We start from the raw sequence: 258617 nt of genomic DNA, 5'->3' as shown, positions 1-258617 counted from the left end.
GAAACAGAAAGAGGGAAACAACTTCATGTTGAAATGACGTGAGGTTTTGTCTGTGTGCATGTTTTGAAATGAAGTGGCTTGTTTTCAGCTCTAAGGAACAGCAGCTCTGCAGAGGAGCTTGGTAATGGCAGAGGAGTGGCTGGCTACCTGCTTCTTTGCCCCTTTCTCTAAAAGTTTGGTCGTTGGGGTCAGATCTGAAACAGGGTAGAGGTTCTGTGCCCTGTTTTCCCCCTCATGAACCATAATGATCAATCCATTTCACTCAATGCAGTTGAGTGAAAAAAAAAACTTTAAGGATTTGGTCAGCAATCCCAGAAGTAGGTTATTTTTAAACAGCAATGCAGCTGAGTTGCTTTTAAGTACAGAACACTTCAACACAACTTTGATAAAGTTTGTCCTGGGGGTGGGGAACATGACTCAATTAGTAATACATAACCCTATGTTTGCATGATAGTGTATCTTACACAAAGATGAGGTATATTATTTCCTGAGGCCTAAACGACTGCAAGGAGATCCAACTAGTCCATTCTAAAGGAGATCAGTCCTGGGTGTTCATTGGAAGGACTGACGCTAAAGCTGAAACTCCAGTACTTTGGCCACCTCATGCGACAAGTTGACTCACTGGAAAAGACTGATGCTGGGAGGGATTGGGGGCGGGAGGAGAGGGGGACAACAGAGAATGAAGTGGCTGAATGGCATCACCGACTCGATGGACATGAGTTTGAGTGAACTCCGGGAGTTGGTGTTGGACAGGGAGGCCTGGCGTGCTGTGATTCATGGGGTGGCAAAGAGTCGGACACGCCTGAGCGACTGAACTGAACTGAAACACTGAATATATTTGAAAGAATCAATTCCTCAAAACTTTTAATTTGAAAAATGAAATTTAGGCAGGATTTGCCTGAAATGCAGCAAAATCATGAAAGACATTTGAAAACAACAGTTTACCCCATCCAAGTTTGGATCACTGCGGCCCAGTGCCTATTTTGATAAAGTGTGCTCTGTGGGAATGAAATTGAATAACAGATCAAAGGAATTAAAATTTAAAGTGAAAATACTAGGTCTCAGGGCTTAATTTTCTCCCCTGTAAACTATATTTGTCTTTCCTATCTTCTTGCAAAGATCTAAAGAGAGATTAGAAGGCTTCCCTGGTGGTCCCGAGGTTGAGAATCCACCTGCCACTGCGGGAGACGTGAGTTTGATCCCTGATCTGGGAAGATCCTACATGCTGCGGAGCAGCTAAGCCCAAGCACCCCGGCTACTGAGCCTCTGCTCTAGAGCTTGGGGGCTGCAGCAAGAGAAGCCCCTGCAGTGAGAAGCCTGTGCAGCAGTGGAGACCGAACATAGCCGTAAATAGATAATTTCCAAAGAATACATAGAAGTGCTTTAAAGCACTAAACAGACGTAAGGGATTTGGGAAACTGTCCCATAAGGACTGACCATGTCCAAGTCATTGACTTCCCAGGGAGAAACCACTCAGAAGCTGGTATCAATAAATAGGAGATCAAATTAAAAGCATCTGCAGCTGTATTTTGAAGCAGAGGGGACACAAACAGGATTTTCTGTGCTTGGGCGTTGTGGGAGTTCAACCAGATGGCAGAAATCCCAGGGGTAAGTTAGCTCCCTACCAAATCTTCCCTATTGCCTCTTTCTGTAGAGCTCAAAAGCTAAGAATGGGGGACTTCCCTGGTTGGTGGTGGTTGTTCCCTGGTAGTCCAGTGGTTAAGAATCCACCTTGCAGTGCTGGGAATACCAGTTCCATCCCTGGTCTGGCAAGATCCCACATGCCTCAGGGCATATAAGCCTGTGAGCCACAACTACTGAGCCCAGACCCTGGAGCCCTTGAGCTGCAACTGCTGAGCCTGTGCTCTCCATCAAGAGAAGCCCTCGCAATGAAAAGCCTCTGCACTGCAACTGGAGAGGAGCCCCCGCTCGCTGCAACTAGAGAAAGCCTAAGAGCAGCAACAAAAATCCAGCGCAGCCAAAAATAATTTTTTAAAGAGCTGAGAACAGTTTTTGCCTTTTTAACTGGTTGGGAAAAATTCGTGACTTTAAAATTACATGCGATTAAAATTTCAGTGTCAAAGTTTGGGACAGCCCTCTTGGTAAAGATCCTGCCTGCCACTGCAGCAGACGTAAGAGACGTGGGTTCAATCCCTGGATTGGATCAGATCCCCTGGAGGAAGAAATGCCAACCCATTCCAGTATTCTTGCCTGGGGAACCCTATGGACAAAGGGGCCTGGTGGGCCACAGTGCATGGGGCTGCGAAGGGTTGGGCACAACTGAAGTGACTTAGAAGTGTTTCGGCGAGTGAAGAATCTGCCTGCAATGCTGGAGACACAGAAGATGCAGATTTGATCCCTGGGTCGAAACAGTACCCTGGAGGAGGAAATGGCAACTCACTCTAGTATTCTTGCCTGAAAATCCCATGGAAGAGGACTCTGGTAGGCTACAGCCCAAAGGATCACAGAAGATCGAACACGACTGAGCGACTAAACACACCACATATGACTTTAGTATTGAGTAAAATCACATTTGGGGGGCTTCCCTGGTGGCTCCCGACAGTAAAGACTGCCTGCAATGCAGGAGATACAGGAGATGCTGATTCAATCCCTGGGTCGGGAAGATCCCCTGGAGAAGGGAATGGCTATCTACTTCAGTGTTCTTGCCTGGATAATTCCATGGACAGAGGAGCCTGGTGGGCTACAGTCTATGGGGTCACAAAGAGTCACAACTGAGCAATAACAAAGTTTGAAGGGAACAAAATCATGACCATTTGTTTACAAATTGTGTAGGGCTGCTTGTATGCTACAATAGCAGAGTCAAGGGTTGCAGCAGAGATTTATGGCCTGCAAAATTGAAAATATTTACACTCTCTGGTTTTATTTATTTTTTAAATACACCTTGCAGCATGTGGAATCTTTGTTCCTCAACCAGGGATCAAACCCACACCCCCTACACTGGAAGTGTGGTGTCTTAACCACTGGACCACCAGGGAAGTCACATCTTTGGTACTTTAGAAAGAGGTTGCCCTCCCCTCTACTTGAGCTAAAAAGGAGTCTTACAGTGTCATGAAAGAGCCAGGCAACCAAGAATCAAGGCAAGGGGAGGGAGGAAGAGATGAAAGGGGTCTGGTCCCAGGGCAGATTAACTCTGCCCCCTCCCATCAAGGGCAAGGTCTTTGCCACGTTGCCTTTTATTCTAGGGATACCAGGGACACACACATCCTCCTTTTTAGGAGTAACCTCAGCCTCTCACCCCATTTCTTTTCCTCCTCAGAGTTCTGTAGAGCTGTCTCTTAAGATTCAGGCAAGGCTCAGAGGAGTACAACACATAGACATACATCCTAACTCCAACCTAGAGCCTTCCTGAAATTGAACCCATTTCTCCAATACTGAGATTTTTTTGCCAGGACATTCAAACACAGCTCTCTGGTGCTCACTGAAAAAGTGATCTGGTCTCTCCAGTCCCTAGCCATCTCTGCACCTCCCCTTCAGCTGATGTAGCTGATTGGTTCCCTAGGTTCTGACTGCCATGGCTTATGTATACCTTGTTTTGGACTAACTTGGCACATTACTCCCTCCAATCCTTTCTAGGGTCTGACCTCAGCCGTGAAACACCCTCCTCTAGAGTTTTCCCCAGTTTCCAGGGTCATCCTGCCCGAAGTCAGATTGAAGATCTGTACTGTCTAGTTTGGTTAACCCAAACTGTTTATCTCTCTTGTTGACAGACTTAGTCTTAGGTACTTTCCTGAGGCTTTCTACTTCCTGTAGAAGGTGCCTCCCACCCTTTCTAGCTGACATCTCTTCATCACCTGCCTGTGACAAATAAGCCCCCTTCTGCTCTAACTTCCCCACCCAGCTGACTCCCAGAACCAGAGATGATGGATTTCAGGGATGCTAGTAGGAGAGAGGGTGGGAATGTGGGAACCCCCACCCCCACTCCACCTCCAAATTATAATCTCTAGCCTGATTCTCCATGCTTTAAGGAGAGGTCTCCTGATTCAGTTTACTCTGGTGGGGGAGGGTGTTAAGTTCAAATGAAGTCTCTATTTGTAAAACTGGGGAGAAGGGGAAAGCAGAAAATGAAAGAGGATCTGGTTGGAGAGACTCTGGAAAGGAATTAACAGTTCCTTGCATTTTGTTCTCACTCTCATCCCTCTGCTCTCCAGGTCTATCTAGATCCTGCCTCAAGAGCACTTGAGAGCGGGTTTCTTAAGACACCCTGAGACACTCATGCCATCACATGGGTCAGCACCTGGGCCCTTGCGCTTGGCTTCACTCCTAGTTACCACAGAGATTGAATCTGGACCAGTGAAAAGTACGGGTCTCCTCAGACCCACCCCTGCAGCTGTGAGCACCTGCTTGCAGGGAGGCCCCCAGTTGGGGAAGTCTAGAAGCTAAATTTAGTCTGAAGGCTGAAGCATAATTGGGTGGGTGATTACCCTGGGGAAGCTGGGAGGGGGGAGGGGGGAATTCTGACCCCGCTGAACAGAGACCTCAGAAGTTCACTTCTAGGTCCATGGATTAGAACCACAGTCACCTTCCGCCAGCAAACACTCAGAAATGAGAAGCCCCAGCAATCCGCTGGCCTTCTGCACGCTTGATCTCTCTTGTGCTCATCAAGATTGTTCCTATCGCCACCCCACCCCCACCTCAACTCTCAGGGGTCCAGTTCCTCTGAGTCCTTCCCTAAATTCCCCCCAGAGCAGCAAGGCTAAGGGCCCCTGCACCACATCTCCCTGAACTTGGGTTACAGCTTCCTCTCTCCCAAGTCCCTCCACAGGGTTTCAGAGGTCAGCAAAGAGGTGTCTGGCCACAGCAATCCCCTGAAAGAGGCCAGGAAAAGGGGTGCTTGAGGTCAGCTTCCACTTCCTGAAAACGTTCACAGTGACTCCCCTTCCCATTCTGACCTCAGTGACCAGAGGAAAGAATCCTTGGGGGCCGCACTGAATCCTAGCTTTAAAATGAAAGGGGAAAGGGGGCAACCCCCCAGATGAAAGCCTACATCCTGAGAAGTCAGAGGCTGAAGGCTGTGAGGGAGCTGGGGGCTATCAGGGAAGGGAGGTGTTGAAGCTGGGGGAGCCCTAAGAAGGGCTGTGGCTGCATTCCCCACCTGTGATTGGTTCTCAGGCTCAGGCCAAACTCCAAACCTGCCCAGCAACAGTCCTGAGAGGCCCTAAGAGGGAGGAGGAACTTCGGGGAAGTCAGCTGAACTCGGGCCACCGCCCAGCCTTCAGCTTCCAGGAATCACTGGGAGGGCCCCAGCTCTTCACCACACCCCGCCCTCGGTCTCAGGACTCCGCCTTCAGCCTTCAGGGTCTGCAGGGCTGGCTCAGGTCCCACTCCCCACATCTTTGAACCCCTTAGAGGTTCGCCGGAGAGGAGCCCGTCTGATGCCTGCAGAGACGCCGAGACTGGGCCCCCGTACCCCGTTCTTCATTTCCCACCCTGGAGGAGTCAGTTTCATTTTCCTTTCCCCCATTTTCTTCCGCCTCCTTCCTGATGCACTGTCCTCCCGAGTCGGCACCTGTAGTCTTCCTTCTCAGCCACTTCTAGCCCAAAGAAAGCCTGCTTCCCAAGGCAACAGAATGACGTGAGGGAGCTGCCAGAATGGACAAGCCCTGTCCCCTCGGGTAGCTCTGCGGTCCTTCCCAGGGTCTGGGTGTGTCTAGGTACATGCTCAGGACGGTAGTCACTGAGTTCAGCTGTTTCTGCAAGCCTTTATTTACGATCTTACTTGGCCAGACTTGCGGAGGTGAAGGGATGGGGGAGGGATCCTCCTAACGGGGAAAGGAGCTCAATTCTATTGCACTTCCCCCTTTCCTAGGGGGGGACCCCTCCCCCAGAAGTGTTGCTTCCACAAGTGATCAGGACTAAGAATTGTAGGGGTGGGGTCGGGGAGAGGATTTGTGTTATGGAAAAGGCTGTCCGTGCTCACACCACCTCCAGCAAACTATTTACCTTGAGAGCAGACATGGGCGTCGGGTTGGGTTGGGAGGAGACCGGGGTGAGACATCTCTGAAGAATGTGTCTTTGGCTGGACATCCAGTACTGCCTTGGCTCCACCCTCGACTCCACCCCCAAGTCCCCTAGAGCCAGGCAAGGCTCCTCCTCCTCCTCCTCCAGCCCTTTCTGTTGAGGGAAGGCGGGCAGGGGGCGGTGGGGGGGGCGGTGCGGGGTTCGGGCGGGGTGGGAATCATTTCCTTTCCTCCCGCTCTATAAAAAGCAACAAACCAAGAGCTTAATGGGGAAACGGGTAATAGCAGAAAAGGTGAGAGGGGCAGGAAGGCAGGGCCAAAGAAAGGGAACAGGGAAAAGGACCCCTGAAAAGGCAGCTGTCATTCAGCTCAGCCCCAGATGGAAGAAAAGTGCTACTAGATTCCAAGAGACTTTACAGAAGGACCCAGCCTACCAAGAAACCCACCATAGACCGAGCAGTTTCTGTTTCGGACCCAAGTGCCCAACTCTGTACCTAAACTGGGGGGAGTGGTGACCTCTAGTGGTCGATGACCAACCTGCAGGGCCTGCGATCAGCCAGGACCCTCTGCCTCTGACCAAGGCTTCATTCAGGTCTCAGGTGACTGGGGCTCCCCCATTAGGCTTTCTGCGCCCAGATTGTCCATCTGGGCTGCAAGCGCTGTTCCCCTTCCCATCCTTCATTCTCATCTCACACAGCTTGCTTAGGTGGACTGTACAGCTGGGTTCCCACGAGGACAATGAAGAGCCTGTTTCTCATTTGTCATAATCATCTTTAATAAAAATAAATTAGTTCTGGAGTAGGAACCATTTTAGGAGGTGGGGAGCAGAAGCAGGGGCTAGGATGTCTTATTCTAAACTTGCTCTTTTCCATCCTCTGCCCAGCTGGCCCCTGCTCTGGGGGACAGCCTCTCTTCCTGGAGGGCAATCGCTCACCCCCACCCCTCATTAGCTATGAGAGGGAGGGATAGAGACTAGGTAAAGGGAGAAGGGGTCAGAGGACGAAAGGATGGTTTAGATGATACGTGGCCTGAACAGGAGAAATGAGGGTTAGGACACAAAACTGGGATTAAGTGGAGGCCAGACTCTAAGTAGCTCGGATTCCCAAAGAGCTGCAAACTTGCTTTCCTCTCAGCCCAGAAAACTCTCTGGGAAACAGGCATCATCCCCCTCCCCGGGGGACTGTGTAACTTCTTTTTGAGAAGTGATACAGATGTACGGGTGCACACACATCCACACGGGCCCATACACATTCGGATACGTATGCGCGCACACACCATCACACCGCCACACAGGCGGGGACCCAGCCACACATCCTGATGGTCACTGTCCGTCATCTTGCCAACTTCCATCACCCTGGGGGACGTCTCTAGTGAGACCAGGACAGGCTGGAGAGCCAGAGGGTACAGAGTGGGATGATTGAGGGGTGACTGATGGTGGCATGAGAAAACCACAAGGAGAGGGTCTCCTGGACCCATTTCAGGCGGGCTCTGGGGGAGACCGCTCCAGGACATGGGCACAAGAGCGGCAACAGGTGGCTGTGTAGTAGGGATAGACGCAGAGCCGGGCCTGCACCACCAGGGGGCAGTGTGGAGAGCTGTCCTTGCATTGATCATCTGGGGACAGAGGAGGCCATTGGGCACAAGAAGTCACCAAGATCCATCCCGCTGGAGGTGTGCTGCCCACTCCCACTCGTCCTTCCTAATCTCCACCCACACGTAAGCTAACTCCGTTCTACTGGGGATGGGGGAGAGGGAGCTCTTTACCAGGGCGCTGGCTGCAGGGCTGGCTGTTACAGGATCGTTTCCTGGCGGGCCGCAGGTGAAGGGGGCATCGGATGCTGAGGGTCTGATTGGCGGTCAGGCACTGGACCTCCCTTGTCTGCACGCCACCCTGGCAGGAGCGAGAACACTGGGGAGACCCCAGCTATCAAATCAGACATCTGCCGTGCTCCAGGCTGCTCCTGCACCCCAGGCCTCCTCCTCCTCAGAGGAGCTGGGGGGGGCCTCTCCTGGAGCATTATGAACCCCCACGCAGAGGGGCCCGCCTCTTCTCCCAGTCTAGGCAGAGGGACAAGTTAAACTGCCCCTGGCCTTAGCTAGGGGGCACAGAGGGATGTACAAGGAGAGAAGCCTCTCCTCTGCTGGTAGTCCTCACTGGGTAGGGCAGGGGAGCCAGGCACTCACCGGACTCCAGGGTGTAGAAAACCACCGGTCCTGGCAGTCCTGCCCTTGACAGGGCTGCAGGGCAGGGGGCCTGGGAAGGTGGGAACAGTTGCTGGGAGAAGTCACGTTGAACTCAGTCCCCAGTTTGGACACACAGATGACGTCTCTACGCTGCGTGCCAGAGCCGCACTCGGAGGAGCACTGAGGGAGGAGACAGGAAGGGAGATCAGGATTCCTCCTACCTCCTGGCCCCGGGAATCCCACCCACGGGCCCTCCCCGGCGCTCAGCTCACCTCCGCCCAGGGCCCGGTGTACCAGCACCACGTCACCTCACAGGGCCCCAAGCTGCAGGCACGCATGTCCGGGGGCCGGCTTCCGGGTGCACAGGTCTGCTCGCCGGCTCCTGGCCCTGCTTCCTCCTGGCTTAGCCCGTGGGCCTCCCCACTCCCAAGGCAGACCACAGAACGCCTCTGGATTCCTGTCCCACACTCCGCCGAGCACTGTTGGGAAGCAGAGTGTGAAGGGAGACCGGGGTGACGTCGGGGAGGGGAGGGGGTCAAGGACAGACACCTCCTGGATCCGGGAGTAAGGGAGTGCCTGGGGGACTTTTGCCAGGCAGGGCTCAGGACGTTGCCGTGAGTTTTTCTGCAAGTTCCCAACACTGGCAGTGTCTAGCACGCAGCAGGTGCTTGCCCAGTCAGCGTTTATGCAGCTGTGCTGGGAAGACACCTGAGAGGGTGTCGTGGGTGGTGGGGGCACTAGGGGTGCTGGGGCTCAGCAGAGAGGGGGCCCACCTTGGAGCTCCAGTCGCTGTGGAACCAGGCCGTGGTGCAGGGCCCCATGTCGCAGGCCTCTCTGCTGGGGGGCCGCGGGGGCCCTGAGGCGCACTCCTGCTCGCTCACTTCGGCCCCGTTGTTGCTGACACAGCGGACCTGCCGGCTCCTCTGGCCGCGCCCGCATCGCACGGAGCACTGAGGGATGAGGGCACTGAGGGCCGGGCTTCCCTGGCTTCCTCACCGTCTTCCCCCTCTGGGGCTTCTGAACCAGGACGGGCCTCTGATGCCTGGCTCAGAGGGTACAGGGCTTCGTGGGCTGAGGAGCGGGCTGAGTACAGGGCATGTCTTAGCTGCCTTACAGTTGGAGGCTCATATGAGACCAAATTTGTAAAAGTTTCTGACGATTAATACAGAGTTGGGAAAACTGCAGCTCCAGCTCATTGGTGCCCACACCTCCAAGATCCTCCCTGTCTGAGAGCCTCCTTGCCCGGGGCCACTCACCTGGCTCCAGGGCGAGCGAACCTCCCAGTGGCCGCAGAGGCGCAGCTGGCAGGGCTGGGTGATGTTGGGCCGGGGCAGGTGCCCACAGCGCTCCAGGGGCACTGAGGAGCCGCCGCCCCCAAACTCCTGCCGGCAGCGTAGCTGACGGTGCTGGGTGCCAGGGCCACACGAACGGCTGCAGGATGTCCACTCGCCGGCCTCCCAGCTGTGGGCAGAGGCGGGGAAGGGACAGACACAGATGGCCAAAACAGAGATATGTGCAGCTGCCATGTTCGGGAAAGGGGAAAACAGACTGGGAGTGGGGACCCGTGATTGGGCTTATTTAGCATTTGGAGTCTGGGATCCCTTGTGGGACTTAGGGTTGTCTTGCAGTGGCTCAGATGGTAAAGAATCTGCCTGCAATGCAGGGTTGGATCCCAGGATCAGGAAGATCCCCAGCTCAAGAAGATCCTCTGGGAGAAGGGAATGGCAACCCACTCCAGTATTCTTGCCTGGGAAATCCCATGGACTGACTGGCTACAGCCCATGGGGTCAAAAAGAGTTGGACAGGACTAAGCGACTAACACACATCCTCAGTTGTATAAGAAACTAAGAGAATGTAGCCAGGAGACCCTGTATTGAGTGCAGAGTCCAAGTGAGATCCTACGGGTGCGAGGATGGGTCTACCAGGGGCAACTGTTGTGTCCCAAGGACCCTAGCCCTCCCATGGGGCACACTCACTATGGTGGGCACGGGGGGCCGTGGCAGGGCTCCTGGGAGGCTGGGGGCCTGGCACCCATGGCACAGCTGCGTTCATCCAGCTCCTCTCCTGACTCTCGAGAAATGCAGAGGAAGATGGGGTGCCAAACACCTGAAGGGAGATAAAGGGAAGCCCAGGGAGGTGGGATGGCTCGGCATCCAGTGTCAGTGGGTCCCAGGCACTGAAGTCTGAGTTGGCATAGTCAAGGTGTGATGCACGCCCAGGGCAAGGGATCAGGAGTGCCACGCCGGGAATATGGGCCAAGGGGGCTGGTGTGTGAAGTCTCACCTTTCCCACAGGATGCTGAGCACTCCGAGTGTCCCACTCGTTTCCAGTATCCGGCTGGAAACCCCAGGGATGTCCTAGGAGGGGGTGGGGCGGGCATCTGGGGGATCCTCACCTGCCGCTGGAGGGTGCCTGGGGTGCGGGCAGGGCGGGGTGCTGAAGCAGGAGGGGGCTCTACCCTCAAAATCTCTGTGCAGAGAGAGTTGAGTAGACAGATCAGATGGGCCTCCTCACCCTCAGCTTCACCCCACCTCCTTCTAAGTCTGGGGGTCAAAGTCTTACCAGGCTGGAGTTGAGGAACACGGGGCTCTGGAGTGGGGTTCTCAAGGTTTGGGGGAGGTGAAGAGATGACATACTGATAGAAAACTCCTGGGTTTTCCTCCTGAAAGATCATCTGGGAAGAGAAAGAGAGGTAATGAATGTTTGGGGGTGGCCGGGGGCATCCGCCAGCCTTCTGCCCATCCTGAGACCCACAGCTTCCCCTCAGAGGAAAGGCCTCCCACAGCGGGGCAGCCTCCCCAAGCCCAGACCCCTTGCTCACGTAGACATCCACGGGCTGGGTGGTGGGGCCTTCTGCAGACAGAGTCTCCCCAGCGCCCTCCTCCCGGGGAGGACGGTTGTACCGGAAGACAGTCCCGCCGGCGGTATAGGACCCAGGGGGATCCACAGCCCAGTTTCCATTGATGATGGACCGGCCCCCTGGACCTCGAAGTGCTGGAGGTGGCAGATCAGGACACATGAGGTCATCCTCTCCTCCTCTCCCCTCACTTCCCTACTGGCAGGGAACCCACATACTACCCCCCAACCTTCACACCCCACCATGCTCCTGTGGCTTCCTCATTGCCCCCACCTGGGAAGGAGGGGGAGAGGAGCCCTGACATCACTGGTGGCTTGCTTTCTGTGCTGAATGGGGGTGTGCCGGGCAGAACCAACTGACCAGGGATGGAGTGGGGACCTAAGACTCGGGGAGCTCAGGGACTCACCAAGGTAGTTGGAGCTGGGCCGGAGCTGGGCGATGTGGAGTCGGGAGGCCCCGGCCGGAATGGACAAGATCTTCTGATATCCCAGAGGGCCACCCCGCTCAGTGAGGTTCCCCGAAACGAGGCGACAGGTAGAATCATCACCCCCACAGACGCCACAGCCATCTGGATGCCGGCCAGAGCCGAGGATGCCATCACAGCCAGGGCTCTGGGGGAAAGCAGAGTGAGGCAGAGGCTGCTGGAAGCCAGATATCACTTTGCACCCTGTCCTGGGCTTCCTGGAGCCTTCAGCTCACCACGGGTCTCGCCGACATTTGCTGTACAAGTGAGACTGTTTCTTTGTCAGCACCCCCATCCCCAGCTGGCCTCCAGGAAGCTTGGACGGGCCCAGGGCGGTCTTTCCCGCTCTTCACTTCTTTTGCTCAGCCTCACTTGGCAGGTAAGAACCATCTTTGCCATCTCAGCCTGGTGTTTCGTCATTGTGATAATGAACAAGGAGGCTCTCTCGGTGTGTGTGTAGCAGTTATGAACACTGCCCCTCTCCCCATGCATGTTCCCCCTCTTCCCTCACCAGACAGCGTCCGGCCACACAGATGTCCAGGGCTCCAGGCTGACACAGGGTCCCGTCCTGGACCTTTTGGGTGTGACGGACATAGAAGCGGAAGCCACGGGGACGGCAGTTCAGCTCACAGCGCTGAGAACCCTGAACTAAGAGACAGGGTAGAAGGGTGGTTAGCTAGGTTCCCTGGCGGGAGGTCAGTTGGGAAAGACTCCAGGGCCCTGAGAACAGCCCTTATGTTGGCAATAAGTCATCCTGAGGTTGCCGGGGGCCCTGTGGTTGAAGGCAACGCAACAATTCTGAAAGGTCAGTTTGAGGGTCACACAAAACTCAAGTCAGATCAGCTGGGATCACTGAGACCAGGAAAAGGGCTGGCAACTCTGAGAGAGATGCCTGAAACTATGATTATGTGAGTTCAGAACTCAGGAGGGCTTGTCTTGGTATCAAGGTGACAGAGGCCTAAAATCCAAAGGATGGTAACTTGGGACAAAGTGATAAAACATGGTCCAGGATCAGTGGCACACCCCCAGCCGGCAGTCATCACTGGACAGGATCTCTCTGCCCATGCCCGGCCCCTGTCATGTCCACTCCACCTCCTGGGTGGGTTTCTTCCCAGAGGAGGTCCGCTGAAGAGCACCTCTGAATGCAGCCCTCTCCCAGCCCGACTCCTCGGCTGACCATCCACCACGTCTGACAGCTGGGGCCCTGTCTGAAACCGCACCCCCCTTTCTGGGCCTGTTCTGTCTCTTTATCCCCGTCGTGGGAAATAAGGAAAACAATGATGCAGGAGAAACACAAGCGCCTACAGAGGAGACAGAGCGGGCTGAGTCTCCTTCCCCGTCATCCCCCAATCTTCACCCGCCCTGTCCCAGGGACGGCTAGAAACCTCACCTTCCGTGAAGGGCTCCCACTGGTACAGTTGGCCCATGAACTCCTGGGAGTCAAAGGCTGCACACTGCAGGGCCCGGGGGTCTGGCTGCTCAGGGGGGCAGGGCTGAGGTGGGGGATACAGAGGAGTCAAAGCTGGGGAGGAAAATGGGGGTGTGGGTCAGGGCTGGATTTGGGGGGTAGAGAGGAAGGTCAGGTCTAGGGAAGAGCTCCAAGCCCCCTGTCCTGAAGAGGTCGGATGCCAAGGCCCTTCTCCCTCAGGTCCAGATCTGATGGGCTAAGGACCCAGACTCAGGGTCAGGGAAGCAGAATTCAAAGTCTGGCAGGGGGTCAAAGAAGGAACTCACCGCTTGGATGCAGGCTCTCAGCTGTTCACTCTCCCCAGAACATCTTGGGACAGGGCTACTGGGAGCAAAGAGGCTCCAGAGAGGGCTGGAGTGGGCGCCAGAGCTCAGCAGAGGCAGCCAGCCGTCTGGGTGGGGAGGGGCAGACTCCATGAGGGACCCGTGGTGATTCCCCCCAGGTCTCCACTGCTCCCGGCTCTGCTGGCCTTGGCTCCAAGGCACAGAAAGGAAAAGATTAGGGTGTCTGTCTGCCAGCCGGGTACTGGCCCAACCCTGGGAACTTGGCCTTCTTGGCTGAAGGGACAGGTGAAAGGAACTACCTTCTCCCGGGGATGGGGAATGAAAGGAGGGCTCTGTGCCAGAGGCCTGAGCTCTGGGGTGTGGCCCTGTGGGGGCAGGCCTGGCTCTAGAGGGCACTGCTGTCTGAGCAGCTTCAGGGCTTGGGGGTTCTGCTTGGAGTGGGAGGGTGTGGGCAGAAGGTTCTGTAGGAGACAGTTCTGTTTTCTGGGTGTGGTTTGCAGAAGATGGCTCTGTGTTCGAAGTCAGGGATGGAAGATCTGAGGTTTGAGAGAGTTCAGATCTGGGTGGTCTTCGGGGATGCCTGCGGTTCCGATGGAGCGGCAAAGCAAAGGGCACCCTCCCGTAGCCAAACATTCCTGGCTTGATGGGGTCTCGAACCCGGGACCTGAGAAGGTGTTGCAGACGTGGAGTCACAGCACTGGCCTTCTCTGACCCGGCCTCCCCATCCTACTTCCTAGCACCAGAGAAGCCTTTCTAAGCCCTGGATCCTTTGCTACAGTTTCCTACATCCCAAGCCCCGCCCCTACCTCAAGGCACCGCCCCTACCTCAAAGCCCCACCCCTCACCTCCTGGCTCCTTGAGTCTCCGGAGCCTCTTCTCTCCCTAATTGAGAAGCAGGACCGCGAAGGGGGCCACCTCTTCCTCGAGGTGGTGGCCTGTATAGGGGAAGGGTTTCTCGGGAAGTCTGCGGTCTGGTGCCTTGACCCCAGGGAAGCAGGGCTTCTGGATGTCTTGGGGGCCGGGGTGGAAGGGGCAGGCCCTGGTGGAGTTGAGTTGTAGGGAGTTGACATGTCCGGCTCCGGCGCTGTACCCCAACCCCGCAGGGCTGGGAGCAAGAGGCCCACTGGTCCCAAGGACCCCAGACCCCTTCAGGGCCCTGGCTCTCCTCGGGGGGTGTCTGAAGAGAGTGTCCAGACAACACCTAGGTAGATAAAAAGTTCAGATAAAATTAGAATGATTTTCGAGGGAACTATACAGAATATCTAGTACACGCTGAGGCTTGGGGCAGTTGTTACTGACCCAAGGTCATATTCAGTCGCAGAGGTGGGACTTAAAGTGATTTGGCAAGGAGTTAGGGAGTTGGAGAGGCTGGAGGGCCAAGTGTGAGAGAAAGGGGCCAGGGCTTATCAGAGGCTGCAGAAAATGCAAATGTGGTCTGGAGATGGAGGGTAGTGGGGAGACAGAGAGATGAAAGGATCGTAGCCTCTAGTCCCTGGCTCACCTCCTGATCCAGGCAGAGCTGAGGGAGGGACAGAAGCAGCATCAGACACAACCAGGGCCTGAAACCAAAAGCAGGAGTGAAGGTATCAGACAGGAGCCTGAGGAGGTGTTACAGCACATCTCACCCCCAGCAGGCTCCCCACATCCTGATACCAACTTCTCAGAAAGCAGAAGTTACTCATCATCCCCTGGCCCCTCCCAGAGAGGTCCTTTCCCTCACTTCTACAGACTGAGAGTCAGTCAGTCATTCCCTCCACCGTGGCCCCCTACCACTTACCTGCCCGCCCACTTCTCCATCGCTCCTCCCTTGATGGCCCTGGGCCCAGGGAGGAGGGGACCGGAAGTAAACACTCTACTGTGGCATCTGGGCTTCGGGTGGGGGCTGCACTCTGAAAGGACCCAAGCCTGGTCCAGACTCTGGAAAGCTGGGGATTGGGAAGGATGACTTCTCAGAAGGACATCTCAGAGTGAGAATGGAGGGGTGAATGGCCCATCCCTTAATGATCCTAAGGGTGAGAAGGAAAAGGAACACTGCCTTTGTCCATCCACCCAAGTTGAAGGGGTGGAGGTCTGCCCTCAGCCTCCCAGCTCAGGTGCAATCCCCTCCCTCAGCTGCAGGAACTTCTCAGCTCCTGTGTCCTAACCAGTGACTCTCTCTAGGCCAGCTCAGACACATGCATCTTTCTTAAGAGGGCTGAGGAGGGAGGCTCAGTGAGGACTTTTCAGACATCCTCTCTGAGCTGCTGACTGGAAGCCCCCTGGGCTTTCCATTCCCACCTGCCTCTCAGGCTTTTCTTACCTTCTTAGCTAATAAGCTCCTTCTGGAACACTCAGACACAACTGTGCCTATCTCAAACTTTTCAGCCAAGGGATAAATTAAATGGGCTGATGGTTTAATCTCAGAGAAGTAGGTGATTTTTCCCAGTGATATTTAACTTCCCTCTAGGGGCCAGCCTCCAGCATTGGATCAATGAGGCCTTCCTTCAGGCAAGATTCTGATGGCTGGGGGAAGCTGGGAAGGGGAGATGCAGCTAGAGATGCTGTTGCTCCCCAGTCACTCATGGGTCTATCTTCTGAAGAGCCAGGAAGTCCATCCTGAAGTCTCAGCTTGATCACTGGAGAAGTGGCATTTGGAACCCTCCCCTGGTCTAAGCCTGGCTCTCCCATGGCTCCCCTTGGTCCTCCAGTCCCTTCACAATGAGCCCTTCCCACCCCCACTCTTCATGCTGCTCTGAGCTCTGCTTTCCAGGAAAAAAAAAAAAATGTTTCTGTTGGATCTGAAAGGCACCCGGGAGAGGAATCCAAGGAGCTAATGCCGAGGTGGGCCAGCTTAGGGGCAGGAAAATGACAGAGGGAAGGGCAGGAATGTGCTTGGAGGTAGCAAATCCATTCCCCCTCACCTCCCTGAAACCCCAGGGCTTGGGAAGTTAAGGGAAGGATCACAGTGGTGGAGCTTGTGCCCAAACGGTCTCCTCAGCTACTTGGGGTTGGGAAGGGGGTTGCTGATGGCTGCTCCTTCCCTTGGCTGGGCTGACCACTGAGGTCAGCAACTCCGCCCTGATGAGGAGGCGGGTAGGGGCTCCAGAGAAGGGCCAACATTCCACCCAAACCTTCAGCTTTCTGCCTGACTCCCTTCCTGGTGGTTGAAGGGAAGGAGACGGGAGGATGGTCACTGCCACTTCTTGCTGCTGGGTCCCCTCTCCACTCCCTCTACCTCTGCTTCTCTCTGCTACCCCAGGCCTGTGTCTAGCTGTCTCTCTCTATGGGTCTACCCAGTACACATAATCCTGTCCTGAGCTGGGTTTGGCTTTGGCAGCTCCCTGGAGAAGTGAGGGGTGGGGGGTGGGGTGACGTGAGCTCCTGGGGCCAGGGCCAGGCCTGGCTCCCTCTCTGGAAAAGTCCGACCCCATCTCCTGCATAGCTGGGCCGGGGGCCGACACACACACACACACACACACACACACACACACTGCAGAAACAGATACACATTTGTGGCTTTCAGTCTTTTCATGTTTTTCATTTCTCATCTGGTGAGTCTCACTGCCCAGAGTGAAGAAAGGAGAGGTCAGACAGAACTGGTCATTCTTGGGCCAGGCTGACAGTGGTCTAGACAAACCTGGGCTCCTCCCTGCCGCAACTCCGCACTGGCCAGTGGAGATCAAGGAGGAGTGACCTGCGCAGAACTATCCCCTTCACCCCCAAGAGACCTACCTCTGGGGAACAGTGGCACCGAGGGGCAGGGGGTGGGTCAGCAGGCTCTGGGGCTGGCTGCAGAGTCCCTGTCTTTGGCGAGAACTCCTTGCCACTCCGGGGTCCTGGAGGCCCATCCCAACAGGTGTCCTGCCTTTCTAGCCGTCAGGCTGAGCTGGATTCAGGGCACCCACTTGTATCCCTCCCAGCGTCTGTGTCCCCGAACCCAGGACGGAAGCGGATGACAGGGTTGGGGGGATGGGGGGAGGAACGCATCATCCAGAAATACCTTTCCAGAGGGGAAGGGCAGGAGGTGCCGGGCGCGTGCTGGGCTGGATATGTTTTCCAATTTTATTGTGTAGGAATTTTGGCTGATTCTTCGTCCGAGTGATGGGGCCAGCGTTCCAAGGGATCAGAACCCCCTCCCCAGGGACTGGAAGATCTTCCGAGGCTATAAGAACTGGGGCCGGGGTCGTGGCTGGGGCGCGACCGCGGGGCTCAGGGAACCGGGACGGCGCGGGGGCGCGGGGCGGGTGGTCTAACCGGACGAAGGAGAGAGGGCGACCGGGGCCAGGGGTCCCAGGGAAGATCTGTACCTGCTCTGCGCGGCCCCGGCGGCCAGCTAACCCCGCTGCGCCCGGGCGCTCCCTCCAGGCAGCCTCGCTCGGCGGCGGCCACTGCGGCCCCTGAGCCGGGCTCGGGACACGGCCGCCTCCGGCCGCGGCTCCGCCCCCGCCCCGCCCCGCCCGCCACGCGCCCAGCGGCAGCCCCCGGCGGCCCCCGGGTCCCCGGCCCGCCCGGCCACCCACCCCGGGCTGCGGGCCTTGGCCGCTCCCGCCGGCACCTGCCGACCGCTCCAGCGGGGCGAAGCCGAGGGGGTCCCAGCCGGGCCCCGAGGGCGCCGCCGCGCCAGGGCTGTCCCCCGACCCGGCTGGGGCTCGGGTCTCCGGGGCCCGGGTCTCCCGAGCGGCTCCGAGTGCGCGCTGCGAGCGCTGCGCCAGCCCGGGCGGGGCGGCCGCCAGGGGCGCCAAGGGCTTGGGTGGCGCCGGTACCCGAGCGGCGTGGGCGAGCCCCGCGCCCCACTTCGGGGCGTTGCTGGGCCGAGACGGTCAAGCCCGACCTCCGTTCCGCGTTGCTCAGGGCCCTCTCCAACACGCAGGGTCCCCTGTGATCCCTGCCTCTCCTAAGTTGGACTGTGAACCATGTGGTTCTGACTGCTCAGGGACCCCCTAAGCCTCGGTTTCCTCGTCCATAAATGTTACCTACAGGGTGTAGCGGAAGGAATGAGCCGACTTAGGAATCAGAGGATCTCGATTTGAATCTCCGCTGTGTGATCCTGGGTGAATGCTTCAACCTTTCTGTGCTGCAGTTTCCTTATCTGTAAAATGGGGTGAATCTGACATAGACGAATAGGCTTGGAGATATGTCTGCCTAGTTACTTATATCTGGAAGAATACATCCCAAACTCGGAATTGGGGGTAGCAGCTGAGGAGGGGTTGGGAGAGGAAAATAAAAATATAAGCTTTCAATTTTTTACTCTATATGCTTATATGTTTCTGAATGTTTAACCAAGGCATTATCTGTTTTTAGTTATGTTAAAGAAATAATACACGTGAAATGACAGAGTAGATAAAGTCATTTTTCTCATCACCACTATTTTTAAAGTTTTATTTGCCATTTGTTCATGAACTACAGTCATGTATTGTTGGGTCTACTCTCGAGTATTTGAAAAGTTTTTTTTTTTCAGTGACTTGTCAATATTTTAAAACCAGGATATTTCATAACTTCTCTTCAAAAACAAAACCCTAAAAATAGAAGCTCTAGCAACATTGTCCTGCATCGGCACAAAGTAGAAGGGTCCCAGGTGTTCCCACATAATACTATTGAGCACTTTCTGCACTTGGTGCGGAGGGCACAGTTAGAATAGCCTCTGGCCTCAAGGAGTTGGGTCTAGTTGGAGACAGACTTGGGAGGTAAGTACTGGACTCAACAGAGGCAAATGTTACCTCAAGAGATGAGGGAAGTGAAAACATAAAATGCTTTTATGTATAAGAATTATATCCTTATTTGAAGTTTAACATCTATATTTTATTATAATTTATAAATTATATAATTTATATTATAAAATTATAATTTTATTATGATTTATTGTTTTTCAATAAATCCCTAAGTTCTCTCAAGACAAGGACCATTTAGGCCCCTTTGTGTCATATCTGTTTTTTCATCTTTTGTATTTCTGTTTTGGTTTTTGTGTTTGTAGAGTTAATAGAAATATTTGGAATGAAACAGAACAAACAGATGAGTCCCAGGTGCCCAGGCCTGCTTTCTGACTTTTTTTTATGCTTTCTGATTTTAAACTCAGGCCCACTGGGGGTGGGTAAACTGGCAGGGAACCCCTGAGACTCCTGTTATTTTGTGGGGTGCAGGACAATATTGCTAGAGCATCGATTTTTAAGTTTTTATAAAGTATCCTGGTTTAAAAATATTGGCAAGTCACTAAAAAACAACTTTAGGACACCACAAGTATAACCTAAACACGTGGATCATCACTCAGATTGGTCTGCAGGCCTCAGGTTTGTACCTTTCCTGAAGACATCCTTAGTCTTGGTCTCCTGCTCCTAGAGCTTGGGAAGGTAATGGGTTAATGGCCCCTCCCCATATGGGTGGTTTATTTTGGACTGCTGTTAACAAGTCCTAATTCAGAGGCACATTTATAGGCCTGGATTTGGAGGGGAAGCCCCTTTGCTCAGACTTTAGAGAACAATACTGATGATGAGATGCCCAGCCCACAGGGCAGAAGATATTTTAGGTCCAAGGACCTTTCTGTGCCCCTAAGTCACATCCCAGCAGCACTCACTTATCTACCAGGGGGCAAGCTGCAGGACCAGAAGGTGTGACCAAAGACAGCAGAGTGGGAAGGGAGCCTGGGAGGAGGGAAAGGTCTGCCTTTGACATTTGTAACTGAGGGTCAGAAATAGACCTTTCCATTAAGAAGTGGCTGCTGACCAAAGAGCTCACAAGATTTATTACAGCTGTCACCTCCCAGGACTTGGTGGTCTGAAAATATTGTATTAGGGAAGGAATTTCCTATGCCTCAGCAGTGTGCAAAGTGCCAGATAAAATTTGTGGACACTGTCTCAAGGATAAAAAGAAATTTCTTAAAAGAGTATGCAACAAGTAGACGTTCACCCCAAAGTACCTCTAGGACTATGGACAAAAGAGGGGCTAGGCTAAGTGTTTGTCTGACTTTGAGAATAACAAAGTGACTTAATAATAATAATATAGTTAATATGTATCTGAGGGCTTCTCTTGTGACTCAGTGGTAAAGAACCCACCTGCCAATGCAGGAGATGTGGGTTTGATCCCTGAGTTGGGAAGATCCCCTGGAGAAGGAAATGGTAATCCACTCCAATATCTTGCCTAGGAAATCCCATTGACAAAGCGGCCTGGTGGGCTATATAGTCCATGGGGTCCCAAAGAGTCAGACACAACTGAGTGACTAAACAGCAAAACATATAGCATTTACTACATGTGCAGGCCGTGTTGTAACACATTTGGAAACAAACATACAGAGAAATTCCAGGGACCCAGTTTCCAGCCCTGGCCCTGGTCGAGGAACTGAGATCCCATAAGCCTAGATCCTTCAAGCATTGGGGCACAGCCAGAAAGAAAAAGAAACAAAGACACAAAGAGAAATTTGGTAATTTCTCAGTGAGAACCTATTATCTCTTTATGTTGTGTACAAGTGAAATTTTTGAGAACTGCAGCTGAATTTGCTTAATAATTTTTTCTGGTAGTAGATTAAAGAAGTTTTATTTTTGTTGAACCGAATAACATTTTAAACTCATATTTCCTGTGAGATGTTGTCCCTACTCCAATACAATGCTGATGCCAATACCAATATGTGTAGGTGGCGTCCGGAAATTAGTGTGAAACTCTTGGTTTGTGGTAATAGCACCCATTTTCAGAAAGCCTAGTCTGTTTGCCTTTCTGCCTCTGGGAATCATGGTTTGCTCAACTCCTTTGTTCCAGAAGAGCCTCCCTATTCCCAGTCACTACACACCAGGCTGGTTCCCAGCACTCTGTCACACTGTTCTGCACTGTTTTCTTTCACTAATGCCGTTCTTCTGACATCGGCCTGGTTGGCTCACTCCCCACAACAGTCATGAGAACGGACTATTGTGACCTGCTCACTACAAGGAACCTGCAGGTGGGGACCGCCTGGTCATGTTTACCTCTGGATCCACCACCTTGCCTTGCACATAGTAGGCATTTAATAAATGCTTGGGGGATGAGCTGTGAATGAGAAACTGTGATCTCTGCCTCAGCTCTGGCCAGATTCCAGCACTTCCTGGATGCTATGTCAACTCATTTCGGCTGAGCTGGCGCTAGGATGATGGAATCATGAAGAAACAGGATATGACCCGCTTGGTGAAATGAGGTCCAAGATGAGGATAAGACATTCTGGTCACCAGTCACTGCTCTGGAAACATTCAATTTGGTCAGAAACTCCCAAAGCTAGGATTCTTTTTAATTTTATTTCCATAGTTGAATCCTTCAGGGCCTGTTAGGCAGGTTCTGGGGTCCTGTTGACAGAAGTTGCCTTGGTACCGCCCTGAGCCATGTGTCTGTCCATCGGCATTCCAAACACAGGAAGTGTTCAGTAAATGTTTATGGAATTGAATGAATTGATCAAACATAACCTTGGCAGCCGTTAAGTTTACAAAATCATCAGTACTTTGACAACTATGTTAAGCGGTTTGAACTCATGTGTACATCTTCTTACATATGTGTTTGGGAAACGTGGCCGTAAGCTAGAGTTTCCGGGTTAGGCCTCCAGCAGGTTTGAGAATATTCATTCTTTGCTAAATTGGGAAGATCGTCAGATATTATTCTTCCTCTGTTATAGTCTTAACCTAACCAATTTATAGATTTAATAAAATGACACCCATCACCAGGGATGGGGAACAATTAGCCAGGACACTTCCTCTGACACAAGCCTCCACTTAGTCCTGTCCTTAGGATCTCGGAGAACATTCTCCAGAGCCACACACTCCTCAACTCCCAGGGTCTGTGGGGGCTCAGGGCAGCGGACAGTCTCGAAGTCCCCTTGTGCTGCCACGGAGGCTGCTGCTGCAGCAAGATTCAGCCCTGGGTTGTAAAGAGATGAGGTGCGGAAGAACCAGCTCTGATGCAGATTCCATTCCAGTTTTGCCATTCAGTAGCTGTGTGACCTCGGGCATGCTAAGTTTCTGGCTTCTCAATTGGAGTAACAGCAATACTCAGTTTATGTTCTTCATAGATTATTATAAAAGCTAAAATAAAAATAACAGCATGTGGGGACTCCCCTGGTGGTCCAGTAGTGAAGAATCTCCCTCCCCCAAAAATAATCTGCCTGCCAATGCAGGGGACACGGGTGTGATCCCTGGCCCTGGAAGATTCTGCATGCTTCAGAACAACTAAGCCTGTGCAGCAACTACTGAAGCCCACTCGCCCCAGAGCCTGTGCCCCACGACTAGAGAAGCCACCGCAATGAGAAGCCCAAGCACGGCAATGAAGAGTAGACCCCCGCTCACCGCAACTAGAGAAAGCCCGCGTGCAGCCAAGAAGACCCAGTGCAGCCATAAATAAACAAACAGTAAGAACCTGCAGAGTCATATAGAAAAGTCAGCCAGCATTATGATTAATGATACGTTTTAAATTGTATTTTAGTTGATGTGAATCAAAATTGCACTGTGTGAAGAATTAGACCTGCCCCTTTGCGATGCTGGCGTTCTGTGCTCTCTCAGAGCCCAGCGGGATTCAGCAAGGATTCACCAGTGACACAGCATATATTAAATGTGTTCTCACAGCAGGTTGACAACGGTGGCCCAGCCTCTGTGCCAGAGACTTTGGGAAAGATTATGTTGCTGTCTGGGCAGAAACTATCTTCTTTACTAAGAAATCTGGCAGCAGATGGGCGACCAGGATGGAGTTCTGTGATGTCTTCCCAGCTTGGCAGGCTCCTTGTGCCTTGCGGTTCCTGGACCAGAAGGTGAGATGGGCTGGCACAGATCCAGCAGCTGCTGAAGGCAAAAATGCACTGGGAAGACATCATCCCAGTATCACAGAAAGAAGGGCAGTGCTTGGGGGAGGCGGGGTGAGGGTTGAGGCCTCTAAGCATTTTGAGAAAACAGAGAAACTGATTGTTTTGTTCTGGAGTCTGGAATTGCACTTAATGTACTGGCCACACATAGAACTATGACCAATTCCAAGATCAACTGCAGATGTGAATTAAGAGCAGGAAACAGTGTATTTTGTCCCAAGAAAGGAAGGTGGCAGAAACCCATCTTCCCGCCCCAAAAAGGCTCCTACAGAGGGAATAAAGGTCCATGTAATAATTGGACCCAATGTCTAACCCCTCACCTGATTCCAGAAGTAAATGAAGAACTTCTCCAAGCAGAGCAAAGGTGTACAGAGAGGCAGGCTCTGGAGGTGATGAGAGTCTGTTTGTCGTTTGAAGAGGGCGTCCCTTCAAAGTAACAACAGAGCCAGGAAATCAGGTGATGTGCTGGACTATGCCATCCAGAATTTGAGAAGTTATTTCTACCACCTGAGCCTTGATAAATTACTTCTTTCTTTAGTGGCTTGTCACTGGAGATAGAGGATTCTAATCTCAGGACTGCCCTAAGGAAAGGGCCATGGTAATTCTTCCCACATGAATCTTGCTCTCGTGCTTAGAAGTTTCCCAGACTCTCTAGAGAAAGCCAGCTTGGTGTCAAATTAATTTTGACAGAGTGTGCTGAAGGCCTAAGAAAGGCAGACATAAAAGGGTAGGAATCAGGGTACAAAACTCAAAACTGCGGCCAGAGAGACGGGCAGGGCAGCCAAAGGAGAGTCAAGAATTTCGTACATACCAAGGACTTGAAGTCAGAAATGGAAGAGTCAGGGCTTGCCGTGAAGGAAACACAGTCGAGGTAGGAGGGAGGGCAGACTTGCCTCTGACCACAGGCCCAGGCCCATCTCAGAGACCTTGAGGGTCCTGTATGGACAAGCAGGGGCCACATTGGCTCCTGCTGCTGGAAAGGGTCTCCCTTCTCTGCTCAAAGCTTCCCTGTCCTGCAGCTTCAGGATCTAGTCCAGCTCTTGGCATGGCATTCAAAGCCCCTCTGGCTTCACCACCCCAAACAGGCCAAGCCTCCAACCAGGGCTTCTGTGCCTCCTTGTCTGAAATGCCCACTCCCATCCATCTCCTCTGAACTTGGAACCTTCCACGCCACAGCTCAATCTATGAGTGAGCCTCTCACCTCCCAGGACCACCTCTGTCCCTCTCGTTTCTTGGCCCAAAGCCCTGGCCCTGGAAGCTCTCTAGGCCCGGGGGTCTCACCCTTAGGTGTGTCTGACAATTGCCTGTGGGGATATTAAAATACAGATGTCTGGTCCCCACAGAGGTTTTACGAATACCCACAGGCGAGGCTAGCCGGTCTAAACCACTCTTTGGGAAGTTTGCCTGTGAACCAGGTACTCTCTTGAGTCCTCCAACCCGGGTATGCAAGAACCATCCTTCATTTCTTAGTAACAGCCTCATTTCTGTTTTAAGGCCCCCCTTCCCCTGGGGTGATGGTAACTTAATCTGTCAGTTTAGGGACTTCACACCCTCACCTGCAGGCATTGGTCAGTCACGTGCTTCCTAGTAAGATTGTGCTGATAATGGACAAAATGTTTATTCACTGAGGTGAAGCTGACAAATCTCCAGGAGCAATGGCCAGTTCCTCTTCCTTGCTCTCGCTGTGATGTAGCAGGGTCATGCTCTCCCAGTGGAGGGAAGCGGTGGATGCCTGGCAAGACTAAGAACAGGTGAGCCTATGGCAGTTGTGACTAGAATTCACTGGGAAGGGAGAGTCAGGAATGGTTCCACCCTGTTTATTTAAAACTGACAACTTTGGAACTTAAGGTTCAGGTCTTCCACTGCAGTGGCGGGGAGTGGGTTAGATCCTTGTGTGGGGAACCAAGATCCTACATAGGAAAAAAAAAAGGATTAGGACTAATCTTCAAAATCCTAGAGACATCTTTACTCCTTTCCTTTATTCCAGAATAGTGTGGGACTTTAGAGGTCATTTTGCCCAGTCCCTTTGTTTTCCAGGTGAAGAGATTGTGGCAATTTTTGGCAAGTCCAGAATTAGATTCCCGGATCATGTCATGAACGTGAAGTCTGTCCTCCTAGCCCAGACTTCCTGTCCTTCACAGAGTTACGTGTCCTCATCCATTCTGGGGCCACCACCTGTCTAAGCTCCCCTCACCTCCTGCACGGAGCACATTGACGGTGACCCTTACAGATGTGTGATACTTTGCTTCTGGCGTCCATGGAATGCCTTCTCTGCTTATTCCCATCCCTCATATCCAACTCATCCTCCAAGGTCACTCAGATGCCACCTCTTCCAAAAGCAGGTGCTGGTCTGACATGGCCTTTCCTCCTACGGCTGCATCCAGCACCACACCCCAGCAGTTCATGCAGGTGAGACAGTAGGCGGGCTGCACATTACACTATCAGTTTATATCATCTAGGGAATTTACAGTCTAACTGATGTATCATTTAGATTTATAATTTTATAATGATGATTTAGATGTATTTATAAATTTGTTATAAATACAATTTGTTAAATTCCCAGACTAGGGCCTTGCCTGACTCTTCTTGGTCTCCCCTTCAGGGCTTGGCACTGAAGACCACGTGATAAAAGTTCAGTTGCTGCTTGTGTGCTGTGTGTTAAGAAGAGAAACTTAGCAAAATACTTAGAAGTGTCCACTGAGCCACCGGCCCAAGCGAACTGGGAACACCAACTGAGAAGGGAAAATTTCCGGGGTAACTCCTTGGTGGTTCAGTGGTTAGGACTCCACACTTTCACTGCCAAGGGCCCAGGTTTGATCCCTGGTCAGGAAACTAAGATCCACAAGTCGCATAGCACAGCCAAAAAAAAAAAAAAAATCTGAGTAAGCTAACTCAAGAGTGACCAAGGGTGATGGAAAGAAATCAGTGCATTGGGCGTCTTCTTCCAGAACAAGAGGAAAGAATGTACAAACCAAGGACCTGACCTCAGAAGTGAGAGGGCAGAGGCTTGCTACAGGGAGGCACAGGTTGAAGGAGGAAGTAATGAGCTCGCTGCGTGCGCCAGGGCCAGGGCCGCCCTCCTGCAGACACACAGGTGCGCCTGGACTCCGGCTGTCCCACCACCCCAGTGGGGCTTCCGGGGCTCTAAGGTCTTCCCGGGTTGAGAAGCATATTGGTTCCTGTTCTGTGGCCTCACGTTCAGTCCAGCACTGCAGCCTGGCTCCCCAGCTTCTCTAGTCTGGCTTCTGCCACTGCTCCCACTTCATCCCCATTCAGTCCCTGTTCCAGGACAGGCCACACAGTCCCCCGGCTCTGCTGGCCCCCTTCGTGCCCAGGGGACTGAGACTCACCTGCAGAGCATCCACCTTTTGCAGTTGGGGCCTCATTGTTCTCCAGGGTAGGTGTTCAGTCACGTTGTTTAATGTGAGAGTGATCATTTGAGGGTTTGGCTCCCTGAGCTTCCCTCTGAAGCCCTGATAGTCAATCCAGGGTCAGTATCAGAAAGAAAATCCCTGTTTCTGAGTCCCTGTGTCTTCTCGTCCCCTTAGTCCTCGGAAGATGGTTCAGTCCTCTGTCTAGCTGTCCCCTGACCCTCCCGCCACAGGGCGGGGCAGGTGCCACAGGAGGGGCGGCCTGGCAGAGAGGGTGACTATGGTGAAGGGTGAGGAGAGGCGGTTATACCCGACTCCACCTGCCATTCTCTCACTTCAGGCCCTGTCCTCATCTAGGAACACCAGGACGCAGCAGGTAAGAGAACCACCTTGGTCCCAATTCTTCACTCTGCATAGAACCTCTGGTCTCCGAGGGGGATAATAAAAAAATTCATTTAAAAATTTTTTCTTTATTCATTCTTTTTTGGCAGCATCATGTGGCTTGCAGGATCTTATTTCCCCCACCAGGGATCGAAATCATGCTCCCTGCAGTGGAAGCACAGAGTCCTAACACCTGGACCATCAGGGAATTCCCTCCAAGAGCTTTTTAGATTCATCATCTCATTTGATCTTCTCCCCAAACATTATAAAGTGGAGGTGGACTGATGGACAGCCCTCCCATTTATCAGATTAAAACACTGAGGCAGGAGGTGATGCCAAGTGCTTGACTTGGGAGACAGAACTGGAGCTAGAACCCAGGTCTCCCCATTCCTGGCCCACACCTTCCTGGCACCTTTCCGAGCTGCTGGCGCAAGGAAAAGTGTTGGCGGCCAGGTTGTGGTTTTCAGAGCCAGTATCCCTGCAGGAGGAGCTCACACTTTTCTGGGAAGAAACGTGCAGCCTTTCCGAGCAGGGAGCTTCAGAGAAGTGCCGGCCGGCCCCTTATTTCACAGAAGAAACAGCAGCTCAGGACCGCTGACTCCAGGCTGGCGGCAGGCACCACACTGCGTGCTCTGGGCCCTTGAGCAACAGTCAGGATATGGGTGTTTGTTCTCTAGGTCCCGAATGCATCCCATTTGAGGCAAGACTGTGGGGCCCTTCTGTGACTCACTGTATTTTTATTGATGCAACTATACAGGCACAGTGTCCTCAGGCTGCCTGGGTTCACATCTCGGCTCCTTGACCAACTGGCAGTGTGACAGGGGGACATGACTATGTCACCACCTCAGGGCTCTGCTTTGTGCAGGTTTAAATGGACACATGCACACATGATGAACACATGATGCACACATGATGAACACATGATGCACACAGAACACAAACTTTAACTGAACAGAGTAAGTAAGTAAACATTGTATGGTATTTTTATTTATTTTGGGACTCTGAATTAAAAATCCCGAAGATTTACCACTCAGAGGATTGAGGGGTAAAATTCTCTTCGGCTATACAAGTATAAGTGTCTGGGAAGACACCACAGAGGTGGCCACAGGAGGAAGGTACTGAAAGTTCTGAATTTTTCCCCAGCAGGAGAGCAGCTTGGTGGTTTAATTGGCCTGCACAAAGCCACCCTGATATCTTCCCTGAGTGGGGATGGGGAGGCTGTGGCCTGCTCTGCACCCTTCCAGGGACCTGTCATCAGTAGCTAATTCCGCTCCCCGACTCATGGGCCAGGATTACTGGGGATCTGAACACCCTAGGGAGGCCAGTCCCAGCCCACTCACTGATCTCTGACAAAAGGTGGGTCTGAAGGTCGGACCAGACCTATCTGTGGGGAGACAAATCACAAGATTCTGGAGATAATTAGAGAAAACATTCCCATCTCAGCCTTCATTTGCCTGGCTAGGGCTGGGCCTGGATGCCAGGCAGAGCAAGAGAACTTTTACTCCAAGCAAAATTATCAATCAAGATGTTGGGAATGTACCTCTCATAAAAACCGTTGACAGATGCATTCGGATCTGAGTCCAGAGCGCCAGTTGGGGTCTGCGGTGTACCTGGCTCCAGAGGCCCCAGCTTCTGGAACTATCAGAAGTGAAGTTGCAGGATTTAAGGAGCCTGGGGCTCAGGCGTAGGACAGTGGCAGTTCCTGAGTGGCTTCAGGTCCTCAGCAGGTCCTGAGTTGCAGGGGATCTATTGTGGCCACTCTCACAGAGCAGTGCAGTGGGTGCTCGCTGGGCAGCCAAGCCCTTCTGCCCAGACCCACCTGTTTGGGACAAGGTCTTCAGAGTTGAGGGCTGTGAGCACAGGTTAGGGGTGGGGTGGCAAGTTAGATCCAGTGGGCACCTCACTGTCCTGCCCTGACCCACAAAAAAAACTTCTGTACTTTCCTCCATACCTTGTCCATTCTTCTCCAGCTTCAGTCCTTTACCCTGAAGTGGATTTTTAAAAATAGGTAAAGCAGTGGTGACCATTTGTAATGTACAAAAATACTGAATCACTATATTGTCCACCTGAAACTGATACAAAGTTTTAAGTCGATTATACTTCAATCAAAAAAATTTAAAAATAGGTAAAGTGCATGGTGCACAGTAAAAAGCATCTTCCTCCGTATTCCCCTCCCTCAACCTTGGCCAAGTCTGTGGGTCCTTACTAAGATGAAGCTCGCAAGTGCAAGATACAAGTCAATAGCTCCCTTTCCTATCTTTTTCTGGTTACAGAGACACCTCTGAGAATCTGACAAAGTCTGAGTTCGTCCCTAAAGCAGAGTACACACGTGTACAAAATTAGTATACAGCTTCAGGGGATTACACAGTCTCTGTGGTCTATTTTGTCCTCTTGAACAAGGGAGTCTGGCTGTGACTTAAAGCAACTGGGTCAGAGCCACATCCTATCTCCTCAATGCCATCCCCCCACCTACATCCCCCGACTGCCAGAATCTGGACAATATCTCAACAAGGAAGCTCTCCTAAGGCTTTGACAAAATGGCAAGGCGGGCAAATCATTTAATGCTTCCTATTATATTTAAATTTTAAATATATATTAAATTTAAATATGTGCTGTGCCGTGCTTAGTCTCTCAGTCATGTCTGACTCTTTGTGACCCCATGGACTGTAGCTTGCCAGGCTCCTTTGTTCATGGAGATTCTCCAGGCAAGAATACTGGAGTGGGTTGCCATACCCTCCTGCAGGGGATCTTCCCAACCCAGGGATCGAATCCAGGTCTCCCACATTGCAGGCAGATTCTTTATCACCTGAGCCACCTGGGAAGCAGATTTAAATATATATTATATTTAAAATAAAATAAAACCTAAACTCTTTGCGTGACGTCGAAAGCCCTCCCTTCATTTCTGGTCTCATCTGCATTACCTTCCCCTCAAGCTGCTCTGGGCACACCCGCCTTCTTTCTGTTCCATGTTGAGTGTGTCAAAGCCAGTCCTACCTCAGGGTCTTTGCTTGAGTTGTTTCCCCTGTTGTTTCCAGGGAGAAACAACTTCCCTGCCATTTCTGGTTCCTTCTGGCGTCAGCTCAAATGTCATTCCTCAGAGAGACCTTCCCCAACCACACTTCCACATACTCTGCTCTCGCCCTCAGCATCCTATTGGATACTTCCAACATCCTGTCTTCCTCAAGGCTCTAACTGTTAGGGGAACCGCTGACTGGAACCGCCTGCCCCGGCCAGACACTGCCCCAGTAACCACTTGTATGAGTTAACCTTGCAGCCGGAGGACCTGGTGAGGAATGAGGGACAAGCAAGCTGCCACCAACCAGAAGAACTGAGGAAAGTCAATCAAGAGGAGAGAGAGGAGTCCATACATCCTGCCAGCCTCCCAGAATCCTTCAGGCCGGACTCCATCTTGACTGAGTTTGCGCACCACCACGGAGGACCCTGAGTCAGAGTGACTCACCAGAGACACCCCAGAAACTGCCCCTCTCACCATGAAGCCCAAGACTGCGCTGCGCGATGGGGCAGCCCTCCTGGGACTTACCTGCTGCTCTCCATTCTGGTTCTTAACTGTTGTTTAGTCACTAAGTCGTCTCCAGCTCTTTTGTGACCCATGGACTGTAGTCGACCAGGCTCCTCTGTCCGTGGGATTTCCCAGGCAAGAATACTGGAGTGGGTTGCCATTTCTTCTCCAGGGGATCTTCCCGACCAGGGGATAAAACCCACATCTCTTGCACTGGCAGGCAGATTCTTTACCACTGAGCCACCAGGGAAGGCCCCCGACCAAGGTGCCCCTTCCCAATAAAGTCTCTTGTTTTGTCAGCACATGTGTCCTCAGACAATTGTTTTCCAAATGTTAGACAAGAGCCCGGGGTCCTGGAAGAGGTCCCCTGTTCTGCAACATTACCACTTCTGAGATTATGTATGTATAATTTGGTCACTTACGTCTGTCTTTCCCCACTAGGGTGTGAGCTCCATGAGGTCAGTGGCTTTGCCGGTCACAACAGTGCCCTGAACGTACTACACACTCAGTAATATCTGTGTGTTAGATAAAGAATTTTGGTGGAGGTTAGATAAGAATCTTGACTCAAATCTCCATCCCACCCAGGCAGCTGCAGGCAATCCCTGCTCCAGTTCTAGGCAAGACGCCTGCCTTTCCCTCATTGCTTTACTCCCAGCTGTCCTTCCCTTTCACCAGATCTTTGGAGCGTCTCCCTCCCAATAAGCATCTAACAAAAACTCTTTTGTGATTTTATGCCTGGGGGATTTAATCTGAGTCAATTTGGCCTCCCCAGCTCTCTCTCAGTGGAGTCCAAAGGTCTGCTCAGCATTTCCAGTGGATCAGCCAGCAACTCTGCTGTTTGAGGGTTCAGAGCTCCACCCCAGGGGAAACCGGGGAACTGACAGAGGTCTGGGCCTCTGCTCTGTGCACTTTCATTCTTGGGTCTTGTGGAAATAACCAACCAAACGAGAAAAGCACAGGCAGGCTATTTAATCTGTCCTTGCTAGAGCAAGAGGGTCACTCAAGGTCACTTGCATTTAGGAGAGACTCAAAGGCAGTCAGAGGGATGGGAAAATTTAATGGTGAAAAAAAAGGGCAAGTTTCAGGTGTGCCTGACTGAGACTGTTGGCATGAAGCTTGTAGCTAGGCTCACTAGATATAGAGCATCTTATATAATTGGTTGGGCTTCCCAGGTGGTGCTACTGGTAAAGAACCTACCTGCCAATGCAGGAGGTGGAAAAGACATAGGTTCGATCCCTGGGTTGGGAAGATGCCCTGGAGGAGGGGATGGCAACCCATTCCAGTATTCTTGCCTCGAGAATCCCATGGACAGAGAAGCTTGGCGGGCTACAGTCCATAGTGTCACACAGAGTCCAGACACAGCTAAAGCTACTTAGCACGCACACATATGTCTGGTCAGGGGTACATATTTGACTTTCCATGATTGATCCCATGTTGGAACTGGGGACCAAAATAAGAGAAGCTGACAGTGATTAATCAAGTCCTGGGTTTTCTGAGCCAATTGTTATAGAAGCTATTGTTTAGCTTCCTGGATATTAGAGACAGTCTGACTTCCTGCAAATCTGATTTATAGATTTCCTGGGTGGTTTACTGTCGATAAGGGGGTGGTTTCCTGGGCAGGTTGCAGAAGGTTGTGGGTGAGTTCTGTTTTTCCACAGGATCTGACCACTGTCTGTTTTCGTGCACAGTCTCTTAGTCTACAGGGCGGATCAACCTCTTAGTGTCTCTTCCTCCCTTCCCTTAAACACCTAGGAATAATAGAATCATCAAGTATTCCGTCTCCTTGATGGAATACTCAGCAGCTCTCCAGAGCAGGCACTCTCTGTCCAGAGAATGGTGATGGATACAGTAGAAGGAGTAGGTGGACCAGACTGTTCCCTGGGAGTCTGGGGCCTGGTGGGGAGGTGAGCTGTGCAGCCCTTGCAGAATTGTGCACGTGTCACGCGACTGGTTCTGACCAGGGGTTCTGATTAGGGGAACTAGAAAGGCTTTGTGGCCAGTGTGGGATTTCCCAAGTGGGATTGTTGTAGATGGAAACCAGGGAGGGAAGGGATGCCATGAGGAAAGGAGTGGGTAGAGAGGCCTTAGGGTTAGTCCTTTCTCTTTGGGTCTCAAGTCTTCACCTCGATGAGCCACTGTGAGTCCGACAGGTATGTGTGAGGTGCTTTGTGTGTTGTGAAGATTTCAGTGGGAGGGAAGGCTGTGGGAGCCAATTGCATAGAGCCTCTCTCAGCAAAATGAGGAGCATGAAGATACCTTTTTGTTGTAGTTGCTTAGTTACTTAGTTGTGTCTGACTCTTTTGTGACCCCATGGACAGTAGCCCTCCAAACTCCTCTGTCCATGGCATTTTCCAGGCAAGAATATTGGAGTGGGTTGCCATTTGCTTCCCCAGAATATACTTGCTGCTGCTGCTGCTAAGTCACTTTAGTCGTGTCCGACTCTGTGTGACCCCTTAGATGGAAGCCCACCGGCTCCCCCGTCCCTGGGATTCTCCAGGCAAGAACACTGGAGTGGGTTGCCATTTCCTTCTGCAATGTGTGAAAGTGCAAAGTGAAAGTGAAGTTGCTCAGTCGTGTCCGACCCTTAGCGACCCCACGGACTGCAGCCTACCAGGCTCCTCCATCCATGGGATTTTGTCAGCATTTAGTGAGTTGGAACCACGCTTTGAGCTCACATAGAACGCCTACAACAATCTTATGAGGTAGTAAGTTACTATTATTATCACCACCACAGATAAGACAGTTGAGGCACAGAGTGGTTAAGGAACTTGCCCCGGATTACACAGTAAGTATCGGAGAGAAGAGAATGCTTAGATTAGCACAAGATTGGTAGCAAATATGCTCCCACAAACGATGCCTCCTGCTTGAACCTCTTTGTCTTGAATGTGGGTTCGGCTAAACTGTGCTGTGTTGTGTGGTGTGCTCAGTCGTGTCCAACTCTTGGTGACCCCATGGTCTGTAGCCCACCAGGTTCCTCTGTTCTTGGAATTTTCCAAGCAAGAATACAGGAGTAGGTTGCCATTTTCTACTCCAGGGGATCTTCCCAACCCAGGGATCGAACCCACATCTCTTGTGTCTCCTGTATTGGCAGACAGATTCTTTAACATTGTGCCACTGGAGAAGCCCTTCTAGGTATAATAGAAATGAGCTCCTACTAAGTGCCAGGCATGGTCCTAAGCACTTACATATACTAACTCATTTAATCTTTGCAACAGCCTTCTGAGATAAGGAACTGCGATCATCATTCCCATTTGATTGAAAACTGAGATACTAAGTAACATAGCCCAGGCTTCTGTCCTGCAAGTCTACCGTTGTCCCAGGCCACCTCTTGTGAATAAGCAGGGGTGTGATTAGCCATCAGTCAAGCCCTGATTGACAGAGTATATCCACACGGTGGTCCTTGGTTAGGAGCTATAACCCCAAGTCAGCGGTTCTTGCCTTTCTGGATCACAGACACTTCTGAGAATCTGGTGGAAGTGATAGACACTTACTCCAGAAAAGTGCACAAGCAGCCACACATGCCCGCAGCATGCATACACACACCCACACACACGCTTTAGGAAATTCACAGATCCCCTTCACAAGCCTTCCGAGGCAAGTGGGTGACAGGGGCAGACCTCTGTTGTGCCTGCTTCAGTCAGGGGATGTCTCCAAGCCCGGAGTGAAAAGGCAAGCCTTTGAGTTCTACAAGGTTTAATCTACTGAGAGAGTCTAAATAAAAATTCACATCTACCTTTACTTCCTTTACCAGAGAACACAGCAGAAAGCAGCCTGTCCTGAGAGCCCCATCTTTGGATTAGTCCGGTTACCCAACTTCTTTCCCACACCCAGACAGCTGAACACTGCTGCAGAAATCTCAAAATTCTGCCGACTTATGCCAATGCACATTTACGGTCTCTAATCCCAGCTGGGTCTTTAACACTACTTGGCAACTCTCACTTGTACCACATAAACACTCACACCCAGTTCTCACGATGATCATCCAACCCTTCTGTAACGATTCTCTGAGCTTTAAGAGTTTCCATCTGTTTGTAGATACACAAATTTAAATTCACATCCTCCAGGGTTTTCATCCAGTTTGTTCTTCCATTTATGCTCTTGACGCCTGTATTTGTCTATTCGAAAGTTAATCATTTATAAGAAGCTACCATGTTTGGCACTGGGCTGGATTCTAGGATACCTGTTAAGGCCTCTGTTCTCAAGTGCTTACAGCCCAGAGAGAGACTGTCATTCAACAGAGAATTAGAAATATGATGAGGGGCACTGAAGGGAAAGTGGACTATTATTGAATGTGTTGGAGGTTTCAGAAAGGCCTCCTGAGGAAGTGACATTTAAGGCTGAGGGTTTTTTAAAATATTTATTTATTTGGCTGGGTCGGGTCATAGTTGAGACACATGAGATCTTTCATCAAGGCGAACAGACTCTCTAGTTGTGGGGTGGGCTCAGTAGTTAGAGCACTCGTGCTCAGCAGCATATGGGATTTTAGTTCTGTGACCAGGAATCGAACCTGTGTCCCCTGCATTGCAAGGCAGATTCTTAACCACTGGACTACCAGTGTGTGCTCATTCGCTCAGTCATGTCCAACTCTTTGTGACTCCATGGACTGTAGCCTGCCAGGCTCTTCTGTCCATGGGATTTTCCAGTCAAAAATACTGGAGTGGGTTGCTATTTCCTCTCTAGGGGATCTTCCCACTGGACCACCAAGGAAGTCCCTAAAGCTGAATCTTAAAGGATAATATGTCAGTTAGGAACACATCGAACTGCACATAACAGAAAACCTGACTAACAGTGAAACCACAGGAATATTTAAGAAGGTTGAAAGCAAAGGGTTCCAGGATTTTTTAAGTGGCTCAACAATACAAAAAACCATGAGTTGATACTTCTGCAATTTTCTTGGCTTTTCCCTCAGTCATAAGAGGAGTGCCAGAGACTCAAGTGTGACTTCCTTCCATGGCATCATCCCAAAGCACAAAGAAGAGAAGGGGCTCTGGGTCCCAATCAGTGCTCTTTCAAAAGGGCGCAAAAATTCATCCACAAGTTCTTAGGCGTTTTCCTCTTATGTCTTTATTTTTTTCCTCAAAAGTGAGTCATAATGCCACCTCAGGCCTAGGGGGTTACCATAATTGACCAAGCCCAGTTATGACTCATCTTCTAGCAGTGAGGCCCCTACCTTCTCTGGAGATATTGCTACTTATCGGATCCCTCAAATGAGGATCAACGGGACCACCAATTCTGGATATAGAAGCCTAGATAATTCAAACAAATCCTCATGCTCAAAACTTTAAAAGTCAATGAGCACAACATTGTTACCCAAATACACTTCAATGTAAAATAAAAGGTTTTAAAAAATTCACCTTAAAAGCATCAGAGAAATAACACGATTTGAAGAATTACTGAATTGAGATGATGAAAGGATGGTGAGTGAAGTGAAACCTTTCCTAGGCTGAAAAACCTTGGGGTTTTCATCTTAGAAAAGGCAGCTCTGCAGTGCTGGCAGCCTCAGGGCTGGGCAAAGATTGCAGGGTTGAACAGCTCCAGATTTGCTAGCGCCCCCAAGAGCCAGCAAGATAAGTCCTCTTTGTAGAGATAACATAATCTTGAGCCTCAAGAAGTTTCTATAAATAATTTCTCAAAAACAATGTCCAGCACACAGATACAACCCAAGGGTATAAAACAGCATAAATAAGAACAATAGGTACCCTAGGTAATAGGTGCGTGCTTAGAAAAGAAAAGAAAAGGATACAAAATAAGGCTCCAGTCACAAAGTAAGACATGGGGATGTAACAGGGGAAAAAATGTAACTATGTATGGTGACAAATGTTAACTAGACACAGTGATCATTTAAAATACTTTTTTGAGAGGAGGATTAAACAAGGGTGTGAACACCAGCAGGCAAGTGTAGCTGGGGCCATCTTGGAGGCTATGGCCACAATCAGGAACTACACAAGGTTAGGATGCCCCCTTCCTCCACTTACCATCAATGTTCCTTTAATGTCTATCCAGGGGAGTAAAAAAGAAATAAAGGGCAAAAGGATTAGAAGGAAGAAATAAAACTACTGACACTCATTGTGGATGTGATTGTGTGCATGTGCCTGCATGCTAAATCACTTCAATCTTGTCCAACTCTTTGCGACTCTATGGACTGTAGCCTACCAGGCTCCTCTGTCCATGGAATTCTCCAGGCAAGAATACTGGAGTACATTGTCAAGCCCACCTCCAGGGGGTCTTCCCCACCCAGGGATCGAAACTGTGTCTTCTGCGACTCCTGTGTTGCAGGTGGATTCTTTACCGCTGAGCCACCAGGAAGCCCATGTGCATAGAAAATCCCAAAGACTCTATGGCTTAGGGGCACCTTCTTTCCCTCCAGTATCTAAGACAGAATCCTGCAGTTCACAAGCCAGTTCCACTGAAGGAGAGTTAGAATCAACGGCAAATGGGCAAGATTGCCCTAAAAAGGTTGAGACCAATCAAAAGAGACAGGCAAGGATACATCTTTAGAATTTTTTTTTTTTTTTTGGCCACATCATGTAGCGTGTGGAATCTTAGTTCCTTGACCAGTTCCCGCCTCCCACTCCCCTGCAGTGGAAGCTTGGAGTCTCTACCATTTTACCACTGTCCAAGTCCCTCTGTCTTTAATTACAGCCATTTAAGTGGCTGTGAAATCGTACCTTATTGTGGCTTTGATTTGCATGTCCCTAATCACTAGGGACAACTCATGCGACGAGTTGACTCACTGGAAAAGACTCTGATGCTGGGAAAGGTTGGGGGCAGGAGGAGAAGGGGACGACAGAGAATGAGATGGCTGGATGGCATCACCGACTCTGTGGACATGAGTTTGAGTGAACTCCGGGAGTTGGTGATGGACAGGGAGGCCTGGCATGCTGTGATTCATGGGGTCGCAAAGAGTCAGACACGACTGAGCGACTGAACTGAACTGAACTGAACTGAATCACTAGTGATGTTGAGCATCTTCTCATATGCTTATTAACAATTTTTGTATCTTCCTACCTGAAATGTCTGTTCAGATCTCTTGCCCATTTTCTGATTGAGTTCTGAATATTTTCTTCTGCATATACTGTTCTTCAGTAGAATTGTCTCTTACACATAACTATACACTGGTCTTGGAGCTCCCTCTCAGAATGATGTTCTATCCTTACATCTTTGGTACTGTAGTCTGCGTGCATGCTAAGTGCCTTCAGTCGTGTCTGACTCTTTGTGATGGCTACTCTATGGACTGTAGCCTGCCAGGCTCCTCTGTCCATGGGATTCTGCATGCATGAATACTAGTTTTTCCTAATAACTGATGTGTGCTATGAAAACTTGAAAATTTTTATTGAATATATGGTGGGTATAATATTAAAATTAAAAATAATTTTAGAAGCATGCTGTCTGTATTAGTTTCTTATGACTGCTGTTACAAATTACCACAAATTTAGCAACTTGAAATAATAGAAACTCTATTCTCTTACAGTTCCAGAGGCCAGAAGTCTGGAAGCTAGAGTCTTACAGAGCTAAATTCAAGGTATGAGCAAGGCTTCTAAAGGGCCCAGGAGAGAATCTTTGTTTCTTCCAGTTCTGGGAGCTGCCCACATGAATGACTCTGGTCTCTGTTTCCATAGCTGAATTCCTTCTCTTTTGTTGTCATATTCACTCTGCCTCCTTTGAGGACCTTTGTAATTGCATATAATCCAAGATAATCTAGGTAATCAAAGATAATTGTCCATATCCGTAGTCACATCTGCAAAGTCCCTTTTGCCATGTGAGGTAACAGTCACAGGTTCCAGAGAAGAACCTGGATATCTTTGGGGGTCACTGGTCAGTTCCCCCCATGTTGTCCAATAGAAATACAGTGTGAGCTGATAAGACAAGCCACATATACAATTTCACAGTTTTTAGTAGTCACATTAAGAAAAAGTAAAATGAGATAGGTGAAATTAATGTTGGTAATATATTCATTTAACCCAATATATCTGAAAGATCATATCAACATGTAATCAAAACAAAAATTATTAGTGAGAGATATTGAATTCTTTTTTTCATGCTAAGTCTTTGAGATCGGGTGTTTTTTTCCACTTACAGCACATTGCACTTCCAGCCAGCCCCACACAAGTGCTTGATGCTCATGAGTGATGTGGACAGCATGGCCAACTTCAAAACTGGAAAGTCGCTGTAATAAGTATTCAGAAAATGACTGCAACTACATGGGTGTTGTATTTTCAATGCTTAAAAGAATCTGTACAAACTTGTGTCTGATCATGAAGCAAATAGTCAAGACACTCTTGAAAAAGAACACAGTGGGAGGGACTTGCCCTATAGATATCAATCAAAGTTTGTTATAAAGCTACAGACTGTGTAGTATTGCACAAAGATGAACCAATAATAGAACGGAGGGGCCAAAAATGAACCCTGCAAATATGGACACTTGGTTTATGACAAGGGTTGCTCTGCAGAGCAGTGGGGAAACAGCGAGCTTTTCACAAACGGTGCTGGGATAACTGGATCCCCAAATGGGATAACATAAGAATCATAATCCCAGTATAAACAAGCATCATCTCCTGGTGAATACTAGTCTTAAATGAGATAGGCAAAACAATAATACTTTTCAGAAGATAGAACTGGAAAGGATCTTTGTGACCCGAGGGTAGGAGATTTTTTTAAACAGATGGAAAAAGCACTAAACACAGTAACAATTACATTAGATTTAAAAACTTTTCATCAAAGACACTTTTTAAAATTTTTATTTATTTATTTTTGGCTGTGCTGGGTACTTCATTGCTGCGCTGGCTTTTCTCTAGTTGTGTTGAGCAGGGGCTACTCTCCAGTTGCCATGCTCAGGCTTCTCATTGCATGAGAAGCAGGCAACAGAAGACGAGATGATTGGATGGCATCATCAACTCAATGGACGAGTCTGAGCAAACTCCGGGAGACAGTGAAGGACAGGGAAACCTGGCTGCAGTGCTGCGGTCTATGGGTTTGCAAAGAGTTGGACACGACTGAGCTACTGAACAACAATCTCATTTTTTTTAGATCAACAGCTTTATAGAAAGATGAGAGCAGAGCCTTTCTCCCCCTATCCACCCTGCCCTTCTCCAAGGTCCTGGCGGTGTCAGGCCTCATCCTCTGAGCATCCAGGTGTCCTGTAGCTGGAGAGAGCACCATCTTATTTTTGTATGTAGTTTAAAATATTCTGTTGTACTGCATACCCTATTATATACTATACCTTACTATACACATGCTTATACATACATGCTTGTACATATTTTGTGTACAGAGTTGTGCACACAAAACTGTGGCTGCTGTATTTAAATTTTTTTTTTTTTTAATTTTTTAAACTTTTGCCCACACTGCGGAATCTTAGTTCCCCAACCAGGGATTGAACCTGTGCTTCCTGCAGTGGAAGCTCTGAGTCTTAACCACCGGGCCACCGGGCAAGTCCCATGGGTGCTCCATTTAATGAGTGATTTAAGGAATTTCCAAAGGTTATGCTGACTATGTAACTTTTGCCTTATGTACTGACTTTAGAACCTAACCTTGGTAAAAGGTGCAACTCCACTGTTGATGGAGTTAAGAGATATTTAGGAGATTGGTGACTGACTGGAGTAGAAGGGAGAAGGAGTGAAAGTCACTCAGTCGTGTCCGACTCTTTGCGACCCCATGGGCTATACAGTCCATGGAATTCTCCAGGCCAGAATACTGGAGTGGGTAGCCTTTCCCTTCTCCAGGGGATCTTCCCAACCCAGGGATTGAACCCAGGTCTCCCGCATTGCAGGCAGATTCTTTACCTGCTGAGCCATACATATTCCCAGGGAGAAGGAGAGGGACTAATTAAAGAATGACAGTCCCAGGTCTGTTGCCTAAACAACTGAGTGGATGGTGGTTCTGTTTACTGAACTGGGGCCCACAGGAGTAGCTAGTTGGAGGGTAGAGATGATGACCTCAGGGGAAAAATGCAGAAAAAAATTGACAGATTGCATAAGAAAGAAAGTGAAAGTCACTCAGTCATGTCTGACTCTTTGCGACACCATGGACTCTCTAGGCCAGAATACTGGAGTGGGTAGCCTTTTCCTCCTCTAGGGGATCTTCCCAACCCAGGTCTCCCCCTCATTGCAGGCGGATTCTTTACCAGCTGAGTCACAAGGGTGAACACTCAAATGCCCACCACTCAGATTATTGCTACATTTTCTTTTTCACATCTCCCGTATACCCAGAGGAGTTCACTTACGAACAAGCTGAATTTGTGCTAAGGGACTTGCAAGTAGCTAGAAGGATAGTGAAAGAGCAAGTTACACATATTGCCTCCTCTTTTCCACCTCCATTCATATTCAATTCCTTAGAACTTGGCTTTGGATATCCTCTTCCTGAAGGTGCTTTTCACTAGGGACACTGACTACTGAGGACTTCAAAACTGAACTCATTATCATCCTCCAGTAGAACCTGCTCTTCCTCCTCCTGCAGAAACTACCTTACAGTTACCCAAACCTTAAACTTGGAAGTCATCCTAGACAGCTCCTGCAGCAGTTTCTGTCATTCCTATCTCATAAATGTCTTTAAAAGATGTCCCCTCCCTTCTCATCCTCTATACCATTGACAGAATGCTGGATCTCAGAATTTCTCAGTTTTATTGATGTTGAAGATGGTTCTAGTCTTTACCCTCTCTCCAGCTCATCTATTCCTAACTACTTGTCTGTTCACCTAATTTATCTTTTTTGAAAATAAATTCATTCCCATCAGTTTTCTTTTACAGTCCTTTACAAGTGCTTATCCCCAGGTTGGCATAACTTTTTTTTCTTTTTTTAAAAAAATGTTTATTTATTAAAACATTAAAAAATGTTTTATTTGGATGCATAACTTCTTTTCTTAAAAATGCTTTATTTATTTACTTAGTTGACTGAACCAGGCCTTAGTTGCAGCGTTTGGGATATTTAGCTGTGGCATGCAGGATCTAGTTCTCTGACTAGGGATGGAACTTGGGCCCCCTCCATTGGGAATGTGGAGTCTTAGCCACTGGACCACTGGGAAGTCCCTGGCGTGACTTCTATAGTGCTTCAAGATCTTCCAGAAAATGTGACTAAGCCTAAATTTCCAACCTCATGGCTAGCTACTCCCCCACACTATTTTTCACTACCTAATGGCTCTTCAAGTACATCATCCAAACTTCCTGCTTTATTGCCTCCTGCAGAAGACCTACGTCCTGAGAATATCTATCATAGACATTCAAGTTTCCAGAGCTAAAAATCTTTGAGGACAATTTTTAAAATATTCTTTATAGCCAGAAGATTTAGCACTTTGTTTAACACAAAGTACTGTTTACTTTAGCTGAACTCTGCATACACCCAGTGGTTTGTTCATCCTCCCTTTCCTTTCCAGCAAAATCCTACTTAAGCTTGCATTCCTCCAGGAAACTTTCCCCAGCCCCTTCAAGTAGTTAGGGTCTCTAACTCCTTTATCTGAAGTTAGCACATTTAATTTTACTTATTCTTTTCTTCCAGTTTTATTGCGATATAACTGACACACAGCACTGTATTGAATTTAATATATTTTAAGTTTATCCATACAACAAGTTGCCATAAATGTTAACACTTTCACCTTTTGGTAACTAACAGTAATCCTATCCACTCTTGGCGGGGCTCTGTCGAAAGCCATCTCCTCCATTTGATAGTACCCCGTTCCTCGAGATAATTACTTCTTTTAACTCTCAGCTCATGACGTTTATATTTATTTAGCACCTGACGCTCAGAGGTTAAAGCGTCTGCCTGCAATGCGGGAGACCTGGGTTCGATCCCTGGGTTGGGAAGATCCCCTGGAGAAGGAAATGGCAACCCACTCCAGTACTCTTGCCTGGAGAATCCCATGGACGGAGAAGCTTGGTGGGCTACAGTCCACGGGGTCGCAAAGAGTCGGACACGACTGAGTCACTTCACTTCACTTCACTCTTTCATCATAGCTGCTTTCCTGGTTTCCTTCCTCTCCTCCCCGATAGACTGTAAACTCCTTGAGGCTGCGACTGCGGTCCTTCTCTTCTCTGACTCCCTCTCCAGACTTGGCGCTGCCCTTTGCAAATGCAGTTCTAAAGCATCTCCGGGAAGCTCCCGAAGGGACAGAGCCCGATAGAGGTGCCTCTGCCAGCTCAGTTGCCCGCCCGTCCCTCCACCGGCCGGGGTCCACCCCGCGAGCTGGTTTGGACTACCCGGTACTTCGAGGGCGGTAGAGCGGACGGTGTACAGGAAAGAACCCCTGCCTGTCCCTGGCCCCCAGAGGCGATCGGAAAGGTGCCAGAGTTCCGCGCAGGGATGACGGCCTCTTGGATCTCCACAAGAGCGCCCTGCCGGGGTGGGGCAGGCTCGGGCGGGCGGGGGTGCCGGCTCAGGGGCGGGTCACAGCGCATACCTCATTCGCTCATTGGTCTCTGTGGTGACGGACAGGCCAAGGAGCCGCTAAGACCCTGATGAGTTAGAAACAACTATGCGCGCAAAACGTAAACAATAAATAAAAGGCGGTGGAAAAGCGGAGGAGGGAACGGCTAGTGTCAGTTTTAGAGCAGCTGGGGCTAGTCCCCAGCTGAGGGAGGACAGCGGTCTTTGTTCCGCCCTCTTTCTCAGTAACCTGGGCAGAGGAGGGCCTGCTTTCTGGAAAGTTGTCCAGGCAACAGAATCACAGTTGACTCTTCCCCATGGGACCGAGCCTTCATTGTAGTTCTTTCAGCTTCGGTTTAGGGGCTACGGCAACCCCTCTTCAGGCACTGGCGCGACACTGAACTGGCCACTCAGGTTCCTGCCTGCCTGTTTGTAAAAGGCAAATCTGAACGCGCACTCTGCTTGAAGCCGCCAGTATCCTTGTGGGCCAAAGGGCCAAGATCCACTTTAAGGCTTGTGGATGAGTCATCCTGAACTCGGGTGGCCTCGGCCTGCAGCAGCTTGAAGCAGGGTTTCGGTTCCGGCTTAGAGATTGAGGTTGGGTCTTGGCTGAGAGAGCGCGGAATCCTAGCGGTTAGACGAGTGGTTAGTGACAAGGCTCTGGCCCTTCAGCTTTGTAGAAGAGAGTTCCCATGGAGATGGAAAATAGTCACACAAGAGTTTATTAGGAGGAAAAAGAGTACAGTACGTGCAATAGTCATATGGGTGGACTCAGAAAGTCGCATTGTCTTGGTAATTTGAATCACTTATGTGGGGCATTTCTTCTGGGTTTTCCTTTGGCCAATCATTTTAATTTGCCTGGTTCTGAGTCCATTTTTGGTATATCTCAGGATCCTCCCATGTGTGCAGGTATCTCTCAACTAAGATGGATTTCAGCAAAGAGGTCTATGGGTAGCTTAGCATCACTTCCCTTTTAACCTCCAAAGAGTTTTCTAGTTGGGATGGTCTCCTTGACTTGGAGAATGAGAAATATGTGGTCTCTAATCTCTTATCTGGTCAGGGCCCAGCCCTCTCTCGATTGTCCTGCTATTGATATTTTGGAATTTCTGTCCACAGGAAATGAACTCTGATTGTGATGGGCATCTACCTCCTACCTTAATTTGTGATGAGCTCCTGTTTATCTTTCCAGTCACATGTGGGAGGAACCACCACCAGAGTCAAGTCGTTTCAGCCTTCTGTATAAGCTACCTCTTCTCCTGGGGTGTACCTGCCCCCTGCCTCCACTCTCCTGGAGAAGTTCTGCTCTCACCAGCGCAGAGGCCTTCCCTGGTGCACTCCTACTGCCCCCAGCCCTACTCCCAGCTCTGGCCCGGTTATCAAGTGCTCTGAGCACACTGGACTTTGCAGCTCTGTATCACAACACTGATCATACCTGCTAGGTCCCTTCCCAGAATGTGAGCATCCTGAAGGAAGGGAACTGTGTTTTCCAAATGGGTATCCCACAGCGTAGCACAGTACAGATTGATAAGAATTCAATAAATGTATACTGAAGGAATAAACACATGGACTCCATGGATTAAAAGTCAAGATTAAAAAATGTCAGGCAGGGCTTTGGCATTCTGGGGGCTCACCAAAGACATGAATCATAACTTTTTCACTTCTGAATCCTGATAGCCAGCTAACAAGTGACATTCCTTTTAAATGTGTAAATAAATTCAAGATGGTTTCCCTGGTGGCTCAGTGGTTAAGAGTCTGCCTGCCAATGCAGGGGACACAGGTTTGATCTCTGGTCCGGGAAGATTCCACGTGCCTCGGAGCGGCTAAGTCTATGCACCACAACTACTAAGCCTGTGCTCGAGTGCCCGGGGTGCAACTACTGAGCCTGTGCTCGACTGCCCGGGGTGCAACTACTGAGCCTGTGCTCGAGTGCCCGGGATGCAACTACTGAGCCTGTGCTAGAGCCCGGGGACTGCAGCTACTGAGCCTGTGCACACCTTAGAACCGGTGTTCCGCAGCAAAAGGAATCACTGCCATGAGAAACGCACGTACCACAACTAGGGAAGAACTCACACAGCAAAGACAAAATAAAGAAAAAAATATAATAAATTCAAGATGATAAATACTGATGTTAAGCCATTTAGTTGTGGTCCCAACACAGCCAGTGGAAAGACTTATGCTGAGCTAGTGGGGGTGGGGCAGTGGGTCTCAGGGGCCAGTCACTGAGGGAAATCTGGGCAGGCTTGCAAGGGTGTGTTTGTGTGAGACAACAGATGCAACGAGGCCAAATACAAGAGGTGTTTACTGTAATGAGTATTCCAGAAGGGTGGGGTGGGGTGGGGTGGGGTGGGGTTCCCCCAATCTGATCCTCCAAGGCTCTGGGGTGACTCACTCTTCCTTGGGCTCAGAGGTGGGGCTGCTATTTGTTCCCTGAGTTGGGCCCTGCTCCCCAGGGCCCCTGGCATCCCTAGTGTCCCCAGTCACTAAAGCCACATTCCTTAGATAATTCGTGTTGAAGCAGTTGATCTGTTCATCCCCAGGACTCAGTTTACAGCAGAGGGCAGAGTCTCGCCAGAAGTTACGTCGGGAACCACACAGGTCATCAATAAAGGCTGATTTCTGATGACAGAATAAAGAAGAGGTGATGGGGAGGAGGGTTGTCAGAAGTCAGGACCGGTTACTTGGATGTCCAAGTTCCCCTTCCCTCCGCTTCTACTGCTCTCTCCCTGGATCCCCCCACCCCTGGGACCCAGAGGGAATACAAGGCTGCCTTCCACAGCCAGACAGACTCCTTGTGACAGAGAGACATGACCATCTGGAAATGTCAGAGGCCCAGAGGAGGCATCTTAGGTGCTTAGAGGTGGGGAGCAGGTCAGGTCAGGGATGAAGACTTCTGGAACCAAGAAAGAAGGCCTCCCCATCCTCATCATTTCTGAGGGCTGGTTTGAGGTACTCAGTGATGGCCCGCTGTGCCAGGCCTTTTCCTCTGCATCCTTGGGAGACCCCTGCCCTCACACTCACCTCCTCCTCAGCACAGCAGGCCTGCTCTGGGAATGGCAGGTCACAGCAACGGGCAGTCACTTTCTGAATCAGCCCAGGAATCTGCTTGCTATGTTGGTGGAAAGGGGCAGGGGTCAGGGTCTCTGAGTGACCCCAGGCACCAAGATGGTGTTTGCAGAACAGGACTTTGCTGTTCCCAATAGTGTCCCAGAGGGTGCCCCAGAAGGGAGCTTTGGGGGAAGGGAAGAGCACTGGGGAAGAAGTAGGTAAGACTCACTGCTTGCTGAGAACTCTTTGGTTTCCACAGAGGTGATTCATGAGGTTGGGGGTGATTCGGCTGAGGTCAAGGGTCAAGATATCCCGGTCATAGTTGGGATAGGGAGCCCGACGGGCGAAGCACTCGTCGCGGAGGGGGCTAGGGGGGTGGTGGCAACACGAGTGGTGGTGGGTCTTTATAGCCTGCTCCCGGGCACAGTACCCGTCGAGGGCGTCCTCCCACTGTGGGCCAGAGAAAGGCAAGTCAGATGGCTGGACCCTGGCTCTCCCGGCCCTCTGCTTCCCTCCCCGCCTCGCACGATGAGACGCGCACTCCCTGCCTCAGGTGCTGAAAGGGAAGGGCAAAGAGGCAGCTGTGGACGTGTGGGGCTGGGAAGGTGGAGGGGGTAGAAGCACAGCTGAGGTTTGGAGCTGGCCATGGGAGATGTGCTGGAACAGCAGACGGAGAGGATCAGGTGAGGCCAGACGGGTGGACGGAAGACAGGTGCATGTGGGGGATACTGGGTGGACACGGCCAGGATGGAGGCGCACAGTGAAGAGGCTTGGACGAGGAGCACAGTGGACGCACGGACATTCACACAATGTGGATGGACATTCACAAGCAGGCAGATGGGCAGACGTGCTCACGGCGGGTAACTAGGTGCGTGGATGAACGGGCCAGCAGGATCAGAGGTCTGTGACGGGTGCGCAGGCAGACAGGCTCTGGGGATGCTGAGACGCCCACTTACGGCCTTCCAGGTACAGGTGTAGTTCTTCCCCTGCCGGCAGCAGCGCTGGAACTCCGCCTCCAGCTGGGTTAGGGCCTGCAGCTGCCTTTGGATGGAGTCCCTGGCTGGGAGGTTGCGTGGCACCGAGCGGAAGCGTTTTAGGTGGCAGATGTTCTTGATATTGTCCACTGTGGGTAGCCCAGGGGGAAAGGGCAGCTCGGGGCCCAAGGAAATACCAGGCTGGTGGCTGGGGCAGGCCCGGAGCTGGTAGTGTGGCCGGGGAGCTTCCTCCTGGAAGCAGGATAATCGAGCCTCCCCCTGCTTTTTGCAGCACCCATGGGGTTGGGTCTTGACCGAAAACTCGGCCTCACAGAACCGGGTCACTGCGTCTTCCCACTAGAGTAAGAGGAGTGGGTCAGTCCAGCAGCCCACTGTCCACATTCCTGTCTTTCTCCCAGTCTCCAGAAAAGGCCCCTGGGCAGGCAGATAAGAAAGAAGTGGAGGCTGTCCTCCACGCTTCTGCACATGAGAAGGCCCAAGGGAGGGCCAATGAGAGGGACCTGAGGTTCCTGCACACCCAGGCCTAGGCCTCTAGTCCTTGAAGCACACACACACACAGTCCGGGGGTTAAAGGACACCCCCAGGATCAAGAGCCCAACCCTTACCACGAGTTCTGCACAGTCCAAGCGGTTCGTGGGGTTGCGACAGCGGCAGCAGCGGGAATATCCAGTCTCCAGCAAATTGAGGGTCTCACCCTGACGGCTGAGGTGGGAAAAGCCAGTCTGTGGTAGGTTCCAAGGGCCGTACACCACATGCTGACGACTAGGAAGGCAGATCTGGTCCAGATTGTCCAGGGAAGGCCTCCCGGGGGGGAAGCCATCCAGCCGGTGGCCCCAGCCACCTCGGGGTCGGCCCTGTTGGCAGTGCTGGGCTGGATTCCAGGACTCGGGCTCTGGGGGGCTGTGGTCAATGGAAGGAGCTGGATTTTCTAGAATGGGGAAAATAGAGTAGGAAGGGGGATTATGTGGAGGGACAGTGAAAGGCTGGATTAAGTTGGGAGGATTGAGAGAACTTGTAGTTGAGGAGAAAGGGTTGGGAGGATACAGAAGAAAAAGAGAAGAAATGAATTTGTGGCTCTTACCTTCAGAATGACTGACTAAAAGGAAAAGAGACTTGAGTCACAAAAGGTGTCACCCTTATAGCTCCCAACCCCAAATCATGCCTGCCCACTGTGTTGCTTCCCTGGGCTCAGAATCCCTGCTCCTCACCCCACCCCCACCAGGGTCTGAGCCCTAAAGAGGGGGAAGGACAGACAAAAGCTGTCAACCACTCTCTCTCTGCTTAGATTGGAAGGTCAACTCCCCTTGATATTGGAAAGGTGGGTCTACTGGGGTAGAAGGAGACAGGCAACCAGAAATCATGCTGGGATGGGCACCTCTAGAAGACAGGGGCCTGGCCAGTTCTCATTCACAAAAAGGAACTCAGTGGAGAAGCAAGGGAAAATAAATACTACTTTGGTGTCATTTAATCTTATAATTTTATAAAATAGGTATTATTTCCCCAACTTCATAAATAACATAATAACTAGGGCTTGGAGAGGTAACTTACCCAAGGTTATTACACAGCTAGTAAGTGGCAGAGACCCCAGAGCCCATGCTGTCAGTCACGGGAGGCAGGAGGGCAGAGGGGAGAGACTCGCTTACCTTGCTTCTGTTCAATAGGAACCTGGGGAGGGGGCAGCTCCTGCTGGAGGGGGATGGCTTCTTGAGGGACAGGGGGACCCCCTGAAAGTCACCAAGGACACAAAGGGGCAAGGATCAGGCTGATGTCAGCAAGATGTGGTGGGGGGGGCGGGGACAGGGAAGCACTCACCTTTCTTCTCCACAGGAAGCTGGGGAGGGAGCAGCTCCTCTTGGAGGGGGATGGCCTCCTGTGAGGGAGAGGACTGCACTACAGAAAGGGGTGTGTGTGAGCAGCCTGCCCCTTCTTCCCCTCCCCTTCTGGAGATCAGGGTGTAGGCCAGACTAGAAACCTAGGGGTGCAACTGAGACTTACCTTCACTCTGTCCCTCAAAGTGAAGGCTATGCTGGGAGGTGTCAGGGTGACCCTGGGGGAGGGCTCTGGTCAGAGGTGGGGAAGGGGGTGCAGCATAGCCCACTGGAAGCAAGAAGGCAGATGGTCAGAGCCTGCATTTCCTCTTGGAGCCCCGGTACCATGCCACGCCCCCAAACGCTTACCTTCTTGAAGCGGGTGGGTCAGGGGCTCTGGCCCCAGCTCTCTCTGCCCTGAAGCCTTGAAACCTGGAAGAGGAAGGGTGAATCAGGGCGGGTTTTGAGGGGCTCTTTCCTGGCCCTGAGTATGGGAAGGGGAGACACTGGAGGTCAGGAGCTTAGAACAGATGACCAAGACACCAGAAATCTATTGCTCCTGCCCCAAACCCACCTGGTCAAGACCGATTCAGTGTGATAATCTGACAGCCTTACTTCCACCAGGCTCAAAGTCTTGGGTCTCCCAAGTCCTGGCCTAAAGGAACTGTGACATACAGGGCTGGGGAGGAGGCCTTAATCTTGTGTCAGTGTCTTTCCCTTAAGAGCTTCTGGGCTCTTCCCACAGTTCAGACCTTGAATAGGCTGGAGCCTCACCTGCCTGTCTGCTCCACCCTCCCGCCTACTCCAAGTCCTTGAAACATCTTTGGGCCTCTGGTAAGGGAGCCCACACAGAAGCTGAAGTGCCTCCCCTGCAGCTAGTCTCAGATCCTCATTAGTTTAGGTCTGTTTAGGACCTGGGGAACTGGATGGTTCAGGACTCTTGAAGCAAATCACCCCCACAGCCACAGCGAAAGGACTTGCTTGTAGCTGATTTGTAGTCACGAAAGGCCAGGACTGGGAGGGACAAGACTGAGCCTCCCAGAGATAGATCTGTGATGCTCTCTCAACAGTTTCCCACAGTAACCTTCTGTTGGGCATCCAAGCAGATAACGTGTGTGAGCTACAGGGGCTGTGCCTGGTCCCCTGTGGACAGGTAACACCCTCTCACCTCCCCTCCTAATCAGGTAAGGAGTCATTCAAGGTTCCCTGGGTCAGTGCACTGGTTTTGAGCAGCCAGGGGGCTCCCGGTCTTCTCTTCTGGGTAAGAGGTCCCACATACACAGCAGGTCCCTCACTCTGTCAATTTACCCGCCCTCTCAGTTGTCCGTTTGACTCCAATTGTGTTTCTTGGCAGCAATCTTGACAAACCCCTTCCCTTCTGTACCCCTGCTCCCCCTCCTGTTAAAGGCTCCAGCACCCAGGCCCACCATAGGTCTCCTCAGAACAGGCAGCCAAACGGGGTACCTTTCTGCTGGTGACGAGCAGACCCCCTATCCAAGTGCTGGCTCCAAGCCCAACTCACCTCCATCAGAGGCCACAGAAGCAACAGTTAAACAGGCCAAGACCAAGGCTGCTCCGGACATGGTCCCCATCCTGGGGCTGGTACAGGTGGGCGGCCACCCAGTAGGTCCTCTCGGGCAGATCTGATCGAAGGGCCGGGCAGATGGAAGCCTGCCTGTCCAGTTGCTGTTACTGCTATTGTGAACTTCAGGGCCGGTTCCTTCTCCTCTTTATAGGCTATGAGAGACAGCTCCCGCCCTCCTCAGCTTCCTGCCATGACTCAGTCCCAGCCGCTCCTCCTCTGGCAGTCACTCCTCTCGAACTCACCCTGAAGCCTCCTGAGAGGACTGAGAACAGAGGTGCACCCAACTCCAGAGAAACTGATTTTGAGAATCCCAGGGCAGGAGAGGTCCAAGGCCTTATTCTGTGCCCCAACTTCTCCGTTTGCGTGCTGCCTTCTGTGGAGAAAGCATTTGACAACCTGCTGGAGGTGTGGAAACAGGGCACTGAGGAGAGGGGAACAGCCTCCAAACTGGAGCTCCCCCACCAGTGATAACTCTGGAATGCCCCTTCTCAAACTCCCCAAGCCCCTAGGACAAAAGGGAGGGAGACAGAGTCAAATTCCCTTTTATGTCCCTGTCAGGAATGAAAGATGATACACCACTAGCTTCGAGTTTACTGTTTTTATTTATTTTTTGGCTGTACCATACAGCATGTGAGATCTTAGTGCCCTGACCAGGGATTGAACCCAAGCCCCCTGCATTGGAAGTACAAAGTCTTAACAACTGGACCACCAGGGAAGTTCCCCAAGTTTATTATTTTTAGTTTCACTCTCCTCACATCCAAATGGCTACAGCTTCTTCCAGACCAAATCTCTTCATGAAAGTAGATTCATGCCTTGACACGAGTTCTGAGGAGTCTGAGGGACTCCAGACCTGTTGGTTAGGTTAGGCTCCCCCATGTTAAGGCGGGCTGGTGGCTCCTGTGGGTCTCGGCCACATCTATCTACAAATGCTCAGAAAATTTCTTCAGCATTTGGGACCCTGGTGTCCTGTAGCTCCAGTAGCCGCTGTACAGCCTCGGCCAAGTCCCGTTCTCCAAGCCGACGATTATCTCGAGTCCGAATGTTCACTGTTCTCTTGCTCTGCTCTCTCTGGCCAACCACTGCAGGAAGAGGGAGGTTTGGGAACCTTAGGGAAAGTGCATCCAAAAGGAGAGGATATCCTCCGTTTGCTGTGAGGAAATCTTTAGGAAGAGCAGAGCTCAGACATGGTTCTGGGAAAGGATATATTTAGCTATCTCTCGCTCTCCAGTTCCCTGGTCATCCTGAAAGATTCCAGACATTTTCTTACATGCCTTATCACTTCCACTCAGGAGCCCAGGGGTGAGAGGCAGTACGGTCAGCCAAAGAAAAACAAACACATCAAGAAGCAGATCCAGAGAGAAAAGTGTCTCTGTGTGTGCATGTACATTAGAGAAAGGGGAGGGTGACAGGGTGGGGGACATGTATGGAAGTCCATGGGGTCATGGCACAGCCTGTGCCAAGACTGGCAGGATGAGTGGGTGTGTAAAACTGGAGAATCAGGTAATCTGGCTGAGAAATCTCTACTTCTTGCCTTCAAGACAGAGCTCTGAATCTTGGAAAAATGAAAAAAGGCACAAGGTTGGCTTAGACTTTTTCCCTTACGGCTCTTTTTCTCAACCCTGAGGGCTAACTCCATCTAGGTCTAGAATAAACAAAACTAACTAATTAACGTCTTATTAACCCTTCCTGTCCCTTTCTGTCTGACGCGTCCTTGACTAATTAACCTAACAGACACCAAGAGTTAGGGTGGGGGCCAGCAGAAAACTGTTGAGATACAGGACAGGAGGTGAAAGAGCCTAGGGCCCAAACGGCTCAGCTGTGCTGAAGCCTGGCTCCTGCGCAGCTCGGGTCACAAGCCACAAATTACCCAAATGTGCAGATGACCAGCCTTGACAGATAGGAAAGAACATACAGGCTGGGTGGAAGAGTGTAGGGCCCTGGGGCTGTACGGACCAGGTCTTACCAAACTGAAAATTGTAGTGTGCGAGCTGAGCCCGGCGGATTCTCCGGCTGAGGGTCAGTCCTGAGTCAGCGTCCAGGTCACCGACCAGACCCGCAGCTCGCAGGCTCTGCTGTGCCTGGGGCAGAGGGTCATCGACAGGAACTTGATTCAGTGGAAGGCTAAGGAGGTGGAATACCCCGACGCCAGTTTTCCTCAAGCTCCCCCACCTGCTCCTCCTTCCTCCGCCTCCAGGCTCTCCGGGTCTCAGGGACGAACCCTCTTCACTCTCTACACTGAGGCCCCTCTGCAGCCCCCACAGCTTCCTTGTCTGCCTCATTCTGGAGCCAAGCCTCCATGGACTCTGCCTGTTTCTAGACACCACTCTACACCACCAACCAGCTGCTTGGCTCTGCTGCTGCTGCTGCTGCTAAGTCACTTCAGTCGTGTCCGACTCTGTGTGACCCCATAGACGGCAGCCCACCAGGCTACCCCATCCTTGGGATTCTCCAGGCAAGAACACTGGAGTGGGTTGCCATTTCCTTCTCCAATGTGTGAAAGTGAAGAGTGAAAGTGAAGTTGCTCAGTCGTATCCGACCCTTGGCGACCCCACGGACTGCAGCCTACCAGGCTCCTCCATCCATGGGATTTTCTAGGCAAGAGTACTGGAGTGGCTTGCCATTGCCTTCTCCCTGCTTGGCTTTAGTACTGCCCATTATCCTACTTCTCTCTAGAAACGAAAAATAAGACCAATATTCATCCAAAGCCCCTTTGGTGCCACGCACCTTATTGCCTATTTAACATTTACTGACTTGTTTAATTTTCACAAATCTCCAGGCAAGGAGGGATTAGCACAGTTTCCAGATGTAGAATTCCCAGTATGCAGCAATTCCCACTGCTCGTCCCCGGCCTATTAGGCCTGCGGCAGCCCCCATCCTCACCTCTCTGGCATATTCCTCCTGCTCCGTCCCCACAGGGATGACGACCACCTGGAATGGGGACAGCCACAGTGGCCTGATTGAGAGAACACAGGAAGGCAAATTATATATCCTGGCTTGGACCACAAGTGTGGCTGCAGAGGGTAGATTCTAGAAGAAAACAGAAGCTGGAGTCTGAAGGGGGCCAGGATCTAGAGCACGCACTGCCTGGTTTGAGGGCCAGAACAGACAGGAATCAGGGTCAAAGGTCTCACCATTTTCCCCCACAGCTCTCCGCCAGCACTCCCAACATCCTTTCCACGGAACCAAGCACGGCTCGATGAATGAGGACTGGACGCTCCAGGGCCCCCGATTGCCTTGGAGGGAGATGGGGGTGGATGGAATGGAGAAGCATCACAAAATGAGCACCCAAGATTACCTTCCAGTTTCCAAGAAATCTTCAACCCCGGCAAGGGAGGGTGTGGAGGATGTGGTTAAGTTTTAAGGGTAGAAAGGGAAGTGGTCCTCCACCTAGTCCATGAGCTGAGGGGAAAGGGGAGAGGACAAGGTGCCATACCCCTTGTACTGGAGGTCAAATCTCAGGGGCAGCTGGAAATCAAGCTGGATTGTCCCACACTGATGGGGTCGACCCAGGGCATCGCGGACATGCACATCAATCTGGAGAAGACAGAAGGGAGGACTCACAAGAAACCAGAACCAGTGCCCTCCATCACACGCCCACCCCCTCCATCTACCCACATCCCAGGCTGTGTGGAGAGACACGTCACCCACGGCATCCTGCTCCATGTCACTCACTGGAGACTCTGGCAGTGGCTCTTTCCATTTAACAGTGATGTAACATTAGGGGACGTCAACGTTCACATAAATGGCCCAGCCTCACCCTGGCCTCTCAATTCCATGAGTTTGTTATCTCAGAGACCTTCACCTAAGCCCACACTGTGGCCATGACCTTCATCCCATCATCTCCCAGGATGGCTGCGCCTCTGAAACAATCCATCAGAAAACCTGCTCTGATTCCTGTATCCTGTCCTTCCAGCTCTGACAATTATTCCTATTAATGACTCTTCAATTTCTCAGCTTCTTAACTCACTTTTCTTCACACTCATAGGCCTTTCGGCTTTTCCCTCCTCCGTTTCTCTCTCCATGAAACTATAACCACTCTTCGGGTTCCCTGGTATCATTGTTCTTCTGTCACGTCCACGTGAAAAAACCCCACCTTGGCAGCATCCTCGCTGCCCACCTGCCTGGCCCTACAAGAGTTGCCCTGCGCTGCCCAGCATAGCACACACTACAGATGCAAACACCAATGATGCAAGGGGCTGCTGTGAACCTCAACAGAAGCTGTGCTGTCGCCAGCAATCCCTGGGCTGTGCTAACCAACTCTGTGTCCTGTTCTCCTCAAGGATGCTCAAGCTTTGTCAATTCCCTTCTTCAGCTCCCGCATGACAACTCCTCTTCCCCACTCCCATCTCAGCAAATGTTCCTGCCTCCTACCTTATGGAGAATTCCAATAACTGACAGCATGTGAAAGGAGAAATGTCTCAGCTCCGTCAGCACGCCTATACATTTCCTTGCACCCACCCTGGCCTTTCCTCCTATCTTCTAAACAAAGGCACAGGGGTCCTGTCTATGGAGGGCTCTGGATCCCATTCCTTACAATGTCCCAGAAATGCCCCTCTACTGAAACCCCTTCTACAACTTCAGACTCTCCCGACCCAAACAAGCTCCCTCTCACCACAGCATTTAAACCTCCTCAAGCAACATCTCTTTGGGTCTGTCAGCTATTCTCCTTTGCCTTTATAAAAGCTAGTGTTCTTTAAGGTTTGTTTGCTTTGGCCACACCACATGTGGCTTGTGGGATCTTAGTTCCCCAACCAGGGATTGAACTTGGGCCCTCAGCAGTGAAGACGCCGAGACCTAACCACTGAACCATCAGGAAACTCCTTAGAGCCAATGTTTTTGAAAGAGTTATATTCATTTATTCACTTCTGATTCCAACCCCTGTCCCCATTTTACTGGAAAATGGCCCTTCAAAACCTAACAGCCTTGGGGATTCCCTGGTAGTCCAGTGGGTTGAGATTCCACCTGTCAGAGTGGGGATACAGGTTCGATCCCTGATTCTGGAGGACCCCACATGCCTTGGTGCAACTAAACCTGTACACCATAGTTACTGAACCTGCAAACCTCAACTACTAAAGCCCCATGTGCCTAGAGCTTGTGCTCTGCAATAAGAGAAGCCATTGCAGTGAGAAGCATGCACGCGGCAACACTGCAACAGGGAAGAGCCTCTGACTACCACAGCTAGAGAAAATGCTCACGCAGCAACCGAGACCCAGGGCGGCCAAAGTTAATTAATTAAACAAACAAACAAAGACCTAACAGCTTTTCCACTATATCCAGCAGGCACTTTTCAGGCCTTTTTTTCACCGATTTCTTTCACCTCTTTCAACCTGCCATGTCACTCCTCGACCCAGCCTCTGCCTACAATGTTCCCTCCTGAGACATCTTTTTACTTAACCAACAATTACTTTTCAGATTAGAAAGAGATTCCTACAGGAAACCTTTTCTGACCCTCCAGACTAACATGCTTCCTTAGTACCTACACAATACTGATCCCACAGTGCTGAAAACACCCTCTTTACCTCTCAGAAGCTTCACCAGACCTAAATTCCATGAGGGCAGGAAATACATTGCTCTTCTTTACATCCTCCACAAGTTTAAACACATTCCTTCATACCTATTAAACATTTCATAAAACAAAACCAGAAAATGAATAAGTAAGACTCTAAGCTGGGTCCCCAGCTTACCTTAGGCCCATAGAACGCACCATCTCCAGGATTGAGATCCCATGGTGCTCCAAATTCTTCTAGGGCCTGCTGCAGAACCTTTAGAGAGAAGGAGACAAGAGAAGAAATATGTCACCTTAGACTTTACAAGCAACATATCCCACTAGCCCCCGCAATGACCCTCTTGGCACCTGCCTCTACCAGGGACCCTGATTCCCACCTCCCCTCCCCTTCCATTAGATTGCTTTATCTGCCTCTGCTTCCCTACCACTCGCTCACCTGCTCAGCCTGGTCCCAAAGGCAAGGCTCCCCCAGGAAGCCAGACGGCCGGGTAGACAGTGCCATGTGGAAGGAAAAGCCAAGGATGGTGTAGACAGAGCGGAGGAAATCAAGACAGCCTCGGATCTCTGCTTCCAGCTGGAGGAATAAGGGGAGGTGAGCTGCGTGCCAGCTAGAGCTCTGGGGTGAGGGTGATAGATTGGGGGAAAGAAAGCAAACACATAAAGGAAAGATGGAGATAGAATGCTGCTGACTTATAGTATATAAAGGGGCAGCTGAGGGTCAGGAGTACTGGCAGCTCACAGGGAGGATGGAAGGTGGTTTGGGTGCTCCAGTGGAGCTGGGGAAGCGCCACCTGAGCCGGTGCACAGAAGATGTGGCCGTCATCCTGCTGGAAGCGCCGGAGCCGGGTCAGGCCCCCCAGGCTGCCAGAGGCTTCAGCCCGGTGCAGGGCCCCGAAGTCAGCCAGCCGCAGGGGCAGCTCTCGCCAGGATCGGGGCCGGTGGGCGAACATCAGGCTGAGGTTGGGGTGGGAAAGAGTCAGAGCCACAGGGAAAACTAGCCCGAGACCTGCTCCCCCGCCAGTCCACTTCCCTTCTTTGCACTATCAGCTTGTGCCCTCTTGGCCTCACCCTGCCTCCTGCTGAGTCCTGTTAATCCCACTCATCACATTCAGGTCCTGCCTGGTTCTCAAGTGAATTTCTCAGTAACAACAACAGACACCACTTCCTGTGCCCCTGTTCTGTGACAGGCATTGAACTGAAAGAGGAACCTGAGACAGCAGCTCCAAACCCTTGCTATTACCCATGATGAGACTAAAGCTTAGGGAGGTACAAAGATTTCCCCAAATTCACATGGGGAGATAAGAGGGCAAATTCAAGACTCAAATCCAGGGTTCCAACACTATTCCAAGGTGCCCTCTATTAATATTTAGCAAACCGGCTGCCTAGCCCTAGCCCCAGAAGAAACCAGGTCTCCTGGCTCCCAGCTCACCAATGTGCAGGGCAGTTCATGGGCTTGAGGGCAAGTATGTCCGTGGGGTGGCTGCCAGAGTGGTCGTTCTGAGAGCTGGATGGCCTGTCCAAGTCTGGTGGCTGCAGGGCAAACATGTCTTCCCGATAATGCTCCCAGTGCCCTGACACTTCCCAGAGCTTCGTAGAAAACAAAGTGGGGGTTTTCACTTCTGAGAAACCACGGCGGGTGTACTCAGCCTGCAGAGGAGATGTAGACATGGAAGACCAGAGTGACGGGTGGGGAGAGGAAGCAGGATGGCAGCTGTGTGGTTCTCCTGGGCCCTCAAGTCATGCTGATCACAGCTATACCTAGTAACGACCACACCCCCTCTCTACACTCCCCATAGTAGACTACACTGTTCTTGATAAAGGTCACTTGCACTCTATCATTCCAGGTGGCGCTAGTGGTAAAGAACCCGCTGCTGATGCAGGAGACATAAGAGATGTGGGTTCAATCCCTGGGTTGGGAAGATCTCCTGGAGAAGGAAATAGCAACCCACTCCAGTATTCTTGTCTGGGAAATTTCACAGACAAAGCTGGTGGGCTACAGTACCTGGGGCTGCAGAATCAGACACAACTGAAGTGACTTAGCACACATGCACTCTATGGTATTAATGTTCAAACTTCTAATCCCTCTCTTTTAACAGCTGGATTCTTCTAGGCCCTCAGTCCCCCTCCAGTCATCCTCCCCCTGAACACGGGTCCTCCTTACCCTGATAAAAGCCACCAGTGCATTATACACCCTTGTCCCTCGAGGCAGGAAGAAGCAGCTCCCGGGGCTCAGTTCATGGAAGAAGAACAGCTCCTGTTCCTGGAGTTGGAATCAGCAATGTCACTTCAAGGTTGAAGCAGGGCTTGAAAGCCCAGAAGAGATTACTTGATAGAGTCTCTCAGTTTGTGGGATTCTGAATTTGCTTCCAGCTTCACAGATCAGGATCCCTCCTTGCTCTGCAACCCTTATCATCACCACTTCCTCCGCCCCCATTTCCCCCAGGCTCTGTACCTTCCCAATGCGCCGGTGGTCCCGTAACTCTGCTTCCTCCCTCCATTCTTCCCAGGCCCTCAGCTCCTCTGCAGTGGGGAAGGAAATGCCGGATACTCTCTGCAGTGTCTCTGGGGCGCCTGGAAATCTCCACACTGATGATGAGTTCTGTGGAAGGACAGAGGGAGTCAAAGGGAAGATGAGGACTGAAGGCACCCACCCAGCCTCCTTCAATCCTCAGATGATACTCTGGGCACAAGCATCGCAGGTACCCACTTGACAACAATCCCATCTCTCTCACCGCTTTTCCCGCCATCACCAGCAGCAGGATGCCCACCCCATCCTCCAGACAACCCCTGCCATGGTTACCACCCTGGAGGTACCTGAGCCTTGGTTTCTACAGTGTACCGCTCAACTCTAACTGTATATTGTCACGTCTGCATTCTCACCAGCACTATCTTACCAGCACCCCTGTATTTCCTTCCTTCCCCTTCTAATCAACAATGGCACAGGGAAGTAACCCTAAGCACTGGTCAAATATTAAGTCCATCCATCCCCTTATCAAGCTCCCATACAGTCATGAGAAAACCCAATCTCCCACACTGTCCTTGCATCCATGAAATTCAATGCCTCTCCTTCTCGTTCCTTGAACAATAGTACTAATAAGAAATGGCCTGAGTTTTATAGTACTTTTAACTTTTCCTCAAACACTTTCTCTTGTGTTAGTTGGTTCTGTGTCATTGATATGGCCCTACTGGCAGGACAGGAATTAACAGCCTCATTTTACAGCTGGGGATCATGGGTAAGGAGATTTATCCAAGGCCATATACTTATCAGTGGCAGAGACAGAAGTCAGAGCAGATGCCTAGGTTTTCAGTCCAGGGCTTTTGCTCTACCTATCTGCCTCTCCCCTCACTCCCTGCTCCTACTCCAACTAACAGTTCACCTTGCCCAGGAGCAGTACTTTTATAAAGGGCAGGCCTCTGACTTAAAAGAATATTCTCTCTGTGCCTGTCAAATGCTGTTCTATACCTGCTCTCTCCTTGGGAGTCTTCCCTAATTATCCTGTCCAGTCTGTTTATGCCCTCCTTTGCCATCTCCCTTGGTGGTACTGGCCGACTATGGAATTTGAATTGGCTTCTGGGCCCTGGCAGGGTGTCAAGTATCTGTCACTAGATGGGAAGTTTCTAGAAGGCAGGGACAAAGTTTCTTTCTCCTTCCAGATTCCTCCCTTAGCTATCAGAGCAGAGAAGGGGCTGAGAATCACCTTCCCCTTCCTCAACTCACTCCAGTGAAAACACAGGCATCTCAACCTAACCCAGTCCTCATGACTGACCGAGAGCAGCTTCAGGCCTCCGATCTGTCCCGTATGCCGAAGGTGGGGGCCTCTGCACAGATCGACCAGCATACCACACCTGGCAGAAAGACGGGGCCAGTGAGTGGCTTCCAAGTTCCTGAGCTGCTAAGTTTCTCCCTCTCAGCGTATTTAGCTGACAGAAAGAGACGCAAAGAACTATTCCACAGAGAGAGCAGAGAGAGATAAAAATCAACGCCCATTTCTCTTTGGGAGCACCAGATTACCTATCTTCTTTCCCTCGCCCCATCCCTGGCCTTCCTTAGTGCAGCCCCACCTCTGCCTGTTTCCCTCAGTGTCAACAGCTCTCACCCATACACGGTTGCCGTTGGACCTGTCACTTTCTCCTCAATCAAGCGAAGCTTAAAGGGGTTATCCTGGAAGAAGGGGAGAGTGAGGACAAGCCTTCATTCTCACAAAGACATCCTGGAGAGAGCCACTTCTCCCCTCACACCTCTTGATGATTCTCCTGAACTTGTGTGTCTCCACCCCACCTTGAAGAGCTGGCGAAGCTGAGCCTGGGAAGCCTCCAGTCTCCGGAAGGGCTGAGCAGCAGCTGCAAGTTCCTGGCAAATCCGTTCCAAAGCAGGCAGCTCTGAGCCCTTGACTGTTCTGGAGAGATGAAGGATGGTTGGCTGGCCTCTGCCTCCTAGGGAGCAACACCCGGGTGACATACCTGGGTACTGGCTAGGGGGTGAAATCCTGCCCTCCAGAAACATCTGAAGTTACTGGCAAAGACAAAGAGACTAGGGGAAAACAAATAGGAAATCAGGTACAAAGTTTACAGCTGGAGGAAAACAGCTCTAGGTATGAAATTAGATATCGCATGCAGGCAATCTGGATAAACAAAACTAGAGCAACAGTAATGAGGAATGAAGTAAAAGTTGAATACATAAAGGCTAGAGAAGATAAACTTCAGATAAGCTTCAAGATGATTTAGATAAGGAAGGACATGGACTAATAGAGACGGTGATACCAATGTCACAGCTGAGACATGGAGGGACCCTGCCCCTAGCTTTCCTTCTCCTCCAAATTAAACATGCACGAGGCCCTAGAAAAGGCCTCAGAAACCATCCCAGTAAAGGGGTACAAACTTTCAGTTATAAGAGGCATAAGGCCTGCGGAACTAACATATAGCACTGTGACTATAGTTGATAAATTCTGCATTGTATAATTGAAATTTTCTAAAAGTAGGTGTTAAGCATTCTCATACAAACAAAAAAGCATGTGATAATTTATGAGAATCCTTCTACAATGCAGACATATATTAAATCACCATAACTATACTTTAAATAAATTACAACTGTATTTGTCAATTAAACCTCAAAAAAAGAAAAAATGGTGAAATCTCTGAAAAAGAAAGCACCCCAGAATTATTCTCCTCCTTCCTTGCATTACTCACCGTTCCTTTCCTAAGAAGAAATCATGGTAAAAGCCACATTCTGTGCTTGGGCCTTGGCAGAGGACAGCACCTAGAAGCTGTTCAGCTGCTGCCCCTAGGACATGGGTACTGGAATGCCAGAATACCTGGGTTCACAAGAAAGGAGTTCATGAGTTCACAGCCTTCTCCTTTAGCCCCTACTTCTCTGACCTCCTCAGAAAAGCTGATGTGAACCAGTTATGAATAACTATCACAAAATGTGGCCCCTGAGCTTGGGGGTGACTGCTGAATAGTAAAAGACAAATAAAAATAAAACTGAATATAAAAGAAAGAAGGACCCTAGAAGCAATGCACAGAAAAGAGTAAGCCCCACTCCTCACTGCTTTCCAGTTCCAGAGCATAGTAGGAGGTCAGTCAGTTTTCATACCATCCAAGCTGACATGAAAAAGTGGAGGGGAAGCCAGGTCATGTGCCCAGTTGTGCAAGCTACACTAGAATTAAAAACGTGCTACTGATGACTTACAATATAGTTCTCAAGAGTTGGGGGGCTAACCGGGCATATTATCTTTCTATTTTCAACTTAATTATCTCCCTTTCACTAGCACAACTGGTCACTGCTTAATAGACCCAGGCTAAGTAAAACTTTCATCCTAAGTTTCTAGCTTAGCCAGGACCAGTCAAGACAAGCAATATGCCGTAAGCCTCCCAACTGCACTTGGAGAAACTGAGGCAAGAGAAATAAACGCTAGAAATGCCCACTTAAACATCTCTTAGTTTAGTAGCCACTGTATCCCCGTTAAGGAAGAAGCTTACCGCTTTCCCCTGTGCAGAATCAAATGTCAGAAACCTAAGGTCAGAATCTGTCTCCAAGGGCCGCTCCAGATCATAAGGTTCTCCATTCACTTGAGCAGCCACTGCAGTATGTGCCAGGTCTGAACTTCAGCAGTGAGGAATACAGGTAAAGAAAAAGACAAGGTTACAATCCAAAGGTGAAGACAGGAACTAATCTCTTAGCACTTCCAAATCAGCAAAGGGGAAACGGGTTACAGGAGCAACAGAATTTATCATTCCCCTCCACCCCCCATGCTTAATGGAGGAAGGTCAGACTATGACACTAATGCAGACTGAAAAGGAATTGGCAGGAAATGCTATCTTGAGGAGGATGGGATAAACATACAGTCTTTTCCCTACTCAAATTGAGAAAGAGAAAGCAAAGATACAACCATTATCCTGGTAGGTACAGAATGAGCCTAGTACCTGATCTGCTGGGCTAGTTGGTAAGGGGTTGTCTTCCATGCTACAGCATCGACTTTCTGACCTCCAGGAAGCGATATCTTAATAGTCCGCTGTTCCTCCTGTGCCATGCTTGCTAACCTTTTTACCTGAGCATTCCATAGCTCCTCAAAATGGCCAAGCCGCTCTACCAACCAGTGTGGAGGGGTCGTCACAGCTGCCTGGAGGGAAAGATGTTAAGAAGTAACACAGGTTCCATCATTCCTTTCTGGGATTGGGACCGCGCCAAATTAGAACATTTAAGTGGCCTTGGTCCGAATCCTGGGCCTTAAAAAACACTGGGTGATACAGGGCCCCAGGCTAGGAGCTCTAGGCTCCCCAGGCTGCTAACACGAGGGGGAAAATGGCGCATCTAAGGGCCAGGGTAGTCGGGTTCAGGGCCGCTGGGCGGCAGCAGACGGTGTCAAGCAGGGTTAAGAGCCTACACTTTGGGGTTCCGCTGGGCTGGGTCCAATGTGGCTCGGAACTTTTGGGTACCTCACGCACCGTGTGCAGCCCGCAGGCGTGTAACCCTGGGAACCGAAGCCGCCAACACCTCCGATACAGCCCCATTTTCCTTCAGTCTGTTCCTACATACTTAATAAATGATCGCAGCTTCTCCTTCGCCAGATTCCTCATTGACGTCTGGCCCAACAATATCCATGCCTATTGGTTACTACAGCTGCCACTCCAATCTGGGACCACCTCCAGGAACTCCGAGGAGGAACATCCCACGCAGCACTAGCAGCGGTGTGGGTGGTTCCGCCTGACCGGAAGACCTAAACTGTTACACACGTGGGCAATTCCAGAGACCTGCAGTTTCAGATCCAAAGAACAGTAGATATCCTGCGGCTTTGAGGACAGGGGCAGGGAAATTTCCCAGAATGAGAGCAGAAGAGAAACAGATCGGAAAGGGTAGTAACTTCCTTTTAACCATACGTTTTCTTTTACATAGTCTTCACTGGCAGGTAGGAAACAGATAAAAGCATATACTTTGAGATAAGACAGATCTAGTGTAAATCCTGGGAATTGTGTCATTTTGGGTAAATTAAGTTCTAGAATTCCCAGTCCAGGGGTTAAGACTCTGCTCTTCCACGGCAGAAGCCACAGGGAAACTGGTCAGGGAACTAAAAGCCCACAAGCCAGGCAATGCGACAAAAACAGACACTCCCAAACAAAATAACTTTTGAACTTCAATTTTCTTATCTATAAAATGGGAATAATAATAGTTCTCATTCTGAATTGTTAAGGTTAATTTTATATTGTCTAATATATTGCATAGTACATAGTAATGGGCAACACTAGTGACAAGCTATGAGAATAAATGAATATAACCACTTTGGGGCTAGAGCAAAGAGTCTGCAGAGGGCATTCTTTGGCGTCCCTTCATACTCATGGTGCTTAAAGAGGGCCCTTAGAGACTCCTTAATCTTACAGATGAGGAATTTAAGGTCAGAGAAGGTAAGTGGTTTAATGCCAATTCATGCTGGATTCTGAATCCAAGTTTTGTATTCTTCTACCACAACAGACTTTCTCTGGTAATAAGAGTTTACTCCCAATACAATTCCCCCAACAGCTCAGAAAGAAGCGCTTGACCCTAGAACCTTAGCTCTCTGCTTCCAACCAAGACTGCCTCTAAATTCCCATGCTAGCTCTCCTTTAGCCCTCTCCCTGCTATATCCAGAGCACAGGACTAGGTGTATTTGATTTGTTTTCTACAGTAAAAATTGAAACACAACCAGATTTGTAAAGTATGCGGGGAAATGGATTTAGGGACAGATGTGAGGTTCTTAGTAATTCCTATTAGTCCCCTCACCTGGGGGTGGGGATGGTAGGTGTTGGTTCTCAAGTTTCCAATGGTGATGTTATCAAGCATTGTGGAGGAAGAGCTGTCATAGAAAGGTGTTTAATCTAAGTTTCCAGAGGTTCTGTCTGGGGAGGCAGCAGTTGATCTGAGTCACAGGCACCACTCCGGATCTTGGCTCCATCTTCTGGTATGTTAGACACCCTGAAATACAAAAATAAATAGACAAGAGTGTGGAAGAGGAAGATTACTTGTATGTGTGTGAGTTTGGGAGGTTGGGAGAATTTTTAAATGGCAATCAGGAAGTGTGGATGCAGGCAGAACTCTTCCCATGGCTCTGCATCAAAAGGGACAGGGAAGTGTTACACTGCATGCCAACAAAATGGTAGCTGCTCTGTAAATATTTAAGAATATACAGATCACTGTACTGACTTGAAACCCCATAGGACTTGTATACTGACACACACCTTTAATCATTCTGCTTTGGGAGGATAGTAGAGGGATGGTGGGATAAGTAGATTAATTACAGTTACAGTAGCTGCCTGCACTCATCCCTCAAACATGTACTACTTCCTATGAGCGATGCACTGACCTGGGTGCTAGGGGATGCCAATCAATCAACTGCTACATCATCACTTATGTGACCTGGTTTGCAGTGGAGGAAGGAATTTCATGTTATTCCATTCCTCCCTGTGTCACAAGCGAGCCAGCAAGCCAGCAGGCAAGAGTAAGCTAGTGAACGTCCACATTGGGTCTGCACAATTTCTGATCTGTGACTAGCACGTCTCAGCCTCAGAATTTTAGCCAGTTAGCCTGCTGGGGAAATGTCTGTTGCTAAAATTGCTCCTCCCTTCCACCAGAATATTACTGAGCAACCACTGTGTGCCAAGTGCCATGCTTCACTAACTCACTGAATTCCGAAACCCCCAACAAGTAGTTCTTCTTACAGTCCCTTTAAAACGTTGAAAATGACTCTCAAAGAAGTCAAGCCCCACTCCATCTGAATGCAGGACCAGTGTTATAACATGTTATGCTGTCTCAGAGGGACCAGGATAATCACCATGCATCATGTTTGGTAGCTCATCTCTTTTTTTTCTCTCCAGGGTACAGCACTACGAGCCTTTGGGCCCTAAGAGGCCTTTAACAGGGTGGAGAGAAAGTAATAAAAAGCCAAGAAAAGAGGCAAAGAGGCATCTTAGCAAATAACCTCTACCAGTCTAAGGTTAAGGAAAGAGTTTAGGAAGTAATGCCAGGTTTCATAGAACTCTAGGGGAAAGAATTCCTCAGAAAAGGGTACACTAGACCCTGAATCAATTTTGAGAAACTCTCAGCTTTACTCCTAGAATAGACATCCTGTTAGTTACAGCTTTGGTTGAGGAGGTATTGTTTTTATCATCTTTAACTGTTTATAAGAATTCTCTCCATGGAAAGTACAGTACATTTCCCTCTTGTTATCAGGAGCAACACATACTTCCAAATCTTCATTCTTAGAAGCAAAATTTCCCTACACCAAAGCGGTGGAAGAGATATTGGAGGGAAAAAGGAGAAATATAAGAAGGTAAAATATAAGAAAGGTTTATGTCATTGCCACCAAATGGTTTTGAGGCCCAAAGAACTAGCTGAGTGGCTAAAGCTACAGTAGGTACTGTGGGGAGGTTAGGTTAAAAAAATTTCTTTCCCCCCTTAGTAATAAAGATCTAGGATGGGGCCAAACTTTAACTTTGCTTTAAATATACTAAAAAGAGATAGTCCAGCCAACTTCGCTGAGTAAATTGAGGGGGAAACATCCTAGCCAGAGCATGGGGATAAATTGAAAACAAAACCTTTGGCTCCCCTAAAAATTCTCTACTAAGTTTGTCCTTTCCCAAGACATTTCTTGAGTTTGTACAAGAGAAATACGGCCACCACCATGCCTTTTAAATGACCCTGGTTGGTCAGTTCAAGAAAATATGAAGTCTCCCAAACACAGGAGCCAGCGTCAACTTAAGTTTGATGCTGAAATAAAGTAACAAAAACAAAGACCTAAGTACCCTGAAGGAAGGTCCTAGGTTATTATCTGTACAAGTATACAACTATGGCCCACTACCCAAAATCCAAGATTCCAACTTAATACTTTACTAATCTCCAGTGTCCTTGGCAACGATTGGCCACCTAGAAAACATGAGACCTTGAGTATTGCCTTATGTAGGTGCGAAGGATTTCTAGCCAGGGAAGGAAGAAACCAAACTAGATATTGCCCATCTCCTTTCTACCCATTCCAACTGAAACACCCCAAGAAAAATGTAGGAAGTTTCAAGTCTTATCTCCTCCTTCCCACAAATTAAGTGACAAAGGACTTAACTCTCAAGAAAGGGATCCAATGGGGAAGGGAAAGGAAGGAATGTTGGAATATCTAATTTGCTAAGAACCCCAGCAGGTCCAGGGTGTGCTGGGTTAGTCACCACCCTTTTGAGTCAAACACAAAAAAACCGCAGCCTGTGTTTGTTTCCTCTGTTGGCACTGCTCACTAGCCCCTCCACCCACATGTGTTCTCAACTTTTGACTCCTGCCACAGTGATAAAGGAAAAGGATAGGGGGGTAAAAAATGGAACCATAAGGTAACTGCAATTATCAGTTTCCAAGTAGATCTCTGCCTTATCTGGTTCCCCTCAAATTTGTAACTAAGTATTGTTTCCTCTGTCCTCCCCCTGCCCAGTTTGTCAGAAATAATTTATTTTACATGGCACTTGCTCCTTCCCTTTAAAGCACTATGTGCTTCTACTTCTACATGGGGGGATAACAGGATGTTTACTTAAGAGCCATCTCAGGGGTGTCCCTCTTGCAACCTCAATGAGTTATTACTCAGCAACTGTGAACAGCAGCTGACTGGACTTGCCTATACAGTTTACTCATCATCAAGTATGAGTAACGCCGCCATACCCTTAAACATACTGTCTACATACACGAGGGGCGACTCATTCCTTCTATACTATATTGGCCCAAATAAAACAATTTTGTGGAAGTTGTGCATTTTCAACATGCCCAGAAAGGCCAATGAGTTCTAAAAGCTGTTGCTTCCTTGGGATGGGGACAGGAATCAGGTGGCAAGTCAAGGCCCCAAGTGGGGACCAGGAAGTTAGGGTGAGCCGGATTCCAGAAGCGGCCAGTACAGTGTACACCCCTACCTGTTGGGTGTGTTCCTAGACTGCGCTATTTCTGAAGCGTCTGGTGACACGTGTGCAGTTTCACATATTCAAGGCTGCTATTTAGGGCCTTCTACCCTGCCAGGGATCCAGGCCTGGTCTAGATGCAATGACTCTCTCTACCCCTTTAGCCAACATTCCGTTTATTAAGCCTTACTGGGTCATGAAAAGGGATGGGGTGAGAGAGGAGTTCAGTGTGGCTTCTGTGACTGGCAGTATGCGAGAAGGGTAGATGTGGGCAAAGAACTGGCCAGAAGGATCCCAACTGCCACTACCCCAATTTTATATTTGCTTTAAAACTGTTTTGCTCACAACCGTACAATTTTTTTGGAGACGTACAAAATTATCATCTATACGGTATACCCACTTCATTACCAACCACTCCCTGAACATCTTGATCTTGCCCCACCCGTTGTCCCTTTCCAAAACTGAACTGCAATAAAGGACCAAACAAAACCCACAAGGCCATAAAGATCTTAAGAAGCTCAGAATGCCTTCAGTGACACTGAGTGCAGAAGTCAAAGGGGACAGCTGGACAAGATCAGAGAGGGGAAAAGTCAACCACACAACAAAGGAAACCATACTTTATTAAACAGGAAAACAAAAACATAATATTGGGGGCAAAGAGATTAAAAAAAAAAAAAAGGAATGGCTGAAAGAGAGGAAAGCGCAAGCGGTCGCAAGGCAGGCTTGAGATGGGGGGTCTCTGGCGTGTTTGCCTCAGACCTGTGCAGGTGTGCACACACCAGCCCCTCTACCCTCCTTGCACGTTTAGACCAAAAGCAAATACAACTGTATCTTCAGAGATATATTCAGGCTTTTCTTCCTGCATTCCTGTAGCTGGTTTCACCTTCAGCCCTGGACAGTCATGTAGGGTCTTTGCTGGAGAAAGTTTAGGTCTTTCCAACAATAGGCCTGTTCCACAAAGCAGCAGTTTCAGCTTCTGGAGAAGTTCCCTCCTATTTGCACTCACCAGAGAAGCCAGGGGCCCTTGGTCAAAGCCCCAAATCTCAAAGAAAAATGTCAAACCTTTAGAACTAGTTATTTTATTAAATGATATTAATACACATTTCAAAAGGATTTCATTGCTGTTGCCTCTGAAGCATGTACTTGTTTCGTTTTCCACACTGAACACGTGAGAATATCAATCCAACATATCTAATTTAAATCTTAACAGGCACCCCAGCCCATTCAAAAAAAGGGGGGGGAAGGAGGGGAGGCAGAAAGGAGAAAAAGCAGTAATTTACAGCGGCTTCAAAACAGTAACAGCTGAAGCTTACTTCTGCATGAACCAGTAACTTCAGGACTGATAGTGAATATTCTGCAATTAGGAGTTTTAGCATATTCACATTATCTAGATAGGTTTGCTGTACCATATACATCACAAACATTGTATTCCTGGGACTGGAAAGGATGAAAGGCCTATTCTCTTATAATTTTACCCTCCCTGGAAACAAACCAAATTCTATTTATTCTCAACAAAATTTGGGAGGGCAAATGGGAGCAGGGATAGAGGTTGAATCTAAGCTGACTGAAGAGTAAACTTTTACAGAATATTTAAGGACTCAATTTCTGATATTGTATCATTGAATTTTAAGTGGTACCAGTGTACTCATGCCCCACCCACTGATTCTGTGATTTTACAGTGAGCACCAAGAACCTTAGTAACAACTTCGCATTATGTTTGCATACTGAATTATGTCCTTGTCAAGACACACTACGCTATGCTTCGAAAAAAAAAAAAATCTTGTTCTGAGGTTGAAATACAAAAGTCAGAGCATGGGCACGGAGTTTTAAATCACAGACACAGAAAGAATAAAACCCCTTTGTTTCATGTTATGAATACCAGAACTGTCTGGTTTCACTATATCACATATATACACACACCGTCGTCTTCACTGACTGCTGTAGGCAGACGTCCTTAATGTTAGCAGACAGGCGACAGTTACATACAAATCCTTTCCATCCTGAAACAAATGGATTCTGTGGCTTAAAAAAACAAAACACATGCCACAGAAACCCAACCCTTAAAGTCCATCTTTTAAAACTGTACAAGGTCTTCCCTTTCATGGGCTAGCTATCATGCTGCTGAGGACAATTAACCTGCCCCAACATTCAGGAAACCACTTTGCTGACCAACCCCCCATTTTCTGATAAAATCAGAGAGCCTTTTCAAGTAAACACTACTTTCAGATTAATCGAGAGCAGCAGAAAGAATTCACATTCTTTTATTCTAGAATGAAAAACATCCCACTTAATTTTCTGCAAAAGAAAAAAATCTATTTCAGTTTTGAGTTAAAACTTTCTCCCTTTACCTCCCCCCACCCCACCCTCACACTCTCTTATACTTTTCTCTAAACAAATGTCTTAGGACTCAGTATAAAGTATTGTTTCTTTGCTTTGCTACACTATATACCCCATCCCACTTACAAGGTCATGGTATCATGCATTTTTTTGCAGGGAGAGCTACAGGGCAGAGAGGCTTGAGAAGGTCAAAGAAAGAACAGCTGGCTTAAGACCAGAAATGCATTAAGAAGGTGGAGGACTTGCAAGATCCTAACCACAGAAAACATGGAAAGCCCAAAAAATAACATGGACTAAATTACACAAAAACTCCCCAACTATGATGCACACCTGGTTTGAGCTGCTCTTTTACCTGCAAAGCAAGCTTATTTGGAGACAAAGCATCATCTTCTGTCACTACCTTGCCCACACTCTCCCATCTGTAAAACTTCACTGGGAGAATCCAAAGCAACCCCCATACTTCCTACAGTTACTTCTACACTAACTTGGCAGAAAATATGAAACTTGCTAGGATTTCCTTTTATAGTCTTTTACTCATCTGGCTGGAGATTACCAGTGTGTACTTTAGGGTAACACACTAAATTAAAAAATGGAGTAAAGCAACATTTGCTTTTCAGTGTCCCTAAACACTCAAAGCGCAGCGATTGTCTTTTCCCTGTACTAGCTGTAGAAATACAAATAAGGAGCCTTTCAGTTCAGGGAGAAAAAAAGCACTTTTTTTTTTTTCATGTAAAATGACTAAGGGCATAAACATTTTCTGAGAGTGGGAGGTGAGGATAAGGTTTGAGCCTTGAAATGTGACAGGTCGCTATCCATAGAGTGGGGTAAACTTAATCAGGTCCTCCTGTTTGTCTGCAAGGATAGGTATAACATCCATTTGTCACTAAGACAGAGCTAAAGAGGTATAAAGAAAGATGCGACTGAACTTCCTCCTTCAGAATACCAAGAAGAGGGGTAGAATACAGGACTAGGTCAAGGGTAAAAGAAAGATAAAGACAAATATTTCCCTTTCCCCACAGTTAACTTTTGGTGACAACTACCAACAAATGTCACAACATTAGGGAGGCACCATGGTAAAAATGTCTACTTAAAAAAATACTGGGATAGTATCTGAGAATGTTTCAGTTGCACCTCTGTATCTACTGTCAACTACAGTGACTTTCTGGCTAGACTAGAAACGTAGATGAAAAAACTGAGGGAGAAAAAGTCAAGAAAGAAAAAAAAAAGCAAGAAGCAAGAGCTTGATGCCTGATGTGTTAAACCACCTCAGAAATATGTTTATGACAGATGGCCAGGTCAGCTCACACCATCAATGGCGCCTTTCTCTCACCCTCTGTACTGCAGAGAGTGAGAATAATTACAATTATTCTTTTAATTATAATATACCTGGCCCCCTTTCTTCTACTCAAAGGAAGACAGTTCTTTACTAGGATAAAATGAGGTCTGTATTTCCTCAAAGTTGCTGCCTAATAGTACTTCAGAAGAGGCTGAATTAAAAAACAAAGGCTTAGACTTTGGGAGAAAGGTCAAGAACTCAACTTCAATACTCCTTTTAAAACAAAACAAAAGAAACCCCCCAAATAACTTGACAGGCCCAAGGTCTCCCACATTTCCTCCCCTGCAACATCTCGTGGCTGTCAGCAGGCCACAGAGCACACAGGGAAGACAGCCACACTGGTTACAGCAGTAAACTGAGCTGGAGAGAGAAGGGGACAAGAATCCTTTCATTGACTACTTGAGAAGCCAAGCCCCAAATAACATCCCAACATTGCACATGGTATTATCTGTACTGATGGAAGTTTTATTTCAAATGTAGTTAATACTCTTCAAAAGATGGGGTAAAATAAGATTTGTTTTCCTCCCCACCCTTCAAACCCCCAGCCAAATGAAGTGGCTTTAGTTGTGTTTCTTTGCCCCCCACCCCCTTAAAATACAAATATCTTGGAAAAGGTAGGTATAAGTGCAGTGGGAGGGAGGACTGGATGGAATAGTGAAATGTAAGCATATATAACTTTTCAATTTGGAAGGGAGGTCCTTTGTCATAATAAAAAAAGAAAAAATAGATCAAAGGAGGGAAAACAAATAAAAACAATGATAATAAACCAAACTCCTACTTCCAATGCTCTCTACTGTTCAAATGCCTTTCCCTTAGTTTCCATCAGTACCTGGGAGGGAAGAATGGGCGTTTTGGTGCAAAGAACGGAGGGCCCCTAGCGAAAGGTGGCCTGGGTCTCTTTAAACTGTGGAAAGGGTCTCTGCTGAGAAAAGGCTCCCTAGGCCGGAAGTCTGGCCGGGGACTCCGCAAGATCATACCACTCCGGTTGATGGCGTCTCTGTGTGAGGGACCCAAGGGGGGGCCACTGCTGCTGCTGCCGCCTCCCCCACCTCCTCCATGGGCTGGGCCCAAGTGCTCCAAAGAATGGGAAGGCAGGCTCAGGCTCTCGCGTACACGGCTAAGGCCGGGGCCGTTGAGGTCCCGCTGGGTGGGGCCCCCATGGTCCCTGGGTCCTGGGAGCACCCCGAAATGATCAGCCAGGGTCCCCTGAAGGAGGGAACTATGGTCCTTGGGAAATACTGCCACGGCCCCCGCCACTCCGTGCTCTGCCAGTGGTGGGGCTGGGAAGGGTACAACCCCAGAGTGGTCACCAGGAGGTGGAGGAGGAGGAGCAGAAAAAGGGACGCCACTCCCGCCACTGCTGCTATGTTCCCCGGGGGGTGGAGGAGGGGGTGGGGTGGGGAAAGGAACTCCGCCGTGCTCCCCAGGAGGTGGGGCAGCGTGGGCCAGGGCTGCCTCCTTTGCGAAGGGGTTCGAAAGATCCACAGAGGGTAGATGAGTAGGTGCATCTCGAGAGAAGATACCACCATGATCCTTAGGAGGGGCGGGCGGGGCAGATGATGGCCCCACTGGCTCTCTCTGGAAGGGTGTCCCATGATCCAAGGGGGATGGGGGGAGATGATGCTCAAATGTTGAGTTGAAACTGTTGGAACGGAAGCTGCCGACACTTTCCTGAAATTGGGGTGCTCGTTCTTTGTATGGTGCTGTTTTAAAGCCAGTGAGGCCTCCGCTGCCCCCACCCCCAAGGGATGCCAACTCAGAGGCACTTGAGGGGCCATTGTCAAAGGAGCCACCTGACGTGCTCAGATCAAACCAACCCACCCTTGAAGCCTCACGCCCATGTCCTCTATTTCCCTTCCCAGGGACTCGGATGGACTCTACAGTCTGTATGGGCTCCCCTGACAGCCTCCTATTGGATGCGTTATGATAGCCCAAGGTTTCTATGGGGGCCCCCTTCTCTTCGGTGCTGTCAGGCAAGTCCAGGCAGGAGGAGGAGACACGAGTCTCTATCCTATAGTGCTCTTCCTGCTGCTGCTGATCAGCGGCTGTCAAGCTGAGCTGGGCGAGGTTTGACAGGCTGACACCATCGCTTGAAGTGCCCTTGTTGGGGGCCTGGCCAAAATGTTTATCATCTGAGGGCTTTCGTGAGGCATTCTTAAGCATATTCTTAAACTCAATTGTCGACGTGGTGGAAATGGTAGAGGCCAGGGCTTTCTCCACGCCTGACGTGGGTGGGTGGCCCGTGGGAGCAGCAAGGGTATTCTGCGGAGAGAAAAGGGACCGATGTGGGACTGGGTGAGGAGAGTCTGGGTACTGCTTCTGCGGCACAGTGAGATGCCCCGTGGTCGACTGAGACAAGCTACTGTGGTTGGAGTCAGGGGTGAAAAATGAATCATTCTTACTCGGTGATGGCGACCGGTCAGACCCTGCTTCACTCCCTCTGATGCCGAAGGCACTGAACAGCCCAGGGGAAGACGAAAGCCGGTCACAGTTCTCACTAGAGTCCAGGAGGGCCCTCACAGACGGAGGGAAGGCAGACTTCACCCCAAATTCTTGACCCCTGTGGCTGTAACTGGACAGGATTGGCTGGTACTCAGTGGTATCAGAAAGCTTGCTTGATTTCAGGATAGACTTGGCTGGTTTCTTCTCTAGGTTCATCATGGCAGATGGTGGAGGCCCTGAATACTCGAAATCTCGGTAATCTTCATCTTCCTGGAAAGAAGTATCTGGATAGAACTTCTCCTGTGAAGAGTCCATCAGAGAAGACGGTCTCTCCATTCCATCGGAAGGCTGCTTATAGGGGGAGTCACTGCCCAAGCCAAAGGGCCGAAACGTAGACACAGAACTGGAGAGCTCTCGGGGAAAGCTTTCCTCTCTCCCAGGGGGTGGTGATCTTGTACTGCTGGGTGTTGAGGAACCAGGGCTAATGATCTTAGAAAGCAGGGACATGGTATCCACACTGCTGGATGTTGGCTTGTCCATCATCTCATCCTGAGTGGGCGTCCCACTCCGTTCATCTCGTACCGGGGTTCCATCAATGTTGTCGACTGATGTGCTAGTAGGGCCACGCTGGAAATCTGACGGATGGCTTTCTGCTGGAGCACTGGATCCCAAACTGCTCAGGATTGGGATGTTTAAGTTTAAGCCACTGAAACCAGGATTACCTTTTAAGAAGTTGTGGATCTTCATTTCCAGGCTTGGGGAGGTGGACTCTGACTCCAGCTTTGGCTTGGAGGCCTCTGAGGATTGGCACATGGCAACTTCAGTAGGTGGCGCAGCAGGGCTAGCATTGTGGTTACCTGTGAACCCCAGAGTGTTGGAGGGGAGCTTGAAAGTAGTGCTTGGGAGCCCTGGGCTTTGCCCAATTGAGGCCTTGCTGGCTGAGGTTGACGAGACTTCAGAAGTTGAGGAATTAGGAGAATAGTTGAAGCTTTTGGGAATAAAGGACTGGGTATTGGAGGGCAGGTTTCTTCCTTTTATGCTAGAGACTGTGGTGTTAGCAGGGGAAGCTGAAGTGCTCTGGGGTGTAGCTTCGCTGGATGGAACTGGGTTCCCAGTAACACTCTGAAGTAAAGATGACAGGCCTGTAGAAACAAAGATTAGAGAAGTTAAGAACAACAACTCCCTACTTTCCAATGAAAACAATGTAGGCTAATCAGATATTCTCATTCATTCCAGTGGGAACTAGACAGACATTAAAATATGAGATCAAAGGGAATTCAGACCGAACAAGTAATGGCTAAATGTCACAGAAAACACTGGTCTGATTTATCAATATAAGGAGAGCAAACTACTGAAATGTTTCTAGTAGTCATGAAACAAGGCCAACATGGCAAAACTAAAAGGCAACAGGAAGAGGGAGATTTTAGTGTCAGAATCACTCAGAGTTTAAAACAAGACAAAGCAGGAAAAGAAAGGGGGCATAATTATCTGTAAAATAACACTTTAAGCCAGTATTTCTTAATGTTTGGTCTGCAGAATTGTTTCTCTAAACGCAAATAGATATTCTGCCCTATCCTTCCTTTCCAAATTCCGCAACTGTCTCTAATAAGTTAAGGTACAGTTATCCTTAGGACAGAGAGAACGACATGCAAATTGCAGGGACTTATGTGACCTGTGATGCTTTTTTTAAGAAGCATATCTTGCTGGATTGGGGTTATATTTGGGGAAACAAGGCTTCGATTGTAAAATTTTTAGTTGTAAAATATAGCAATAATAAATATACAAATATATACCACAAAGCTTATAGAACTAGACCTTTGGGGACACTGATCCTTTGACAAGAAGACACACCAATCCCCTTCTTATAGCTTGGAAAATTCAAGGATTATTGGTCTATACATGTTGACACTGATGAGATCCAACTCTACTTGCTGACAGACAAAACATTCTCAGAGCACCAAGAAAGAATTCTTTGGGGGTAAAGTCAGGCTGAAGTCCACCAACACAAACTGCTCCTGTAGAAAATTTTCTTGAAAAAATATTTGATAATGGAATAATTAAGAAATAATGGAAGGTTTGTTCTTTAAAATCCAATCATATTTTGAAAAATTTACTCAATTTCTGATCACAAATGAAAATTTTACGTACACTTCACCTGAATTAATAGCTTTCAGTTATATACTAAAGCTGTTCCTTCATAATGATATATGGAAGAAAATAATATTTCATTTGATATTTCAATTATTGTTTCTTTAAAATTTCAATTTTTATCCTTATTTGCTAAGAGATTTAAGGTCTTAAAAATTTTAAGGTTGTTCCATCTTTGCAGCATTTTGAAAGGCTACTGACTTCTAAACAATGATGCATGGCTTTTATTATTACCCAATATTTGAAAATATCCAAATAATTAAACCATTGTTTGTTTCCATTGCTATCCTCCTGAAAAAATATCTGTGTTTAATTTTAAAAAATCTCCCTAGCTATACAACTTTCCTCTTAATAGTTTGATTTTATTCTTAACAGCAACTGCTTTTACCAAAATCAGAAGTCTTGAAGCACTTGAAAGTGATAAATAATATCATATGATTTTAAAATGATATTTCAGCGTATCTTTCAGATGTTGTGAAATGAATTCTTCAAGAGACCATCTTCTTAACATAGATACTACTCAGATTTCTGGTAATAGGGGAAATATTACTCTCTTACCACTAAATATTACTTTACCTCAATCTTAAACCATACACTATGTTGTCTGCCCACTGAAGTCATTCTTTTGTGCTGAAAATATCACTGTAGGTGATACAGGGCTGTAGGTGAGACATTGAGAGCAAAATTCTAAGAGATTTCCTTTATGGTCGCTGAAGAAAGCTGTCAGACACAGTCCTTTTAAAAGGTAAGGTGAATTCCACTTTCCATGAGGAACTCAAAGGTGGTGAACTGCCCTGCCCTGTTACTCCACAAAGTTTTTTTTCTGAGAGTCCCACTTTTTATTCTGTCACAACACACCTAGTTCTGTTCAAATTGTGCCTGATTAGAAGGACTACATGATATTGTTTTAACAATCTGCTCAAAGAAAAAGCTTCTTAAGATCTATGTATTGTATCTATATAAGAAGTTAAAATACAAGTGAGTTCAAGGTTTTTACTGTAACTACAAAATGATAATACAAGAGAAACCTGAAAGGAGAAATCATCAACATGCCAATCTCTCAAACTACTTATCCCTGAAATCAGTAGAGTGAGTTGTACTGCAGCACTATCACTAATTCTTTCGCTGGTGCCAATATGTAGAGGTGTGGATTATTATTTAGTAGTATTTAGTCACGTGTAACAAAATTCTCTTATATTGTAAGGCAAAGCTCACTATAATACAGTGCTTGGTGGATCCACTTATAGAAGTATAGGAAATAAGAAAATGAACAGATACCTGTACTGCTGCTCTCTATTCATATAAAGCGGGATCTCAGCACCACTGACATTCTGGGTTGTATACTTTGCTGTTGGGGTTCTCCTATGCACTGCAGGATTAAGCAGCATCCCTGGCTTCTACCCATCAAATGGAGTAGCTCCCCACCTCAACCCCAGCTGTGACAAACAAAAATGTCTTCAGACACAGCCAAAGTCCCCTGGAGACTTCTGGTTAAGAACTACTGCTGCAGAGTAAATCACTACATGGAGGCTGCGACTCACTGCATAATTACACTCAGGCTGGCATTTGAAGCATCTGAGAACAAAGAGCAAGGTAAGCTTTATGAAAAACGTTAGAAGCAAAAAAAAAAGAGAAAGCAGCAGACAGGTTTAGGCACAAAACATAATTAGCAAAGCTGAATAGAGAGATTCAAACAAGGTAAGAGATAATGGGTAGGTTTCCCTGGTGGGAATCTGCCTGCAATGCAGGAGACTTGAGTTTGATCCTTGGTTTGGGAAGATCCCCGGGAGAAGGGAATGACAACCCACTCCAGTATTCTTGCCTGGGAAATCCCATGGAAGGAGGAACCTAGTGGGCTACAGTCCATGGGGTTGCAAAGAGTTGGACATGACTGAGCAACTAACACTTTCACTTTTAATAGGCAGTCAGAAAACAGAAAAAGGTATAATAGCTATAGAGGCCATTTGGACATAAAAAAGGAGATAATCATGTCTTATAAGATTTCTGATAGGAGACTGATCTTTTTTTATTGTTTTTAGTTTCAGTTAACATTAAAATATGTAAAATTCCACACATACTCACCTATACTAAAAGTATGGGATAAATAAGTGAAAGAATACTGTACTCCAGTCAAGAAATCTGGCTTTTAAAGTCTCAGCTCCTCTAAAAAAGATCGATGTGTGACCTTAACCTGGTCACATCACCTCACTGAGTCTAAATTTCCTCACCCAAGGAGGGGATTAGACTACAGCATTTCAAAATTCTATAAATGACAGGTCATATATGATAAAGAGAATAATGAATTAACTGTATTATATATTTCATGGCTTTAGATTTCTCAGAAATGGTATCCAGGATTAAGCCAGAGACAAACATTCACAGTTCAAATCCCTCTGGCACATGTCAGTTTACCTTGCAGTGCAGGGGCTGACTGTGTCTGGGTTTTGGAAAGAGCAGACAAAATGCTCTCTGGGGTGATCTCCACCTTCGAGAGGATATTTGCCAGAGGGTTGTGAGATGTTGTTGTGGCAGGTGCAGGTGTTTTCAGGCCACTGGTGAGGTTGCTCGGGCTTGTAGGAGTTCCTGGAGAAGGTCTTGATGCAGGACTGACCCCTGGTGGCAGAAAGATCAACTCAAGAATATGCAATTCAAAATGACCTTTAAACGCACGACACTTTCCAGTCACCGAATTGAGTCCGATAATGTCTCATAGGAATTCTTCTGTGCATGATCCACTAGTTGTCCATTGCATATACAAAGAAAAAACCTGAAAATTAAGACTTGCTCCTGTCTACTTGGAACACCATTAAATTAGACAAATATCAAGTTTCTTTTCATATGTATTTACTAGCTTTCAGAGTCCCAGGAGAAAGAGACTGGAGAATCTATTTCTTTTTTCTCTACCAAATGAAACCTACACATCAGACTTCTGTAAATGCTCAATAAATATTGTTGGTTAATTATGATCACACTTGGTCACTGCATAATTCTATGAGATAAATAAGTTATTTCCTTTTACATGGACTTTTCATACAAGCAATCTTTACATTTTTACATTTTGAAACACTGGGTTAATTTTTAACAGGAAAAAAGGTATATAAAGAGAAAGTAGTTTTTATTTTTTAATATAAACAGGTATTTAATAAAAAAAAATTACCGATAAACAAATGAAATAAATTTTTACATCTTTAATGAAAGAAATGCAGATTCCAACAAACAATTTTTTCTAAGACTGAATTTGACAAAGTTATAAAACTAAATTGTGTTAGAAAGATTGAGAAACAATGGGAACTTTCATATAGCTGGTTCACAAAATAGTACATCTTTTGGAGATTTAGTTATAAAAAACTTAAAAACATTTATATGTTGATTTTTTGAGTATCTTTTAGAAATAAATATTTAACTATTTATTAAGAAATGAAATAATTGGGCTTTTCATCAAAATAATCAAGATTGGAGAGGACACAGCAGAAACGAGATTGGCCATGTGTTTATACTCTTGAAGATGAGTATATACAGGGGCTCTACTTTGTATATTTTCATTAAGATTTCCATTAAAAAAAGGTCCTATTTAAAATTCCTTTTAAGAAGGGTTGTGCATACATTTTTAGCATCAAGGTTGTTCATTTAAATATTCTTTACAACAGTGAAAAGCTGCAAACACATTAGATGGTCTAATAATAAAGGCTTACATAAATTACTGAATGCTGTATAGCTATCAGATGATGTAGATGAACATTTAATGACTTACAAATATGTTCATGATACAGAGTTAAATTTTTAGTAACTGATTTCAAAACAGTATAGTTGTCCCTCAGTATCAATGGGCGGCTGGTTTCAGGACCCCTGAATATACCAGAATCTGCGGATGCTCTAGTACCTTATATAATACATAGTATTTGCATATAACCTATGCGCATCCTTCTATATACAGTACCTATGTGTGTATATACTTATTTACCATGCCACATGGCTTGCTGGATCTTAGTTCCCTGATCAGGGACTGAACCTGGGTCATGAAAGTGAAAGTGCCTAGTCCTAAGCACTGGACTGCCAGAGAACTCCTAATTCTTCCATATACTTTAAATCATCTCTAGATTTAGTTATAATACACATTACAATGTAAATGCTATGTAAGTAATTGCTAGGGCAGGGCAAGTTCATGTTTTGTTTTTTTGCAACTTCCTGAAAAAAATTTTCCCCCAAATATTTTCAATCCATGGTTGGTTGAATCCATGGATGTGAAACCTGCAGCTGCAGAACTCATGAATATGGAGAACCAACTGTATATGCAATACATTTCAACTATTTCCCCTCCCAATGCTTCAATTATTGACAGAAAAATTAATGCAAATATTTTACTTCCCAAAACACGCATATATATGCACACACACATACATAAACAAAAGTGAGCTCCTTTGGGGTGGCAGAACTATGAATATTTATTCTTTTAACTTATTTTCTAATTTTTCTATAGTGACCATGTATTGTACTTTTATTTTTTAATTAAAAAATTACTTTTAATTAGAAAACAAAAAAAAACCCCTCAGATTGATGGTTCGATTAGAAAGATAGAAACAAGCTTTTTCTTTTCTTTACTAGGCCTACTTACCAGTATTTTTCATGACTGATGTCAGGCTGCTAAGGATGGAACTGATCTTTGCCAGATCCACATTAGCTAGGTTTGGCAAAGCCAATGTTGGAGTAGGGGAGAGAAGAGACGTATTCACAGGCTTTGGAAGAGGTGGGGTTGCTGTCATGGTCACAGGTGCTGGAGTACATGAAGAGGCCTTTGAGATACTTTCTGTTGGCTTTGTAGGTACGGCAGTGGATACAGTTGACTTCTCCACAGGTTTTTCCTTCCTGTCCTCTACTGTTTAAAAAAGAAAGAAAAGAGACGATATTGCATCCTACTGCTTTCTAGACTCTGCTTCCAATACAGAATCACATGTCCTAATATTTCCTAAAATGTACTATAATTAGAGAAAAATCATTCATGTGTTTTTTTTTTTAAAAGTCATGAACCTTCCCACCTTTAGTATCTGCTTAAACTGAATTTCCCAAATGCATGTTTGTTTGTTTTTTTAATTTATTTATTTGGCTGTTTTGGGTCTTAGCTGTGATATGTAGGCTTATGTCCTGAGACATGTGGGATTTTACTTCCCTGACCAGGAATCGAACATACATCCCTTGAATGGCAAGGCAAATTCTTAACTACTGGACCACCAGGGAAGTTCCCCTAAAGCATCTTTTATTTTACTTTTTAATGATTTCTTCCATATTCTTAGTATCTGTGTATTGAATTTGTACACTTCTGGAAGCATGTTATTATTTGGTACACATTTATGTTTTTTCAGTAATGTTTATGTCATCAACGGTCCTGTCTTTTCTCTGCCGTTAACCTGAGACCTTCCTAAGAGACAGAAACTCTGTACATACGTTATTGTACTTTACTTTGGCTTCCTGAAATTGGTCTACTTGGGGTAAAATCAGACACTAATGCAATGTTATAACTCCTGCAATAAAATTCTCTTAATACTTTAAAGGCAACGTACTACACGGAGAGTGCATCAAATTCAACCTAAGTCAACTGCCTAATAAAAATAATTATAAAAGCTGGAGATGCCAGAGAAACAATTCACCCATCCAGGTTAACTGTGTTAATTGTGAAAGTGTGGTTAACAAAATGAGGCTTTGGAATCTTGAAGGTCAAGAGTGACAGAGAATAAGGAATTTCAGTGTAAGTGGCCCTCCCTCTAGAGCAGTACTTGTTCAATAAAAATACAATTCAAGATACATATATAAGTATAAATTTCCTGGTAATTATATTAAAAAAAAAAGAAACAGGTAAAATTAATTTTAATAATATATCTGATTTACCTCAATACACCCCAAATATTTTCAGTTTAATAAGTTATAAATATAAATTATTAATTAGATATTTTTACTCTTTTTTAAGGCACTAAGTTTCTAGAATCCAGTGTGTATTTTATTTCTGCCACACTACGTGGCTTTTTGGACCCTGGGTCCCCGGCAGCAGAAGTGCAGATTCCTAACCACTGAACCACCGGAGAATTCTCTGAACAGCACAGATTCTTAATCTACATGGCATACCAAATCCTGGACCACTGCTCTAGAGACAATACTACTACCTTGGTGTTCTAATTTTGTAAGGATTGAACTACCTTTCCGATACCTGCCGGTGACAGATTTATTGGTAGGGAAAGCAAAACAGATAAGGAGCAAGTGGTCTACTCATCACACAGGACATACCAATGATTTTTGACCCATCGTCTTCCACATCTGAGAGGTCCATGTCTTCCACGTCGCGATTATCTGTTGCAGGCTCAGGTGTGGCAGATTTCTCACTCTCTGCGTTTGGTGACCGGGATTCCTCACCTCCCATTCCTTGGAAAGGGGACTCAGAGCCAGTCGGGGAGGGAGCATCCACACTTGGGGAAGGGACTGGTGATTCCTCAGGATCAGGAAGGGTTGACTTCAATTGATCCAGCTTTTTCTTTAAATTATTCACTCGATTAGCGAAGGTTTTATATGCCTAAAAGAGAAAAAAAGTTTACTCCTCTGAGAAGTAACCAAGAAGCTACCATTCTGACTTGCTCATATTTCTTCATTATTATTAACTGTATCACTGGTATAAAACAAGAACATATCATCTGTCAAGTACGGAACAGTTTCCAATCTCTGTTTCTTCTATTTCCTAAGTCATTATTACCATCCACAGTAATCCAAGGCAGAAACTTGCAAGTTATCTGTAATTCACCCTCCCTTGCTCTCTTCCATCCCTCCAGGCAACCAATATTTATCAAGAGCCTAAATGTGCTGGCCAACCTTCCAGGCACTGGAGATACAACAATGACTAAGAAGACAAAAATTATATCCATAGATAAGCAGTTTGAGAGGTCAAACACTACTGACTTAAAAAAAATAATAAACTGTTTATTTTTTAAAAGTTTTAGGTGTACAAAATTACTGTGAAGATAAAATAGAGAGTTCCCATATATCCTACACCCAATGCCCCCCCCTTTTTTTGGCCATTCGCACAGCATGTGATATCCTAGTTCTCTGAACCAAGGATCAAACCCATGCTCTCTGAGTGGAAGCACAGACTCCAAACCATTGGACCACCAGGGAAGTTCCCAATTTTCCCGATTATTGACACCTTAGTATGATACATTTGTTACAATTAATAAACCAATTTTGATCATTATTATTAACTAAAGTCCATACTTTATGACTGTTTCCTCAGTTTTTATCTGATGTTCTTTTTCTAGTCCAGGATCCTGTAATTTAGCAGTCATATCTCCTAGGTTTCTCTTGTTTGTGATAGTTTGCTAGACGTTCCTTTCCATGTTTCTGATGGACCTGACAAGTTTTGAAGAATACTGGTCAGGTATTTTGTAGACGGTCTCTTAACTGAGCTTTGTCTAATGTTCTTCTCATGATTTGACTGGGGTTATGGGTTATGGGGAGGAAGACCACAGAGGTAAAGTGTAATTGTCATCACATCACCTCAAAGGTGCATACAATCAATATGATGTACCACTGTTGTTGTTAAACTTGATCACCTGGCTTAAATCCTACTAGTCATCTGATTCTCTGAACTGCCAATGTCTTGAAGCTCTGTGTCTTTTTCTTTTGGTTAAGGGTCTTGGACTATTAGATCATAAACTCATCTCAGTTGGTTGAGCAAGAAGCATTATTTTTAAAATGGGATGGGGGACCTCCCTGGCAGTACAGTAGTTAAGAATTTGTGCTTCCAATGCAGGGGGCACAAGTTCAATCCCTGGTTGGGGAAGTAAGATTCCACATGCCATGTGGTAGAGAAAAACAAACAAGCAAACGGATGTTCGGGGGTAGAAAATAAAATAATATACTATAATTGAGCTTTTGCTTCTGGATATAATTGAGTAGTTTGTAGCAAAGCAATGCTCCCATCAAGAATAACTAGAAAAGCCAGATATATACATACACCTATCTATACACTTTCACAAGCACACACATACACACACGCATTTGAATGTACTGTAGAGAGCTGAGGCAACCAAAACCCAGGTGGCAAATTCTCCAGCAGGGGAAACCATGAGTAAAGTCAAGCTGACATTCTGCAGCTGTCTTAGAGTCCTGCTGATATGGGGGAGCTAAGCAAGAATCTGAGAATTTAGGCAAAAGCAAAAGGCAGAGGATTACTATTAAATAATATAAAGAAAAATGCAGAACTTATAACAGTCTTGCTGGCCTATAGAAACATTAAAAAAAATTAGAAAGGCCAAAATTCTGATGAAAGAGAAAGGACAGAACTGGCTTAACAATATGCTACTGTTTTTCCTTCAAGATATTTGCTGATAGATAACCAGCAAGGACCTACTGTATAGTACACGGGAACTCTACTCAATATTCTTTTTTTTTTTTTCTTGAACTCTTCTCTTCAAAGTTCTTTTCAACTTTCCCTTACGGTACTTGTTGACTATCGGTCTCGTGCCGGTATTTAGCCTTAGATGGAGTTTACCACCGGCTTTGGGCTGCATTCCCAAGCAATCCGACTCTGGGAAGACCCGGGCCCGGCACGCCGGGGGCTGCTACCGGCCTCTACTCAATATTCTGTAACAACCTATATGGGAAAAGAATCGAAAAAGAACAAATACATGTATATATGTAATTGAATCACTATGCTATACACCTGAAACTAACACTGTACATCAACTATACTTGAATTAAAAAAAAAACAACACATTATTTGCTGAATTAAGCAGAAAATTTCTGAAAAGTAAAATGGAGTTAAACACAGTCTCGTGGTACAGAAGAGACAAGGATTAGAGTTCAAATCACACAATGAAGGAAGGGGCCTAGTGATTGGCCCAGGCTCTCGGTGGGAAAAATCTGTGATCCAGAAGCTGGAAGAACCAGAGAAAATCAAAGGCTTCCCCAAACTACAATTCAGTCTGAAGCCTGATTATTCAGCCAAGTAATTATTCATACTTGATTAATATGATTACCTCTCAAAATATTGCCTAGCAAAAGAAAGGGTGAATCCTTTCTGAAGGAAAACAAATCACCAAGACTCTGTAGAAATATATTTATATACAATGCTCAGTATTCAATAAAAAATCAGCAAGCATGCCAAGAGATAGGACCAAACGACCTAAAAGAAAAACAGACACTATGAACATACTCAAAACAAGTATATTCAATATTGGAATCATCTGACAAAATCCAACTAGCTATCATTTATATGTTCAAGAAGATACAGAAAAATATCATCTTGAACAATTCAGTCCAAAATTCATCAGAGCAAGAGCTTTAGGGTGCCTATATTAGGTAATGGAGCCAAAATGGAGTAAGGAAAATGACTGCACGGGAGGAAGGCACTGCATGGGAAGTTGAAGCCTAAGCAAGATAAGAAGAAAGCCTATGGGGCTTCCCTGGTGGTTCAGTCCACCTGCTAACGCAGGATACACAGGTTCAGGATATATGCCACAGAGCAACTGAGCCCTGAGTGCGTGAGCTGCAACGATTCAGCCCACGTATCACAACTACTGAAGCCCACATGCCCCAGTGCCCATGCTCTGGAGAAGAAGCCACACCATGAGAAGCTGTGCACGGCAACTGAAGAGCAGCCCTGCTTGTTGCAACTGGAGAAAAGCCCGCACAGCAACAAATGCCCAGCACAGCCTAAAATAAACTTATTATTATTTTTTTTTAAAAAAGAAAGCCTACAGAGGTGATGGGAGGGATGGAAGTGCTGGAAAATTGGTTATACACATGGGCAATGATCAAATAAACAATTATGTTGAAGATAAGAGGAGCAAGATTTTACATTTTTAGAAAAAGCAATTACAAATGTGGAAAGGAAGAAAACTAGAATGAACCTTGTAGCATTGGACTGGGACTGGAGATAACAGTGTGAATACATGGTTTCTAACATGCACAGACAGATACAGAAACATATACAGAAGTGAATGGGAGTATATAGGTTAAGTATGTATGCATATATTTCCTAGCTCTGTACACTGATATGGTCTGGCAGCAGTGATATCCCAATAGGAATAAATACACCTAGTATTCAGATCTCGGTTTCAAAATATGGTTTTTTACTAAAAGGAACCAAGACTCGGAGAAATGACTGATTCCAAGGCTGGACAGAAGAGTACAATATGAACTTGGAATACCTTGCTCCAAAAGTAAGGAAACACAAAAAACAATGGGGACGTGTCAAAAGAACACAGAAAGCGGCTTGAAAGGAGCTCCCGCTGGCCACATGGGATAATTTGAGCATCAAAATAATTATTTTGTAATGAATTAGTAGTTAGCAATGAATGTAGTTAGTAGCTTCCCTCGTGGCTCAGATCATAAAGAATCTGCCAGCAACGCAGAAAACCTGGATTTGATCACTCGGTCAGAAAGATCCCCCAGAGAAGGGAACGGCAATTCACTTCTGTATTCTTGCCTGGAGAATTTCACGGACAGAGGGGCCTGGCAGGCTACATATAGTCCATGGGGTAGAAAAGAGTTGAACACGACTGAGTGACTAACACTTTCACTTTTACATTTTGGAGGCTAGAAGTCCAAAATCAAGGTACAAGTAGGACTATGATCCCTCTGAGACTGGGCAGAATTCTTCCTTGCCTTTTCCTAGCTTCTGGTGGTGGCCATCAACCCTTGGCATTCCTTGGTTTGTCAGATGCATCACTACAATATCTGTCTTGGTTGTCACACGACATTCTTCCTGTGCGTCCAAATTTCCCTCTTCTTATAAGGACTCCAGTGACACTGAATTGAGGCTTATCCTAATGACCTCCCCTTAACTTGATCACATCCATAAAGTCCCTATTTCCAAGCGAGGTCATTTTCATGTGTACCAAGGGTTAGGGCGTCATCATTATCTTTGTGGGGGTACACAATTCAATCCACAGCAATTACCAAGTGAAATCTTTTCAGTAGACAGCTGGGAAGATGCCACTTTAATAAGATATCAAAGGGAATGTTACAGGTAGTAAAACAAATCAAACTTGTGTGCTAACTGAAAGGATGAAATGAGAAGAACACAATCACCTCTATGATATTCTTCCTAAAGACAGATAACCTCTATGTGATCACAAAGAAACATCATATAAATCCAAATTAGGAGACACTGGACAAACCATTTGATTTGTAATCTTCATAACAGTATATCAATGTATTAAATTTCTTATGGTTATGAAAGAGAAAATTACCTTGGAGGAAAACAAACATGAAAATATTTGGGGGTAATGGGATGTATATAACTTATTTTCAAATGATTCCCCCCCAAAAGATCTTCATAATGTACTTAAGATATTTAAGTTTTACAAAATAAAGACTGAAAAAAAATGAGAGGAAAAATTAAAATAGATTAACAGAATTTCACCATAAAAATAGAATCCTTTCTGGAAAAAAAAAAAAGGTAATTCTAAAACTGAAAAATAAGCCAACTAAATTAATCAATGGGTTAAATAATATGTAAAATTCCGCAGAAGAAAGAATTAATGCATTAGAAGACTGGTTAGTAGAAAATATCTAGAAGAGAAGCACTGAAGGGAAAGAATGGAAAATACAGAAAGGAACATAGACATCTGGAACATTGATGAGATCTAATATACAAATAAACAGAGTTCCAGGAAGAGAGATGATATAATGTAATAGAAAACTGTTATTTGACAAGAAAACATACCCAAATTTATGGAAAACATTAAGGCACTTGTTAAGGGTTGAATTATATCCCCTCATAATCGTATACTGAAGTCCTAACCCTATACCTCAGACTGTGACCTTATTTGGAATTTTTAAAGGTAATCAAGTTAAAAGGAAGTCATCAGGGTGGGCCTTAGAGCAGTATGACGGGTAGTCTTAATTAAAAATGAAAATTTAGAAACAGAAGGCCACGTGGAGAGACATAAGGAAACAGCCAACTACAAGTTAAACAGAGAAGCCAGGAACAGAACCTTCCCTTACAGCCCTCAGAAAGATACAGCACTGCTAGTAACACCTTGATTTTGGGCTTACACTCTCCAGAAGTATAAGACAATAAATTAATGTAGGTTTGAGCTATCCACTCTCAGATACTTTGTTACAGCTGCTGCTGCTACTGCTAAGTCACTTCAGTCATGTCCGACTCTGTGTGACCCCATAGACGGAAGCCCAACAGGCTCCCCCGTCCCTGGGATTCTCCAGGCAAGAACACTGGAGTGGGTTGCCATTTCCTTCTCCAGCAGTCCTAGTAAATTAACACACAACTGATTCAAGGTTCTGCAAACCCTAAACCAGATGAATGAAGACCACACCTAGGCAGGTCACTGTTTAACTGCCGGAAACCAAAGACAGAGAGAAGATATTAACAGCAACTGAACGCAGTACGATAAGAAGTCTGAGAAACACTAATAAACGCTGATGATATCAAACAACCGCAGAATCTGTGTGTGTGACTGAAATACATAACAACGAAAACATATAAAGCTGGACGTGGATACAGCTCCTTTGATGATATCTCCAAGGAAACTATCAAGTTAAAGATCTGAGCAGAGATTTCAGCAGTGCCCAGGGCCAGGCAGAGTTGAGTTTATGCAGTAAGTTAGAGAGGCTTAGTAAACACCTTTACTTCTTATTAAAATGCCACAAAGGCCATGGATTAGGAGTAAGGACCATGTTCTAAGACTAATATGTCCAAACAAACCCACCCTAATAAAGCCTAAAACCAAAGTCTTTACATCATAGTAATCCACAGATAATTTAACTAATTGCCAGGAAAAATAAACAAACAACATTTGTTAAAGGAAAATGACACAATTCAGTTTCCACAAGTATCACTCAAAATGTCTCCTATAAATTCTTAGACATGCAAAGAGACAATATATAGATATGATTAAAGTATACACGCACACACAAATCATAAAACAAGTCAATAGTATACCTAGAGATGACCCAGATACTAGAATTAATACATAAAGTTTTTAAGACAGTAATTACAAATACATTGAAAAAATTTTAGGAAAAGATGAAGAACAGGTGACTAGATTAGAAATCTCAACAAAAAAAAGCAACTCTAAGAAAGAACCAAATGAAAATTCTAGAACTGAAAAATACAGTAGACTTCACTCAGTGGAATAACGAATATTTGAAGACAAGTGCTTTCCCTGGTGGCTCAGTGGTAAAGAATCCACTTGCCAATGCAGCAGATGTGGGTTTGATTCCTGGGTTGGGAAGATCCCCTGGAGAAGGAAATAGTAAACCACTCTAGTAATCTTGCCTGGAAAATCCCATGGAAAGAGGAGCCTAGCGGGTCACAGTCCATGGGATCTCAAAGAGTTGGACACAACTTGGCAACTAAACAACAACAAATATTAAGTACCCAAAAATTAGTCCAGTGAGAAAAAGGAATGAAAGAACAGAAATCTAAGAACACATGGGATGTATAACTGGAGTCCCAGAAGGAAGAGGAATGAAAAAGAAGAAATATTTTAAAAGATAATAGTTGAATAGGTTCTAAAATTGATGAACAGTATCAAACCACAGATCGAAAAAGCTCAGTGAATCCTCTTTATCCCTCTGCAGCAGGATAACTACAAAGAAGAAATCTAGGCAGCTGACTTCTCATTACAATAAAGGAAGACAGGTAAAGGAACATTTTTCGGTAATGAAAGAAAAAAAACCTGCCAATTTAGAATTCTTTATCCTGTGAAAGTATTTCTCAAAAATGTAGAATAAAGACATTTTTAAGATTAAAAACTGAGAAGTTCATCACCAACAGTTCTGCACTACAAGAAATGTTAGACTTTAGGCTGAAGGAAAATGATCTTAGATGGAAATATGGATTCGCAAAAAGGAATGAAAAATACCAGAAATGGTAAATACAGAGGACTATTTCCCCTTAATTTCTTTAAAAGTCTACTGACTGTTTAAGAAAAATAATAAAAATTATATAAAATATACATAAGCAAAACAGTTAGCAATGGCATAAAGATCTCAGGGAAGGGAATCTTACTATTGTTTCCTCCTAGTCCAGTGGTTAAGAATCAGCCTGTTAATGCAGGGGACATGGGTTTGGCCCCTGATGCGGGAAGATTCCACATGCCATGGGGCAACTAAGCCTGTGTATCACAACTACTGAGCCTGTGGCTCTAGAACCCATGCTCTGAAGCAAGAGAAGCCACTGCAATGAGTAGCCTGCACACTGCAACGAAGAGTAGCCCCGACTCACTGGAACAAGAGAAAGCCCACGTGCAGCAACAAAGACCAAGCACAGTAAAAAAAAAAAACAAAAAACTAAATAAATAAATATTCATCTTAAAAAATTAGAAAAAGTATAGGAAATTAAATAATATAAAAGAAAATCTCCCATTGTATTGCATATAACAAGAGCAAGTTTTATTTTGTGAAATTTTAACTGTATGTGCATATACACACGTTGCAGCTCTCAGTTTCCAAGTAAAATCTTTCTGTGGTCAAAATCTTTTTGAAAATGTCATTTAAAGGTTTAAGTGTTTCCATATAAGTCAACCCAGATTATTTAAATAACCTACTCACTTGTCTCCCTGGTTCTGCTGCTGCTGCTAAGTCGCTTTAGTCGTGTTCGACTCTGTGCGACCCCATAGACGGCAGCCCACCAGGCTCCCCTGTCCCTGGGATTCTCCAGGCAAGAACACTGGAGTGGGCTGCCATTTCCTTCTCCAATGCATGAAAGTGAACAGTGAAAGAAGCCGCTCAGTCGTGTCGACTCTTAGCGACCCCATGGACTGCAGCCTACCAGGCTCCTCCATCCATGGGATTTTCCAGGCAAGAGTACTGGAGTGGGGTGCCATTGCCTTCTCCCTCCCTGGCTCTAATAGTCTCCTATTCTCCATTCTGCTATCTTGATTCTAAAATGCAAACCTGATCACATCACTAGCAAAATTAAAATGCTACAACTGCTTCCCACTACTTTCAGGGTAAAATTCAAAGACCTTAGAATAAACATACACCTTTCAGGACCATGTTCTTGACTCCCTCTCCAGTTTTATTTATCACTTCCTCATAAATGCCCAGCTATAAGAAACAACTTTCAGGCCCACCAATTTTGCCATGCTCACTTTTATTCCCACACTTGAGAATGAGAATAAGAGCCTTCATTTAGCTAATTACTGCAAATTCAGAGTTTAGTTCCTTTTGGGAAAAATTTTCTCCATATCCTCGATCCCCACTCCCAAATTAGCCCAAGTACCTATTCAATCTGTTCTCCTACCACCCTATAGTTACCTTTATTACAGTTTTTATTATACAGAATTGCAATTGTATGTGCTCAATGAAGGGCTTCTTTAGTGGCTCAGTGGTAAAGAATCTGTCTGCAATGCAGAAGACACTGGGTCAGGAAGATCCCCTGGAGAAGGAAATGGCAATCCACTCCGGTATTCTTGCCTGGGAAATCCCATGGACAGAGGAGCCGGGCAGGCTGCAGTCCATGGGGTTGCAAAGAGTTGGACATTTATCAAAGAATTGGAATGACTGTTAGCTGAATAAACTTCTCCCAGCCATTTGCTGTGGATCCTCCAAAGCACACTAAATCATTTTATATAATTTCATAAATAAGTGATGATGGTTCACTACTCAAAAATCATAAAATGGTCTTCTGAGTAAAAATGGTAAACTGACCACTCCCATTCAGTGTCTCTCCCTCCTGGAACATCTATAAGATGACTAGTAATGCAACACAAAAGTATAAACCACCAGCATACCCGAGAAAAAGGTTTCTCTAAATTTTTAGAAAACAAATGAGCTGTAAGAGTAAGAAGTGATGAGGCGTAAGAAGTGAGGGCAGAAAAAAATGAGGTTAGGAATATGCAGAAAGGGAGTTACACCTGGGGAAGATTCTGTCTCGCAGAATCCCTGAGAAGTTTTGATCCAAAAAATAATGAGTATAAAGAAGTAGAATGAATAGTGAGGTTGAAATTAGAAATTAAAACTGTGAATACCAAACACTCGATACCAACTCCACTGCAATCCTGATGTAGCAGGCACGGCACTATGCCCTAGGCAAAAAAATATGAGCTCTTCTCTAAAGAGTTACAGTATCTTGGCAAAAAGATTCCATCCTTCTGACATTTAGGACTCCTCCTACCCTAACAGCCTGCTCCTTATCTACACAGACTTTACTATATTGGGGATAAACTCAGATAATTCCTATCTACGTACAGAGAGCTTTCCCAATCCATTTTTTCATACCTCATTCTTAGATATGAATAGACAAAAGAGATATTATCTGATTTTTAAGAAAGTCAGAATCATAAAAGAGAAAAATCAAGTTAACAAGAAGAAGTAAAAAGACTCTAGATCTTTCAGAAAGCAGAACAAAAAGATCAAACATGAAACATGAAAAACATAGGACACCTAGAGGATCAATCTAGGAGGTCTAACATTTGATTAATCAATTTCCAAGAAAAATGAGATAAAAAAATTATCTCAGAATTAAAGAATAACAGTCTTCAGGTTGAAAAAGCCCTCCAACTAACCCATAATGAATGCAAAACAAAACCTCACCTGCAAATATATCATTGCAAAATGTCAGAAAATCACAAAAAAATCCCTAAATGCTTCCACAGAAAAAAAAGATTCACCTACAAAGACCTTGCAAAGATTTCATATCAACAACATTAATGACAATGGACTAATGCTTTTTAAGCTGTGAGGGAAAATGATTTTCAACCAGCCAACCTATCAGAGCAAATGTAAAAACAGAATAAAGACATTTTAAAATAGAGAGACCCAGAAAAGTCATCCTTCACAAACTCTTCTTTTGGGAAATTAATAGAGGATATGCTCCAGCAAAACGAGAGAAAACCAAGAAAAGAAGACGTGGAAATTGGCAAATAGAGGCCTCAGCTCAGAAAAGCAGTAAAGAACAGTCCTAGGATGCGATATAGAGACCTCAAACAGAGCAGAATACAAGCTCTGGTAGGAAGGTCTCTGGGGGAAAATATGAATTTGGAATATCTGATGGGATACAGAATCTAGAGAGACCAAAAAAAAAAAAAAAAGGCTAAAGGCAAACAATGCAAGAAAAACAGAAATTCTAGGAAAAAACAAAAACTCTCTACTATAACCAGAGTTACTGTAAGACCTTGTAGTGAACAATGTTCACACAGTTACGATGAACGTTTTGCTTATTAATTTTCAGCCTTTAAAGCAAAGACGACTTAATTATAATTACAGGGTGGAATGTAAGTATTATCAACCCAGAAAACATAAAAGAATAGTGATGCTGAGAAACTGAAGGGACAAAAAAAAAATAATGGGAAAGAATAGGAATGTTATTATTTTCATTTTCAAAGTGGAGAACCTAGAGTAAGTGCTCAAAAAAATAGTAAATTTAGTATTTCAGGCGGGCCGTCGCCCGCGTCCCTTGGGGCGTGGCGCGGCGAGCCGCGCGTCGGGACCGGGGTCCGGTGCGTAGAGCCCTTCGTCCCGGGACACGGGGCGCGGCTGGAAAGGCGGCCGCCCCCTCGCCCGTCACGCACCGCACGTTCGTGGGGAACCTGGTGCTAAACCATTCGTAGACGACCTGCTTCTGGGTCGGGGTTTCGTACGTAGCAGAGTAGCTCCCTCGCTGCGATCTATTGAAAGTCAGCCCTCGACACAAGGGGTTTTTTTTGTTTGTTTAAAAAAAAAAAAAAATTTAGTATTTCAAATTACAGGATAATCAACAGATTTTAAAGTTATAATGATATTGGGAGAAGAGGATAGGGAGGTGAATATAAGCTAAATCTTCATTTGTCACATGAAGAAGTTAACAGATATTTCCTTTTTTCTTTTATTTTTGGTCATGCCCCACAGCAGGTAGGATCTTAGTTCCCCAAACCAGGGATCAAACCCATGTCCCCTGCAGTGGAAGAATGGCGTCTTAACCACTGAACTGCTGAAGTCCCAATGAATAAACAGTATAAATCAAGAAAGAATAATATGAGTATATTATTCAGAAATATAAAGGCAAATACCAGAAAAAACAGCTAAATGAGTTAAAAGAAACTGTGTCTAAGAAGTGGGATTCGTTGGATATAAAGAATTATACACTGGGTATTCCCTGGGCGTCCAGTGGTTAGGACTCAAGAGTTTTCACTCCCAAGGGTGTAGGTTCAATACCTGGATGGGAAACTAAGATCCCAAAAGCTCCACAGTGTGGCCAAAAAAATAATAATAATTAAACAACTATATACTTTAATAACCATGTGCGCATGCATGCTCAGTTGTGTCTGACTCCATGACCCCATGGACTGTATGTAGCCTACACGCTCCACTGTCTATTTTCCAAGCAAGAACACTGGAGTTGGTTGCCATTTCCTCCTCCAGGGGATCTTCCTGACCCAGGGACTGAACCCATGTCTCCTGCATTGGCAGGCAGATTCTTTACCACTAGTGCCACGTGGAAAGCCCCTCTATAACCATATATAGTGATTAAAACAAAACAAAACAAAAAAAAGTACAAAACAGTTTCTTTCAGGAGCTGTTATAGACAAATGTCCAAACATCAATCCCTCTTCCAGTTGAGGTGGGGAAAAACAGGGTCCTTAACTGAGTTGATGAAATTCAGTAACAACATTTCCATGTAGCTTTCTGAGTTTAAAAAGAAGTATACATACTTTTGCCCAATTTTATGTCCTGTAATAGTAACTTGGCACATAGCCACTGAAAAACTGAGACATTAGGCTTTAGCAAAGCTTAATGGTCTTTAGCATCAGAAAGACCTAGGTCTTTTTTTTTTTAAGATTTATTTATCTGGCTGCGAAAGGTCTTAGAGCATGTGGGAATCTTCAGTTGCGATATGAACTCTTATTTGTAGCATGTGGAATCTAGTTCACTGACCAGGGATTGAACCCAGACCCCCTGCATGGGGAGCAAAGAGTCTCAACCACTGTACCACCAAGGAAGTCCTCAGAAAGACCTAGGTCTTAATTCAGATGCCTTCATTTGCTAGCTATATTACTACCTTGTACAAGGTTACTAACCTTTGAAAGTAACTTCATCATCTGTGAACTAGAGATAATAATGCTTATCCCTATAGAGTTAAGTAACAACTATAAACAGTCACAGATATACAGACAGCAACTGATGTAAGACAGTATTAACCATTACTTACATTGGCCACCACTTTTACTTCTTTGTACTGTGCTTCATAGAAAATTCCAGCATTTTCCAGTGCTTCTGTTAACGAGGGCCCATTTTTCACCTGCTTATCCAGTCCATTCACGAATTCCTCCAGCTTGGCACTTGCCTCTTCAAATTCTTTGGAGAATTTCTTCCCACCTGTCTTATCTGAAATAACAAGAGGAAGTATTCTATAATATTCTTAGTCTCATAGTTACACCTTAAAGAAGCTTCCTAAATCACAAAAAAAATCACAAAACAGATTATTTAAACACTTCATGTGATCCTGCTAGATTGAAGCAAGAGTGCATCATGCAGGCACTTATAATTAAGATAAAGAAGGTTCAACTAAATGAAAGTTTGCTGATTGCTTTAATTCACAAATCTGATGTCACACTGCTACTTAGGAATAATGGAATGAGGCTCAATTCTATACACGTACACACCATTAAGTTTTTTTTTGATATATACCATTAACTTTTACGCTATAGATTATAATAAGATGTATCCCTTTGAGGAAACAACAGAGACTCAAAAAACTAAACATAAAGTGACCTCTATGCTTAGAAATTCTTTCCTATCCGAAGAAGATTCTTGGTAATTTGAAATTAGAAAAGTACCATGAATTGTTTTTCAACAACAGTGACATTACCAACTTTTACTTATTCTTCTAAGTACTTTTTGCCCAGTGATGTTGGAACATGGCCTTAGGTATAGATATAAATTTAGGCTCTGCATTTTATTAGCTGTGGAACATGGTTCTCCCTATGAAGTCTCAGATTTCTTATGTACAAAGTGGAGGTTTTTAACATGCTTCTGGGTTGTTTTGAGGATTAAAGTAGATAGTATATGTTCATGGTATTTAAAGCATGGTACAAGAACAATATAGGTACCACAACAAATAGTTCGGTAGTTATTTATTTACTTATTATTTCAAAAATATTTATCAAGGATTTATTACATACCAGGTATTGCTCTAGGCACTAGGATATTGGAAGAAAAAATAAGGATAATTTCTCCTTTCATGAGATTCACATTCTAATAAATTAATATGATTATTATTTATAATCTACAATGAAAGGGAAAGAAAGTGATTAGGCTTTATGAGGTATTATAGTGACCTTATTTATTTATTTGGGCTGTGCTGTCTGGCTTGCAGGATCTTAGTTCCCTGACCAGTGGTCGAACCCAGGCCCACAGCAGTGAAAGCGCAACGCTCTAACCACTGAAACTGCCAGGGAGTTCCCTACAGTGACCTTACTGAAGAGTGAACACAAACCACATAATCATACACATGAAATAGACCTGTCCATCATAGCCTGATACATCAAGAAAGGACTAGAAGTGGGGAAAGGATAGAATATACTTATTAAAAAATTTTTTTTTTAATTTATTTTTCTCCAACTTAATGGAGATATAAGTGGCATGTAACACTGTTTAAGGTGTACAATTTGAAGGCTAGGAATTTATTTATGAAATTGACATGCATGAAATCACCACCTGGGAAACAGGTGCCACAAAAGTTCTCTACAACCTGAGGCTCTCTTAATGGAAGCAGTCAGTGTGATTACTTGAAATGACACATCTGGAAAGAGAACCTGACTTATTCTATTTAGAAGGATGAAAGATTACCTTTTAGGCACTTCAGAGTTTCTGTGCTGCACACATCCACCCTCATGGTTGACAGCTGTTTTTCTTTCAATTCTATCTGATCTTCTGAGCGCTTGTACAGCAACAGTTCTTCAATGAGGGCCTGAGACTGAACATGGACCAGGGTCATACTTCATTTATGAAATCATCCTCTTACTCTATCTTTCTACACCAAAGTAAAACATGACTAAAACCTAACAAAACCACGAGAAGCAAAAACCTTCATATTTCCTCATAATCAGGGATATCAACACAATTCTTGTATCAAAACCATGTTTTCAGTTATATACTTTAAAAGATCTTTTTCATGTTATTCAAAGATAATTTATGAATATAAAGTTAAGATTGAAACAGGCAAAGATCCATTTATCTCTTCTTTCAATGTGAATTAGATAGTCTTATTATGCTAACTTGAAGAAAATTTTAATTTAATAGTTTCACAGGAAGATGAATGCCTTCTTCAGGTTTAATACAGACTTCAGCTGGCATACAGATAAAACCCTTGAGTTTTAGAGAGTTTCAATATGTTTAAAATATAATGGATGCATAATTCAATAAAAAGAAATCTTACAGGATGAACTATACAGAAAACTATAACACAAAAGGGTTGGATAACACTTTGACACATGGGACATATTCTGTAACTTACTCGAAATTCAGCAACTATCTTAGACTTGAGAGCGGCTTTTGGATTCGTGGATGCTGTTGAATTAAACAAAAAGTTATTTAAGAATATAGACAAAAAATGTTGACTATTTAGGAAAATTTCCAGCTTTACAGTTGAGGGTATATACTCTTTGAATATATGTCAAACATGCACATTTAAATCATAGTATAACTCTTAGAACATATAGTGGATATGTAAATTGAAAACTCCCAAGCAAGGTCAATATAAAAATACGTACTATTTAGAAAGGTTTAACCTACTTACCTCCAACATACCCTGTAAGTCTCAAGTCCTAGAATTACTGACTTGGAGATACATGAAGTATCTTTCTGCCTATTCTGACTGAGTGTAAGAGGATCTTAACACCTCAAATTAAGAGTGTCCAGGAGCAGGACATCCAGTTAATTCTGATCACTGGCTGAAGAAAATTTACTTCCAAGCATCAACTCTATTCCTATGTATTTAGTTTTGGATTTCTTTTTTCTGCTGACTCAATTCAAAGCAAAAACAGGCAGGAAAAGTTCTAAGTACAATACTACTGTGGTTGAACTTTGGCTGAAATGATGACTCTTGTTGTTCCTAAGCATGCAATTTATGACCAAAAGGATGTGAAAGGACTCCCTTAATCATGATGAATATCACATGCTTGCTGGAGCAAAACCATCCCAAGTGTCTTGTTTCACCTCCCAATTCTTTTACCTTGTTCCCTCCACACCTTCAAATCTTTCTCAATATTCCTCAGTTTGGCCCACAGCAGCCTATCACATGCAGTATTCCACTCTCGTGATCTCATGCTGGGTAAACATGATAAACACAGCAGGAGCTCCTGTTAAGAGAATGGCTTCTGGCCAGGATTTGAGGCCCATGTCTAATCTGGTAGAGTATCTCCCCAAATCTGAAGGATTTCATGGCTCCCACAGAAATGCTTCTTAATGCCTAGTCTCCTCTTCAGCTCTGTTGTTTAGTGCCAGCTGCCTCTAACTTCATATAGCTTTGAACCTTAAAGCTACCCTGGGCACTATCACGTATTTTTTTCTTCTTCCAATCCCCCAACTACTCTTGAATCTTCACACATTTAAACCCTTTTTCTGCATTTCCTTTGTTTAAAAGTAGTTTTATTTTTATTTTTTTTAAGAAGTAACTCCATGACGGCTTGGTTAGTGTAAGTCACTGGGAGCCTCCCAGGCCTGGAAAACACAGGCTTGCCCATGGTTTATGCCAGGTACGATGTCAAATCGTCTACATTTTCTTCTGCTCCAAAAAGAGGAGGTAATTTACATTAGTTGAGATTTTGTTCCTTACTTTGTGATTTCTTCCACTGCTTATTCGGTTGTTTGTTCAGATTTTCTTTCAGCTGCTTCTGAGTTTTGAAAGTGGTACCTGGAAAACATTTCAGTTTTGCAATCTGGCGTTATGGGAAGCTGTTCTGTCTGTCCACTTCAGTGTCAAAGTTGAAACAAGGCAATCCGAGACTGTGTGTTGTTTCTTTCTTTCCTTTTCTTTTATTTTTATAAAAAGATAAAAACACCCACCAGATCTAAGAAGCTGTCAAATAAACATGATTTCTGTATCAAAGAAATAACTAATTTGGAGAAGAATAGGGCAGGAAGTTTAAAAACACTAGGTAACTCATTCAAATGAAGAATTTAACAGCTTCTTAGAAGATGCTATTTTTAAAGCAAATTTCTAGTCAAATTACAGTCATGGTATCAGATATCACCAACTTCTACTCACTGAGTTTATTACACGAATCTAATACATAGAAACTAAATAATTAAAAAAACACCTGTACAAAAGTTACTGCAAATCTAAACCAAAAGAGACTGAAGAATACCAATATATGATTAATGTATCAAATAATTTAGTGAAAACTGAAACCTTGTCTAAAAATTCTCCCAAAAGTAAGAGGACAGGGCAGTAATTATTAAACACAAAAGATGAATAGTTTAAAGCACTCAAAGTAAAACAAATGCAGAAAAATAATTAACGATCATCACTTAATATGCTTGCCTTTTCTTAGTCAAAAAAAAAACAAAATTCAACCCTCTCCAAACCATTCTACTTAAATTAATGCAAATAGATTTGTACAGTTATATTTTAAACAAATAGGGCCATATCCCAAACTTTGTCTTTCATTAATAAGCAAAAGGACTAGATTTGTAAAATACATATAATTTTAAACACTGAATAATGACTCAATCTTTCTTTTCCGAGAGAAAAGATACTTACTCAAAGCTTCTCTTAATGCCATAATCATTTCTTCTGGGTATACATTTCTATCTTCCCAGATTTTAAAGATTCGTTCTACAGATTTAGAGACGGATGGATCCCTGAGAAGAAAGAAAAAATGAGACATAAAAATGTTAAACTTGCGCGTCAAACTAGAAATCTGAAAATAAAGTTGTCAACAAAATTATTTTCCAGGGACTTACCTCATGGTCCAGTGGTTAAGAATCCACTTGCCAATGCAGGGGAAAGTGAAACTGAAAGTGAAAGTCGCTCAGCTGTATCCGACTCTTTCTGACCCCATGGACTATACAGTCCACTGAATTCTCCAGGCCAGAGTACTGGAGTGGGTAGCCTTTCCCTTCTCCAGGGAATCTTCCCAACCCAGGGATCGAACCCAGGTATCCCACACTGCAGGCAGATTCTTTACCAGCTGAGCCACCAGGGAAGCCCAATGCAGGGAAACAGGGTTCCATCCCTGGTCTGGGAATGAAGATCCCACATGCTGTGGGGAATCAAAGCCCACATGCCCTAGAGCTCTGCTCCACAACAAGAGAAGTCACTGCAAGGAGGAGGCCACATACCACTTCTACAGCAGCTCTCACCCACTGCAACTAGAGAAAGATAGTGCCCAACAATGAAGACCCTGTGCGCCACAACGAACACCAAGCACAGCCAAAAATAAATAAAACTTAATTTAAAAATTATTTTCCAAATGTCTTTTCATGTTTAGAACATTTTTTTCTGGTGTCTAGGGCTAAAATCTTAAAGTCTTGTTCAACACTTTTTATTGGTAACATAAATGAGGTTTGGATGACATACTGAACTTTAATACTGGTTTATAAGTTTCATGAGTACCTTATATTTCTACTTCTGTATACATTCACGAGCATACTCATAATCAAAGTTTAAGTTTCCATCCATCACCATACAGCTGACTCCCTTTATCCATTTCACACTTTACCACCCTCCCATGCTGGTAACCACTACTTGGTCCTCTCTATCTATGTGTATGCTTGGTTATTTATTTTTATTTTTAATTTTTAAAACACATTCTATATATGAGTGGAAACGTAAGGTACCTCTTTCTTTACTTAGTGACTTACTTCACTCAGTATAATACCCTCAAGGTCCATTTGTGTTATCACAAATGGCAAGACTTCATCTTTTTTTATTTTTGACAGGAAACAGCATTTATTGGTCGGAGAAGGCAATGGCAAGCCACTCCAGTACTCTTGCCTAGAAAATCCCATGGATGGAGGAGCCTGGTAGGCTGCAGTCCGTGGGGTCGCTAAGGGTCGGACACGACTGAGCGACTTCACTTTCACTTTTCACTTTCACACATTGGAGAAGGAAATGGCAACCCACTCCAGTGTTCTTGCCTGGAGAATCCCAGGGAAGGGGGAGCCTGGTGGGCTTCCGTCTATGGGGTCACACAGAGTTGGACACGACTGAAGTGACTTAGCAGCAGCAGCAGCATTTATTGGTGAGCATGATTAAGGAGGGGACAGCGCTGATGCTCATGAGTGCAGGGCCTGCCATTTGTCCACGGGACCACAATTAGGGATGTATTTGACCCCAAAGCCATCTGAGATGAGTCGCTTTTCTGCCATCATGGTCTCAAATTCATCCACGTTGAACTTGGTAAATCCCCACTTCCTGGAGATGTGGATCTTCTGGCGGCCAGGGAACTTGAACTTGGCCTGGCAGGCTTCAATCACATGCTCCTTGTTCCGCAGCCTGGTGCGGACGGACATTATGACCTGGCCAATGTGGACCCTGGCCACTGTGCCCTGGGGCTTTCCAAAGGCACTGCGCATACCTGTATGGAGTCTATCAGCTCCAGCGCAAGACAACATCTTGTTGATGCGGATGACATGGAAGGGGTGGAGCCGCACTCGGATGTGAAAACCATCTTTGCCACAGCTTTTCACCATGTACTTGTTGGCACAAATACGGGCAGCCTCCAGGGCTTCACAGGAGAGCTGCTCATACTCATCTGACACCATGTTGCCACAGAGTGGGAACTCATTCACTTTGGCCTTCTTATGCCCCAAGTAGAATATGTGGATCTTAGCATCAGGGACACCTCGGCAGAAGCGGGACTTTGGGTATGGCTTGTTCTTAACAATACCGGTAACACTGGCCCGGGCAGCGGCCCATGGCGACACCAGGATCTTCAGTGGCGTGCCGAAGGGAAAGAGATCATCTTTGTTTTAAATGGTTGAGTGGTACTCCATTTTGTATGTGTGTGTGTGTATATATATATATATCACATTTTTCTTTATCCAGTCAACCATCAATGGACACTTACAATGTTTTCATATCTTAGCTATTGTAAATAATGCTGTGATGGACATAGGGGTGCATAAATCTTTTCCAATCAGTACTTTTGTATTCTTGGTATAAATACTCAGACCATACAGTAGTTTTACTCTTAATTATTTTAGGAATCTCCATACTGTTTTCCACAGTGGATGCATGGATTTATACTCCCACCAGCAGCGTATGAGGACTCCATTTTTTTCAAATCCTCTCAAACACTTGTTATTTCATGCCTTTTTGGAAACAGCCATTCTACTGCACATGAGGTGATATCTCACTGGTTTTTTCCATTTCCTTAACAGTCAGTAATGTTCAACATCATCTGCCTATTGGCCATTTGTATGTCTTTTCTGAAAAAAATGTCCATTCAGCTCTTCTGCTCATTTTTTAAAGCAAGTTATTGGTTTTTCTGTTGTTGAGTTGTATGGGTTGTTTATATTTTGGGTATTAACCCCTTATTAGTTATTTGATTTGTAGATCTCTTCTCCCATTCAATAGGGTATATTTCTGTTTTATTGATGGTTTTCCTTGTTATACAGAAACTTTTTAGTTTGATGTAGTCCCATTGATTTTTCCTTTTGTATTGCTTGCTTGAGCAGACATATCCAGAAAAATAATGTTAAGACCAATGTCAGCATGTACAGCCTATGTTTTCTTCTAGGAGTTTTATGTTTCAGATCTTACAATAAATAATTCATTTTGAGTTAATTTTTGTGTACAGTATGAGTCCAGTGGCCTAGTTTAGTTTTTTTTTTATGTTGCTCTTGTTTCTTACCCTATCATTTACTGAAGAGACTAGCCTTCCCCCATTGTATATTCTTTGCTTCTCTGCCATAAGTTCAGTTCAGCTGCTCAGTCGTGTCCGACTCTCCGCGACCCCATGAATCACAGCACGCCAGGCCTCCCTGTCCATCACCAACTCCCGGAGTACACTCAAACTCATGTCCACAGAGTCGGTGATGCCATCCAGCCATCTCATTCTCTGTCGTCCCCTTCTCCTCCCGCCCTCAACCTTTCCCAGCATCAGAGTCTTTTCCAGTGAGTCAACTCGTCGCATGAGGTGGCCAAAGTATTGCAGTTTCAGCTTTAGCATCAGTCCCTCCAATGAACATCCAGGATTGATCTCCTTCAGAATGGACTGGTTGGATCTCCTTGCAGTATAAGGGACTCTCAAGAGTCTTCTCCAACACCACAGTTCAAAAGCATCGATTCTTCGGTGATCAGCTTTCTTCACAGTCCAACTCTCACATCCATACATGACCACGGGAAAAACCATTGCCTTGACTAGACGGACCTTGGTTGGCAAAGTAATGTCTCTGCTTTTTAATATACTATCAAGGTTGGTCATAACTTTCCTTCCAAGGAGCAAGCGTCTTTTAATTTCATGGCTGCAATCAGCATCTGCAGTGATTTTGGAGCCCAAAAAAACAAAGTCTGACACTGTTTCCACTGTTTTTCCATCTATTTCCCATGAAGTGATGGAACCAGATGCCATGATCTTTGTTTTCTGAATGCTGAGCTTCAAGCCAACCTTTTCACTCTCCTCTTTCACTTTCATCAAGACGCTTTTGAGTTCCTCTTCACTTTCTGCCATAAGGGCAGTGTCACCTGCATATCTGAGGTTATTGATATTTCTCCCAGCAATCTTGATTCCAGCTTGTGCTTCTTCCAGCCCAGCGTTCCTCATGATGTACTCTGCATATAGTTGTACATAAATGCACAGATTTCTGGGATTTCCATTCTGTTTCACTGATCAATGTACCTGTTTTTCTATCAATACCATGCTGTTTTTTGTTATTGTGGCTTTGTAGTATCATTTGATATCAGGGTGTGTGATGCCTATAGTTTTGTGTTCTTTTTTCTCAATATCGCTTTGGCTATTCAGGTTCTTTTGTGGTTTCATATAAATTTTAGAATTTTTCTATTTTGGTGGAAAACATCCTTTGGATTTTGATAAGGATTGCACTGAACCTATAGATTGCTTTAGGTAATATGAACACTTGACAATGTTAATTCTTTCAATCCATGAGCTTGAAATATCCTTCCACTTATCTGTGTCTTCTTCAGTTATTTTCAACAATGTCTTATAGTTTTCAGTGCACAGGTCTTTTACCTCCTTGATTAAATTCATCGTAGGTATTTCATTCTTTTTTGTTGTGATTCTAAATGGGATTGCTTTCTCTCTTAATTTGCTTCTCTGCTATCTCATTGTTAACACAGAAATGAAACTGATTTTTGTATATTGATTCCGTATACTGAAACTTAACTGCATTTGCTTATTGTTTCGAATAGGCTTTTGATGGAGTTTTTAGAATTTTCTCTATATAAAATTATGGCTTCCCTGGTGGCTCAGAGGTAAAGAATCTGCCTGCATTGCAGGAGATACAGATTCAACCCCTGGGAAATTCCAAGGACAGAGGAATCTAGCGGGCTACAGTCTACCAGATCACTAAAGAACTGGACTTGACTAAGTGACTAAACAACAACTATATAAAATCATGTCATCTACAAATAGTGACATTTATACTTCTTCTGTTCCAATACCTTTTATTTCTTTTTCCTGCCTAATTGCTCTGGTTACAATTTCCAATACTATGTTGAATAAGAACGGCAAGAGTATACATCGTTGCTTTGTTCCTATTCTTAGAAGGACAGCTTTCAGTTCGTTGCCACTGAGTATTATTTTAGTTGTGGATTTGTCATATACTGCCTATATTATGTTGAAAGATGTTCTTTCTGTACCCACTTTATTGAGAGTTTTTATAACTGGGTGTTGAATTCTGTCAAATGCTTTTTCTGCCTCTATTAAGATGATCATGTTTTTTAATTCTTTTTGTTAATGTGATTATCATGCTGATTTACAGATGAACCACCCTTGCATCCTTGGAATATATCACACTGGATCATGGTGTATGATCCTTTTGATTTGGCTTCCTAATATATTTTTCTTTAAGAAAAACTGAAGTAGAATTGATTTATAATGTTGCTTTAATTTCTGGTGTAAAGCAGTGTAATTTGGTTATACACACACACACATATATTCTTTTTCCTATTCCTTTCCATTATAGGTTATTACAAGGTATTAAATATAGTTCCCTGTGCTATACAGTAGGGTACTGTTGTTTATCCATTTTATATATAGCAGAGTCTATCTGTTAATCCCAACCTTCTTATTTATCCATTCCTTTCCCCCCTTTGGTAACCATAAATTTGTTTTCTATACCTGTGAATCTGTTTTTATTTTGTAAATATATTCATTGTATCATTTATAACTTATATCTTCTTTATCCATTCATCTGCTGATGGACACTTAGGTGGCTTCCTTATCTATGGAAACGGTGCTATGGTAAACAGTGCTGCTATGAACACTGGGGAATATGTACCTTTTAATTTTTAAGCAACTTCCATACTGTTCTCCATAGTAGCTGCACCAATTTACAGTTCCACTAACACTATAGGAGGGTTCTTTTTTCTCCACACCTTCTCCAGCATTTATTATCTGTAGATTTTTTGATGATGACCAGTTCTGTGTGAGGTGATTCTTCACTATTTTTTGACTTGCATTTCTCTAATACAGTGATGTCGAGTATCTTTTCAGGTGCCTCTTAGCCATCTGGATGTTGTCCTTGGAGAAAACACAATTTTAAGTCTTCTGTCCATTTTTTAATTTTTTTTAAATTGAACTGAATGAGCTATATTTTGGAAAATAAAACCTTGTCAGTCACATTACTTGCAAATACTTTCTCCCAGTCCATAGGTTGTCTTTTCATTTTGTTAATGGTTTCCTTTGCTGTGCAAAAGCGTCTTAGGTTAATTACATCTTATTTGTTTAGTTTTGCTTTTATTTTCTTTTGCCTTGGGATATTGCCTAAAGAAAACATTTATGTCAGAGAATGTTTTGTCTATGTTTTCTTAAAGTTTTATGGCGTCAAGTCTTCCTCTTTAAGCCATTTTAATGTCTTTTTTAGTTTGGGCTGCGCAGGGTTAGTAGCTGTGGTACACGGGCTTAGTTGTCCTGTGGCACATGCAATCTTCTTGGACCAGAGATCAAACCTGTGTCACCTACCATCAGCAGATGGATTCTTAACCACTGGACCACCAGTAAAGTCCATTAATCATTTTTTAAATGTATAACTCAGTGGCATTCGTTATATCCACAATGTTGTACAATCACCATCCTTATTTCCAAAAATTTTCATTGCCCTAAACAAACTCTGTACCCATTAAACAATTAACTCCCTATTATTCCTTCCCTTCAACTCCTGACAACTTCTAATCTACTTTGTCTCTATGGATTTACCTAATCAAGACATTTTATAAAAATGGAATCATACAATGTTCTTTTGTGCCTAGCTTATATCAGCATGTTTTCAAGGTTCATTCATGCATACTATGTATCAGATATGATACCATGTATCAATCATTTTTCTTAAAAATTGTGGTAAAACAAACAAAATTTACCATCTTAACCACTTTAAGAGTACAGCTCAGTAATATTATGTAAATTTACACTGCCATGCAATCAACCTCTAGAACACTTCAGCCTGAAAAACTGAAATTCTATATCCATTAAATAAGATCTCCCTATTTTCACTACAAACCACAACTGTACCTTCTGTTTCTATGAATTTGACCACTGCAGTTATTTCATATAAGCAGAATCATACAATAGTTGTGCTTTTATGATTGGTTTCACTCAGCATAACGTCTTTTAAGAGTCATCTATGTTGTAACATGTGTCAGAATTGTTTCCTTTTTAAGGTTAAAGGATACTCCGGTTTATATATATATACCATATTTTACCTGTTAATCTGAAAATCGGGCTGGTTCCTTCTTTTGGTTATTGTAAATAGTGCTATTATCAACATGGGTGTACAAATATCCATTCGATTTCCTGCTTTCATTTCTTTTTTGTATGTCATCAGGAATAGATTTGCTGGATTATATAGTGATTCTATGTTTAACTTTTTGAAGAACCACCGAACTGTTTTTCCATAGCAGCTGCACCATTTATACTTTCCTACATAAGCGTAGAAGTTTTTCCCATCCTCTCTAACACTTGTTAATCTCTAGTTTTGTTTTTAAATTACAGTCATTCTAGTTGGTGTGAACTCTTTGGCTGCTTTTAAAATCTTTTTTGGTAATTTCATTACAATGGATGACTAGGTGCAACTTTTAAAAATTTACCCTGCTTAGTATATGTTGTGCTTCCTATTGTTTGAAGATTCACGTTTTACTTTGCTGTTTCTGTGTTTTTTTTTTTTTTTTTATCACTTTCAGAGCATTCTCAGCCATTACCTCTCCAAAAGAACTCAGAAGCGCTCTCCTTCTGGATTCTCATTTGATTTTAATTAGGCCTCTCATTCTAATCTCCATTTTGCCACTTCCTTCTCTCTACTGCTGCATTCTAATTTCTTCAGAACTATTTTTCAGCTTTTTTTCTTTTTAATCATTTTCCTTTCTAGAATTCCTACTGGTTCTTTTGTTCAAGTATTTTATCCATTGTTCATTTTATTCCATTTAATCTTCTTTTAACATCTTTTATGATTGTCTTAAATGCCCTGTCTGATAATTCAAGTATCTGAAGCTCTGTGAAGGAATCTAAATCTGCTGATTTTCCTTGCGGTGCTTTGTTTCCCAATGTACTTGGCAACCTTTGACTATCAGCACATATTTTTTTGTTTGATCTATGAGATTCTTGGTGAACTAAGTAGGAAATGTGTTCCTTAAGAGCAAACCTATACTGGAAGCCAGGGGTATTTATGACTCAAGACCTCTTTATTCCCTCTCCACAGCCCAGGTCACGTGGTATTAGCAAGATAGGCATACTAATTAATGTCAGCTCTGCCATTCTAATATGTCCACTGTTGTGGTTCAGCTTATATTCTGTCAAGAATGTGACTGCTTTATAAAAAAGGACCCTTTAGAATAGATGGCTGGCCATTCAGACAGAAGTCATCATAATTATTTGTAAATGTCTGTTTGCAAAGGTTGTAACATTTACTATTGCTTTTTCAGCACCTAAAAAGTGTTCACTAAATAGTAAATGAATGACAACTAGACTTTGTCATTTTCAAACCCAACTATTCATTATGAAATCCCAACAGCTATTCACCAAAATCCTCAAGTAAAATACACTGGAGAAATAGTAACTGCTTTTAAAATTCTTGGCTAGATTTGTTTTTCATTTATACGAACATAGAGCTCTCAAACTCCCACAATATAACCACCTCTTGAATTTACAAATTCAACTAAAATTAAAAAAAAAAAAAATCCAGAATAGCAGTTTTACTTACCTTGTAATTCTAGACCTCTATTTCAGCCATTACTGATAATAATCTCAATTTCTCAAGAACATACAACTACTACCACATACACATCATAAAATAATTAAATATAAACTTTGCTCTTTGACTTGTAACAAAAAAATTTGATTGATTTGCAGAATTCCTATGATGCTGAATAGATGGATGCTTTGTATACTAGCAACCCTTGCCTCGGACCACTTTTAAAACAAAAAAGTAAATTATTTCAAAGCACAAAGCTGATGAAGAGTGTAAGAAGAGGTGCCCAGCTATCAAAGTTAAAATAAACAGAATTAGGAAATTTCCTGGCAGTCCAGTCAGTGGTTAGGACTCCATGGGCCCGGGTTCAAACCCTGGTTGGGGAACTGGGATCTCACAAGCCATGTGGCCAAAACCCAACAACAACAAACATGAACAACACAAAACCAAACAACCAACCAGAACCAAACAGCATAATCGTGTGCCTCACTCAGGGGACTATCTTTTCTTTATCAATATCTTATTTCTGGTACATCATCATAGTAATGTGCTGTATCTTGAAGCTTCTTAATAAATATTTGCCAACTGACCAAACAGAAGACCAAATAACGGGGTCAACTCAAGGAGCAAGTAGTCAATACTTAATCAGAATCCACCTTCCAATCTAGGGAACTCGGGTGCGATGCCTGGTCAGGAAACTAAGATCCCACATGCTGCAGGGCAACTAAGCCCACAAATGGCAACAAGAGAAGCCCACGAGCCACAACTACTGAGCCCTAGCTCTGCAACGAGAAGCCTACACATGCCGTGACAAACACCCAGAGCAGCCAAAGAAAAATAAAAACACACTGCTCTATATAGCCTAAAATAACCCCCATTATAAAAATGTATTTTTTTTATTTGCCTATGTTTTCCCTAGTGTGTCACTTGTCTTTAATTTTAGAGTGTCTTCTATAACGCAGTTTAATTTTTATGTAATTAAATTTATACTTTTCTTTATTATCTGTTCTTTGTGTCTTAAGAGCTTTCTAAACTAACCCTTACAGTCAGGAAAATATTCATTTTCTTCTAACATTTTAAAGTTTTGTTTTATATATCAGAGTAATTCATTTGGAATATGCTTTGTGTGTGGTATTTGGAAACATTTAACATTTAATTTTATTTCTTCCACACAGAAAGCCCATATCCCAGAATCACTTATTGAAGACTACATCTTTCCCCCAATGAACTGCAATGCGACTTCTACCATTTACAGAGGTTCCATATAGGTATGGGTCCATCAACAGGCTCTGTTTTGTTCCTTAAATCTATTTGTCTATCCTTGTATTAATATCATCCTCTTTTAATTACTGTACCAAATAATTATTTTTCCCTTTGTCATATTTTTATTGAGAATAATTTCACTTTTTTATTCATCACTTTGTCAAAAATACAGGTCATGAAATCATCCCTTCAAGCCCTCCACACACAGTATCACTAAAAACATGTATTAGAAACTAAACCAAATAATAACTCTGGCATTAATAAATATTAATAAATAAATATTATTTATTATTATAAATAATAATAATAACTTTGGTATTTTAAAGGTTAAGACCTACTTGGTGGTTCTGTTTAACCTGTTTATTTTTGGTTGCGCTGGGTCTTCACTGCTGCTTGGGGCTCTGTCTAGTTGCAGCGAGCGGGGTAACTCTGAGTTGAGGTGCTCAGGCTTCTCAGTGTGCTTGCTTCTCTAGCTGCGGAGTACAGGCTCTAGGCACACAGGCTTCAGCAACTGTGATTCATGGGCTAGGAGCACTGGCTCAGAAGTTACGGCACAAAGGATTTAGACCCTCCAAGGGATGTGGAATCTTCCTGGACCAGGGGTTGGACCTGTGTTCCCTGCACTGGCAGGCAGATTCTTATCCACTGTACCACCAGGGAAGTCCCATACTTGCTTTTTATCAATAGTTTTGGCTACTCCTAAGACACTGACTCCTCTATATGAATTTGACAATCAGTATAACAAATTTCTTAAAATGTCCTATTGGGAACTTGATTAAAGTGTACTGTATATGCTGATTTTTATCTTTTTTAAAGTTTACAGTTTTCTCCATAAAGGTCTCAACACACTTTTATTCTAGGTATCTAGAGCTCTTTTGTTACTGTTAATAATATCGTTTTATTATAACTGGTTATTTCTGACATACTGAAATGCTGCTGATTCCTATATGCTGATTTGTATTCAGCAACCTCACCGAACCCTCATAAGTCTGTAAATTCTCTTGGATTGCCTATGAAAATGATCACAAAGTCTCTATATCTTTTTACCCTATACGATTCTCTGGAAAACATTTTATAGTTCTTCAACAACTACAAGTCAAAATTTGCAAATTAAACAAAAATATAGTAAATACCATTCATATATAAACACTGATTTAAAGTTATAGATGATATTTTGTTGAAACTACATTGCAACACAAATATGATACTGAATATATACATTGCTTTAAACTTTTCAAGACCATAATACCATTCAGTTCAGTTCAGTTCAGTCGCTCAGTCATGTCAGACTCTTTGCAACCCCATGAATCACAGCACGTCAGGCCTCCCTGTCCATCACCAACTCCCGGAGTTCACTCAAACTCATGTCCATCGAGTCGGTGATGCCATCCAGCCATCTCATCCTCTGTCGTCCCCGTCTCCTCCCGCCCCCAATCCCTCCCAGCATCAGAGTCTTTTCCAGTGAGCCAACTCGTCACATGAGGTGGCCAAAGTATTGGAGTTTCAGCTTTAGTATCAGTCCTTCCAATGAACACCCAGGACTGATCCATTATCATTTCATTATTTCACCATTTTTCTCCATTTGAACTACTATGAATTTTTTTCTTTAGTGTATGCTGAAATTATTAGTGCCTTCAACTGATACAATTATTTATATTAAAGTCACCTTTATGTTCAAGCAGGTTTTAGAAAAGGCAGAGGCACCAGAGATCAAATTGCCAAAATCCGCTGGATCATGGAGAAAGCAAGAGAGTTTCAGTAAAACATCTATTTCTGCTTCATTGACTATGCCAAAGCCTTTGACTGTGTCGATCACAATAAACTGTGGAACATTCTGAAAGAGATGGGAATCCCAGACCACCTGACCTGCCTCTTGAGAAACCTGTATGCAGGTCAGGAAGCAACAGTCAGATCTGTACATGGAACAACAGACTGGTTCCAAATAGGAAAAGGAGTACGTCAAGGTTGTATATTGTCACCTTGCTTATTTAACTTATATGTAGAGTACATCATGAGGAACGTGGGCTGGAAGAAGCACAAGCTGGAATCAAGATTGCTGGGAGAAATATCAATAACCTCAGATATGCAGATGACACTACCCTTATGGCAGAAAGTGAAGAGGAACTCAAAAGTGTCTTGATGAAAGTGAAAGAGGAGAGTGAAAAGATTGGCTTGAAGCTCAACATTCAGAAAACAAAGATCATGGCATCTGGTCCCATCACTTCATGGGAAATAGATGGAAAAACAGTGGAAACAGTGTCAGACTTTATTTTTTGGGCTCCAAAATCACTGCAGATGCTGATTACAGCCATGAAATTAAAAGACTCTTGCTCCTTGGAAGGAAAGTTATGACCAACCTTGATAGTATATTAAAAAGCAGAGACATTACTTTGCCAACAAAGGTCCGTCTAGTCAAGGCAATGGTTTTTCCCGTGGTCATGTATGGATGTGAGAGTTGAACTGTGAAGAAAGCTGATCGCCAAAGAATCGATACTTTTGAACTGTGGTGCTGGAGAAGACTCTTGAGAGTCCCTTATACTGCAAGGAGATCCAACCAGTCCATTCTGAAGGAAATCAATCCTTGGTGTTCATTGGAAGGACTGATGCTAAAGCTGAAACTGCAATACTTTGGCCACCTCATGCGACGAGTTGACTCACTGGAAAAGACTCTGATGCTGGGAAAGGTTGGGGGCGGGAGGAGAAGGGGACGACAGAGAATGAGATGGCTGGATGGCATCACCGACTCTGTGGACATGAGCTTGAGTGAGCTCCGGGAGTTGGTGGTGGACAGGGAGGCCTGGCGTGCTCTGATTCATGGGGTCGCGGAGAGTCGGACACGACTGAGCAACTGAACTGAACTGACTGAACCTTTTCTCATTAGCCTCTGATAAAGTAATATTGTCTTACACCAAAATACAAACACATGATAGAGCCACTGAAAATGACTCACAGAACTGCTAATAAGGAATCATATGGATGATATTCAATATGCTTAGACAATCCAATGACGCTTTAAACTATATCCATGGACCCACCAATGAATAACTAGGCCTATACCTAAGAAACACAGCTTTATAGCACTCCATGGTATTTCCGTCCATGCATCAAGCTAACCAACCACCTATGATATGATAAGCATTGTGCTGGGAGCAGAAGCTCAAAGTCTGGGAGATAGAAACTGGTGACAAAAACAAGTGTATCAATTATAAAGTGGTGTGTTAGGGGCTATGACAAAAGAAGTGGTAGGTATAATAATAGCAAAGAAGAACTGCTTAATCCAGACTGGGGAAGAGCAGTCACGAAGGGTAGGGAAGGGGATGGGAGCAAGGCTCACCAGGGAAGGGACATACATGTACCTATGGCTGATTCATGTGGATATACGGCAGGGGCCAAAACAATATTGTGGAGCAATTACCCCCAATCAAAAATAAATACATTTAAATTAAAAAAAAAAAGATTACGTAAAATGTGAAAAACAAGTTAGGAAAGGAAAATTTCTTGAGGATACTAGATCTATAAGGAAGGTGAAGGGATAGAGTAAATAAAACCTTAAAGAACTGATACCTAATCAGGAATACTGTACTGCTCTATGACTGACTACGCAATTTGTTCTACGAAGCTGCCAATTCAATTTTCAAAGGGAACCAACTTCTTAAATTCATTTACTTAAAACTGTCATTTGAAAACTGTTTAGTCCAAGTAAATCTTATATTACAGAAAAGCTGCAAATAACATTAATTACATATGATATATATTAACAGATACTTAAAAAGTGAATACCCATATAATCACAAGCCAGGTCAAGAAATAATACACTACTGGCTACCTAGAGGACCTGAGTGGGTCCCTTCAAGATCACAGTCCCTTCCATCTACCTGGGATGGTAGACTTTTATAACACCTGTTTCCTTAATTTTGTTTTAAAAATAGGTAAGTATAAACAAGGCTATATATTGTCACCCGGCTTATTTAACTGATATGCAGAGTACATCATGCAAAATGCTGGTGGATGAAGCACAAGCTGGAATCAAGACTGCCGGGAGAAATATCAATAACCTCAGATATGCAGATGACACCACCCTTATGGCAGAAAGTGAAGAAGGACTAAAGAGCCTCTTGATGAAAGTGAAAGAGGAGAGTGTGAAGTTGGCTTAAAACTCAACATTCAGAAAACTAAGATCATGCATCTGGTCCCATCACTTCAGTGACAGACTTTATTTTCGTGGGCTCCAAAAATCACTGCAGATGGTGACTGCAGCTGTGAAATTAAAAGACATTTGCTCCTGGAAGAAAAGTTATGACCAACCTAGACAGCATATTAAAAAGCAGAGACATTACTTTGCCAACAAAAGTCCATCTACTCAAAGTTATGGTTTTTCCAGAAGTCATGTATGGATGTGAAAGTTTCACTATAAAAAATGCTGAGCACCGAAGAATTGATGCTTTTGAACTGTGGTGTTGGAGAAGACTCTTGAGAGTCCCTTGGACTGAAAGGGATCCAACCTAAAGGTTCCTTTAGTCCATCCTAAAGAAAATCAGTCCTGAATATTCATTGGAAGGACTGATGCTGAAGCTGAAACTCCAATACTTTGGCCACCTGATGTGAAGAACTGACTCACTGGAAAAGACCCTGATGCTGGGAAAGATCGAAGGCAGGAGGAAAAGGGGACGACAGAGAATGAGATGGTTGGATGGCATCACCGACTCAACAGACATGACTGTGAGTAAGCTCCGGGAGTTAGTGACGGACAGGGAAGCCTGACATGCCGCAGTTCATGGGGTCACAAAGAGTTGGACATGACTGAGCGACTGAACTGACTGACTGAAGTATAAACAACAGTTTATTTTTCTGCCAAACTCGAACTTTATATAAATGGATTCATACTATGTATGCAGAAATATTCCTTTGTACTTCCAACCAGTATTTTGTGAGATTTATCTATATCATTGCATATAACTGAAATTAATTTTCTTCGCTGTTTGATATTCCAGTATGCCACAATTCATCCATCTTACTGTAAAAAGTGTTTCCATTTTTTAAATTAGAGTTTTCACTTTACTATTCTTCTGCTGGACTGTGTGGTTTGTAGTCTTAGTTCTCCAACCAGGGACTGAACCTGGGCCCCGTTACAGTGGAAGCATGGAGTCCTAAGCACTGAACTGTCAGGGAATTCTCCCAAATTTTTATTACCATAGACAAAGTTGGTATAAAAATTCCCTTCCACTGATCTTGCTGCAAATATGTAAGTTTCTCACGGTTTGTAAAAGCTTAGGGTTGGAACTACAAGATCACAGGGTATATATAACAAACTTAAAAAAAAATGAGGTTGTTTTATACCAATCAACCCTCAAACCAACAGTATACGAGAGCTTCCACTGTGCCACAATTTTGCTAATGTTTGTACTGGTGGACTTAAAGATTTATCCTCATCTGGTACATATGTGTGCTAGTTATTGGTTCTAAGCTCCAAGACGCCCTTCCTTGTACTGGGGCCAGACACTGAAAACTCTATTTCCCATTGGTTCAGAGTTGGACTCTGCCAACAGAGAGCCCTGGAGTGACAGAGGCTGGAAGAAGCAGTTGGGATTCCTCTTTCAGGGTTATATTTTCAAGTGGATCAGCACAGAGGCACCCTGGCAGCATTTCAGCACAGCTCTTGTAGTTCAGTGGTGAGTGCTCTCTGACCTGTTTCTAAACCATTAGTGACAGGTAGAATGTTCTTGCAGCCATCTACTCTTTCCTGAGGTCTGAATCTCAGCTTGGGGTGGGTTAGGGTTCAGTTCAGTTCAGTTCAGTCGCTCAGTCGTGTCCAACTCTCCGCGACCCCATGAACCACAGCACGCCAGGCCTCCCTGTCCATCACCAACTCCCGGAGTACACTCAAACTCATGTCCACAGAGTCGGTGATGCCATCCAGCCATCGCATTCTCCGTCGTCCCCTTCTCCTCCCGCCCCCAACCTTTCCCAGCATCAGAGTCTTTTCCAGTGAGTCAACTCGTCGCATGAGGTGGCCAAAGTATTGCAGTTTCAGCTTTAGCATCAGCCCCTCCAATGAACATCCAGGATTGAGGGGTAGTTATTTACTTTTCCCTCAGGTTCAGAAGCAGTAGCTGCTTTCAGCACATACTATTCCATATCACCTTAAAGAGTTATTTTATTCTTTCTACCTTTTTCTTAGCTACCTTTTACCTACTTAATGGTCCTTTCCCCCCCACAAAGTTAAGCTTCTTAAAATTTGATTTATTTTGGCTACACCACTATCTGGCATGTGGGATCTTAGTTCCCTGACCACAGATCGAGCCTGTGCCCAGTGCATTGGAAGCATGGAGTCTTAACCACTGGACTGCCAGAAAAGTCTCTTAACGATCCATTATATTAAATTTTCCCTGTTTAAATTACTGGTACGTGATTTCTCTCTCCTGATCACGACAACGTATATGATATGTAATAATATATTTCAGCAATTCTAGGGCTACATGACATGTGCTATCAAAACAGATTGAATGCAAAAGGAGGTAAGAAAATATGGCTCTCTGCTATTAAGCCAGATACTAAAGAGATCTGCAAGAACACAAAACACTATTAAAACTATAATTTTTGGTTATTAACATTTATTATTTTAAAAGTCATTAATAAATATTTAAACAATTTCTGGCTTGATTTCTAATATAAGTGCCAAGTAAAACTAAACTCGTCAATATATTATCTTTATTATTTGTAATTTTTTATGTATTCTGGATATAAATCTTTTGTTGACTGCAGAATATTTTTTCCCACTCTGCGGCTTATCTTTTCCCTCTTTATAGTGTCTTTTGATTAAATGGTAGGTCTTCATTTTAATGTAGCTGAATTTATCAATCTTATGAGGTAAGGTCATGAGATATTCTCCTATGTTGTCTCCAAAAGATTTGTAGCCCTTTCATATTTGTATTTAATATACAATTGATTTTTGTGTAAGATGTGCACAGGAGCTAATCTTTCCTGTACAGCAAATCAGCCCCAGCAATATTATGAAAAAGTTCTTTGTTTTCACACAGAGACCAAATATACATATACACTGGTCTGTTTTTGACTTTGTATTATGTTCTACAGGTTTCTTTGGTTATCTCTGGGCAAATATTATTCTGCTTTATTTATCATAGCTTTATAACCAGTCTTGAAACCTGGTAGAGCCTGTCTTCCCACCTTGTTACTCTTCAAGAGTTTCTTAGCTTTTTCTTTGTGGGGGAAGAAGAGGAGGGAGCTCTCTGAACTTCCATACAAAATTCAAAATCAATTTGTACTTTAGTTGCCCCTACTGCAAGCTGAGACAACTCCACTGCAGCAGTCATCACATTACTGGTCCACACCTATTCATGCTGTGTCCAGGCTACACCGTGTTATTTGCTGTCTAAATCTCAGCTCATTAACAGTGTGAAGCGCTTAGTAAATACACAACATATGTTCCAGGAATGAATAAATTGTACAAAAGCAAATAAATTTGTAAAATGGGGGGAAACTATCAAGATCTTAATTATGATTGCATTAGACTTATAAATCAGTTTGGGAAGAAATGATATCACTAAATATTGAGTCTTCCCTATCCACAAATTATTTTTCAGTTTTCCATACTGTTTCTCAATTATGTTTTATAATTTTTTCAACAGTGATCTTATACATCTTTTGTTAAGATTTCTAAATATAGCTGATTCTCATTAATTGCAGATTTTGTATTTGCAAATTCACCCACGTGCTAAAACTTATTTATAACCCTAAAATTTAGTTCTCAGATGTATTTTGTTTGGCTAGCAATAAATTTTTTAGAATATGAGTCAGTTTCACACATTTAAAATTTAGGAAACTTCATATAGGAATCTAGATTTTGACCTAGCTTAAAAATGAGTTTTTTGGAAGGTCTGACAACATACGTTAACACTGAAGTTATGTTTCTTTATGGCCATAGGCTAGAGCTGAGTAGCTGCTGTCCCTTTTAGATGGATTTTTCCTTACAATCAACCCACTTCACTCACCTAGGTTACCTGCCTGGAATTTCTAAACATTTGCCCCTCCTAAATTAAAGCGATTAAAATGATAGCCTTAAATTAAGAGAAATGAATCTGCAAAAGTGTAACTGTGAACAGAAATTTAAAAGGGGGTAATGGTGGTTAGGATGCAGCTGTTAATGGAATACTAAAGCTCATATCCTAATATCCTCTCATTTATCATATACTTTACCTCAGATGGTAAAGAATCTGCCTGCAATGCAGGAGACTTGGGTTTGACCCCTGGATCTGGAAGATCCCTGGAGAAGGGAATGGCTACCAACTCCAGTATTCGTGTCTGGAGAATTCCATGGACAGAGGAGTCTGGCAGGTCACAGTCCATGGGGGTGCAAAGGGTCAGACACGACTGTGTGACTACACCACATTACAATTAATTTCTTTATAAGTGAAAATATATTCTGTTTCACTCATAACAGTCTTCTATTCCTGATTCTATTACTGTTTTAAAATATATATAAATAAATGACAGGGGAGCTCTGACCTCAATATTCTTATAAACAATCATCTTGGATATTTAATCCTTCTACATTAAATATTATTGAGATTCTGACTGAAATTACAATAAATTTATAGTCTACATTTTGAGAAAGAATAACAACACCAGATCTTTCCCTTCCAAATTATATATCAATTACTTCATTTACACACATTTTCTTTAATATCCTTTAGTAAAGTTCAAAAATTCTTCTCTGTAAAAGCTTTACATACTTCTTATGTAATTTTTGGGTAAGGTTTCCTTTACTTGGGGGACAGGAGGCATTACTTTGTGTTGCCAAAAGAATCTTTTTTCCCTAATTACATTAAAAAAATAATCACAATTTAACCATTTGTTTCCAACTTCAATAAATTCTGCAGTGTACATCCTTTGAAGACAATCTTTGCATTTCTGATTTTTTTCTTCAAGATAGATTTCTATAAGTGACATTCCTGGGTCAAAGAGGATGAAAAGTTTAAAGGCTCTCAATGCCTCAAGAATTTCTGGAGGACAGATCATTTAAAGCCTTTCAACAAATTCTGCCAAATGGCTTTCAAGAAAGGTTCTAATTCATATTCTCACCAGCAGTACATAAACGCCTGGCTTCCATTAGAAAAAGAACTCCACTCTTTTGATTAGTGTGAAAAGTTGCATTTAAACTTCTATTTCTTTGTATAGTTGAGTTGAAGATTCTTTTCTTTAATTTACATGTCTTCTGCCTGTCCCCATTCTTTCGTTTCTCTATCAGGATGTTAAGTGTTTTGTCCTTGGAATGTTTAGTTTGTACAATACAAAAATACTTCAAACAAACAAACGAACAACTGGTTGCTAGTCCATGGCTACTCAACACTGGCAGAGGCCCACAAAGGTGCACTGGGCCCACCAACAAACTTACAGGGAGAAGTCCCCCTTTAAGTTTCATGGCAGAAGCAAGCCTCCCATATATCCCCTAATTACATTTTTAATTGGTTACTATCAACATACATAGGCAATCTACTTCTTTTCTATGTTGAATTTGAATCTGGTTATTTAACTGAACTCTCTTATTGATTCTATGTAGGCCAAGGGTTTGCAAACTACAAACCTCAGGCCAAATACAGTCTGTTGCCTGTTTTGTAAATAAAGTTTTATTGGAACACAGCCATAACCATTTGCTTATGTATTGTCTATGGCAGGTTTCATGATAGAACAGTGGAATTGAGTAGTGGCAATAGAAATCCTATGGCCTGCAAAGACTAAAATACTATCTGGTCTTTTACAGAAAAAGGTTGCCCACCCCTAATATAGGTAATCATATTATCTGCCAATAATCACAATTCTATCTCTTCTAAATACATTCTTCTTACTTATTTAGAAATAAAGGGAATCTCAACCTAATGGTGAATAGTAATGATGATAAAGGGCACTGCTGTCCTGAAATGCTTTTACTGTTTCACCATTAAGTGATTTTATTACAGGTTTCTGAAGATAACCTCCACTGAGTTGAAAACATTTTTGGAGCTTAAAATTTTATTTTAAAGGACTGTACTTTATTCTGAGATTATCCCATTCCTATATTTTTCGGTGAAACAGTAACACAAAGTAGTTGTTCTTAAAAATATCTTTACATGGTAAAACAGAAGCGGGCAATCCTATATTAATCCATGAACTTGGTCATGAAACCTAAGTCTAAGAAACACTAGGTTAAGTTTTCCAGACTATAATGATGTTTACAGCAGAAACCGTAAGTGAAGATCATTTAGCACACTGCTTTTCTTACTCAAAATTATACTGAATTTATATATGTAAAGAGGCAGCAGAGAACATAAGCTCTGAGGTCTAGATAGACTTGGTTAGGAATTCTGCCAAATACCACTACCCCCTCCCCCGCTCCCCCCACAGCTGTGAGAGCTTAGGCAAGCTATGTAATCTTTCTAAGTCAGTTTTCTTCTCCTTAAAATGGGGACAATAGTAGTAGCCACTTTAAACGTTGTTCTCAGGATTAAACAACCTCAAGTACACAAAGCACTTTGTATAAGTATCTGGTCAATTATGAATGTTCAATAAAGGTAGGTGCTATTACTTTATGTTCTTCTGACATGTGTATAAATCTTTATTACTTAGTACCTGAAAGTAAGACCACATCTTAATCTTTTGTGATACCAAAGTAGACCATCTCAAGTTTACAATCCAATGGAAGGGACAAGGATCATTCCATTGTGACTGGGTTAATACTAAGAAATGGATCAATAAAATAGAATATTCATATATTCATACAATCATAACAAGTATATAATTTGAGGAAATATTTGGCTATTTTTATTTTTCCACATAACTGCTTATCCTTCAATTGTGTGTATATGTGTGTGCTTCTTGCACCAAGCAAACAACTTACAAATATGCATGAAACACAAGGAAAACACTATTAATACAGGGCAAATAAGATCAAATACGAGTGTTCCAGCACTTTAGAAAATGCTGGATACGATTTTGCTAAGAATGGAGTAAAGTAATATGGAGTTAGGAGTAAATATTTTTATTTTTCCTAATTACACAGATTTCGTGAAGGGGGCAAGATTTCAGAAAGACTATAAGAAAAATGGAAATATATAAAAATCACAGAATGGAAGAAACAGAAGTACAGAGAGTATGAACAGGAGATACATTCTCCTGGTCAAATAAGGAGAAAACAGGCAGAGCATAGATAACACACAAGTTTTCAAAAAGGGAAGAAAAACTCTTTAAAAGAAAAATATGTGTATTACCAAAGAAGTTATAATGAACAATATAGACAAAATACCCTTGGGATCTTCAAGCATGTGCAACTTTTATAATTCTCACTAATGGGTAGTATGGGAAATTAAAATTCTAAATTTTCTAAACTTAGATCCCAAAGAAGAGTGAGAATTTACTTACTTCACTAGAGCAGCTGCTTCAGGAAGTACATCAGCAAATGATTCACGGAATATGATTGCGTTTTTCCTTTTACAGTTCTGTATGACATCATTGGCAAGGTAAAAGAGATTCAAACGGTGGGGATAGGCAGCTGGAGATGAGAAAAGAGAATAAAGAAAACCAAATGAGTCAAGTTATACTTCGTGTAACTTACTCCAAATACAGACAAAAAAAAAAAAGGAACTAATGTATCAATTTACTGAACCTAATGCCTAAACCGGAGAAAGCAATGACAAGCCACTCCAGTACTCTTGCCTAGAAAATCCCATGGACGGAGGAGCCTGGTAGGCTACAGTCCATGGGGTCGCTAAGGGTTGGACATGACTGAGCGACTTCACTTTCACTTTTCACTTTCACACATTGGAGAAGGAAATGGCAACCCATTCCAGTGTTCTTGCCTGGAGAATCCCAGGGACAGGGGAGCCTGGTGGGCTTCCGTCTATGGGGTCACACAGAGTCGGACACGACTGAAGTGACTTAGCAGCAGCAGCAGCAGCAGCAGCAATGCCTAAACACCTTGACCCCTTCAGGTTAAGTTTCTATTCAAAGTGTTCCTTTGAGCAGATTTCCACTTTACTTTGTATATGTTTGGTACTAAAAAACACATTAACTTTGGAGAAGCTAAAATAAAACAAAACTGTTCTCCCAAACATCTGGGAAGACTAAAAACTGAGTTGAAGTAATTCAATTTGTTGCCAAAACACCAGGGTTAGTGGAAGGAGTGTGGGCTTTAGAATCCAATCAGATTGTGACCTTCAACAAGCTGCTTAACCTCCTTTCCATTATTATTGTAGACAGACTCTTTTCACCTTCCCATCTACTGGAAGAGAGGCTCTGCTGCCACTTTCATCACCAGGTGAATGTCCTGGGAAATAAGTAATTTGAGCCCCAAAACATACCTCGGTCAATCTTTTTTAAAGCTCCAAGGCAAGGCCTAATCAATTCATTATCTGGAACCTTGAGCCAAGCAAACCCAAGTTTCATTATTATCCTGAACAATCTTAATGTCCATATGGATGATTCATCACATTTTCTAGTTTCAACCTCAAATTCAGTGACCTCCAAGAACCACTTCTTTCTACACTTTCAAATCACCCTTTCTGACCACAACCACCCACTCTGTTGTATCTGTCCTTCAATTTCATCAAGATCTCATCTCTTTATTTTCTCTAACTTATGGACCGTCTCTTCTAGTACTCAATTCTTTCTCTACCAGTTCCAGAGTCTTTTTGATCCATTATCTACACCACTCATATTAAAACCTTCATAGGCTTTTCATTCTCCCTACAGTTTATAGCCTATCACACATATTCAACAAAATCCTAAATCTGGACCAATCCAACTGAATGCCTTTATTGCACCTATATTTCTGTCCCTGGGTTCTGCTGAAGAAAAATCACACCATGAGTATTGAAACAATTCAGTCTCCTCCTCACTGGGCCCTCCTTCCACCTGTCTTTAATTAGCATCTTCTCTAATTTGCTGTTAGACCTATTTTGAACTTTTACCACTCTTGTGATGCACCCTTACTTACCACATTCTTTCTCACTCTTACGAGATAAGCTTAATATGCTATTTCACAGAGAAGCAGAAATCATCAGATGGAACTTATGTTCTCTCAAAAAATGTATCCATGGGAATTTCCCTCGTTGGGAGTCTACATTTTCAATGTAGGGGGCACAGGTTTGATTCCTGGTCGGGGAACTAAAAGTCCATATGCCATGGGGCTCCAACAACAACAAAAAAATGTACCCATATTTAAACCAATCCAAATCAACTTACCTGAGTCGGTTAAGATCTTTCAGATTTAGGGATCTGAAAGAGTATTACATTATATAGTCCCTGTCTCCACTTTCCTTTCTAGTAACTCCATAATTATAGGAGCTACTACCTTTTTTCTGTACTTAAAAAATATGTAATCCACTATATGAGGAGCTTTATATAAATTATGTTATCTCATTTAAGCTGCCATCACTCCACTCAAACGGCAGTTACTAAGGTTACCAATAAACTCCAACTTACTAAACCCAAAGGTGAGTTTTTTTTCCCACCTCCAAAAAAAGCTTACTAGCATGATTAAAAACATTTTCTTGAATAATGACAGAATTTCTAAACATGAAAGAGGATCAGTGGCTATACTTTATAACCAATATTTGCAAGTGGAAAGACAGATTTATTGCCCAGTCTTCATTTTATTACAAACAACCCACATCTACTAGTTCCCTGTGAAGTCATGACTATTGCTTTGGGAATGAGTCCCTACTGCAATTAAGTATAAAAAGTATCTTCCATAATCGGACTGTGACCTACATAATTGAGTAGAGTTGATAAAAATCCTCAAAGAACTGGATTTTTTGTTTTTTAAAAAACATTCCTTTTACACACTACAAGGCAATAATTAGTATTTTGGCTTTTAAAAATTCTACATGATATTTAGAATGGTAGTCCCCAAAGGTCCTCCTTTCACATAACGGAATACACAGACCCCTCTTCCGGGCTGTACATTCTTGGGGTGGACTCGGAAGACCTCAACCTCCACGTGTTTACATGGGTTTGAGAACAAAGACAGCATCATCCAAAACATAGTAGTCATTATAAATGTCGCCTTCACAGGGGTATGGAAGTCTGGTGAAAGCTTCAATAACAAAACCAGCTTTTCTGAAAACTTCAGGTAGACTATTCACTTGTTTTTCCCAGTTCTGTCCCTTGATTTCCAAAATTTCCAACGGTTTATCCATTTGCCACCACAAATTGTTCTCCACATAGGGATGAAAAGGTAAGACCAAGAAAGGATGACCCTGCCTCTGATTGGCTCCAAGACACTTCTGATAACTTTTTAACAAAGTCAGAGGTTGATCACAACAGTCCAGCAAATTCAAGTACCTGATGACATCATACTAGAACCCTGTCTTCTGCCATTCATTTATACCAAGCACTCTGTATTTCTTCTTCTATATCTGCCATGTCATAGTTTCAGACAGCTCAGTGGCATAAATATCTTCAAATTGAGGGCTCATGATTTTTGTGACTTCTCCATCTCCAGCATCTAAGTCAAGAAGTCTATGGGTTTTCCAGTCCAGATTAATTGTAAGCAGTCTCTGAAACTGATCTGGTGAAAACACATTGAGCCTCTTCCCAGCAACCCACTGATAGAGGTTCTAGACATAAACAGGCTAAAAACAGGTGAAAGAATGATATAATTGGATAGCCAGCCCGATTTCTCACTGCTGTTGTTTAAGAGCATCTGTGTTCCTTGACCAAGGTAACTCTGAACAAAGACAGCCTGGAGTGACTTGCATAACTTCTCTCTGTTGCACACATACCACTGGTGGTTCTCCTTCCTGCCTCCCCGCAGCCACCGCTGAGCGCCCCGGCCATTCATTATGTTCACTTACAGGAGCGGGTGAGCGGGTTCCACAGGGTCCACATCCTCCGCACCAGCTACATGGAAGCCAGGCTTAGGCACAGTCAGCCCACGAGCAGCTTCACCCGGGGCCTGGGCCATGGCCGCTCGCTCCAATCACCGCCGGGGGTGAGGAGGATGCGCCGCTGCCTCCAGCTGATGCCACCGCGGCTGCCCAGGCTCAAGCCATCACAACCAAATTGCCCATCCAGCCCCTTCAGGGCCGAGGCAGGGGGTCAAGGCAAGTTTTTTCTAAATGCTATTTCTGCAGAGAAGTATCATTTCCACCAGGCTTTTGGTACACAGAATAATCTAATAAACCCTCTTGGTGTCTGTCTCAATCCCTCTCTTAGTTCTCTGACATCCAGCTGCTGCTGCTAAGTCACTTCAGTCGTGTCCGACTCTGTGTGACCCCATAGACGGAAGCCCACCAGGCTCCCCCGTCCCTGGGATTCTCCAGGCAAGAACACTGGAGTGGGTTGCCATTTCCTTCTCCAATGTGTGAAAGTGGAAAGTGAAAAGTGAAAGTGAAGTCGCTCAGTCGTGTCCGACCCTTAGCGACCCCACGGACTGCAGCCTACCAGGCTCCTCCATCCATGGGATTTTCCAGGCAAGAGTACTGGAGTGGCCTGCCATTGCCTTCTCCGGACATCCAGCTACTCCTCCATATATATACACAGGCGGACGTGTATAGTAATTAGTAATAGGCAGCTCTGCCTGTGATCCTCCTCCTTTAAATGCTGATGCTTCCCAAGGTTCTCTGCTGAGCACTCTTCTTGATACATTGGTAGCATAGTGTTTCAAGATTTCAGGTTTGAAATCAGTCTGTTCCATTCCTGGCTTGGTCACATACTAGCTTTAGGGGCTTATACATTACTTAACTCTTCGGTATGCTACCTTTTTCCTTTGAGAAATGACAACTTCATGGGTTGTTAAAAGAATTAAATAATAAAACAATGTATGTAAACCATTTAGAATAGCTCTCAGTCAACAGAAAATGAAAAGCTATCAGCAGAACTATCCACATTTAACTACTACCACCTGTGTACCAATGACTCCAACATTCACAGATTTCATGTCTGGATTTCCCTATACCAGTAAATGCACACATCTATTTCAACATCTCAGAGGCACCCTGAACCTGATTTCTCAATATTTTATTAATAATCTTCCTCCTCATCCGTTACTGCTCTTATATTTAGCCAGAATTTCAGCAGTCTTTTTTTGGCTCTTCTTTCTCCCTACCTAATCCTTACCCCATTTTTGATAAATCTGCAAGTCCAACCAATTTTGTCTCCAGTTCAGTTCACTTCAGTCGCTCAGTCATGTCCGACTCTTTGTGACCCCATGAACTGCAGCACTCCAGGCCTCCCTGTCCATCACCAACTCCCGGAGTCCACCCAAACCCATGCCCATTGAGTCAGTGATGCCATCCAACCATCTCATCCCCTGTCGTCCCCTTCTCCTCCTGCCCTCAATCGTTCCCAGCATCAGGGTCTTTTCAAATGAGTCAGCTCTTCGCATCAAGTGGCCATAGTATTAGAGTTTCAGTTTCAACATCAGTCCTTCCAATGAACACCCAGGACTGATATCCTTTAGGATGGACTGGTTGGATCTCCTTGCCGTCCAAGAACTCTCAAGAGTCTTCTCCAACACCACAGTTTAAAAGCATCAATTCTTCTGCGCTCAGCTTTCTGTATAGTCCAACTTTCACATCCATACATGACCACTGGAAGAATCATAGCCTTGACTAGATGGACCTTGTCTCCAATATATGCCAAATTTATTTCCTCTTTTCCTTTTCTTCCTACCACTGCTCTTTGCTGGGTTATCACTTTTGACCTGGATGCATACTGCAATAACCTCTTAACTGTTTATCTTGCCTTCAATTCAGTCGCTCAGTTGTGTCCGACTCTTTGCGACCCCATGAATCGCAGCACACCAGGCCTCCTTGTCCATCACCAACTCCCAGAGTTCACTCAAACTCATCTCCATTGAGTCGGTGATGCCATCCAGCCATCTCATCCTCTGTTGTCCCCTTCTCCTCCTGCCAATCCCTCCAAACATCAGAGTCTTTTCCAGTGAGTCAACTCGTCACATGAGGTGGCCAAAGTACCGGAATTTCAGCTTTAGCATCAGTCCTTCCAATGAATACCCTGGACTGATCTCCTTTAGAATGGACTGGTTGGATCTCCGTGCCGTCCAAGGGACTCTCAAGAGTCTTCTCCAATACCACAGTTCAAAAGCATCAATTCTTTGGCGATCAGCTTTCTTCACAGCCCAACTCTCACATCCATACATGACCACTGGAAAAACCATAGCCTTGACTAGACGGACCTTTGTTGGCAAAGTAATGTCTCTGCTTTTTAATATGCTATCTAGGTTGGTCATAACTTTCCTTCAAAGGGACAAACGTCTTTTAATTTCATGGCTGCAATCACCATCCACAGTGATTTTGGAGCCACAAAAAATAAACACTGACAGTTTCCACTGTTTCCCCATCTATTTGCCATGAAGTGATGGGACCAGATGCCATGATCTCAGTTTTCTGAATGTTGAGCTTTAAGCCAACTTTTTCACTTTCATCAAGAGGCTTTTTAGTTATTCTTCACTTTCTGCCATAAGGGTGGTATCATCTGCATATCTGAGGTTATTGATATTTCTCCTGGCAATCTTGATTCCAGCTTGTGCTTCTTCCAGACCAGCGTTTCTCATGATGTACTCTGAATATCAGTTAAATAAGCAGGGTGACAATATACAGCCTTGACGTACTCCTTTTCCTATTTGGAACCAGTCTGTTGTTCCATGTCCAGTTCTAACTGTTGCTTCCTGATCTGCATACAGGTTTCTCAAGAAGCAGGTCAGGTGGTCTGGTATTCCCATCTCTTTCAGAATTTTCCACAGTTTATTGTGATCCACACAGTCAAAGGCTTTGGCATAATCAATAAAGCAGAAATAGATGCTTTTCTCGAACTCTCTTCCTTTTTCCATGATTCAGCAGATGTTGAAAATTTGATCTCTGGTTCCTCTGCCTTTACAAAAACCAGCTTGAACATCTGGAAGTTCACGGTTCACATATTGCTGATGCCTGGCTTGGAGAATTTTGAACATGCCTTTACTAGCGTGTGAGATGAGTGCAACTGTGCGATAGTTTGAGCATTCTTTGGCATTGCCTTTCTTTGGGATTAGAATGAAAACTGACCTTTTCCAGTCCTGTGGCCACTGCTGAGTTTTCCAAATTTGCTGGCATATTGAGTGCAGTATTTTCACAGCATCCTCTTTCAGGATTTGAAATAGCTCAACTGGAATTCCATCACCTCCACTAGCTTTGTTCGTACTGATGCTTTCTAAGGCCCACTTGACTTCACATTCCAGGATGTCTGGCTCTAGGTGAGTGATCACACCATTGTGATTATCCTGGTTATGAAGATCTTTTTTGTACAGTTCTTCTGTGTATTCTTGCCACCTCTTCTTAATACTTTCTGCTTCTGTTAGGTCCATACCATTTTTGTCCTTTATCAAGCCCTTCTTTGCATGAAATGTTGCCTTGGACCTTCTCAAATTTATCCTATGCATTGTTGGTCAAGTTCATCTTCTAATATGTAAACATTATCCAATTATTTCTCATATGAAATCTGTCAATGATTTCCAACTGCTTATTAGAAAATGTCCAAACACCTTCAATTGCTCAGTTGTGTCCAACTCTTTGCAACCCCATGGACTGCAGCACACCAGGAATCCCTGTCCATCACCAACTCCTGGAGTTTACGCAAACTCATGTCCATCAAGGTGGTGATACCATCCAACCATCTCATCCTCTGTCGTCCCCTTCTCCTCCTGCCTTCAATTTTTCCCAGCGTCAGGGTCTTTTCCAATGAGTCAGTTCTTCGCATCATGTGGCCAAAGTATTGGAGTTTCAGCTTCAACATCAGTCCTTCCAATGAATATTCAGGACTGATTTCCTTTAGGATGGACTAAAGGAACTTTAGGTTGGATCTCCTTGCTGTCCAAGGGTCTCTAAGAGTCTTCTCCAACACCACAGTTCAAAATCATCAATTCTTCGGTGCTTAGCTTTCTTTATAGTCCAACTCTCACATCATTACATGACTACTGGAAAAACCATAGCTCAGACTAGATGGACTTTTGTTGGCAAAGTAATGTATCTGCTTTTTAATATACTCTCTAGGTCAAACATCTTAGTTTTCACTCATTTTCTGGATTTTTAATCTTCTCTTCCAGTCTCATCTCTTCCCCATCAAAGTTCTACCTTTAATGAATTACTCACAGTCCTCAGAAACACCTCACACAGAATTTTCCTTTTCTGTGATAACCTATCCTACATAATCTTCAGTGTTTTCCACTCATTCATAGGAAAAAGTCCTAAATTTTAAATTTAATTCATGTCAGATTCTGACCCGTCTCCACCTCATCTCTACTTTTCCCCAGAATGAATCATCCCAAAGGTTTTGTTTTTTTTGTTTCTTTTTCTTTTGCAGCATGCCCCATGGCTTGTGGGATCTTAGTTCCTCCCAATCAGGGACTGAACTGAGGTCCTCTACAAAGTTCTAACCAGGGAATTCCCATTCTCAATTACTACTGGAGAGATTATAAGAGACTCAAGGTATAGAGCAATCTAATATAATTGTGTTCCTGAAATGGATACAGGTTTGGATGCCAGCTGTAAATCACACTTCTGGATCAACTAAAGAAATCTGAATGTAGTCTGGGACTAGAGAAAATGAAAATTTATGGAAATGGAAATAAATCATCAACTGGGAGAAAAAAACAGTAATTACAGAATGATCTCGTGTTACAAAAAAAAATCAATGAATGAGATCAGAAAGAATATGGAATTAAGTTTTAAGAGTACAGACCTCTATTTTTTTTCACTTTTACCTTCCTGTATTCTAATTTTCTATTAATATGATAATTTTTGATCCTTTCATGACTGATTAAGGAAATATAATAATTTCTGTCCAAAAAGTTTAACTGGTTGTCTTGAACTAATTTGTATCTCAGCCTGGACCTGTCCTTTGAACTTCAGACTCAGATACCCAACTGGCTACCCAATGTCTCTCTTGGATGTTTAATACACAACTCAGACTCAACGTGCGATATTGTGATTTCTTCTTAATTCTCTCCTCTCCTACAGTTTTCTCCATCTCTGTAAATGGCATTTCTTCTGCGGTGGCTTTTCTCAGCCAAAAGTCAAGTCATCTCTGACTCCTCTCTTTCACATTCCATATCCAAATTCAAAAATACACATCTCATTAATGCTATTTTTTGAAATATATATACAGATTTAGGAATTTACAAATGTGGGAAGGAAGAAGGTTAGAAATAAACCCTGTGGTGCTGGATTGTAATTGGAAGTCTTGGTATGAATTCATAGTTATATACAGAAAACATAGAGTGAATAAACGTATGTGTCTACAGATAACTATTTCTTAAATCTCTCTATTGAAAAGGCCTAGAAGTAATAATATCCCAGGCACCTAATACCAAGATCTTTGGTTCTTAGAGGAACCAGGAGAAACGGCTGATTCCAGGCCAGCAAAGAAAGTATCAATACAAGAGCTCAGAACATCTTACAGTAGTAAAGTGCACAGAGTGATGTCAAAAGAACACAGGCACTACCTTCAAGAGGTTGCCACTGGCCAAATCTATTGACTGGATAAACTGTGTCAAAATAAATAGTAGTAAAAGACTATAAGCAACTGAATAAAGTAGCAATCCATGAGTACATACTGATGATGTAATTAAAGAAATACACAGGAAGGGGGAAAGCCCTGCCTTATAATCAGATGCCAACCTATATATGTGTAAGGAATGAAGGAATTAAAAACCAACATTTGGCAAACATCACTCCAAAAACTGACTCAAGCAACAATCATGAATGGATGCTAAACCTGGTAAGAGACAGTTTAAAGCCTAATAGGATTATTTGTAAAGTCTCAAACTTGTTGCCCACAAAAGTGACAGATTAACATTATGTTCCTCCAAATAGGCATAATGCTTTAAGAACATAGCATCACTTCTGTGATATTTCAACCAAAAATTGAATAACCTGAATCTAATTTTTAAAATAATCAGACAAATACAAATTTATGGTTATTTTACAAGTTACTGATCTATAGTCTTAAAAAATTAAAGGGACATAAAAGATAAGGAAAGACCAAAGAACTGTTTCAGGCTGAAGAAAACTAAAGAGACATGAAAACTAATTCTAACAAGTGGCCCTGGACCTTTAAAGACCGTTTCTGAGATAACTGGCAAAATTCAGCTAGGGTCTGAGGATTCAACGATAGTACTGTGTCAGTGTTCATTTCCTGATTTTGGTGGTTGTACAGATGTTACACAACAACTGTTACAATGTAGTGAACTGTGTCTTTCTGAAATTCACGTGTCTTTCCGAAATTCATATGCTGAAGTCCCTAACCCCCAATGTTCAACAGTGTGTGAACTGTGAACTTTCAGATGTTCAAGCTGGTTTCAGAAAAGGCAGAGGAACCAGAGATCAAATTGCCAACATCTGCTGGATCATGGAAAAAGCAAGAGAGTTCCAGAAAAGCATCTATTTCTGCTTTATTGACTGTGCCAAAGCCTTTGACTGCGTGGATCCCAATAAACTGGAAAATTCTGGTAGAGACGGGAATTCCAGACCACCTGACCTGCCTCTTGACAAACCTGTATGCACGTCAGGAAGTAACAGTTAGAACTGGACATGGAACAACAGACTGGTTCCAAACAAGGCTGTATATGTCACCCTACTTATTTGACTTATATGCAGAGTGCATCATGAGAAACGCTGGGCTGGATGAAGCACAAGCTGGAATCAAGACTGCTGGGAGAAATATCAATAACCTCAGATAAGCAGATGACACTACCCTTAGGGCAGAAAGTGAAGAAGAACTAAAGAGCCTCTTGATGAAAGTGAAAGAGGAGAATGAAAAGGTTGGCTTAAAGCTCAACATTCAGAAAACTAAGATCATGGCATCTGGTCCCATCACTTCATGGGAAATAGATGGGGAAACAGTAGAAAACAGTGACAGACTTTAATCTTTGTGGCTCCAAAATCACTGCAGATGGTGACTGCAGCCATGAAGTTAAAAGACGCTTACTCCTTGGAAGGAAAGTTATAACCAACCTAGATAGCATATTAAAAAGCAGAAACATTACTTTGCCAACAAAGGTCCGTCTAGTCAAGGCTATGGTTTTCCCAGTAGTCATGTATGGATGTGAGAGTTGGTCTATAAAGAAAGCTGATTACTGAAGAATTGATGCTTTTGAACTGTGGTGTTGGAGAAGACTCTTGAGGGTCCCTTGGACTGCAAGGAGATCCAACCAGTCCATCCTAAAGGAAATCAGTCCTGAATATTCATTGGAAGGACTGATGTTGAAGCTGAAACTCCAATACTTTGGCCACCTGATGCGAAGAACTGACTCATTGGAAAAGACCCTGTTGCTGGGAAAGATCAAAGGCGGGAGAACGGGACGACAGAGGATGAGATGGTTGGATGGCATCACTGACTCAATGGACATGAGTTTGAGTAAATTCTGGGAGTTGATGATGGACAGGGAGGCCTGGCGTGCTGTAGTCCATGGCATCACAAAGAGTCAGACGTGACTGAACTGCACCCCCAATGTGACTGTATCTGGAGATAAGATCTATACGGAGGTACTAAGGATAAATGAGAAGAAAAGGTGTCTTGATAAGAAGACATGATGTTCTTATAAGAGACATCAGAGAACTCTCCTTCCTCCCAAACCTTCCTCCACCACATGAGGACACAGTAAGAAGGTGGCCGTCTACAAGCCAGGAAGATAACTTTTACCAGAAACTGAACCCTGTCAGACCTTCATCTAGCCTTCCCATCCTCCAGAACTCCAGAGAAAAATTTCTGCTGTTTAAGCCACACTGCCTGTGGTATTTTGTTATAGTAGTCCAAGCTTATTAATACAACTATATATGGAAAACAGCTGTTTTAATGGACACTGTTTCCCAGGTGGCACTAATGGTAAAGAACCTGCCTGCCAGTGCAGGAGACTTAAGAGACTTGGCTTCAATCCCTGGGTCAGGAAGATTCCTTAGAGGAGGAAATGGCAATCCACTCCAGTATTCTTACCTGAATCCCATAGACAAGGGAACCTGGCGGGTTACAGTCCATGGGGTCGCAAAGAGTCAGACATGACTGAAGCCAACTAGCAGCAGCAGCAGCATGGACACTGAATTATTAAATAGGGTATCATGTCTGTAACATACTTTCAAATAGTTCTGAAGTGTGTGTATGTGTATATGTGTGTATAAAAGAGCAGTAAGAGAATAAAGTAAATATGGTAAAACATTAATTACTGGGGAATCTGGCGAGAGGCACACAAGAGATCTTTGTAGTATACTGCAACTTTAATTTGAAATTATTTAAAAATAACAATTAAAAAAATAGACTTCAACTACTACTTACCATCGTCTCCTAGTCTAAGTTATAATAATCTTTTGCTTGAATTACTATATGAGCCTCTTAACTGGTGTCCCTGCTTCTACCTTTGCCGCACTTCAGTCTAGACCCTTTCAGAATATAAATCTGATCATATTACTCTGCTGCTTTAAATTGCTCCCATAATGGCTCCCATCCTTACTCAGGGTAAACATCAAAGTCTTTACCATGGCCTGTAAGTCCTAAATATTTTGACCTTGCATTATCTCTCCAATCCCTAGTCCTGGTAACCATTCGTTCCTTTCCAGCTATTTTGGCCACCTTGCAGCTGCAAGACCTACCACATGCCTGGCACACTCCTACTTGGCATATTCCCATTTCAGGGTCCTTTGAGCTCCCTGCTCTCTCTGCTCGGAACATTCTTTTCCCAGATAATCTCATAGTTTATGCTCTCACTGTTTTTAAATCTTCATCCAAATGTCACTTTCTCAGTGGCTTTCTGTATTTCCCTGACATGGAAAACTGCAGCATCAAACCACCAATACTACTATCCTTCCATGTTACCCTCCCCCCCAACAATATACTATAATTTACTTTATTTTTTGCCTGTCTTGCATTGCGAAGGAAAGGGCTTTTGTCAGTTTTGTTTAGTGTTGAATTCTCAGCCCGTAGGACTATGCCTAACAGAGTAGGTTTTCAGTCGCTATTTCTTGGAAAAGTAAATAAGAAAAAAAGAAAGGAAAATACAAAGAAAAGGAATAAAAAGTGAGTACTGTAGTCTTTTCAGTTTGGTTACTAACCCCATAAAGCAGCTGGCCTCTGAGTAACTACACAGGGTAGACAAGAACTAGATACCACTGGGTACTGTAAGTAGTGCACAATTTTAAGAATAATCTTTTTTCTTAGGTATTGATTTTAGAACCCAAGTCCCAAGTAAATGACTTGAGTGTACACTGAAAGAGCCACATCTAAGCTAAAAAAATTCAAACTGGTCTCTTAACATTTGTAAAGTATCAACTCAGAAATTCTTTGTATAACTTGTCACTCAGAACATTTGTTAAATATCATTATATACCATGACTAATTTCAAACATTCCCTAACACTAAACAGAAAACTATTCAGTGTCATTAATGATCTGTAAAGAGCAAAAGAAAATTAGACTCTAAATATCCACTAATAGTAGAGCTGACAATCATTAAATCAAGTATGAAAACCATACAGAAAATAGAAAAATGGTTTACATACTGAAAGTAAACAAAAAAGGCATATCAACCCTGCCTGTTGCTTCCCCTTATTTTCTACATTTAAGTCCTTCCTGTTAATCCTTTCTTATTACTGCATATTCCTGAATTTAAGATAAGATTGTTTATAACATGTACATTTTATATACTACTACTAAAGAAATTTGAAAAGTACTTCCAGTTAGCTGAACGAAGCCATCAACTGTAAAATAAACACTGATTTCAAATGTTAAAATGTGAAAAGACGATGTACATCTTAGAATTGATGAAGTACATAACTTCTAATTCATTTTTTCCCTCCTCACTGTGGGGGAAATTAAAACGGAGGTATCTTGTTCAGGCTTCAGAAGTAGGGGAACAGGCCTCTGACCAACTTCTGACTTTGCCTGAACCCTGCATGGACTACAAGCCTGCCTGCTAGCACACCAATTGTTACCAGCTAGTCAAGTGGCATTTTAGGTAAGAAAAGGAGTGGGTCTTGGAACCTCTTAAGCCCCTGAGGGCCTGGCCAGCCCTGATGATGATATCAGTGTGTGGCCTAGGATTATAAACAGGAGCCCCCAGATCCTTTCCCAACTGAGACTCCAAACTGCTGTTAATGTGGGACTTCCCAGCACTGTTCAAGTCCGGACGCAGGTCGGCTCAATTTGGTGACGTTTACCCAGGTGGCACTTCTGGTAAAGAACTTGCCTGCCAATGCAGGAGACATAAGAGACACAGGTTCAATCCCTGGATTGGGAAGATCACGTGAAGGAATGCATGGCAACCCACTCCAGTATTCTTGCCTGGAGAACCCCGTGGACTGAGGAGCCTGGTGGGCTACTGTCCAAAGGGTTGCAAAGAGTCAGACACAACTGAGCAAGTAACACACACATGCTATTACTTCTATTTTTTTTCTAATGACTGTTGAAATTACATAATCTTCTATTAAAAGTTGAAACTATTTCTTAATGAATTATTAGAACCTGAAACGAAAAGTAAAACTTTTGGCAAAATACCCATTTCTTTTGCCTCTACCCTACTTCAGTTTCTTATCATTACAATAACAAACTTCTTAATTACTCATCTGTATCTCTAGTTTCAATGCATTCTCCAGATTCCTGGGAATTAATTTCACCAGTATGTTTGTCCCTAGGTACAAAGATATTCTTTGCAGCACTATTTTCAACAAAAGACTGAAAATATTCTAAAATTAATAGGGACTTCAGTTCAGTTCCCTGGTGGCTCAGATGGTAAAGCGTCTACCTCCAAAGCCGGAGACTAGGGTTTGATCCCTGGCTTGGGAAGATCTCCTGGAGAAGGAAATGGCAACCCACTCCAGAACTCTTGCCTGGAGAATCCCACGGACGGAGGAGCCTGGAAGGCTACAGTCTATGGGGTCGCAAAGAGTCGGACATAACTGAGCGACTTCACTTTCACTTCAGTCACTCAGTTGTGTCCAACTCTTTGCGACCCCATGGACTGCAGCACACCAGGCCTCCCTGTCCATCACCAACTCCTGGTGCTTACTCAAACTCATGCCCATCGAGGATGTGATGCCATCCAACCATCTCATCCTTTACTCTTCCCTTCTCCTCCTGCCTTCAATCTTTCCCAGCATCACAGTCTTTTCAAATGAATCAGTTCTTTGCATGAGGTGGCCAAAGTATTGGACTTTCAGCTTCAACATCAGTCCTTCCAATGAACACCCAGGATTGATCTCCTTTAGAATGGACTGGTTGGATCTCCTTGCAGTCCAAGGGACTCTCAAGAGTCTTCTCCAACACCACAGTTCAAAAGCATCCATTCTTCGGCGATCAGCTTTCTTCACAGTCCAACTCTCACATCCATACATGACCACGGGAAAACCCATAGCCTTGACTAGACGGACCTTGGTTGGCAAAGTAATGTCTCTGCTTTTTAATATGCTATCTAGGTTGGTCATAACTTTCCTTTCAAGGAGTAAGCGTCTTTTAATTTCATGGCTGCAATCAGCATCTGCAGTGATTCTGGAGCCCAAAAAAATAAAGTCTGACACGGTTTCCACTGTTTCCCCATCTATTTCCCATGAAGTGATGGGACCAGATGCCATGATCTTAGTTTTCTGAATGCTGAGTTTTAAGCCAACTTTTTCACTTTCAGTAATTATGAATAAAGTCACTACAAATATCACTTAATAATATGTTTTAAATAGCAAAATTCAATAATTTTGATGAAGTCTAGCTTACAAAACGGAAAAGGCAATGGCAAGCCACTCCAGTACTCTTGCCTAGAAAACCCCATGGATGGAGGAGCCTGGTAGGCTGCAGTCCGTGGGGTCGCTGAGCGACTTCACTTTCACTTTTCACTTTCACACATTGGAGAAGGAAATGGCAACCCACTCCAGTGTTCTTGCCTGGAGAATCCCAGGGAAGGGGAGCCTGGTGGGATTCCATCTATGGGGTCACACAGAGTCGGACACAACTGAAGTGACTTAGCAGCAGCAGCTTACAAAAAAAATTTTTAATGGCCTGTGTTGTTTGTATCCCAGCTAAGAAATCTCTGCCTACCTCAAGGTCACCAAGACTTTCTCATACATAAAGATGAAAAGACTGAAAACCGCCGGATGTTTACTTTCACCCTTCCTCTACAACTAGATGTTCCAGCCAGAGCAGTAAGACAAGAGAAAGGAATAAAAGGCATATAAACTGGAAAGGAAGAAATTAAACTGTCTCTTGTAGCAAACAAGATTTGTTCACAAAATAGGTACTAGAACTAGTAAGTTTTGGTAGAGTTGTAGGATATGCAATAGGTAGGGAAAAACTTTTTCTTAGTAGTACCATTTACAAGAACAAGAAAGACAGAATCTAGCAAAATAAGATCTGTATGCAGGGAAAAAAAATACAATACATGGATGAAAGAAATCAAGTAAGACCTAAATAAGTGGAGAGAGACACCATATTTATGGGTCAGAAAACTCAATATTGTTAAGATGTCAATTCTCCCATTTAATGTATAGATTCAACATAATCCTAATCAAAATCTCAGCATGATTTTTGGAAAAAAACAAACTGATTCTAAAATTTAAATGGAAAGACAAAAGATCTAGAATAGCTAAAATAACTTTGAAAATTTTGCTGGAGGATTCACATTCAGTCGCTCAGTCGTGTCCGACTCTTTGCGACCCCATGAATTAACAGCACGCCAGGCCTCCATGTCCATCACCAACTCCCGGAGTTCACTCAAACTCATGTCCATCAAGTCGTGATGTCATCCAGTCATCTCATTCTCTGTCGTCCCCGTCTCCTCCCACTCCCAATCCCTCCCAGCATCAGAGTCTTTTCCAGTGACTCAACTCATCGCATGAGGTGGCCAAAGTATTGGGGTTTCAGCTTTAGCATCAGTCTTTCCAATGAACACCCAGGATTGATCTCCTTTAGAATGAACTGGTTGGATCTCCTTGCAGTCCAAGGGACTCTCAAGAGTCTTCTCCAACACCACAGTTCAAAAGCATCAATTCTTCGGCCATCAGCTGTCTTCACAGTCCAACTCTCACATCCATACATGACCACAGGAAAAACCATAGCCTTGACTAGATGGACCTTGGTTGGCAAAGTAATGTCTCTGCTTTTTAATATGCTATCTAGGTTGGTCATAACTTTCCTTCCAAGGAGCAAGCATCTTTTAATTTCCTGGCTGCAATCAGCATCTGCAGTGATTTTAGAGCCCCCAAAAAATCTGACACTGTTTCCCCATCTATTTCCCATGAAGTGATGGGACCAGATGCCATGATCTTTGTTTTCAGAATATTGAGCTTCAAGCCAACCTTTTCACTCTCCTCTTTCACTTTCATCAAGAGGCTTTTTAGTTCCTCTTCACTTTCTGCCGTAAGGGTGGTGTCATCTCCATATCTGAGGTTATTGATATTTCTCAATATCAATATCGGCAATATTGATTCCAGCTTAATAATCAAGGCAGTGAGCTTTAGCAAAAGGACAGACACACAGATCAATGGGACAAAACAGAGTTCAGAAATAGACTGGCTAATTGATTTTTGACAAAGGTACATAGGCAAATTAATGAACAAAGGACAATCTTTTCAACAAATAGTAGTGGCATAGCTTGACATCCATTAAAAAAAAAAAAAACTTGACCCATACCTCATACCATTTGCAAAAATTAACTCAAAATGCATTACAGACCGAAATGTAAAACCTAACTATAAAACTTCTGTAAATTCAACGTCTGCAGGATCTGTACTGTTGCTCCTTTTCCATTTCAGATATAGTAATTTGCATCTTTTCTTTTTTCCCTTAATTTGGCTAAAGACTTATCAATTTCATCAATCATCTCAAAGTACTTTTAATGGCATTTTAAATGGGAAACAAACGGACAATATACATTTGCAAAGTCAAATCCCTTCAATCTGGCAATTCTCTTGCACATAGGTACAGATCCAGGTATAGACCCAAAGTATCCATAACAGCACTACTCATCACAGAAAAATAACTATAATATAGATTGAATCCTGAGTAGTTACGATTTTTTGAGTGTAACTAATAGATTATTTTTTAATTTGATGAGATCTGATGCAGCCTGGCAAAGACATCTACCTGGACAGGAAAAACAACCTCATTTAAAATTTTGAAGATAAAAAATTATTTCAAACTAATAGTCACAAAATACGTTAATAAAAGCAAACACACATATATGATTATATATGTGGCTGCTAAACCAGCTGAGTCTGAGGCCTTTTTTAGGTTTTCTACTTCTTGAGCCAATAAGGGTTAATATATTTATGGACATTTTTTCCATTTCCTTTAGGCCTTAAAACTTATTAATGTAAAGTTGAACATGTATTGTTTAAAATTTTTAAAAAATCTCTGCATCTACATTAGTCCTCTTTTAAGAACACTCTGGGTAAAAAAAAATGATATACATATACATAAATCTCATACACATATGGAATTACTATTCAGCCTTAAAAAGGACAGAAACTTCAACACATCATAGTATGGATGAATCCTACCAAGACGTTATGCCAAGTTAAATAAGTCAGTCACAAAAGGACAAATACTGTCTGATTCCACTTAATGAGGTACCTAGGGGAGTCAAATTCACAGAAAGAAAAATTGGTTACTAGGGGCTGAGGGATGGGAGGAATGGGGAGTTACTGTTTAATGAGTACAGAGTTTCCATTTAGAAAAACGAAAAAAAATTCTCAAGAGGGACAGTGATGATGGTTGTTCAACAATGTTAATGTACATAAGTAATAAATAAGAAACTGTTAATAATGGAACTGGGCATACAGAGGAAGGTGAAGGGTAACTTGCTTTTCATTTTTTAACACATACAGAGTTTGAATTTTATTTACCATGTACTTTTATAATAGAGTTTAAAAATCAGACTAGTGAATGGCTCCCTAATAATATATACTGAAGTGACTCATTTGAAAATAACCCTCCCTTAACTATGTAATCCATCACAGCTACCTTCTCACTTCCCCTCCTCATTCATGTATCTACTGCAATCGCCAGAGGTCTCTCCATGTCCTCACCTAAGACTCACTATTTACTTAAAAAAAAAAAAGTCATTTAATAGTAAACATGCACAAAAGTACACAATTGATTAGGTGACATTCTTCTATAAAGTTTTTCTTTTCTGCTCCACCTTTTTCTCTTTCTCTTTCCATGAATATGACTATAGACACAGGGACTTTTTCGTATTTTGTTACTGTCATTTTTTTTGATGTGCAAACTGTCCCACAGTCAGCAAAATCCTTTTCAAGCCTCTTACATCCTTTTGATAACGATCTCATTCATCTTTGAGCTCTTCTGAGACATTCCTGCCCTCTGGCCAAAGATGTTCATTCCATGAGCCCGGTGTTTTCTTCATAAGAAGATTTTATAAACTACTGATTCAATCTGGTTAGTACTTACAGAACTGTTCAAATTTCCTAACTCTTCTCGATCATTATTTATTTTTAAAGGAATTTGTCCATTTCATCTGAGTTTTCATTTACTGCCTAATGTTGCTAATATTTTATCTGTAGTCATGCCCCCTTTTCCAATCCTAATATTTTTTATTTAGGCTTTCTCTTTTTTTTCTTCCTTGGTCAATCAGACAAAGGTTTATCTTTTACTGTGCCTTTTGAAGAACCAAGTTTTGTCTCTGCTGAACTTTTCTTTCTTCTGTATTTATTCTTCGTTTTTATTTTTAATTTACTTTCTTCTACTTTCCTTGGGCCTACTCTGTTGTTCTTTGCCTATTTTTTTTTTTTTTGACAAAAGATGCTTAGCTTATTAATTTCCAGCCTCTTGCATTTTAGGTTATGTGAAGTTGCTCAGTCGTGTCCAACTCTTTGCGACCCCATGAACTGTAGCCTACCAGGCTCCTCCCTCCATGGGATTCTCCAGGCAAGAGTACTGGAGTGGGTTGCCATTTCCTTCTACATTTCCCTTAGTTACAGTTTTTACTGCATCCCATCCCAGACTTCTTCCCTTAACTCAAGATCCATATACCCACCTAACATGACATCTACAATGATTTATCTAAAAGATATCTCAAACTCAACATATTAAAAACTAAACTCTTGATTACCACCAAATCTTGTTCATTCAAAGCCTTCATCACTTAATTAACGACAACTCCATCCTTCTATCACTCAGGACACAAACCCTGGAATTATCTTTAATTGCTCTTTTTCTCATACTGTCAGCAATTTGTTCTATCTTCAAAATACATCCAGAAATCATTTACTTCTTGCCACTTTCATCTCTGTCACTGCAATCTAAGCCATGGTCATCTCTCACCTGGACTATTACTCTTGAAATAGGTCTCTCTGCTCCTGTGTATTCCTCCTTATAGTCTAGTCTTACCACGGCAGTGGACAATTCTTTTAAAAGATAAGTCAGAGCACGTTGTTTCTCTGCTCAAAACCTTTCAATGATTACTACTTCCACTCTGAATAAAAGCCAAAGACTGCTCTCTGTGATCTGCCATCTCCTTTCTCTCTCTGACCTTGTCTACTTTCATGCCATTCCAGCCATAGTGTTTGGAACACTATTCCTTGAACATAACAGATTCCCTCAAACTTTCAGGTCTTAATTCTAACTATTCCCTTTAACTAGAGTCCTATTCCTCCAGATATCCACCGGGCTAACTCAGTGTCTTCAGGTTTTCACTCAGCTCTCACTCTCTCAATGAAGCCTAATTTAAGTGCTTCCTTTAATACCGCAACCTGTCCCACAATCTCAACCTTTCATTCCAATGCCCTTTACCCTGCTCTCTACTTTTTGTCCATAAGACTTCATCATTTTCTACCATACTAGATAATTTACTTTTTCATGATATTTATTGCTCCACAAGAAATCTTAATGCAGTCACTGATGGATACCAAATAAACACATACTAAGCACTCAAAGGAGAAGGCAATGGAATCCCACTCCAGTACTCTTGCCTGGAAAATCCCATGGATGGAGGAGCCTGGTAGGCTGCAATCCATGGGGTCGCTAAAAGTCTGACACGACTGAGCGACTTCACTTTCACTTTTCACTTTCATGCATTGGAGAAGGAAATGGCAACCCACTCCAGTGCTCTTGCCTGGAAAATCCCATGGATGGAGGAGCCTGGTAGGCTGCAATCCATGGGGTCGCTAAAAGTCTGACACGACTGAGCGACTTCACTTTCACTTTTCACTTTCATGCACTGGAGAAGGAAATGGCAACCCACTCCAGTGCTCTTGCCTGGAGAATCCCAGGGACGGGGGAGCCTGGTTGGCTGCCGTCTATGGGGTCGCAAAGAGTCAGACACGACTGAAGTGACGCAGCAGCAGCAGCAAGCACTCAAAAAAATGAGTCATTGGTTTTGATGTAGTGGTTCAGTGGATAAAGAATCCACCTGCAATGCAGGAGATACAGGAGACGTGGGTTCGATCCCTGTGTCAGGAAGATCTCCTGGAGAAGGAAGTGGCAACCCACTCCAATATTCTTGCCTGAAAAATCCCACTGGCAGAGGAGCTTGGTAGGCTACAGTCCATGGGGTTGCAAAGAAGCGCCACAACTGAGGTGACTGAGCACATACACAGTATTCTTATTACTATTCAGCACTATATATTTTTAAATTTCCACCATGATTTATTCTTTGATTCATGAGTTATTCAGAGATACACATTTTAATGTCCAAGCAAAGGGGAAATTTTTCTTTTGGTTATTAACATCTAAATTAATACTACTACATGGCTAAAGTACATGATCTATATGATATAGAGCATCTGAAATTATATTAATCTTTTCTGAGGAGCCAGTACGCATCACTAATTGGCTTAAGTAGTCCTTATTTGTTAAAAAAAAAAAAAAAGCATACTTTCTAATTTTAGAGCACACGGTTCTCTACATGTGAGGCAACTAAATCAGATTTAGTACAGTATTAAATTCTCTGTATTTTTACAAATTTTCTATCTGTTTAAACTACTAACAATTTGGAGCTACATTTTAACTCTCACTCAGATAAAAAAGCTGGTAAATTTTCTTTTCAGTATAGGCATACTTTGGAGATACTGTGAGTTCAGTTCCAGTTTATCATAAGTAAAGTTCCAAATATAGAAATAAAGTGAGTCACATGAATTTTTTGGTTTCCCAGTGCATGTAAAAGTCATGTCTGTACTATACTGTAGTCTATTAAGTGTGCAATAACATTATGACTAAAAAACATGAATACACCATAATTTTAAAAAGCTGTTGAAAAAATGGCATCAATAGACTTGGCTGATGCAGGATTGCCACAAACCTTCAATTTGTAAGAAAAAACACATTATTATCTGCAGAATGCAATAAACAAGGTATGCCTATACACCAATCTTTGTTGTATATATTGATGCCCCTTTATTGGATGCATATAAATTTAAAACTGTTGAATCTTCCAGGTAAACTAAATTTTTTTGGCAATTTAGGGGCTCTATTTTTAGTAAATTTTTTTGCTTTAAAGTCTCATTTATTTGTTATTCAGTCAGCTACCACAGTGGTATGCTTTTGTTTTGGGTTTATAATTACATTTTACCTTTAACTTTTCCATTTTACATGTCTCTTTGTGTACATATCAGTTCAGTTCAGTCGCTCAGTCATGTCCAACTCTTTGCAACCCCATGAACCACAGTATGCCAGGCCTCCCTGTCCATCACCAGCTTCCAGAGTCCACCCAAACCCATGTCCATTGAGTCAGTGATGCCATCCACCCATCTCATCCCCTGTCGTCCCCTTCTCCTCCTGCCCTCAATCGTTCCCAGCATCAGGGTCTTTTCAAATGAGTCAGCTCTTTGCATCAAGTGGCTAACGTATTGAAGTTTCAGCTTCAACATCAGTCCTTCCAATGAACACCCAGGACTGAGCTCCTTTCGGATGGACTGGTTGGATCTCCTTGCAGTCCAAGGGACTCTCAAGAGTCTTCTCCAACACCACAGTTCAAAAGCATCAATTCTTCGGTGCTCAGCTTTCTTCACAGTCCAACTCTCACATCCATACATGACCAATGGAAAAACCATAGCCTTGACTAGATGGACCTCTGTTGACAAAGTAATGTCTCTGCTTTTTAATATGTTGTCTGCTGCTGCTGCTGCTGCTAAGTCACTTCAGTCGTGTCCGACTCTGTGTGACCCCATAGACGGAAGCCCACCAGGCTCCCCCGTCCCTGGGATTCTCCAGGCAAGAACACTGGAGTGGGTTGCCATTTCCTTCTCCAATGTGTGGAAGTGGTCTAGGTTGGTCATAACTTTTTAAGGAGTAAGCGTCTTCTAATTTCACAGCTGCAATCACCATCTGCAGTGATTCTGGAGCCCCCAAAAATAAAATCCGCCACTGTTTCCAGTTTCCCCATCTATTTGCCATGAAATGATGGGACCGGATGCCATGATCTTAGTTTTCTGAATGCTGAGCTTTAAGTCAACTTGTTCACTCTCGTCTTTCACTTTCATCAAGAGGCTCTTTAGTTCTTCTTCACTTTCTGCCATAAGGGTGGTGTCATCTGCATATCTGAGGTTATTGATATTTCTCCCGGCAATCTTGATTCCAGCTTGTGCTTCTTCCAGCCCAGCATTCCTCATGATGTACTCTGCATATAATTTAAATAAGCAGGGTAACAATATACAGCCTTGACGTACTCCTTTTCCTATTTGGAACCAGTCTGTTGTTCCATGTCCAGTTCTGACTGTTGCTTCCTGACCTGCATACAGGTTTCTCAAGAAGCAGGTCAGGTGGTCTGGTATTCCCATCTCTTTCAGAATTTTCCACAGTTTATTGTGATCCACACAGTCAAAGGCTTTGGCTTAGTCAACAAAGCAGAAACAGATGTTTTTCTGGAACTCTTGCTTTTTCCATGATCCGGCAGATGTTGGCAACTTGATCTCTGGTTTCTCTGCCTTTTCTAAAACCAGCTTGAACATCTGGAAGTTCACGGTTCACATATTGCTGAAGCCTGGCTTGGAGAATTTTGAACATGCCTTTACTAGAATGTGAGATGAGTACAACTGTGTGGTAGTTTGAGCATTCTTTGGCATTGCCTTTCTTTGGGACTGGAAAGAAAACTGAACTTTTCCAGTCCTGTGGCCACTGCTGAGTTTTCCAAATTTGCTGGCATGTTGAGTGCAGCATTTTCACAGCATCATCTTTCAGGATTTGAAATAGCTCAACTGGAATTCCATCATCTCCACTAGCTTTGTTCATAGTGATGCTTCCTAAGGCCCACTTGACTTCACATTCCAGGATGTCTGGCTCTAGGTGAGTGATCACACCACCATGATTATCTGGGTCGTGAAAATCTTTTTTGTACAGTTCTTCTGTGTCTTCTTGCCACCTCTTCTTAATATCTTCTGCTTCTGTTAGGTCCCTGTTCTTTACTGAGCCCATCTTTGCATGAAATGTTCCCTTGGTATCTCTAATTTTCTTGAAGAGATCTCTAGTCTTTCCCATTCGATGGTTTTCCTCTATTTCTTTGCATTGATCACTGAGGAAGGCTTTCTTATCTCTCCTTGCTGTTCTTTTAAAGTCTGCATTCAAATGGGTCTGTCTTTACTTCTTTCCTTTGCTTTTCGCTTCCCTTCTTTTCACAGCTATTTGTAAGGCCTCCTCAGACAGCCATTTTGCTTTTTTGCATTTTTTTTCTTGGGAGGCCAGGGGCTGCGGCCGAGAGGAGCTACCCCACATCCGAGGTAAGAGAAACCCAAGTAAGACGGTAGGCACGGAGAGAGGACATCAGAGTGCAGACAGACCAAAACCACAATCACTGACAACAGGCCATTCTAATCACATGGACCACAACCTTGTCTAACTCAATGAAACTAAGCCATGCCGTGTGGGGTCACCCAAGACGGACGGGTCATGATGGAGAGGTCTGACAGAATGTGGTCCACTGGAGAAGGGAATGGCAAACCACTTCAGTATTCTTGCCTTGAGAACCCCATGAACAGTATCAAAAGGCAGAAAGATAGGACACTGAAAGATGAACTCCCCAGGTCAGTAGGTGCCCAATATGCTACTGGAGATGAGTGGAGAAATAACTCCAGAAAGAAAGAAGAGATGGAGCCAAAGCAAAAGCAACATCCAGCTGTGGATGGGACTGGTGATAGAAGCAAGGTCCGATGCTGTAAAGAGCAATATTGCATAGGAACCTGGAATGTTAGGTCCATGAATCAAGGCAAATTGGAAGTGGTCAAACAGGAGATGGCAAGAGTGAACATAGACATTCTAGGAATCAGTGAACTAAAATGGACTGGAATGGGTGAATTTAACTCAGATGACCATTATATCTACTACTGTGGGCAGGAATCCCTTAGAAGAAATGGAGTAGCCATCATAGTCAACAAAAGAGTTCGAAATGCAGTACTTGGATGCAATCTCAAAAACGACAGAATGATCTCTGTTTGTTTCCAAGGCAAACCATTCAATATCACCGTAATCCAAGTCTGTGCCCTGACCAGTAATGCTGATGAAGCTGAACACTTCTATGAAGACCTACAAGACCTGCTAGAACTAACAACCAAAAAAGATGTCCTTTTCCTTATAGGGGACTGGAATGCAAAAGTAGGAAGCCAAGAAATACCTGGAGTAACAGGCAAATTTGGCCTTGGAGTACAGAATGAAGCAAGGCAGAGGCCAATAGAGTTCTACCAAGAGAACACACTGGTCATAGCAAACACCCTCTTCCAACAACACAAGAGAAGACTCTACACGTGGACATCACCAGATGGTCGGCACTGAAATCAGATTGATTATATTCTTTGCAGCCAAAGGTGGAGAAGCTCTATAGAGTCAGCAAAAACAAGACCGGGAGCTGACTATGGCTCAGATCGTGAACTCCTTATTGCCAAATTCAAACTGAAATTGAAGAAAGTGGAGAAAATCACTAGACCATTCAGGTATGACCTAAATCAAATCCCTCATGATTATACAGTGGAAGTGAGAAATAGATTTAAGGGACTAGATCTGATAGACAAGAGTGCCTGATGAACTATGGATGGAGGTTTGTGACACTGTACAGGAGATGGGAATCAAGACCATCCCCAAGAAAAAGAAATGTATACATATAAACAGACTGTTAAAAAAAAATCCAAACAGATCATCTTTTGTTTAACTGACAGAATTATTATATTTACATTTAATTGTGACTGATATATTTGGACTTGTTTTTTTATCTACCCTGCTTTTCCTTTATGTCATGTTTCTCTATTCATGCCTCTGGAAAGTTTATTTTAAAATTCCATCTCCTCCCCTTCTAGGGCTAGAAATCACACATTCTATTCCAGTCATTTAGCATCCACTCTTGGGGGATATATATATGCGTGTGTATACAAGGTCTCAAGTTAAACAATATTTTAAACATCTCCTGTCCTGAAAAAATACAAGGATTTTAAAACAGTTTCAGTTCAAATCAACTTCTTCTTGATCTACAACAGGTTGTCTAGTATTAGTTGACTTTTTTTAAACTTCGCAAATTAAACATTATTTCAAACAGACAATGTTTAGATTTACTCTCATGCTTGCCAATCTAGCTGCTCAACACTGCACTTTCTCAGTCCTTCCTCCTAGGGTTACTTCCTTCGTCCTTCAGTACGCAACCGCTGGGAGTAGTACAGCAGTGTTAGTCACTTAGCTGTGTCTGACTCTCTGCAACCCCATGGACCGCAGTCCACCAGACTCCTTTGTCCATGGAATTCTCCAGCAAGAATACTGGAGTGGGCTACCATTCCCTTCTCCAGGGGATCTTTCCAAGCCAGGGATCAAACCAGGGTCTCCTGCATTGTAGGCAGATTCTCTACTGCCTAAGCCACCAGGGAAGCCCATTAGAAGGTCATAAAGCGAGACCTGTTGGTTTCCAGCTTCCATCTTTCTGGAAATGACTTCATTTTACCCTTGTTCTTAAAAAATAACTTCGCTAGGTGTACAATTATAGATTGAAAGCTGTTTTTTCTCTGCACTTTAAATACTTGATCTGAATGTCTTCAGCCTTCCATTGTGACTACCAGTCCTTCCTTTGCAAGCTACCTGTCTGTTCTCTGTGGCTCTTTTTTAAGGGTTTTCTGTTTATCTTTGAATGTATTCTTCAGTTTAACTACAGAGTGTGTAGGTATAAGTTTCTTTTTATTTAATATTCTTCACATACATTCTACTTCCTGTACATTCATGTCTTTCATTAATTCTTCAAATCTCTCAGCCATTATTCCTTTATGGCTTGCTCTTGGTTCTCTCCTGAGACTTCAATCACACATATGTTAGATTCATTATTGTATCATTCCAATCAATTTGTCTCTTGCACTACATTTTGGATAAGTAATTTAGGTCTATCCCTCAGTTCATTAATCCACCAAGATTTTAATTTCAACAGTTATATTTTTCATCTCTAACATTTCACTTTGGTTCTTCTATGTATCTACATAACCATGTTTAAGGGTCTTTCATTTCTTGCGACATTTGCAACTCCATCTTTTATTAAACATTCTATATATGACTATTTTATATCATTCCAATAGTTTAACTTTTTAGGGGTTTCTTCTTATTAAATCTTACTCAAAGTGACTTATCCTTGCATTTAGTAATTCTTTGCTGAATTTATTTGTGGAAATTCAAAGAGCCTAACCAGAAAAAAGCTTCCTTTCAAAGTATATTTACAATTGCTCTGACAGAAAGGGGGTAGAGCTGATCTTGGTCCAATTTAGCAACTTTCTCAGAGGGTTATTTCACTTTGCTGTGGCCAAAGGTTTAGTTTCCCATTAGTGCTAATGTGGTCATTTGCCTTTAGAGAGAGCAACCTTGCCTTTTTTGTTTGTCCACAGCTCATTGATCCTGCTTCATCTGCCTCTTCCCTTTGGTGAAAACAGGCCCTTAGAGAGTGCCTTACTTTGTTAGCATACTCAGTAATATATTAGAAATTATGCTTATAACCTTCCATACAGAAGAACTCCAAATAACTGACAAAGACACTGCCCTTCACAGAGATGAGACATGAACTCTGCACTCCCTGAGTGTGTCCTGTGCACAGTGACTTCCTTCCAAAGAGTACTGTTTGATTGGGGGGGCGGGGGGGGGCAGAGACTGAGTTTATAGTGAAGAAACCAAAGTAATACTGCCTCAGCCAGGTGATCAAGGGTAGCACCATCGGTGGTAAGTCACGCTGACAGGATGCTCCTGATGTAATGTGATGCAAATGGCACTTTTCCTGTGTTCTTTCCAAAAACCTATAACTCCAGTTATTCATGAAAATATATATATATGACAAATTCATTTATTTATTTGCTTGTTTTTGCCATGCCGAGTGTCTTGTGGGATCTTAGTTCCCTGATCAGGGACGGAACCCAAATCCCCTGCAGTGGAATTGTGGATTCCTAACCATTGGACCTAAAAAGACTCTTGATGAAAGTGAAAGAGGAGAGTGAAAAACTTGGCTTGAAGCTCAACATTTAGAAAACTAAGATCATGGCATCTGGTCCCATCACTTCATGGGAAATAGATGGGGAAACAGTGGAAACAGTGTCAAGACTTTATTTTTTGGGGCTCCAAAATCACTGGGGATGCTTGCTGATTGCAGCCATGAAACTAAAAGACGCTTACTCCTTGGAAGGAAAGTTTAGACCAACCTAGATAGCACCTTAAAAAGCAGAGACATTAATTGCCAACCAAGGTCCGTCTAGTCAAGGCTATGGCTTTTCCAGTGGTCATGTATGGATGTGAGAGTTGGACTGTGTAGAAAGTTGAGCGCCAAAGAATTGATGCTTTTGAACTGTGGTGCTGGAGAAGACTCTCGAGAGCCCCTTGGACTGCAAGGAGATCCAACCAGTCCATTCTAAAGGAGATCAGTCCTGGGTGTTCATTGGAAGGACTGATGTTTAAGCTGAAGCTCCAATACTTTGGCCACCTCATGCGATGAGTTGACTCACTGGAAAAGACTCTGATGCTGGGAGGGATTGGGGGCGGGAGGAGACGGGGATGACAGAGAATGAGATGGCTGGATGGCATCACCGACTCGATGGACATGAGTCTGAGTGAACTCTGGGAATTGGTGATGGACAGGGAGGCCTGACGTGCTATGATTCATGGGGTCGCAAAGAGTCAGACACAACTGAGCGACTGAACTGAACCACTGGACCAGAAGGGAATTCCCCAGACAAATTCATACTAAGGGACATTCTATATATACCTGATTAATAATCCTCAAAACTGTTAAAGTCTAAAGGAGCCTAAAGTGACATGATAACTAAATATAAGATGAAATTTTGGATGGGATCCTGGACACAAAAAGACATTAGGCAAAAACTCAGGAGACCCACAAATAAAGTATGGACTCTAGTTAGCAATTACATATCAATAATTGGTTCATTAGTTGTAACAAATGTACCATATACCAACGTAAGCTGTTAACAACACGGAAAACTGGGTGTCAGGTATACCAAAACACTCTATTTTAACTCTGCAATTTTCCTGTAAACCTAAAGCTATTCTAGAATAAAGTATTTTTTTTAAAGTTATGTTATAATTTCTGCAGGATTTAGCTATGTTTTTTAGTGCAAAAAATATAGTCTCCCTGCAAAATATCTAGTCTGTCTTATCATCTGAGACAGAAATTGTCCTAGTCACCCTTCTCCCCAGAACAATCATGCTCTTTCCCAGAACCATGTTCCTGGGAAACTCCACTGGCATACTTTCTCTTCCCTTAATTTCTGAGACATTACTTTGCTGATCCTCTCCTCTACCTAGGATATCTTTTCTTCTGAAACACTTGTTTCCAGGCTTCTTTCATTGGCCCTATTCTCTTCTCACTTAAGATATTGTACCCCTAAGTGCTCGTTCATTAACTGCCACAGATAAGCTTGCAACTCCCCAGTCTACGTCTCTGTTCCAAAGCTCCCTCTCAAATACAATAAATACAACAGAGTAGTTATGGATATATTTAAGTCAGTCAGAACTAGTTTCAAAGGCCAGCCCCTATTTCCAACTGCTTGACTCTTTCAAGACTGCTTTACTCATCTATACAATGAGATAATAATACTATCTATCTTTTCAAAGATTTTTCTCAAACTTATGTAATACACATGAAATTCCTAGAATTGCATCAAGTATATAACTGAAAATAAATATTAGCCAATATTAGGACTATAAGCACTAGGAAAATGGTTAATTATCTATTAAACAACTTGTCTCAGATGCCCTCCAAACACTCCAAATCCTTGTGTTCAAGTCTATTTTCATCACCTATCCTCCCAAATTTCCTGTCACCCAAGACAATCCACAGAATCCATTTTCTAAGCTTTCTTCTAACTTCACCCCCAACACCCAAGTGGTCAGCAACTTCCATCAAATTCTACTTTCTAAACATCTCTTAGATCTTATCTGTCCTCTCCACTACCACTATATTCTATTTTTTATTAATTTATTTTAATTGGAGGCTAATTACAATATTGTGTTGGTTTCCGCCATTCATTGACATGAATCAGCCTCGGGTGTACATGTGTCCCTCATCCTGAACCCCCTCCCACCTCCCGCCCCATCCCATCCCTCTGGGTTATCCCAGTGTACTGGCTTTGAGTGCCCTGTTTCATGCTTCAAACATGGACCAGTCATCTGTTTTACATACGATAATATACATGTTTCAATGCTATTCTCTCAAATCATCCCACCCTCGTTTCTCCCACAGAGTCCAGAAGTCTGTTCTTTATATCTGTGTCTCTCTTGCTGTCTCGCATATAGGGTGGTTGTTTCCATCTTTCTAAATTCCATATATATGCATTAATATACTATATTGGTGTTTTCTCTTTCTGACTTACTTCACTCTGTATAATGAGCTCCAGTTTCATCCACCTCATTAGAACTGAGTCAAACCCATTCTTTTTAATGGCTGAGTAATATTCCATTGTGTATATGTACCACAAGTTTCTTATCCATTTGTCTGCCGATGGACATCTAAATTGCTTCCATGTCCCAGCTATTGTAAACAGTCCTGTGATGAACACTGGGGTACAAGTGTCTCTTTCGACTCTGGTTTCCTCGGCGTGTACGCCCAAGCAGTGGGAATCCTGCGTCGTATAGCAGTTCTATTTTCAGTTGTTTAAGGCATCTCCACACTGTTCTTCCTAGTGGTTGTACTAGTTTGCATTCCCACCAACAGTGCAAGAGGGTTCCCTATTCTCCACACCCTCTCCAGCATTTATTGTTTGTAGACTTTTTGATAGCAGTCATTCTGACTGGCACTACCACTATATTCTTTCAGATCTTTGCCATTTAGTTATATTATTCTAGTGGCTTCTGACATTTCCCCCAAACATGTTGCTATTTAAAAACTGTAATATTAGCTTCAGGTATTGCTATTTTAAAAACCAAAATATGTATTTTTTTTGGGCATAACACGAAAGTAGTTCATTCATCACTCCTGGTTGTCTTTTTCACTTTCCCACCTACTCACCCATTCCCACTCTCCCTTTCACCCGAACTCCTCACCCTATTTACCACACAGCTCAGAAAACTCTCCAGACCCACCCACCTCCACCCACATCACGGCTCACTTACAGGGTGAGTCTGAACCTGAGGGAAAGAGCCTTCCATAATGAAGAATCTCTCCTAAGGAAAAGAAAGGATTTAAACTCCATTTAGGAAGTGTTTTCCAAGTTGGCCAAGAAAAAGTCAAAACTTTGGCAATGTTATATTACTGAACACAGATAGGTGGTTCTGAAAGCACTGGTCAGGGGAGTTAAATATGGCAAGGAGATACTAAAGTTCAATCCAATCAGCTACATCACCACATAGCAATTATAAAGGTGCCTCAGACAAAAAGATCAAAGTCAAAGAAAGCAGCAAAGTCCAGGAGCAGTTGATGATTTATATTACAATGGGTTCTAAAATATAATTTTTAAAATACAAAACACATTAAAAATCTGAGCTGACTTCAATTTTTAAATTTTAAAAGCTCTGAATAAATCCTAAAAATATACTATTAATAATACCAGTATTAAACAAAAAAATAATTTGCCCTGTATTACAATCACTATCTTTTGTGCCTTCACATAGTTACTTTGTTTTCAACATACATCTCCCCCACCCCCAACTATGTCTTAAAAACCATGGCTTTTGTTGCTTCTTTGTCTTTCCCACCCTCACTTGTCTGTGTGTACTTCTGGTCGTTCACTCTCTGCTTCTGATTCTCTTATACCTTTGTTTGTATTTGGAATGCCTTCTTTCACCTGCTTCATTATTTTTATTTTTGTACAAGTATTTCCTTCATGAAGTCTTTCTTACTACACACAACTGTAGATTTCTCTCTGCTCTTTAACTGGGGGCTTCCTAGAAAAACTTCCATAAGAGAGCTTCCCAAAGTGTGTTCCATGGAACACTAATCACATGAGATGGCTAGAAAAGAAAGGAATTCCACAGTCAAATAAGTTTAGAAAATAGTGAATAGCCTATCCCCCACCTTGCCTGGGAATTCATGAAGCATTTTATTCACGTCCAGCAGCATGAAACAGGTTTATCTTAAATTTCATAGTACCTAAGCTTTGACAGTGACACCCTGAACATCACCATTTTCTGGGGAAACGCTGCTGCACAAAGTCAAATTCAAACAGTATTTGCTGTTCATTGCTATGTTTTCTCGGTATCTTATCCACACTTCTCAGTTTATACATATGTACATAGTAATCTTATACAATTGTAAATGGCAATCTGGGGATAAGAATAAGTAAGAGGATAGAAACGAATTCTCATCCTAGTTTACACTCAACATAGTATATATGTGTGCTGCTGCTAAGTCACTTCAGTCGTGTCTGACTCTGTGTGACCCCACAGACGGAAGCCCACCAGGCTCCCCAGTCCCTGGGATTCTCCAGGCAAGAACACTGGAGTGGGTTGCCATTTATATGTGTAAGGATGCCCTAAAAGCAGATTTCAAAAGCTCTTAACTTTTTTATTATCAAGTTTTTAAAGACTTTAAAAACAAAGTGAAACTGACCTTCCAAAATGTGTTTTGAAATGAAATTTTCTTTTACAAAATCTTTAATTTAAAATTTTTGAATGTACATGAAAATGATTAACACTTGGTCTTTATTACTCCAACTTCAATTTTTAGAAACCCTTTGCTTTTGACAGATCATTTAAAAAATCCAGCGATACTAAAGATACTGCTGTCTCTATGAAATTCCCTCTGGAAGTGCATTTTCATATTAGCGTAACAGCTATGAAAACATATGAATGATTCTTAAGTTCTATGAACTTCTAGAACTGCAAGATGTTGTTATATGAATAGGTACTTGAAATACTCAAAATAGGTAAACAGTTTTCAAATTAGTGCATTTTCCAGGCATTCTCTAGTATTAACAAAAGAAGGACCAAAAATTCCATGTTCATTCTTTTGGACTATTAACCTTTAAATTTCACCTAGGGTATGCAGGATTAACTGGAAGAATTTACAGCTTAAGCAGACAGGCCTGCATGAAACATGGTATAATAAAAATACATACCATAAACAGACTCAGTCTCAGAGAATGAACTTATGGTTGCTAGGAGGGAGGAATGGGGGGAAGGGATGGGGAATTTGGGATCAACATGTACACACTGCTATATTTAAAATGAATAACCAGATGAACCTAGAGCCTATGACACAGAGTGAAGTAAGTCAGAAAGAGAAAAACATCGTATATTAACACATATATATGAAATCTAGAATAGAGTAGCACTGAAATATATACATTACCATATGTAAAACAGACAGCTAGTGGGAAGTTGTTGTATAACACAGGGACCCCAGCCTGGTGCTGTGATGACCTAGAAGGGTGGAGGAGGGAGACTCAAGAGGGAAGGAATATATGTATACTTATAGCTGACTCACATTGTTGTATGGCACAAACCAACAGAACACGGTAAAGCAATTATCCTTCAATTAAAAATAAAGAAAATATATATAAAACCAAAAATTTTAGAAGTGGGAAAAAAATGGATAACCAACAAAGCTACGCACATGGAACTTTGCTCAATGTTATGTGGCAGCCTGGATGAGAGGGTAATTTGGGGGAGAATGGGTACGTGTATATGTATGACTAAGACCCTTTGCTGTCCACCTGAAACTATCACAAAACTGTTAATCTACTATTCTCCAATATAAAATAAAGTTTAAAAAAAATTACATAACATAATTGCATTTAAAACAACAACAGTGGGCACTTCCCTGGTGGTCCAGTGGTTAAGACTCTGCCCTCTCAAAGAAGGGACCATGAAATCAATCCCTGGTCAGAGAACTAAGATCCTGCAAGAATACTAAAGTGGGCTGCCAAGCCCTCCTCCAGGGGATCTTCCCAAGCTAGGAACTGAGCCAGTCTCTTTTGTCTCCTGCATTGGGAGGTGGATTCTTTACCACTGAGCCACCTGGGGCTTCCAAGAGAAAACATCTCAGGAAATAAATAAATAAGGCAGAATCTCATAATGAGAAAAGGTATACAAAGAAAATAAAACACAGTGATGCATTAAAGAGAATGACAAGCAGGAGCAAAAGAGATAGTAGGCACTAGCTCTTTGGCTAGGACGATAGGGAACAACCTTGAAGGAGATGACATTTGAGTTAAGACTTGAAAGACGTGGACTTCAAGGTAATTTTTCATATAAAGTTGTAATTTATAAAATGGTAGCCGTAATATAAATGGTAGTATATTTTACAACTTTATTTGGCAAGATAAAAGTCAGCAAACTTAAGATCTCACAAATTAAAAAATAATAATGCTCATAAAATAACATCTGGAAACCTCTGGGCAACACAAGGAAGTAAGACGAGAGACAATGGATGTTTACCTTGTAGAAACTGATAAAGGTCATTTTACAATATAAATCAGTGAACTCTCAAACCTTTTGGTTTCAGGATCCCTTTACACCCCTAAAAACTACTGATCATCTTTTGTTTCTGTGGGTTGTGTGTGCTCAGTCGTGTTCAAGTCTTCGCAGCCCCATGGACTGTAGTTGCTAGGCTTCTCTGCCTGTGGAATTTTCCAGGCGAGAATACTGGAATGGGCTGCCATTTTCTACTCCAGGGGATCTTCCCAGACCAGGGATCAAACCCATGTCTCTTGTGTCTCCTGCATTGGCAAGTGGATTCTATACCCCTAGCACCACCTGGGAAGCTTATGTGGGCTGCTGCTATTGCTGCTAAGTCGCTTCAGTCGTGTCCGACTCTGTGTGACCCCAAAGACGGCGGCCCACCAGGCTCCCCCGTCCCTGGGATTCTCCAGGCAAGAACACTGGAGTGGGTTGCCATTTCCTTCTCCAATGCGTGAAAATGAAAAGTGAAAGTGAAGTCGCTCAGTCGTGTCTGACTCTTCACAACCCCATGGACTGCAGCCCACCAGGCTCCTCCGTTCATGGGATTTTCCAGGCAAGAGTACTGGAGTGGGTTGCCTGTATCTATTTACTGTATAATAAATTAAAACTAAGAAATTTAAAATATCTGTCAACTCATTAAAAACAATAATAAACCATTCAGTTAATAAATTATATATACTTTATTAAAAGCAACTATATTTCCAAGACAAAAAGTTTAGTAAGGACCGCAGCACTGTTTTACATTTTTGAAACTGTAATGTTTGGCTTAATAGAAGACAGGTAGGCTCTCACATCTGCTTCTATATTCAATTTATTGCTGTATACAAGTTAATGGATTTTTTTTCGCCTCTGCAGCTCAGCAAAATCATCAAAATAGACAGGGACAGGCTCCCCCTCCCTGGGGGTGACGCCCACACCCTTTCTGTGCCTTGCTCCTATCTTAGCAGACCATTTCTCTATGTGCTCTCCCACTTGTTGCTATGCTATGTCTGTAATAATAAATTGCACGCCTGCAAAAAAAAAAAAATCAACAGGCACAGAAATCACAGAAACAGAGAACAGAATGGTGGTTGCCAGGAGCCAGAGAGCAGGGGAATGGGTAAATGACGGCTAAAAGGTACAAAGTTACAATTGTCTAAGTTCTGGAGATCTACTGTAAAGCAGGGGGGGGCTACAGCTAACAATTTGGCCTTATATACTCACAAGCTGCTAAGAGAGAACATTTACGATGTTCCTAAAATAAGGAGGATAATGATGTGAGGTGATGAAGGTGTCCAGCAACCTTACTGCGGTAATCATTTTGCAATATACATACATGTATCAAATCATCGCAACTTATACAATGTTATATGTCAATAATACATAAAAAAGCTGGGAAAAAGACAGGTACAAGGGCTATTGTCTTATATTCTATATACTACACTAAACAATACTACAAAATACCAGTAAACTTTGAAAGAAGTGGGAAGCGGTCTAACACAAAGGTAGAGTGTAGGCTCTGGAGTCACAACTATTTAGATCTGAATTCTGGCTCTACTGTTCACTAGCTGTGAACCTTGAACAATTCATTTTATCTCACTGAGCCTTTAAGTGCTTCAGTTATATCATCTATAATATTTTATTATTTTGCCCCTCACCAGCATAGCTAATTTTACATATATATCACTAGACTTACTAAGCAATAAATTACATAATACTTACCTCATGAATTGTTATGAGATTGCATGCTAAGAACTCAGTTAATGTTAGCTATTTATTATTAAGTCTATTAGTGCCAATGTTTGTGAGGGTAACTATATTAATGATTAGAAATTTAATAAAAACACTGCTAAATAATAACAAAGTATACTTGTAAGCAACTCAGGCTTTGAATCCACTGTGTATCTTTTCTTTCTCACACTTGCTCTTACCTTCTGCCTTCAGAAAACAAAACTAGCTTATGCTTAGCCACCCTGAAAACAAGCAGCTTCCCTTTCCTATGCTAGAAAAATGTTCTGACAATTTCCTCAAAATAATCAATTGACATCTCTAAGCCTTATTTTATAAAAATTTTAGGTGGGGATAACTATCTTACAGGGCTGATGTTAGGATTACAGGTAACATATACACATATGACATCCAGAAAGAGTGCTCAGTGAATGATACCTTCACTCCAACCAAAAAGTGATACCTCTTCTAAACTGGTACAGCATATACAAACTCATATTACCATGCTTCCCAGAACCCGCTATTTTTGTTCAATTCTTAGTTACAAAACATTAAGTTCCTTGTCATTTCATCTCTTTCCGCAACCTAACAAAGTTTCATATAGAGTAAACATCTAGTATTTCTAAATTCATTTTCTGAATTCTGTATCCTTAGACATAGAAATACACAGAATAAGAGAGATTTTATAACTCAACCAATACTGACCGCCTCTTGGACAGAGATCATAATTTTAAAATAATGATCCTGCTATTTTAAAACTATCAGATGATAAAGGGAACACAAAAACAGAACAGAACCCATTTGGGTCTTTTTTTTATTATTATTAAAAATGAAGTTATAACACCTAACATTAAAAAAAATTTTTCCTAACAGTGAAATTTTCACTAACAGAAACACTCAATCTGCTTTCTCCCTCTGCCCCTCAGTGAGTACCAAAGAACAACAGAGTGAAAGTAAGTGAAACTAATCACTAGTGAGTGAGGGAAGAGAGGAGGGAAAGAGAAAGGCTGCAACCAAAATTTAAAACCAGCATTCTAAACGTTTTCCTTCAACAAACAGCCTCTAACTCAATGTTTGTTATAGAACAAGAAAAGCAACGAGGTACTTTTAAAAACTACCTTTATCTTAGTGGGAAGATACTTTAATGTTCTAGAGCACAAATGGAACTGTTGCCTTTCTCCAAAGAGTAAGGAGGTTCCCCTGCTTTCTCCACAAGATGCGCCTTTCTCCACGGTTCCGTAACTAAAATCTGTGGGTGCAGGGGATCAAAGCACTACCAAGTACAAACTCCTTTCTGTTTCCTTGACAAACAGAGGAGCAGCTTAGTCAAGGTGGTTTGTGCAACAGTGTTAAGTTTTGGGGTAATTTTTTTTTAACTAGGGTCCCTTGAAATCCTTCTACACATTAAAAAAAAACCCTCATGTTAAACAAACAAAAAAACCCCACAACTCTTATGTATTCTCCGTTCTCAGATACCTGAAAATTTAAAACACCGAACTCAAAATATACCCTTAGGATATAAAACGAGAAAAGTGGGGCGGAAAAGAGAAAGAAAAGATGGTAACTGAATGACAAAAGCTTAGGAGAAAAAGTTTGGATGCAACTATTATTTATTAGTTTATGAAAGGCAGGAAGCCGAATCACTAAAATAAAATCAGTAAGTCTTCACTCTCTCAACCCTTTCTCTACCAACAAAACTGTAATCTGGGGGGTGGCCTGTTTAAGGAAGTGTTAGTGTTAGTAATTTTCCACCGGAAATGAAAATTTCCAATGGAATTTCAAGGTATTTCCACACCACAAAATCATTTGAAGTACGTCAATAGTGTTTCACACTCTGAGTTATGGAAATGTTTACTTGCTACATAATTTTAACATTTTAGCTTACTATAGGATGCATTAACAAAACTATGTTTTACATACTGTTTTAAATCTACCTAGGGTCATGTACATAAGGCTACCTTTCAGCATTTGAGAGACAAAGCAGGTAAATGAAGACTGCAACAACTACTTGTAAAGTCTCTTAATACACATAAAAAGGCTCATTTAGTACATACCATTATAATAATTAGGTGTATAATTAAGGTAGTTCATGTTTTGAAACACTGTCAAAAAAAAGGAAATTATCCACATCTCTATGAAAGGAGGGCAGTAGAAGGAAGAAAAGGTGACCAAGGTATCCAAAGGGCAGGGAGATGACTGATTATGCAATAACTTTACAATTGGGAATTATAACAGACCTAATGCCTAACTGATCCAGAAGTGCTGTTAAACCCAAGCCAAGAGTAGAAACATGAAAGAGACCAAAACAGATTTATTACTTCTTCGGGGAGCTGAAAGTAAGTTTACCCTGAACTTCAAAAAGAACCAAAGCCAATAACACAAAACACCAACCAAGTAGAAAGAGATACGTAAAACACTGGAATGCCCTAGAGCCTTTTCTCTGGACTTCTTCTCTACCTATACTTACTGCCCTAACTTACTACACTGACTTCTCTGTCTACACTTACTTCCAGTACATCTCTTCCAGGCTGTCTCTAAAGACAATTTACATACTCAACAGACACCCTGTGGTGACTGTCACACAACTTTGTGAATACACTGAAATAAGTGAATGAACTGTACACTTTAAATGACTGAAGTCTGTCAATAAATGTTAACTCTAGTCACTCAGGGAAAAAACAACACTCATTCTTGATTATTATTATCCTCAGTTGCTGCTGCTGCTGCTAAGTCACATCAATCGTGTCCAACTCTGTGCAACCCCAGAGACGGCAGCCCACCAAGCTCCCCCGTCCCTGGGATTCTCCAGGCAAGAACACTGGAGTGGGTTGCCATTTCCTTCTCCAAGGAAAGTGCATGAAAGTGAAAGTGAAGTCACTCAGTTGTGTCCAACTCTTAGTGACCCCATGGACTGCAGCCCACCAGGCTCCTCCTGTTACCACACATTTAATTCATTAAGAAGCCCGACTGGATCTATTCTCAAAACAAATCCAGAATTAAACTACTTTTTATTTCTTTCACAACCTGGTCCAAAAACCCACCAATATTTTATCCCAGGACTACTACCACAGCCACCTACTAGCATCCCTGTTTCTGCAGCAATTAGAATGATCTTTTAAAAACAGAAATCAGTTCTCATCACTCCTTTGCTCTAACAGTTCCCCATCTCATTAAAAATAAAAGCCTAAGGATGCCTATCCTGGAGAAGGGAAAGGCTACCCACTCCAGTATTCTGGCCTAGAGAATTCCAAAGACTATATAATCCATGGGGTCACAAAGAGTCGGACATGACTGAGTGACTTTCACTTCACTTCAAGGATGCCTATAAAATTGTGATGTCCCTCCTGTCATACTACCACCAAAATCTGAGTTCATCTGCTAATCCTCTCTTTCTCTACTCCTTTCCAGTCACAAAAGCTTTCCTGCTGTTCCTTAAACTCACCAGGCACACACTAACCTCCAGACCTTTGTGTTTTTGTTCTCCCCTCACACTCATATCTATATTGTTTAAAGTGCCGAAGAATTGATGCTTTTGAACTGTGGTGTTAGAGAAGACTCTTGAGAGTCCCTTGGACTGCAAGGAGATCCAACCAGTCCATCCTAAGGGAAGTCAGTCCTGAACATTCATTGGAAGGACTGATGCTGAAGCTGAGACTCCAATACTTCGGCCACCCGATGCAAAGAACTGATTCATTGAAAAAGACCCTGATGCCGGGAAAGATCGAAGGCGGGAGGACAAGGGGATGACAGGGGATGAGATGGCTGGATGGCATCACTGCCTTGATGGACATGAGTTTGAGCAAGCTCTGGGAGTTGGTGATGGCCAGGGAGGCCTGGCGTGCTGCGGTCCATGGGGCTGCAAAGAGTCGGACACAACTGAGTGACTGAACTGAACACTCTGTATTCCCTTTCCCTGCTTTATATTTCTCTACAGCACTCCTAGTATTTTTTACTTAACATTGCTGCTTGTCTCTCCTTACAAGAGTATAAGCTCTGAGAGGGCAAACATTTTTTTCTTCATTTTGTCCACCTGTTATATCCCCAGTGCCTGGCACCGTAGGTATCCAATAAAGCACTGTTAAAAGCACTGAACGTAAGGATTTATAAGCAAAATTCATCTTGAAACTTTAAGAATCTGTACTAAGTCCACTTACATTTCTACACGTGATACGTGATTAAAAACCATATGCCTAAGGCAGTACTGTTATACTCTATATGCCTGACCAACATACCTGTTACAAAGGATGAATTACAAGGAAAGTAAACAGTTATAAGGAACAGCTACATTTCAGATAGCAGAGCCGCAGAAAATAGTTCCAGGTCCTCAGATTTATGGAATATCAAATATAAGATTACAGACTTCACTCTCCACTGACCAGTGGAGCTACCAGTGTGGTACCCTAAACTTCCTACCTCCAAAAACTCCTATTATTTAATCTAAAAGCACCTAACAGAGATTTCTATCAAGTAGACAGCTTTAATACCTAACATGTTCAGCTTTGTTTCCCCCCTTTTAAAAAATTATAAATGACTATCAGAATTTCAAATCTATAAAAGATAATTAGTTTTCCCACAGAAAGCAAAAATAAAAACAAACAAGCCCCGCAAAGCTTCAAGATCTAGACATTCTAGTTAATCTGGCCTAACAATGAATAAATAGGCAGGTTATCAAAGGTTTTCTGCATTGTAGAAAATATAAGAAAGACTAGTACAGTGGTTATGAGTGTGAGTGTACGCTCTAAATCAAGAGTGTCTGGGTTGAATCCTGGATCCATCACTTAGCGCTCTAACCCTGGGCAAGCTATTCAACCTCTCAGTGCCTCTTTTCCCATCTGTAAAATGGGAACCATAATAATATCTACTTCAAAGAATTGTGACTGAATAAATTAACGTATGTAAAATGCTTGGAGCAGTACCTGGCACATAATAAGCACTTGATTAAAGTGAACTAGAAAACTACCATCTTCATGGTTCACCGAAGGATTTGAGAAACCACTGTCATACATCAAAACTAACAATTGCACTTTGCAAATTCTCTGCAACAAATTAATCCTGTATGAAGAAAATTTTTCCCAGTCCATGTTTATATGATAGTTTATCTTGTGGACAAAATACCAGTTTGTACTAAGATTTGTTTCAAATGGGAGGGGGAGGAAGTAAAAGGGATAGGAGAAAAAAGATCGGCCCTTAAAAGGATAAGTACTGAAGTGGGGTGATCAGTGGAGGGGAGAGATCATTACTTTTCTAATTTTGTTCGTATCTCAAGTTCGTATCAAAAACAGCTAAAAGAAAATCTTAACAGATTTATCTGTTCTACAAATGATTCTACTATCCTGTATCATCCTTTTCTTCAAAAACTCACTTAAATTCTCATACACCTTCTAAAACAGACCAACCTATGCAATGGTTGGAAGCAAAACATCGTGGAAATATCATGAACACAACATATTCCATTTTTTCCTACTACTTCTTCAGAGAACTTGCTAATTCACTACAGAAAAGCTGGCTCAAATCATCTGCCCCTGACTAGGTATATAGTTTTCAGCACCATTCCCAAAACAGAGTCATTATTTTGAATACTCAGGACCTTACTACATCATCACTGTCATCATCATAAATAATCTGAACATATTTCTATATGCTAGGACCTATACTAAAATACATGCATTATTTTCTTAAATCTAGACAACAAGCCTATGAGAGATAACTCTCTTTACTCACAAATCAGAAATTGGGGCTCACAACTTAAGTACTTTGCATAGAATCACCCAGGTTATTAACGGATGGAATTACGATTTGAACCTATTTCTACTCTAAAGTCTGTATTTTTCTACTTTTCCATATTGATTTCCATTTTACATTAAACATGGGAGGGATGAATGAAATACAGAAATGAGAACAGTCATACTGCACATCAAGCCTATGTTTAAGAGCCACATTTTGAAACCGTAAACAACCATATCTATTATTTCTTTTACTAAATTATAAATGTGGCCTTCTGATAAATAGAAATTAAAACCATTCAAGTTTTTGATTAACTATTTCACAAAATTATATTATCAAATATCTACTGATTACTTATTGTGTGCCAAAGACTGTTCTAGTTGCTTGGGATACAGCAGAAAAAAAGACATAGCCCTGGTGAAATAACATAGACAACAAACATATAATAAATAAATAACGTAATTTTATAAAATGAAAAATAAAGTGCTATGATTGAATTCAACTGAAACCACTTAAAATACGATCATTATGGAAGACCTTTCTGAGGAAGTAATATCTGAGCTTGGATCTAAAATGATGAGAAGACAGCAATGGAAGAAGCCTGCGAAGTAGTAGGCAGGGCAGATAGTGTAAGAACATGTAGGCCTTTTTACTTGTAGTAAAAGAAGTTTAACTCTTAAGCCTGTTGCAATGGAATGTCACTGGAGGATTTTAAAGCACAGAAATGACATGGGTTCATGCTACAGAAAGATCACTTTTGGAAAATGATAGCAGTGGAAGGGTCAAACAAATAAAACAAGCCTGAATAAAATTGGTAAAACCCACCATGGAGTGTGTCTTCTGGAAGACTTTACTAGACTTCTCTAATAAATTCTTTATTTCTATTTATTTTTTGGCCATACTGCGTGGCTTTCAGGATCTCAGTTCCCCAACTGAGGACTGAACCTGGGTCATGGCAGTGAAAGCCCAGAATCCTAACCACGAGGCCACCAAGAACTCCCAAAATTATTTCCTTTAAAGTGAACTAAAGTCTCTTAATATACATTATGAAATAAAGGATAAAACGAAAATATCTCAGGAAGTTATACAGTTACTTAAATTCACACTGAGGTCTAAATATAAATTACTAAAGAACAGATGCCAAAAGAAAGAGAAGCAAAAGTGGCATCAGGAAAATGGACAGAAAGGCTGTGAATGCCAAAGACATCTACTGCACAAATTTGCCTAAAGCTGATTTAGAAGCCAACCTCCAAAATAATTCTAACATTACTCTCCTATTTCTCTCAGGTTTTATTTACAATAAGACAGATGACATTCACTAATGTAAACACAAAACAACTACAAATTACCCTTAATCATTTTAGAAAATTAAGCCCATTTCATCAGGGGAAAAAAATCAGCTTTATAGAAAGCCAAAAGCATTTAGCGACACAGACTATATATAATGGACTTCAAATGAAGTATTGTCTTCCTAGAGCAACCATTCTTTTTCACTCTTAAAATATCATCAAGGGAAATAAGCTCAGGCACAATGTAAAAAGCAGAGGCAGAAAAATTCTGGCTCCAGTGTATCTCATCATCGCTGACTAGAAAAAATACACTGTAATTGTCATATGTAATCCCACAGGCAGGGATCCTTGCAAATGAGGTAAATATAGTTAAAGCACCAGAGCCTAAAGGTAGGAAAACACTTTAAAACAGGAAGAAAAATATGTTTAAGAACAATATGTCAAAAAAAAAAAAAGAACAATATGTCTTCAAGCTTGAGCACTGCTCGCTACCACTGGTAGACCAAATACATTAAAGGAAAAGCATGAAAACATTATTCTACAAAATTAAATGTGACCACAGTCATCTGATATGGTGGAGTCAAATCCCAACTCCACCATAAGCTTAGCAGCTTCCTTAATATTTCTGAGCCTTAGTTTCCCCATCGGTAAATCAATGATTAAAAAATCTACTTAGGGTTAGTTTAAAGTAGAATGAGATACTAGATATATTGTAAATGACAAAAGGCCTGGGCACATAGTAGATACTTATTATGTGAGTCTTTGATAGTGAGGAGTACCGTACTTGATATTGTATTTTCTAATTTTACCTCTTGGAAAGAAGGTAACTTTGATCTGCTATTGGTAAATACAGGTAATCTCGCAAAACGTCTCTCCTGACAATAACTATACACAAATGGTTTGAAGTTTTGAGGTCTATCCATCCGTTCCCTAAAAATGTAAACACAGATCAAAACACTACAGAGGGAGTAGCAAAAGTGGAATAGTAACAACTGGATGATGGGTTTCACTGGTGACAGCCATAGACAAGAAGCAACAACATAAAATTCAGACACACAGGGATTTAGGGTCAACCATCTCTTCTGTGTAGGAAGCAACAATGACTTCTCCACACTTCCTTCGTCTTAAAGATTTGAAACCTGCAAACAAGCCATGCTTCCTGACAATTTAATAGACTTCTTTTCCGCAGTAAAGCAGCAATAAATTCAGCGAAGTAGACAAAAAAGCAATTAACTCGGGGTGAGTAGTATCTATTCAAAAAGCACACTTGTGACTCCTTGTTTTGGTTACCTATGGAACCAATTCCTATTCTTTAAAAACATATCTGAACTCACTGAAAAGTAGACGGATATGTTTTCCATTTTAAGGTATTAGTGGCAATACGGACCACGGTTGTTTCTGGTCAGTATCGAGAAGCCTGTATTTTACCGCAGCAAACACAGGTCGAGGAAACCCTCAGGTGGTCGGCCGCCTGAGCTCTGCGTGGCGCTCACGTTACCTCTTCATCTAGGTAAGGTTCTTCTCACTACACATACAAGTTTTAGGTCGGTGGGAAATAGAAATGTCCAACACATTCCCGCGAAGTAGGCGCATTTATTACTGCTTAAACTACGGCAGTACGAGAAATCATTAACACATCAAGGCCTATTAGAAATAAACGGACGCGACAATTTCTGTGAACGTTCAGTAAATACACCACCACCTCCTCACAAGGCTCTGAAATAACATACAAATCTCCACAAAATTGGGCCCAACGGCCCAAGGTCACACCAAGTCAGTGGCTATAAAATCCAAGAAATGATGGAACTCCCACAGTTCAGACAATCCTGGCTAGAAATAAGTCTGGGTTTGGCAACACTTGGGTCGAAGCTCTAATTTGAACAACCCCAGCCGAATGCAGCGGCTCCACAGGGAAACCCTAAACGTTTCGAGCAGCATTTCCTTCCATTCCCCTGTCTTCCCTTCCCTGGCCACCCCCAGCACTCACATCTCCGGAGCCACTTCATCCAATGGTAGACGATAGTAGTGTGGTGTTTCTTGTTCTCTATACACCAAGACGACAAGCCTTGAATAGATTCCATGGTGTTAGTTACCGACTGGAATTTTCTATCCAACGAGGACTCCAGAGCCCCTGCCGAAGAGGCCGACGAGGAGGAGGCCTTACTGCCGCCTCCGCCGCCGCCGGCCGCCATCTTCCCGGTTTGCACAAGCGCTGCTGCTCCTCTGGCGGCCGCGGCGGCGACGGCGACGGCGGCGGGAGCGGGCAAAACAATCACTGCGAGTGCGTGAAAGCCGCAGGCGGGGAGGGAGACCAGGGGGTGGGGATGGTGCACGCGCTAGGCTCTTCTGGAGGTAGGACGCGAGGACCAGGTGCTGGGCACGCTGGCGGCTCCTACACGCCGCAAGGAGGGGCTGCGGGTTTCGAAGGTTTATCAGAATTGTTCAAGGGATTGTGTTTAAACCAGTCAGCAATCACGAAGAACTACGCAGAAAACAGCTCCTGCAAAGCCGTTCTAAACGTCTGGCCCGGAAATGAAATGGTTTTACACTCTTCGGCTCTCAACGCTTAAGGCCCTTCCCCAACACTCCTCTAAGTGGGCGTTAATATCTTAAATACTACCCGACTGCCCCTTCAGTTGCAGAAATCTCTCTCCTTTAGGTCCTCTAGCACAGAAAAGCCCAAGGCTACCTAGTCAGGAATTTTTTTGCAACGCAATAGCAGCAAAGGGACAGCAACAGTATCGCGCACGCGCTGCTTGGACCCGCCCCTCTGCTTCCTTCTCAACCTAGAAAGCAGAGGGAGGCGTGATGGCGGGGCAATCTGGCCAATCAAGGGAGGAGACGAAGAAGCGCGCGCAGAAGCCCACAAGCCCCAAGGGCTAAGGAGGCGCTGCGATGATTTGTGCGCCTGCGCGACAGGCCAGCGTGTACCGGGTTGGGAGGAAAAACGGGGAGGAAAGGACGAGGGAGTTGGTCGGACTAAAGAGAGGTTGGGGGGAGGGGTTCACCGCTCCACCCCGCGCTTTGCTTCCTTGCGAGGTGTCTCTCTTGGAGCTGTCCAGCTCACACCACAGGACCGAGAAACTCCCACCGTTCAGCGGCCACTTATTTCCTGGCACTTGCAGCTGCCGCTGCCGGCGCCGCTGCTAACTCCTCGGGGCACCGACGCGCGACAAAGTAGATGGCAGCCATCTTGCGGTGCCTCAGAGGGTGCGCATGCGCCAGCTCCGGCACGCCATTCACTGCGCAGGCTCCCAGACCAAACAATTTCATACCCTCCCCTTGGACGATACCATTCACAGCCCCTTGACTTCTTGGATTATAGGAAGAGGGAGTAAATGACGTGAAACGAAAATTTTCCCTGTAGAATTTTCGAGACAAGGAAACAATAAAAGGCAAGATGTGATTCACCTTCGCAAATTATGATACAGTCTAGCAATTGCATAATACATTATAGTTTACAAAACCCTTAGAAATCTATTATATTGATTCAGTTCAGTTCAGTTTAATCGCTCAGTCGTGTCCGACTCTGCGAACCCATGAATCACAGCACGCCAGGCCTCCCTGTCCAGCACAACCTAAAGTAACCAGGCCGTAGCATCTGCCTATATAAAACTTCTGGATAGATTTGGAGGCTTCTGTGTTCCACTAAGCACATGCAATTACTGTATTTTAATTCTTTCACGTCTCCACAGTAGACTCACATTACCCGTTTTGTCAAGCTCACATTTCATATATGTTAATCCAACAAAAAGTTGTTGAGTGTCTTGTGCCAAGTACAGTTCTAGGTGTGGGGCGGTAACAGAGCAATGGAGAAGGCAATGGCAACCCACTCCAGTACCCTTGCCTGGAAAATCCCATGGACGGAGGAGCCTGGTAGGCTGCAGTGTATGGGGTCTCGAAGAGTCGGACACGACTGAGCGACTTCACTTTCACTTTTCACTTTCATGCATTGGAGAAGGAAATGACAACCCACTCCAGTGTTCTTGCCTGGAGACTCCCAGGGACGGGGGAGCCTGGTGGGCTGCCATCGTCTATGGGTTCGCACAGAGTCGGACACGACTGAAATGACTTAGCAGTAGTAACAGCAGCAACAGAGCAAAACTGACAAAAATCCATTTCCTCTGGGGTTTATTGGCAGGAGACCATAAGAATATCAAGGAATAATAAGTTCTCCTGCAATGCAGGAGTCCGGGGTTCGATTCCTGGGTCGATTCCCGGGTCAGGAAGATCCCTGGAGAAGGAAATGGCAACGCACTCCACTATTCTTGACTGGAGAATCCCATGGACAGAGGAGCCTGGTGGACTACAGTCCATGGGGTCGCAAGAGTCGGACATGACTTAGTGACTAAACCACCACCAATAAGTTCTGTCCACTCAGGGTAAGAGAGAGAGGGTACTCTGTGTGTGTGTGTGTGTGTGTGTGTGTGTGTGTTCCTTAAGGGAATGGTGGTTTGGTGATCAAGGACAGCTTTTGGAAGGAAGTGATAATTTGATCTTAATGTTGAGTGCAAGGTAACCAAGCAAATATGGAGGAGTGAAGAGAAAAAAGCATGCTGGCAGAAAGAACAGCTAGTGCAGAGGACCTAAAACACAAATGTCTTGAAATATTAGAGGAAGAACAAGGAGGCCAGTTTGATTAAAGAAGAGGGGACAAATAGTAAAATGTGAGATCTGAGAAGTGAAGAGAGAGAATTCATATAGGGCCTGGAAATCCACTCTAAGAACTTTGGCTTTTAACTTTGGGAATTAAAACACTTTTAAGCAGAGCAGCTTTAAACAAGACAGTTACATAGCATTCTTTTGAAAAGATTACATTTGTTGCTATGTTGAAAATAGACTTCAGAGTAACCAGTTAAGGAGACTATTGCAGTAATCCAGACAAGGAAATGATGGTGGCTTCTACTACTGCTGCTGCTGCTGCTGCTAAGTCACTTCAGTCGTGTCCGACTCTGTGTGACCCCATAGACGGAAGCCCACCAGGCTCCCCTGTCCCTGGGATTCTCCAGGCAAGAACACAATTAAAAAAAAAGAAGTGGTGTCAGATCCTAGATATAGTTTGAAGGTAGAGTCCAGAGGATTGCTCATGAATTAAAGGGGAATATGAAAAGAAAAAAAGAGGCAAATATTGCACCAAGGTTTTAGACCTGAGCAACTAGAACAGTGTTTCTCAGCTTTTTTCCCCATAACTGTTGACCCTAAAGATTCTTCTTAGATATTTGTTCCTATTCCCCCTCAGTTCAGTTCAGTTCAGTTCAGTTGCTCAGTCGTGTCCGACTCTTTGCGACCCCATGAATCACAACACGCCAGGCCTCCCTGTCCATCACCAACTCCTGGAGTTCATTCAAACTCATGTCCATCGAGTCAGTGATGCCATCCAGCCATCTCATTCTCTGTCGTCCCCGTCTCTTCCTGCCCCGACTCCCTCCCAACATTAGTCTTTTCCAGTGAGTCAACTCGTCACATGAGGTGGCCAAAGTATTGCAGTTTCAGCTTTAGCATCAGTCCTTCCAATGAACACCCAGGACTGATCTCCTTTAGAATGGACTGGTTGGATCTTCTTGCAGTCCAAGGGACCCTCAAGAGTCTTCTCCAGCACCACAGTTCAAAAGCATCCATTCTTCGGCTCTCAGCTTTCTTCATAGTCCAACTCTCACATCCATACATGACCACTGGAAAAACCATAGCCTTGACTAGATGGACCTTTGTTGGCAAAGAAATGTCTCTGCTTTTTAATGTGTTATCCAGGTTGGTCATAACTTTCCTTCCAAGGAGTAAGCATCTTTTAATTTACTGGCTGCAATCAGCATCTGCAGTGATTTTGGAGCCCCCCAAAATAAAGTCTGACACAGTTTCCACTGTTTCCCCATCTATTTCCCATGAAGTGATGGGACCAGATGCCATGATCTTAGTTTTCTGAATGTTGAGCTCCAAGCCAACTTTTTCACTCTCCTCTTTCACTTTCATCAAGAGGCTTTTGAGTTCCTCTTCACTTTCTGCCATAAGGGTGGTGTCATCTGCATATCTGAGGTTATTGATATTTCTCCCGGCAATCTTGATTCCAGCTTGTGCTTCTTCCAGCCCACGTTTCTCATGATGTACTCTGCATATAAGTTAAATAAGCAGGGTGACAATATACCTATTCCCCCTAGCCCCCATGAAATGTTAATGCCACAGATATAATGTATATCTGTTTATGCACTGTCTACATATCTGTTCTTTATACAAGAATAAGAATGAACTTTGTATTAAATGCAGAACTAAGGATGACTAAAATCTTTAAGTTAAAAATTAAAATTTTTTGGGTTCTCTGGTGGTCCAGTGGTTAATAATCCATCTGCCAATGCAGGGACATGTTCAATTCCTAATCAGGGAGAATTCCACATGCCAAGGGGCAACAAAGCCTGTGAACCACAACTACTAAGCCGGAGCTCTACAGCCAGTGTTCTGCAACAGGAGAAGCCACTACAATGAGAAGCCCTTGGACCACAACTAGAAAGTAGCCCCACAGACACACACAACTAGAGAAAGCCTAAGCATAGCAACAAAGACCCAGAGCAGCCAAAAAAAATAAATTTTTTAAATTAAAAAAATTTAATCCTAGTAATATATAACAATTTTATAACTATTTACTGAGTAAACTTTAATGTACTTTATTTCTATAAGTTGTAATTCATTATACTACATATGTAAATTACCAATTTATATAAAGACATAATAGCAATGTAATTAGGTTTTTAAAAATCATTCAAAACTTATTTTCCAGCAAAAGTAAAATAATTGAAAAATTAATTTCTTAAAAAATTTTAGTGAACTTTTATTCAACATGAGAAAATTGCTAGCTGCTAGAGATTCGTTCAAATATTGACATTTTTTCTTCTCAGAATTGACATAGTGATGAGTTAAATAACTTTTGTAGAATTAAATAATACAATATAAACAATTTTTATTTGCGTCTCAAAGTCCAAATCATGCATAGAAGCACAGAGAATCAAACATAACATTCCTGACAGCAGTAACTGTGTGTAGGCACTTCCTTCACTATTTCTTACGAAGCCCGCTACGTCACAGTCAGTAGGCCAGTGACTTCAAAATAGGTCATTTGAGAGAGAGAAAGTTCTCCAATCACAGCCATCTGTTCCTCATAGTTTTGTGACACTGATTTTGTATAAATTTTTTGTATCTTCCAATGAACTCAATGTCATTGCTTCTTGTGTCATAGCCAAGAAAATGAAAGAAATTAAATAAAGGTTAAGATTTTTTTGGGTAGAGTTCAGCTTTGGAAAGTCACAAAACACTGCAATGTCTAAAACTTTTTCATTCCCTCAAGTTCATAAAAGAAGTCTTGGTAGGAAACATGAATTTAAGAATTGCCAGTTTATAGATGATCTTAAAGCCGTGACATGGATGAGGTCGCCCAGGAAGTGAGTGAGCATAGATATTAACAAAAGTCCAAGGACTGAGCTATCAGAAGCAAGTTTTGAAGGAGGTAGAAAAGCAATGACCAGTAAAGGAGAACCCAGAAAGTAATATTCTGAAAGCCATGTCATGAAAATCTGTTAAGGAGGGAGTAATTGTGTCAGGTGTTGTTGCATAGGTTGCATGAGAACTGAGATAATCATTGAATCTGGGAAACACACTAGTAATTGGTGGGTTTGACAAAAGCTGTTTCCAGAAAGTGACTGGAGAGGGCTCTGGAAAGAAGGAGAGAAGTGGCATTGTCATATATAGACAAGTCTTTCAAGAAATAAAGTGGGAGCAGAGTAATGGAGCTGAAGCTGGAGGGAAATGTGGGCTCACAGGTCATTTCTTTTTTTCTAAGATGGGAAATAATGTACCTATTTTCAGATGCTATGGCTGAAACACGATAGAGATGGGACAATTGCTGAATTGATTTCCTTAAGTGGGAGAGGATAGATCAAATGTTAAGTCCATAGACAGTTCCTTTCTTTTAACAGGAAGGTAGAGAATCTAGGTAGAAATTCCAGTAGGTTGATAGATTTGTTGAGAATGTGCAGAAATTCTCTTCAGTTGCTTTCTTTTCTCAGTGAACTATGTGCTGAGGAAGCACACTTTTAAAAAAGAGTGAAGATCTGTTAATTGCCAGTTCCAGTGCACCGTTTACAGTCTCAACCCTTTTCTGTTAAGTATTGGCTCAGAGGTTAAAGCGTCTGCCTCCAATGCGGGAGACCCTGGTTCGATCCCTGGGTCGGGAAGATCCCCTGGAGAAGGAAACGGTAACCCACGCCAGTATTCTTGCCTGGAGAATTCCATGGACGGAGAAGCCTGGTAGGCTACAGTCCACGGGGTCGCATGGAGTCGGACAAGACTGAGCGACGGAACGGAACGGATTGTAATGGTTTAGAGTAAGACACATAGAACCAGACTGCTCAAATTCAGACTCTGCCACTGTTGGTGGCAATTTACTTGCCAGTGGCCAGAGGTAAATTTCTTTACCTATCTGAGGTGCTATAATTATTAAATGAGTTCATGCACGTAGTGCTCAAAGCAGTGCTGCCTGGCTTAGTAAGGCTTGATGATGATGTTGATGTCAGCTATATTTAAATCTTTCTTAAAATTCTTTCCCTTTACTTCTATTATACAGTCTTTAATCAGATCCCACTAAATAAATGGCTTTTTCTGCCCATTGCTAGTTTTTATAACTTGTGTTTGCCAACGTTCCATTTTTAGTCCTTCTCTCATGTTTCTGCTCATTCTCTTTCTCAAAGGTTAAATATATCACCTGCATTCACTTACAAAGTTATCCTGGTTATCTTTGTTATCTAGTTATCTTTGATTTTACCTTTCCAAGGACTTCCCTCATGGCTCAGTTGGTAAAGAATCAGCCTGCAATGCAGGAGACCCCGGTTTGATTCCTGGGTTAGGAAGATCCCCTGGAGAAGGGATAGGCTACCCACCCCCGTGTTCTTGGGCTTCCCTTGTGGGTCAGCTGGTAAAGAATCTGCCTGCAACACGGGAGACCTGGGTTGGGACAATCCCCTGGAGAAGGGAAAGGCTACCCACTTCAGTATTCTGGCCTGGAGAATTCCAACTATATAGTCCATGGGGTCACAAAGTGTCGGATAAGACTGAGCAACTTTCACTCTCACCTAGTTATCAAATCCTATAGACTTCTACCTAAAAATTTCTTGCATAAATTCCCTTCTTTCCATCCTCTTGCCTTTTACCTAAAGGTTACCAACACCATTCTAATCAACTATGTCAACAGCATCATGATCAGCTTCCTAGTCTCTCTTTAGCTTATATACATTACCAGTATATAATGTCCTAGTTTTCCTCTACTCAAAAATCACAACCAAAAACTTGTTTCTAGATTGTAGGTAACAATCTACCAAGTTAAGTAAATGCTCTAGCTTTGAAGACCATCCACAATGGTTCCAATTCATCTCCCCAGAATTATCTCAAATACCTTTCCTCCGTGGTTCTTTGTGCTCCAAACTGTTTTTTCTTAAATGTATCTGTAATTTTCTATTTATAAATTCTGCCTAAAATGGCCTCTTCTATTACCAAAATTCCATCTATCTTTCAAGAACTATCTTGAATTGCCTCTTTTATGTAAACTTCCCTGATCATTCCAACTGAATTTCTCTTTTGAACAGTAGCATTTCCTGCCCTGAATAAAATTATACTTATCTACAGTAATATTGCATTGAGTAATATGCAAAAGCACCCTAATTGCTAAATAGTGTTGTTTTTCAGTCTCCAAGTCGTGTCTGACTCTTCATGAGCCCCATGGACTGATGCAGATCAAGCTTTCCTGTCCCTCACCATTTCCTGGAGTTTGCCCAAGTTCATATCCATTGAATTGGTAATTCAATCCAACCATCTCATCCTGTGTCACCCTTTTCTCGTTCCGTCTTCAATCTTTCCCATCAGGGTCTTTTCCAATGAGTCAGTGTTAGTTACAACAAAATTCTTACCCCAAAATAATTATTGGTATATGCCAATGATACTGCCATTGTTCAAGATATTTCTGGAAATTCATCAAGGTAAGCCACGTACAGAAAGGAAAAATCAGTCCAATTACTTTATATTTGCATTTTTAAACAAAGAAAGTTATTATCTATCTTGACCATATCACTTAATTCTCCATAACAAATTCCAAATGACTTTTAAAATTCTTACCATAAGTCTACAGAGGACAAATAACTACCATTAACTAAAGCTATGTATTCAAACAGATTATGAAAGAAATTATTAAAGTCCACAAGGTATTTTAAGTGGTGACAGCATCCCAAAATAGGAACTGAGATTAGCATTCATTTGAAAAGAACACATCTGTCCTTAACACCTATTTCACAAATGACACAGCATATGTAGGGACCAAGTTGGGTTCTAGTGAAATCTGGGTTCAAATTAAACTCTATCACTTACTAGCCATAACCTTGGAGCAAATTACTTACTCTAAACCTCAGATTTCTCACCTGTAAGATCTACTTTCCTCATAAGCCTGTTCTGATAAAAGAGATAATGCTTACTGATCAGTGCTCAATATAGTATAGGATCAGGAAAACTGAAAAAACAAACGAACAAGTAACATCCTGAGACACAGGAGTTAAACACTTACTCAAGACAACAAAGATTAAGTCTCATTATGGGTAGTTTATAAAGAACATAAAACTCTTTTTAGTTCTTCGGCAAACATTTTTGAAGCTGTGTATAAATTATTTACACAATTATTGTAATAAATTGTTATTATAATAAAAGCAAAAGCACTTATTTCTGACGTTTTTTCCTGGATTTGCTTGAGTGAAGAAATATAAAAAATGAGTTCAGTTCTCTAGCTCCTAAGTCACACAGACATAGGCTTTTTTAAGATTTCTTTCTGCTCTGCTGCTGCTAAGTCACTTCAGTCGTGTCCGACTCTGTGCGACCCCACAGACGGAAGCCCACCAGGCTCCCCCGTCCCCAGGATTCTCCCGGCAAGAACACTGGAGTGGGTTGCCATTTCCTTCTCCTAATTTCAGCTGTCTGCATTATGGTTCATCTCTGAAAGGGAGGTTGTTGCTTTTCCTTAAGGTCTTTTGCAGTCCTTTGTCCCTTTCCACCTTTTTTATCCTAGTACTCTCTAACACTGCCTTAAACTCCAACTAGGACCTAAAACATGTAACTTTTCTAACTTTATTTTTTGCTGTGATGCAGGATCTTAGTTCCCTGACCAAGGATCAAACCCACGTCCTTCACATTGGGAGCACAGTCTTAACCACTGGACTGCCAGGGCAATCCCCAAATAACCTCTTTTAAAAGGGTTAATTTGATATCAAAGACTGTTTTAACTTCTGGTCAAGCATTCATTCTCTGACACTATTGCCTAGTAAACTTCATTTAACAGGAAGAAGCTCTAATGGCTCCTGTGTACAATCCATTCTCAGTAAGTATGTACTCAACAGGCAACATGAAATGGAAGGATATTTATGGTAAGAATTTGGACTTCTTTGGACACTTATTCTGACCCAAATACTCCTAAAAACAAACCAAAAACATTAAGTGCTTAACACAACTGCAGCTTGTCAGATTCTTAGGGAGGGAAAAAAAGAAACTACACACTGTCTTTTAGAAAAGGATTGTTTTTTTTTAATTAGTAAAGAGAAGAAATAGGCTAAATTCTCAAATCCTATTTGATTTTACAAACTGACCTATAACATCATCCTTGGACTCTCCCTCTGTGTCTGTTTCACTCACAACACACATTCTCATATATTCACCCATGTGAGGAAGGGATTTCCTGTTAATGCTATTCAGCCAAGACCAGAAGTAATCTGTCAACCTTGTGACTACCCATTGAATGTTAAGAGATAGACATTCCCTCTCCTCTATCCACCTCTTGCTTCTTTACTCTGTTCCAGGAAAATGGTATTGATCACTTTTGCTCCAAGATGAGGTCAGAAGTTTCCATTATCCAATCATTCATCCATTCATTCATTCATTTATATATACATAAATATCAATGACAAAATTTTCTTTTTCCATAGTAATTGCTAGAAGTCTGGAGGAAAGATCACCTGAAGACCCAAACTCTGATACCTATGAGTGTGTGAAAAATATCATACTGACTTTAAAAATAACTCTTTAATCATATTCACATAAGAGGAATAAAGGGCAGCACCAGGCTGACTAGGGAAGGGAGCAAGGAGTTCTCCCTCTGTCCAGATGTCAGCCTGGCACCGTTCTGAGATCACACACACAAGTGGGGCTGGGTCTGGAAGTAGAATAAGGAAGGGAGAGGACTGGAGAGACAAAAGTAAGAGGGGAGAGAAAGGGCTTGCAGTAGTCTCAGTCGGTGGACTCCAACACAGATTCACTCAGCGCAAGGTCCCAGTAGTGCTCAGCCCCATGCTTTTTGAAATGCTCCCGAGCCATGTTCTCTGTAGGGCACTGTTTGAACTTCATCTCCCCAAAGCTCCGGTCTTTGGCTGTACCCTGGAAAAGAGACAAAATGTGTAATCGAAACACTGCAATTTCTAATTTAAATCAGATATAACAGTCCTTTATAAAACCTGGTAACACTGTGTAGCAATGTGTCTAGCTGAAAGTGATTTTATGGTAAAAACAATTCTAACCTCTACCCGCCTGGGTATCTGCTGAGTTCTCATGACTTTCTATGTGTTTGTTTTTTTGATTGAATGCAGGATTTCTGTGCTCTGGTGCCTGGATGGAAGAGCACGTCAGGAAGGACTATGGGAGATGGGATGAACTTGTTTTCCACCAGGCCTCTATGACCTTCAAGGAGAAAGGAGTTAGAGGCTAAAAGGACTCTTTTCATAAGACTTAGTGAAATCTTCATTTGAGCAGGAGGGTTTGGGGCCCAATGACAAAGAATAATACAGGGGTGAGGGGGAGAGAGGAATGGGCATGAGGGGGGCTACTTGCAGACAGCTACAACAGAAAGATACAGTACTCGGTGGAATCATGTTCTCACCAAAGGCTGCAATGTCAGTCACAAATGCAACCTCAAGAGGCTTTTCAGGGACCAGATTCCAAAAAGGAGGCAAGAGCAGAACTTGGCTTGTTTCTGAATCTGAAAGATAATTCCTGAGGACTCTCAGAGATAAATGAAGAGAATTTTAAAGAGATGATGGGGCTGGAATATTAAATATGCAAGTGGGGACTTATGAGACACAGAAACAGTTATTATGGTTATTGTCACCTAATTAGTATGCATAAATTGGAGGAATCTGGGATAAGACAGAAGGACACATGAAAAACAATCAGTAGCAATTACCTATAGCGTGGTCTTAAGGAATCAGGGAGCTGGAAGGGACTATTTCAGTAAGACTGTGTGTGGTTAGAATGTATTCTAATGGGCATTCACTACTTTTGAATTGAAATACTACTTTTTATGGCCACACTTCGGGGCATGCAGGATCTTAGTTCCCTTACCAGGGACTGAACCCATGACCCCTGCAGAAGTTTGGAGTCTTAACCACTGTACCACCAGGGAATTCCCAAAGTACTACTTTTACAATAAAGAACTGGTTCCTAAATATGAACACATTTTAAAACTAGAAGTTACTCATATATTCAACCTAAAAGAATAAAACAAAAAAATTAAATCAACACAAAGTTTGAAAATACTTACAATGTATAAAATGTATTTTGAAGTGGTAATATAAAGGATTACTGAAGTATATCAAGTTAAGAATACAGTTACTGAGGAAAGAAACTTTTAATGCTTCCTGGAGAAATAGGATAATATTTTATACTCCACAAAGGGTGAATGAGCCCTTAGTTCACAACTTGGCCTGAACAAGCATATTCACTCATTTATTCATTCTTCAGAACTAACAGTGGTTCACTAAGAAAATTTTAGGGATGAAAGAATTGTACAACCATAAAAATGTTCCATTTAAACAGTGATTTAGTCACATTTTACGAAGCATCATTACATAATAATTAGGTTTTCCACCAAAAAAAAAAAAAAGCAAGGGAAAATAATATCCACATTTTATAGACAAAGCAACAGTATATTAACTGTTACTTAATTGCCCAGTTGCACAGCTAGTAAATGATACTGCCAACTTAGTCAACTTTATAATCTTTTTTTTTTGGCCATGCCATGCATGATCTTAGTTACCCAGCCAGGGATCAAACCCATGCCTCCTGCATTGGGAGTATAGCATCTTTAACACTGGACCACCAGGGAAGTCCGCAACTTTATACTCTGAAGTCTAGTACTTCTCTCACTATATCCAAAGAAAAATCCTACAATTCATTTCCCTCTTTCCAAGTGTCATATCCATGACTATGAAATAAATAGAAAATTTGTATTCTTGCCACCGGTTTTCCATAGTTTTCCCCAGATGGCATAAACCCATCAGTTTAACTAAAATATAACCAGGAAGGATTTGCTGCCAAATACTTAACAATGAATTCCAAAAAGAAACACAAATTACTTAAGGGATTAGCTATTATTTATAAACAGTCAGGAATTAGCTAAAGTTTTGCCTCACTGTTTAACAGAGGATCACCTACCTCCCAGACTAGTACACATTTGTTGGTTTTCTTCACAGCTTCCTCATCAGATTCCTCATCATCTGGAAAAGACAATATAGCTAAATCTTGCTCTAGACTTAGACTAGACACCAAGATTTAGGTTCCAAACAAACAGTATTCAAATTCTTTTATATATTACCACTTTTTCTCATGTATTGGGATCAAATATCTTCTGTTACTCTTTATTTCCCCCAGTTACACTGAAATCTCCTATCAGGCAGGGACATTAATTAATTCAACAAACATGGATTGAGTACCAACTCTGTGTCAAGAGCTGTGCCAGGTACTGGGAATAAGGAGATAAAAGAACAATAAAAACTTGTCCTAAGCACTTCAGATGCCAAAACAATAGAGTCCATTCTCAAGGAGTTTTTAGTCTAATGAAGATGGGCAGATATACGGAATGAAAATATCTTAGAACACTTGCAAAACAAAATACAGGTCAATTATCATAAAAAGTGTACTTTAAGTACAAAAATACAATAAGGAAGAACAAAAAGTATAAGGCCAAAGTTATGAAAAATAAGGTTCTCTGCACATGGTAAATGCTAACCCAGGTCTTCAAAGAAGGGAAGAGTAAACATTGATGGAAGAATGATGGCCAGAAGGATGTCAAATAGATACATACAAGATAAACCTGGGCAAAAGAAGAGTATACTTTTCTGAATGAAGCAGAGCATTTTTGGTCTAAAAAAATTTTTTTGCCTTCAATCCTTTAAAAAGCTTTTTATCAAAAAACTATACAATATAGACAATGCACATATGAGCGTGCAGCTTGCTGAAAATTCACAAACTAAATATACTCATGTAGTCGGTATCCAGATTCTGGGCTAACAGAGAAACCAGCAAGTAGAAAGGCCTTAAAGAACAGGCAGGAGAATAACTAATATTCATACAGTAAATACCTTATGAATGTCTAAGCATATTTAAAGTCCAAAAGGGTTTTTCTAAAATTTTTGAACATTATCTAGTATTTGCAAGAGTGTTAGAGAGAGGGAATAGATGAATGGACTGAGTACCATCTCACCCGCCTCCCACTTAATCCCTTCTAACCCCCATTCACCATCTCCCTTTGTGTTAGATGTCTGTTCATCCCACTTTATCCGATGCAGCATGAGACGCTTAAATTTCTTCTGGGCCTTGGGGCCTAGAAACAGAGAAGAATTTTGCCAGAGTTGTGGAAGACAATGGGGTAGAAGGAACCTCTGAGCTCACTCAACGCTCAGACATTAATATGGTAGTTGAAGCAATCCCAGGAACCACATCTTAGGTTCTTCTACTTCAATAAATAAAGAAACAGAGGCCCAAGAAATTTAACACAGGTAAGACTCTAAAATACCATCGTTTTTCTCATTTCTCCCCACCATGCTAATCACTTCAAGGCCTAGGGTTGCCTCAAGTTTTTCAGACTCACCCCCTTCCACTACTACCACGTTGACATCCTTGTGCAGTACCACCACCCCTGTCAGGTACAGCTGCCCAGCATTGGCCTCAATCTTGAACTTCTTGGCTGGGTTGCTCAAATTTCGAACTCTGGAGAAGGGAAAGTTTAGTTATGGGTTTCATTTTAGCATCAGTAGCTGACTGAATGGAATGGCAAATAAAGATGGATCCAAAATAGTTTTCTTTCTAAAAACAAAGGCATTTGGAGTAGGCAAATATACTAATGCTTAAAAGGTAGAATTGATGAATCTAGAAGTGTTTCTACTGTCTTAAACTTCTTCAAAGTCTAGCACAGTACACTTTACAACAAGTAGCAGGTAACCAAAATTTACTCTAAGAATGAAGGAGAGCTATTAACCATCATCCAAAAATATTTATATGCTTGGTTATTCTTGACAATATAAAGATGAACAAATTCTTAGCCCTCTAGATGCTTATAATGTAAAGTAGTCACAATGCTTTGCATGAAAATTTCTAGAAGAATACATGAAAAACTGTTAGTGACAATTACCCATAGTGAGTGGTCCTGACGATCAGAGAATAGGAAGGGGACTTTTTCAGTAAGTGTCCTTCTGTATTGCTAGAATGTTTTTTATCTTAGTAAGCATTCACTACTTTTACAATAATGTACCATTTCTATAATAAAGAACTAGTTGCTAAACATGAGCACATCTAAATAAAAGACATATATATACTTGACATAAAAGAGTAAAATGAAAACATTAAATCAACACAAACAGTAGAAAATAATTACAACATATAAAGTCCATTTTGGAGTGGAAATAAAAGGATTACTGCAATACATTAGGATAAGGATACAGTTAACTGAGGAAAAAAACTTTTAATGTTTCCTAGAAAAACAGTATTTTATGTTTCATAAAGAACTAATGAGCCTTAGTTCACATCTTGACCTGAACAAGCATATTCACATTCATTCTTCAGAACTAATATTAGTTCATTAAGACCTCAGAGATAGAAGAGTAAGTTTTTAACCCTCATCACTGTGAAAGATCTACTAGCTCTTGATGTATACCAGGATCATTAAAAAGAGTAGACTTGATGTTAGGTATGCTTTATACCAGTGATTCTGCCTTGAGCACTTGGAAAATGTTTTGATATTTCTAAGGGAAAGGCTGGCCCAGTCTGGACACCTACCTATATACAGATATGTGTACCCCCTGTGAAATGTCTTCTTTAAGCTTTTTAATTTTCTTGACCTTTCTCTGTTCTGCTGTAAGTTTTCGGGCAGCATTGGCCTCTTCATGCGCTCTGTCGTGACAGGAAGGACATCCACAAGTGAGAAAGGCATTGAAGATCAGAAGCAGGGCTGAGGGAAAGAGAGAGCAACGGAGAACTCTCCCCTCCCTCCAAATATGGATCCCCCAGAAGAGTTTGGGAAAGGTACTTGCCCTGGGTTTCCACCCAATCCCATGGCACTTACTTCTGTCTTTTTGCCATCTGAGCTCTGACATGGGCTTCTACCTTCGTGGGGTCTTGAACAGCTTCTGTTCCTAATACTCGCATCAAATTTGAAATTCTCACTGCAGTGAAGAGATGACAGAGATCAGTCTCCTAAGTCGCCACTCCAGCTAGGGTAATCTGGCAATCTCTTCCTACTAATTCATACTGTTCACCTATTTCAAATCTTCTCAAAACTCACTTCCTCCAAATACTTCTACCTTGAAAGCCTAATTAATTCAGCATTTGCAGGAGGTCAATTAATCTCAATAATTGGTATACATTTACTCATGCTGCTGGAAAATTTGTGAAAGAAAACAAACTTAATTTTGTTGGCATTTTTCACTTTCACTGCAGCATTTAGTGAAATACACATAACAGTGCTCACTAAAAATACTACTAACTGATACTGGAAACTACAGAAGTGAGGTTTTTTAAACTGCATTTTCATTTTTTAAACATTTAAGAATTATGTGTACAACAACTCTGTGCGAATACTTCAACCACTATCTCCACAAACTTCAAGACTATTATTCTTCCAAGAAGGTGAGAATGTTATATGGTCAATATTACTTAAGAAAAAGGCTTAAATGACCTCTACAATGACTATGTTGACCTGATTTAATAAAGAAAGATAGTAGAAAATTTGGAAAAGGACAAACCAATGAATGATTCTGAGAAACAAAAAGCATTCAAATATAGAGAGATACTAAAGATCCTCTAGAATGACAGGAAGAAAAACTTGCCACCCTTTCTTCCCTGCCTCTAAGATCTGTACCTTTGGGTTCTGGAGGAGGCATCAGGCCCAGCCTGACTTTCTCTTGTAGCTCCTTCTGTGCTTCCCTCCTTGTTTGCCTTCGAAGTTTCTTCTGTTCCTTCTTGGTCAGATATACTCCAAGAGTAACTGGTGTGTCATTGTCAACTGTCAGGTAGAGAAATGAATATACCAAAGCAATAAGCATATTACAGGGATATAGATGAATATCAATCACATTAAAAAGAACTTTATAGCAACACAGATGGACCTAAAGACTGTCAGACTGAGTGAAGTAAGTCAGACAGATAAAGACAAATATATAATGCTTACTTGTGGAACCTAAAAAAAAAGTATAAATGAACTTATCTTTTAATAAAACAGAAATAGTTACAGCCATTAAAAACAAACTTAAGGCTACAGGGAGAGGGATAAATTAGAGGACTGGGATTGACATATACCCATTACTATATATAAAGTAACTAGGAAGGATCTACTACACAGCACAGGAAACTCAATACTCTATAATGGCCTATATGAGAAAAGAATCTAAAACAGAGTGGGTTTATGTATAAATGATATACTGTGCTGTACACCTGAAACTAATACAACATTGTAAATCAACTATGTCCCAATAAAAATTTTTTTTTAAAAAAGGACCTTTATCTTGTTTTTAGTTATTTTTAGGTCATGATAGTAGTATTACGGTTATGTTTTTATTAAGTATTCTTTGAACTTCCCTGGTAGTACAGTGTCTAGGACTCTGTGCTCCCAATTCAGGGGGCCTGGGTTCAATCCCTGGTCAGGAAACTAGATTTCACATGGTTCAACTAAGAGTTTGCATGCCGCAACTAAGACCTGGTGCAGCCAAACAAATAAATAAATACTTAAAAAAAGAAAAGGAATAAAAAGTATTCTTATCTTTCATGAGTCATGTTCTAACTTGTTTTTCTTTAAGCAACTGAACCCTTTAATAAACTGAAATGTGGCTGATATCAAAAAAAAGATTAGAGCTGCTCTGACTGCTCTGTGTGAAGATTTGGGGTAGGCAGAGGGTATCCAGAATCCCATCTGGATCCTACCTACTAAACCTCAAGGTGTCTATGGAATCCAACTTGAAAACCACTGGCCAAGATGATGAAATTTCTAATTCAAGAGTTACAGGGATTGGGAAAAATCCTCTGGCCTCCCAAGTCAGATTTATTCAATTTATTAAAACAAACAAAACCCCCTACATTCTTCTAATGATTCACACTGAAGACAACTAAATAGATTCTGATTAAGTACAATTCAGTGGTTATTACCTTTTTATTATCTCAAAGTCTCAATCTATTTTTCTGAATTTATTAGAGATCCTGATAAGCAAATTTACTGAGTAAAAACTAACCTCTGTTCATCTCAAATCTAATGAAAGTGTTAGCATCTTCTGTGATCACTTGAAAAAGGAATGTCAGTTAGTGTTATCTCTACATACGAGGAAATTCTGTATTGTAAGTGATTTATCCAGGGGTTTCAGGTACAACTAAAACCCATTTCCTCTGACTAAGCCAACAGACTTTCAATACAAAACAGATAAAGAGAAAGGCTGAAGACAAGGCAGACTGAAGATGGCAAGGGTTTAATGGTGGTGTGCTAGACTAGAGTTGGGAGTCAACACTGTTGCAAAAGCCCAATTTGAAATACAGATATACATCAGTGAGGCCATCTCTAGTTTAGACCTCAATGCTCTATAATAGCTGCACTGTCCAATACTGTAGGCACTAGCCACATGTACCATTTAAATTTAAATTTAAATGGAAAAAAATTAAAAAAATCAGTCCCTCAGCTATATTAGTGCAACTCAGTTTCCAAGTTCTCAGTAGTCATGTGTGAATAGCAGCTTTAGTACAGACAGCCCAGACAGAGATTACATCCATTATCACATAAATTCCTATGGGCTAATAGGAACTCAAAAAGCCTCTTGATGAAAGTGAAAGAGGAGAGTAAAAAGTTTGGCTTGAAGCTCAACATTCAGAAAATGAAGATCATGACATCTGGTCCCATCACTTCATGGGAAATAGATGGGGAAACAGTGGAAACAGTGTCAGACTTGATTTTTGGGGGCTGCAAAATCACTACAGATGCTGATTGCAGCCAGGAAATTAAAAGACGCTTACTCCTTGGAAGGAAAGTTATGACCAACCTAGATAGCTTATTAAAAAGCAGAGACATTACTTTGCCAACAAAGGTCTGTCTAGTCAAGGCTACGGTTTGTCCAGTGGTCATGTATGGATGTGACAGATGGACTGTGAAGAAAGCTGATGGCCAAAGAATTGATGCTTTTGAACTGTGGTGCTGGAGAAGACTCTTGAGAGTCCCTTGGACTGCAAGGAGATCCAACCAGTCCATTCTAAAGGAGATCAGTCAGTCCTGGGTGTTCATTGGAAGGACTGATGCTAAAGCTGAAACTCCAATACTTTGGCCACCTCCTGCGTCGAGTTGACTCACTGGAAAAGAGTCTGATGCTAGGAAGGATTGGGGGCGGGAGGAGAAGGGGACGACAGAGAATGAGATGGCTGGATGGCATCACTGACTCGATGGACATGAGTTTGAGTGAACTCCGGGAGTTGGTGATGGACAGGGAGGCCTGGCATGCTGTGATTCATGGGGTCGCAAAGAGTCGGACACGACTGAGCGACTGAACTGAACTGAACTGAATACTTCTCTAGAGCTTTGACTGAGTAATCTCTACATTACCTGGAGGGTTGAGCTGGGCTGGATGTTCAACAAGATTTGTGATTCCAAAATAATCTTCTCTCTTGGGATTTTCCTCTGTACTAAAATTGGAGGAAGAAGGGAAAACAGGATATGTGGGTAGAGACGATTCCAAGAGAGAGGCAATCTCAGAAACACAATGAAAAAATTCACTCTCCATAGTGCATTCTAGTACTTTTTAAAAGTATCTGCATATTTATGTATACAATTAGATTACATATAATTTTCAAGATGAGAAAATGGCCCCAAGAAGGCTGGATGCACTCTCTACACCAGTCATTCTCAACCTTTTTTTTCAACCCTAACACACTTAACAGATATCACATTCTGTCATTAGTAACAATAATTCTCTGGGACGGTGGTTGACAAACGAGGCATATGGAAAGGCTGAGACACAGTCTCCTTAAGTCATGTATCAGAATAATGGAGCAGATATGATTAAACCTCTCTGAATGTTTCTTACATACTTTATTTATCATTCTCTCCCTCATCAACCAAGAATCCTTTCTCTATTCTAGAACTGGATCTTTAAGAAATGTAAACCTCTAAGAAGGTAATTAAGAAAACGAATAGGCTGAAAACACTAACAATGTATAACAAAGCAAGCAGAAAATATTTGTGTCCAATCCTCCTAAGCTGATTGACCCAAAAAACTAAAAACAACCCATAGAACATGTTCTTTATAATTATATGAGCTTATATATGGTTATCTACTTGCCTTAGATTTAAAATTTTTACTTAATGCATGAGTACCATCTTTCCCATTAAAACTCTAGCCTTATTAAAAGGTATTAACCAACAAACTCACAGGTCAAAGCCATTGGGGATGATGTAAGAGTCCCACCACTCAATTTCAGGGATGTCGCCTTCCTTCAATTCCTTCTTAGGAGCAATGAGGGCCAGTCTAGTTGAAGTATGAATGCCTGTTTTTCGAGCAGCCTGTGAGATCTCTGCCTGCAGCTTCTCTAGTTGAGCCTAAAGACAAGGTAAGATAAGAAGATAAACTGGAATCAAAGAAAACAGGGAAGTAGTAGAATCCCAAATCTTAAAACACTCCCTTGTTGAACTCTTTACATCTAACACAACAAATTCAGATTTTCTGAAAGCTAAGAAAAAAGAGTTCTGCTTTACTTTATTTATTACTTGGTTGATTTCCATATATTTGGCTCTCAACATCACCCCTCTATCCCAGTGTGTGCCTGCAGCAAATATGCAGAAATGGAATTTTATGGAAAACTTCTGAGAGGATGAAAACAAGAAGGTAAAAGTCATTGAACTATTGGATAGTCAATTACATTGGATAGTCAATTAAACTATCCAGGAATGTGGATTGTCTGCAGCAAATTTTAACAGCAGGCTAGCTTTCCTCAGATGTCCTGAGGTTTCTGAACAGTTTCCCTCCACTGATCATTGTATGTAGAGAATTTTCCAATTCAATTTCCTTTTTACCTAAGTAGAATGTCAGTAACTGAGAAATCACTAAAAATCAAGTATTCCAGGAATAAATACAGTATTTTAAAAATTACTCATTGCTTTACTACTTATTTATCTAATTGCCAAAAACATAGAGAATTAAGTTGACAGTATTTCAGGATTATATTCAGTTTCCTTTGTCACCTTCCTAACTTCTTCAAATTTCTAGATTTTATTCTAAGCCAGATACCTTTGTCCGTAATCGTTGGGCAATCTTTTCAAATTTGCCCTTGTCGTGGAATTTAAAAGTGCGTCTCTGGCGCTGGGAAGGGGCAATTGAGACTCGTGGATCAAAAAAGGTATTAGATTCCATGTCTTCTGATGGCTTTTCTTTTAGCTGTTGCTTGAATTGTTCCCTCTTCACAGCCCGAATATTGGCCTTCAGAGTAGGCATTCTGTGTGTCAGCTCAATTTCCTTGCCTGTTGCATCTACAGTTCGACCTTGTTCATCAAGAATCAGTGGTGTAGGTTTAGTTTGATCTTTCAACTCCACCTTCCTGAAAAATAGCCCAAAAGAGGAATAAATCCCATATAAAACAATAAGCAAACAAACAGACAAAAAAATACAAACAAATCAAAATCCACCAGAGAAAATCAGGTTACAAAATTCTAAGGAATATAAACCCATCAATGAATAACATCTTGACTGAATATATGAAGCTGGACAGTTGAGTATGGAGTAGAATCAGATGAAATGAACTTACAAATTACAATGGCAAGAAGTTGGAATCCTATCATTCTTTACTCCTAAATTCTTGAGTCAGGGAATGGCAAATCAATTGAGGTGCTAAAAATAAAGCCTATCACCTTTACCCAGTTGCAGAGAACTCTCAGATCTGGTCTTACTCAATGTGGTTTAATGGAAATACCTCTTGAGTTAGGAACCAGGAGACCTGATCCTATTCCTAGCTCCAATATTGGAGGTATAATCTTAATTTTAGTTCTACCGATCGTAAAAAGAAGATCATTAAACTCTGCAACAAGGAAACCAAGAAAATAAATTCAATTGGTATTTACTGAACATATGTAAGAAATATGAAACTAAGAAATGATTTCAGTTTCTTGGAAGAAGAGGATCAGTAACACTCAAAGATATTTATTGCTTCTCAAGCATCAGGGTCTTTTCCAATGAGACAACTCTTCACATGAGGTGGCCAAAGTATTGGAGTTTCAGTTTCAGCATCAGTCCTTCCAATGAGCACCCCGGACTAATCTCCTTTAGGATGGACTGGTTGGATCTCCATGCAGTCCAACGGATTCTCAAGAGTCTTCTTCAACACCACAGTTCAAAAGCATCAACTCTTCGGCGCTCAGCCTTCTTCACAGTCCAACTCTCACATCTATACATGACCACTGGAAAAACCATAGCCTTGGACTGATGCTGAAGCTGAAACTCCAACACTTTGGCCACCTCATGCAAAGAGTTGACTCACTGGAAAAGACCCTGATGCTGGGAGGGATTGGGGACAGGAAGAGAAGGGGACGACAGAGGATGAGATGGCTGGATGACATCACCGACTTGATGGACATGAGTTTGGGTAAACTTTGGGAGTTGGTGATGAACAGGGAGGCCTGGCGTGCTGCAATTCACGGGGTCGCAAAGAGTCGGACACAACTGAGTGACTGAACTGAACCTTCATAAAAAACGAGTTCCATGAAATAGACACTCACGGGGGAGCAATGCCCATAGCATGGAGATTGGCCAGGCCCACCATGTTGGCATTGCCGATGAGCCCTGGCTTTAGTGCCAGCTGGGCTTGGATGCGGGCTTGTAGTTCAGCTGCTTTCCTTGCCTTCTCAATGGCATCATTCATGAAAGTGGCCGCCTGGGAGGGCTGAATAGTGTTGCCAATTGGAAGTCGCTCTGGTTGGGAGGATGAAGGAGTCTTTGGCTGTGAGATAGAGAAAAAGAAATCAGAATCAGAAAAAATTAACATAGGTAACCAGATCTCTCTCTTTTACAGGTACACACACACACACACACGGAGTGGTGGACTGTGGTAAATTGAGGGTGGACCATGCAGTCATTTTCTGGACTCTCATTTGAGCGGGTGGCAAGAAATTCTGTGTTTAACAGTCTTCTTTTCAGAGAAACCTGAAAAGAGGTTACAATACCTGAGGTGTAGGTGGGCTAATGAAGCTCAGTTGCTTTTTCCTTTCCTCAATTTGCCGTGTTGCTGCCTCCATCATCTGTTTGATCTGCTCTCAGTGGGGTAAAAAGTTGAAAAACAGTTAATACCTCTTTTTTATTTTTCCCATACAGGTTCCTAAACTCAAAGGGCTTTTAGGTCTAGAGAAACTAGTATTTTTTGAATGATCCCATCATATTCTGCCTGTACCGTAAGTTAGCAAATTTAGTAAAGATAAGCTTACACAGTTGATCTCTGGAATTTTTCAACCTATCTTCCCAAGGCAGGACTGGCATGTTAAGTAGTAACACAGCTTGATGAGTAAGACTCTGGAGTCAGGGAAACCTGAGTTTGAATCTTAACTCTGCCATATAATGCCTGTGTGACCTTGAACATGGTATTTAATTCTTAAATCTGCAAGTGTCTAAAAGGAGTAAAAACAGTACCTACCTTACAGGGTAACTGTGAACATTTAAATAACGCATGCAAAACTAATAGAATCCATAACATTATTATACTTAAAAAAAAAAAACACAAAACACTATTGGTCCTTGAGTTCCTAGTCTGGGTAACCAGAGTCCACAATGTAGACTTGCTTCTTATTCTCCATAAATCCCTTCCTCTGTCCTAAGGAAATTCAGAAAAATAAGCTTTGAGAACATGATCAAGTAACTCTTCTCGAATTTTCCAGAAGAGTCTGCTGTCAAGGTGCTTCAAGGTTATTTTTTAAAATTTATTTTTAACAATTTCTTAAATAGTGACAGATTTACATAGTTTAAAATGCAAAAAGTACAAAAAGTATACTCTGAAAATATTTACTATTTATATGCTATCAGAATTTTTAAACAATGCCCATTTTAAATACACAGATAATCTCTATTAAAAAAATACCAAGTCAATCTGAAATTATTTAAGTGGATTAAGCTTTCTGCATTATATTATTTGGAAATTCTTCTCTGCCATCATGCTGAGTTCTATTATTTCAATAATTTTCTTAATGACACAGTGAGGTAGATATCTGAGCAAATGATGTATGTAACACACCTTCCTTGCCACATAATAAGTGCTCAAAATGCTATTTCAATAGCCTTCAGCTGGGCTGTTGTTGTTGTTCAGTCACTAAGTCATGTCTGACTCTGTGACCCCATGTACTGTAGCCCACCAGGATCCTCTGTCCATGAGATTATTCTGGCACAAATACTGGAGTGGGTTGCCATTTCCTTCTCCATTCAACTGGAATCTCTCCTGGTTAAACCAAGAAATGATGAAACATAAAGCAGAAAATTTCCCCAATGCTAACTTTTAGTTTAAATTAAGGACACAATAAATCCATCTCTTTCTTCTTCAACTCTCAAAACCACCGCTTCCAGTTCTTAACTACTAACCTGGAGCTTAGTCAGCATGCCAGGACTCTCTGAGGGAGGCCCAGGGATCACTTCTGGCTCCTCTTCTACCTCCTCAAAACGGGGTATCCGTCGCTTCTTTACTCCTGATGATTCCTTGGAGATCTCAGAGTCATCACCAAACACTTCCTAAGGGAACCCAAGGTGAAAGAAGAGTTGTATCCCTGCCCATGGGAGAAGGGAAGAACAATTCTAGTCCTTATCAGTATTCTGTGGCTTTTCCCAGAGTCTTCTGTACCCTCCACCAAATGGACCATCTCACCCATCTCAACTTCATTATTTTCCTACTCCAGTCAAACAAATTTCATCCCCATATTCTTATAAATGTTCCCATCCCAAGGTCTTTGCAAATCTTACTGCCCACATTTGTAATTATCTCCCTCAACTTTTCCCCCAATCCAAACCCTGCCTAAAACTCACCTCCTCCAGGAAGTTTTCCTCATTAATAATCTCATCCCACTCTGATCAAACTGTTGCTTCACATCCTTTTAGCACTTAAGAACTTGGTTCATACTAGGTAAAATTACATTGTTGATATTTGCTTGCCAAGTGTTAAGTCTTTCAATGTCACTATGTACTTTCTCCCAACTAGCATCTAAGCTCTTCCAGGATAGGGGTTTTCTCTCTTCTTCAATATTCCCCAATAACACTTTGTTCTCATCTAACAATGGGAACTCAAATATGTTGACTAATTTGCAGGATGAACTTAATAGGACCAAGAGTGGCCAACTGGAAGGGACAATGGGAAAAAGCAAATGTACACACCGGTGGTAGGCTTTGGGTGACATCCCCTCTTCACTAGGAGGGCTCGTGTTTTGCAAGGACATATCCTCGGCCAGGGGCGAGCGCTTCCTGGAACTCCTACAGTTCAAGAAAAAGGACTCTCCCATAATATATTGTGTGGGATGGGGACTGAATGGACCAAAATGGGACCCAACTCCCAAGGCTATCTAGATTTCCTTCAAGAAACCATTTTTATTAATCCCACCCAATGTAGTCACTTTATTTGTAGTAAGCCCTCAGCACTTATACAGTAGCATGTCCTACCAAAAACAGAATCTTCACTCTATAGATCTGTGAATTTCTCCTTAAGTGTAACAGAATTCAACTAAGTCTGAAACTTTATAGTCAACCTTAAAATTTCCATGAAAACTGCTACTTGGATTTTATAATTTTTGTGACTGTATTTTGTTCAGCCCTCCCATGCCCAAACCCTTGAGCTGCAAATTCCTTTAAGGCAAGGACTATCTTTCATTCCTCTGATCACCCTGCAAAACCCTAAACACAAACAGCACGCAAATCTCTATTTCTCTTGGTTCCACAGCCTGGTCAGGGTGTGAACAGACACTGCTTATTCACTCTTGTGCCTCAGGAAAAGCAAAAGGATAGCCAAGGAATCAAAAGCACTTTAGAAGGTTTGATGGAAGTCACAGAAAAGATTTTAAGAGACAAAGAAAAGAGATAAATCAGCTGCTTGACACTGTTAATACTGAAAGAGACCACGACCAATCAGCAGCTACCAGACAAAAAGTGCAGAAAGTAAGGGAGTAATGATGGTCCCTTTAAGTATTCCACTCATGGGGCCAGGTGACCGGCAATATGCTATACAGCAAAGAGTAGGCTCTCAAGACATAAGGTAAAAAATGAGTTCTTAGGTATCCCATCTACAAGTCATTGCAGAGAAATATCTGAAAAGCAGAAACAATGGGGTCTATAGCAGTGAAGTCACATTCTGAAGCAATCTATTAGGCCTCAAGTAAATCAAAGCATAAAATCTTAAAGTAATCAATTTATTTATTTTTTTAAAAAGGAGATTTAAGGAAACATAAGAACCCAAACTCCTAACTATATATAAAAAAGGACAAAGCAACCAACTGTTTTCTTGGAACATTTTAACCCATGAACTTAAGACAGTTCATCCCCATAAGATGGTGATAATACAAATTCACCCCTTCTACATCTATGTCTAAGTACCTGTCTTAAATATCAGGTATTCTAATAATGGATATTAAAGTGTGAGCCAAGTAAGCTCAGCAACTTTGTTACCATTCAAAACACTCATCAGATAGTTAACTGTAACCTACCTTTAGCTCTCGTTTCCTGCTCCGGTCACTGCTAGACTTGGAATGCCTAGAGCTTCGGCCTTCCTCCACAGCTTCAAAAAGTTTGTCCACAAATCGGAGAGTAGAATCATCAAGAAAAGGTTTCAGATGGTCTGACAGGAAAAAAAGAGGTGGCAGGGTTGAAAAGGTAAGAGTATTTCGTCCAGATACCAACACTGGAATTTTATGCCTAGGAGGGAAGGAAATGCTTTCTTAAGTTTTTTGTAGGATTCTCATAAATTCTCTTACACTGAATGATTTTGCCTCATGAGATAAAAATACAGTTTTAACTTTTTGGAGAAGGAAGTAGCAGAGCCAGAGCAACCTGTTTACATTGAGCATCAAAGTTTAGGATGAATAACCACTATAACTTTTCCTAAACTGCAAGCTGGAGGAGAATACCATTAACAAAATCTACCGCCTTCAACTTTTAAAATGCATTTTATAGAGACTTCTATATGTTTAAATGTTGACCTGAATATACACATCTGACTTTAGCATATTTCCTAAGTAAATATAATTTAGGTAACTCAGTGCAGCGGTCAAAGGAAATCAGTCTGAGATTCAAAATATGACACAAATAATATTAAAAAAAAAGAAAAATTAATTATTTAGGCTATTTCCATTATAATGGAGAGTGAAAAAGCCACCTTAAAACTAAATATTAAAAAAAAACTAAGAGAATGGCATCTGGCCGCATCATTTCACAGCAAATAGAAGGGGAAAAGGTAGAAGCAGTGATAGATTTCCTCTTCCTGGGCTCTAAAATCACTGCAGATGGTGACTGCAGCCATGAAATTAAAAATCATTTGCTTCTTGGCAGGAAGGCTACAGCAAATCTAGACAGTGTGTTAAAAAGCAAAGACATCACTTTGCTGACAAAGGTCCATATAGTCAAGGCTATGGTCTTTCCAGCAGTCATGTACGGTTGTTGAGAGTCGGACCATAAAGAAGGCAGAGAGCTGAAGAATTGATGTTTTCGAACTGTGGTGCTGGAGAAGATTCTTGAAAGTCCCTTGGCCAGCAAGGAGATCAAACTAGTCAATCTTAAAGGAAATCAATCCTGAGTATTTTATTTAGGATTCATGCTAAAGCCGAAGCTCCAATACCCTGGCCACCTAATGGGAACAGCCGACTCACTGGAAAAGACCCTGATGCTGGGAAAGATTGAAGGCAGAAGGAGAAGATGCCAACAGAGGATGAGACGGTTGGATGGCATCACCAATGTAATGGACATGAACTTGGGTAAACTCCAGGAGATGGTGAGGGATAGGGAAGCCTGGCGTGCTATAGTCCATGGGGTTACGAAGAGTTGGACACAACCTGGCGACTCAACAACAATTATAATGCAAGAGAAAATAAAATGTGGCCTGACCTTTTTTCAGATGCTCCTAACACAGAGAATTTTGGGCAAGTTCAAAGTAGCGTTTGCAGTCATCCAACATGTTAAGCCAAAAGATTCAGAAAAATTCATACATACCAGCTGCTTTCTTCTTGTCCATGCCCTTCCCCACACAGTTCAGTGCTGCTGTGACCACTGTGGGCTCTGAGAAACCCAGCACCCTCTTCACTGTCTTCTCTATCCATGGTTTCAGTTCATCCAGCTCCCTCTTAGATAGCGCCATTCTTTGGGAAAAGGAGGATAGCTCAAAACAGGATTCAATACTGCACCTAAAAAGAAATCAGTAAAGTTAGAGGACAGGAAAAGACTAAAATGACCCCAGGCAATGATTAGTATATCAGGAATGTTTTCCCCACTGCTATTCTCAATCCTGGGCAAGTTCCTCTAACTTCATTTCAAGCCAAATACTTTCAACTTATACTTCAAAACAGAAAGAACTACATTCTGTTTGATTTTTAACCCTAACTCAGTAATATCATCAGCTATAATGAAATCTGTGGAATAAACAAACAATCTCTGGGAAGAACCTAGTCTGAGAAATGAGTTCTAGCTTCTTTTCTGATTATCATATTCAACAAGGACTGTCAAACATATAACATGAAAACAAGACTGAAAAAGCCCACTCACAGGCCAAATTTTCTATTCTTCCCTACTTCGAGGCAGGCATTCCTTAACCCAGGGCTTCTTTTAAGGGACAAAACAAGAGACGGTTTATCCGGGTTACATCTTACATTAAAGCTCCTAATCCTCAAGACTGTTCTGTCACACTTCTCTGTATTCATTGTCATCCCAGTGGGAATTCTGTACCCAGATCCTTTTCTCTTTTGTTCGACAGGGTCTCTGTCATAAGTAACCCTTCAGTTCAGAAAACGTTACCCTCATGCACTGTGGTGACCTGAATAGGAAGGAAGTCCAAAAGGGAGGGGATATATGTATATGTATGGCTGATTCATTCTAATGTACAGGAGAAACTAATACATTGTAAAGCAACTATACTCCAATAAAAATTAATTTTAAAAAAGATTACCCTCATTTTGGATGTACTCTTTTTTCACCTTTATTCTACTTTTTAGCTTAATAGAGAAACCATCATACAAGACTCTACAAGTCTGTTAGTTAATACAAATTAATACAATTCTTAAACTTTATTCATGTTTACAGTCTTACCTCCTACTGAAATCTCAAAACTCTACATGAGCAGAAAGAAAATTTTATTTCCATAATTTTCTCCATATTGTCTAAAAGACAATAAATTAGACTGACCTCAATTCCAAGTTAACCTCCTCCCAGAAGTGCCACACATCAGGGTTCGATCTGGGTGTCAATTTTTCAAGATGTTTTAAGACATCTTTTCCCTAAAAGGTACAGCTTGATTAACTTCTACATTGTTGGCAGGTTTATCTTCTAGAAGACCTACTGCTAAACAGTGTATGTAATTTTAGTATAACCATATGAAACTAGTAGCTTAAAGTCATGAAACGAGAGGTGAAGTATTTTGTGCCTCAGTGACATGTAATATGAATAAATCTGCAGTGGCTTTATTTACCCATCAGGAGATAGCAGTATAGCCTATCAATCTCAACATGTTAACTGTGCATTGCTCAAAAGAAGCATATTCAGACACCATAGAGTGAAGAGCTCACACGCACCTCTACCATTTACCAGCCTTCTGACAAGTAATTCCTCTGAGCCTCAGTTCACTCATCCTACAAAATGAGGACAACTGTCATTCTTATAAGGCACTTAATTCATTCAATAAATATTTACTGCAAACCTATTAAGTTTCAGGCAGCCTACTGAGTGCTGAGGATACACACAACGGTGAACAAGGCAGACAGGAATTCTTGCCTTAATAGAACTTATATTCCACTGGAACTGAATCACAGGCTAGAAAGGGTAAACAATTTGAAAATCCAGAGCTACAAATGGGGTATCACTTTACTAGATGAAATGTGTGCCCAGGCACTATACTAACAAATGTACACAACTTCAACCCATTCCTCCATAAGACAACGTGCAAACTAAACAGCCAACAGGCAAAATAAAAGTTCCAAACAGTAACGAGCTTTGTCACTAATCAATTGTTCAACAGTGACTGCGTGGGGCAGGGGTGGGGTGTGGTTCCGTTGTGGAAGGAGAGGAAGGCAGAATCATCTCTGAATGAGCAGGGAACAGAATTTAATCTTCTGAAGGATTTCCTTTCTCTGTGTTCTTTGCTACAAGTCGAATTTCATCCCTGAAACTCCCACTCGTTGCTTTTTCGCTCTTTCCGTCTCTCTGACCAGCTCCCTACTCACCTCTTCTCCCCCAACTCCTCATCTCAGTGCTAGACCCTCAGCTCGTCCCTTTCCCGCCCCCGCCCTTTCCCTCTCATCCACCTCATTCCAACCCGATCTCCCACAGAACCTTGTTCTTTTCTCAGCTTCCTTTCCGCTGAACCTTCCCGCCTCTGTCCTTCTCTCGAACTGAACCCTACCCCAAACACCAGGACAACAGGATACCCTCTCCGGGCCCCGGGCCACTACTCACCTCACAAACTTCAGCCCCTGAGACGGAGCCCGAACGTTACACCGGAACCGGAAACCCTCTGGCCGCCCTCTGGCCTGCCGTCGCTACCACCACTGCCGCCGCCACGCCGCGGTCCCACAACGCGTGACGAGGGAGGGTGGGGCGCCGGCTCGCGCAGCCGTAGTGGCTACTTTCCCCCGAGAGAGGGAGCGCATGCGTAGCGGAGCCCTAAAGTTTTACGTTTGCTAGTTCCTCGCCTCATCGGTTTCCCCAGGTAAAGGTGTGCAACGTTAGTGTTACCTGAAGCATAAACTGGGCTGCCTGTAGTATTCCTCGGTGCAGTTCAGTTCAGTCGCTCAGTCGTGTCCGACTCTTTGCGACTCCATGAATCGCAGCACGCCAGGCCTCCCTGTCCATCACCAACTCCCGGAGTTCATTCAAACTCATGTCCACAGAGTCGGTGATGCCATCCAGCCATCTCATTCTCTGTCGTCCCCTTCTCCTGCCCCCAATCCCTCCCAGCATCAGAGTCTTTTCCAGTGAGTCAACTCTTCGCATGAGGTGGCCAAAGTATTGCAGTTTCAGCTTTAGCATCAGTCCTTCCAATGAACACCCAGGACCGATCTCCTTTAGAATGGACTGGTTGGATCTCCTTGCAGTCCAAGGGACTCTCAAGAGCCTTCTGCAACACCACAGTTCAAAAGCATTAATTCTTCTGTGCTCAGTTTTTTTTTATAGTCCAACTCCCACATCCATACCTGAATACTGGAAAAACCATGGCTTTGACTAGACGGACCTTTGTAGGGAAAGTAATGTCTCTGCTTTTTAATATGCTGTCTAGGTCTGTCATAGCTTTTCTTTCAAGGAGCAAGTGTCTTTTACTTTCATGGGTGCAGTCACCATCAGCAGTGGTTTCGGAGCCCAAGAAAATAAAGTCCCTCGCTGTTTCCATTGTTTCCCTATCTATTTGACATCTACTTGACTGACTGTTTTTTGAGTTTTAAGCCAACTTTTTCACTCTCTTCTTTCACTTTCATCAAGAGGCTCTTCAGTTCCTCTTTGCTTTCTGCTGTAAGGGTGGTGTCATCTGCAAATCTGAGGTTATTGATAGTTCTCCCTGCAATCTTGATTCCAGCTTGTACTTCATCAAGTCCAGCATTTCTCATGATGTACTCTGCATATAAGTTAAACAGGGTGACAGTTTGACATACAGACTTGACATACTCCTTCCCAATTTGGAACCATTCTGTTGTTCCATGTCCAGTTCTAACTGTTGCTTCTTGACCTGCATACAGATTTCTCAGGAGGCAGGTAAGGTGGTCTGCTATTCCCATCTCTTTCAGAATTTTCCAATTTGTTGTGATTCATAAAAAGGTTTTGGCGTAATCAATAAAGCAGATGTTTTTCTGGAACTCTCTTGCTTTTTCTATGATCCAGTGGATGTTGGCAATTTGATAGCTGGTTCCTCTGCCTTTTCTAAATCCAGCTTGAACGTCTGGAAGTTCTTGGTTCATGTACTGTTGAAGCCTGGTTTGGAGAATTTTTTGAGCATTACTTTGCTAGCATGTGAGATGAGTGCAGTTGTGCAGTAGTTTGAACATTCTTTGGCATTGCCTTTCTTTGGGATTGGAATGAAAATTTATCTTTTCCAGTCCTGTGGCCACTGCTGTTTTCCAAATTTGCTGACATATTGAGTTCAGCCCTTTCACAGCATCATCTCTCAGGATTTTAAATAGCTCAGCTGGAATTCCATCACCTCCACTAGCTTTGTTCGTAGTGATGCTTCCTAAGGCCCACTTGACTTCACATTTCAGGATGTCTGGCTCTAGGTGAGTGATCACACCACCATGATTATCTGGGTCGTGAAGATCTTTCGTGCACAGTTTTTCTGTCTATTCTTGCCACCTCTTCTTAATATCTTCTGCTTCTGTTAGGTCCCTGTTCTTACTGAGCCCATCTTTGCATGAAATGTTCCCTTGGTATCTCTAATTTTCTTGAAGAGATCTCTAGTCTTTCCCATTCTGTGCTTTTCCTCTATTTCTTTGCATTGATCGCTGAGGAAAGCTTTATCTTTCCTTGCTGTTCTTTGGAACTCTGCATTCCGATGGATTTATCTTTCCTTTTCTCAGCTATTTGTAAGGCTTTCTCAGACAACCATTTTGCCTTTTTGCATTTCTTTTTCTTGGGGATGGTCTTGATCACTGCCTCCTGTACAATGTCATGAGACTTCATCCATAGTTCTTTAGGCACTCTATCAGATCTAACCCCTTGAATCTATTTGTCACTTCCACTATATAATCGTGAGGAATTTGATTTAGATCATACCTGAATGGTCTAGTAGTTTTCCCTACTTTCAATTTTAGTCTGAATTTTGCAATAAGTTTATGATCTGAGCCACACTCAGCTCCCGGTCTTGTTTTTCCTGACTGTATAGAGCTTCTCCATCTTTTAAAAAATTGTTATTTTCAGATTACAAACTACAAAAACCCAAATTCCAAAATGTTTAAGAAATTACAAGATGTTGAGATAATAGGTTCACTGGAAAATTGCAGTTATTCTTTAAGGAGATTATCAGAATTTCCCAGGGAACACAAGATTTTTGTATTTAAAGTCTGGCTTTTAGTAAATTTGAGAAAAATGTACTAAAATCAATCTTTTCTGATGGTGCAGCATGCAACAATGAATAAATTTTGGTTTTGAGTAACAAACTGAGGGTGCCTCTTGCTCAACTTTTTCATATCTGTTTGCTCATTTTATCTACAATATCTAAAACTAATGTCTCACATAAATGGTGGTGGTAGTTTAGTCACTAAGTCTTGTCTGACTCTTGCAGCTCCAAATAGTCATTCCAAAAAGTCTATTAAATGGGTTAATGAATTCCAACCCTGTAGTTGTAAATTTAGGTTCAGTGCTTTCAGTCACCTGGATTCAATTCCCCATAGGGAAATGGGTTTTTAGGAACTGATTTTATTTCCATTAGTTGAAATCTAATAGATTTAAACTCTTAGAATATATGTAAATAATTTGCCAAGGTCATGACTGAATCTAGATCTTTTTGACTATGTAAAAATCTAAGTATATTAGGTAGCTGGCACATACTAGAAGCTCCAATCTTTTCCTTTTCCTTCAACTACCTAATTTTAATACAGTAATCCATTATTACTTTACTTGTTTAGTATATAGTGAGTTTTTATCCCTTAGTATTTTCAGTTAACACATAGGCATACTTATTTTGTATACTTATTAGAGAACTTCTGAAAACTTTAAAGTGCAACGTCAAAGTTACTCGAGTTTGATTTTAAAGGTATAGCTGTTTCTGGAGCACTAACGATAAGATTCTTAAATTATGATCAGAACAGGCCTGCCAGAGGCAATCAGGTGGACATCTAAGAGAGGGCAAAGAAGCCTAAGATCAAGGTAGGAGGTATTGTAACTATTATTCTGTAACTGTGTAAATACTAAGCCGTGCTGCATGTATGCTGTCACATCCGACTCTTTTCAACCCTATGGACTGTGGCCCACTAGGCTCCTCTGTCCATGGGATTCTCCAGGCAAGAATACTGGAGAGGGTTGCAATGCCCTCCTCTAGGGGATCTTCCCAACCCAGGGATCAAACCTGCATCTCTTACATCTCCTGCATTGGCAGGCAGGTTCTTTACCGCTAACGCTACCTGGATATGCAACAGGTACTAAACAACCCCTCTTTTAAAGCTAATGCAGGAATAAAAAGTTTAGGGCAATCCCCATTCATTAAGTGACCATGAGGTATCTTCTAGCTTCCAGAGCAGGAAGTGGAAGGTCTTTCTTCCTTCCATGACAGCACAAGCTGATTCAGACTCCAGCCAGCCAGCTACTCCCTTTTCACACACGAGGCCTTTTCAATTGGCTACCTGTTACAACCCATCATTGTTCACTGCTCCAGGGAACATGGAAAATGGTCAGGACTAGAGATTAGGACAAGCAGGGGATAATTTCAGAGACGAATTCCAGACCTTAGCCACCGCTTAGTATTTTGCAGATAGAAACAACTTTAGCCTCAGGGATCTTGAGAGTCCCTTGGACTGCAAGGAGATCCAACCAGTTCATTCTAAAGGAGATCAATCCTGGGTGTTCATTGGAGGGACTGATGCTAAAGCTGAAACTCCAATACTTTGGCCACCTCATGCGATGAGCTGACTCACTGGAAAAGACTCTGATGCTGGGAAAGATTGGGGGCGGGAGGAGAAGGGGACGACAGAGAATGAGATGGCTGGATGGCATCACCGACTCGATGGACATGAGTTTGCATGAACTCCGGGAGTTGGTGATGGACAGGAAGGCCTGGCGTGCTGTGATTCATGGGGTCGCAAAGAGTCGGACACGACTGAGCGACTGAACTGAACTGAACAGACCCAGTTCTCCTATCTACCATTTTGGCAGAAGCCAAGTCTTTATTCTTCAGCAAGCGCAATTATCAGCTGATACATTGCCATGGCTCAAAATCAATTCAAAAGTGATATACTGAAGACCAAATTCAGAGATTGAAAGGGGATTCAGAAGTATAAATATTTCTTATGAAAATGAGACTGTATAAAATTGTTCCATTACATATTTAATCAATAATTATGGTTATGGTGAAAACAAGAAAAAACACTGCAGAATTAAAACCAGAAATCTGAAGTCACGCAGCTGTACCACAAGAGGGCAATGTTGAGAAACCTGTATGCAGGTCAGGAAGCAACAGTCAGATCTGCACATGAAACAACAGACTGGTTCCAAATAGGAAAAGGAGTACGTCAAGGCTGTATATTGTCACCTTGCTTATTTAACTTATATGCAGAGTACATCATGAGGAACGCTGGGCTGGAGGAAGCACAAGCTGGAATCAAGATTGCTGGGAGAAATATCAATAACCTCAGATATGCAGATGATACCACCCTTATGGCAGAAAGTGAAGAGCAACTAAAAAGCATCTTGATGAAAGTGAAAGAGGAGAGTGAAAAGGTTGGCTTGAAGCTCAACATTCAGAAAACAAAGATCATGGCATCTGGTCCCATCACTTCATGGGAAATAGATGGGGAAACAGTGTCAGACTTTATTTTTGGGGGCTCCAAAATCACCGCAGATGCTGATTGCAGCCATGAAATTAAAAGACGCTTGCTCCTTGGAAGGAAAGTTATGACCAACCTTGATAGTATATTAAAAAGCAGAGACATTACTTTGCCAACAAAGGTCCGTCTAGTCAAGGCTATGGTTTTTCCTGTGGTCATGTATGGATTGAGAGTTGGACTGTGAAGAAAGCTGATCGCCTAAGAATTGATGCTTTTGAACTGTGGTGTTGAAGACTCTTGAGAGTCCCTTGTACTGCATGGAGATCCAACCAGTCCATTCTGAAGGAGATCAGTCCTGGGTGTTCATTGGAAGGACTGATGCTAAAGCTGAAACTGCAATACTTTGGCCACCTCATGCGACCAGTTGACTCACTGGAAAAAGACTCTGATGCTGGGAAAGATTGGGGGCGGGAGAAGGGGATGACAGAGAATGAGATGGCTGGATGGCATCACTGACTCTGTGGACATGAGTTTGAGTGAACTCCGGGAGTTGGTGATGGACAGGGAGGCCTGGCGTGCTGTGATTCATGGGGTTGCGGAGAGTCAGACACGACTGAGCGACTGAACTGAACTGAACTGAATGTGGAGAGGTAGGAGGTGAGGTAGTCTGCTCTTTACTTTTTACTGCTGAGAAGGCTCCAATCAGGATCAGGAGAGGGGACTACTTTTTGCATTCTACAGGGGTTGGCACCAACTCTCTTTGTACTAGCAGGCACGACTGTCAGGGGACCAAGGTCAGAGAAAACAGAACAGGAGAGGAAGCAGAGCAGCTGGTCTTCCGATAGTAGTCAGATGCCCCAGCTCTCACCTGGAAGTGCCTGCTGAGGAGAGGGAGGGGTGGTAGTCAAAACCTCCACCTGGAATCTCTTTTGAGTACTATAGGGCAATGATTCTCAAATGTTATCAGGCATCAGAATCACCTGCAGGGCTTGTTAAAATACTGCCGGGCTCCAACCTCAATTTCCAATTCAGAAGGTCTAAAGTAGGTCTAAAACTTACATTTCAAGCTGTTTTTCAGGTGATGCTGCTGATCTGAAAATCGCATTCTGAGAACCACCACTGTAGGTTTTTCTGGCTTTCTCTTAACACTCCCTCATTCCCTCTTTCCTACCATCCATCTACTGCTTTCATTTCTACCAACCCTCCATTAGCTTCCTTTAGGAAAGCTAAAGAAAAGGCAAAACAGGGGTAAATGTTACACTGTCTTAAAGAGTCTTCGGGGGAAGGGTTTCAGCTCTCTACTACTCTAGTGGATGGGTGTTTCAGAAGTGGAACTTACTCCAAATACATACATGCTTTCCCTCCCTTTACTGAACTGCCTGACAACAGTTGGAAGGCAGTTCAGTAAAGAGGAATAGATCCTTTTCCAGTCATAAGATCTTGCTTTGAGTTTCATAAAAATTAGTGAGAACACGGCAGATATACTCTACTACATTTGAGAAAAATTTCCCACCTCAGACTGCTTTTTAAAAAATTACAGTAAAATATAAAAAACATAAAATTACCATAATTGATCATGTAAGTGTACAATTCCATGGCATTAAGTACATTCACACTGTTGTGCAAGTTCCACCATCATCCATCTCCAGACCTCTTCATCTTCCCAAACTGAAACTCATACTCATTAAACAATAATTTCCCATCCCCCTCCTGTCAAACCAGCCCTTGACATTCTATCCCTAGACTACTTTTTGACTCAGTTTGTCTTTTGACTAAATAGAAGAGAGTATCCACTGCTGACTAGTGGAATTGCTTCTTGCATGTATGTGATTGAGTTTATTTTAAGAAAGGTAAATGGGATTGGAGGAAGAAAAGAGGTGCAGACAACTGGATAAGGGTTTTCATACTGGGCCTCCTATCCACAGGCCTCAGCAGCCCTGCCATGGATCCGCCCGATTCTTTCGCATCAAGAAGTTGATCTTGCGAGCCATTTCCATGTTGTAGATCCGACGGCAGGTTTCATAGCTTTCCCTCTGTCGCCGACGGCAAGGCTTCTCATAATACCGCCGTCGCTTTATGTCTTCAATGAGCCCATCCATGGTAAGGATTCTGTGTAAAGACAGGCAATGAAGTTAGAGGCTTAGGCTCATTGTTACTCTTTTCCAGTTTCACAGTGATCAGAAGTCAACTGACCAAACAATTGGTATCTATAAAAATGAGAGTGTGCAATGGTGACAATACAGCATTCACTGCCTACATATACAGGCCAGGCCCCAAATAGTACTATGTGGGGAAATAAAAAGGCAATTAATTATACAGTCCTTGTTCTTGGGGAGTTTGTCATCATTATCATGTTCTCAACCATTTTTATTTCCTACCACAATACACCTGAGAGATATGGCAGTGGCAGGGGGTCTCAACCGATGGTCTCAACCGTTTCAGAATCTTCAAATAGGGTAAGTCATTTGCAGTAGGAAAAAAATTAACTAGAGGTGATTCCTACATGGTCCTTAAGAGGAGAATGTAGTTCCACCCCTACTGTGTTTAAGAGCTGATGAAGCTCAATTATGTACATTTGAGAAATCTCTGGGCCTACTCCATACAGGCAAAGAAGAGGCCCTTATCACACCAGTGATACAGACAGGAGCATCAAAATAAGAGCCTCAACCGTGTTTTTCCCATATACCACATGCTCCAACCACACATCTGACTACTCCCTGAACACACATTAATACCGAGTCTTTTTTTTTAAGTGTTCCTAGGAGCTTTTTTTTTTAATATCAGGTCTTTACTCAAGGCTGCTTCCTCAGCCTAGAATGCCATCCGCAGCTCCAAAGTGCCACCCTTCAAGGTTTTCCACATTTTTTTTTCCCCTTGGGAGATTTCCCACATCTTTCTGATGTCAAATCCAGATACCATCTCTCCACAAACCTTTCTCATCTTAGAGAGAAGATAATTTGTTTTGTTGTACACCTATTTAGAGATTATTTCATTTTGCCATTCTGTTAGTTATTTATACAGATGTCTCCCTCCTTAGACTGAAAATCCCTGAAGGCAGAAACTGTATTTTATTCATCTTAATTAAGCTCAGTTTGTTTTTTTTCCTGCCCACCTAACTACTTCAACAGTTCCTCTTGATGGATTCATAACATGCATACCTCAAAATCACCTCTTTGTTCTCACTGAGCAAAGAAGACACAGGAGCTTATTCTACAACTTACTTTATCCTGAGGCTCCTGAGAGCTCTGGCTCCAGTCTGCAATTTGTCCCTGCCTCTCAACCCATCATCCTGAGAAGTCTGGAGGCACCTGCTGCTGCTGCCCTCCAATCTTGCATTGTTTACATGACCCCATTCCTGCCTACCCTTCCCTTTCGTTACAGGTAGAAAGTCAGTCAGAAACACAATTGGAGATGGCTAAGTCGGTAAAGAATCCGCCCACAATGCGGGAGACCTTGGTTCGATCCCTCGGTTGGGAATATCCCCTAGACAAAGGCATGGCAAACCACTCCAGTATTCTTGCCTGGAGAATTCCCATGGACAGAGGAGCCTGTAGTCCATGGGGTCACACAGAGTCAAACACGACTGAACAACTAAGCACATAATTAGAGGGGAGACAGAAGCAGGAAATAAAAATAAGAGAAACTACCTGCTCCTTCTGCTCAGTGGGAAACCGTATGTATTGCTGCTATGTTGTATCAGAAGCCCAAGGTAACAACAGTAGATTGAACATGAGCTTGAAAAGATTGAACTTTGGGTACATTATAAATGTGAATAGACATGGGCACCACTGTCCTTTGGGATATTTTAGATTCCTGCTGATTTGTAATATCAGTTTGTCTAGGTTTTAATGGCAGGGAGATGTGAGGCAAGGGAACTGCCTCAAACTCACAGAGGTGGAAGGAGCAGATAATTCGGGTTCTATTCAAAACATAGTCATGCCCAGAAGTGGATCCAACACTAGAGTTGTACAGTAGAAAAGGAGGGCACCAAAGACTCAATACCTTTGCCCACAAAGGGTCTCCAGTGCTGGCTTTCTTCTTCAACTTACCCTTAAATGTTGAACCGCTCCAGATTCTGATTGTAAATTTCCTCCTTTATGGTTCTACATGATTCCCTTAAACTATAACATGGGCCTCAACCCTGATGCACAAGAGAATCATCTCATTAAGAGCCTTTAAAAAGTATACATGCCTCAGTCCCATTCCTCAGAGATTCTGATTTAATTGGTCTACAAGATTGCCGGGAAAAATATCAATAACCTCAGATATGCAGATGATACCACCCTTATGGCAGAAAGTGAAGAGGAACTAAAAAGACTCTTGATGAAAGTGAAAGAGGAGAGTGAAAAAGTTGGCTTAAAGCTCAACATTCAGAAAACTAAGATCATGGCATCTGGTCCCATCACTTCATGGGAAATAGATGGGAAAACAGTGGAAACAGTGTCAGACTTTATTTTTGGGGGCTCCAAAATCACTGCAGATGCTGACTGCAGCCATGAAATTAAAAGACACTTACTCCTTGGAAGCCTTGATAGCATACTAAAAAGCAGAGACATTACTTTGCCAACAAAGGTCCGTCTAGTCAAGGCTATGGTTTTTCCAGTGTATGGATGTGAGAGTTGGACTGTGAAGAAAGCTGATCGCTGAAGAATTGATGCTTTTGAATTGTGGTGCTGGAGAAGACTCTTGAGAGCCCCTTGGACTGCAAGGAGATCCAACCAGTCCATTCTAAAGGAGATCAGTCCTGGGTGTTCATTGGAAGGATTGATGCTAAAGCTGAAACTCCAATACTTTGGCCACCTCATGCGATGAGTTGACTCACTGGAAAAGACTCTGATGCTGGGAGGGATTGGGGGCAGGAGGAGAAGGGGACGACAGAGAATGAGATGGATGGATGGCATCACCGACTTGATGGACATGAATTTGAGTGAACTCTGGGAGTTGGTGATGGACAGGGAGGCCTGGCGTGCTGTGATTCACGTGGTCGCAAAGAGTCGGACACAACTGAGCGACTGAACTGACTGACTGACTGACAGTGGGGTTATATACTAGGTATATTTTAAAAGACCCCACAAGTAATTCTAATGTAGAGCCACACTTGAGAACCAACCCAGACCCTGCTGACTCTTAAATCGTTATCTCTAGTTCCAGTCTTAAGAGCTAGGCCAATGCTTCCAACTCCCTTAAACCTCACAAAAAACAAACTTATAATCTCCAGCTAAAATTCATTCTTTCTCCTCTATACTCTGTTAATGGCATCATCAGTTACTCAAGCTAAAATCTCATGTTCCTGGATTAGGACTTCTTTTCTTCCTACACCCAAATTTACAGTATCTTATAAATTCTATAACGTAGAATAGTTCTTGGATCTCTTCTCTCTTTTTCTATGGCTACAGCTCTAATTATGATCCTTATCTTATACCTGTACTGAAATAATCACCTAACTGGTCATTTAATCAACAAGTATTTATGAAATATCAACTCTGTACCAGACACTGCATTAAATGCTAAGGACAGAAAACAAACTTCAACATGGTTTCCTACGCTTGTGGTCTAGTAAAGACAAACGAATTACAATAGAGTGTGACAGATGCAAAGACAAGGGAAATATTGTTAAAGAAGCCCACAGGAGAGGACTTGAGGATAAGGTAGTTATGAAAGCTTCCTAAAGGATACTTTATTTGAATTGTGAAGGATAAACAGGTTGCCCTATTTCCATTCTCTTTCCCTACACCAATTATTGTCCTAAAACATAAATCAGAGCATGTCACTCTGATGTTAAAAAAAGAAAAATTGTTCCCAATAAACAAAACAGTCCAACCCAGTGGTTCCCACTTGTTTGCACATTACAATCACCTGGGGATCTTTTAAAAATTCCAAACACTAGGCCACACTCCAGGCCAATTAAATTACAAGTAGGGAGGGACATGAGCAGGGCTTATTAAGTTCCCCTAGTAATTGCAAAGTGCACATAAATTTGGGAACCACTAATCTAAGCTCTTGCCTGGAAAATCCCATGGATGGAGGAGCCTGGTGGGCTGCAGTCCATGGGGTCGCTAGGAGTCAGACACGACTGAGCGACTTCACTTTCACTTTTCACTTTCACACATTGGAGAAGGAGGTGGCAACCCACTCCAGTGTTCTTGCCTGGAGAATCCCAGGGACGGGGAAGCCTGGTGGGCTGCCGTCTATGGGGTTGCACAGAGTCGGACACGACTGAAGCGACTTAGCAGCAGCAGCAGCAGCACTCTAAGTTCAAAGCCCTAAACAACTGAGCTTCATCCTCCCTTTCTCTCTAGCTTTACCTTTAATAACTTGCCCTAAAAAGCCTGTTGAGTCACACTGAACTATGTGTTTACTCCAAACACATTACATATCTATTTTTTACATTTGTTCACGATATTCTTTAGAACGATTCCTTTTTTAAAAAACTTAAAAAAAATTATTTCTTTATTTATGGCTGTGCTGGGTCTTGGTTGCTGTGCTCAGGCTTCCTCTGGCTGTGGAGAGGAGGGGCCACTCTCTCGTCGTAGCGTGTGGGCTTCTCACTGCAGTGGCTTCTCCTGTTGTGGAGTACAGGCTCTAGGGCTCACAGGCTTCAGCAGTTGCGGCATGTGGGCTCAGCTGCCCCGAGGCATGTGGGATCCTCCCAGACCAGGGATCAAATCTGTGTCCCTTGCATTGCAAGGCAGACACCTAACCACTGGACCACCAGAGAAGCCTGATTCCTTTCTTTTTCTGTTGTATAAAATGATCTTTATTCTTCAAAGGCCCAAACCAATGGGTAACAACATTTGAAAATTAATCCAGGAGAAACTAATCATGCTTTCCCTCTGTTCCCAAAGCACAGTGGTTCTCAAACTAAAGTTTGAGACTCATGCAATAGCCACCTAGAAAACTTGTTAAAACACAGATTGCTGGGACTTTCCTGGTGGTCCGGTGGTTAAGAATCTGCCTGCCAATGCAGGGGGCATGGGGTTCGATCCCTGGTCTGGGAAGCAGGGAAACTAAGGCTGTGAGCCACAACTACTGAAGTCTGCAATCCTACAGCCCATGCTCTGCAACAAGATAAGTCACCACAATGAGAAGCTGTGCACCGCACGTAGGCAACTAGGGAGAAGGCAATGGCAAGCCACTCCAGTACTCTTGCCTGGAAAATCCCATGGATGGAGGAGCCTGGTGGGCTGCAGTCCATGGGGTCGCTATGGGTCGGACATGACTGAGCGACTTCACTTTCACTTTCACACATTGGAGAAGGAAATGGCAACCCACTCCAGTGTTTGCCTGGAGAATCCCAGGGACGGGGGAGCCTGGTGGGCCTCCGTCTATGGGGTCACACAGAGTCGGACACGACTGAAGTGACTTAGCAGCAGCAGCAGCAACTAGAGAAAGCCCACATGCAGCAACACCCAGTGTGGCCCAAAATAAATAATTTTTAAAAATTAAAAAAAGCTGCAGATCGCTGTGTCACCTCCACTTTTTGACTTCATACAGGTCTAAGCTGGGGCCCAAGAATTTGCATTTCTAACAAGCTCCCAGGTGATGCTGCAGCTATTGGTCCAGGAAGAACCAATGCCACAGCACACTGTCAAAACACTGATCAGACAGTGTATTTGGGCATGTTTGCTTTTTTAATTTTTAAAATCTTCCTTACTGGGTTGTGTCCTTTCTAAGGTTACAGATTAAGTCTTTCATTTTTGCATTATACTTGGCAAAGAGCAAATATCAGTAAATGTAAGACAAAAATGAGTCCTCTAGGTCAGGAGTCCTCAACCCCTGGTCCAGTCCAAAGCCTGTTAGGAACCGGGCCACATAGCAGCAAAGCAGCGAATGAGCAGGTAAAGCTTCATCTGCTACTCCTCATTGCTTGAATTACTGCCTAGCCCATCCCCTTACCCCAGTCTGTGGAAAAATTTTCCATGAAACTGGCCCCTGGGGCCAAACAGGTTGGGCACCGCTGCTCTAGGTGACTGACAAATATCTACAGCTCAAGGGATTGTTACTTTATAACAGACGCAGTTCTTGGGAGTATTAGCTCAGAAGGCCACAACATTACCTTTACTAAAATGGCACGTTAGACTTTAGATAGCATTTTCACATCCATGAGCCTAATCATAATTCTATGAAATGGATTAAGCAGGTAACGTCATCTTTTATTTCTTGGCTGCACTGTGCCACGTTCCAGATTTTACCACTGGACCACCAGGGAAGTCCCCAGCATCTCTTTACAGGTTAGAAAAGTGAAGTTTAGTGAGGCTGACCCGCCCAAGATCACGAAATGGAGCTAGAAGTAGAATGCAGGTCTTTAGTGCAGTGCTTTATAACAGCACTCTGCTTCTCCAATAAAAAACACTGAGGTTCAAAAGACAAATTACTGCAGTCCCACAGGCAAAGAGAAAATAAGAGAGGAAAAAGCTGAGCCAGACTCCTTAATTAGAGTAAAAAGATGCAAGCCAAGAAGACATGGCACACTAAGGGAAAGGCACTGATCCAAACAACTAAGTATTTATTTCTGTCTAGGCTTTGTTTGGGCTTCCCTGGTGGCCCAGTGGTAAAGAATCCACTCATCAATGCAGGAGATGTGGGTTCAATCCCTGGTGTGGGAAGATACTCTGGAGAAGGAAATAGCAACCCACTCCAATATTCTTGCCTGGGAAATCTCATGGATAAAGGAGCCTGGTGGGCTGCAGTCCATGGGGTGGCAAAGAGTCAGACAGCTAAGTGAGTAACACTACACTTTCACAGGAAAAGAACAGAGACCCTAGATATGACTTCACCTAGGAAGAGGAGCCTATTGGAATGACAAGGACAGTTTAAAAGTACTACGAAAGAGAACTGCAAAAGGAAGAGTTTAGAAACATACTCAGGTATCCTACCGGAGTTTCGAAAGCATTCTGAAACAGAAAAAAGTGATCATCTTATCAAGTAAATGCCTGTGTGGTCAGGCAGAAAAGAAAAACAAGAATATCAAAGGAACATAAGAGTAGAGGAAGGGGGAAAAAATGAAAAGATCGGTGCCCTCTAACATAATGATGGGGTTGCGAAATGGTAGTCCTTGGATGGTTCTATTTCCAAAACACATACCAAATAAATTCCAAGGTGTCAGGTGAGGATTTCCTTCCTCACCCTGCACTTTCTAGTCATCCTGAAAATAGCACAGATTATTCTCAAATATTCCAGAAACCCTACAGTAGAGGCATCTACTCATTTCTAATAAACAAGGATGTAGGAAGAGCTTTGTAGAACTCATGAAGTAAAAAGAAGTAATGATGCTTCTGCTTCCACAGGTAGTTCAAGGACTAGCATACCAAGAGGCTGACAGTAAACAGATCAGCCTGGAGTTTGGGTGCCTGGCAACATTAACACTGCAGGACAGTCAGCTGCCAGTTTCAGTGAAATTCAACAGATTATGTAAAAGGAGCTAAGCTGGCCAAGCTGGGGGAATTTGAGGGCGGCAGACACATGTCACTGTAGCCAGCCTATGTCAGGATAAGCGTGTACACAGGACGACTCAATGGGCCCAGAAGCTCTCCTACCAGGAATAAAAGGGGTCAACTGGGCACACTTCCAGAGTACTTGACTTTCCTTACTTGGGGGCCAGCCAATCATGCAGGGCTTCCTAGCAACCCCCACTTTCCATCTCTTCATCTCAGGGCCCCAGTGAGGGCCCTTGGTTATATAACAAGTGTTCTTGGCGATCTCACTGGGCAGACACATAGGCTATTTCCTTTGTAAGACTATATTTGTGCTTTAAACATGCTAAAGCTTTAACCACTTTCCTTTCTTCTCATTTGCTGTCATACCTACTGCTGTAATTAAACTGCAGAACATGCATCTTATTATCAAAAATATGAGAGAAATAAGGAGAAGCCGGAATTTAAGAGAGACATACAGAAAAGAAAACTAAAGGACAAGAATACTGGGGTGGGTTGCCATTTCCTCCTCCAGGAGGGCGTTAGGAAGCATTACTGCAAACAAAGCTAGTGGAGGTGATGGAATTCCAGCTGAGCTACTTAAAATCCTAAAAGGTGATGCTGTTAAAGTGCTGCACTCAATGTCAGCAAATTTGGAAAAGGCAGCAGTGGTCACAGGACAGGAAAAGGTCAGTTTTCATTCCAATCCCAAAGAAGGGCAACACCAAAGAATGTTCAAACTACTGTACAATTTCACATGCTAGCAAGGTAATGCTCAAAATCCTTCAAGCTAGGCTCCCGCAGTACATGAACCAAGAACTTCCAGATATACAAGCTGGGTTTTGAAGAGGCAAAGGAACCAGAGATCAAATTGCCAACATTTGCTGGATCATAGAGAAACCAACGGAATTCCAGAAAAGCATCTACTTCTGCTTCATTAACTATGTATGCTAAAGCCTTTAACTGTGTGGATCATAATGAACTGTGGAAAATTCTTAAAGAGATGGGAATACCAGACCACCTTACCTGTCCTGTGAGAAACCTGTATTCGGAGTCAAGAAGCAACAGTTAGAGCCTTACACAGAACAACTGGCTGCTTCAAAATTGGGAAAGGAGTACGACAAGGCTGTATATGGTCACCTTGTTTATTTAACTTATATGCAGAGTACATCACACAAAATGCCAGGCTAGATGAAACACAAGCTGGAATCAAGATTGCCAGGAGAAATATCAACAACCTCAGATATGCAGATGACACCACTCTAATGGGAGAAAGTGAAGAAGAACTAAAGAGACTCCTGATGAAGGTGAAAGAGGGGACTGAAAAAGTTGGCTTAAAACTCAACATTCAAAAATCTAAGATTGTGGCATCACTTCATGGCAAACAGAAGAGGAAAAATATGGAAGCAGTGACAGATTTTATTTTCTTGGGCTCCAAAATCATCATGGATGGTGACTGCAGCCATGAAATTAAGATGCCTGCCCCTTGGAAGGAAAGCTATGACAAACCTAGACAGGTATTAAAAAGCAAAGACATCACTTTGCCAACAAAAGTCTGACTAGTCAAAGATATGGTTTTTCCGCTGGTCATGTACAAATGTTGAGAATTGGATAAAGAAGACAGAGTGCTGAAGAATTGATATTTTTGAACTGTGGTGCTGGAGAAAACTCTTGAGAGTCCTTTGGAAAACAAGTAGACCAAACCAGTCCATCCTAAAGGAAATCAACCCTAACTATTCATTGGAAGGACTGATGCTGAAGCTCCTTTGGTTACCTGATGTGAAGAACGGACCCACTAGGAAAGACTTGAAGGCAAAAGGAGAAGAGGGCAGCAGAGGATAAGATGGTTAGATAGCATCACTGACTCAGTGGATAAGAATTTGAGCAAACTCCAGGATATAGTGAAGAACAGGGAAGCCTGGTGTGTTACAGACCATGAAGCTGCAAAGAGAGAGACACGGTTTACTGACTGAACAACAACAAAACCTATCTAAATTCACCAAAATAAACCATACAGAAAAAAACTTACAGGGAGAGGCCAGAAAAAGGGTGAGGCAATCTGGAAGACTTTCCTTCCCCAAATTCATCATTTCATCTCACTAGCTAATTAGCTACAGAATCTGTAAAGATATTCACTCAGTGCTTCCAGTGTAACAGCACAGATCATTAGACATCTCAACCCTCCCACAGACAGGCCACTTAAAGGTCTGAAATAGAAAAGTCTAGAATGAGCAGTTATAGAGAAACATGAAATAGGATTATCTTACTTGCCCTGTTATCCTTTCAACTTAAGTGAAAGTACACAAGGAATAGTTTCTATGATATAGCTTCAAGGATATGACTGGCATGTACAGACACCATAAGAGGTAAAGAGGCTGACTCTGTTAAAAGACATACAAATCTCTTGAGCCTGCAACTGCATCTCAATCACACAGCTTCTGACAGCATCTTTGTCGTCACCTACTATGGTCTTCTGCCCTCCAGCCCTCCAGACTTAGAACTCCCTGCTTCACTAAGAAGTAGGTTCTCTTTCATTTATCTTCTCAGTCCCCAAAAACCCCACCTACATTTAAACCTAATCATATAAGGATTCTTAACTGGAGAATGACTGCCATAGAACATTTCCACAGAAGCTAGTAAGTAATCTACAACATGGAGCAAAGAACACTGCACTAGAAAAATGTGTGTGTTTTATACTCCTTTCAACCATTCAATAATTGTAACCCAAGGAATATAACTTAATCTTCCCAGGCTTCTCTTATTCTTTAATAAAGCAACCACCTTTAGTGGCCTTAAGGCAGAAGATCAGCTCAGTATTATCTCTTTCATATAATTCAATTCAACAAGCATTTGTTTCTCCAAACTCTGCTTCAGGGGGGAGAGAAAATGATAAATCAAAGTCAAAATCCTTAAAACTAGTGATAAGAGAAGATTAATGAACTATTTTCTTTAGAAAACATATCTTTATTAGGGATCAGCTTAGCATTCAAAACCTTTCAATACAGCTCCTCCACTTCAGCCAGTTTATTTCCATGTTTTTGCTTATGTTGTAACCTATTTTCTGAAACTGTTTCACTTTTCCATCACTTGATTGTTCCTTTAAGATCCCAAATCTGAGTTCATTCACCTTTTCCATTAGCCTCGTCCCACACCAATCTCTCACTCAGCTTTCCATCTATCATGTACTATATTCCTGCTCAGTAGCAATTTTATAACTTGGTTTTCCCTTTGGGCTCTTTCCTAAAGTCTTGGATAGAATTCAGGTTCATCATCAAAGGCATTATTGTGGATGAATACGCCTCACACTGTTAGAATTGGGGAAGAACTTCATTTTTAAGACAGTAAACTGAGGGACTGAGAAGTTCCAAGACTGTGAACACCTGGGCTGGCACTGGTTAGAAACAACCTCACTTTGCCGTAAAAGGTATGGTTTTTCCAGTAGTCACGTAAGGATGTGAGAGCTGGGCCATAAAGAAGGTTGAGCGTTGAAGAATTGATGCTTTTGAATTCTACTGGGGAAAACTCTTGAGTGTCCCTTGGACAGTAAGGAGATCAAACCAGTGAATCCTAAAGGAAATCAACCCGAATATTCATTGGAAGGACTGATGCTGAAGCTGAAGCTCCAATACTGAGTCGAAAAGCCGACTCACTGGGAAGACTCACTCAGTCTTCCCACTGATGTTGGGAAGACTGAGAGTAGGAGGAGAAGGGGGTGACAAAGAATGAAATGGTTGGATGGCATCACCACATCAATGGACATGAGTTTGAGCAAACTCCAGGAGACAGTGAAGGACAGGGAAGCCTGGCACGCTGCAGTCCATGGGGTCGCAGAGTCAGGCACGACTGAGCGACTACCAACAGCAAATGACAAAGGGAGGGATAGAACAACCACCCCACTTCTCAAGAGAGTGGGCCTAGTCGTGATTCTGATCCCCAACCAGTTACCTGTTTAGAGTCCTGTATGCACCTTCCACGTTCCCTTCTTGTACCATCACAGTCCTGGCAATGAACTTCAGATGTTTTGCCATGACCTGGGATTTAAGTCTTCAATCTGTAGGACCTAAAGTACGATGGAGAAAGGGGAAGTATACAGACCAGCTAAGAAAGAGAAACAGAATAGAATACAGAACCGCGTGGCTTATTTAGGGTCTGGAAATGCAACGGGCTCAGAGCAGGAGACTGGGACACGTGCAAGACCTCATATCCTGGAAAGTACACATTGACTCGTTATCAAGATTTCCCCGCTCTTTGCCAATACAAACCATGCCACGGGGAAGAAACGAGACAGTAGCAGGGTGTACCTACGGAGATTTATTTGGCCGGGCACGGAAGAACCGGGACGCTCCGCGGGCGCCCCCTCCCCCTCCTAATTACCGCAAACGTTCCCAGGATGGTTTGGGGCGGGAATTGGGCACTGTCTCTCTGTGCTTAGGAAAGGGGGCAACCGCGCGGAATCTCTTCCTCCCGCCACACCCGCCTTATTTTCACCTCCCAGTACGAGGCCCTCACCCGTTAGCACCCAGCCAACTGGAAGCCCGCTCCAACAGGAAGCGGAAGTTGCGTCATCGCATGGGGACTACGACACCGAAAAGGAAGAGACGCTACGTAGAAACCATGGCAACTTTCTGGCCCGGGTAGGGGGTGTTTTGGTTCCGTCAGCCACTGCCAACCCCCGGGCCAGCACTCTGCAGCTGGCAAAGCAAAGTACTTGTTGCCTTAAATCGTCCCAAAACAGATTCTTCGCTTTCTTGCGGAGTCACGGTGCTTGCCTCTGAGGTCAGCCCGATTCTGTACCCTTTAATCCTATTAAATCTTTTTTTCCCCTTCCAGTTGAAGTAGAGTTGATTTTAAATGTTGTGCCAATCTCTGCTGTAATCCTATTAAACCTTAAATAGATATTTAATCTATTTCTTTTTCCGGACGGAAAATGAGATAAATAGGCGAAGCTTCCTGAGCATGGTTCCTGTTTTCACAAAGGACACAGATTCTTTGAGAGCTGCTCCCCAGGGTGGAAGGGGCTTCCGTGGTGGCTCAGTGGTAAAGAATCCACCTGCCAATGCAGAAGACCCGAATTCGATCCCTGGGTGGGGAAGATCCTCTGGAGAAGAAAATGGCAACCCACTCCAGTATATATCCTTTACTGGGAAATCCCATGGACAGAGGAGCCTGGCGCACTACTACCTACAGTCCTTGGGGGCGGGGATGGGGGGGTGGTCACAAAGGAATAGGACACACCGTAGGGAACTCCGGATGGAAAACAGCTTTACACCCAAAAAACTAAGGGCGAGAAATGAAATAACATACTCTCAGTTTCCTAATCACCATCTCCCTAGACATTTCACTAAATAAAGTGGAATCACTGAAGAATCGGAAAACTCATCTAAAGGATTTAGAATCAAAGACTCTTTTATGCTAGCTTCTATCCCATTTGTCTCCTAGTGAGACTTAGTAGAAATAATTTTTTTTTTTTTTACTTTTTCCTCATTGTGGAACCAGCTTTCCTTTTATTCATATGTTACGTCTACATATATCTTATTTTATGGGTATTCCTATAAGTTCAGATTTACTGGAAATGGCTACTGGAAAACAGTAGGGAAAGGCTCAGAAGAAGAAAGCATGTCAACCAGGTACTTGTGCAATACCGTTCTTTGGGTAACTCCCCTGAAACACACAGGAACATACACAGAGACAGATGCATCCACATCAGTTATGCTAATAGGACTCACACAAAAACTGAAGCCTGCCTTAAAGTAAGCCAGGTTCAAAGTAACAAAAATAGAGTTAGTCTGGGACATGATTATGCTTATCAACAAACTTTTATGAAATACCTACTTTGGATCATTCCACTACCTCTTACTTATTTTTGGTTGGCTTCCCTGATACCTCAGTTGGTAAAGAATCCACCTGCAATCCAGGAGACCTCACTTCCATTCCTGGGTTGGGAAGAGCCTCTGTAGCAGGGAAAGGCTACCCACTCCAGCATTCTGGCCTGGAGAATTCCATGAGTTGGACTTTCACATCACATTCACATTCTTGATCGCGCTATGTCTTTGTTCCTGCATGTAGGTTTTCTCTAGTTGCAGTGAGCAGGGGTTACTCTTCATTGTGGTGCTTGGGCTTCTCATTGCGGTGGCCTCCCCTGATGCAGAGCACAGGCTCTAGGAGCATGAGCTTCAGTAGTTGCGGCACGAGGGCTCATTGGTTGTAGCTTTCCAGCCCTAGAGTGTTCAGGCTTCAGTATTTGTGTCCAGCAGGCTTAGTTGTTCTGCAGCATATGAAATCTTCCCTGACCAGGGATCGAACCCTTGTCCCTTGCACTGGCAGGCAGATTCTTATCCACTATATCACCTGGGAAGTTCCTCCACTGCTTCTTGAACTACCAAAACATATTAAGTGTCCAAAAAGATAAATAGTGCAACAAGGTAGCGTATGATGAATGCAAAATAAATTATATAGCCAGCAGTATAATGTAGTAGAAAAACATTAGATTGGAAGTCAGGTGATCTGGATTCTATCAAAATTCCGATACTCATCAGGCATATGACCTTGAACAAGTCACTTAAATCAGTAGTCTGCAAAGTACTGCCTACAGATCAAATCCAGCCCCATTCTTATTTTTGTAAATAAACTTTATTGGGACTTCCTGGTGGTCAACTTGTTAAGAATCCACTTGCCAATGTAGGGAACATGGGTTCGATCCCTGGTCTGGGAAGATTCCACACGCCTTGGAGTAACTAAGGCCTTGCACCACAACTACTGAGCCTGAGCACTTAGAGCCCGTGTTCCCCAACAAGAGAAGCCACCACAATGAGAAGGCTGTGTACTGCAATGAAGAGTAACCCCCACTTGCCTCAACTAGAGAAAGCCTGCTCACATCAACGAAGACCCTGACAGCCAAAAATAAATTAAAAAAACCTTATTGGAACACAGTGCTGCTGTTTGTTTATATATTAGGTATGACTGTTTGGGCTACAATGACAGAGTTGGGTAGTTGCAGCAAGATGTATGGCCCACAAAGCATATATCTTGCTTTGCTGACCGCTTATTTAAACTCTCAGTCTGTTTCCTCATCTGTAGAATTGAACTAATATGTGTTTTCAATCACACAAAATTTGTCATGGGAATCAAAAGGGATAACACAGGAAAATATTTTGAAAGAAAGGAAGAGGAAAAGTAGCATTTTTGAGAATCTTACATCAGGGTATTAGATACCAAACCTTATACTAGGAAGTTTATATACCTCCTTTCATTTGACGGAGTAAAGGGCCAAAGCCTAAGCATATAGATAGTGTTTAATGGGACAAACAATTGGGAGGACTTGAGTTAGTCACTGAAAGAAGCGGAGGACTTGTTAAAAGAGGGTGGAAAGGCTGGGCAAGGTGAGTGCGATGAACAAGAGTTTAGAGGCAATAAGGCTTACAGTTTCTGGGAGCAAGCAACAACGAAACAGCCTGGAACAGAGGGGTCGTGCATGGGAGCGGAGAGAGAAACAGAAATCTTGACTAAATGTTTTGGACTTTCTTCTCAAAATATCAGAAAGCCATTGAATAGGAAATGACATGCAAAGCATTGTTTCAGGAAAATTAATCTGTTTATAAGTGAGAAGGGATTAGAGGTAAGAGAAGCTATTGCTATAGGCAAGGATTAGACCAGAGAGGTGGTGATGTAATGGAAAGGAAGAAACAGACTTTAAGAGCCATTCCAAATACAGAATAAAAAGGATTTGGTGACCAAATAGCACCAAATTTTAAACTTAGTTATCTAGAAAAATGATGGTACTGTAGGTAGCATTAACAGAAGAAAAAGAGGTTGTAAAAAGGCAGAACAGGAAGAATACTAATATGATTGGTCAACACTAGGAAAGGCATCAGACTGGAAAACAAGAGTCCTGTATGACACATTGTATTGTCTTACACAAGCTACCTAAGTGTCCTCATCAATAAAATGGAAATTACAAATGGTACCCTCTTGGGGCTTCTCTGATGGCTCAGAGGTAAAGAACCTGCCTGCCTATGCAGCAGACACGGGTTGGTCCCTGGGTTGGGAAGATCCTCTGGAGGAAGAAATGGGAACCCACTCCAGTATTCTTGCCTGGAGAATCCCATGGGCAGAGGAGCCTGGCAGGTTGGTCCATAGGGTCACAAACTGAATTGACTAATCACGCTCTCATGTCACCCTCTTGGCTCTAAAATGATGAAATGTTTAATAAGTTTTCAGTATTCAGTTCAGTGCAGTCGCTCAGTCGTGTCCGACTCTTTGCGACCCCATGAATCACAGCACGCCAGGCCTCCCTGTCCATCACCAACTCCCGGAGTTCACTCAAACTCATGTCCATCGAGCTGGTGATGCCATCCAGCCGTAATGTGTAAATGAAACTGTCTAGCAGAAATGTATACATTCAGTGTCATCTCATCGGAAAGTTTGAGACTGGAGAGGAAGCTTCAGAAGTCTTAAGTTGAGGTAATAATTAGAGCCATGAAGAAGATGAAAGCTTGAAGTGAAAGATAAAGAGCCAAGGATTAAGCCTAAGGGAACACCCATACTCTGGAGTGGGCAGAAGTGAGGCTATTATGAGATAAAGTTGTTGCCAGATAGGTAAGAGGAGAATTAGGATAGTGTGCTGACATGGGATCCAAGGGAGAAGAGTTTCAGTAGGCATTACCAAGAATGTCAAATGATACTGAGAGCACTGAGTACCTAGACTTTGTAAAGCCCCTGGATCTAGCTCTTGATTGGGTGGAAGCTACTTTATGATACTCAAATTCTGTAAGATCATTAGTGACTAAGAAGGTGCAGTAGAGTGATGGTGGTGGATGCTAGGCTGTAAGATTTAAGGATTATGTAATAGGAAGGATTCAGAAAGAGTATGATTTTACTACTCTGTCAAGAATTAAAATGGACTTCCCCGGGGGTCCAGTAGCTAAGAATACACCTTTCAATGCAGGGGCCACAGATTCGATCCCTGGTTGGGGAACTAAGATCCCACAGGCTGCGGGGCAACTAAGCCTGCGCAATGAAGATCCCACGTGCCACAAATAAGACCTGGTGCAGCTAAATAATTCATACATAAATAAAAAGAATTATAGAAAAAAGATGAGAAAAAGAAAGAGGGCAATTAGAGTCAAGAGATATTTTCAAGAAGAGGGTACCTGATCTTACTTGCAGGAAGAAGACTGAATAAATCAATAACAATTGAAAGTTACAAAGTAAAGAAGGGACAAGTGATACAGCAAAAATTCCAGAGGTGAAAGGTAATCCAAAGCACAACCGGAGCAGTTTGTCTTACAAGAGAAAGCGTGTTGTCTGAAATAAAAGGAGACAATAATCCACTGAGAACAGAGGAGTTGAGGAACAGGTGAAAGATGTACAATTAGCTATGAGAAATATGCTACGCAGCCAATACGCAATATAAGTAAAATGACAGGGTAGTCTGATACATCGCCAAGGCTGGGAGAGGACATGGTTGTGATGGAAACTGGAATAGATTAGAAAGAACAATACATGGAGAAGAGCAGAGGTAGGTAAATTCACAGACTTCACTTTTGTGGTCTGATGACACCGGGTAACATATGTTTAGCAGCTGAAGCTTTTTGAATAATGATGAGGCCCAGCATCTGAGAGGACTTACCATTCTGACAGTTCTAAGGCATCCCTTCCTCTTAAAAACTAGCAACCATGGTGGCTGTTCTGGCTTGGTGTTCCTTCTCTGGCTGCAGTAGATTACATTATGCATTGATCCACAAGAATCAACAGCTCCCAGTGCAGCAAAGAGCTACCCCTGAGTGGTAGAACCTGCTATTCTGGACCAGCTGGAAGGTTACAAGCATGACAGACACAAAGGGAAAGGTACTAGTCTCTGAGCCTGAATGAAAAAACAGACCTAGCTTTGAACCCCTAACTGTCCCAAACGTGTTTCCTAGGAATTTAGCAGCAGAGAGTCCCTTTCCCTCTCCCGCAGGACGTATATTGTCTCATCCAGACGTCTAATTTGGTGGAGCTTGGGTTCACAAACATTTCCCTCCCCTTTCTTTTCTTCAGGTCAGAGGAGAAACATTGGTATTTGAGGCAAAGGTTTCAATTTCCCCCAGTGAGTAAACTCTTTAGGTATAAAATGTATTTAATCATAAAGAATTTCTCTTTCTTCAACACAAACGCACACATTAAAAGTAAAAAAAAAATAGAGAGACATATATTTACACAAATTAGAAACTACAGTCTCAGGTCTTGGATTAGGGGTTGAGAGGATGGACAGCAGGAGCAACTAGAGGATGGCTTCTCATCTGTTCCAGGTGTCCTGTGGTCATCTCTCTGGTCAAGGTGGGTAGACCAGGAGGGGAAAGGGCACAGCTACAGTTTGATGGCAGAGTTACTGGCAAATTGCGATCATGAGACCCCTCTGCAGATAGTTTCTGATGATTACCAGGGATGACAGGAGATGCTGTCGTAGATGGAACTGGAGTGGTTGGGGCTGAGTGAGTCAAGGGCTGTACTCCATGCTGGAGGAAAAGGATGACACCAATGCTGGTTCCAGTGCCTAAAGGACCATGGCTAAAGGAGGTGGTACCTGGGGAACTGAGAGGGGGATTGCAAATTGGAGTCGTGTGGATCCAAGTGAGGTTCATAGCTGGCCATCTGGTGAGGTGCCAAGGCTGCTTTGGTTTTAATACTAGCTGTCCCAGCTGTGTCTGGTCCATCTTTTCCATGGAAGGTGCAGGAGAGGAACCAGAAGGATAACTGTGGTGGCTTGGAAAATACTACGGAAGGGGAAGAAAAGAGAAAAAATTATGTGAGAAAGCTTTCAGATTAATTCCACCTGGCTGCTTAAACCTTGGTTTTCCTTGGGAACTCTGTAATGCTAACATACCTTGCTTTAGGCAATAGATAATTTCCTGCCAGGCCATGATTAAGTAAAAGTTTTAGTAACTGAATTCTTGAAGGCTTACTGTATATACCACACACTATATAGCACTGGCTATTCAGACATATAAGGGCTTCCCTGGTGGCTCAGTGGTAGAGAATCCGCCTGCCAATGCAGGAGATGCAGGTTTGATCCCTGGATTGGGAAGATGCCCTGGAGAAGGAAACGGCAACCGAGTCTAGTATTCTTGCCTGGGAAACCCATGGACAGAGGAGTTTGGCCGGCTACAGTCTAGACATGACTTAGCAACTAAACAACAATTCAGACATATACAAAATAAAACTAACAGTCTCACAAATTTTCACGCTTTATAAACAAATTCGTTTTAAAACGTCTTTCTAAAGTTTTTAATTGGAATCATCATTTTTCAATTTCTGTATTTTAAGTTCTAATTTTCTATGTTTAGTTCCTTAAGAACTGCGACCATTCCTCAAAACCCATGCTTCCTGAGGGATACAAGGATCCTTGGGTAGGAGTAAAAAGGAGAGGAAAAGTGATTTAGGGGCAGCAGAGGAGAAAAGATTTTCATAGACAAGCTGTGGAATCTTCCTGCATGATTCATGTGGCCAGGTAAAAAGTCTTCTGTATCTACACAGAAAGCAAATAAGCTACAAGATGCGGTATGGGGTTAAACTCCATAGAATTCTTATAAATGACCCAAACAAAACAGAACCAAAAAACATCTAGAAATCAGACGATGAAGGAATCTAGGCATTCTCTTCCTTGAAAAGAAACTGAAAAGATGAAAAGACCTGGAAGAAAATGGGAGAGGGAGCCCCTTTCTGTATGTACACTTCATTTCTTTGGTTATTTCCCCACCTTTTTCTCAGATAATAAGTTCTCACCTTGGTCAGCTGGTGCCTGCTACTACCCAATGATGACTTCTGGGCAGCTATATGAGGAAACCAAGTCTTTAACATTCCTTCCACCTGTAACAGAGTTCCTAGATAACGCTCTCTGTGAGGCAAAGTTAAAAAAAAGGCCATTAGGTGTGAAAAAAGCAACAGAACAGGATTGGAAACGGCACTTTATGAAGAGAAAAAAAGCAAAGGGGACTTACCCCATCTGTGGCTTTTTCAAAACTCCTAAGATACGCTGGATCCTGTCCATTGCCACGCTCTGCTGGAAAGTGCTCAATCCTGGGGTTAGGAGAGAGAAGACGAGATCAAGGATTGAGATTCAACAATTTAGTGAGTGAAAGGAAAGACAGAAGGGAGTTAAAATCGATTCACCTAAAGAAATTGTCACAGGAGAAAACCGGAATCATCTAGGCCCCAAAGACTTAAGAGAAATACACAGTTAAACACATGTGGAGAGAGACAGAGACAGAGATATGAACCTAGCTCAAATGACCGCAACTAATCAGATAATTACCTCTCTCAAATCGACCCATTTTCAGCCCCTTCAGTAGGTCTGTGAGAGGGGGTATGAATCCTTGGAGCTCTTTACACTGTAGGAAAACAGGACAAATGGTATGAGAAGACCAAGAATTGCCCACACCAGTACTTATTTTTCCATCCGACCTGGGAGCCAATGCTCTCCTTGTGGGGTCCTTATCAACCAAATGAATACTAAGCCACTCTGGTCCCATCTCCTTTTCCCAGCTTTCTCTTACCTTCTGAGCAAAGAGCAGGTCTCCTTCTGTGGTACAACCCTGGATGTTTATACAGGTCTCCAATTCACCATCTCTTGATCTTTTGACCCCAGATCCTGACATAGAAGAAGTCAAGCCCCGCTGTTCCGAGTGAGATGCTACATGTTGGTTACTGGAAACCTTGGGTCGTTGCCTGCAGCGGATAGGACCAGGGCTGGGCCGAGAACCTTCCTTCCGCCCAACAGTGTCTGGCTTGGGGCCATGAGCCCACTTGTCCTCCCCCTCACTATCGGAGGGGGAGCCAAAGTCACTGTTCACTGGGGAGGTGGAAAAAGAGGACGAAAGAGAGTAGGAAGAATAGGAAGAAACGCTAGATGGAGAATCCATAGGTTCAGAAGCAGGGTCTGGAGAGCAGCTCCCGGAGTACCCAAAGATCGGGACCTGCAACTGAAACGCAAAGCGAGGGAGTCTGAAACCAGAATCTGAGGACTGGGAAATGGACTGAGAGACTAGGGTGTACTGTATACGATAATAACATCTCTCCTCTCCCTTCCCGATATTAATCCTCTCTCGGGCTCAATAGAAAAAGTCATCTTCCCTGCCTCCCCCCCCTCCATTAAGAACCTGGATTACCTTTGTGCCCTCTGCGGAGCAGCTCTTAGTCTGACACAGACTGTTCTTTCTTCCCTCCGTTCAGAGTAAATGACATGATATGACCCCTTTCTCCGGTTCGCCTTTCTGGCCTCATCCTGACCCCGTAGCGAGCCTCTCTACCTGAGCTCACTCCACCAGCAAGCCGGAAATCTGCTGCACTTGAACCCACCTAGGGACCCTGTAGGAAACTCCCGCCTCTTCCCAACCTTTCTGATCGCTATCCCTGCGCCGGACCATTTCCAGTCGCACCTGCCACGTGATGCGAATCCTTGCAATACCAATATCTGTAACGAGTTCCTACGCCCACTCCCACCGGGTCTGGTCCTCCCGCGAGGATCGCTCCCTGGCGCCTCAGTCTCTTCACCTGTCAGTCGGCTCAGCTCAGGCTGTCTGCAGCTCCTACTCAAGACTCCCGAGTCTCAGCTACCCACCTCCGGCTCCCTCCCACTGGGTCCCGCCCCTTCCCCCCTCCGGGACACGTGCAGCTCCGCACGTGCCTTCCCCCTGCTAGCACAGACCTGGCACCCTCATTGGTTGGGTAGCCGGTGACACGTGACTCTCGTTATTGAAGTTCACATCCCATTTGCTACAGCAAACAGGGGTTCGGCCAATAAAGCGGCTGTCAGGGGACGATTGGTTGGATGGTTAAGTATTCTGTGCCCCGCCCCTACATGCGGCTAGCAAGGAGGACCCGGTGAGGAGAAAAGGCGGAGGATGGAAAAAAAGTGGAAAAGAAGGGAGGGGAGGAAAAGGGCGGAGCCCATGGCCTTAAATAGGATGTTGGTGCGCTGAAGCCGCGCGGCTGGAGCGTGCAGACGAGCAGTGTGGTCTGCGGTGCGAGCCTCACGCTGTGGGCCTCTTGGCCCTTCCTTGGTAACCGACCCCTGTGCCCCCTCCGTCAGCGCCTCCGCTCACAAGCGCAGCACGTGGAACCCGTCGGCGACTTGCGTCTGCAACGTGCGTGAGAGCAGGGACGTGTGCCACTGTGTGTCCTCCTCCCCCCTCCGCTCTCCGCGGCCCAGCCCTCGTGACTCCCCGGTCTCTGTTTCACTCTCCCCTCCTCCTCCTTATCCTACAAGTTGGGTGCCTCCTGCCCTGTTGGGTGAGGAGGGTGGGGACTCCTGCCGAGAACACCGCGTCCTCTCTCCGGCTCCCACTGGGGCGGCTCCTCCAGCCCTTTCCTTACATAACCCGCCACGCACGTTACCAGCTCAGATGCCAGCCCGCCATCAATCTAGAGGTCAAAGCCCAGCCGGCTTGTTCCTGACTTCTACCCGGGTTCCTCAGACCCTGTGCCCTTAATTCTATTTTACTTAGCACAAGGAATGGGGAGGCGGGTAGGTCTCTATTTCCTGGATTATGCCTTTGTTCAGCTTTAGTTTCTTCATTGGTCCTCTGGAGATGATTTGAAGAAGGGAGGGTGGCAAAGTCCGGAGTTTACTATTCACTGACCCTTGCAGTCTTTTTTTTTTTTTTCCTTTGCTGCACCACCAGGAGGCTTGCAGGATCTCAGTTCCCCAGCCAGGGGCTGAACGCGGGCAACAGCAGTGAAAGCTCGGAGTTCTAACCACTAAGCAACTAGGGAACTCCCCTTGCAGTATTGAGAGCACTGTGGAGAGAAGGGGACGGGACTCAGGGATTGTGGGCTGATTAAAGCTATAACATTGAAGAGACCGCAAGGGGGCAGCCTAGTTCTGATTAGGGTCTTAAGGATAAAGGGGAAAAAAAAATTCAAGTTTGTCCTCGCATGCCCTAATTACTAACTGAAAAAGGTACATATTTAGAGGCGGGGGTAGGGGTGGGGAGAGTAAGAAGAGGGTGTGAATTTTTTAAATCTATTCTAAGTAGCTTTTGATGGTTTCAGTTCAGTCGCTCAGTCGTGACCGACTCTTTGCGACCCAATGAATCACAGCACGTCAGGCCTCCCTGTCCATCACCAACTCCCGGAGTTCACTCAAACTCATGTCCATCGAGTCGGTGATGCCATCCAGCCATCTCATTCTCTGTCGTCCCCTTCTCCTTCTGCCCCCAATCCCTCCCAGCATCAGAGTCTTTTCCAGTGAGTCAACTCTTCGCATGAGGTGGCCAAAGTATTGGAGTTTCAGCTTTAGCATCAGTCCTTCCAGTGAACACCCAGGATTGATCTCCTTTAGAATGGACTGGTTGGATCTCCTCGCAGTCCAAGGGACTCTCAACAGTCTTCTCCAGCACCACAGTTCAAAAGCATCAATTCTTCGGCGATCAGCTTTCTTCACAGTCCAACTCTCACATCCATACATGACCATGGGAAAAACCATAGCCTTGCCTAGATGGACCTTTGCTGGCAAAGTAATGTCTCTGCTTTACGTTTGTTTAACAATGTGCTTATTTTATAAAAAGGATAAAAGGGTTCTACTTCAACTTTCTCCAAGCATATTGTTTCAATACTGTATATGATAAGGTAAATGGTAGAATTAGAGGGAATTATAGGCTGTGAATAAACCTGTTTGTGGGCGCTTTTCTCTGTTCTTCCCAAAATTTCAGTTCCACCGCCCTCCCCATAATAATTCCTAAGAATTCCCTCTAAATCTACTGTCACCTAACTCCGTTTCTAATCCACCCTTCGCACATATCCTGGCGCTCTCTTCCGTGATGTGGCTTTAGAACCGGCCCTCATAAAGGAGTAGAGAGTAACCAGATTACTTCATTTATTTATTTAATCTTCCACTCTCCTCTTCGCAGATCCCCATCAACGAGTCTTCCTTCTAAAAAAAAAGGCGGGGAGGAGGCGGTTTGCGGAAAATCAGGGTTAGGGGACTCAAGAAACCTTTCACGCTCTCCCACCTCTATGGAAACTGCCTGGATTTTATATTTTGAGCTAGATTTCCTCATGACATCTGTTAGATGTGTCCCCTCCTTCATTCCTTCCTTCTGCTAAACTTCTTCATGCCTCTTATTGTGGTTACCAAATTAAATTCCTTCCTTATAATTCAAGTTTCTTTTCCCTCTTCCTTTCCCCCACTGTCTCTCCCCTACATTAGGGAACCATTCCTGCCCCCGCTTCTGAACTTCAGCCTCTCAACTCTGTCAGGTTGCAGGGCCCCTCCCATTTTGCCCTCTGGCACCTGAAGAACCTTAAACCAGCCCAGGCTGAAACCAGCTCTGATTCCTCAAGGCAGACTGGAAACCTGGAGAAGTTTCTTGTCCCTTCCACCTGCTTCTGCTCTAGGAGGTCCTGAAATCATCCCAGTTCAGAAAAAGTAATGACTCTTATTACAAAGGCCTTTGCCTCAACATCTCCTAAACCTCCTTAAAGTTAGATAAGCTTTTTCTAAATGTGATCCCTCTTCCTTTAAGCAACTGAGAACTGACCAGTCTGGGAACACTAGCTGGAGATACTGGTAAAACTTCACAACTCCCCCAAGGCCAGTGGCTGCACTCTTACCTTTTACAGGAAATATATCCCCCCCTGAATGAGGGCCCAGGACAGAAGGAGTGAACCACGACTCTGCAGACCGGATACAGCATCATTCAGATCTGGACTCTGCTAAAATACAGACATCCCCTCATAATAGGCTAGTAGCATCCTTCCTACCACCCAGCTCCCAATCTGGAAAGATAACCATCTCTTTACACCAACTTGTCTTCTTTGCTCTGAGCTTAGAGAAAGATCCAGCCCTCCTCCCCATCACTATAAGAAGTCCTTTCCTCTGTGCCTTTCAGCCATTCCTGACCATACTAGGGAGGCCTGACTCAATTCAGTGACATGTTTTTTGTTTCTTAACCTATGCACATGACTCTGTGCTAGTCACTGTACTAGGTGCCATATTAGTCACTCAGTCGTGTCCGACTCTATGCAACCCCATAGACTATAGCCCGCCAAGCTCCTCTGTCCATGGAATTTTCAAGAATACTAGAGTGGATAATTATTCCCTTCTCCATGGGATCTTCCTGACCCAGGGATTGAACCTGGGTCTCTTGCATTGCAGGCAGATTCTTTACTGTCTGAGACACCAGGTTCAGACACAGGTGCCATGTGTGGCAAGTCGCTTCAGTTGGGTCTAACTCTTTGAGACCCTATAAACTGTAGCCCACCAGGCTCTTCTGTCCATGGGATTTTCCAGGCAAGAATACTGGAATGGGTTGCTGTACCCTTCTGCAGGGGATCTTCCTGTCCCAGGTGTCGAGCCTGGGTCTCCTGTGGCTCCTGCACTGCAGGCAGATTCTTTATCGCTGAGCTATTGGGGAAGCCCGCATAGGGGGATATAAATATGATTAAGACATTGGTCCTATCCTCACAGAATTTACAATCTAAAGGGAGCCTGCTGTTGCTGCTAAGTCACTTCAGTCATGTCCGACCCTGTGCGACCCCATAGACAGCAGCCCACCAGGCTCCTCCATCCCTGAGATTCTCCCCTCAAGAATACTGGAGTGGGTTGCCATTTCCTTCTCCAATGCATGCATGCATACTAAGTTGCTTCAGTCGTGTCCAACTCTGTGCGACCCCATAGACGGCAGCCCACCAGGCTCCTGTGTCCACAGGACTCTTCAGGCAAGAATACTGGAGTGGGTTGCCATTTCTTCCTCTGAAAGGGAGCCTACTATATACTTTAAAATATTTATCTGTCCTTGTCAGTCATCAGCTTTCCATTCCTACCGATTCCTCCCATCTATGTACAACTATATTCAGACTGCACTTTGGTGCTGTGGCCCTTTGTAACTGTTGCTCCTCTCTTTCTCTCTCTTTGGCCTCACCTCGGGGCATGGGGGATCTTAGTTCCCCAGCCATGGATTGAACACATGCCCCTGCATTGGAAGCATAGAGTCTTAACTGCTGGACTTTCAAGGAAGTCCTCTGCTTCTGTTTTCATTACCAAATTTATCAGCTATTTGGTCTATCCTCTCCCTCCACTTCCTCACAATGTATTCCCTCTCTAATGCCACAGAAAGTAGCTTTTGGTACAACCACTCAATTGAAACAGCTTTCTCTGTGGTTATCAATGACCTCCTTCTCCTTGGCCTATTGGTAGCTTTTGACTGATTATATTAAACTTTCTCTTCTAGACTCTATACTACAAATTTGGCTATCTATCCCCCTCTCCAGTCAATTTGTTTCCTTTTCTTTGGTTGATTTCCTCTTCTACTAACTAAAGGCACGGTCACTGGCCTTTCCGTATTCTGTAAATACTGGATCTACTGAGTTTGTCTGCATTCATAACTTTGCACTTAGAACTGGAGCATGGATTTAATTCAGCTACCTTTAGGACTCCCTCGTAGGCTGTGCGGAGAAGGAGTCGGACACAACTGAGCGACTTCACTTTCACTTTTCACTTTCATGCATTGGAGAATGAAATGGCAACCCACTCCAGTGTTCTTACCTGGAGAATCCCAGGGACGGGGGAGCCTGGTGGGCTGCCATCTATGGGGTCGCACAGAGTCGGACACGACTGAAGTAACTTAGCAGCAGCAGCACAGGCTGTGACCATAAATTCAACTTGGCCAATACCAAATTTATAACTTCTCCCCTAAATCACTGATCACTGTGATCTCTGATCACAGTTCCCATTTCAGTCAACCATTTTCCCAGATGCCCATATTTAAAACTTAAAGTTATTTTAAAAACTCAAGTTATTTTAACTCTCCTCTTATTTATTGCCCATATGAAATTCTCACTGGAGCAAGGCATTTCTCCGCTCCATTAAAAATGCCACTTCTGGGGCTTTCCTGATGGCTCAGTGGCAAAGAATCCACCTGTCAATGCAGGAGACGTGGGTTCAATCCCTGATCCGGGAAGATCCCACATGCCTTGGAGCAACTATGCCTGTGGGCCACAACAATTGAGCCTGTGCTCAGGAGCCCAGGAGCTGCAACTACTGAAGCCTGCTCACCCTAGAGCCTGTGCTCCACAACAAGGGGAGCCACTGCAAGGAGAAGCCCTGGCAGCAGTGAAAACTCAGCACAGCCAAGAATAAATAAACAAACAAAATGCCACTTCCCTCATCCAGACCTTTAATGGATGCAAATCTCATTAATTTATCTCCAGTCCATTGCATCCTTCATACGACCAGATAAATCATTTTTCAGAAATACCACTTTCATCATGCATTTAGCACACAGGAGAACATACCAGGCCCCAGACTGTTTATATAAGTCTGAAATTTACCTTGACACTTCAGACTCTGTAATTTGGCCCTGTGTGCCCATATATGAAATTCCCAAGCAAAGACATGTAGCCTCGAACATTTTATTTGTTAATTTCCTACTATTCCTTTTCATATACCATCTCCTTCAATCATACCTAAACCACTAAATATACCCTTCTTGTTCTATCCTCCTTGTCTGTGCAGCTCTTTCACTCTTGGAAGAACTAATCTTCTTTCGAATTGCTCTCACCCTTTTATAACTTACTGCCAATCAAAAGCTCACCTATTCTTCAAAGAAGTATCTCAACCACAGTCATCTTCTGAGAGTCTTCCAGACAACATCAACCTGTACTAATTTCTCTCCTTCCACTGCCTAAAGAAATTGTTTGTTGTATGCTGTTAAATTTATATGCAATTTAACACTTAAATACCTTTTCATTTTGTTCCAAATGTTTCATAAGTGTAAACTTGAGTTCATGAATCATTTGAGGACAATAACATCATAGATTTCTTTTTCATTACCGGCAACATCTTTAGCAACTTTAGGCATAGGTTACAAAAACATGGTGACCAAGTGGTAAAGAATCTGCCTGCTAATGCAGGAGGCACAAGAGACACAGGTTCAATCCCTGGGTTGGGAAGATCCCTGGAGAAGGAAATGGCAACCCATTCCAGTATTTCTTGCATGGAAAATTCCATGGACAGAGGAGCCTGGCAGGTTATAGTCCACGAAATCTCAGAGTTGGACATGACAGAGTGCTAGGCTCTGTATATGTATGTAAACACATTAAATACTGTTCAACTGAAATTTAACTGCACAACTCTTCCCTGTGTTCTGTATACAGGGTTAGTATTAAATCTCAGTGAAAGAAATGATGGCCAATCTGAGATGAACACCTGTGTTGTAGTACTAGTGATTTGGTTCCCCCATCCACCAAAGCTTCCTTCTGCTCCACATCACCAGTCTGGGGATCCATCCAGGGTAAGGGATGTCTGTCTCTCTCCCCCCTTATCCCCAGTCCACTCACTGGTTCCATTGTCATTGGTTTCTCTGTTACAGGCTTCTGATGGTCAGCGTGGTCTGTTTCATAACTAATGGTAGTCTCTGGTGCTTCGATTACCTTCTCATCCAACCTGTTCTGCCCTCAGTAGGGATTAGGAAACAGAGTTATCATTGCCTCCGTTCAACATCATAGATTGCCTCATAGACTCTCTGTTTAGATTTCTTTTTTACTTCACCACCTCTTCTCCCCTCAAACCCCTCATCCAATACTTACACTCAGGGATCTTTCCTACTTCATGTTTGCATGGATTGTGTACCCAGCCCATTCATCAGCTCCCTTGATTTGAGGACTGTTCCTCCCTTTCAGTGTCTTAGCAAACCTACTGCATTCTGGCTTCATCCCCAGCTGTGATTGACAAATTTGTTTCAGATTCACTACCTAATTTCACTTCACCTAACTAATTTTTGTTCCTGTTCATTATTTACATTTCAACAATGTCTAGTTTCTTTTTAACTGCTACCTATCCTGATCCTCCTAGAGGATCATGTAGATGTCACTCACCACTGTGTTCTCTGACTCAAACATAGAGTAATCAACAGTGAAGTTCACACCAAAGTCATCTGGGGAGGAGACAAAAAATAAGTAGTTACAAATCAGAAAGGTAGCACTAGATCTGGAAAAGAGAAGAGGAAGAAATTGTTCAGAATACTTCAATTTGCTCAAGTTATAAAATTAACTGGTATAATATAATTCCACAAACTTTAAGGGCTTCCCAGATGGCATAGTGGTAAAGAATCCACCTGCCAATGCAGGAGATGCAGGAGACTTGGGTTCAATCCCTGGGACAGGAGGATACCCTGGAGTAGGAAATGGCAACCAGGTCTAGTATTCTTGCCTGGAAAATTCCATGGACAGAGGAGCCTGATGGGCTAAAGTCCATGGGGTCGCAAAGAGTCAGACATGACTGAGGGACTAAGCACATGAACACAACAAACTCTAATGTTAAAAATGTTTGTGAATGTGTATGCATTTATATTTTCAGCCTGATATCTAAAATCATGCACAGATTTGAAATTTTTCAAGTTATTTCAACCAGTTTCTAAAGGATCACTAGTTTGAGAAATAACATCATGAGTTTGATGGCTTTAGCTCAGAGCCAAATTTCTCTCTAATCTAGTTATGCCATTGCAAAAGGAAGTCAGAGTCTCAGAACTGAGTAGCTCCCAAACCTCTCTCCTGCCTGTGAAGGATCAGAACCTTATATGTACTCACCATAGCTGGGGGTGACTGTGTAATAATAGATCACCTGATAATAGTCATCCTCTTCCAGTTCTTCTCCGTCCTCATATTCTTGTCCTAGGACAAGGACTAGAGGTCAAGGGGCATCTGGAAAGCCTTAGCAATACAAGGACACCAGATGTTGACCTCAGCTCTATCAGTATTCTTTGTTTCTGCCTCCCCTCTATTATCTCCCTGCCTCTGTACCTCTAAACCCTTCTCAGTCTTCTGGGCTCCTTAAGGCTGACAAGGCCTGTTACTCTGTGCCCTTTCAATCCGTGAATCCCCAGAACTGAAAATGGGTCCCTTCACATACTAGAACCCAAACTAAGCCTTAAAAACGTAGGAAGCAGGAAGACACCAGAAATTAAGACCTCCAAATCTACTCCTCATATTATGCTTCAGACCTACTGTATTTGTGCGAGATCTCTTCTTACCAGTGTCCCTCACAATTAACTAATACACACGGCCTTAGGCTTTTGGACTTGGGCTTTAGTTCTCATTTCAATGCTAACTAGCAGGATATCTCTGAACAACACAGTTAACACCCGCTTTTTTCAGATGAATCAGATGGACTAAATGATCCATCTGCATTCGTTTTTCTTCCTACCCAGGATTAAAAATATGTGGCTTTGACAGGACTGGGTCAGGAATTCTAGGCCTCCTGCTAATCGTTTTCTAAACTCCTTGAATGTGCTCTCTTAACCCCAAGCAGTGACACAACATTCTGGAGGAAAAGGAAACAATGAGAGCACCTGGAAGACTGGGAACAAAGGAGGGAAGAAGCCAAGCTACTTCTGGGACCCTGTCACTGAAGGCAGCCAGTACTCAGTATTCTAAAGGTCAACCCTCCTGGGTCTTTACTAATACAAGGCTTTTTCTCCAGTTCTCTGGGAAAGAAGATACCCTGGCTTCCCTCGATAGTTTCAGACTGCTCCACCTTCAAGGAGTCCGCCTCAGTCCACTCTCACTTTAGTCCTTCTCATCTCACTCAACTCTGTGATGATGGCGAGCTGAGTTCACTCTTGTTAGGACCTCCCCATGTCTGGGGCTCCATCTGCACCAGCTGCCTCTTCTTTGACAGGACTCTGCTCTCCTCCCCGTTTCCTGTTTCTAATTTCCAGGTCCTCCCTCTGCCCCTGACATCTAACACCGATGGGAGAGTGTTGTCCCCCCTTACTGAACTGCACCTCCTGCCCTCATTTGCTTTTCTCCCACCACTTATGGTTTCTCCCCATTTATGGTTAGAAGACCTGGCTCAAAAGCCCAGAGAGAGACGTGAACTTACCCAGGATGAGTGGCACAGCAAGAATGGCTACAAAGAGGACATCCATTCTGGATTCTGCTCTAGTGCCTTGCAAAAAGGAAATTACAGCGTTTCCCACCAAACTTACCCCGCCTTCTGCCCTCCTCCAAAGCAGCGAAGGAGCTGCAGCAACTCTTCCCCCATGGGGGGGGAACTCCCCGCCCACTTGCTGCCTGGCTAGGCCATCAGCTACTACCGGTGCAGTCCTGAGTCACAGCGGCCCAGATTAGACAGACAGAGTGAATTTTGATGAGAACATGTTCACTGAGACCCCCTGGCCCTAGACCAGATCCAATCAGGCCACCTGCTGCCACTTTCTGAAAAACAAAACACACAAACAAAAAACCAAACCAAACCACAACAGAAAACCCAGCTTACCGTGAAGCTTCTCCTCTCCCATACTTTCCTTCCCTGTTCCCAGTCCTCACAAAAAGCTCTCTCCCTCTCACTGTCCCTAACTGACTATCCTCTGCAGAACTGCCCTTCTCCCTGAGGCTTCATCACAGTCTCTTTCTTCACAGTCAAAATATTCTGCGGCAGGGATAAGCATTTTTTCTAGAGTGAGAACAGTCCCCTCCCTCTGCTTATCTCAGACTACGAAGTATGGGAGCAGTGTCAGCATCACCATCTGACTCTACAAGCACCTGCTGCATCGATTCTGATTTTAAAAAAAAAACAACACCGACTTTCAGTCAAGACTAGTTCCTTCCTCTCTAAGTACTGACCTCAACTCACCTCTTTCTCAAGTTTCTGCACATAGGGTGGGAGAAGGGAGGAAGCAGGTGCTCTTTCCCTGTGGAAGATGCCACACCTCTTCTCCCCTTTCAGTCCTTTGGTGTCTTCCCTCCCTCCTAGCCTACAGGGGTGGAGTTCATCTCATCCTTCTCTCTGCTTTTATAGTTCCCATTTTCATTCCATTCAGTGCGGAAACATTTAGTGACATTTTGCTGGGCAAGTGTGCTAGGCCTGACAGGCAATTTAGGGTTCAGAGGCAAGGAAATAAGAAAAGAATTGTTTTTTTTTTTAAAAGGGAGTTAATAAACATCTATTCAACATCTACTATGAGCCAGGCACTATGCAAGTCTCTGTGGAAACACTAATGAACAAGATAGGTTTGGCGCCTGTTCCTAAGTCAGAAGATGCTGTGATAACAGCTCAGAGGAGAGATGATGTCTTATCCCCATCTCTTCTGGATTGCTATGCTCAGAAGCAAGACAATATAGAGTCTTGAGCACCGACCAGGGTGCTCCCACCCTCTCAGCCTTATTGGGGGCAGATTTGCATGGTTTGTTCTCATGTAATTCTCTTTAATCTACTCCTTCAGCTCCTTTCCAGAATTTTCCAGAAAAAATGTAAAACTCTTATGTGGATATACATCTATGCATTGCCATAAATCATTTCCAGAAGGAAAGGAAGGCTGGCTCTCTTTGAGCAATTTTTATAGTGTTTTGGGGGTACTTTGATAACTTTCTCAAAAGCAATGTTCCAGTTTCCCTCACCTTCCCATCCTGGCACTGTTTTGCCAAAACATTCTCCCTAAGGACTAACACTCAGTTCAGTTCCGTTCAGTCGCTCAGTCGTGTCCTCCTCTCTGCGACCCCATGAATCACAGCATACCAGGCCTCCCTGTCCATCACTAACTCCCGGAGTTCACTCAAACTCATGTCCACAGAGTCGGTGATGCCATCCAGCCATCTCATTCTCTGTCATCCCCTTCTCCCTCCCCCAACCTTTCCCAGCATCAGAGTCTTTTCCAGTGAGTCAACTCGTCGCCAAATGAAGTTACAGTACCCTCTTACACTTTAACTTTCTCTCTAAAATGCATCCCTTGTGCCTTCCCTTCCCCCAGTCTGAGGAAAAGACATCACTGATGTTCATTTTCATAAAATAAATAGAGGAAGTATGACATAAAGGTAACTGAGTAACTTTGGTGGTGTGGGGGAAGGGGGATGGTTTTCCTTCAACTACACAGCTATAATTGCTTTTTACGAACAGCTTAACTCCCAATTCTAACTCAAAATCCCCTCTAACCTACCTAACTTTGCTATCCAGGCTCCTTTTACTTCTTTCTTATTCGCTTGTCATTACAGATGAAAGCTTCATTAGCGACAGTGTATTGTATGTTTCCTACACTAGCCTGTTCAAAGAGCATCTACTTTTAAGTGTAACCTTCATTTCTTGGGCAGTATCTCCAGCTCATTTCCTCTCATTCAAGTAAGAACAATACCCGTCCCTATCTCCCGGCACCCTCTATCCTGTGATTTCTTTGTATTTGTTCTTTAGTTTCTAACAGGATCTTCCCCCTCTGCAGCTCTTCAAAAAAAGGTAGGATTGCTACCACCCTGCCCCATAAAATAACGAAAAGAAACAGCGACCAAGGCCGAACCGAACCGAACCAAGGAACCTGGCCCGGGCCCAGCCCACTGCTTTAACCGGCAGGAGCCACTCCCAGGTCCGAGGTCCAGGGCAAGGAAAGCTGGACTACAACTCCCAGCAGGCCTTGAAGCCACGCCCCACCTCCACAGCTCCGCCCCCACGGATTCTCCCTCCATTGGCCTCCAGGGGGTGGGGATTAGATGGGAGGTGGCCATGAGGCTGCAAAGGGGTTTGTTCCCTCCTCGGCTTCCGTAGAGGAAGTCGCGCGGACTTGTGTCTGGGGTTTCGGTATCCCCGCCTTCCCCGGGGGTCCGGGGGTGACATTGCACCGCGCCCCTCACGGGGTCGCGTCGCCACCCGACGCGGACACCCTAGCTGGCGTACTCCTCCCCTTCCCCTTTCTTGGCCGGGTCTCCACCCCGCCCCCAGCTGCCCAGCCATGGGGGCCGCAGTGTTTTTTGGATGCACTTTCGTCGCTTTCGGCCCGGCCTTTGCGCTTTTCTTGATCACTGTGGCTGGAGACCCGCTTCGCGTCATCATTTTGGTCGCCGGGTGAGTTAGGGGGTTGGGGAGACGCGGAAGGACGCCGAAGAGTGAGATCCGAAAGGAGCTTGAGGACCTGGGGCGAGTCTGGGAACCTGAGTCTTGCTCCTGCTCAGTGGTCTCCGATTATTTTGCGACCCTACGGACTGTAGCCCGCCAGGCTTTTCTGTCCAAGAGATTTTCCAGGCGAGAATACTGGAGTGGGTTGCCTTACTGAAGATACTACTTCAGGGAATCTTCCCTACCCAGGGATGGAAATCGCGTCTCCTGAGTCTGCTGCATTAGCAGGCGGATTCTTTACCACTGAGCCACCTGGGACGCTCCAAGGGAAGCCTTAGTAGGGGGAGACAAGTTGGAGGTGAAGATTGGGAAGGGTCGAGTCAGGGATCTGAGTGATTTGCCCTTTCCCGCAGTTGGTTTCCGCCTTGCAGGGATCGCACAGATTCCTCCTATACTCCTCCCGGCGACGTCAGAGGAGGCCCAGGGCCAAGACTAGTGAAGGGGCTGTCCTGATCTCACCCGTCCCTACGGGAGTATCCAGGAATGGATACCTCGCCCTCTTGTGCTCCGATACTCAGGCTTTCATAGTTCTGCAGACCCTTTAATCAGATTTCTCAGCCTTCCGCTGAATTCAGATCCCTACAAACTTCCTTGGTGGAGACACCTATCCTATCTCCTCCCTGTCTCCCTGGCCATCCGGAAGTCTAACTTCCGCTTTTTATGCTGCAGCCTTGATTGCTTACCCTCTTTGATTTCTCAGGATGCCCTCTACCCTTGCTTGTCTGATTGCCCTTGTCTTTCCTCAGGGCATTTTTCTGGCTGGTCTCCCTGCTCTTGGCCTCTGTGGTCTGGTTCATCTTGGTCCATGTGACCGACCGGTCAGATGCCCGGCTCCAGTATGGCCTTCTGATATTTGGTGCTGCAGTCTCCGTCCTTCTACAGGAAGTGTTCCGTTTTGCCTACTACAAGCTGCTTAAGTAAGAAGATGGGATGGTCTGGAGGGGAGAAGGGCAGAGGACTGAACTCTAAATGGGGCAGCCCTGGGTGGTGGTTTGGACGAGGAAGCACTAAGGGAAGACATTAGAGGGAAAGGAGATTCCTGCCCTCCCTCATGTTTCCCCTGTCCCACCCACCCCACCACACCCCAGGAAGGCAGATGAAGGGTTAGCATCGCTGAGTGAGGACGGAAGATCACCCATCTCCATCCGCCAGATGGCCTATGGTGAGCCAAGGGAGAGGGACTGGAGGAGGGAGTTGGACACTTGTCTCTCCCAGGAAATCCTCTAAACATCCACGTGTCCTAAGTGGCTTCTTGTTTTTCTTCACACCTGACTTCCGAGGATAGGTTGCCTGGAGGGAGAGAGGGTGGCGGGGGAATTGTGCCTGGGAATGGGGAGGGATCGCTGGCAGTCAGGCTGTAGTGATCTCTGGCATTGATGAGACCCCTCCCTCCCCCCAGTTTCTGGTCTTTCCTTCGGTATCATCAGTGGTGTCTTCTCTGTTATCAATATTTTGGCTGATGCACTTGGGCCAGGTGTGGTTGGGATCCACGGAGACTCACCCTATTACTTCTTGACTTCAGGTAAGGTCCACTTTCTTTCTTGCCTTCCTGCCCCATCCATCCCTTAGCCCTGACCTGATTTACTGGCCCTGCCTGGGAGACTTCTTTGGCTCAGCATCTCAGGAGGCTGGGAGAAGGCGAGGGATGTATCTCATCCCCATCTCCCCCTCTGCAGCCTTTCTGACAGCAGCCATTATCCTGCTCCATACCTTTTGGGGAGTTGTGTTCTTTGATGCCTGTGAGAGGAGACGGTACTGGGCTTTGGGCCTGGTGGTTGGGAGTCACCTACTGACATCGGGACTGGTGAGTTGGGGACAGGGGCCTGAGTTAGAGAGAAAAGAACTTAATGGTGAGTGGGATGGAGGGGAAATATATCCTTAACGTTTAAAAATCTGCCTTGAGAGGAGGCAGAACGGTGAGTCTTGAGACGTCTCTCACCTCAGCATCAATTGTATATCCTGCTCTGGGGATTCTCTGGGGAGGAGTTTGAATGGATTAATCAAACCATAATGCAGATGGCCTGAGGTGAACAGGAATAGCAGAAACCTTTGGGGGAGCTGGAAATCACAAGATACTTAACTGGTGCTCTGAAGGACTGGGGGATTTGAGGGAGATCTCTGCGGAGGTTTGGGTCAAAGGCACAATGGGAATATGGGGATTAGAGGGAGAATCTAATTTCTTTTCTACTCTTCCCCCATCACCAGACATTCCTGAACCCCTGGTATGAGGCCAGCCTGCTGCCCATCTATGCAGTCACTGTTTCCATGGGGCTGTGGGCCTTCGTCACAGCTGGAGGGTCCTTCCGAAGTATCCAGCGCAGTCTCTCGTGTAAGGACTGACTACCTGGACTGATCGCCTGACAGATCCCACCTGCCTGCCCACTGCCCATGACTGAGCCCAGCCCCAGCCCGGTCCATTGCCCAGCATTCTCTGTCTCCTCGTCGGTCTGTTCCACCACCTTCAGGGTCTTGCTTTGTCCACTCGTGTGTGACCTTTAGTCTCTAGGCTTTACCCGGAGCAGTCTGGGCTCAGCCAGTCGGTGACTGGTGGGTTTTAATCTGCACTGATCCCCACCATCTGGGGACTCCCCCTTCCCCTTGTTGTCCAGGACTCCCCATGTGTCAGTGCTCTGCCCTCACCCTGCCCAAGACTCATCCCCCTTCCCCTCTGCAGGCCGACGGCAGGAGGACAGTCGGGTGATGGTGTATTCTGCCCTGCGCATCCCACCCGAGGACTGAGGGAACCTTGGGGGGGACCCCTGGGCCTGGGGTGCCCTCCTGATCTCCTCGCCCTGTATTTCTCCATCTCCAGTTCTGGACAGTGCAGGTGGCCAAGAAAAGGGACCTAGTTTAGCCATTGCCGTGGAGATGAAGTCAATGGAGGTTCAAGGGTAGACGAGCTCTGAGTTTCCCAGTACCCCTTCCCCAGACTGGACATCTTGGTCTTTTTCTCAGGTCTGAGGGGAACTATTTTTGCTGTGATAAAGACCCCAAATTGCCTTTTTTTTTTTGAGTGGGGGGAGGGAGGAGGTATGTTGGAATTCTTCTCCTAACCTCCTTGGACTGTATTTTCCCTCCTCAACTTGCTCCTTATGACTGGGCTTACACATGTCCAGCTTTCCCCTTGGTTCCAGGCTTTGGGGGAAAGGAAGGAAGTGCATGTTTGGGAACTGGTATTACTGGAACTAATGTTTTAACCTCCTTGACCACCAGCATCCCTCCTCTCCCCAAGGTGAAGTGGAGGGTGCTGCGGGGAGCTGGCCCACTCCAGAGTTGCAGTGCTCCTGGAGGAGTCAGCCTACCATGACATCACAGGGAAGGAGGGCAGATTTTTTTCTAGTTTTTAATTGGGGTGTGTGGGGGGCGGGGAGGTTTTCTATAAACTGTATCATTTTCTGCGGAGGGTGGTGTATCCCATCCTTTTAATCAAGGTGTTTGTGATTTTGACTAATAAAAAGGACTTTATAATTCTGGGGGAACTTGGCTTTAAAAGGAGGGGATAACGTGTTAATAAGCTTTCTGCCCTCTCATGGCTCTTTTCCAACCTCCTTTCTAACCTGGCAATTTCTGGTTCCCTCCAAGGATAGCTTCGATGCGAGGGCAGGGAATCTGAACTCACGTCAGAAACTCTGGGTTAAGCATCTTCCAGAAGTGGATCTCCCCTCCTCCAGGATTGGAGTAAAAGGAGTTAACTCACCCATGCTTCCGCTTGCCCACCTCTGCCATCTGAGGCATTGAGGAACACTCCCATTCTCAAGAGCTCCAGAAGTAAAACCAGATGTGGGGTCAGCAGCTTTAATTTCCAAATATATTGAGCAAAAAAACCCCCAAATAAACAGCAGCAACCCTCTTTCCTAAGGGGAGATCTTACAGCTATATCTAGGGACAGGGCTATAAGGATGAGGGGACGGGGGCTGTGGGTCACATCCCCCTACAGCTGCACACAGCTGACCCTCTGCATTGTCACTGTAGGGCTGTCCTGATCTCCTCCATGTTCTGAGTGGCTGAAGGTTCTGTTGTTTTTCCTTGAATGAAAGCCTGTCCATACCTCTGTGTAGGGACTCTGCAGGAAAGGGGGCGTTGGCCTACTCCTACAGTATTTCCTGGCCAGTCCTGGCGCCTCACTTGACAAGCACCCTGACAGCCGAGCAAGTGGAAGGCATCTGAAGTGTCCAGGAAGGAGTCTATTCCTCGGTGGCTCGTGCTGAGGTGAAGACCACACTTTTCCGGTTTCTTAGTCTCTTCCTCCTGGAAGGGAGAATGGTTCGTGGAAATGCCTAGTGTCTGATGTGAAACAGATTAGAGGTGGACTATGAACTTGCTTTTCGGGACAAAAGAAAGGACTGGAAGAACGGAGAGTAGGACCTCACCGGATCTTTCTAGCGATGAAATAAACAGCCAGCAGAAGGCAGAGACAGCCAACCAGGATTCCTACTCCCAAACTCAGCATTTCACCTGGGAGAGAGAGGGAGGGTTTCTGCCTAGGACTGACATAGATAGTGAGCCTTTCCCTAACTTGCTGAGGAGCCCCATACCCTGTACCCCATACCTCGATAGCTGGGAAAGACCGTCTTACCTGTGGTATACGAGGGTCCCACTGCAAGGGAAGAAAACCTGGGTCAGCGAGACCAGATCCCCACCCAGCTAGAAGCTGCCCTGTGCCAGCCCTGAGGGCTGGGCACGTTGGGGCATGGTGGGTCCCAGTCCAAGCAAGGCCTGGGAATCCCTTCCCCCTTTAGCCTTCTTTCCCTTCTTAGGGGCATCCTAGTTCTTACCGTTGAATCCCCCAGTTTCCCGTCCCCTTTTCCAAGCCCTGTACAGTCACCTTGGATGAAAGAAGCAAAGACTGTCCGCTGATTGAGAGGCTGGGGGGCTCGGTAGTTCTGTACCAGTGGCTCAGAGGGCTCCTCCTCTGTGGAGAACAATGTCTCCTGAAGCTTTTCCAGCTGAGGAGCAGAAGCGTGGGACTCAGGGACGAGCAGCCCTTGCTTTGGGGAGTGGGGAAGGGTTTGAGGTTACAACTCCACTGCCTCATCTCTCCACTGCTCACCTGTTCCATGGAAATCTGGGCCCTTCGATGGAAGACTGTCCAGAGCACACTCTGGTAGCAGGGAGGAGTGGTGAGCGAGCCATTGTAACGGAAGTACTGTGCCAGCAGCGGCGGGAGCAGCCCTCTCACATTGAAGGGAGGCACAGAGGTCTTCTGATCTGGACAAGGACAGATTCAGGCTCATCTCCCTCTCACTGCACGCTCGCTCACCTAGACAGGGCTCCTAGAAGCAAACACCTTTGTCCCTACCTCACTGCCTCATCCCAGGCCTGTCAGGCCTTGAGAAATTTCCCTGAAGTCTAATGTGACTTTGTCTTAAGATAGATTTTTAGGGCTCACCTTTATGCTTGATTTCATGCAAGTGACTCAGAATGTGTTCATAAGCTGGATTCTTAGTCTCACCCACCTGGATGGGGAAGAGATGGGGGAAGAGTGTTCAGGATGAGTCCATGTTAGAAGTCAGACATCTGTGTGTAGGATACATGGTCTAAATGGGTTGCTGACTTGTCTTGGGAGGATGACCAGCAACAGACATGGACAGAATAGGACTGAGGGATGCAGAGGAGTGGAGGGGGGCATCGGAGGGATTGGGGGCCACTGACCTCAATGAGGATGCCCAAGACAGCCAGGCCCTGAGGCCTCTGAGCAGCCTCACTCAGGCTTTCGTAGGACTCAGAATCATAATGTACAATGTGGAGCTAAGGGAGAGGACAGGGAATTGAATCATTTGATGTTTCTCCACTACCCAGTCCCAAAGGCTTTGATCCTAGCTGCCACCACCACCACCACCACCTCTCGCATGCAGTAAATCTGCCCCACAAAGCTTGCCCTTTCACCCCAAGTGTGACGGTCCTCAGTTTCCAGATCCCTGTCACTGACAGTGCCTACCACTACATCCTAATCCAGGCCTTGCTCCCGGTACCTCTGCAGCTGTGGCTTTGCCGTTGATCAGGTGCTCTGACCCCCAGGGGGTTCCTTTCTGACCCCAGTGCAGGTGGAGCTGGGCAGCTGCATATTTTCGGGGAAGTCCTTCCAGATACAGGGTAGAGGGCAGAGAGAGTTGTACTATGAGGGAAAGAGAACAAATGGTTAGGGTTGGTGGAGTAATGTGGATGCATTCCTCCCCTCCCCCCGCCAGCTGCCACCACTTCTAGGGAAACGGCCAGCCTTTCTGTCTCTGCCCAGCACCCAGTTCTTCCCGTGTTGTTCAGTCGCTAACTCATGTCCAACTCTTTGAGACCCCGTGGACTACAGCACCCCAGGCTTCCCTGTCCTTCACTGTCTCCTGGAGTTGCTCAAATGCATGTCCGCTGAGTCAATGATGCCATCCAACCATATCATCCTCTGTTCTTCCCACAGGACACTGCTTTTCTTTTTTTTTATGGTGGCATCCTGGGGTATTGGCATGCAGGATCTTAGTCCCCCAAGTAGGGATTGAACCCGTGCCCCCTGCAGTGGGAGCATGGAGTCTTAGCCACTGGACCACTGGCTGAAAGTCCCGGCCACTGCTTCTATAGTGAAGATCAAGGCAGTGCTACGATGCTCACGCACCCCTCAACCACCTTTGGCTACAGGAGCCTCATCCCCATTCTCTTGTCTCTAAATTGATCGATAAAACCTGAGAATTTAGAAGTTAGGAGACTGCTTCTTCACCTCTGACTCCTAAGATTGGAACTGAAGCTTACATCTCCTTGGAGGCCAGGTCTTTTTACCTGTGTGGCCATTATTGTGCAGGTTCAAAGGCTCAGTGCCAGGCTGTTCATATCCATGGGGCTGCAGAGGTAGCAGGTCAGGGTCAAAGGTCACACTGTCTGTCTGGATATTGATGGGGGACTGGGCATTGCTTCCACATTCAGGGTAAGAGGCGGGCCAGTGGTCTTGACCATGTGGACCTGGCGGGGTTATCACAGACATTTGTCTTGCCCTGCAGCCCCAACCATCCTTCAGCAACCCTCCACCAAGCTATTTACCTATGTGGAGGCAGACATGCACTTCCCTCCACCCCATATGAAGTCCTCAGTTATGCGGGGCTGAGTGAGGGGGAGTCCCTGCTGGACTTGCTGCAGCAGTTCCTTCCCATCGCCTATCCAGGGGCAGTGATGATTCCCCTGTTCTCCTGATGAATGGGGAGCAGTTGCCTTAGTTATTGGTTCTCTGGTTGGAGGATACAAGAGCTAATGAGAGGAAGAGGAGATGGATAGAAAGTCCGCAGAGCCAGAGAGGTGGATTTGAGTAGGAGCAGGAAAACTGGGAAAATTATTCTAGAGAGGTAGGGTCTCTGGGGAACCCCTATCAAGTGGCCTTAAGATTCAGACCTGCTGACTACCAATCATTGACTCCTTGCTCTCACACTGGACCTTGCATTGACTCAGGGACTTGGTTAAGTTGAAAGGAATATGGTTGCACCTCTGCCAGGGTCACACACTGTCCTGCTGGCCTCTCCCTCACCCCTGACCTCAGTTCTGTCCCAGTTTCAGATTCAGGTGGGGGTAGGATCAATCAGGATAGAATGAGCAAGGAGGAGAACTGGCAGCTAAGCTCATGGCACCTTGCCCCACCCGCTTCCCTCTCCACTCCAGATTCCTCACTCCCACAGAGATTGATTGAGGACATAACTGGCTTTTCCGCTGAATCAGGGGGTGTGGATTTGACGGTTAGAACAGGGTCTAAGAATCAATCTGAGTGAAAGCTGGGGCATGGGGAGTTGGGGAAGGGAGGAGCTAGGATGAAAAGCTAACAGAAACCTCCCCACCCACGTGGCATAAGTCTTCCCGCCAAGTGAAGAGGTCCCAGTGAAGAAGGGGTGTCGGAAGGCTTGGGGTTCTGCTCTCACCCTCATATGTCCAGTGTTGACCTGCAAAGCAGAGTTACTTGAGTTACAGCCAGCACAGCCTGAGGCAGGGAGCTCCTCCACTTCCCCCCTCCCTTTCTCCTCCCTCCTTCCAGCACTTCCCAAAGGAAGCCCTGAAATTGGACACCACAGTGGAAAGGTCGGGGGGTCTATTTAAAATCAGTGCTCGCTGAGTAAAGGGGGAGGAGAATTGAAAAGAGATAAAGCCAGGAGACTAAAATTAACCTGGATCCTAATGTGCAAAATGCCCAACCCTCACTTTTCTCTAGCCTGTGCCAAGCCAGTCTAACGCTTGGGCTGAGGTGAGGGTGTAGGCAGAGGGTTTGGAGGAAGGGGACTGGAACAAGGGGAGGGGCAAGAAGTTCAGAGTCGGGGGCCATCTTGCTGAGAGGAGAGGGCGACTATTCCTTTGCTTTGAAGCTTTGTACGAACCCAGGCACTGAGCTTTGTAAATGTAAAAACCCAGGCACTGAGCTGTAGACGAACACACCCAGGCACTGAGCTGTAAATGAACATTTACGTTTCTCCTTCTTGTCCCAATAACTCTAAAGCAAGCTTTCCCCATCACCAGGAACCTCTGCTCCCTAGGTTCCCAAATGACTAGGAGAGGTGGGAGTCAGTCAGGGTCTACTCTACGTGGAGGGTGGTGGGTGGGCACAGGCAGCCATGCTGGCAGGGACAGGATGAAAGTAAAGCATTGTGTGTGGAAATGAGAGCTGCCAGCTGGGTCACATGCCAGTTTCTCATGCAGTCCTGTCTTCTGGATGGAAAGTCTGGGGTCTGCTGGTCCAGCCCTCACCCAGGGCCAAACTGATTCAAGGGGAAAAGGAGGCCTTCCTGCAGATTGTCTCTGTATTTTTCAAATTGATAGAAACTATGGAGAAAAATTCTAAATCTCCACCACCTGCCCCCTGCCTCCTGCAACCTCCGCTGTCTTAGTCCCTTAAATAAATCCCTTAGAGTGCTAAGATATCCTTGATCTCATCACTGGGCTCTTCGACTGGCTCATCCCTCAGTTTACACAATTCTGAAAAGCAACCCAGAGGAAGGCTGGAGGCAGCCTTGCACTCACCAACTCGGTGGGACACCTCCACAACTCAAATTCCCTGGTTCTGGGCAGGCTAACAGCCTTGCCCTTTCCCTCCCACCAAATTCTCAACACACCGGTCTTACATCTCTTCCTCTTCTTTCCTGATTTTTTCCTTTCTCCTCAGGTGGAATTTGCAGCTCTCCTTGACTAGGCGCCCCTCCGCCCAGTCATCTTCTTTGCATTTTCCTTCTGCCCTCTAGACACCTCCCAACCCCGTTCTTCCAACACATCTTAATTCCACATCTGCTCTGTGCTGGATACTGCACTAGACACAGGGATCACAGAAATGAGTGGTAGGGGTCCTGAGGACATTCCTGGAACACCTCAGCCATTCTCGCGAGAGTCCCTCCTCCTCTCCTGGGAGCTCCTGAAAGTCCTTTGTAAATCATAAAGGGACTAACAATACGGACTATTATTGCTACCGCTTTCAGGAAAAACCGGGAAACTGGTCGCCCCATGGAACGGAGACCACTCCAGTACTCTTGCCTGGAAAATTCCATGGACAGAGGAGCCTGGTGGGCTACAGTCTATAGGGTCGCAAAGAGTCAGACACTACTGAAGTAACAGCCCACATGCACCTAGAAAAGAGATGGGACTTTAGCCATGAGGTTCGTAGTCAGGGATCGGGTTCTGGGTTTGGCAGGAGGTGTAGGAATATTCCTCTGACCACCCCCTCCATGAGTCCTCTATCCTTTCACTCCAGGCCTCTTTGGCTCCCTAATTGGATGAGTTTGTAAATAAAGAAGGCCAGGAGGGTAGCCTGGGACTAGGGCAGTGGGGAAAGAGCTCTGAAGAGACTTTGTAGCCTGCAAATCGATTCTGCAGGAGGCTTGTGTACATATTCTGCTCCAGGCTTGTTTGCCCCCATCCCCAGCCACAACAAAGTAGGAAAAGCAAAGGGCAAAGAAGGAGAGTGGTCTCCTTCTGAGTCCCCTCTCTTTCCCTCCATCCCTGAGCCTGAGCCTATTACTCTAGCCCCCAGGCTTCCTTTTACACTCCTCCTCCGTTAAACATGCAAGGCAACATGTGTACATCAGCACAGACAGACACACAGACACCCAGATGTACCTACCCCCTCTGGCAGTCAGGATCCAGATCACCTCTAGCAGGAGGGTGAAGAACAACATGGTGTGCCTGGAAGGCGTGCAAGGTACTGGGGGTCTGGGGACTAGAGGACTAGGGCAGGGAGAGAGAGTGGGGAGGCGGGGAGAGAGAGAGGGCTGGGGGGGAGGACAGGAGTTTCCTGGAGTTGAGTGTATTTGTCTTTCTTGCCTGCTGTCTTTGTGTCTCTGTGGGCTTCCAGGGGATTTGGTTTTCAGTGGGGGTACCGTGAGTTTCTGGTCCCAGGATAAATCTCTCGCTGCTTCTCTTTCTGCCCTCTCTCTTTTTACCTCTCTTTGCAGTCTTCACTTGCTGGCCAGCTACTTCCAATTGCCTCCTGCTTTTAAGGTGGCTCTGGACGGGTGTACGTGGGGAGGGGGGGGCCTGCCTGGGTTGCTGGCGAACAGCTCCTTAAATAGCCGATTAAGCATGCAGGATGGCCCTGCTCAGGGTAGAGTGCGGCTGCGAAAACGGGAGCCCTGGCCCCGGCTCAGGAACCCAGCTGGGATGAGCTCTTCCTTCCTCTGCTATCCACACAGACACTGTGGAGAAAGGTGTCCCTGGGAACGGGCGGGAGCAGGAACAGAGGTTTTGGGGGTCTGATCCTTTGGGGTCCCATCCAGTCCCCCTCCGAGGGACTCTGGCTTCTCCTCTGAGGGGCCACTCCCTGGGTGTGGGACAGATTGTGGGAAGACCCGTGCCCAAATCCCTGCAGAATGTGCGGTGCCCTGGAATAGGAAGAGTGTGGAGTTAAAGGGAGTTGGGGGACTCAGGGTGCAGCTGGAGGGTAGGAAGTCAAGGACTAAAACCTTGGTTGTGGAAAGTGAGGAAGAGAAGTGAGGCGGGCGAGGAGAGCTCGTTTGGAGCCTCTTTCTCCTGCGCCTGTCACCACCCCCTTCCCACGGTAAGGCTGGGTCCACGTGCCTTTGTGGCCCTGGTGGGGGGTGGTTTTGTTTGCTGGATAAAGCCCATTTGTGTGCCCAGCGGGGGAGGGGCTGCAGCAGCACCATGAAGAGACAGCGGCTGCAACTGCCAGACCCAGCCACCTCCCTCCCCAGGGAGCCCAGATCTAGGGCGGCTTTTGTCACTGCAGAGGACACAGACCCTGGGCACGGTGGCCAGGGCAGGAGGAAAGGCGGGAACACCTTAGAAACAATCACTACCACCATCAAAAAAAAAGAAGGTGGACTCCAGGCTAAGAGAGGGGAGGGAGCAGAGAGAGACCATGTGATCACGCTGGAGTGGGAGAGGGGCCCAGGTTCTTCCCGCCCGCCAACCAAAGGCTGGGGCAGGACTTTGGGGACTGAGTGAGACATGCCACCTTGCTGGGCAAGTGGAGCAGAGAGGCCGTTGAATCTCAGGAATGCAGGCTGGTGCTTGTTCCACCATGGGACTGGAAATCCTGATTGGAATGTACATCCTAAATCCCTCATTATGGACTGTGAGACCCAAAGATAACCTCAGGCCAGACACTGGCCCCAGTTCTCCCTTCCCTCACCAGAGTCTCAGCCTGGAGGAGGCACCCATGTGAGGTCCCTCTGCCCTCCTTGCTCCTGCCCGGTAGCAATAAATAGTCAAAACAAAGGGAGCCGAAGCTAAATAAGGGGGCAGGATAAGAGCCAAGTGAACAGAAATAATGCATATGCTAGCTCATCAGTCCCTGCTGAAACAGGCGCCTGGGTGCTTCTCCGTCCGCTGTGATTGATCTGCAAACAAAGTCATTTTGCAGATGCCATATCCTTTTTAATTCTTTCATCACCCTTCAAATTATTTTTCCCTTCCAGAAAAATTTTATGTTTTGAGGTTCCCCCCAAACCCCTCTCATCCCACCTAAGAAGAAGAAAAGGCTTAAAGTGTAAATTAGACTTCCTGGGAATCAGGACCGTTAATACAGAGAAACAGAAAAAAGAAAGCAAGCAGAGATCTCTTTTGCAAGGTAGGAAAGGAGAGGCCTGGACAGAATGACCTCTGCCAGGACAGAGTTCCCTGGAGTGTCCGGGCTGAGATACAACCTCCCAAGATAGATAATGTGTCTTGTCAGACGCCACCTCCTGGTTGTCCATGAATTTTTTAAACTTTTAAAGTTCTAGTTGAAAATGTTTTGCATGTGATTCCTTCTCGGAAGTGTTTCACTGCTGGTGGGCTTTGGGGTTTTGCCTATACAAGTGGATACTGTTTCACAGAGATGTCTCAGCCTCAAATCAGCGCCTTCCCACCTGGGAGTGAGCAGTCCCTCCCAGCCCTTGTGTTTCCCCAGTGGACAAAGGCCCTGGTATGTAGGGAAGAGGGGAAAGGCGGCAATCTCCAGGGGCTTGCCTGTATTTATTTATTTAAAAAAATTTTATTGGCGTTGTCTTTATTTTTATCTTTGGCTTCACTGTGGATATTTCTTTTGTCACCGGGCTAATTTGAAGTAGTGTCAAGAGGACCGTTATATGTTAAAAAAACAAACAAAAACTCTTCCCCCTCACCTCCCCCACCTTAGCTGCTACTCAAACTCTAGCGGTTTTGTTTCAGTTCCTAGGTCTCCCTCTCTAGCCCTTTGCTCACTCCGAGCTTTGTGAAAACCCGACTGGAAACAAAAATGGCTTTCTGGCGCCATCTCCTGTCCTTCCAAATGCAGTGAAATGTGAACTGGGCAGAGAATCAATGGTATCCAAGTGTGGTGACTTCTGGGTTGGTGTTTCTTAAAAGGTCCTTTTTTAAAAGGATATTTAAACTGACTAAATATTCTAAATAGTCTAAAACACCTCACAGTAACCCACTAAGTGCTCTGAGTTTGTGTGGTGGGGAAGATGAGAGTTCAGTGAGGCAGATCGGAAGGAAAGGGGAATGGCCAACACAGGGAACTTACTCCAACAGTCCAGGTGGTGACTCACTGCCTGGAAGAGAGAATCGATGAGGAGACAAAATTCGATGGATTCAGTTTCCTAGAAGAGCAAGCAACTTTGTGACGTAAGTAACGCAGGTCCAGAGACAGTCTATTTTGATACTCACATTTATTATCACTCTCTTGTCTTCTAACACACTGGTACTGAAGGCTCTTAAACAAACACAGAAGATTTCAAGAATTAAAGTCAAAGTAATTTAGGGGAGAAGGTGGCCGGAACTTTTTGCATCAGTTCACATTGCATGGTAGATGCAGTAGAAGAATCTTATAGAAAGAAGACAGTTCCAAGCTTGTGGTCTGAACAATTTTAATTAAAAATTAAAATTTTAATTAAAAATGAGTAAATTTGTGTCATGCACTGATTTCATGCTCAGAGTACTCCCTGGTACATAAATATTTGCTGATTGAAAGAATACATCTGGTCATTGGAACATTTATTTACTTTCTGCCTTTTCCCAGAATTTTAGGCAAGAAGGGTCCTCAATCATCATTTTAGCTCCCTTGTCATACCCATTAGAAGACTGAGTTTTGAGGGATTTATGGATTCTCTCTTGGGTAGGTATATAGCTGCTAAGCTAATCCAGGATAAGGACAGAGGCACCATTGAACTTTCTCCTTTGGGTTCTTAAACATCATTGTGCATCAGAATCACCTGGACAGCTTGTTAAAGTACCGATTTCTGGGCCTCTGCCCCCAAGGTTTCTGATTCCGAAGGTCTGGGGTATGTCCAGAGGTTTGCATTTTTTTGATAGGTAAGAGGCCGATTTTCTTCTCAGGTAGCACTAGTGCTAAAGAATCCACCCACCGATGCAGGAGTCACAAGAGCTACAGGTTCAATCCCTGGGTTGGAATCATCCCCCAGAGAAGAAAATGGCAACTTTCTCCAGTATTCTTGCCTGGAAAATTCCATGGACAGAGGAGCCTGGTGGGCTGCAGTCCATGGGGTTGCAAAGAGTTGGAGATGACTGAGCATGCACACACACACAAGAAGTAGATTTATTAATATACTTTGTAAAGAGGTTGCAGGAAAATGGGGCACAAGAGGATGGTCATGTCCCAGGTCTTGGTCAAATTCATGGGGACAGGCTGTCAAGTGAGGGTCCTTGGATCGGCACAGGAATGAAGTCAAGAGCAAGCCGTAGCAAAGTGAAAGTAGAGGATACTTTCCATAGCAGAATGTGGGTCTTTCTCAGAAGGTGAGAGCGGCCCAGAGATTGACATTTCTAACAGGTCACCTGGGGACCTGTTAGATGGTACTGGCCTGAGGGTCCACACACTTGAGAATCAATGCTCTATATCTACTGAAGGAGCAGAGGTGATAAAGAGTTTGCCTTTTTGTTTGTTTGTTTTGGCTGCACCACGTGGCTTGCAAGATCTTAGTTCTCTGGACAGGTATTGAACGTGGGCCATGGCAGTGAAAGCACCAAGTCCTAACCACCAGTCCACCAGGGAATTCCCAGGAGTTTGCCATTCTCTGTAGAGATTCTAGCCAACTAGAATTGTTCTTTGCAGTCACTTTTGCAGAGGTTAGCAACAATACTGTCACTAATCTACAAACATATATTGAGTGCTAGGCAACAGAGCAGACTCTAGAAATAAAAAACTAATAAGCCACAATCCTGGCCCTCAAGAATTTCACAGTTTCTTTAGGGAATGCAGATACCTTACCCAGTTACCAGAACACAGCCATGAGAAGTTCTAAATAGTGGTGAAACAAAGTGTTATGGGAACCAAGGGGGATGGGCAATTAGTAGTGAGATTTTCTTTACCTGATGTCAACAGTCTCGTGATGGTCCATAGTCTGGGCCTATAGTTATATATAAGAACATAAAAAATGCCACTCCACAGCAGGCAGACCCATGCTTCATTGTCTCTAAGAGTGACACCAAAGAATATGTTGTGTCGGAGCAGGGTTCTCCTTAATATATTTAATAAGCTGCCTTCTCTTCAAGGAAGGATATCATGATGTATGCATGCTAAATCGTTCAGTCATGTCTGACTCTTCGTGACCCCATGGACTGTAGTGGAGGTGATGGAATTCCAGTTGAGCTTCTTCAAATCCTAAAAGATGATGCTTTTAAAGTGTTGCACTCATATGCCAGCAAATTTGGAAAACTCAGCAGTGGCCACAGGACTGGAAAAGGTGTTTTCATTCCAATCCCAAAGAAAGGCAATGCCAAAGAATGCTCAGACTCCCGCACAATTGCACTCGTCTCACACGCTAGTAAAGTCATGCTCAAAATTCTCCAAGCCAGGCTTCAACAGTACATGAACCAAGAACTTGAAGCAGATGTTCAAGCTGGATTTAGAAAAGGCAGAGGAACCAGAGATCAAATTGCCAACATCCGCTGGATCATCGAAAAAGGAAGACAGTTCCAGAAAAACATCTACTTCAGCTTTATTGATTACCCCAAATCCTTTGATTGTGTGGATCACAACAAACTGTGGAAAATTCTGAAAGAGATGGGAATATCAGACCACCTGACCTGCCTCTTAAGAAATCTGTATGCAGGTCAGGAAGCAACAGTTTGAACTGGACATGGAACAACAGACTGGTTCCAAATTGGGAAAGGAGTACATCAAGGCTGTATATTGTCACCCTGCTTGTTTAAATTATATGCAGAGTACATCATGAGAAATGCTGGGCTGAATGAAGCACAAGCTGAAATCAAGATTGCTGGGAGAAATATCAATAATCTCAGATATGCAGATGACATAGCCTTTATAGCAGAAAGGGAAGAAGAACTAAAGAGCCTCACGGTGAAAGTGAAAGAGGAGAGTGAAAAAGTTGGCTTAAAGCTCAACATTCAGAAAACTAAGATCATGGCATCCGGTTCCATCACTTCATGGCAAATAGATGGGGAAATGATGGAAACAGTGAAAGACTTTACTTTCTTGGGCCCCCAAATCACTGCAGATGGTGACTGCAGCCATGAAATTAAAGAAACGCTTGCTCCTTGGAAGAAAAGCTATGACCAATCTAGGAAGCATGTTAAAAAACAGACATTACTTTGCCAACAAAGATCCATTCAGTCAAAGTGATGGTTTTTCCAGTAGTCATGTATGGATGTGAGAGTTGGACTATAAAGAAAGCTGAGCGCCAAAGAATTGAAATGTTGGATAATTAGTGTTGGAGAAGACTCTTGAGAGTCCCTTGGATTGCAAGAAGATCAAACAAGTCAATCCTAAAGGAAATCAGTCCTGAATATTCTTTGGCAAGAGTGATGCTAAAGCTGAAACTTCAATACTCTGGCCACCTGATGTGAAAAACTGATTCATTAGAAAAGACCCTGATGCTGGGAAAGATTGAAGGCAGGAGAAGGAGACAACAGAGGACGAGATGGTTGGATGGTATCAGTGACTTGATGGACATGAGTTTGAGCAAGCTTCGAGAGTTGGTGATGGACAGGGAAGCCTGATGTGCTGCAGTCCATGGGTTGCAGAGTCAGACATGACTGAGCGACTGAACTGAACTGAACTGGCCTGTAGCCAGCCAGTCTCCTCTGTCCATGGGATTCTCCAGGCAAGAATACTGGAGTGGGTTGCCATTTCTTCCTCCAGGGGATCTTCCCTCCTCCAGGGATTAAACCCAGGTATCTTATGTCTCCTGCATTGACAGGTGGGTTCTTTACCACTAGCGCCACCTGGAAATTATAATAATTTGTTCCAGCTGCTCTGGTGGCCGCCTCATTCTGCCTGACTTTTCCCTTTTCTTTTTATTCTCTACCATTCATCTAATTCAAATGAAGGTTGTGTGTGACAACCCACATAAAAGACACTAACACTTATGAAGCTTCCCTTCAATAGTGAGAAGATTCTAGTTAAAAATTTTTTTCTTTGATTTTTAAAGAATTGTTATGTCCAAATTGCTGTAGGAATGGGAATCAGAGAATAACATAGCAAAATGAGATCTTGTGACCACAGGTAGCTTATTGCTGGCTTAGTGCTGTGCTCAATCACTTCAGTCGTGTCCGACTCTTTGTGACCCTATGGACTATAGCCTACCAGGTTCCTCTATGGTGTTCTCCATGCAAGAATACTGGAATACATTGCCATGCCCTCCTCCAGGGGATCTTCCAGACCTAAGGATGGAACCCTTGGCTCCTGCATCTCCTGCATTGCAGGCAAACTCTTTACCTCTGAGCCACTGGGACGCCCCTATTACTGGCTTAATCGTCCTCCAGATAATTAGTCTGTTCTCAGATCAGATTGTGACAAATGACTTGGTTTTCTTTGAAACCTTAAACAAAAGAACAGTCTGTGCTTTCCCTGACATTTTATTTCCTTCTAAATAGCTATACCTTTTTTTTTTTTTAAAGCATGACTCTTGAAGGGTAAAATGACTTGGCTGGGGTCATATAGAAATATTACTAGGACAAAGAATCAGGCTCTGACAGACTCATTGCTCAAAATGCATTGAGACTTTAAAAACAAAACCAAAATTTTTTTAAACTGGTGATATTTTTGACTCTGGCTGCTTCTGCCTATTCCTTGCATCTGGTGGGGAGGCATTGCTTTGAGGAGGAAATTCAAAATCAACAAACCTTTTTTTAAAAAGCTTCAAGTCATTTCTGGGCAACATCTGCAAATGTGAACTGCGGTTATTAATTCTCCCCTTTTTCCTCATTTTCTACTATCAAACATGCTTATTGTTTCATGTGTTTTATTTAAATAGTGCTGTCACAGGTTGCTTACAAATCCATACACATGGGGAAGAATTGACTGTTTACTCCTTTTTTAAAAAATGAAAAGTTGGAGTTGGCTCCAGAATGGTAGAGAATATCAGATCTTAGCAATGTCTTGTCTCTTTTCCTCTTAAATATTATTTAAAAAAATAATACCTGACTATTTTAAAGAAAAGAGTAGATTATTTTAAGGAAAAGAAAAGATAATTTTTAGGAAAGGAGAAGATTATTTTAAGGAAAAGAGAAGATTCAAAATAGCGAAAAAGAAAAATAACATCACTCAAAATTCTCCCAATTAGAGATAACCCTGTTACCATTCTGCTATCTTACAAATTTTTTTCTATGAAGCTATAACTAAATGCACATATTTTGTGTGTACAAATTTTTTTTACAAAAATAGGACCAAACTATATACATAATAACCTTTTTCCTTGACACTATTTGGTGAACATTTTTCTGTATTAGTAAGTGTATATCTCTGTCAGAAATTTAAACTTCATAGTACTGTATAATAGAAACCTGTTTAAACAATCCTGTGGCTTTGAACTGGTAGCGTTTTTTTTTCTTTTTTTTTTTTCAATTTTTACCCGTGACAAACAATACTTCAATTAGAATATTCTTGTTCATATACATTTACATATTTGTTCAGCTGTTTTCTAGAAGTAAAATCAAGAGGGTGTATACTTAAAAAATTATTATGAAAATTTCACACTCATTCCTTTTGTTAAAGTCAGGTTTATGGAGGTTTACTTAAGTACAGTAAAATTATGTACTTACTTATGTACAGTAAAATTCACCCTTTTTAGTGTAGAGTCCTATGGGTTTTGACAAATACATAAAGAAGTGTAAGCACCATCATAATCAAGACATCACCCTGTCCCTGACATAATTCCTGATCTGTTTCTGACCTTATACATTTGCCTTTCCCAGATTGTCTTATGGGTTCAGTTACACAGCATGTAACCTTTTGACACTGGCTTCTTTCACGCAGTATTCATTCATGTTGTTGCATATTAGAAGTTTGCTTCATTTTACTGCTGAGTTTTTCCATTATATAGATGTTCACAGTTGGCCTATCCATTTACTAGTTGAAGAATCTGTGGGTTGTTTTTAGTTTTCAGCATCTGCAGGTAAAACCATTCAAGTACAGGTTTTTAAGTGGACATATGCAGCCATGAAATTAAAAGACGCTTACTCCTTGGAAGGAAAGTTATGACCAACCTAGATAGCATATTAAAAAGCAGAGACATTACTTTGCCAACAAAGGTCCGTCTAGTGAAGGCTATGGTTTTTCCCGTGGTCATGTATGGATGTGAGAGTTGGACTGTGAAGAAAGCTGATCGCTGAAGAATTGATGCTTTTGAACTGTGGTGTTGGAGAAGACTCTTGAAAGTCCCTTGGACTGCAAGGAGATCCAACCAGTCCATTCTAGAGGAGATCAATCCTGGGTGTTCATTGGAAGGGCTGATGCTAAAGCTGAAACTCCAATACTTTCGCCACCTCATGCGACAAGTTGACTCACTGGAAAAGAGTCTGATGCTAGGAGGGATTGGGGGTGGGAGGAGACGGGGATGACAGAGAATGAGATGGCTGGATGGCATCACTGACTCAATGGACATGAGTTTGAGTGAACTCCGGGAGTTGGTGATGGACAGGGAGGCCTGGCGTGCTGTGGTTCATGGGGTCGCAAAGAGTCGAACATGACTGAGCGACTGAACTGAACTGAACTCAATGTGTTTATTGTTCTTGACTAAATACAGGGACCCCACAGAGACTGAGACAGAACTGTGTTTGAGCATCTCCTGTGGAGATACAGGTCAGCAGTGGACTGCCACAGGGACAGGGGCCCTGGGTGCAGCAGACTTGGGTATAACATAAGCCCTCTTGGAGAAGGTCGCCATTAACCCCACCATAGAGCTGCCAGACCTTACAGAGGACTGGGAAATAGACTCAAAATGAAACTCAGAGAAACTTGTGAGTACCAGGACCCAGGAGAAAGGAGCAGTGACCCCATAAAAGACTGACCCAGACTTGCCTGTGAGTGTCCAGGAGTCTCCAGCGGAGGCATGGGTCGGTGGTGGCCTGCTGGAGGGCTGGAGGACCTAAGTGTAGCAGTACATGCTTGGGATCTTTTGAAGGAGTGCACCATTATCTTCTTTATCTCCACTATAGTTTGAAGTGAAAGTGAAGTTGCTCAGTCGTGTCTGACTCTTTGCGGACTGTAGCCCACCAGGTTCTTCCTTCCAAGGGATTCTCCAGGCAAGAATACTGGAGTGGGTTGCTATTTCCTTCCCAGGGGATCTTCCCGGCCCAGGGATCAAACCCAGGTCTCCTGCACTTTAACCTCTGAGCCACCAGGGAAGTTTGGCTCTAGATAAATAGCAGGGAAGGAACACAGCTCCACCCATCAACAGAAAATTGGATTAAAGATTTACTGAGCATGTCCCCACCCATCAGACCAAGACCCAGTTTCCCCCTCAGTCAGTCTCTCTCATCAGGAAGCTTCCATAAGCCTCTTATCCTTATCCAGAAGAGGGCAGACAGACTGAAAACCATAATTACAGAAAACTAACCAATCTGATCACATGGACCATAGCTTTGTCTAACTCAATGAAACTATGAGCCATGCCATGTAGGGCCACCCAAGACGGATGGGTCATGGTGGAGAGTTATGACAAAATGTGGTCCACAGGAGAAGCAAATGGCAAACCACTTCAGTATTCTTGCCTTGAGAACCCCATGAACAGTATGAAAAGACAAAAAGATAGGACACTGAAAGATGAACTCCCCAGGTTGGTAGGTGCCCAAAATGCTACTGGAGATCAGTGGAGAAATAATTCCAGAAAGGATGAAGAGATGAAGCCAAAGCAAAAACAGCACCCAGTTGTGGATGTGACTGGTGATAGAAACAAGATCCGATGCTGTAAAGAGCAATATTGCATAGGAACCTGGAATGTTAGGTCCATGAATCAAGGCAAATTGGAAGTGGTCAAACCGGAGATGGCAAGAGTGAAGATTGACACTTTAGGAATCAGTGAACTAAAATGGACTGGAATGGGTGATTTTAACTCAGATGACCATTACATCTACCACTGTGGGCAGGAATTCCTTAGAAGAAATGGAGTAGCCATTATATTCAACGAAAGAGTCCGAAATGCAGTACTTGGATGCAATCTCAAAAATGACAGACTGATCTCTGTTCATTTCCAAGGCAAACCATTCAGTATCACAGTAATCCAAGTCTGTGCCCCGACCAGTAATGCTGAAGAAGCTGAAGTTGAATGGTTCTATGAAGACCTACAAGACTTTCTAGAACTAACACCCCAAAAAGATGTCCTTTTCCTTATAGGGGACTGGAATGCAAAAGTAGGAAGTCAAGAAATACTTGGAGTAATAGGTAAATTTGGCCTCGGAGTACAGAATGAAGCAGGACAAATGCTAAGAGTTTTGCCAAGAGAACGCACTGGTCATAGCAAACACCCTCTTCCAACAACACCAGAGAAGACTCCACACGTGGACATCACCAGATGGTCAACACCGAAATCAGATTGATTTTATTCTTTGCAGCAAAAGATGGAGAAGCTCTATATAGTCAGCAAAAATGAGATGGGCAGCTGACTGTGGCTCAGAACATGAACTCCTTATTGCCAAATTCAGACTTAAATTGAAGAAAGTAAGGAAAACCACTGGACCATTCAGATATGACCTAAATTTAATCCCTTACGATTATACAGTGGAAGTGACAAATAGATTCAAGGGATTAGATCTGATAGACTGAGTGCCTGGAGAACAATGGACGGATGTTTGTGACATTGTACAGGAGGCAATGATCAAGACCATCCCCAAAGGGAAAAAAAATGCAAAAAAGTAGAATGCATGTCTGAGGTGGCCTTATAAATAGCTGTGAAAAGAAGAGAAGCGAAAAGGAAAGGAGGAAAGGAAAGATATACCCATTTGAATGCAGAGTTCCAAAGAATAGCAAGGAGAGATAAGAGAGCCTTCCTCAGTGATCAGTACAAAGAAATGGAGGAAAACAATAAAATGGGGAAGACTAGAGATCTCTTCAAGAAAATTAGAGATACCAAGGGAACATTTCATGCACAGATGGGCACAATAAAGGGCAGAAATTGTATGGACCTAAGGATGTGAGAGTTGGACTGTGAAGAAAGCTGATCACCGAAGAATTGATGCTTTTGAACTGTGGTACTGGAGAAGACTCTTGAGAGTGCACTGGACTGCAAGGAGATCCAACCAGTCCATTCTAGAGAAGATCAATCCTGGGTGTTCATTGGAAGGACTGATGCTAAAGCTGAAAATCCAATACTTTGGCCACCTCATGCGATGAGTTGACTCTCTGGAAAAGATTCTGATGCTGGGAGGGATAGGGGGCGGGAGGAGAAGGGGACAACAGAGAATGAGATGGCTGGATGGCGTCACTGACTCGATGGACATGAGTTTGAGTGAACTCCGGGAGTTGGTAATGGACACGGAGGCCTGGCGTGCTGTGATTCGTGGGGTCGCAAAGAATCGGACACGAGTGAGCGACTGAACTGGACTGAACTGAACTGAACATAAGCAGAAGATATTAAGAAGAGGCGGTAAGAATACACAGAAGAACTACACAAAAAAGATCTTCACGACCCAGATAATCACGATGGTGTGATCACTTACCTATAGCCAGACATCCTGTCAAGTGAGCCTTAGGAAGCATCACTACGAACAAAGCTAGTGGAGGTGATGGAATTCCAGTTAAGCTATTTCAAATTCTAGAAGATGATGCTGTGAAAGTGCTGCACTCAATATGCCAGCAAATTTGGAAAACTCAGGACTGGAAAAGGTCAGTTTTCATTCTAATACGAAAGAAAGGCAATGCCAAAGAATGCTCAGACCACTGCACAATTGCACTCATCTCACACGCTAGTAAAGTAATGCTCAAAATTATCCAAGCCAGGCTTCAACAGTACATGAACTGTGGACTTCCAGATGTTCAAGCTGGTTTTAGAAAAGGCAGAGGAACCAGAGATCAAATTGGTAACATTAGCTGGATCATCGAAAAAGGAAGACAGTTCCAGAAAATCATCTATTTCTGCTTTATTGACTATGCCAAAGCCTTTGACTGTGTGGATCACAACAAACTGTGGAAAATTCGGAAAGAGATGGGACTATCAGACCACCTGACCTGCCTCTTAAGAAATCTGTACGCAGGTCAGGAAGCAACAGTTAGAACTGGACATGGAACAACAGACTGACTCCAAATTGGGAAAAGAATACATCAAGGCTGTATATTGTCACCCTGTTTATTTAACTTATATGCAGAGTACATCATGAGGAACGCTGGGCTGGAAGAAGCACAAGTTGGAATCAAGACTGCCAGGAGAAATATCAA

General features: G+C 43.7%; 11 protein-coding genes and 1 pseudogene across 39 annotated transcripts; 1 reads left to right on the top strand and 11 right to left on the bottom strand.

Annotated features, from left to right (window-relative positions):
• Window positions 1–6549: 6549 nt before the first annotated feature.
• On the bottom strand, window positions 6550–17650 carry ADAMTSL4 (ADAMTS like 4). 2 transcript variants are annotated; one of them, XM_055403292.2, is made up of 19 exons: window positions 17521–17646; window positions 17214–17384; window positions 15012–15159; window positions 14736–14793; window positions 14080–14435; window positions 13217–13898; window positions 12873–12975; window positions 11994–12130; window positions 11426–11630; window positions 10984–11156; window positions 10725–10836; window positions 10446–10631; window positions 10139–10268; window positions 9419–9623; window positions 8936–9112; window positions 8435–8641; window positions 8163–8342; window positions 7743–7887; window positions 6550–7592 (listed from the first exon to the last, which is right to left on the bottom strand). In XM_055403292.2, exons 3-19 carry the CDS (start codon window positions 15029–15031, stop codon window positions 7456–7458), a joined length of 3213 nt encoding a protein of 1070 aa, XP_055259267.2. In that variant the 5' UTR covers window positions 15032–15159; window positions 17214–17384; window positions 17521–17646; the 3' UTR covers window positions 6550–7455. The 2 variants fall into 2 exon arrangements, with proteins under 2 accessions (XP_055259267.2, XP_055259265.2); XM_055403290.2 differs by lacking the exon at window positions 17214–17384 and having other exon boundaries at window positions 17521–17650.
• Window positions 17651–44915: 27265 nt separating this feature from the next.
• ECM1 (extracellular matrix protein 1) lies at window positions 44916–50195 on the bottom strand. Of its 2 annotated transcripts, XM_055403596.2 has the most exons (11): window positions 50005–50195; window positions 48852–48914; window positions 48670–48771; window positions 48487–48564; window positions 48318–48398; window positions 47756–47770; window positions 47280–47602; window positions 46636–47010; window positions 45909–46129; window positions 45653–45740; window positions 44916–45250 (listed from the first exon to the last, which is right to left on the bottom strand). In XM_055403596.2, exons 1-11 carry the CDS (start codon window positions 50072–50074, stop codon window positions 45020–45022), a joined length of 1647 nt encoding a protein of 548 aa, XP_055259571.2. In that variant the 5' UTR covers window positions 50075–50195; the 3' UTR covers window positions 44916–45019. The 2 variants fall into 2 exon arrangements, with proteins under 2 accessions (XP_055259571.2, XP_055259572.2); XM_055403597.2 differs by lacking the exon at window positions 47756–47770.
• A 455-nt stretch (window positions 50196–50650) lies between these two features.
• TARS2 (threonyl-tRNA synthetase 2, mitochondrial) lies at window positions 50651–64016 on the bottom strand. 4 transcript variants are annotated; one of them, XM_055403593.2, is made up of 18 exons: window positions 63828–64016; window positions 61997–62193; window positions 61553–61676; window positions 60761–60885; window positions 59853–59970; window positions 59671–59735; window positions 59341–59419; window positions 58026–58172; window positions 57735–57833; window positions 57003–57220; window positions 56365–56527; window positions 56010–56147; window positions 55752–55829; window positions 53501–53601; window positions 53199–53300; window positions 52948–53020; window positions 52031–52145; window positions 50651–51146 (listed from the first exon to the last, which is right to left on the bottom strand). In XM_055403593.2, exons 1-18 carry the CDS (start codon window positions 63885–63887, stop codon window positions 50998–51000), a joined length of 2151 nt encoding a protein of 716 aa, XP_055259568.2. In that variant the 5' UTR covers window positions 63888–64016; the 3' UTR covers window positions 50651–50997. The 4 variants fall into 4 exon arrangements, with proteins under 4 accessions (XP_055259568.2, XP_055259569.2, XP_055259567.2 ...); XM_055403594.2 differs by lacking the exon at window positions 63828–64016 and adding an exon at window positions 62610–62731; XM_055403592.2 differs by lacking the exon at window positions 63828–64016 and adding an exon at window positions 62519–62673.
• A 176-nt stretch (window positions 64017–64192) lies between these two features.
• On the bottom strand, window positions 64193–166509 carry RPRD2 (regulation of nuclear pre-mRNA domain containing 2). Of its 4 annotated transcripts, XM_088835729.1 has the most exons (12): window positions 165314–166509; window positions 120198–120327; window positions 98917–99017; window positions 97990–98067; window positions 96670–96722; window positions 96003–96129; window positions 94363–94538; window positions 81501–81783; window positions 79840–80100; window positions 77640–77840; window positions 73040–74221; window positions 72666–72899 (listed from the first exon to the last, which is right to left on the bottom strand). In XM_088835729.1, the coding sequence occupies exons 1-12, from the start codon at window positions 165516–165518 to the stop codon at window positions 72811–72813; spliced, it is 2886 nt and encodes a 961-aa protein (XP_088691855.1). In that variant the 5' UTR covers window positions 165519–166509; the 3' UTR covers window positions 72666–72810. The 4 variants fall into 4 exon arrangements, with proteins under 4 accessions (XP_055259564.1, XP_055259565.1, XP_088691855.1 ...); XM_055403589.2 differs by having other exon boundaries at window positions 64193–74221; XM_088835730.1 differs by lacking the exon at window positions 97990–98067.
• On the bottom strand, window positions 99046–101026 carry LOC129541590 (large ribosomal subunit protein uL16-like). The gene has a single exon (XM_088835731.1). The coding sequence runs from the start codon at window positions 100920–100922 to the stop codon at window positions 100434–100436; it is 489 nt and encodes a 162-aa protein (XP_088691857.1). The 5' UTR covers window positions 100923–101026; the 3' UTR covers window positions 99046–100433.
• Window positions 120768–129606, bottom strand: LOC129541589 (protein-L-histidine N-pros-methyltransferase pseudogene; annotated as a pseudogene).
• Window positions 166510–175401: 8892 nt separating the features above from the next.
• On the bottom strand, window positions 175402–195408 carry PRPF3 (pre-mRNA processing factor 3). 6 transcript variants are annotated; one of them, XM_055402781.2, is made up of 18 exons: window positions 195288–195341; window positions 194408–194464; window positions 194022–194113; window positions 192837–193027; window positions 191339–191469; window positions 189237–189383; window positions 187838–187921; window positions 187394–187614; window positions 185913–186219; window positions 185058–185224; window positions 184232–184311; window positions 181520–181663; window positions 180725–180824; window positions 180439–180552; window positions 179255–179373; window positions 178904–178987; window positions 177820–177881; window positions 175402–175767 (listed from the first exon to the last, which is right to left on the bottom strand). In XM_055402781.2, the coding sequence occupies exons 2-18, from the start codon at window positions 194414–194416 to the stop codon at window positions 175621–175623; spliced, it is 2199 nt and encodes a 732-aa protein (XP_055258756.1). In that variant the 5' UTR covers window positions 194417–194464; window positions 195288–195341; the 3' UTR covers window positions 175402–175620. The 6 variants fall into 6 exon arrangements, with proteins under 6 accessions (XP_055258756.1, XP_055258759.1, XP_055258760.1 ...); XM_055402784.2 differs by lacking the exon at window positions 194408–194464 and having other exon boundaries at window positions 195288–195408; XM_055402785.2 differs by lacking the exons at window positions 194022–194113; window positions 194408–194464 and having other exon boundaries at window positions 195288–195407.
• Window positions 195409–202097: 6689 nt separating this feature from the next.
• MRPS21 (mitochondrial ribosomal protein S21) lies at window positions 202098–219469 on the bottom strand. Of its 6 annotated transcripts, none has more exons than XM_055402829.2 (3): window positions 219338–219469; window positions 213655–213769; window positions 202098–202405 (listed from the first exon to the last, which is right to left on the bottom strand). In XM_055402829.2, the coding sequence occupies exons 2-3, from the start codon at window positions 213735–213737 to the stop codon at window positions 202225–202227; spliced, it is 264 nt and encodes an 87-aa protein (XP_055258804.1). In that variant the 5' UTR covers window positions 213738–213769; window positions 219338–219469; the 3' UTR covers window positions 202098–202224. The 6 variants fall into 6 exon arrangements, with proteins under 6 accessions (XP_055258804.1, XP_055258803.1, XP_055258805.1 ...); XM_055402828.2 differs by lacking the exon at window positions 219338–219469 and adding an exon at window positions 214219–214355; XM_055402830.2 differs by lacking the exon at window positions 219338–219469 and adding an exon at window positions 214198–214225.
• Window positions 219470–219876: 407 nt separating this feature from the next.
• On the bottom strand, window positions 219877–223316 carry CIART (circadian associated repressor of transcription). 3 transcript variants are annotated; one of them, XM_055402825.1, is made up of 6 exons: window positions 223240–223316; window positions 222243–222668; window positions 222002–222077; window positions 221688–221766; window positions 221473–221584; window positions 219877–220463 (listed from the first exon to the last, which is right to left on the bottom strand). In XM_055402825.1, the coding sequence occupies exons 2-6, from the start codon at window positions 222606–222608 to the stop codon at window positions 219939–219941; spliced, it is 1158 nt and encodes a 385-aa protein (XP_055258800.1). In that variant the 5' UTR covers window positions 222609–222668; window positions 223240–223316; the 3' UTR covers window positions 219877–219938. The 3 variants fall into 3 exon arrangements, with proteins under 3 accessions (XP_055258800.1, XP_055258799.1, XP_055258798.1); XM_055402824.2 differs by having other exon boundaries at window positions 222855–223311; XM_055402823.2 differs by having other exon boundaries at window positions 223125–223311.
• Window positions 223317–225548: 2232 nt separating this feature from the next.
• C4H1orf54 (chromosome 4 C1orf54 homolog) lies at window positions 225549–233114 on the bottom strand. Of its 4 annotated transcripts, none has more exons than XM_055403352.2 (7): window positions 232964–233109; window positions 232568–232633; window positions 231274–231357; window positions 230563–230621; window positions 230026–230136; window positions 226300–226398; window positions 225549–225619 (listed from the first exon to the last, which is right to left on the bottom strand). In XM_055403352.2, the coding sequence occupies exons 1-6, from the start codon at window positions 232983–232985 to the stop codon at window positions 226303–226305; spliced, it is 438 nt and encodes a 145-aa protein (XP_055259327.1). In that variant the 5' UTR covers window positions 232986–233109; the 3' UTR covers window positions 225549–225619; window positions 226300–226302. The 4 variants fall into 4 exon arrangements, with proteins under 4 accessions (XP_055259327.1, XP_055259326.1, XP_055259329.1 ...); XM_055403351.2 differs by having other exon boundaries at window positions 226300–226401; window positions 232964–233106; XM_055403354.2 differs by lacking the exon at window positions 232568–232633 and having other exon boundaries at window positions 226300–226401; window positions 232964–233114.
• Window positions 233115–235184: 2070 nt separating this feature from the next.
• Window positions 235185–239288, top strand: APH1A (aph-1A gamma-secretase subunit). 2 transcript variants are annotated; one of them, XM_088835726.1, is made up of 7 exons: window positions 235185–235513; window positions 236311–236481; window positions 236653–236726; window positions 236964–237086; window positions 237241–237368; window positions 237770–237893; window positions 239152–239288. In XM_088835726.1, the coding sequence occupies exons 1-7, from the start codon at window positions 235401–235403 to the stop codon at window positions 239175–239177; spliced, it is 759 nt and encodes a 252-aa protein (XP_088691852.1). In that variant the 5' UTR covers window positions 235185–235400; the 3' UTR covers window positions 239178–239288. The 2 variants fall into 2 exon arrangements, with proteins under 2 accessions (XP_088691852.1, XP_055259112.1); XM_055403137.2 differs by lacking the exon at window positions 239152–239288 and adding an exon at window positions 238239–238451.
• A 388-nt stretch (window positions 239289–239676) lies between these two features.
• Window positions 239677–246015, bottom strand: CA14 (carbonic anhydrase 14). Of its 5 annotated transcripts, none has more exons than XR_008682803.2 (11): window positions 245628–246015; window positions 243448–243468; window positions 242327–242506; window positions 241537–241679; window positions 241217–241312; window positions 240954–241020; window positions 240615–240772; window positions 240390–240476; window positions 240141–240161; window positions 239935–240019; window positions 239677–239812 (listed from the first exon to the last, which is right to left on the bottom strand). XR_008682803.2 is itself a non-coding variant. In XM_055403133.2 (11 exons), exons 1-11 carry the CDS (start codon window positions 245680–245682, stop codon window positions 239749–239751), a joined length of 1011 nt encoding a protein of 336 aa, XP_055259108.1. In that variant the 5' UTR covers window positions 245683–246015; the 3' UTR covers window positions 239677–239748. The 5 variants fall into 5 exon arrangements, 4 of the variants coding, with proteins under 4 accessions (XP_055259108.1, XP_088691851.1, XP_055259109.1 ...); XM_055403133.2 differs by having other exon boundaries at window positions 240390–240510; XM_088835725.1 differs by lacking the exon at window positions 243448–243468 and having other exon boundaries at window positions 240390–240510.
• Window positions 246016–258617: the final 12602 nt, after the last annotated feature.

The sequence above is a fragment of the Moschus berezovskii genome, chromosome 4 (genome assembly GCF_049115385.1).
Source record: "Moschus berezovskii isolate FMDL1 chromosome 4, NW_MosBer_1.0, whole genome shotgun sequence".
NCBI classification, from domain to species: domain Eukaryota; kingdom Metazoa; phylum Chordata; class Mammalia; order Artiodactyla; family Moschidae; genus Moschus; species Moschus berezovskii.
The sequence above is the reverse complement of the archived record's forward strand: the minus strand, read 5'-3'. Positions and strand labels throughout refer to the sequence as shown.

Bases quoted from the DNA above. Each gene is read 5' to 3' on its own strand.
- ADAMTSL4 (XM_055403290.2), bottom strand. From the start codon at position 15,031: ATGGAGAAGTGGGCGGGCAG. The intron at 10,632-10,724 runs GTAAGACTTTGA...CTCTCTGCACAG, and splicing joins TGTTCCTCAACTCCAGCCTG to AGATTTTGAGGGTAGAGCCC. The intron at 9,624-10,138 runs GTGAGTGTGCCC...CTCTGCCCACAG, and splicing joins GGCCCCCCGTGCCCACCATA to CTGGGAGGCCGGCGAGTGGA.
- ECM1 (XM_055403596.2), bottom strand. From the start codon at position 50,074: ATGGGGACCATGTCCGGAGCAGCCTTGGTCTTGGCCTGTTTAACTGTT. The intron at 48,772-48,851 runs GTAAGCGTTTGG...TCTTGCTTCCAG, and splicing joins GACCCACCCGCTTCAAGAAG to TGGGCTATGCTGCACCCCCT. The intron at 46,130-46,635 runs GTAAGTGGGCGT...TCTGGCCCACAG, and splicing joins ACACCTGTACCTGGAAGGCC to TGGGAGGACGCCCTCGACGG.
- TARS2 (XM_055403591.2), bottom strand. From the start codon at position 62,584: ATGGGGCTGTATCGGAGGTGTTGGCGGCTTCGGTTCCCAGGGTTACAC. The intron at 59,420-59,670 runs GTGAGAGCTGTT...TCTTTCTGCCAG, and splicing joins CCAACGGCAACCGTGTATGG to GTGTGGTATGCTGGTCGATC. The intron at 56,148-56,364 runs GTGGCGCTTCCC...TTATTCCTCCAG, and splicing joins TCTTCTGTGCACCGGCTCAG to CTGGAAGCAGAGATCCGAGG.
- LOC129541590 (XM_088835731.1), bottom strand. From the start codon at position 100,922: ATGGTGTCAGATGAGTATGAGCAGCTCTCCTGTGAAGCCCTGGAGGCT.
- RPRD2 (XM_055403589.2), bottom strand. From the start codon at position 165,518: ATGGCGGCCGGCGGCGGCGGAGGCGGCAGTAAGGCCTCCTCCTCGTCG. The intron at 96,723-97,989 runs GTAAGGAACAAA...TTAATTCAACAG, and splicing joins GCAGTGGAAGAAATCACAAA to CATCCACGAATCCAAAAGCC. The intron at 96,130-96,669 runs GTAAGTTACAGA...GTCCATGTTCAG, and splicing joins AGATAGTTGCTGAATTTCGA to TCTCAGGCCCTCATTGAAGA.
- PRPF3 (XM_055402781.2), bottom strand. The intron at 186,220-187,393 runs GTGAGTGTCTAT...GCTATTTTTCAG, and splicing joins GCTATGGGCATTGCTCCCCC to GAAGGTGGAGTTGAAAGATC. The intron at 180,825-181,519 runs GTACAGATCTTA...TCTTCACTGCAG, and splicing joins GCCTCCTCCAGAACCCAAAG to TGAGAATTTCAAATTTGATG.
- MRPS21 (XM_055402829.2), bottom strand. From the start codon at position 213,737: ATGGCAAAACATCTGAAGTTCATTGCCAGGACTGTGATGGTACAAGAA. The intron at 202,406-213,654 runs GTAACTGGTTGG...GTCTTTACACAG, and splicing joins GCATACAGGACTCTAAACAG to AATCCTTACCATGGATGGGC.
- CIART (XM_055402825.1), bottom strand. From the start codon at position 222,608: ATGGATTCTCCATCTAGCGTTTCTTCCTATTCTTCCTACTCTCTTTCG. The intron at 222,078-222,242 runs GTAAGAGAAAGC...GTTTTCCTACAG, and splicing joins ACCTGCTCTTTGCTCAGAAG to TGTAAAGAGCTCCAAGGATT. The intron at 220,464-221,472 runs GTGAGAACTTAT...CCCCTTCCGTAG, and splicing joins GCAGGCACCAGCTGACCAAG to TATTTTCCAAGCCACCACAG.
- C4H1orf54 (XM_055403351.2), bottom strand. From the start codon at position 232,985: ATGGGAGAGGAGAAGCTTCACG. The intron at 230,622-231,273 runs GTGAGTACATAT...TCTCCTCCCCAG, and splicing joins CACAGTCACCCCCAGCTATG to ATGACTTTGGTGTGAACTTC. The intron at 226,402-230,025 runs GTGAGTGGACTG...TCTGTATTTTAG, and splicing joins AACCAATGACAATGGAACCA to CAGAGTCCAGATCTGAATGA.
- APH1A (XM_055403137.2), top strand. From the start codon at position 235,401: ATGGGGGCCGCAGTGTTTTTTGGATGCACTTTCGTCGCTTTCGGCCCG. The intron at 236,482-236,652 runs GTAAGAAGATGG...ACCACACCCCAG, and splicing joins GCCTACTACAAGCTGCTTAA to GAAGGCAGATGAAGGGTTAG. The intron at 237,369-237,769 runs GTGAGTTGGGGA...CCCCATCACCAG, and splicing joins ACCTACTGACATCGGGACTG to ACATTCCTGAACCCCTGGTA.
- CA14 (XM_055403133.2), bottom strand. From the start codon at position 245,682: ATGTTGTTCTTCACCCTCCTGCTAGAGGTGATCTGGATCCTGACTGCC. The intron at 243,469-245,627 runs GTAGGTACATCT...TCTGCTTTGCAG, and splicing joins GATCCTGACTGCCAGAGGGG to GTCAACACTGGACATATGAG. The intron at 241,313-241,536 runs GTACCGGGAGCA...CCTCTCCCTTAG, and splicing joins GCAAAGCCACAGCTGCAGAG to CTCCACATTGTACATTATGA.